This window comes from Triturus cristatus, chromosome 5_1 (genome assembly GCF_964204655.1).
Source record: "Triturus cristatus chromosome 5_1, aTriCri1.1, whole genome shotgun sequence".
Taxonomy (NCBI): domain Eukaryota; kingdom Metazoa; phylum Chordata; class Amphibia; order Caudata; family Salamandridae; genus Triturus; species Triturus cristatus.
This window is the reverse complement of record NC_140587.1, coordinates 361,549,477-361,837,834: the sequence shown is the minus strand read 5'-3', so window position 1 is coordinate 361,837,834 and position 288,358 is coordinate 361,549,477. Positions and strand designations below refer to the sequence as shown.

At 44.0% G+C, this 288,358-nt stretch overlaps 1 protein-coding gene across 1 annotated transcript; it reads right to left on the bottom strand.

Moving 5' to 3' along the window:
* Nucleotides 1-56,025: 56,025 nt before the first annotated feature.
* On the bottom strand, nucleotides 56,026-264,858 carry SYBU (syntabulin). The gene is made up of 7 exons (XM_085605080.1): nucleotides 264,724-264,858; nucleotides 263,779-263,986; nucleotides 167,347-167,544; nucleotides 111,863-111,986; nucleotides 95,674-95,880; nucleotides 73,305-73,454; nucleotides 56,026-57,960 (listed from the first exon to the last, which is right to left on the bottom strand). The coding sequence occupies exons 1-7, from the start codon at nucleotides 264,745-264,747 to the stop codon at nucleotides 56,820-56,822; spliced, it is 2,052 nt and encodes a 683-aa protein (XP_085461206.1). The 5' UTR covers nucleotides 264,748-264,858; the 3' UTR covers nucleotides 56,026-56,819.
* Between the last annotated feature and the right edge of the window lie 23,500 nt (nucleotides 264,859-288,358).

Genomic DNA, 288,358 nt, shown 5'->3' with positions numbered 1-288,358 from the left:
GCACTCTGCTTCGGGTCCCCAGGGGGGCAAACAATGATCTTCGGCAGCGAGATGCCAACAGAAACGCTGTAGGATGCTGCACTCCACTATGGCCGAGGCTCCATCCACTCGAGACACCATTTTAGTCACTCCAGTAACAGTGCCAGAATTTGAACACACTTCTAGCAAGCCATTAGGAAATATTGCTAAGATATTGGATTCATCTGTAACAGTGATGCCAAAGATTCTAAGTAAAAGTCAGCCATGCCTCATACTTCTTTTGATAGATATGTGTATACATATATTGCCATTGTAATCACAAATTGTATTTATGTATCACTAGCTACCCCTGACGGGGCATTAGAGCACTTTGCTGTGAATAACATGCTCCTCCAAAACCCAAGGTTAGAGATGAAGAGGTACTAGATTAGTAATGGGTACTTCCTTTTCCTTGTAGGATTAATTGTGTCAAGTTTGTTTGTGCTTATAATCCAGCACGGAGTCCGGAGGGAACTAAATGTCCAATCCAAATGAGGGTAAAGTACAGTGTTTATTCATTTAGAGAGTTTTCTCTGAAATTTAGACCAGACTTTTAGCAAATAGAACAAAAAGAATGGCTTTTTCTTATATGTTCAGGGGTGCTTCTCCCTCCCTTGAGGTCAGTTTGCGGGTGTGTTCTTGTCTTGCTTGTCTCCCTTTTAGCCTCTTCAAAATGATTGGAATGCCCCTCAAAATAAACCGTACATAGTCAGTATCTCTGGCTATGCTATACTTATAGCAGACTATAACTATACCATCACCACATCCGTGACGTTGTGCTCTGTTTTTGGTGCCTTGGCTGTTTCAGTGCATAGGTATAGGTGGTCTCCTTCCTTCCCACTTCCTCTGTAGTGACCAATAATGAAATATTGGCATTTGCCTTTGGCCACGGCCCTCCAGGGTCTTGGCGGTAGGTGTAACAGCACCCTCTCCCTCTCGGGGATGGCTGTACCTGTGCCCGGTGCCACTAGACCATCCTTCGTAAGGCTCCACTTCACCACCTCCTCAGTTCTCGTCCTCAGCTTAGGTTTCCACTGTCCGCTAGCATGAGCGCGGTGGTGGTTGCATATCGTGTCAGTAAGGATCAGTAAGAGTGAACAGGCTTTTCTACCTGTGTCACTAGAGTGAGGCTTACAGGCTCACTTATTTAAAGCTCCGCTGCTGTGTGTTTGACTTACCCTTGGCCTACATCAGAGTGATGTGCAATGCTGCTCAGTGTGTGTTATATATATGTGCTTGGGTGTAAGTGTGCCTGTGAAAGGTACAATACATGGAAAGTGTAGTGCTGTGGAGTGTGTGTATGTTATATGCATGTGCTGCGTGTATGTGTGCTTGTGAATGGTACAATACATGGATTATTCTGGGTTCAATTCTTGGAGACTCAGGGCTAACTTGAGGAGCATGAAGAGGCAGAGGAATCACCTCTCCCATGTACCCCCTAGACAGATTTGTGGATTACTACATTCCTGTGAGCTGGATGGGATGCACTGGAGGAAAGGAGATCTTGGCTAAAAAGAGTACTTCAGTGGATGCTCTTTGATTCACATAGAGGTCACTGGGAAGGGTCCTGAATACATCTCAGGAAGGAGATGGGGTGGATAAGAGAATCATAAAGACTAGGGCTACCTAATTGGTGTAACCTTTTTATACATATATCACTGTGCCTGACATTCAGGTGTGAACCTCTAGACAGACCATGGTCTGTGCTCTGATTTGGAGTCAGTTCTGCTGTGACAGACAGCTTTCTGAAGGAAGGAGTGGGGACTTCTAAAGGAATCAGACCTGCAACTCAGACCTAAATCATATTTGGTGTCTGAAATGGACTTTAAGAAGGAGAGTTCAAGGCACCCAAAATTGTTAACTGCAAAGCATCCTGTCAGGCTTTGCATGGAGGAGTAGCTCTGCAAAACTTATACCTAAGCTGTATGGTTTTAGGTTTAAACCTATAATAACTGTTAAAACCCTACCAAAAGGGAAATAGCCCTCACCAGTGTAAACATATAAATACTGAAAAAACACCTGCAGGACCACAAACTAAATGTCAAGGTACTTATAGAGCGCACTGTCACCAGACGGCCACCTTGCGGTGTTGCCTTTTGCGGTTTCCTGGCGCTGATACTCATACCGCTGTGGAACCCCTCCTGGCTTTCCCTGTGAAGTGTCCACTCCTGGGCACCCCCAGGGTGAAGCCAGGCATCCTTAGCGCTGTTGGGGCCGGTGTGGAGGCTAAGCAAGCTATTGCCCAGAGTTGCAGCATGGGGCCCATGATTAGAATAGGCACCGAGGCGAGAATAGACAGGTCCGAGGAAATTGAGCCCAAGCCCCGCCGAGGCGGGAATCGAACCCTGGTCCCTGGCCAGAACTCTGCTTCAGGGTCTGCCGCTCTAACCATTGAGCCACACTCCTCCATAAATACCATTCAAAGAAAGGAAAAGGAGAGTGAAAGAGTAATTTATTTTTCTTCCTGAATGGGCTAATATAATGTAACTTTGTTATACAAGCTAGTAGTAAGAAAGACTGGGCTAACATTATTCTGCTTGAGTTTTGTTGTTTAGGGATATCACTAAAATATTGTTTTTTTCTTCCTTTTGCTTTTTCAGTTTTTCGGTCTGGTCTAAAGATGCAGGGTTTAGAAGAATGTTCTGGGTCTTGTTTAATTGTTTTATAAACCTGTAGAGAATCAGGAAATATCAAAATCATATTTGATATTTTGGCTGCATTTGATTCTTTCACTGATACGTAAAATGACTGGTTTCATAAGAATCTTTCCCAATATGTGGCATCACATTTACCCACAAAGAATGGGTAAAAAACCTTGATGCATCTGCCCCCAATTTCTAGTGAGTCAGTATTGATAGTAAGTGAATTGCCAACACCTCCGGCTTTAAACATTCAATGCAAGGTATAGTGACAAGTATATGTGAAAAGAGTGCTATCACCAAGCATCTGGGATAGTGGGGAAAACATGACGCCAGACGTATGGAAAACATGGAACGCAGTGTCACTTGGAATGCTGCTGCAAAAAGGTTCTTTCCAAGTTCAACAAAGATTGGAGTGATGTTGTTTATATTTGCAGTGATTCAGCTATGTATATGAAAAGGTTGTGTGATGACCTGTCAAAACTCATACCTGAGCTGAAGTGCTTCCCTGTAAGAGATCCTTGTCACTTGCTAGATGGTATGCTGAAAGCATCTTTACAGTCTTTATAGTGAATGAAGAATGCTATTCATTTTCAGTCCATTCTGGTGCACTGTTTTGTTATGCGGCAGAACTAAAACGCAAATATTTTTCATTGTGTGCTTTCCGTAGCATCAAAGAAAGAGTCATCCCAAATGTGTCATCAGCTGGTGATTCTCAGTCCTAGAGGCTGTGATTGCTATATTATCCATGTGCCAACCGTTTACAGAATATTTGCTGAGTTGTGATGCCAAAGGTAAGAAATGTGAGGCTCCTTGGTTGCATACTGATAGTGATGTGAAAAAGTACACTCTACTGCATTCTTAGATCTTTACAGGAACACTTTACTGCTGTAGTGGAAATAATAAACAAGCATTTGCAATGCAATAGGTCTCGCATTTACGCGAGTTTGAGCTATTGACATTGCAAACAACAATGCCTTTTTTTACACATAAATAAAATTGTCATTTACAGTGCCAATAGCTTAAACTTGCATAAATGCGAGGCCTATTGCATTGCAAATGACCAATAATGAGGCAGATGCAGACTATGTATGTAATAGATTCTTTCACATCCCTTCATAATCTGCATGTGGTGCATTCAGAGGTTTTTAACCATTGTGGAATGAAATCCAATGTTGACGGGTAACGATAAACCATAAATATTTTTTTTTTGTTAATTTGGAATAGCATGTTGCAGGGTACGTTTTCTTTTAGGCTGGCTATAATTATATATCATAAGGCAGACATGAGAACTTTGCCTTGCCAAAGCGGTTTTGTCTTCAAGCGCTGATGACTTTTGAATGTTCTAATTCAAGGCATCTTTAAATTCTCTCAGACTGGCTGATGCGGGCCAGAGCTCTAGCATGGAAGGTATTAAATGATTCCTCCAAGTATCATCTGTAAGAAACATTCACATTGGAATGATTGATTTCTGACAAAAGCAGACCGTTGTGAGATTTCTTTTTTGTTATTTTATTTCAAAGTGCTTGTTCGAGGCGACTGAGTGCGGATTCTCCTGCGTGCTTTCCCCACCTTGGGTGGGGCAGGCTTAGTTCTATGGACCGGGGTTCAATTGTAGTGACTTTGCAGGGCAGGTGATGACAGAGAACAGAAGCACACGGGAAGAGACACACTGAAACTTCCAAAGCAGAGAAAAGCGGAGAGACAGAGACTGACAGGAGCAGATGGTAGATACAGCGGGGCTTAGGGTGATAGGAAAGAGTGACAGTGAATTCAACAGAGGCAAACAAACAGACAGAGGAGAAACACGAAGTCTGACAATTAACACGGTGACAGATACTGTTAATGTAGAGATAGAAAGACACAGAGACAGTAAATAAACCAGGAGGTAGAGAGAGAGAGAAAGTCAGGAATCGGTAGAAAATACCAGGGAATGCAGAACGTGAAAAACAAGAATAAATCACCCAGTTACCTATCCGTACGGCTGACTGGTGGAGTCTGTTGTTACGCTTCGATTTATGTCAAGCGGAGACTGGTGTTAAAAAGAGGGTGGCGCTGCCCCGTACCCTTGGTGCGTGCGTGCGCAGTCTGCTCATTTGAAAGCACTGCACTCGTGCTTGTGGCATGCCCCCTGCTCGCTCTCTCAAGGTGGATGCCGCCACAAGCACGAGTGTGTGCTTGAAAATGCCCAGAGCGACGGCTAAAGGTTCTCCTACGCAGCACATGCGCGCTGCGTAGGCAAGACCTAAAAACTAGAGTTTGAAAACACCCTTGTTTGCCAAGTGTTCAGCATAATTGGTGTATATGTGAAACATCACCTTGAGAGTAGGCTGGGCAACGCCTTTAGTGACTGGCACTGCAAAATGTTCCATGTTAGAGTGCTTGCCACTTGGTAAGTAAAGCAATGTTGAAGAGCAATTCAGGAACTTTTATTTTACAATGTATGAGAAATGGCTTGCAATGGCATTTGAAGTCAATAAAAGCTTACTGTGGTACTCTGTACAAGTTCTAGATTCCTTCCATAAAGGGGAATCGTCTCCGTATTTTCAAAAGTGCTGCTTCATTTCTGACTGCCTCAGTAACTCTGAGGAAATAAGCGCCCAGTTCAATGCAAATGTTGCAGAACCTTCCCAGAGAATCGCAATCTTCAAGTGCACCAGTATTGTCAGGGAAAGCTATGTCAGTGGCCAGAGTTAGCAAATTGTGTACTGGCTGTTTTGGTGTTGCTAGTCTCAAGTGCCAATGTTGAGAGGGCCATTTCACAGAAAAAGGTTTACATGGGAAGGAAAGAGTGAGCACACATGATCAAAGACTCACTAAAGAAGTATTGTATGGTGTATTACAAGAAGTTTGATTTGCAAAAATGTATTTTCACCTCATAGTCACTGTATGTACATGGTCTATATACCATGCACTATCAGTGCAGAAAGCAAGCAATAATAAAAGCAAATGTTCCATAAACACCGGAAAACCCCAGTTACTGTTGTATTTTATGGCGTGAAAATGTGTAACCACTGATAACCACTGTTGTTTTAAAGATATTGGAATAGCTTGTGTACAGAGCGAAGTCAGTGACCCCATATGGCACGTGGGACAGCCGTTAAGATTACTGCTGTACCGATCGGGCTGTAGCCCATGTGCAGAGTGAGGACGGTGACCCTGTATGCCCGGTGGGGCCACCGGAAAAGGCAAGGAGTGTGGTCTGATTGAGACCGTTGTCTAGATGAAGAGGCCGCTGTGGAAACCCATGTGGGCTCATGCCCTGACTGAGGACCAGCATCAGGACAATTGAATTCTTCCCCTCCTGCGTGGTGGATCCAAGGAACTTTACCAGCATTCAAGGAGCGTCGAGGACTTCTCAGTCCTCTGCATCCCCAGGACACGTGTGAGGAACTCGAGGACACCCGACTGCTTCTCATGCAGAGCTGTGCGTGAGGAACTCACCAGAGGCAGCTGCTGCAGCTTCATGGTCCGAGAAATGGGTGCACCCGAAGACTCCACTTGTGCAGGTCCAGCTTGTGTGGCTAAAATGGATTTATGGGCCAGGTGGCCCCAGGGGAACTTGCCCTCCATATACTGCCTGCAAAGGAGGCATAGAGAACAAAGACAAAATGGCCACTGTAATCCCACACTGGCTACACAAAGAGACATGGAGAACAAAGAACACTAGCAGCCTATGGAAAACACACACGATGGCTACACAAAATGTCCACCGCCTCATGGCTGGTTAAAAAAAAAGAGCCATGGAGAACAAAGGAGACAGCTGGCCTCTCTGGAGTACCGGCAACCCCCCTCCCCCCCCTCCGAAAAAACATATCTTGTAGCATTGCAGGGCAAGGATTGCACAGATAATATCAGCAACAGGCACATGCGGACAAAAAAAGAACATAACCTACTTTTTGCACTTAATCCACAGCCATACACACCTCCCTAAATAGCCTAAAAAGCATGTAGCACAGCAGCGTCGAGAATGTGAAACATGCATCAAAAATACATCCAAGGCCTAATGCAGGGCACACTAGGCCCTAAACACAAAAACAATATCACAGTAAAATGTAAACAAATCCGTATAAAATTCAAAACACCCACACAAGACAATTGAGAAAAAGTATATTTAACCCTAGGCCTCCCCCCATCAAAAAACTGCAAACACTTACACTTAAAAACATTAATCATACATGGAACCCCCTTCCCACTCCAGCCCAAGCCCCAGACCACAACCCTACAAAGATGCAAAAACAATTACTGGTGCATGCCCTTTGCCCAAACAACAAACGTTTTTCAAAGTGCTGCATTGAACTGATTTGATTTTTTCCCAATAACTTAAGATTCCAATTATTTGGTTGGAGTAGGAATTGCAGACAGAGAGTGGGTGATGCTTTCCCTCCAAAATGCAAATCAAAAGTGGCTATGGGTTGGACAAAGCAGAAAGAGGAGTCTTCAGGGCAGGCAGAGGGCGTTTCTACTGTATGTAGAGTGACATCCCACTCTCTTTACTACTTCCTTCCTGTTTAAAAAAATGCTTTTTGCATTGATAAAATGCCCAAACATTCGGGTAAAATATAATCCCTAAAATGCATTTTGAGTTGATTTTCCATCTGCTTTAGTAAAAAATCTACTAGAAAAATGCTGAATGACAACCGCCCAGTAGAAGACCTGCCGCTCGTATTTGGAATGATTGCTGAACGTTCTGATTGCATTCGCCAAAAAATGAATGTGATCTAGTGAATTTCTAAATAATGCAAACTAAAACCCTTTTAACAGAAAACTGTAAAAGTCTTTATTAAATAACATGTATATTTGAAGGCAATTTGTGGTTGGTAATCATACTTAGACAATATGAACATGTAAAAGAAATAATAATGTGCCGATTTAAGTTAGCTTAACTATCAATGCCATAATAACTGTGCTATAATACCATAGCAATGAATGGCCTGTTTTCCATATAGAGCTGTTTAGTCATTTGTTTTGTGTTAGACAAGTGATAGGGAGGAGAAGAGACAACAGGAAGGATGATTCATGGGAATGACTGACTGAACCGCAAAATGTGGATTAAGTATCTTTTCAAGGACTTGTGTCTGTGGCCCATTGTGAAGAAGTGAGAGTCTGGAAGTTTACCCATTCCCAAGGGTTTACTGAAATTCTATTGAATGTTGTGAATGAAGAGAGTGAAAAATGTTGCCATTTAAATTATTGCATGTTTATTTTAATCAATCAGTACAAATTTGAAAGCGCGGCTAATCACCCGATAGGGTATCCAGGCACGAGCAGGCCTCTAAGGCTTATTCAAACAAAGTTAATGCGTGTTCCCAGAGGAGGGCTTCTCTCACTTGTCTTCACTGAAGATCCATATCTGAGTTTCTTGGTATTATACCTCTCTTCATTGGAGATTGCTTAGCCTCTTCATGGTTTATTAGATGTCTGATAAATTATAGCCGAGAATACTTTCCAGCTTAATATTTTTCTTTATTGGATGCACAAAGGCTTTATGCATATACATTTATTTTCTCATCAGAACTCTTTATTGGGTTTCTGAATTGACACTCTAATTCTATTCCAACTTGGTTTAACTTACATTAGAGAAATTCCTTTGTGGAACATGCTTGTTATATTATTTCAATATTATCTGTTATACCTACAAACGTATTCTTTCTTATATTGAAATATCAATTATTGGATTTTATTCATTTCAAATGCTTGAAAATCTAATATTTATTGAATAAATAATGAAAAGTACGAAATTGAAAAATAAAACCCTTTAACTCACACAAATTCTCTTTATTGACCGTACTTACCGTCTTTAGTGATTTTATTGCCCGTTTGAGTTGAGTAAAAAAGGTCCATACACCAATGGCAAGAGTTTTTTAGTGGTTACACTCGAATATTAAGCTATAGAAAACTCCACTCCGTCAAATGCGAGCGTTCGTGGTCTCACGTTGCTTCAGTGCTTCTCGAGGTCCAATTTTTCCCGGACAGGAGTATCGGTTACATGATTTGGCATCATGGCATTAAAGTCTGTAATTCCACGTCACAATAGTGAATTACCTAATTACTCTGGCCTAATTAGAATTACGCACATGCCTTTGGCCAACTCCTGCAACACCTTCCCTTAGAAAAACAAATAAAGGCAGGGACTTAATAGGGACTTTAACATTATTTCTCATATAAAATAATGTTAGTTTTAATTAAAATAAATAAAATATTTAAAAATATAAGCTAATATTAAAGAAAATATATAAAAAAATACATATTTATTATTTGTCACATTTTAAGAACCTATTATGAATTAAAATAATTATGAAAGAATACATTTTATTAAAAAAATATTTACATTCATTTTAATTCATACTACCATATTAGTAACTTCCAAGAATGACTCCTCAGCTGGTATGTACTCTGGGCATCCCATTGTATATAGTATCTTTTCTTTCTATCACTTTTTCTTTTTCTCTGTATGTGGAATCCCTTTCCAAGAGAAAAATGCTCTTTTTATAAATATTTAAAAAATGCGCTCCACCCTGAACGTTGGCCTGCGCCAGGGTGTATTAGCGGCCCAATGATGAAGCATGCCACTATCTAGTGGGTGAGGGCAGTATTTACAACCTTTTATAACATAAGACCTGAATAGCACCTCTGAACGTCCAAATTGGAAAGCTCAGAATTTTAGTTCAATAGTCCTTCTCGTTTTGTGAGTTTTTGTGTGTAGCCTTGGAGAACAAGGGAAGGCTGAATCTCTAGTCCTTACTTTTGTGTGTAAATCTCAAGCAGGGCCGGACTGGCGGTAGCGAGCACCGGACATTTCCCCAGTGGGCCGTCAGGGTGGGGGCTGTCTTTGTTACAGGTCCGTTTTTGCAGCATAGCTGCAAAATCGGCCCCTGTAACAAAATCGTTCCAAAACCGGCCCTGGCAAACAGCTCGGCTGCTCCCAGGGGGGCCGGCCGATCTCTTTGCCAGGGACAGTTTTGGTTCCCAGTCCGGCCCTGATCTCAAGATAGTCATTCATTTGGAGCTGAGGCCTAGATCGAACTTCAAAGTTGCATATGCATGGTCTGAAATTCCTCTCTTTAACATTCCACATTTTTTAAGGATTGGAAAGACAGCATTCGTGACCAGCAAATAATCGATCCTTGAACAAAACCCTGAACCATGGGCACAAGACCCCTAAGTAAACTCATTAGTTCTATCGTTGGAAATGTGCCTCTGGTGTTGCAGGCCATAGTCGCGATAACATCTTCTCAGGGTGGCTTTGTCGTTACCGGTGGCTTTGTCATTACCGGTGGATTTGTCATATTAACCCATCCTGTCCAGTTCCAGGCCCAGAGCTATGCTCCAGATAACAAATCAGATGGAATCAAATTCTTTTAGCGGTCTTGAGATGCTTGAAAAAAAGGTGTCTTGGCCAAATTGGAGGCATACATCAAGTCTATAATTTTTTTTCTTTGTTTTGCATTTTTTTGTAGAGCAGCTCGCCCTGATGGTACTGTAATGAGTAGTATAAGCAGATACCATTCATCACCATGCATGTCCCTAAAAGTTACAGGTCCCCCTGCCCCTTCGGTGTGTCCTTAAAAGTGACAGGTCTGGCCGCAAAAGTGACATGTCTGTGTGTCCTTAAAAGTGCGCAGAAAATATGTGGACATGCTGTATGGGTGACAGGCCTACACGGAACTGGCCTGATGCAGGGGTGTGGCATAGGGTTTGTGTCAGAGGGTGAGCATGTGTTGAAGGTGGTGTTAGGTTTAATAGCAGCATATGGTTAGGGTAATGTAAATTTGGTGACATGACAGTGTACGCAAAACTGATTGTGTCTAAGAGGGGCATGCCAGGGTCTGTTCAAGCCATGACAAAAAAAAAAAACGAGCTGGGCCAGAAATGTCACTGCATGGGGATTTGTGAAAACGTGCAGGCAGACAGCCCCCAGCCCTTCGTTGACACAGCTCAGAGGGGAGGGATAAATGTTAAAAAGAAGAGTTTGTGAAAAGTAATTAAGCACAGATGGAACTGCAAAAGGCTCAAACAAGGAAGCATCTTAAAGTCCTGAAATGTAATTAAGCACAGATGCAGAGGCAAACCTTCCTCCCAAAAAGAGGTGAACGGAGGGATTAGTAGATGTCCCCGGGATAAGTTACACTGTAGCAGGAGGCGCCCTAGGGCCTGCGAACCGTACTTAAGCACAGAGGCAGCTGCAGCAAACTTCAACAAATGGGTTGTCAATCTTGCTTATCAGAAGACGGGGTAAAGTACAAGGTGATCACACAAGGAAGCATCTTAAAGTCCTGAAATGTAATTAGCCACAGATGCCGGGTCAAGGGTCAAGCGACCCTAAAAAGGTGACAGTCCTGATTAGCAGATGGTTCGGGATAAGATGAACGCAAAAGGATGACCCCTAGGACCAGCGAAACGACCTTAAGTGCAGATACTGCTACAGCCTAACCCCCAAAAAAAAAAAGAGATGTCGTGCATGACAGTAGAGGCCGGTGTACAAGATGGTCCCAAAGGTAAGCCCTCAGGGCAGGGGTTGGGAAATGAAACCGCAAATCAATGCTCTATCACCCATTAGGAGCCCACCTCCACAAAGGACGGCTTGTATAATTAGCATATCCTTCAAAGTATAAAACCCCCACAAGTACATGACTCAAGCACAAAGCACATACTGAGGCCACACTTCTGGAACGGTGTATTGGGGAATTGCAGTGGTACAGACCCAGCCCAGAACTTTAAAGGGAATAATGGATCAGGGCAACTTGTCACAGATTGACGCTGCATGCTACAAATTAATGGAGGTAAATAAACAAGGGGATTGTTCAATATTGCCATCTTGTGGATTATTTAATGTATGGGGAATGCATTTAAGTGAACAGAGTTGCATTTTAAAAGGGTTTTAGAGCTATATAGGGCGGTGCTCATAGTGTTTTAAATAATGTTTAAGGCGTTGTGATATGGTGTTTAATGTGAATAATGCTGGCAGTAAAAAGTGGTTGTAATTTTAAGTTTTTAAAAGGCGCAAAGCGCAATGGGGAATGCATTTAAGGTGAGCAATGGTGTATTTTTAAAGGCTGCTTAACACAGTGTATGATGTGTTCACGATGGTTTAATTAGTGCTTAATGAGGGTTGGTAGGATGCTTACGCTGAACAATGCTGCCGTTTTAAATACAGTGTGGAGCGTTTTAGGCGTGCATTTAAGAGCGAATGCCACCAATGGCTATGAGTATGCAAATTGATACAGCCTTAACACTTTAACAAGGTATAGAAACATTTTACATGCACCTCTATGGTTTTAATGGCATCCAAATATACTATACATTTTACAAATAAAATAAATAAATAATACAGCTTTGTACTCACCAACAGGGTTGAGGCTCTGCACAGGCGTGGGTCAAACGTGTGGTTTCCCATCTGAGACATGGTGAGACAGGGACACCTCAGAATGTGTTGGGGGCTCAGGGATGGCCCTGGGCCGTTGGGTGTATCCACTTGGCTCTAGGATGTGGCAGGATCATCAGCGTTGTCCAGGGTGTGGGGTGTTGCAGGCACCAAAATGAATTTAATGCAGTTTACTTAATGGCGGTCGGTCCCCCAGCATATTTTAAATAAAATCCCCCTTAGCCCGCTGAGGGGCTCCGGGGTTGTGGGCCGTGTGCTGCCAAGGGGTGGTTGTGTGGCATTGGTGGGGGCTCCTGAGGACTTTGGCCGGTGTGGGGGTTGAGGCCCCGTTTTTAGGTCTCGCGCCTAGCGGTGCACTGCACAGCAGTTCTCGTGCAGCGTGAGGCATTTTGTAGGTGAAAAACAAGGAATTTGAGCTGACCTAGGAATCGCACATGCTCGTGCGTGTTCGTTTCCTTTTGAGATCCCCCATTGGCCTTTGCTTGCATCTTATTGTAAAAGACTGCACGTAATTGGCCCGAGGCGAGCGCATTGCTCCTCCCACAGCCTATTGGTGTCTATTACGCACTTAGTGCGCGGAATAGACACCAATAGGCCATGGCTCGCGGGCTAGTTAACTGAAGGGAAGAGGGAAGCGGTGACTCGGGCAAAGCACACAGCAAACAAGTCAACAGCTGAGATGTGTGCGTGTTGCGTCTCAGGGTTAGTGTAACCTTAACTGATTACAGATGGTTTCCCTGCTGCAGCGTGCTAACGCGGCCTGGTCAACATCAGACAGACAGTTATTAGTACTTTGAGCCCAGAACTCCTGACTCCAGGGCAATAGCTTAACTACACGGCCATCTCTTTGCATCACAACACATTTATTGTCGCAGGTTCGATTGCATAAGTGAACCACGCACGTCACTTTAAGAGTGCCCGCCACTTCACTGCACTATGCAGCTAGGGGGGGGGGGGGGGGGGTGGACAAGGCACTCATCATGAGGTCTTGTTTAACAGTTGTTGTAACTGCAAGTCCATTCAAGTGACAGGGCACAAATCCCTGTCTCTTTAGCCAGGTTTCATCCTTTTCACAGACAATTGTTCTAAGGAAATCACTTTATCGCTCTGTACCTCAAATTGTAAATATTTGAAAACCAGCAGTGTGTAATGTGATGTAAGATGGATTTGTGGAGCGCTGCTCGTCACCCGTGAGGGTATCCAGGCGCCGAGTGCTGTTGAATAATTTAATTTATGTTCCCATGCAGAGGACAGAATAGTTCGACAAAAAGGGCATTTTACTTTGCTTGAAAAACGGTTACAGCTCCGTCACTCTCCCTGGGGGCACGCCGGCTTGGATGTCTCCAGTCAGGTTTATCCACTACTGAGCTCTGTATGAGCCCTTTGCTCATTTCGTGACTCTGCTCGTCAGACATTTTACTAGAGGCCTTTTGCTTTTTTCTGCCACGATTCTTGTTTAAGGAAACGCTCCGACTGCAAACTCTATCGCCATTCTTTTAAAGTCTCTACTTTTAAGGTGTTTTGTATGCTTTGAATGATTAATCAGGTGATGTGGTGTTATCAGACAAATTAGAATGTATTTATGAAAGCCAATAACCAGAATATATAAAACAGTCACAGCGTTTGATGCTTGACATTGAATGACCTTATGTAAAGTGTCACGGTGACCTTTCCCCAAAAAATTATTCTAAGTTCCATTTAGTGGTAAACTAGACAAATACTGCATGAAACTGTTGAGTTTGTTTAAGTACTGTTCTCGCAGAAACGAGACAATGGAACTGTTAAGATTTCCAAACATTTTTTAGTATCAGGAATGCCCATTAACATGAGTTGTTCTCGTTCCAGAGTGACAATGTAGTTCGTTATTCAAATTGCTGACCTGTAGTGGTTGCATATCCTTTCCTTTAAAGTAAATCAGTTAATATTTTGCACGGTAGTCACTCGTGTGTGCCTGGCAGACCAGAGTCAGTGCTAGAGGTGCTCTCCCCTTTGGTGTTGGTGAAGAAGACTCATGGTCCAAAGGTCTGTTGATCGGTGTTATACTCTGTGGGGCCGAGAAGATTCACTAAGCCCAAGAAGTAAAAGTCTGAAACGTACTCTCTCATTGTGATACCCACATTTAGAATCTATTGACTCTTATAGGATTCTGAACAGACAAATAGAATTTTGTATTAAAATATTTACTTTAGAAGACTATTTTTATCTCTTTCTTCACATGCTCACTGTTGTTTAGATGAACAATACAGAAATGCATGTGAATCTCTCCACCAAGAATGAGATCATCATTTTTCACAAGTAATCCGTGGGCCTCTTCTCTTTCTATTATCCTTAAACACGTACGCTATAAATCTGTGCTTAGCATAGTGTGCCGCCCGACTTGTATTTTGCGGTTATTGTCATTGCATCCAGATATATGATACAACAAGTAACATCATACCTACAACAAGTCAGGACTAGTGGCTTTGTCAATGGTTATAAGCTGCATAAGATAAATAAGCAGCAACTATGGCTTGTATATAATATTGAAAAAGCTTCCACTTAAAGCCCTGGTGACACCACCACAATGTTGCTGCTTAAAGCTATGTTGCACACCCTTAGGGGTCAGACGTGCAAAGCCCCCTAGGGCTCAAGAGGCTTCAACCCTCTGAGACAGCTTCCCTGCTGGCCCACAACTTAAAAGCCTACGACTCATTCTTTATTTTACAAAATATGATTCGTGAAAAGGTACAAGTAGAACTCATCACTCAGGGTTCCAAGCTGATGTTGTTAACAGCCGGCCAGTTAAGAGTTGAAAGCTTATTGTCAGGCTGATGTGATGATCCTGCGACAAGCGTGCAACCTCTTCAGAGATGTTGTGGTAGAGATGACTAAGAAAGTCCGGATCTTGAAACCCAAGAAGCCTCAAATGACAAAGAAAGTCAGGGTCTTGAAACCCAAGACGCCTCAAATGACAAAGACGGTCAAATACATAGACCCTTTTCAAAACATCACATTGGCCTCCATGTGTATGTCCATCTACAAGCACATGTTTTTAAGACCTAAAAGTATCGCTCTAGTGCCGCCAGACCTCTATAATGGCAAACAGAAACCTTATTCAACCCCCTCGATCCGGTGGCTCATGTACGTCTCTGAGAAGGAAGACATACATATTCAGCATGCCTTACAGGGTGACGAGTACCGCGTGGGTTCCTATTACCTGGATGGGTACGCTGTAATTAAGGGAGTGCCGACAGCCTTTGAATACAATGGCTGTTTTTACCACGGTTGCCCTCAGTGTTACAAGCCCCATGAGTTTAACAGACTGCTGGGTGCCAAATTGGAACACTTACACAGACGTACTCTGTTGAAGGCCCAGTATGTTGAAAAATGTGGCTTTGCTATGAGGGTTCTTTGGGAGCACAAGTGGTTAGAGATGCTGACAACCGACACCGAACTCTGCTCTTTCCTTCGGAGTCGTGATTTACCAGAACCCCTGGAACCTCGCGATGCCTTATTAGGAGGTCGTACAAATGCCATACAACTGTACAGGGTGAGGGTGAGAAAATAAACTACTATGATTTCACAAGTCTGTACCCATTTGTGAACAAAATGAAGGTATACCCCTTAGGGCCCCCCACCATTATATATAGAGATTTTAAGCCCATATCCGAATACTTTGGGCTAGTCAAATGTGAAATCTATCCTCCAAGGCAGCTTTTTCTTTCCTGTGTTTCTGTGTTTCGATGGTAAACTGATGTCCCTCTCTGTTGAACATGCGCTGTGTTTAAAGAGGTTGGCGGGTGTAGACACACCAAAGAACAAAGGATGCTCACAGGGACCTGGTGCAGCATCGAGGTAGAAGCTCCCTTAGAGAAAGGTTACAGGCTCGGGAGGATTCACGAGGTGTGGCATTTTAAAAGGACCACGACATGGCTCTTTGCCCCATACATTAATCTGTTTCTCCGAGACAAGCAGGAGGCCTCAGGGTATCCCGAATGGTGTACTAGTCAGGATGCAGAGCAGAAATACATTGATGACTACTACGCTCACGAGGGTATCCATTTACGTCCCCATTTGATAGAGGTCAACCCAGCCCGTCGACAGTTAGCCAAACTCTGCCTCAACTCCTTATGGGGAAAATTCGCACAGCGTACAAACCTGTCAAATACGACCTTAATAACAGATCCTGACGAGCTGTTTAAGTACCTATTTGCCCCTTGTTACGAGGTGTCCAGCTGCGAGTTTATCGATGACGAGACCGCGGCTGTGTGTTGGAAATACACAAAAGCATACCCCACAACGTGTAACAACATAAACATCTTTATAGCGTGCTTCACGACCGCCCACGCTCGTCTAGAGCTTTCTAGGGTTATGGATAAACTCCAGGACCGCTGCTTGTATCATGATACCGACTCTGTGATTTTTCTGAGTAAACCAGGGGATGAAGACCCTCCTCTTGGGGATTATCTGGGTAATTTGACCAGCGAACTCGATAAGGATGAGCATATAATCCGGACCTAAGACCTACTCCCACCGCACAAACAAGAACAAAGTGTGTATGAAGGTCAAAGGCATAACATTAAATGTCAGCAACACCATAAAAATTAATTTTGACAGTCTGAAGAGTCTGGTGCACGAATACGCTGCATCAGACGATTGTGAAAATGCTAAAACCATAGTTATGAACCAGCCATGCATAGTCAGATCCAAAAAGAAGTGGGAAATTACAACCCAGCCCTTACATAAAACATTACGCGTTGTTTTTGATAAAAGGGTTCTGACCGATGACTATAAAACACTGCCGTATGGTTATTAGCCACATTAGAGAGGCAGACCCCACACCATGGACACCAGATTACAGCATCCATTCTCCTGCATGTTAGCAGGGCCCTCAAACTGCGGTAAGAGCTACTTTATAAAAAAGCTCTCAGAAAATGATGCTGTTGTTTTATCCCAAACCTCTAATAACATTGTGTGGCTTTATTCATGCTGGCAGGCTCTTTATACTGACCTGTCCCGTAGTTTCCCCCATATCAGATTTATAGAAAGTATATCAGATAATCTCAACGATGATGAGTTACTGCCACCATCCCTTGTAAACATGATAATTGTCGATGACCTTATGCATGAAGGTGGGGATCATACGGAGTTAGAGAGAGCTTTTACTCAATATTCACATCACCGCAATCTAAGCATATGCTACATTGTGCAGAACTTGTTTTACAAGGGTAAGAACAGCAGGTCTATAGCTCTCAACGCTTCATACCTTGTTTTATTTAAAACCCCCCGTGACAAACAACAAATATCAGTCATAGCTAAACAGATGTACCCAGGAAACACACCCTTCTTCATGGAGGCCTTTAACAACGCTACAGCGAAACCCCACGGCTACCTGTTGGTCAACTTAAAAAATGAAACTCTAGAAGACTATAGACTGAGGGCTGGTATTTTTACTCCCGATCTACAAGTCGCTTACACCCCTAAGCCCATGGTCCGTGCCTATAAAAAGCAGCGCTGATGACTTTTAGAGACATTTACAGGCCTGTCCCCCTGTAATACAAGGTGTTTACCATGTCTGCCCGCCTACGCCGTAATTAGCTCTCCTGAAAATGCTTGTTACAGCCAGTCCCCAACACAGAAAGGCTATCCTGTGCACTGCATCTGACGACTTAGTGACTGCCATTTCAGAAATAGCCCTAAATACCCTAAAAGGCAGCGTCCCTATATCAAGGAGTCAGTTACAGGTTCTGAAGAAGAAGAGACATCCTATCAAGAAGCTCAGTAATAAAAAGGCCTCACTCATTACCAAGAAGAAACTGGTGAAACAATCTGGAGGTTTTATAGGCTCTTTGCTGGGCACAGCTATACCCATATTTACAAGCCTCCTCTCGGGACAGTGATGGAGCATGCCACAAAGATGTATTTGGTTCCTAGACAGCAAATGGACCAGCTGGGCTCTTCTGCGGACAACGCCTGGGATATACGCAGAAATGAGACTCTGCAACTGGATGCTGAAATTAAAGACATTTTGAACTGGACTTATCTAAACCCCTACGACAAGGCTAACCTTTACACCAACACCCTTAAAAACTTTTTAAGTTACTACACCCAGTGGAATACCGAGAAAAATAAGCTGACTCTATACGCCCCGGACTCTGAACAACCTGCCATTGATAGAATGCGAATGCCCCTCAACCCGTGCATCCACCGCAGGACCTCACATCACCCTCAGATGCCTTTGTTGACGACCTCTTAGCAAATATAAGTCAAAGACACCGGGAGGCCGCGCAAATGTTGATGAGTAAACTTGCAACTTCTTAAGACCTAACATCTTGGAATGAGCGAGGCAAATTTCTCTACAAGGGGCAGCTGATTGTTGGTTCACACATGTACGATCTAGTCAAAGGTCTCACTCACCCCAAGACCCTAACGCATCAAAATGCGCCTAGAGGTTGGGATCAGTTTCTACAAGCAGCCGCTGAACTCAACATCCCTTCCACACTCGTTGGTAATAACGATCACCTCTCTGACACCCCACAACTATCCCCCTCTTGGAGTACCCTACTTGTGCCATCTGTACCGAGAAAAAGGCCTCTGGCCAAAGCCCATACGTGGATTCATCCTTAATGTTTCTACCGACTTTTTGACTAACTGTGCCTATTACGTGTTAAATAGGGTCTGATTTTTCTTCTTATGTTTCTTGAGCATTGGTATTATAACTTTTCAACCCGTCTCACTCGTCTTTTAAAACTTTTTTATTTTTATTTTATTTTTTTATTATGTTGTATGTGTTAGCATAGAAATACAGAGTCTGACTGCATGTTTTAAAAAAAAAACAATGTCTTTATTTTAGACGTTCTTCATTAAACATGCACATGTTACACGGCCTTACAATTTTGACAAGCAACATATTCTATTTTCACAGGTCTGTCCGATGCCCTTGTGTTTTTTTTTTACATATTTCACAACTATAATGTTGTTGTTAACAAGGTCACTCGAATATAGATTTAAGACATTTCTAAACGATATACCCTCCGACATTTTACTGATAAAATAAATACAGTGTTCCCCACATGGTATGGCTATGGAATCCTGGACCCTCAGCTTGTTATACTCCACCCTCGCCGCTGCTTTTTTCACAAACTTGAATATAGGCTGCATATAGATACTGTGTTCGGGGAACTCAGCTGCACTGTCAAACACTATAACCTTGTCACTGTCTATAAACAGGGCCGCCCAGTGTCTTCCGCTCTTGTCATGCGGATCGGTGTTAAAGACTAGGGTGAGGGGTCTTTCTAGCCCTATTTCAGGTGGTAACCCTTCGCTAGGGAAAACGCCTAAAAAGTATTTCCTAGCGTATTTATGCCTGCTTAAGAACGCCCCGATCTGCACAGTGTCCATTTCACAAAATGTTTTAAAGATAGTCAAACAAAATCTGTTTTACGTGGTTGTTCTGAATGATGCTGTCAAATACCGAGAATACGACCATGTTCACATTCGCAAGTAGTGGATTACTGAAGCGTATTTCAGCTTTTAGATTTCCGTTTTTGACATGGTTGTAGTGATCGCCGTCTTCCATATCGGGTGTCAGGTCGAATGCGAACAGCGTGTATCCGGCCCCATAGCCATCTCTTGACACGGCTACACCACAGTCCCTTTGATGCTTCCCTGTTATCGAAACCAGCTCCTGATATTACCTGATGTAGTTGGAGGTTATAAAACTGGGGGTGTAGGGTTTTGCAGGAATCACATTGCCCTCGTGGTCCAGCACTGCGTAATTGATGTTGTAGTGTCTAAAATTGAAGGGGTTGAGGTATGGGTGCCGCTAAAAGCTGTATTGTCGACAAAACCGATGATGATGAGTTTGGGTAGCTGTCCCAGAAATAAATTCTGCGGCTGGGTTAATCGGGTAACTGCGGGAATGCTAAATACCTTCAGAGCTACTCTTCCCACTGCGTACTTGGCGTTTGATATTTGTAAAGCGTCGGCGTGCGCTAATCTGACGCTCGGGGACACTTTCACTCTCTTTACAAACAGGCTCGTGAACAGGATGTCCAGTTTGTACTGGTCCGCATCCCTGCTGATGAGACAGAATGAGTCCTTGTTGCGAGTGAGTTTGATCTTAAGAGCAGTTTATCTTGGAAGAAGAGGTCTGAATGTATGCGGCTCGAAAGGTCAAAGTTGCGAATGCCTGCTGCAAGCCGTGCTCTTTTTACATAACCATGATTGGGACCGTCCAATGCTGTGACTTCAAAGTTGCTGTATGTATCCTTGTAGAAGAGCCCCGTTGAAAGCTGCATGTCAAGGGCGTCGCTGCTGTAGTTTAGAATGCTCTCGAGGTAAGCGATCGTCACCAATCTAGCGGCTGCTGCTATGTCGGACCCATCCGCTTTTACGATTTTACACATAAGATAAAGCAGCGTGTTGTTGAGATCCAAATATATATCCGTGGACCCTGACACACAAAACTCTATAGCGGCCAGCGGTGTCAATGCGGCTAAAGGCGATACCTCCATGAAGAAGCTGTTTTCGATGCTCGTTTGCGTGGGTTTTAGAGTAAACAGGTCTAACTCTGATTTGGCGCATTCGCCAGATGCGCAATGTATGAAGGCCATGGTTCAGTTTACGATGCTTTAAAAAATATTTACTTTAGAGCCGTTTCTCTTCTTCTTCGCAGCTCTCTTCCGTCTTGGAGCTCTTCTTTTCTTAGGGTGTTTTGAAGAACTCCTCCTTTTTTTATAGGGGGCCGGTGGTCCCCTGCGTCTCAAAGCACGGCGCTTCCTTTTAACACTTGTGCGCGGCTTGTACACCAACCACGATCCTTCTTGCGATTGTTTGTTCATGCACTCTGCAAACGCCGAAGTAACAGACCCCACCACGTCTTGGGCAATATTCGTAGCAGCCGCCTTAACATGCGGTTTTGCAATTTCATAGCCTCTTCTCAAGAACGTCATAGCTCTTCTAAACAGACTACGGAAGAAACCCCCTAAACCAGCCCCGTACATAACAGGCGACCCTTGAAAGTACGGAGGACCTCCATATCCGGCTTGGTTTCTGTAATAGTCCCTGTACATAGAATGCTCCCTGTATGTTTTCACGACCACCATGTTGCCTGCTTAATAACCACTGTCGCGTCTCTGCCTTAAAGGAAGCTTAACAATAACTTTCCCGTATTTAAAGGACACAGGCTCCGACTGATCATCGTAGATCATAATTGAAATAGTGTCAAAATGTTTTTTAGAAACTGCGACGTGGTCAGGTTTGTTGAATTGAATATTGACCATCGTATTATTTTCGCCCAGTACATGGACCCATCTTAACAGGGGCGCGTAACTTTCGCCGATCCTCTGGGCCTCTACAATATCGCTATACACATAGAGCGTATAGAACCCACCGTTAATATCCGGGCACGTGTGATCCTGCTCAGCCGTACTTCTCGCATGCTGCACTGTGCCTAAAACCCTTCTTAATTTACCAGAGCAGTTAAACATGGTATTGCGGCTCGGTGCTTTAAGAAACACCTTCCTTCCGATGGTGTCTAGCGACAGGTGAATATTCGTATATGTTTCGTTGTTGGCTATGGATTTGTTGATGGCGTCGACAACACTTGAAACGTTTGGGTAGTAGCTGTATGGGAAGCCAGCGTGTATGCTCAGGGGGTCCTGCTCCCGCTTTATGTTAAACCGGGCTTCATTCTGTGTAAATGTATTCCATGTTCTCGGGTATTGGATTTCTGTTAGGGCTACCTCCCAATCCCCTTTCAGGTCCACCGGCTTAGCCAGTTTCACAGTATAATTAGAAATCTGGTTGTCGGGGAACATGCCCTTAGAAGCGTTGGATGGTAAGGTAATATAAAAGGGAGTTGTCTCCATCTTATCAGCGGCTTCTAGACGGTCCTTAGCTCACACACCCTTCAGGGAGCTGGCCAACACCCAACTGTTAAATTTCTCCGGCCAACCCCTCCATTTGACATATGCCTGGCTGTTAGCCCCTCTACCTTTCCTTTTCAGAACCTTTTCAAACCTATACACACGGTTCGGATCATCAGGTACCATTTGTAACTCTTCCTTGTAAAAGATCCCAGACACCGCTTTCCCATCGTAGTCCTTTAACCTGTAAATATACAGCCCTTCTTTAAGCTCCACTATAAATATTTCATAACTAAAAGTCTGTTGGTAGCCCTTTGTAAAGTCCCCTTTCAATTTTAAAATCCTCACATGATCACCTTTTTTAAAAATAGGTTTCTTCACCTTTGTAGCGAAATTACGCCCGTACACAGTTCTCCAAACAGATAAAGAATTACTAGGAGTCACCTCTACGGGTGATGTTTTAATGGTCCGGTGATAACTGGCATTATATACATCTAAAAAAGCCTGTAGAACATCCACGTATCTGTAGGTGTTGTTGGCCGTAAAATACCGCCACATCTTAGACTTTAAAGTTCTGTTAAACCGTTCTATTACCGCTGCTTCTACCTACGTGTTGAACACCGTGGTGGTTTAATAATTTCTGAAATGCCTTGTTTAAGAATTCTTTACCAGCGTCTGTTTGTAGTTTTTGAGGAATTCGGCCCTTCTCGAAGATGGCTTCAAAAGCGGCCGTGACGCTAGCCCCACTTTTATCGTGTAGGCGTACTTGGACAACACGTCTATGACGGTTAATATATAACAAGCGCCGTTGTTATGTTTTGCTATATCTTGAAGGCTGATTGATTATGTCTGCCTGCCACTGATAATCTATTTGCGCATTAACGATTGTAGGCCGTCTCTTAAAACGTCTTCTGGCTGGTTTGTGGAGTGAATACGCCTCCTCTCCTGATAGCCATGTCTTGACCAGATCTCTGCTTACCGCCTCATTTTCATCTGCAGCCCTTCTATATAGAGCTTCAACGCTTCCAAAGCTGCTTGTATCATAATAAAGTTTTCCTAGCCTGGCCCCCGACATGATGTCATCCGTTACAGCAAATGAAATGAAAGACGCTTTTTTGGTGTAAGGTCATTTTATTAAAAAATAAACAATACTAGATAGACCTACGCAAAAATGCTATACATTTTCACAGTAAGTGTTATAAGTACGGATTAACACATAGCCACCTTGCGGTGTAACATTCCACTAGTTTGTTCTAAATACACGCTATCCTGTAACGTTACATAAGACCTTAGTCAAATAGTCTTTGGGGGGCCAAAGCCCCTATTTTTCTATTTTTTTTTATACAGATTACACATACGTCTTCCTACGAGTCTTTCTATCAGCTTTCTATCAAAAGCCGTGCACATTTCCTGCATACCAGGTAGTTTTAAGCTCGGGTCATAGGCATATCGGATATCATTGAGTGCCGCCGTCAAGATCCTCAACATGTCTGGGTGGACATATTTCTTTTCAGTGCGCAGCCCGTACACAACCCTTAGCAGTTTATACACCTTGTACGGGTTTAACAAACCACAAATATAGCGTATTGTTCTTGTTCTGTATGATTCGCACAAACATCCGTGAGCCGCCTACTGTTGCTCGTTCATTTTGTGTCCGTGACAAAGGCTATAATAGTCACGTTTGACACAGTTTAGTACCACCGCCGCGACGAAACCCTTAATTTCGTGCCTCTCATAGTAGGCCAATCCTGTATCTTGTTCTTTTTCACACGCGCCGCTCTTAGAGCCACATACACACTTGTCGCAACCCGCACGGTTTTGGCATGTGGAGCTTTTAGCCTGTTTTGAACACCACACACAATTGAAGATCACATTGCTCGCTTTTGCAGGCCGCCTCTCTGCCGCAAGAAAGATTGACATGCTATTAGTTGAAGAAATAAAATACATAATTATGTAGCTGACTGCTCATAACATTTTCCTACTAACCTCCGCATTTTCACCACCCTCTGAGGCGTCTCTGAAATCTTGAGAGTCGCTAATGTCCAGCGATGCCCCATCATCTTCTACGTTTGTACCCGGCTGTTGCAGAACGACTTCCTCAGCAGCCGTATCCTCCTGAAGGGCCATGTCTTCATAGATGGGTGTGTTAGGAGGTGCTACAGCCTCTTTACCATAGCGCATTATGAGGGAGGTGCATCCAGATGGTGTTGCTCTCTTGGGGTCAAAAAGAAGAAAGATTGACATGCCATTATTTGAAGAAATAAAATACATCGGGGCAGATCTGTATTGGAGATGCGCCACTTTTACGCCGCCGTTGCGTCACTTTTGTGACGCAGCGGCGGTGTAAACCCTGCGCCACGTTGCACCATATTTACATCGTGACGCATCTATGGAGATGCGTCACGATGTAAAGCCCTGCGCCACGTAAAACCTGCGTCAGGTTTCACGTGGGCGTGTCGACAGAGGGGGGGGGCGTTCCGTCGCAGGAACGCCCCTGAAAAGTGACTCAGTCAAATCTATAAGATTTGACTGAGTCACTTTCCCAACGCTGATGCGCCAAAACCCTGCGCCTGCTTGAAGCAGGCGTAAGGCTTGACGCACCATGTTAGGGATAGGGTAGGTTGGAACAGTGCTGGAGTTGCGTCGCGCTTGCGACGTAACTGAAGCACTGCGCCAACCTTACGCCATCGGATGCGTCACGCATCTGTTTATTCATGCGCCATGATGCGCCGCATTGTAAATGCGGCGCATCATGTGTGGCGCAAGGGTAAACTTGCGTGACGCATCATTCCTGGTGCATCCTTGCTGATTTGCAAGGATGCGCCAGGAAACATAAATCTGCCCCATCATGTTTGTAACTGCCGGCGTATAACATTTTTACTAACCTCTGCATTTTCACCGCCCTCTGAGGCGGCTGGGTCTGAAATCTTGAGAGTTGCTAATGTTCTGCGATGCCCCATCATCTTCGACGCTTGTACCCGTCTTTTGTTCAACTACCTTCTCAGGCTCCGTATCCTCCTGAAGATCCATGTCTTCATAGACGGGTGTGTTAGGAGGTGCTACAGCTTCTTCATCTTCCTCCATGTCCACGAAACTGAGGCCAGCAAACACGCTGCCACTACACAAGCCCTCACTCTCGCTGCTGGCGTCCTCAATCGGAGAGAGCCTGCGTACACACTCCTTGAGACTGAGTTTTTGCACCCCCGACAAATGCCAGTACCAAAACCAGTAACGTCGCAGCACATATCCTTATCTGTTTCTTGTTGAGCATTCTCGTCCATTACCAGGGGTGTTAAGCTGCGGTAATATCTATTGATTGTGGGCTGGGAGCCACCCAACAAGGGGTTTTTCACAAGCGGGCTGTATCTCTTCATTTTGCTATGGGAACCTATTCGTATTCAGGCGTCTGTTTGCTGTACAAGGCTCTTAAGGAGGCTTTATATGTATCCTAACCAGATCCTAAAAGGGGGGCGTACCCCTCAACAAGGACATAAAGGCGTCATAGGGCTCTGGTTCGCTGAGGTCTCCATAAGAAGCCCCGCCCTATGCCCGCCCCTTGGGCCAGATGGTCACCTACATCCATCCTGGGGGTTTAGGACCTGCCACTTTTAAGGACACACAGACATGTCACTTTTGCGGCCACACCTGTCACTTTTAAGGACACACCGAAGGGGCGGGGGGACCTGTCACTTTTAAGGACATGATGGTGATGAATGGTATCTGCTTATGCTACTGTAATGCTTCACATAAGCACCTGTTACGTTACACAAGGAGGCATTGCGTGACTTTGTAAAGAAATGTAAGGCAACACAGTGAATTCCACTGTACTGCATTTCATTGAGGTGGGCGTTAGGGCCTTCACCGCAGGTAGGAGGCAAGCAGGACTGGGGCAAGCTATACTTTTCCTGCCCCCTGACAGCCACAAGCTTTGGTGGTTGAATGATCGTTTCTTTTATTCTGTCTTCCAGCCACGTGTAGCTCTTTCATTGGGTCAGAACGTGGAAGGGTCCAGGTCGACCTCTCCGACTCATTCCTCAAGAATCCTAACAAGACAATCACTAAACTTAGGGAGAAACATTAGGAGCTCCTCGGGTGAGACGTCTGGACAGGGCAGATGCTGTATGGTCGTCATTGGCAAGGGACAGAGCTGCACCTGGGCCCAGCTTGGCTTTGCAGGACCCCTCTCGCTATTGTAGATATGCACTCACACTTCGGATGCAGTGCCCATGAGGAATAGGAGCTGTCCAGTGTGAACAGCCGCAGGAAAAGGACTGCAACGACGTCTTCCTCATGTCCAGCTAACCACCGAGTCATCCACTATCAGAACTGGCGCGCACAGCAGAGCGACCTCTCCACCCGCAAGAGTGGCTAAGCAGCTGCTACACCATCCTGTACCGCTTTCACCTTGGCGACCTCCCATCCAATCGATGCCGTTCTGGCTCCACCAATCCATTGAGGGACTGAATGGATAAACCCTCATGACAGTACTCAGATTAGCGAGTGCCTGTGGACAGGCCTTTAACTGGTTCGCCTCCATCTGTACATTTAATTTCAAGATGTCTCAAGTTTCCAAGGCACGTTTTTTTTTTTGCGTCCTGTTGCTCCCATTAAGAAAATCAGAACTACAAGTCCCAGATGTAAAAAAAAAAGAAAACCTGGACTGGAGGAGCTACTCGCGCATGGCGCCCGGAAACTTGAGAGCACTGCATACTTCTTTCTTCTTCTTTCCTTCTATTTTTCCCATGGTCTCTTTCTTCATTCTGCTGTTTCTCAAGCTGCCTTTTCTCCCCTTCTTCCTGTAGCTTTTCTATCTTACTTTCTTTCGCTCCTGCCTCTGCTCAGGTGTATGAACCAGTTCCTGCTCTTTCCCATCTATCTTGTGCATGATATCTCGCAGTCTCTCCCGTACAGTTACACATGCTCCTCTGTGCTGACTCGGAGTTTGGTGTCACCCTCTTTCTAGTCTGATACTTGGGGCCTTTATTGTTTTTAGTAAACTAGAGGGCTTAATTGCAAGCCCCTGGCGCCGCCGGTATGCCACCTTTTCCCATATTAAAAGTGTTTCTGTTTAGTAGACAATGGTTCAGATGATGATGTCAGTGTTCAGGTGGTGCTGGTCATGCGTCCCATGTAGTGGCACCTTCACATGAGAACGGCTGTAGAAACAGTCCAGGAAAAAGGCTCTCAGATCTACTGACTGATCAGAATAACACCGATTTTAAAGTGCTTCATGAACACTTCTGGTATTTCTAGGCGTTATGAATCACAATTATCCAACCTAAAAGCTTTCAGTGCAAACAGTTGAAGAGTACAGCCTGAATTGGCTTTGCTGGCGTTCAAAACTGAGAACGGAAGTTCACAACAGGTGTGAGCTGTGGCCAGTTACCTCACAGGGCCTTCTTGATGACTCAGTTAAGCGAGAGCTGTGATAACTGCTGCGAATTTGGCACAAGTGTGAATCCCGCCAATGCCAACTCGGTCTTAGTTCGAAATTCTCTACGTTGGGCACCTTCAGACTGGCTGGTAGAAGTAACTAATAACACCTGTTTTTAATAGGGATTAGAAATAACACAGGTGTGTTGTGGAGCGCTATATAAAAGCAATGTATTACTATTCTTACTCCTAGAGTTACATATGTGATTGACCTGGTTCTAATAGACAAATATGGCGCGCTGCATGTGCACATGAGGTGCGGTGCACTTTGTGATTGGCCCTTCACGAAAATAGTGTCTCTCCAGACTGGACTGAAATGCTTTGTGTGGCGGAAAGGGGCAGGAGTTCATCTTCATTTGATCAGAAATATCTGTAAATGTGTATGAAGCGTCAGAAACGAATGGGGCAGCAACGTGATAGAGACCCTGTTCTGGAGCACAGGGCAGGAGAGCGCCCCCTTACAACATGAAGGGAAGTGCACTGCTGTGGCACACAAAGAAAAGAAAGCAAGTGTGATTCTGCCCAGGGAGATGCATGTGCACAGAGATGGAAACGTGCATGGAAGGAACAAGGGAGTTTGTGGGAACAGGGAGTACGTGGCACAGACCAGCATAGTCGCATACATAGACGATACCCTCCTTCTCTCCAAGTCGCCGATGGGAATTCAGCGTGTGTTAGATGGCTTTGAGGACTTCTGTAGAGAGCACGGTTTGGAGATTAACACTCTAAAGACCAAATTTATGGCCTTCAATCCGCCACCTAGGTTTCACCGTATCCCACGCATAGGGAATAACATGCTAGAACGAGTCAACACCTTTGAATATCTTGGTGTAACCCTTAATGAGAAAATGGGGTGGGGTTCACACCAGGAGAAAGCAAGGCTGAAACTAGCGCAACACGTGGGTGGGATACTAAGGTTGGCGGGGAAGAATAGGTCGACCCTCAAACCCATAGGCCCTCCGCTCCACATTTACAGGGTCCAAGCCAGAGGAGCCGTTATTTATGGCAGCGAACTATGGGGTCATAAAGTCTTGCCAAGTCTGACAAAAGAGGAGAATAGGTTTCTTAGGTGCCTAGTAGCCTTCCCACCCAGCACACCCCTAGTGCCATTAAGACTCGACCTAGGCATTAGACCCCTGGAAGAAGAATTGGCGCTCCGACCTCTGATCTACTGGCATAGATTGTGGGCGGTGCCCGAATTGATTCACTATAGACAGGGCTTGCAGGAAGTCCTTAGTCTTCCAAATTCGGGGAACATTGCCTGGTTCAAATTTGTAAGGAACAGTCTGGTGGGCTTAGGCCTTGATGCTCTCTGGAACGACCCCCTGGATGCTTGCCCCAGGCTCTCAAAAAAGGTCCTAACTAAATTGCACTACAACTCCAAGGCTCCCATATCCCGACCTTCCACAACCCTAGGGACCCTAACGGATCAATTTCTCTGTATTAAAAATGTCCACAGCTTGGAACTAACCCTAGACAATATTTACCCTGTATTAATTAGGAAGCTCTATCTACAATGGAGGCACGGGTCCCTGCCAATACGTGCACTTACTAGTCATTGGTCTGCGTCTACACCCAGCACTTGCCCGGCATGCAGAGTAAGCGACGAAACCGAGCTGCACATTATATTTTTTTGTCCGGGCTATAGTGAGGCGCGCAGAAAATGGATTATTCCCATTTGTAGGAATTTGGGTTTTACTGGGTGTCACGAAGCCTTCAGAATCTTTAAGAGTGAAATGGTGGCTCACATTGTGTTTGCTGTGGTCAAATTTCTGGGGGCTTTCTGGCATACGAGAAAACAGTACCTGAAAATGCTTACCTGATTAAACTTGCGCTGGGCTAAATTGCACATGATTTTTTGGATTTAGCGGACATATAGCAATCCTGGTGTTTTTAATGTTGTAACCATTTTTTAACTATCCAATGTATGTTTTTTATGTACCATTTTTTAACTATCCAATGTATGTTTTTAACGTTTTTATATTCCTATCTTATGTACCTTTTATGGAGACTTTCTCCGAAATAAAGTTCTTTTGACTTGACTTGGCATACATAGACACGACATTGAACAATGTGTTAGCAAAATGAACGCTCGACTGCATTTTTCAGGGATAGTCAATGTTGTAACCAGAATTCTGTTCTCAGTAATTCTATGTGTGTCAAGTTCTGTGAAGTGAATTCTTGTTCCCAGTTTAGGTATTCTTCCCTCTGCCAGCGAGCGCATGGTGCAGTTTTTGCAAGAGGTGGCATAGAAGGTTTGTCGAGGCTGATCTTCGCATTCAAGTCAAAGTGCCACAGGACAGAAGAGCACCTCTCGCGAGTGGCATCACACTGCGTTGTGCCGAGCCAGCTCTTTAGGGTGAATATGTCATATTAAGAGCACCTCCGTCGTGAAATGAATCCGGCATGTCCAGCGCATGTGTGGCCCCACACTGCTCAACTACTCAAAAGCAACAAGCGACTCCATTTTGATCGCACAGGCACTCAGGTTAGTTTGCCTATTGTGGCACACAGGCGAATCCCGTCCTGTGGTCACACATAGGACTGGTCTTCCTGACACACTGAGTACTTTGTTTCCTAATAATATCGGTTTAAAAAATAGTTGTTTTCTTTTCACACCATTCCCTTTCCAGTCATTGTCTGCCCCCTGTGATTTTCAGGCAGTAACTCTGTATGTAAGCTAGAGCGAAGTAACATACGCATTCATGATACAAGAGTGATGTGCTGAAATAAATCAGCTAGATTTGACAAGCTAGACTCTATGGGAAAGGAATGCATGAATCTGTTTGTGTAGTGTTCCTGAGGTGTTGTTCCAGCACCTCTACGTCTGAAAGTAGGTGATCTTCCACGGTGCTATAGAAGTATCTTCATATGGTGCACGCCGTGTTGTGGATTCTCTGAGAATCCTATGAAGTCATTGGTAGGAAATGTATTGTTGGAGATCCAGTAGGACTAATTGAGCCTTTTACCTTTTTGATAGATGATTTTTAGATCCTCCAGTTTGAGGCTTGTGTTTTCATGTTTTATCATTAGATGTCTTCCATTTACATTGTAATGCAGTTTTTTTTGTATTTAACTGTTTAATCTCTTTGTTGAGTCATGGGATCCTAGGTCAATGGTTTTGGTGTATGAATGTCTTGAATGGAACGATTTAGTCAATTTCTTGGCAAAGCCAAGAGCTTTACTCCTCTATTATTTAGTAGGGAGATGAGAAGGCCCAGAGATGTGCATAGATTGCCAAACTTTTGAGGGGTATATTCACAAGAACGTGTGCTAAACATCACCAAAGAATGTTAACGCAACTTTACACATCGCAGCCTATCAAGGGGAAATAACCCTGTGTCAACGTGGAATTCACAACAAGGCCGTACCATGCGATAGTCTGCCGGAACCGCGGACAATGTCCGCGATACAATCACCACAATGGAGATAAAAACACAAACCACAACACAAAAAAACCTGCAATGGGCCAAAGCGCGAAAAGAAAACAGTGACAACCAGCGCAAGGGCAGCAATACGCACGCGTAATGCGGGAAAAAGCACAAGAACGGCATACGGAAAATGCCACTGAAAAAACCCATCAACAGCGGAGTACCACGGATGCACCCTGACCGACTACAGAGGACAACATGTACACCACAACATCCAAGCACCGTGGAAGAACAGAACCGAAAGGCACACCGCATGAAAGAGACCTGTGGCAGACAAATGAGAGCCGCAGGAGAGACTCGCCCACCGTGCAGCATATGCGCAGAAGTGCACCTCAACATTGACAACATCCCGATAAAAACAGAAACCCCTCCACAACAGAACACAGGACACTACAGATTCCGCAAATGTGCACACCATGGCAAATCACATTGAAACCGCAGGAATATGTAACATGACAATGTACAAGTACAACCTGTAACCTGCAAATATGTTTTAATCACACATGCAGCGGCTATTGGACATCCTCAGTTGTCCCATGATTGCCATGGACGGCCACAATGTGACGTGCTCATGAGAAGTAAGTGTCAATGATAGAGTTCCTATGGGCCATTCATGCCGCAGCTGAAGTGGGATGTGGGCCACCTGCCCCATCGTTACCATCATCGTCCAGTACCTCTGGAACTGGGATCCATGGGGCATTGGTGCGAACACAGACGTTGTGCAACACACAACATGCGACGATTATCTTGCACACGATGTCCGGGCTGTACAGGAGCTTTCCACCAGTGCCGTCCAAACACCTGAAATGTGACTTCAACATGCCAAATGTGCGTTCAACGGTGCCCCTGGTGCGTATGTGGGCCCTATTGTACTGCCTCTGAGCGGGTATGTCTGAGTCTCGGAGGGGTGGCATCATCCAAGGGCACAGTGCATATCCTTGAACACCTGTGACAGTGCAGGGAGAAAAGAGTAAATACTTGGTTCGGCAGGATGTGATGGCAGGCCCACCAATACAGTGACGCCTGTGCTGGCTGTGTGTGGGGTGAGTGTAAGCCAGCCCTCAGGGAGTAGCTGGTGCTGGGAACAACTCCAACAGTCATCAGGCACTCAGAAATGCAATGTCAGTACAACAAGGGGGAATGACTCGAGTCGCACAGGGCTAGTGGCCCCAGTCGCACAGCGGCCGACAAAGGCCCACCACCACGGGACGCTGATCTGCAGGAGACTGGGGTAGGGTCATGAGGGCATAGCAGGGTCTCCTATGTGTCATATGTGCCTTCCGTGGAGTGTAACCGGGGAGAATGGGGGGCCTACCCCCAGGGCATGATGCAGAGGGCACATGCCAGCTGTGTCCGGCAACATGGCACATATGAATGCCACTGACCCTGGTTCCGACACCAAGTCCGTACCTGCCCGTTGCTGATGAAAACCCCCATGCCACAGGCTCAGACACCAACGATGTTCTGCCGGCAGATGACGGACACTCATGGTGCACAGGGTTAGTGGCATCATGTGTCGCGGGCCTGCTTAATGGAATTATGCCACACTGATCGAAGTGAGTCTGATGCTGTGGCCGCTGCCACGGACTTGGGGTCACTGCCATTCAGGACTCAGGACACTGTTCCACATGAGGGACCTACTGGTCCGAAGAGGACGCCGGTGAAGCATGTCAATAAGTAAGGAGTGATGTGGGCCAGCGTCGGGGGGGCCCAGCGATGGACTGCGGAGGCTGCTGAGCTCGTGTGACTGGGGCCTGGAGCTTGCACTGGCACGTGTTGGGCCCTCTTCGACACACGACGGTGTTGGCAGCTGAGCAGTGCGCCCGTGGTGCGCTGGGGCGGGCAGGCCTGGTCTGTGCATCAGCGTCCTGGGGTGCAGCAGGTGCACAGGGTCGCAGGCCCTGCTGCTCACAGCGTTGGCCTCGTTGCAGGCCGCGTGGCACCGCACGGTCAGTGACATTGGCCTTCCTGGGAGTGGACCACGCCCTGCATAACGGGGTTTGTCACCACACCCCTGCGCAGCCCTGGCGTACTCAGGGCCAATATACTACGCTCCCGCACACTGGGGGCAATGCAGCGTGCAACACTTACGCTATCTGTTCCATGGCCTGGGGTGACATTGTTGCTTCCACTGCTCACTACTCTCCAGTCACCAGCAGTTGTGATCTGCATGGACATGTCTGTGGTTTGCATAGCCATGTCTGTCCTGCACATCTACGCCTCACCTCTCGTTGTGTACATTCCCATTCACGGGTCACTTGCATCCTCGCATATGGCTGCATTCCGCATATCCACACGTTCAGCTGTTGTGTGGCTGTGGTGCCATGTAATGTCTGTATTGGGTGCAGGGGTAGCCCAGGATGACCATGGAGTGGTGTTGTCGTGTCTGGTAGGTGGTTGTGTAGTTTGACTTGTATGTGGTTTGGTCACGTGTGCATTCCCACAGTTGTGCGTTGTGTGTTGGTGGCTTTGGGGGGTGTGATGTGTTGATTTGGCACTTACCAACGAGCAGTCCCGTTTCATATGTGCCATCCTGGAAGCGCTGGTTGATGATGAACTGTCGGAAGATGAAGGATGCATGCACACTGCCTGGGTAGTTGGCGACGACATTGGTGAAGAGTCCCCGGTGGTCCACTATTGCCTGCACAGTGATGGAATACTGATGCTTTCTGTTGCGGTAGTGGTGTGCAGTATCCGCAGGGGGCACAAGTGGGACATGTGTGCAGTCGATTGCCCCCAACACTGCCAGGAATCCGGCTATGGCATAGAAGCCTTGCTTTGTCTCCAGCTGTTCCTGCGCAGTGTTGGGGAAGTGAAACTGGGGTATGAAGCTGAGGATGGCATCCAGGACAGGTGTGATGAACTTTGATAGGGCTGGCTGTGAGACCCCTCCGACAGTTGTTGGTTGGAAGGTACCAGAGGCCAACAGGTGCAGCACAGCCAGCAGCTTTGTCTGCGGAGGGATGTTGGTTCTCTGCTGTGTTGGGACCGTCAGCTCTGGGCGATGTGGGTCAGGATGCGGAGGATGGTTGCCCTTTTAAGCCTGTAGTGGGCAATGACTTCTGCGGGCGTTAGGTCTGTGAGAGTGGTGTGTTTTCGGTAGGTCCGCTGTCTTACTCTGCACTGCCTCTGTGGTGGGGGGGGGCGTGTCCGGGTCCAGGGGGTGGTGGAGGTCCTGGGGGTGGTGGCGGTGGGTGTTGTGGCCCTGTTGGGGCTCCGAGCTGCATGATGAGTAGCTCCATGGCATCGTTTGTTCTTCGGGTGTGGCTGTGTGCGGGGCTCCGTTACCTACTGCAGGGAGTCGTCCGTCTTTACACCTGCTTGAGGGAGGTGTTAAATAATTTGCGGCTAACGCGACTTATCGCGTAGTTTTGACTCCCATCGCGGATCTGGCAGTTCGTTGTGAAAGTGGTGTTGTGGTTTTTTTGTGTGTTTTTGTACGGGAACGCCTACTCGGCATCTCATTAGTGTTAGTTGGTGGTGTCCACCATGGTGTTAAATTTTGGGGCAGTTATCGCATGAATACTGGCGATGTCTGCAGTTTGCACCGGATTGTGAATGGGGTGTTAATTCTATCTCTACTTTTGGTGCGTTAATGTGGGAATAAATCGAAGATGGTTCCTTGTGAATATGGCCCTGAGTTGTTTCCAGTGTCTGTGGGTAGTTTTTCTCTTTGCATAGTTGACCAGAAGAGATGTGCTGAGGGTCAGTGGTGATGACAGGAGGTTTCCTGCTACTGTAATTGGACCAGGTGGAAACAAAATTGCATCCACGTTGTGGCCCGCTATATGTATAGATCCAGGGACAACTTATGAGAAGTGGAGAAAAGCCTCTAGATTTATCTTGAGGAATCTTACTTGGAGATGGTTCAGGCAATTAAAGGACCTACTAAGGTCACACAGGATGCAGTGGTTGTCATTGATTAAGTAAATCTCTGATATTGCATCTGGGAAGGCTTCTGCAAAGGTTCTATTTTATTGTGGGGGGTCTGTATGCCAGTAGGTATGAGCAAAAGCAGGTCATTGAGCGCAACCTGTGGAGTATGAGAACAAATGCTACAACTGACTCAAATGTGCGGTAAACACCCCTTACTATGCATCCGTCATTGACTAGTCTCCTGAGAAAAACAATATTTTCGCTACATCTCGAGGGAATTTAGAAATCAGTAGAAGTTCACTAATATGTCATGAAATGACACCTTAAAGAATTCTTCCCTAAATCAAAGTGATACCTTGACTCCCTTTCACATGCCCTAGAAGGCGGAAAAGAGAGAGTAAGTGGAAGGCAAGAAGGAGGCAACAGAAATATGTTTGCCTAGAGTAAAGCTAGAATGTGAGAAACAGATATAGAAACTGGAGAGATAGAGAATGATACGCTGAGACATGGATTTGTTCTGGATTTGATAACTTTTGATTTATTATTTTCTGATATGGCTTCAAAATTATTTCTGATCAATACATGTAGTTGAAACTTGCCCCTTTCTGACCAAATTTTTCCCTCTTCTCAATTTTTTTAAAGAGGGGGACCTGTAAGAGCGGGTAAACGAGAGCGGAGGTGGTAGAGAAGAAGATGGTAAATCAACAAATTGCTATTTGATCATTCAGATTAACAACTTAATGAACAAGCTAGTCACAACATCCTCATGTCACCATGTGTTTTTGGAGTAGGAGGAAAGGGCACTTTTATGAAAGTCATACATACCATTAGTATTTTAATTTGTCAAAATGATTGCATACCTACATTTCAGCATGTAATGCACAGTAGTGTTACAGAAGAATCAATCAGTTGTTCTGGTGTCTGGCGTGTGAGTGACTGCCTGATGTTTAATGTCTTTTCAGAAGCAAGAGAGATGCACATGTGACTGACACTTTTCCATTGTGATATTGCGCATCAGGCTTTGTTATTCTTCCAGAGTCAAAGGTCTGATTCTGTTAATTGACTGATGCTGAGCCAACCCTATCAACGTTTGTAAACGCAATTATGTCACGGGAAGCACCCACATCAACACTTATGGAACGCCCCTTTCACGCAGAGTTATGTCTGAAAGGGAAACATATTTACAAGGCCATGTAAAATCATGCGTGTGACTTTACATGGTCTTTTCAATATGGGGAAGCCCATTGTGCTGCCAGTGCATGCATGGGCAGCGCAATGGGTTTGTAATTCAGCCCCTGACTGTTGTTGTATAGGTGCCTCAAGTTTTGAGCCAGTAAGTGATGTTGTATAGGTTCCTCAAGTTTTGAGCCAGTAACTGATGTTGTTCAGTCACCGTATCAGAAGATCATAAACTTTCACTGAAAGTATTAGGTGTGTTCCAAAGGTTTTACACATCTAATCAGTGGGGGTACTAGTTCCTATGCGGAGATCTCTGAAAAAGAGCCCTCTCACGGGGCCCATGGGGCATTGCAGAGCCGGGCCCATGAGGAGCCAAACACCTGATGATGAAGCATGACACCCACATGGGGGTGTGAGGAAGATCCCCTGGAACCATATATTCAAACCACACCTTTTCTTTAATGTTTTCTATACTCTCTCCACATAGGAACAAGTACCCACACTGATTATACGTGTCAATTATAGGGAGGAGCATGGGTACTGGACCTTAATCTGGCTCCTAGTCCCCCTCTTTATGATTCATGTTCCAAACGTTTTATTCATGCAGGTGCCAAAGCTAGATGCTTACTCAGGTGCTATAGTGGTGGAGGGTTGCATCACATTTGCAACACGCAACTTACTACATGCTTGACGCAAATCTCTAAGTCAGATTTTTTAAGCCATGCAAAGCCACTGAGTGGCTTAACAAATAGGCAGTAACGTAGCACAAATCGCTGCATTGCGTTACTCTGCTCCGCAAAGGCATGCCATAGGTGTTGCATGGGTGTTCCTATGCAACTCCCATGAATTGTTACGCATCCTTAGATTTACAAGTACTTGTAAACCTGGGGATGCGCCCAAATCTCACATCTTTCCAGGGTAGGCGCAATGAGGAGAAATACCTCTAGGTCTCACCCTCTTTGTGTGTGTGCTGCAGAATGCAGCACACACACAAAGAGGAATATGCCTCCCAGGATTGTTTTTGTGCAGAAAGGGCCACCTACCCACACAAAAAAACCTGCCTGTAAAGCAGGCACCCTTGCACCATGGTCCATGGGTGGCTCCACTGGCACTAGGAAGCGAAATTGGTGCCAGTGCAGGGGAAATGGTGCATTCCTGCCATTTCCCTGCCAAGCAGTGTAGCGCAGCAAGGTGGCTTGCTACATTGCACTGCATTTTGAGCCCATAGAAACTCCTTATTATGCTGTTGATGCAGTCTTTCTTGACTTGATCCACATAGGGCCATACCATCTCTTGGAAAAGTTTAGATTATATTGCAAAATTAACTTCCTAAAGAATAATAGCGGAAAAACCAAAGTAATGATTGTTAGAGAGAATAAAGTAAAAACGGTTAGTGACACTTGGAAGGAGAGCCACATCAGATAGTCCCAAGCTACTGCTATCTACGGGGGTGTTTATAACATGTCATATATAGAGCAAATTGAGTAGGTTGTAAACTGAGCTAGAATGAGATCGCCCAGAGCCAGGAGCCCTGGTCCTCTGCACTTCCACAGGTACTTTGCCCCAGAACTCCGTGCCCTGGACCCCACACACAACAACTGCTGCCTCTCATCACAGCGTTCCACAGCGAGACCTTTCACTTGCATCCACTGCCGATTCACCTCCACCCCAACACCGACTAACACCACATCAAAAGCACCACGCCAGCCCCAGATCAACTCAACTGCCCTTTGAGCAACGCCCAATTGCTCTGCAAACATGTCACCAAAATCTGGGACACCATCTCCACTGATGTGACCTTCATCACAGAGACCTGGTTCACCCCCACATCAACCTCAGACATCACCACAACAATGCCCGGCAGCTACAAGATAAAACACTTTGACCACACCAGCAGACATGGAGGTGGCATCGCCATCGTACACAAGGAATCAATCACCTGCACCATCACCAATGATGATACCAGGCCGATCATGGAACACATGAACTTCCAGCTTCGGGCTGATGCCAAAACCACCTTCAAAGGCACCCTCACATACAGACTGCCAGACCCACGAATCAGCCTCAGCGACTCCATCACTGAATTCATCACCCCGCTCGCCATCAAATCCGAACACTACTTCTTCCTGAGAGACCTCAACTTCCACCTGGACGACTCCACTGACACCAACTCCACTGACCTCCTGGAACGACTGGACAACATCGACCTCAAGCAGATGGTAACTGACACCACACACAAAGCAGGACACATGCTAAATCCCATTTTCATGTCCAGCAACAGAATCAGATATAGCCTCACCTCAGGACTCACCTGGAAGGTCCACTCTATCGTACACATCATCCTCACTGGTCTTTCCCGCACTGCCCCCAACTGACACAGCAACCCCTACCGCAGCCAGACCAAAGTCACTCAGCATTAATGGACTAATGCCCTCATCACCGTGCAGCCCAACATCACCACCAACCTGGACCAGACAGTAGAGAATTCAACGCCTGACTCACCAACACTGCCAATCAAGTTGCCCCCACCAAACCACACAAAATGCACAGAACCACCATATGAGCTAGCTGGTACACACCAGAACTCCGCGCATTAAAATGCAGGTGTAAACAACTTATAAGTAGATGGCACTCCAGCAGGAACCACACCAACCGAGCCACCTACATATCTGCCCTCAACAACTATCACTGCCAGTTCAAAGTTGCAAAAACAGGAGGCACTGACACACTAGCTCGAGACGAGCTCCAAACAAAGCAAGGAACTTTTCACCATCGTCAGCATCTTCACCTGCCTGTCAGCCATAGAAAACTAAATGCCATCCTCACAAAAACTTGATTACGCCTTCGCGTTATTATATGTTCTATAACGAGAACTACCAATTCTGCAACCTCCTGCCCTTCCCACATACATGTTATACATATATTTATTTTTGGATAACAGGGTGTACTGGTGATAGGGACACCCTTCTAAGCTGTAAGAGAAAAAAATCAGCACTATTAATATCAATGTAATTTGATCTTGCAGCCTTGAAAAAGTCCAGGAGGATGAAACAGGTATCGGCTGCTGTATATGTTGGACAACAGTGTGTGAAAACTTGTCTCTGAAGTAATAATAAAAAAAAACGATGTGGAAGAATTTGACTAGTGTGGACTGGATTTGATCACTACAACAGAACCTTACAAAGACATGATCTACCATTGCGACTTGGATTGTATGTGCTTGAGTGCATTTCTGTTTTGGACATTAGGTCTGCACAGCTTTCTAAAGTGCAGCCAATTTGCACCAATGGTGGCCTGGAGCCTAGCACGATAGCACCATCAAGTGTTTAAACATCATTCATTGTATTTTCATTACAGCTAAACGACTATATATATATATATAGAGGTGTAGACATTGGGCTTAGTCACCAGATGTTGTCTTTGATCACTGAGACTTAGCAGCGTGAATGCACTGTCTGCAAGACCCGCTGCAATCTATTGAACAACTTTTTACACTGCCGTTTCTAACCATAGGATGACTCCAGTGTCTATTTTCTTTGCCTCCTCCTGACAGGTTCCTGCAGCTGATGCGTCACTTCCGTTGAAGGCGCACTGTTGGTATGTGTTGGTCTTTCTACATTTCCGTGCCACATCCAAATGGTACTTTTTACTGATTTTGACTGTTTAATTTTAATTTATGATATTCTGGGCACATTTACTAATCGCATATAGCAGTAGCTGGGGCGCTATAGAGGCTCTATATTTTTGTGGATTGAACTTGGTAATGACTTTTATTGTTTACTCTATAATATTTCTTGGGCATTCACTAAGCGCATGTAGCTGTAGCTGCGGCGCTGCAGCGGCCCTGTATGCCTAGGGTACCGCTCTTTAAACAGCCGCGCCTGCCGTATATGATGTTTAAGCAAGGCTTCCTGGCTCTGTATGTGAATTGGCTTGAAACTGTCAGAGCTGAGGGAAGCAAATATTGTCATCCGGACTCTTCCTGAGAGAAGCAAGTCAAGGCTTAGTTGTCTCACACTGCACTTCTCTCTTTCATCTTCAACTTGAAAGGAAAGCATGATTTGGAAAAAATCAGCTGGTTGTGATCTTACATTTCTCTGCAGGAAAGTTCACTGCTGCAGTCATTTCCTCGAAGTTTATCTTTAAACAATAGAACACAACTCTAAACTACTTCTGCCTACAGCACCATTTTACTATCACTTCCTCTCGAACAGTTGCTGCTAGAGCATTAATTCATATTGCCTGTTCTAAAGTAGTTTGTATTTAGTCTTACATTACGATAAAACCAAAGCAAAAAACTCTCAGATGTTAGACATGCTTTTTTGGCTGAATTATGTACTTTTTCAAAAAGGAATTAGCCACTGAATAAGAGACAATTAGCAGAGGCAACACTTTTCTTGGTGCAGAGGACTACTTCCCAGCTTCTTGTGTAGAAAAAATAAAACTTTATATGAAACAATTGTTCTTAGGCCTATTTCAACCCTGTTATGCCCCTAATTGCTGGCATTATTACTGTATTACGCACTATATTAAAACAAGCATCTGCAACGCAATGGGTCTCGCAATTGCGAGAGTTTGAGCTTTTGGCAAAAAAAGTAAGGCTGGTATTAAAAGAAGTGCAGTTATTGCCAGCAAGGAGTAGAAGTATAAAATGCATGTTTATGCACCGCTTGCAGGTTTTCAAAACACATAAAAAACATTATTTACAATGCCAATAGTTCAAACTCTCTCAATACGATACCTATTGCATTGCAAAGGATTGTTATAAATTGGTATCATCCTTTTGTGTTGGCTTCTTTAATGTGTCAAGTTGTTGTGGTATTAGTAAATGCTGTATACGTGTTTCTTTAAGTAAGCCGGGCTCAGTCAGTGCCACAGCTACCCAGATCTCAGTGAGGTTACGGAGACAAACTTTACTGGACTTGTCACGGGTGGAGTGACGTTATTATAATGTATACATCACCATATAACAACTCAGTTTGCTACGGGTGCTCTGCATAAAGTAGATGCTTTGGGTCCACTCAGGTTGATGCATTTAAGTCAGCTATCTATTAGGGAGACTGGAAAGGTCTAGTGGGTACAGGCGTGTGGGTTCATTTGTTGCACTTTTGCAAAATACAGCCCATTTTAAGAAACTCCAGTCCTTCTGCCAAAGTGCAGGCTGAGCCAAATTACCTACCTGAAATCCAGATGATTACCCAGGAACAACCAAGATAATCATTCCTGTGAGGCTGAAGGGTTATTTTGTGTTATTACTGTGTTCTGAATCTCCTTTCACCATGGATGGACATACATACTAGAATCCACTCTATACATTTTAAATACTTTATCAAAATGTATGTCCTAACCTAGTGCAGATGTGTATAGATTAAACTATAAAGATAAACACAATAGTGACAATGTAAGCAAAATATAAAAATAAATATCAACATTGTGATGGAATTTCAATATTTTATCTAACCCTTAGATAAGCTTTCTTAGCAGGACAAGTGCCCTTCTGAGTTTCTTTAGACTGCCTCTAACCTTACTACCATAGCTATACTGTTTTTAGGTCTCGCCTAGCTATCGCGTAAGCGATCGCTATGCTAGACTATAGTAAGGGGCTCCCAAAAGTGCTCCCAAAAGCAGATTGCATGGCAAGCACACGCACAATCACGTGCATCGTGCCGCCATGCAATCAGTTTGGCATCCTACTTCAAAGAGTGCGCTCCCCCGCCAAGCGCGCGTGCCACGCTCCGCCGGGCTTGTCTTGTTATTTTTAGGCATTGGGAGATTAAGGGATTCGCCCAGAATCACAGGCTTTTGAGCTGACGCCGAGATTCGTCCCTGGTTCCCCAGTACCAAAGTCAGCAGCTCTGATATAACCCCACATCGATCCTCTCCCTTACCTTTTCCTCATCTATAAAGGGGTTTGCGACAACTAAATTTTTTTTAATATTTACCAAACCCATTTTATATTTATCCCCCTACTCGCTTCTTCTCGCCATCTGCTTTTTCTTTCTCTCTCTCTCATCCCTTTGCTTCTCCCTACCTCCCTCCATCACACTTCCCGGTTTCCTTTTTCATATCCCTTTATGCTAAATTCCATCTATAACCAAACTTCTAAACACCTCTAGCAAAACACTTCTCGTGCTACTAGTACTGCTTTGTGTTCTCTCACGAAGCACTATTGTCGAGGGCAGTAGTGATGCCAGCTCCTTCCTCCTCCCAACACGTATGCCTGTGGGTTCGTTTTACCGTATATTAGTTTTTGTTCTGCTATGGAAGCTGCCATCACACACTGTGCTGCTTGATGAGTAGAATTAAAGTCGAAAGAAAAGTTTTCGTCGGTCGATTTCAATAGTGGGATTATTTTTATTCTTACAGTCATGTCAGTCAAAGAAATGCATTTTCTCTCTTTATTCTGCAGACGTTTGGAGGTCCTGCTCTTTACTATCTGCGTAGTTTAAATTGATTTTGACAAATAAACCTCTCTCTAAAATACATCATTCCTTCACGTATTTTTGTCATCATGTGGTCCATTAGTTCATTTCTTTTTTCATCTTGAAGCAATTAGATCTCTTTATAGTTTTCTTTTCAAAAACGATACCAGACACAAATCCGGATTTCTCTTTTGGAAACCTCCCAAACTTTGTAGGATCGTTTTCACTTATTTCTAAAGCCCGACCAAGCTTTGTCAATTTATGCGTCCTATTCCCGTTTCTACTGTGTACTGTTTGTGAGAGCCACACCTCACCACACCAGAGGCACAATACAATGGCTTCTATTTGGGATTTCCACTCTATTTTGTGCTCGTGAAAAAAAAACCTGCAGCAACAGAGTCTGGTAGTAAGTCTCCATGTTGTCATTTTTGTTTGTTTGGGTATGTTACACTGTCAGTATTTCTGTAGTGCATTATACTATGGTTGCATTTCAGAGCTTTCTTGATCTGTGTGCCTTTTCGCCTGGTTCTGTTTTTTCCATTATTCCACTGTGAATTGCCTTTTGGTTTTGTATGGGGAGCAGAGAAATGTGTAGTTTAGTCATGTTTTGTTTTTTGGTTAATGAGAAAGTAAAATATCTTTTCCCCTGCTTAAGATTTTGTAATGTGTTACGTGTATGGATGGATGTGCCTAATGGCTTTGCCATTTGTAGGTCTTGTTACAGAAGGACACCAACTTCGCCAAGCCTCTGATGACCGTACATTTTAGGCTCTTTTTTGGCAGGCCGTATAATTTGCTATGCACTTTGAATATCGCCCACGTTTATTATATTTTACATCTGCCTGCTGTTCTGTGCCGATAAAACTAACTTAAAGCGGACTCGAACACACCCATCCCCCATTCCCTCCCAGGGCCTTTATGCACTGGGTGAATTGAGGTGAGCAGGTGGTACAGCACAGAAAGTGGTTTCACATCTGATGTCCTGACTCACACCACAGGCTCATTGCACGTGCGCACTGATCTCTTGCATTTGAAAACACATTGTTTTTCCTTTAATAATGTATTTCACAATGCACACGACAAAAGACAGACAAAGTTATGGTGGCCATTCAAGTGCTTAAACAAGAAAGTGTGATGCCGAGACTTACAGATACTGGCTGCCAACGGGTCCGCGTCTCTAGGTGATGCGAGGGTGTCCTTTCCACTGGCCATTTCCGAGGAGAAGGCACCAAAACACGTGCTTGCATACAGGCCTACTTGTGATAAATGTAACAAGCATTTGCAATGCAACAGGGCTCGCATTTGCAAGAGTATAAATTATTGGCATTGTAAATGAAAATGCCTTTTATTTATGTTTTGGAAACCAACACGTAAATAAAAGGCATTGCCATTTACAATGCCAATAGCTCAGACTCTCACAACTGCGAGACCTATTGCATTGCAAATGCTTGTTTGTTTAGCCAGCTTCTCTCCTCGAAGAAACTCGTTCTGTCTTAGTTATGGTGGTGCTGAGCTGATAAGGACCTCCTGCTGTGAGGATCCACTGGCCTTCACCAGGGATGTGTGCAGCTCAGCTCTCAAGAAACCAATCTCCCAGAAAGTTGACATTTCCTCTCTACCTACAATATGTCTAGACCAGGCTTAAATCCACTTTTCTGTTTATTTTGAAAAAGAAGACTTTGCAAACAATGATGTAAAATTCAAGATATAGCATATTAGTTCTGTTGCATTTTCAATAACGTCTATCACATTAATACATATAAATGGATAATTGTGCTAACTAGAATAATACAAATGTTAAATGTTGTACATGTGCAATCAATACTAAATGCAGCATGCATTTGTAAATGAAAAAAGTTGCACTCAGATGCATGAATATACAAATATATAGAATGCAATGGGGAGTAATTAAACAGAAAATGCAAAGATCACATCAACCTAATATGCCCTCTGTGGCATGGGTTTGTACTACACTTGATGCATATTTTATTATTTTGTAAAGCCTTGAGCTACCCAAGAAAAACGTTTTAGAAAAATTCAAATAAAAAACGTTCGGCAGATGTTAACATATGTGATGGCTTATGAGGATTTTCAATTGCATTTTAAAATAGGAAAGATTTTTGATGAATAGATCAAAAGGCGAGTTGTGTCAGGAGTGAGTGGAGCGGTTTAGAATAGTTTTAAGATATTTTTAAGAATGTTTATACTAATATGGCATAAATCAAGCCAAAATAAAACGAAAGCTCCTGCTGCTATGTGTGTAGTCTCATGCATTTCAAAACCATATTTCAGAGAGTTTAGATTTCTAAGAAACTATACTGTTCACTACACTACGACAAAAGTAGAAACATGGCACTCCAAAGGCCCACGTACACTACAAACATGTGTAGGTCAGTGGCTTGGGCCACTAAGCATTCGCTTTGTAAACTTTACTCTCTGGAGAAATCTTCTACTAGAAATCTAACTTTTAACTTGATTAGTGGATGCCTGGTTGGACATTTCCTGCCTTTCAGAAATAGGTAAATGTGATAAATTGGGGCGTTATGTTAACTTCTAGAGCGCACAAATACCCATAGGTGTCTCGGCGCTATGGACTGTAAGGATTAGCAGAGAGCTGTCTGCTTATTGCTTAAAGAGCCACGTTTTTACTTGTTTCCTGAATGATAGCAAGGTGTGACTGGCCTTAATCTGCAGGGGGAGCAAATGCCACAGTTTAGATGTGGCCACTATGAATCTTCTATCACACCCGTTGGCTTTCTTGGTTCTGGGGACGATCAGAAGATTGGCGTCTGCAGAGCGCAGGGATCTGCTGGGCGAATATGCCAGAAAAGCTTTCATCAGGTATTCAGGTCCTATGTTGTGAGTTGCCTTATAGGCAATACATAGTGCCTTAAATTTTGTTCTACTTTTTATGGGCAGCCAATGGAGTTTTCGCACCAAATTGGAAATGGACTTAAACTTCGGGGTACCCGACAATATCCTGGCGGCTGCTTTCTATATCAGCTGCAGCCTACCCAGAACCCTTTCTTGGGCATTGATTAAAAGGCCATTGCAGTAGTCGACCTACTGGGTGAGTAAGGTAAAACCCTACTAAGGCACCAGCCACCATCCTCATCAGCCACAAAGAGTTCTAAAATGTTCCTGTCAGAATGTTTTGAGCATACACTTCTTGATTAGCTTGTGTTTTGGTAGCCAAAAAATCCCATTTCCTTTTTGTGAAAAGCAATGTATTTATTCTTTTTATGTTCTTTTCTTGATCAAACATAGGTTACATCCTTTCCAGAATATTATTTGGGTTACATTGTTGATACTGCAACAGCCGACACGTGTTTCGCCCTAAGTGGTCAATAGGCTTTCTTAAGGCTGTAAGAGATGTAATTTGGCAATATGAGTCAATGTAATTTGAGGAGCCAGATTTAGCACACCAATGAGTGCACAGTGTAAGACGTTCAGGAGTGAGGACAATAAGGATATTTTAAAAGTGCAAACAGTTCTAAAAAGATCCGGGAGCAAGTGACCAGGATGAATGTGAGAGAGGACCGTGCAAAGAGAATGTGAGACAAATAGTCTTACTAGAGAGAAGATAAAAATACAAATAAGGCATTAAAGAGATTAAGGAAGCGTTTTACAATGCTAGCAGGAGATTCTAACGTTTCGCAAGTTTGACCCTTAGCAGTTTCCGCTGGCAGGCATGCCAGTATTAAGTGCATATGTTAGTACTGTTCTGGTAATCATGCAGAATTGTTTATGAAATATATTGTTAATCAACGTTAGATATATGAGGTATATGAAAGAACAGTAGCATAATTGGGGTTGTGCTGTATCATTAGTATGTGCAGTCAAGCTTTATTGGTGAATTGAAGGTTCATTATTACACTTTTTAGTTATACCTTCTTAGTATATCGGTAAATCTGGGTTATTTCCTTTAAACATATTAAGTAATGTGTCAGTCTTCAAGCAAACATGTAGATGTCTGAGAAGGGCAGAAGCAAGGAAAAGGGGGTAAGGAACAGAGACAAAGGAGAACAACCATTCAGTTTGTGTATATTGAGCTGAGGAGAGCAAATTGTAGGTAAGTAATGAACAACCAATCAATTTAAGTTTTGTTTATCATGCACATAAGGGCCGATAAGCGTATGAATTCTTGCATTTGTATGCAGCTATCACCCATGACCAGGCGGGAAGAATACAGTAATCCTTAATGAATATGCACTTACTGAGAGTAAAGCCTATCAAAGGTTATTCTTGGTGGCTGTCAAAATATTCAGCCAGTATTAGAGAACACGGAATGCTTAGAGTATCCTTCAAAGGGTCGTTTGTTCAGGCTCAAAGTTACGAGCCCAGAACGGAGTATAGACTCCGGGTTGAAACAAAACAAAAATTATTGTGCTGAATGTGATGGCAAAGGCGTGGGCATCGACTTACTTCCATTTTATTTAGCAGTGGCAGTCCTGGGTCATACCTGTATTCCAAACGTGATGACGGTATAACAGAGTTGCGCTTGGGGGCCATCTTTCAAGTGAGTTTTACCTAGGAAGTCTATCGCCATCTTGGAATATGTGTTAATTCGTTGAGTTTTATGCCGCCCCAATAGAAGCATTTCATTTACATGTCCTAGGTACATTTAGTACCACTTTACTAGGGACATAGAAGTAAATTAAATTTGGCAATTAGATGCAAGCCAATCCTACCATGTTTAAAGAAAAGAGCACAAGCACTTTAGCACTGGTTAGCAGTGGTAAAGTGTGCAGAGTCCTAAACACCAACAAGGGTTTAGAAAACAGTAGGCTGAAGGGAAAATATTTGGGGATGACCCTGCAGAAAGGGCCAAGTTCAACAGGTTCAAAATAGAACACCACTTTAAAATTCCTTTTCTGCACGTAGAAATGCACGCATGTGTGTTTCGATGTGTGTAAATGCCAAGGTGTGTGATAATTCGTGGGAATCTGTGACAGTCATGGATTCCATGTGATACGTCTGGAGTGTTTCGCTTTTGCTATGAGTTATGGAAAGTGCAGAGTCCTAAACGCCAACAAAAACGGGTTCAGAAAACAGAAGGGGTGAAGGCAAAAATAACACCTCACAGCCTTTCCTTTCTAACGCACCATACACCAGCAAGATTCTCCCATAATTGACTTAACATTTCTTTCTCTGATCCCAAAGCGAGAGGAGTTTGTAAACAACAAACCCATGTTAAAAAACAAGCAATTTGTGAAAAAGCATAGCCTGACATTTGACCCTGGTGTTTGAAGCACAGCAAATGTGACAAGATAAATACCAAATGTAAAGGCATCTATATTTACTTCTTGGACTTGCACGGGCCATAAACATTTAAAAAAAAAAAATATATATATTTTTTTTTTTTTAAAAATCGGCTCGCAACCAAGGGTTTAGGAAACACTGCCCTGGAGGGATGCTAGGATCACAGACATGTCCAATGCGCCGGATGTTCCTGTAGATCGATGTGTGGAACCTTCTCGATATAGAGATGGAGTTTGAGGTTTATCTGGTTTATGATGGGTTCTAGATGAATAGGCCTTTTAATAATACCAGGTATTTACCCTTGGGCTGGAGCCCTTTGAGGTCGATTTGTTGAAAACTAAAACAGCGATATGATTAAGCATTCACTAAAGACATTAATTATCCTTCCTTAGAACATGTTTCTTGTCTTATGTTGACTAATGTCTGGACTCCATCTTGTAATGTCATGTCTCCACGTGTTTTGCACGAGAAGAGTCCTTCCTTTTTGTTAGTTGCTCTTGTAATCTGCCTAGTAACAGTCTATAAATAGCTCCTTTGTCCGTCTGGCGCATGCCCAGACTTGACCACATATGTTATCAGTTAGTCCTTGTTTGACCATGTTTTCGCGGGCTCAGGAAATTGTTAACTCCGCCCACATATTGATTCTGTATCGAAAATGTCCATAAAAGGTAATGAATTTTGCCTCATGTTGTATCCACCCACTTATGAGCCCCTTTGTTGTGTATAAAAGGGGACCGTGTACGCAAGTTCTTTGTGCTACTCTATGCAATACTGAAGAGTGTTGTATAGGTTGTAGGACCACCCTTAAGGGTTAATAAACTCTGTCTTTGTATTTGCAGTTTCCGTGCCAACTTCCTTCTAGTTTTCGTTACAGGAGAGCGAACCCTTGTATTCTGCGGGCCTAGCTGGGGCCTGTACTCATCAGATTTTGAAAGCCAGGGCTGTTTCTGCTACCTCTGCCACTTTTCCCAGCTGCCAGAGGTTTATTGCAACTGGCCCAGGGAGACCTCAATAGAGAGGAGGATGGTGGTGAGAAGGTGAGAGAGATAGAATGGATGGATGGATAGAAAGAGGAAGCAAAGGGACTAGGGCAGGTTTGAGCATTTTTTACCAGAGCTATTTTTGGTTCCCCAAGACATCTTGAAAGGGGCAAGGTTCTACGCGACAAGTTGAGAATGGATTTTTTTTAATTTAGATTTGATGTAATCGCTCCTATCTCTTCCCCTGCCTCGATTGTACAATAAAGAATGCACTGTTCATTTTTTGTAGAGTTTCTTTGTGAATGTCACTTGTCACGGTTACAGTATCCACCTGCCAACTATGTTTTATAAAATTCAATAAGAATAAGCGATTTTGGAATACAAGGCATTGCGAACAGAAGAACCAGAGAGGAATGGAGTGTTGAATGCAATTCTAGATTTACATCAGATTTTATTTTTCGTTTTCGCTGGTAGAAAGAAACCTCATTTTTCTAAAGAAAGCCTTGAAGTCTGCAAGACAATACTGGTTTGTGGGTTTCAGTCTGGGTGTAAGGACGGAACTAACTATGTACTCTTGGAAGTTTAGCAGCTGGTAAAGGCCAGGAGGGCAGATTTAATTGAGGGGGCTGATCAAATCTTTTCTACATCATCAACAAAGCTGGAAGTTAACAAAAATGTTATAAGCAGCAAACATATAAGCCAAGGGCCAACACTTTTTCTTATTAAAACAAAATTAATTTAAATTGTATATGTAAAATATCTGTTTACTGTACAAAACAAATCCGATACTGCTACATGCAGACAATGTGCAATTAGGACAGACTAAGCTCTAGGTTTCCAGTCCAGGGTTTTCCTTTAGCCAATCAATGCATTCTGGGAGTTCCAGTAAGTCGTTCAAAGCACACAAAAGAAAAGGACTATATTCTGGTCAGGTATATCCCAAAGAGGGTATTTATTTTCCAACTTTTAATAAAGCTTCTAGACGAAGCGCGTTGCGTCAGGCTTCGTTGCCTAGACTTCCTCAGGGCTTGGATTTAAGGAAGGCGATAGCTGTCAAATTGTAAACTTTCTTCAATTGCATGCAAGTTGAAGGAAATTCCTGTGCGGTATATTAACTTTAAGCTACTGTATATCATGATATAGTTCATTTAAACTTCTCAGCTCACGAATGACCGTTTCAGAATCAATGATTATTCTTCTCTAACACGGTCAGATTCCCATGTAAGAGACATCTATTGTAGAGAAGTGGGCGATTGGCTATGGAGTGAGCCATAATTCGTGAGGCTTATCAAATAAGGAAGCTGTCATTTCCCATATCTCGAAACGAAGAGTGTTAACTCGGATTCTGAAATGTTCTAAAACATTATATAGTGATTAGCAAAACGTAAGCCTGGGAAAGTATAAATGTTGTGCACTGTACATGGAAAGACCACGCAAGCTGAAATGCTGCATTGATGCTATTCACAGAGAGGAGGAAGTGCTGAATTGCACCGTTGAGAGAGTAGGACTAGACCAGAGAGCTCAAGGATGGAAAGGACAGTGTGCGTGTCACATTGCTTCTTACAGGTGTTCACTGCATAAAATCAGTGGTCGAAGTGGGAAAAAAATAAGTAGGGGAACTGTGGGTGGAACACCAGGAGGCTGGAATAACCAGAGGATTGGGTCAGTGGACGGAGTCAGAGGAGTGGCTAAAAAGAGCAAAACATACCAATTTTTTTGTATGTTTGGCATTTTACTGACCAGTTACAGCTTATAACGTTATTTAATACAACCAATGGATACACGTTTGAGGTTTAATATAAGAGTTAATTACATCAAAATATTTACAATGTGGGATACGTTTTCAATCACAGAATGTCCCAAATAAGCTTATAAGTGGAACCAGATACCATTTGTTTCCGAGCCATGCAGTTGCTTTCATCAGCACTTCTCCTGCCTTTTTCTAACCATTTCTGAACATAAAATTTGGGTTTAAATTCTATGACAGGAGGCACCACATGTTGGGAAACACTGTTGATTACATCATTCTGTGCCCCTCGGGCAATGCAAAATGGTAGTCCTACTTTTTTTATGTGCTTCACGCAAAATGTCATGAAGCCAGCATTAGATGCCTCCTGGTTTCCTGTTATTGTATCTAGAAATAACACTCAAAAATGAATATATATACACACCTAAAACAACCCAGACCTGTTGGTTTTGCAGATGCTTTAAGCAATATCAGATGAATGTGATACAATTATTATATTAGTAGTTTGTGTAATTACTACTCAAGGTAGTTAGCAATGAGAATTGATAATGTATCAATTCTGAAATTATGAGACTCAAACAGTGGTAGAGTCAGAAATAGGTAGTGGTCCTCAGATTATCTAAATCAGTTATGTTCTCCCCTTCAGACTACTATCCTCTGCAGTCACTATTAGACAACTTCGTCCTTTGTCTCTCCACAAGCACTGTAGGTGTCTAGAAATACCACCCAACAGAGACTGCATGAGGAAGTTCAAACATGAATGGCAAAATATCCTAGTTTGCAAATGTTTTCCACATAATTATAGCTCTGCCATATTTGCCACATATTACACCATCAGCTGCATAATCTGATGGTTTGAACAAAAAAATTGTTTGTAGCTCACACCGTTCAAAACACGTGACTTGTGTTGCTGTGAAGTAGAATGCCCTTTCCAAAGGTTGACTTGTCTCCGTTCTCACTTCTGCACTTGTATGTTTAACTGGTATTAATGAGGCAAATGCTTTGCAGAGACTGTTGGTATGTGTAAAAAAGTCAAAATAATACAGTATCAGAAAATGTCCCACACATTACTCTGCGGCCTTTCTTTGCTGCATAATGTAGTCAACACTGCAACATAATTTTGTACTCCATTGCTACATAATTGCAGTGGCCCCAAAGCAGGCTGCACATGTTATAAGGACTTGTGCATGAAGCAGAGAGATCGTGAAGTTTGTGAACTTAGAGGTATATATACGGTAATGGTGGCGTAGGGCAGCACAGCAAGTTATTTTGCTATGCTGCCCTGCATCACAGGGAAAGGGCAGGAATGCACCGTATTTATACAATATGGTCCATTTCTGTCTTTTCCCCAGTGCTGGTGCCGTTTTGTCAGCCTAGCGCCAATGCAGGCACCCTATTGCATGCAGGATTGTTTTTGTTCAGGAAGGGGCACCTTCCTGCACAAAAACAATCCGGAGAGGCTTTTTCCATTATGTGTGCTGCACATATAGAAAGAGAAAACTACTGGGAGAAATAAAGATATTTCTCCTTGTTGTGCCTCCCTTGGGGAGTCGTACGATTTTGATACATTCCCAGGTTTACAAGTCCTTGTAAATCTAGAAATGCATCAAAAACCATGGGAGTTGCATGAGAACACCACCGCAACACGTCCCTTGTGCAGAGGAAGGCAAAGCGGCGATTTCTGCTGTGTCGCATGACTCCATATTTATGAAACCATTCAAAGCCATGCAAAGTGGCTACGAGTGGCTTCATAAATATGACTTAGAGATTTGCATCATGCATTTACCACGTTCCGTGGTGCAAACAGGATGCAAGGTCCTTGTAAATATGCCCCTTAGTTTGGTGTGCTTGAAAATTCTGCGTTGCCGATCCCTGGTGAGTTTCACTACTACTGCTGTTACAAGGCCAATGGAGGCACCAATGGGGGAGGGGGACTGGCCTAAAGGGTCCTGTGACCTCAGTGACAAAGTCTGTTTATCTAGGGTGTGCTTCTTCGTAGGCCTGCCAGCAAGACTGGAGGTGAACTTCAGTATGGATTGTGGTGGACAGTCCTTCAAGTTTAACCCACAATGGCCTCCAGTAGGGTCCACCTGCTGGTGCTAAGAGACTAGGGCTTCTATGGTCTATGGAGGCCTTCTAAGGTCTAGTAGGGAAATATGCTCCCACAGAGTTGTAAAAGCGCTATATAAATGCTACAATGTTACGCAATACTCTATCTGCGCGTTTTGCAAATTGCACTACTAGCAAGATTTCTTAGCTTCGATGTATTCCTGTTTCTCAGCTGGGCAAGATAACATTGATTTGACCAATAAAATTTTATGATGATAAACGATAGGGAATTCCAGGTAAAACGGCACCGGAAATTCCACGGACCATATTTAAGCTTAGACACAGTGCGCCACGGACTTGCAAGCAGACCCAATTTGCAGTGCTAATGTTAGCACTACAGATCCCAGAATGCATTTATTACTTTCACGAATGCAGCTGGACTAGTTACTATTATTCCCCGGCGGGCCCACTTTTAAATATATTTGATTACCAGCTATTGCTGGTCTCCCTAAGCAGGTGAGGGTGACAGTGTCGCAAACCGCGACCAAGATGCATTAGGAAAGCAGTGCGTGTCCAAGAAGGACAGCAGAAGATGTCACTCATTTGACTTATGGTGATACAGCAGCGTAGAATGGTGAAGGAATTCCTGGTTATAAAGAATACTTGTCTAAATTAAAATTAGAAATTATGTGGTATAACACAGGGCATCCTGTGACATTATTAGTTTCCCATGCGGTTATTTTACCACTAATGAATACTGCCAGGGTGTAAATATCACCTCGTTTGTACCAGTATAATATAATCCGAATGCTGCAATCAGTAACTAAAGTGGATTGGTTAAGCTTTCCAATATGTCTAACAATTTGCGACACCACATTGGGCGCTTTCTCTTACAAATCTCACATCGGCTCGAGCTAGAAACAAAATTGTTTTGTTTCACAGCTGTATATTATGCCGGAGATGGTCAATTATTGTGCAAGTGCAGCATATTCATAACTATGAGGGAAATCCCCACACCAGCACAATCACATACTTCCAGTAGCCAGCAAAAATGAACTGGATTGAGTAGTAATGTAGTTGACCTCGACCCAACATAATCCATAACTTGCAGATTTTATCAAACAAACTTCAACAAGCATTTGCAATGCTATAAGTCTTGCATTCCAAGATTTTGAGCTACTGGCATTGTAAATGACAATGCCTTTTATTTATGTTTAACCCTTTCGCTGCGGCGGGAATTCCGCCGCAGCGCTGGGGGGGGGGGGGGTTTGGGGGCAGCGCGGTGGCGTGGTGCTCATGACGGAACCACTCCGTCATGAGCCGCGGTTGAGTTGTGCTCATGACGGAGTGGTTCCGTCATGACTCCGCCCACTGCGCTAATCGCCCGCACAGGCGGGGAATTAGCGCCGCGTGAGCGGCGCGGCCGCCAACGGCCGCAGCATGACGGAACCACTCAGTCATGAGCACACGGCGACCGTGGCTCATGCCGGAGTGGTTCCGTCATGAGTGGGGAAGGGGGTTAAAGAAATCCTGCAATAATAAAAGGTATTGTCATTTACAATACCAATAGGTCAAAGTTTGGAAAATGCAAAACCTATTGCATTGTAAATGCTGTTTTTTTAAACGCCACGGCTTGGGCATAGACTCCCAGGAATTCTACACTGGAGTGCTCTTCCTTTCATTGTGGCGTCGTCAGTCTGTGTGTGTGAGCCCGAAAATAAAGGGCAAATGAGGTCAAGGGTGGTGCCTAAAATGCATCCTGATGTGACCATTGTATTGGTCACAGTAGGGGCAGGCAGGGGGCATGCTCGTTAAATTAGGTGTAAATCACAGTCTAGCAGGCAGCAGGGCCACCAAAGGTTGCAGTTTTCGCGTACTGGTTAATTACTGCTACAGTGTTGCTTTGCAGGCCCCTGCCCCCCCCCCCCCACCCTCCGATACAGAGAAGAGGGAGGAGGTTGTGGCAACTGCAGACGCCTTCCTTAATGGGCAAAACACAGGGCTGGACGATCGCGCAATATTTTTTAATTCGGACCATTCCTGCCGTCCTGGGACGCATTTTTAAAATACAGAAGTAGGGGAACGGACTGTGTTAAATTTAAAAAGTAGGGGCACGCTGTGCCCCTCCGATCCCACCCACTTCTACCACTGCATAAAACGAAGGCGGGATTGGCGTGGGAAGCTTGTTGCTACCAAGAATTAATCGAAATCGCCTTACCAGGCATAAACCGAGAATCAAAATGGGAATTGACAATTCACTACCTTCACCACCTCACATATCATGTGGAATACACTAAATAGGGTGGGCGGAAAACCTACCACATTTTGGTGTTCCTGGTTGACCATGGAACCTAAAACTCCCCAGCACTCATTGAGCATTCATTCCTGGTCTATCTCCATCCATCTGACCAGTCTTTGATCGCCTGCATGTTTGCTGGCTAGCTCTGCTCTGTTGGACTGTAGCTGTACTAGTGTTTTTTTCTGAGCCTCTACATATTGTCCTTTGTGCTTTGATACTTGTATATCAGTCAGTCTGTTCCGACTATGCGCACGAGCCATATGCAAGAGATGTGTAAGTGTGTACACCTGGCTATCGATAGGTGTGCAGCTCTTCATATGCACATGTAGGTGTGATCTATGGTCATAAATGTGTCCACAACGATGCACCATACATAAAACATGGATTTTGGCAGTGCTCGACTTTCATATAATAAATGCAGTTAATTGTTTTAGTCAATTAAAGAGTAGGTCACCCACCAATAATTGAAATTGACAGATATATGGTCCTCCGTTCACAATTTAGCTCTTTGTGTTTGCTTCAATTGTGTGCATCTTTAGGTCTCTAAAAGAAGATTGGAGTTTAAAATGTACGTGCCAGGACTGGTTACTGGAAATAAAAAGACTCCGCTTCGGAGGGTAACCATTTTATTTGTAAGAACATTCTTGTAATAGAACTTTTAAGAGTGTTCGAATAAGGAGAATAATGTAATAAACTGGGATAATATTAAAAGGAAGAATCCGTCACCACTACATGACCCTCTACAGTAATCCATCCACACCAATTCATTCAATCCAATAACCCAAACCCTTGCACGCACACCCAAATCCCTCTAGCCACCTTCATTTATTCAACCTCCAAATCATGTAGCCACACAAGAGCTTATCCATCCCACACACAGGCATTCAACCCATCCTCCATCAGCAAACCACTAGGCATGCCAGTATTCACATCATTAACCCTGCCAGTCATATGGGCATCTACGCCCATTCACCCACAGCATGGAAGTAAGTTTTCTGCAAAATATGTAGACAACTGATCTTTCATGTGCCAACATGCTGGCTCGACTGTGTGGCTAAGTACATATGTAGTGACGCTTCTGAGGAGTAAAGTGGTTTGTGTGCACTTGTATGCATGATCTTTGTAGGTGTCTTTTTGAGAAGTGCCGTTGTACATTAACTATATGAATGCCAAACCTATTGCTTTGTTCAGTGCATGTTTATACTCTAGATCAAGATTATCTCATTACTGAAAAGTGACCGAGGTTCCCCAAGAACGGTCACAAACGTTGTAATACAATATGGGCATTAACAATTAATTATGACGCCCGATTTTCAAAATCCTAACTAAAGAAATCCATATGGGTATATTCAAGACTGCAAATGATGTGGCAGAGTACCACAGCGACAAACATCAGGTATTGTTGAAGATACAAACCCACCCAAGTTACAAACTATAGGAAATTAAACAGACTGAGATTTTTATTTTCATTTAGTAAAGCTTTATAAGTCATTTAGGATAAATTCAAAAGCCATGACAAATCAGGATGTCAACATGCTTAAACAAAATGTATACACTTCAATAAAATAATTTAATGAATGGAAAATAATAATTTAAATCACTTTTACAAATGTACTGTGACACTGAAGGAATGTACACCCATTGTTCATCACTGACCCCTCTCTCGTCCAATAAATTACTATCCAGCAACAAAAAACATTGAATTCTTAAAACGACATCACTTTATGCACAACAGTAGCTAAGTACACATTATTTAAAATATTCCAGAATCAAACTTAATCAAAAATATTACACAGACACACAACGCTCCCTAAACTACAATAACGCAGCGTTGGTTACATTGCCATGGCTTGCCAAGGGAAAGTGAAATTGCACATTGAAACACACAAGAAGCAAAGCATTTGCACATTAGGCGTGCTGTACATACGGTTAACCGCTTCAGGAACATTTGAACATTGCAAATAGTCTAGGTGTGCTCAACAGATATTCCAATATGCACACTCAGACTACCATGCATTTATACATATTTTATATTGGGTGCATTTGGTTTATGCAAGTTCATATTATTTCTTAGTAATATCTGATTATGGTTCTAGAGTGCAGAGTGCTGGTCAACAAAACATCCTGTAGTGCAAATAAATTATTTTGGTGCAAAGAATACAAAATGAACTTGATTGTTTACAATAGCGCTAAGTGCTCTTTAGTCTCCATCATAAAAGGAACATTTGGAAAAAAGTATGGTGTGTGCCCACTAAGGGAGATTTGGGGTTCTAATCCCAAGATTAAATGGTGTGCGCCGAAGGGAGTGCAAACCCACCAGACAGCAGCCACGGAGCAAAGTGCCCATATTATAGAGGGGATCACTTGCTCCCCTCTGTGTACTGCAAGCCCACATTACTGTAGGTATGATGGGTACAGCTAAGGCCAACACATCCACCCAAAAACTATCGCTCCAATATTTTTTCATTACACTCCCTGTGGGGGAACTCCACTCGTTCTCAGTTTCACCTTCTGGGGTGACTTCAAAGTCCAGTTCCTTCATAGCACGGTTGCCATTATCTACTGAACTCATCTTATTAGAAGGGGACTCGATGGGGGACAAAAGAATAGCAGAGTTTGGATCATTTGGAGTTAAATCTAGCATCAATTCGGGTGCGGATTCAGTGACGCATTCAACTTGAAAGCCACCGGCCACCCACAGACCAGATGAAGCACTAATAGGGTTGTTGTAATGAGATTTGAAGATTTTGAGAACAAGCTTTTCCACATCGAGGCTATATGGTACCACATCCGTTTGGATGGCTTGTTCCATCAATATGGGGTTTTCTGCCACCACACATGACATTTGGTCATTGGAAATCTTCACAAGAGGCCTACGTGCTGCTCTGGCATGCACAGCACTGGAATCGAGGACAGTGTACTTCTCGTGCTCACTTGATGATGCAACCAAAACATCATCAAGTAAATCAGTTTTGTTGGCCATATCATCATTGAGCAGAAGCCCGCTGTCCGCCATTTCCTCTACTGCTTGGTCTTCTTCATCAGCCATTTTCCCATACATTGTGCTTTCGGTTATTGCCTTGCCCGGTGAGTCACATAAATACTCAAGACCTTGCTCCTCCTCCACAGACCCGTTCTGGGCCAACTCCATGTTGTGCAACAAAGACTCCAGCTTCTTGTTCTGAATGTTGATGTCTATGAAGTACTTTTGAATGCCTTTATCTTTCTCTTCCAAGCTGTTTTTCATCGTTTCGATAAACTGCTTTAGCTGTTTGATCTCTTTCCTCGCTTCCTTTAGAGCAAGCTGTGCTTCCACTCTGTGGCATTCTTCCTCAATCCAGTCTTCTCTCATACGAGCCAATTGGGATTTCAGGTCTTCTATTTCAGTCTCCCTGTGGTGAGAACAGACACTGTAAATGCATGGTTTAGTCAACGATCTTTATTCAGACACTGATCTGGTTCTATGGAATACAAGGTAGTTCCTAAATTAAGTTTCAGTAACAATAATATACATTAGCCATAAGTTTTGAAGAAAAATAGCAACATTTGAATGAAAGACAAATAGCCTCTTTTGAAAGTGACTGTTTACAAACGAGTAAGTGTCCCATTAGATCTATGAACTTAAAAAAAACAAAAAAACAAACAAACAAAATTCTATATGGTGCTGTTAATTTGTTTGATTTTAATGAATAAGAGCACTTAAAGATACCAAAGCCATAACTTTCCATTTTATCAACTATTGCAAATGTTAACAGTGTTCGAGTTACTTTGCTGTGGTTCAAAGTCTTAGAAGATGAGAAATTATATTTTTGGCAGTCAGTGCAGTTTTGATTGCCATATGTGTTGTCGAAAGAAAGTTTCACATTGTTGAACCACTATTTTGTAATGCTATGGTACCATCCTGTTACAGTATTTTAAGTTTTAAAACGGGTTACCACCTCTAGTGCAAAGAAAGGAGTAGGAAGTATTCTATAAAAGACCCATTTATCTGTATGATGAAGTAAGTTTTCAAGTAAGCAGTGCAGTCACCAAGTTTGCAAAGTGTTTGAAAAAAATTCTTCATGATATTTTAAGAGTGATCTCAGTAACCTACTTTATATCACTGGATAACAAAAGGCCACAGTGAATGACCACTAAATCATTGTTGCATTTTGCTTATATTCACACATTTGTATCGCACCGTAGTTGATGAATACACATTAGACAATGTTACATGAGAAGACAAATGCTCTGTTCCTAAAAACTGGATGATCTCCTAGGAGGAGCACAATGCCTGTAATCCCACCATCAGGTAACTGGGCCTCTGAGAAGTAAAAAGCAGGTTTTGACTAGGAGTTCTTGGCTTACAGCTGGTAGCTGTGGCTTTAAGAAACACGCTTTCTATAACCAACTCACCCATGTTCCATGTATGGACACCCTCCTAGCATCACCTACTGTAGCTTCCAGAATGATCATGATTTAATCCAGCTGAGCCAAAGAGTTCTCGAACAATCTAAAAACATTCCACACGACGCCATTGGAGACGAAGAAAGGGCTTGATCAATTGGACCCAACAAACTAGCGCCTAATTGCAAACAGACGCTCGCTGAAAAGGAAGCATTCATCCCAATTTCCATGAATAAAACTAACATTTTACTGAAAGACAGCTGGGTTTCAATTCCAAAAGCAGCAACAAATTCATGCCAATGGCAATCTGGGATGACCTCAAGAACAACGTCGATGAACCGCATGGTAGCCATCCTACTTCAGCGCCATCATCTTTCAACACTGTTTGCAATCAACTACTGCTCATGGGGTTTAAATAAGATTCCAAGGCATCGATCTTGGTTGGAACAAGGTCGACCGAGCAGAAAAACAAACAATTTCTGCACACTACAATTCACCAAACGGGTAGCTGTTTAACAAATCTCAATCGCCTTGCTTGCTCTTCAAAAAAGAAAAAAAAAATGATAACGTGGACATGAGCTCACTCACAGAGCTCATCAACTCAAGAGTACATGCCACAACTGCAACGATGAAACACATCATCAGACAGCTGGAAAAATAATTCAACCTGGGCATGCCAGGACTAAACCAATCTCTAACCCACAATTAATGTGGTCGGGGGAAAAAGTTATTCTAATTGCAAAAGGTCACTCTCCTACAGGAATAAAATCGGATTTTGAACGGAAAGCTTCACCCACATTTTTGATGCACTATGGTAATGTATTACCACCACAGTGGTCTCGACCTCAGAGAGAAGGAGATCAGAATAAATTACACTGAATATATAAGGTCCAGAAGAATAAGCTTTAAAACTACTTCTGTGTATAGCCTTTACTTCGAGGGTACACTGGGGAGGGTTAAAAACTCACTAGGATGTGTGTTACAAGATTGTGTCTTAGTCATCCTTTTCTAAAACAGGAGATACCAACATGTTTTGGCCATTCTCCTAGCCGAGAATATGTATCAGGCCTTAGCCAGGGTAATACAGGATAGTCCAAAGTAGGCGCTCAGTCTTTATACATGCAGGAAGACAATAATAAGTTTTACCTTTGGGAAAAGTTTGTAAAAATACTCCTGTGGATATAAAAGCAAAATCACGTAATGTATGGTATGCTCATCATATAACCCGGATAGACAGACTGTCCATTTTTCTTTCTTTTTTATAAGTGTTTTCAATGTATTATTCTGTAGACAGTGAAAATATTATGTTGCACACATGAATGCACACAGCACCTGCGGAAAAAGTTAACATACTTCAGTGGTGTACTCACTAACCATACTTTTTAGGGGTTACAGACGCACTTGTCTCAGAGGGATGGCCTCTTCTGTAGTTACATAGGATACCTTTGCCTTACATCTCCTATAACAGTCACAGATAAAAGGTACGGTACATGGCTTCTACCATCTGTCACTAAACTGTCTGTCCAAGTAATTGTTTACATTGCCCTATATTCTACACAGCGCTTTTGTAGAAACCTTTACCTATAACATTGCATCAGATGTACCCACTCCACTTATTTGAAATTATGATAGAGACAAAGTGCACTTTATGCTGGTGCACAAAGTACTTTACAATTATCAGGCTGCTGAACTGCCTGAATACCATTGGTGACAGTATGTAGAACACGCACACCAGCCTCCACCCTTAGAGTTCTTATGATTCTCTACTCTTGTTTATGTATTTTAGAAATATATTCATACACACGTGTGTGGGGGAGCACTTCCGGTAGAAAGTGGAAATCTCTACCTCTGTGGCATTGTGGCATGTAGGACTGAACAAATTCCTATGGGCTATGAACACTTGGATACTACACAACCAACTGAAGCTCAACTCCTCAAAAACAGATTTTCACTTCTGCAGCATGGCAAAAAATAAGACCTTGACTACAGTCAGCCTTAAATAAACTGGACAGCCCCTAACCACCTCTACCAAAGTAAAGAACCTAGGTGTGATAAAGGACTCTAACCTCACACTTCACCTACAGGTTAACCAAGTGACTTAAAGTGATCATGAGAATCCTACACAGGACATACCCCCATGCCCGAGCTACCTCAACAGCCGAGTCAACTTCCACGCTCCCAAACGCCACCTCCGATCAGCCAACCACGCCCTCGCCGCCGTCCCCCGCATCCGAAGAGCGACTACAGGAGGAAGGTCCTTCTCCTACCTGGCCGCCAAGACCTGGAACTCCCTCCCTACCGACCTGCGCCTGACCCAAGACCACCTCTCCTTCAGGAAGAAGCTGAAGACCTGGCTGTTCGAGCAGTAGCGGCACCCCCCCTCCCCAGCGCCTTGAGACCCTACGGGTATGTAGCGCGCTTTACAAGTGTCACTGATTGATTGATTGATTTTGGAGTCTACAACAGGGACCTTGCCTCAAGAACTATAATCTTCCCAAGACTCTACGATGCCAGTGGCCTTTAAATATGGCTCAAAAGCCACATACTACAAAAAGTACATTAGATCTAGTAAGCTGTAGCGAGACCAGTGCTAAACCGGAGTAGTCACCCCCTTTCTTTCAGAGATTGCATTATTGCCCCCTCCCCTTTTATAAAAAACGATAGGGTGTAACATCATTCTTTTAATAGGCATGCATACTTTTGAACACCCACCCAAAGAAAATAGGGATAGTCCGTGTTGGACTTGCCACCACGGAAAACAGTTTATATCGCGGTGTTTACACCGCAATATCTTTACAACGTGGGTATTACAACGCAAGTCATTACAATGACTTGCGCTGGATGGCGCTCTAACTTAAGGAATAGTATGATTTACCATTCCAGCACCTTCCCTACTGTACGTATACTGGAGTTAGAATAGTAAATCCTACTATTCCTAAATCCAGCGCAAGTCGTCGTAACGACTTGCGTTGTAAAGGCATCACGGTGTAAACGCCGCGATGTAACGTCATATATTCTGCCACCACATCAAGGGCTCCATACCCCCCTGTAGTTAGTCTGCAGCCAAGACAGGGGAAGCAGGCTGCCTCGGGATCTCAAAGCAAAACCTCTAGAAGCTTCATTCACATAAAAAGTCTAACTGCGCATAAATATTGGACCTCAGATACCAACTCTTCAGTACACTCCTGGACCTGTGGATACTCTGCCAGGAGGGACTGCTGAAAGGACTGCCACTCTGATGGACTGCTGCTCTGAAGGATTGCTGCCCTTCTGGACTAGACCTGCATCTGTTGAACCCAGGACCCCAGAGTGACTCTAAGTCAGCTGGTCTCCTGACTTTAGCCTCAGGGACAGAAGGCTCCAACAACTCGACCCCAGCACCTGGAATCTGCCATCTGTGAGTCTATCCTGCCCAAGTGGTGTCACACCAGTCCTGGAAACTTGGACATGGGCTTAAGGTGCTCTGCAAGCCTCTGTGGACCCAGCGGAACGGACGCACCTCCTTTGTTGCGTAGTGCATATTGAGCAGAACTGACGCATCTCCACTGTTGCATGGATCGACCCGGTCTTAAAGACACACATCACTCTTTTTGCCAGCAAATGCCTTTCAGCAATCCATCCTTGGCGCAGGCTCTCGCATCCCTCATCAATGGACTCTGCATCACTGCTTCTCAGAAACAACGCATTGCCCCAACTGCCAGACTTGGCATCTCAAGCCCTCATCTATGGGATCCTAAATGATGGCACAGGTCCTCGCATTGCATCCTCGTTCTACCCATTCGTTTTTCATTTTGGTCTTGTTTAATTAAAAGTCCCCATGTTTTCTAATTTGGTGTGGAATTGTTTTTGTGTGGTCTTTTTCCACTTTATTACTGTTCGAAGTGTTGCACAAATACTTTACATATTGCCTCCAGGTTAAGCCCGACTGCTCTGTGCCAATCTACCAGAGGGTTGAGCACAGGTTCATTTAGGGTTGGCTTGTTCCTCACCCAGACAATGATTGTCGTTGCTGCTTGACCAGAGCTCACACCCCAGTCAACCCACAACCCAATTTCTTACAGTCAGCATCTAGAATTTAGAAAGGAAATTTAAACCTAGCTGTTTCTTGCAACAATAGCAACTAGGTGAACTAAAAAAGGACTACTGGTCTGTATCTGCAAGCTGAAATCTTATCTCTGACACTATTCTGCTACTGCTAGTTTTCTCATGCAATGCTGCACAGCGACCTGCCACTACAACAAGACTGGTGCACACAAATCGTCCCATGTGACAGAGACATTCCTCCATAGACAACACTGCAACTAACTCGCGTGCAAACCATATGAATAAATAGAATCTCACTGCCTTTCAGCTGAAATCCGATCCAACTAATGATACAGGTAAGGGATGTATGGGCCCCATCAGAGTCCAAGCTCTTAACTTCCCAAGTTGATGAACAGGCCTAGTGTGTCAGCCTCCTATGTCCTTGCATTATCAAATCCTCAAACCACTACAATCTTATCATGTGGGCCCAACAAGAATCCTGCAGCTGGAACATCTAAAATATTATAACAATTACCTGTACTACACAAGGGGGGGGGGGGGTCGATCTGTGCCTTAGTTGCCACTCTGGTGGTCCCATGGACCTTCGTCCAGGTCTCTTTTCATTAAGGCACCTTCATAGAAGTAAACTAACTCCTCATAAATTCTCCAAGTTAGGAAAGATTAGCACAGAGTCAGAATTTACATCTTTAAGGTGGAGGGTGTTTTCCCATAGTATGAATTGAACACTCAGTTCCTCCAACTAAGATCTGCTCATATTTTAGTTATATGAGAGGAAAACGAAAAACATGCAATTTTTGGATGTGGTCTACTTAAAAGTGGTTTAACAGGAGGTGAAGAAGTGGCAACTTCTAAGTGAAAAAGTGTCCCCCGATAAACTAGGCTCCATGCAGGCAACTTCAATTTGCCTCTCCTGGATCTCCAATAAAGCTTGCTCAGTAAACCTTCTGGATTAACTTACAAAGCTGGATAAGAGGATCTTCCTCGTCTGCAGTCGCACTGAAGCACTCAATACCCCATTTAGTTTTGTTGCAAAAAATACATTTGATAATTTCCTTGTAGGTAACAACTGCTCAAAGGGCTCCTGCAGACTTGACCTTTTTTATTGTGTTATTTTATTTTATGTTTTAGTGGTTTGTTAAATCTTTTTTCACTTTGTCTTGTCCTCCACCCCCACGTCTTTTGCTAAATGCTTCTTTTTCCCCCATGATGGCTGCACCTGGTGGAGCGCTCATTTGACTTTCCAGACCTCTGCATGCACTCTATGATGCAGTGCATCCATAGCGCCGCTCATGCAAACCCAAGGTCCCATGACACTGCCCAGTTATCGTTGATCAGAAGTCAATCTTGGAACTTGATACTGTCCTGCAATTCACCATCGTGCTAGATAAGTTGCGCTGGATACTAAAATTGGCTGGTTTGCTGCTTTATGTACTGCTGCAAGTGTCACATGAAGGACGTATATGTACACCCCATCAATCAAGTAACACCAACCCCTATGAAAAATGATTGTTCCATCCGTATGCATGCAATGGAACTTGATAAATTAATCTGTGAAAAACTAAATACAGTATACTAATAACTATTGAAATCTAGCTAAAAACTTTTCCCACCCCTGCAATTATAGAAGCCATCCCAAGTAAGCTTATCCGGCTACCGGACGGTTACCTGTCGGCGGAGTGTTGGCCGGTTCTTTCCTGTTGAGCGATTCCATCGGAGCCACTGTTCAGAAGGAAGACGCTGGAATATCTGTATCGCGCACACGTTTTCCTCTGCATATAAAAGCTTGTGCATCCTTCCCGCCTCACTATTCGAGCTGCAGCCCTGGATACATGGGACATGTAGCTTCCATCGCTCCTTGAACAGGAACCTTTTTCCCCCATGGACTCTGTACAAGTTGCTCTACCGCCGTGTTGTCTTGAGCGAATCTAGGCTGGTCCCGGGGTCTGACTTTTCTTCATTGTTTCCCCCCTTGAGCTACCGCCCTCCTGTACGCTCTATTTTTGAAGTTCAGGCACGTCCCATGGCCATTGTTCTCTTGATATTTATGCCCTGAGGAAGGTGAGACCCAGATCAGGGTCGAACACCGAAATGCACGTCGGCCATGAAAGATATCTGTGGACCCCTACTGTCCATTATCTTCCCTTAAACCCTCCCGAGATTTACTTTTGAAAACGTTGATTTTTTAAAGCATATGTATCATCCGACTATACATTGTGGATATTCCATCTAGTATTTGCCATATTTAATGTTTGTTGTCCTTGACATAAAATGTTCGTTTGCTTTTCTATGGCCAAATATTGAGGTTATTCTCGTGTATAGGGATAAGTGGTCTACTTGTTCGTCATTTGTCAACTATGCATTGTCGGATCCCTGAACTTCAGGACGTATGAGTATGTGTGGGTATGAATCTGGAAGCTTGAATGATTGATGCATGTGGTGTGGGATGTGCTCTGTTTTTATTATGTCTTTATTTAATAATTAAATCTTTATGTGAATGAAATGAATAAAAAATAATTTTGATATGCTTTGCTATTTCTATGTTGGTGTGTTCTGGTCAGTAGGCCAGAATGTCAGATGACTGTACAATTGTGACGTATTGCACATTATTATCTAATGCAGGTAGAGAATGTGCTTTTTGAGCAGTTTATGGAGTTTTTTTTCACCCCGACAGATTGCAAATTCAGGTAGTGATGAGGCTAAATATTAGCATAGGTTACTATTGGCCAGAGTTCAATTTTCGTCCACATCTATTGCGACTATTCTATCAATATGTTTTTTTCAGATTTAGGCTCTTCTCTCTCCCTTTTTTTGAGCATTTTATTTATTACTGGAGGGCGATATCTTTTTTTGAATGTATAGGTCTTTGGTCAACAATGCACACAATATGATTTTTTAATTACATTCACTTGAGCTTCAAGAAGATCTGTCGGGGTCACTTATTTGACTGGCCACATGCAGTACCTGTGTTCTATGGTGTGCTTGCCACGTGTGTAGTCTATTTATGCATTTACTTTTCATTGTTCCAACATCCTGTTAACATCAATAAAGTTTTTTTCCAAGAAATACTGAACAATGGACTCCGCCCATTTGACGATCCATCATATACCACCCGAGCCATTAGCTGCGATTTATTTTGCAGCTTGGATTTCCACCAATTAAATGTAAAAGCAAAAGGCCATTAGATACTGCATCTCCATTGTTTAAGTTCCCTTCCTCTGAAAGTTAAAGCTGCTGAAAGATTGTAGCATGAACATTGTGTCTTTCATTTTGTGAACCATTTACAGTATTTTAAAAAACCTTAAAGACATGATAAACGAAAATATCCGATTTTGCTACAAGCATTAATGTGACTACTGAAAATAAATCTTTGCAATATGTCAGGAGCTTTCATCTCGTTAACCGCTTGTCGAAAGCTAAACTCAAAAATGTAAAACAGTATGAGTCAACAAGACCTAGGATTTAATTATTGTCTCAAATGTTTGCTTGCTTACTTTGGACCAGCTCACTAATCACTTCTACTTCCTTTTTATCTGGCTTATCCTGAAGGCCCCCAGTCCTGCTAGGTTTTTGGAAACAAGTGCCTTCATGGATAGCTTTCAGACCGTCCTATAAACCAACACTCTTCTCTTGGTTTGGCAATAGCCCGTAAGCGGTTAAACAAAGTTCTCTTATCTAATGAAATATCCATAGTTTAGAGGAATGTTGTGGGTTTCAGACCCAGTCGCAACATAACACCCATTATCGGATGCCTCAGAGGACAAGGGGATGGTGGTGGTGTGATCGCACTGGTTATTTTAGATCTGTCTGCAACATTAGTCACTCTCCAGCAGGTCATGGTGCTTAAACAACTCCTAAGTTGTTATCTTGTCCAAACTTTATCACGTCCACCTGTCCTCAGAATGTTCACTGCTATCCAACGTTAATTTGAGTTTCACATTTTATCTGATCAATGCATTGGTACTTTTACATCTATTTAGGACAATACCCAGGCCCTCATTCAGCTTGATGGACCCAGGGTAAAACGTTGTCCCGTTTGAAGCACGCTTGTTGGCCGTCTATAATTGACTGAGCACCAACTGCCATAAGGTTATTAAAGACCAGGATGGATATCTGGAGGAAGCAGGATAAGAGCATTTGGTCATCTTGACTGGGCCTTTGTTTTCAGACATCATCAAAAATTAAGAACCTGGGAAGACCATATCCCATGTCTTGAGTGACTACATGACACAACTGGGAGGGGGCGACCACCACTAGAGCAACAAAATGGGAGGTACTGGAAGAGGTGGTACAGGGTGCGTGCATGGGACTCACATGCGGGGTTCGCAGACAGCTACAACAAAATCTCAGGGCAGAGGAGTCGGAATTAGTCTAAGCACAGGTGGCAGACCAGTCCGACCTGAACGCCACAGCTCGGGAGTGGGACGTATGAGCACGCATAAGCAATATATGGGACAGACTAGATGAGTACATACTTCGTCCGTATCGTCAGCACTTGCATAGAGAGGGGGACAGGTCTGGATGGCTTCTGGCTTGGATTCTCCAGAGAGCAGGCCCCGACCACTGCTTTGTGTACATGGACAGATGAGACCGTGCACACTAGGGCCTCAATCCTGAAGGTGTTTCAACGACACCTACAGACAGTATATATAGCAGATCCGGCAGTTCAGGAGCATAGATACAAACCATACTTGCCGGCATTGACCTGGACGCGTCTCCCCACACTGGCAACTAGTGAGCTTGATGCACAGCTCTGCCTGGAAGAAATATAGGGAGCAATACTGATACTCCCGGGGGCCACAGCCCTGAAGGAGACGGTTTCCCATGCTGAGTTTTAATCTAGCGTACTCTGCCACTGTGACACAGGAACTACTGCAGGTTTATAGGGAGGCCTTTGACCAAGGAATCTTACCCCCCAAACATGAGACAGGGAGAGATCTGTATGATATTGAAACCGGGAGCAAACAGATTGGATCCCGCTTCTTATCGCCAACTCACTATGATAAATACAGATGCCAAAATACTATGTGAACTGCTGGCAACCCACTTGGCCCCGCATATTCCTCACCTTATACACGAAGACCAGTGTGGCTTCATACCTGGCCACCACACTGGCATGAACCTGCTGTGATTAACAGGAGGTGAAACACCGCGAGGAGGATCTCGTGCCAGGGTCAATAGACCTGGAAAAGGCCTTTGACACAGTTGACTGGAGAGATCTGCTGAAGTCCTTAAGATGGTAGGATTTGGGCCCCAGTTCAAAGTACTCTATACAGAACCATGCGCACGAGTGGGACAGGCCTGCTCGGAGGAGTAGGTACTGCAGCGGGGCACACGTCAGGGATGCCCACTTTCGCCCCTACTCTTTGCCCTGGCCATTGAAATCCTGGAGTCACAGATGAGAGCGGAGATGGGCCAGTGAGGTATTCTGGAAAGGGACACAACGGATGTATGACGATTCAACGCAAACAAACAACGCACACCACTACATCGCATTCATTACATCGCACACACCGTTACATAGCATGCATTCACCACGCAAACCACAACATCGCACAATGCCTTCACACGCATGCAAAAGACATTTACAACGCACACCAAGACCGCGCATTCCAGCACTCCGCCCGACACTCACGGCAAAACAGTACCGTACACTAACATAAACCCTAAGCCCTAACCCTAAAGCCTAAAACACGTACATACACGCCCCCTAACCCTAAGCCCTAACCCAAAAGCCTAAAACACTAGCCTATACGCCCCCTAACCCTAAGCTCTAACCCTAAAGCCTAAAACACTAGCATACACGCCTCCTAACCCTAAGCCCTAACCCTAAAGCCTAAAACACTCCCATATACAACAATTAACCCTAAGCCCTAAAACCTAAACCCCCCCCCCCCTCCACTGCACTACCCATAAACTACCCTAAACCCTAAAACAGCGTCGACCTTACCTGGTTCCAACGTTGTCTCCCCTGCCGCCCGTGTACCCGTGCCTGCGTTCTAACAGCGCCCGCGATGCAATGGCACCCGCGATGGAACGTCGTAAACGCACGCGGCGTAACGTCGCGTGCGTTGTGATGGCATGCGATGTAAGCGCATGCGATGCGACGCATGCGTTGCGATGGGTGTTCCCCGACACAACCCATGTAATCTCCCTATACGCGTATGCCACTCTTTTATAAAGCTTCTACCCGCTTGGCGCAGCCTAGGGTCCTGCAACATCTTGAGGCATTCGGTGAGGGGGGACTAGAGGCTCCACAATTGGACTTGTATTATTTTGCAGCGCAGCTACAGCATGCGTTCTGTTGGTTAGAGGACAGACAACTGGGAAAAACCACTCCTTGCCGGATGAATACATCCGGATAGGCTCCTGATCGCATTGATGCAGGACAGAGGGGTCTCTGATGATCTGCCCTATGTAGTACGCCACACCGCGAATGTATGGCTCCCTATATGGATAATTGCCCCTGTAAGGGAAATTTGCCTACACATGTCCTTTCAGGTGTGGAAGAAGGGACAATGCAATATCTTGACAGACCTCTACCCAAACAAAACGTTCATCTGATACGAACAGGCCTGCAACTACTTTACAATGGGACAGTATTTACACTACAATGTGCTGATGGAAATCGCCAAGATAACCTGGCTCACATATCCAAGCATAATGCAACCGACCCACACATTGGACATACTACTCACATGTGGTTCTGGTCGCAGGTTGATTTATCTCCTGTATAAAGCACCCCTCCCCTTACCCCCCCAGGCAGGAGCAACCTGGGATGATGACCTAGGTGGGCAAATAGATGACAAGATATGGAGAACCATAGGTCCGCTTACACACAGTATCCTGCAACGTTCGATTCAAACTGATTAATTACAACTTTTTGCACCATACTTAACTTACACCACTGAGGCTGTGGCGCATTTCTCTGACCTGAGCCGACATATGCCCTGGATGCAACACAGAGCAGGCAGATTTTTTACATTTAACATGGAGGTGTCCTGGGGTGTAGCAGTAATGTGGCAAGGGTGCGCGAGAGTACAGGTCTTCATAGAGCGGAGGAGCTATTACAATGCCTGCTGGGCCACATTAAAAAACAGAGGAAGAGAAAAATGGCATACAAGTTGCTACAACTGAGGTAACGTGTTAGCCAAGCGTATAATCACCATCGCCTGGATGGGGGAAGAGAGGCCCAGACATAGCAGCATGGCTTAGAGATTTGCGAGAGTGGACTCTAGCAGAAGAAGTCCATATGAAACTAAATAGTAGGGATGCTAAGTTGCAGGCGAATTTGACTGAATGCCGGGAACTATGCAACTCTGCCCTGAACTCCAAAAACATCCGTAGCCAATCAGTATGAGTCATAGGCCAATGGGAATACATCTGGCGGGGATAAGAAAGCGACCAGAGAGTAGTATGTGTATGACAGTTGTAAGACATTCCCCGATTCCATTTTACAAATGCAATGCTATACATTACCTCATTGTCATGTGTATTATCTATGTCAAACAGATTCCCGTGGTGTTCCCGATACTGTGCATAAGACACTTGTAAAATTAGGAAGCTAATCTTTGTTGGATAATCAGCGTTCTCTAAAAATAAATCTTAGTTTTATCTCCCTTAAACTTTTCTTTTACCTCTAGGTGCCTCTGTCAAGACTAGACCGTACTACAGGTACAGAAATCTTTGCATAGACGGCCTCAACTATCTCTGCTAAGAATGGAATCTATCAAACATTTAACAGCTCAGCTACTTCATAGCGCTTTTAACTGATTCGGGCACTCTGCTCCTGATATTACTCCACTGTTTTCCAGTTCATGTTCACATTACATTTAAGACCAGTTTCTTTTTAATCCACATCTCTGAATTGCAAGGATTGATCTGTCAGAGCACAAACCCACACAAATCCTTGCTCCCTGGGTGCACTCCTCTACCGGGCAGGCAGCGGTGTAGTCCCTATACAGACTTTGGTGCTCTCTGATGGACCAGTCTCTCTAGTCAGGGAAAGCTTTGGTAGTGCCTTGTCTCTATTATACAGTTCAGGACTTCAAACAAAACAGAAAAGGGTCTTAAGTTTGAAGATTTATTTCGAAAATATTCAAAAGGCAAAATTGCATTGAATCAATTAATAATTCAGTCAATGTGCTAAGCCCGAAAAGAGAAATTGATGAACTCGGGAGAGTTCAAATATAAAACAGACAGATTCACCTTCTATTTTTTCCCCCATCATAATTCCACACACTTTTATGGGGTTTTAGATAAAAGGTTCATATATTCACTGCTTTAGTACATGGCTCCCTGGCTCCTAACCAGTGGGAATCGAGCAAAGAGAAACATTTGAGAAAGAATAGATGATATTCTCACTATTCTACTGCATTTGTTGCTATGCCCACATCTGGCAAATGGGGCACAAATGTTTCATTGTATGTTATTCCGTTTGGGACAGCTAAACTCGGTCTTGAGAGAAATACGTTTCCCTTGCAACATTCACTAAAGTCCTGGTCTCGCTCCATGGAGCTTAGAGGTTCTTTATTAAAGCGAGGAATGAAACCTCAAAGTTACTCATGTGATGTAGCACGTTGTCATGTCAAAGATGGACGAGAGAGACCAAGTTAGCCCGATTTTCTTATTCCATAGTTTCCAAGTTTATCAGCTTTGAAATCTTTACAACTGGCGTCGATGGTTCGTTTTTTGGGAGAAAAAAAAAAGGGCTACCCTGCAAGTGGTTGCCTCTCTGGAGAAGAGCATCTCGGCAAGGCCCTTCTCTTGTAGCCTGAGGCAGGGGGCGAGAGGGTTTCCAAATCTGGTTCCCAACATGAGACAATCGTCTTCATTTCTTCCGGTCCTTGGTATTCCCAGTCTCCTTTCAGTTCAGAAAGCACTGAAAACATTCCTCTTCTGGAGATCTTCTGTGCAATGTGGAACATGCCAGCCTCTTTACTCTCTTGGTTTAAGCACTGAGAGACACACTGCAGTGGTCGAGCCCTCTCTAAAGTCGGATTACATCGACCACAATGCTCTGCATGTCAGAGCAACTTGTATCATCTGCACTCGCCAGAATAAAAACTGGTTTTTATATTTGGACACGCAAACTCAAGAAACAAACACTTCCCCAATCCTTCTCTAGTTGCACCCCTAGAATATGAAACTCCCTCCAGTATGCCTTGCCCCAGACCTCCAAAGTACAGGAAGGAATCAAAACATCCTTGTTGATGTAGTACCTTACTCAAGAGAACTACGCGATCCTAATATTCTATTATTTAAAAGACTTTTTTTATTTTCCTAAAAACAAGGGGTGCCCACGTAAAAAGGCAGGAGGTTTACTGCATCTACTCACCTGTGCATATCAATCACTTCAGCTTGTAAGGCCTACATCACACAGACATCAGTGACTTGGAATGTAATATAGCAGTAGCGGCTGCTACTGGGCAATAGGGGAGGGTTTAAAAAATATATATATATTAAAAGAAAAATTCACTTACCTTCTGGCTTTGTCAATGCAGGATACAGGAAGCGCGCAGGCTCCCAGACTCCCCTAGCCAATCGAAACACTGCTGTCACCAGCATCACAGCAGCATCGTGATTGTGCTCAGGAAGGGAGTGGAAGCCTGTGCATGTTCTCCACCCGGGCTGTGCAATACAGCCCCGTGGAGAAATGCCAAGTGCGCATGACTGTTTGGCTGGCCAGGCCAGACCATCACTCCGCCCCCTGCTCTGAAGGCAGCCCAGCCCGCCCCCTCAGAGCCAGTAGTGGAAAGTAAAGTGATAATAAAATGGTGTTATTATAATTTTATTTTTCCTGTGGGACCACCCTCCTCTGCCTTAGCAGAGCAGCCGCTGCTGTAATATAGGCACTTTCACCTGAACCCTAACACTTTCGTATGGTCACCTCAATATGCATGATGCCAGATGTCATTTTAAAGGCCTGTATTATGCCAAACTAAGTGCTTTGACTCAGTTCTCAATAGAATGACTGCACAGGCAGACTTGATGACCAGTGACAAGCGTAGCATTTAATTTCTGGACATATTCCAAATTTTACCACGGCCCTTCTCAAGGTACTCATTTAAGAAACAAAAACACGCAAGGATGAAAAACTGAACAAGCGCTTAAACACAGTGATACCAACTAATGACGCCGTCCACTGACTAGCCTGTCAACTCCATTTTAGAAATCGGATTTGACGGGCTAGTCGCGAACACCATGTTGGTATACCAATTAAAACAACGGGACATACATTTGACATGGAAACATTTGCTAGAACACCAATAGTGGTCATCTGTCTGTAGGATGGATGGTAAAAGCCTACCTCTCGTGAAGCCTGCTCTCAGACTCCTTCAGTTTGGTCTTCAGATGCCGTATCGCCACCTCCTTCTGCTGCAGTGGTGTCAAATACTGCTCGGGGTTGGGTGGTTTAATGCCGTGGTTGTCGCCACAGGAGTTGTACCTGGCGGTGCGTCTGTAATGAGAAAAGAGACTGCTAGCCTTCCTGTAAAGATGCATTCATTTACTGTTGACGCGCGACATGTCAAGATCAGACGAATCTAACAAATGACTTTCTTACTTGGTGCTGGAGAGAGACCAAATTCCACACTCCACTGTGTATTAAAAGCATGTTGGCACGTGCAACAAGGCCAGAGTTATGCCTCTGCCTTCACACTGCAGCCAGCAACAATTTGCACATGGTCAGTGACTGGCTACCGCCCTCCCCCTATGACCACACCACCCCCGGACACAGCACCCAGACGTGGTATCTTTGGAAGGCGGGGGGTCGCGAAACCCCCCGGCCGTATTTATTAAGTACAAAAACAATAAATTTCCAACTTGCATGATAAACGGTTATACAAAATTCAGCAGGACATTAGATACATAATTGTCAACAGGTGTGAGTGTCTATCCTTAACAAAGACTCTAATACAAATTGTTTCCTAACCGAATCTAACATCCTCCTCTGCAATTTTGTATACTAACATTTCTGGGCCATATGGCAAGGTCGCTAACCGGTGTCAGGTCCTACTAGCTGCGCCTCCCCTACAGGTGTGCGCATGCGCAGCCGGGCCCGGTAATTACCCGGTCCACGCCGTGAACTTCATTTACCCACTAAAGGAGGGCCCTTACTCTGCGCCATCCGGTGACGTCATGAGTATGCGCGCGCGGGGTGGCTACCAGCCTAAGGAAAGCGTGACTCCCCAACCCGCGCCCCTTTGAAGCACCAGTTACCTTGCCCCTGAAGTTCTAGGAGGGGCCAATGGCCCCTCCCCCTGGGCGGGCACCTCCGTAGGATGATGCCCGCCCCCTCAGACCTTCAAATAGTTGCTCACCGGTCATGACCTTACCGCATGCCCCTCATACCTAATAAATACGACGACCTAAGGAAGAAAATTCTAAAGGACAACTACACTGACTAAAAACACAGGTCATGTACAACATCATAAAGCTACTAGGGAAGAAAAGGCCTAAACACGACTGCAACAGTTTGCACATAATCCAAAATCAATCGCTACCTAGGGAGAAAAAGGGCTACAAAAAGCATAGTCAAAACATAACTGCACAATACCATATTGATCACTACAATGGGAGAAAAAGTCCTAACAGAACAACCTCATCAGAAACCAACATTTCATGATTACCCGCGCCCAAATGCCCGCTAGTTGGGCAAACAACACATCAACTACGTACTCCAGGGATGGTGGGTGGGGAAAAGTTATCAGCCCCGAGCGCCGGGGCACGTCCTATGTGGGGGAGCGTCCAGGGAACAAGGGGGTCACCTGGGCGCTCCCCACCGCTTTATCCCCCCCCCAGTGGCCCGCCCCCCCCTCCCTTCCGACCCGGATGTCGATTAACGACATCCGGGTCATCCAGGCAGCCAATCGGCGGTAGGGCGCGCCCCCTAGTGACGCGCCCCACCACCGAGTAGGCCGGGGGGAGGTCGCCGCACAGCCATGCAGGCGGGGGGGCCAAAAGCCCCCCCCTTTCCATTCTGAAACATTTAACAAGTGCAAGCTCCCTGCATGCAAGGAATGATGTGCGATTAGCAGCCAGAGTTGCTGACTCTGAAACCCGAGACCGGATGAAACAAACGAGTGCTCCGTGCAAACGGCCATGAGCAGTGTGTGGTGGCATTTCACACATTTTTGTTTAACATAAGGTGGCGCTGGCACCGGAGGCCCATCCAGCAGTACACTGCTCACGCGCCAGTGTGCGCCACAGAAGGCGATGTGGTCATTCCCTCATTTCCATGGGTTGTTGCCCAAGCCAGTGCGATAAGATCTTTGCATGTGGTCTTTCTTTTTTTGCAGATTTATATAGCGCGAACTCGACCCGAAGGTATTGGAGCGCTTTACATGAGCACCGGTTACGTTACACATTCAGGCAAGGGGAGATTAAGTGATTTGCCCAGAATTACAGGATGTGGACGCGACCCCGAGGCTCGAACGCTGGTTTCCAGAACCAAAGTCGGCAGTCTAGCCTGACGGACCACATCCTCTCACCAATTATTGTTCAAGTGTAATTTACATGAGTTGTGTAATGAGGGGTCCACTGAGCACCAGATACACTTCACCAATGCTGCAGTCATGGACTAGAAATACGAGGGGTTGGGTGGGGGGGGGGTCTCTCTCTTTTGAAGTTCACCTATGATTGCAGCAACATGCGTATTTATAGCATGCGACTTCAAACAACATTTGAAGGTCTTCAGCTTCCCTCAGGTGGCCTTCTGCAGACAAACATAAATCCAGGATAACTTAGTAAGTTTGCTGGAGAGGGCATATGAGCCTAGCCGGCTGTAGGTGCATCAGGTCAATCCAGGGCCATAAATCAAATTTGCCAAACCAGGTCCTGGATTTTGGTGCCAGCTTTGACACTTGGCCTAAAATTGTGTCTATCAGAGTGAACTGCTTTATTAGACTGTATCAGACTATTAGAAAGTCAGCCTTTTGCCCCATTTTTTGCTGAATGATACTGGTGGTAACTGACCAACTGTACCCTGGGGTCTGCTAAGCAGGCCCAGTCCAATGTTTAAAAAGGTACATGCAATAGGGTACACTTACAATTGTCAATGACAGACCTCATAAGTACCTAGTAGATAATAGGGCCAGGGGTTGCAATCTACCTATAAGTCCCTAGTGTATAATAGAGCATGGAGGTTTAGAGGCTCAGCAGATTTCCTGCACTTGCATCTGTGAGCTGCTGTGAACCGGCTGTCATTTTACAGGCAGCCTGGAGTTGCAGTCGGTCTTTAAAAGTAAATTGTATGAAAACTCTACTGTGGTATGAGCACATTAAAAGTGATAATTTACCTTCTTTTTACATATTAGGTACGCCCTAGGTCTCCCCTAGTTGTCCCAGGGGTGGAGGGTCATGTAACTATAAGCCGGGACCTAATACGAGAAGTTTTATATGCCCTGATGAGGCAGAAACTGCCTATTTATTTCCCCCCCATTATGGATACTTGCCCACAGCGTGGAGCTCCATAGGCTAACATTGCAATATTTTATTTAGGTATAACTATTGCTAAGTAAGGAGTTAAATATTCAAGGACTCAAAGGATTGGTACTCATAAATGTAACAACTTGCAACTGTTGAATTTATCCCAATTAGTTCAAAAGAGAAGTTAAAGAACTTTCTCTTCTGTGAGCCGAAATCCAGCCTTCTAGTGGTCTCTGCCGATTGGTCAGCCTTAACAGGCATAGCCACGCTGCTTTGATAAGGTGATCAGTGGTCTGGCAGGAGCAGAAGTTATCTGATGGAGAGCCGTGCAGCTGTGGAGGTTAGGTCCTAGAGAGGGGGCTGAGTAAATCAAACCAAGCTCAAAGAGAGCAGATTATTAAGGAATGCCAGGCGTGCCCACCTCCACATCCTGAGTCCCAGCCAGATGGCAGACTTTGCAGAGGTCAGGGGGAGAAGAGCTAATAATGAGCCACACTGTGGGTTGGTCTAGCCAGCTCCTAGTCCTCTGAATGGAAATCATTCATGTTGGATTTGGGAAGTGCAGTGCTTTGTGGGACACGAAGATGCCACACTTTACAGGAAGGTGTCATGCTTTGGGTGGCACCCAGCATCTCATTGGACAGAGGTGACCATCTGCTTGTCACCCCAGAACACTGAATAAGTATGTGAGAGCTACAAAGTTTCTCAGATCTTCTGCCTGAAACTACAAGAAAAAGAGGCACTGACCTGCTGGAATCTGGATTTGCATCCAAAGGCATGCACTCTGAAGGACAATCTCGTACTACAGCTCTGGGGACTGTGCCTTTCTTTAAGAAGGATTAAGGAGAAGACTCTCTGCAAGCTACAATCGAGCAACTAATGGAAATAATTTCTAGCAATGTCGACTTAGCTGTGTCCTAAATCTTCCTCAGTGATTTCAATCTTCACTAGTCTAACCCCAACAATCACGCTATATCTTGCCTTAAAGCATTATTAAATGATCAAGAACTGATTCAGCACTGTGACCAACCAACTCATAACAAGGGAGAAACTCTAGACCTCATTATCTCGAAAGGGCAGACCATCACTTTGGATTCCATTACCCCTTGCGATTGGTCCGACCACCACTGCATACTCTTATATTAATAGGGAGGTGTTGATGAGGAAGGTTCAACCAACTAAATCAAAGATCTGGAAAAGGGACCTCAGATCAATAAACTCAGATGAACTAGCTGCCCACTGTAAATCTGCCCTCTCCTCCCAAGCTGACTTGGTTGAGGTAGTCACTCATCGACTCCTACAACTCGACCATCTCTAACATCATGGATGACATTGCACCACTCCAACAAAAAAATGCCTCAACAAAAATATCCAAACCATGGTATATCGACAATTTAAACATGGAACGCAGCAACCTGAGGGCAGCTAAACGTTCCTGGAGATCCAAACCCTCCACGGACCAACTAAAACTCCTCAGAGATGTTAGGAGCCTCTACAACAAACAAATCAAGAGCACAAAGGCAGACTCCTTCAGACACCAACTGTATCAAGCTGCTAACCGCCCCAAGAAACTTTTCGAATTGGTCAAACAGCAATCAGTTGTAGGTCCAAACCACCCAGACTCTGGAGGCAGCCCACCCTCATGTGACGAACTGGCTGCTTTCCTCACTGAGAAATCAAGACTTATCATTGACCTCGTCTCGAAGAAGGCTTTACTGCCAGTCTCTAGTTCCGCACCACCCATAGACCTCTTAGAAAAGTGCAATCCTATCACCCTGAACACCAAGAACAATGAGTCATGGGGTTCCTTTACCCCGCTCAGTGAAAAATACATCAACAAGATTCTTCAGAATATCAACCCATCTAACCACTTCAGTGACTCGTTGCCCCGGCCATCTTCAAAGAAATCAAGAATGTACTCATCCCCACCAGGACAAGGATTGTTAACGCTTCTCTATCACAAAGCACAATCCCTGACTGCCTAAAAGCAGCTCAGGTATCACCTATACTAAAAAAAACACTAACACCGACAAAACTGACCTCAATTACTTCTGCCCTATCTTCAACATCCCCACCCTAGCCAAACTCCTAGAATAATGCATACAATCCCAACATTGTGCTCACATAGAGAATTTGCAACTCTTAGACCAGCATCAATCCACCTTTTGGAAGGGGCACAGCACTGAATCGGCTCTCACTCACGTTATTGATGACATTTTAAAAATGCTTGACCAATACGATTCCTGTCTCCTGATCCTCCTTGACCTTTCCTCTGCATTCAACACGGTTAACTGAGTAAAGGCAAAGCCCCAGCCCTCTCCAGTACTCATGGGTGTCCCCCAAGGGTCCACCCTATCTCCTATCCTCTTCAACCTTTTCTTGGAACCATTAGCTAATTCATTAAACTCCACGAACATTCCCTTCCATATGTATGCGGACGATACGCAACTCTATTTGAAAATCTCATCCCCGGATAACATAATTTCACTCAACACTACCCTAAATTCATCTCAAAATTGGTTAACTGAAAACCATCTCATGCTCAACCCCTCCAAAACTGAATTCCTGCTCATCTCTCCTCCGAACCACATCCCCAAGCCAGACCTTTGGATGAATCACCTCACTGCTTTCAACTGCACCCCTTTCATCATAGACACAGCCAAATCTCTCGGACTCACGCTGGACAAGCACCTGAATATGAAAAATCATATCAGCAATGTGTGTAAGGGAGCTAACCACCTGATGAGGAAACTCAGACATCAAACCATTCCTTCCACAAACTGATTTCAAGCAGGTGGTCCAAGCGCTTGTCTTGCCGAGGCTAGACTACGGCAGCGATGTGCTCTGTGGCCTTCCCAAATACACCCTGGCTCCCCTAAGGGCATCACTGAACGCGGTGGCTAGATTGGTTACATGCACCAAAAGAAATGAGCACATATCACTAGTCCTAAAATCTCTTAAATGGTTGCCCTACGAAGCTCTAATTCAGTTAAAGACTGCTGTTCTGGTGCAAAAAGCCCTTCACTTCAAAACTCCCAGGTACCGAGCACACAAGCTTGAATTATCCTGTGGTGGTAGAGCCTCAAGAAGCGCTAACACTTTCCTATTGAAACCACTCATCCTTAACAAAAAGAACTTGTCACCGAGCCTTCTCCGGCACTGCCCAGAAGATATGGAACTCTCTTCCACCGGAAGTAAGCTGAATCTCCTCAACGACTGCTTTCAAACTGGAAGCCAAAAGATTCCTAATGAATAAATTCTTACCTTGATTGGGATAGGCTCATCTGCCACGTGCATTTTGGGAATTGCAGCCCAGACATCTCAGAGACCCTCTAGGAGATTCCAGACTTTTGGATTGGGGATTTGGACACTTTGAAAATATAAGGAGACCTTCAGGAAACACCTCTGGAATTTTGGAGAATTTATGTGAAAAAGATCCATGAGGTGATCGACCAAGCGGACTACTTTCAAATGTGATTCGGCCAGGATTTCAGGTTCACCCCGCTCAAAGCTCCGGATCTCCAGACTACCATGATTTGACCTGCGAATAGCAGAAAGTCATGCCGGCGAACTCTTTGAATTTAGCTTGCTGGAGAGTTGAGCAACGTCCGAAGCAAAGGCTCCAGAAAAGTCAGATGCAAAGGCTCCAGAAAAGTTACTAAGTGTGAAGGTACAAATCCCAATTAGTGTATCCAACCAGGGCTCCATCGCGGTCGGCCTCAAACTTTGACCCAGTCAAGCGAGACCAGTTGCCCCAGAGTGACTATGTAGGTTTTTAAGCAATATAAAGTGGTTAATCTTTCAAAATTAATATCTTCGGTTTCCTACATTATTTCCTTTTTGTGTTGATTTGTGTATAAAAATATTTTATTTTTAGGTCAACCTAAAAAGCGCATGCACTTTCTGAAAGCCATGCTATATTCAGTCTATGGGCTTTAAACATGCCAAGAATTTTTGGTTGGTTATGTGGCCTGCCTTTTGAAGTTCATTTGCTCTGGTGAGTAGTGTACATCTGTCCTGCCCTTGGGTCCCAGAGGACTTCACTGATTGTTCCTCTTTGTCTGCCATTCGTTGCCTCCTCGCTAGCACCCCATCCCTCCAGTCATTGCAATGCACCGTGGAAATTGCTTTTTTTTTAGGAAACGGCAGCCACAGTAAAAATTAAACTCTGCTTCCTTTCCTTAAAAAAAAAAAAACACAAAAAAACCCAACAAAAAAAAACAAGGACAGCAAGGAATTTACATGTAGGACTGCACACTTCTGTTATAATTGGGTTTTCGCGCACGGATTGCCTTCTGATTTCTTCGTGGGTAGTCTCATTCTAAGTCCTCTAAGCAGTTCTGCTAGCTGGTTCTGTGGTCTCAGTGGTAATACCTCATTCTAAGTCCTTTAGACAGTGCTCCCAATTGCTACTCTGGTCCCATCTGCAATGCCTCATTCTTAGTCTTTCAGACAGTGATGCCAGCTGGTACTTTGGTTCCCCTCAGTAATTCCTCCTCCTAAGTCTTCCAGACAGTGCTGCTAGCTGCTACTTTGGTGACACTATTAATTCCTTATTCTAAGTCCTCTAGACAGGGCTGCTAGCTGCTTCTCTGGTCCCGTCGGTAATTCCCACATTTTAAGTCCTCTAGGCAGTGCTGCAACTGTGTCCCTGTTCCCAGTGGTAATTTCCCGTTATTAGTTCTCCATACAGTGTTGCTAGCTGCTTCTCTGGTCCCGTCAGTAACTCCCCCATTCTAAATTCTCTAGGCAGGGCACCAACTGTGTCTCTGGTCATACTGGAAATTCCTCATTCCAAGTCCTGTAGACAGTGCTGCTAGCTGCTACTCTGGTCCTGTTGGGAGTTCCTCATTCTAAGTCCTCTACGCAGCACTGAAGCAGTCTCTGGTCATACTGGTAATTTCTCATTCTTAGTCCTAAAGACAGTGCTGCAGCTGCTTCTTGGTTTATACATCCACCACACTCCAAACCAAAACACACAGATAAAAGACATTGTCATTTACAACGCCAATAGGTCGAACTCTAAAAAAGGAGAGACCTATTGCATTGCAAATGCTTGTTCTAAAATGGTGTGGGATTTGTGATTTATATTGTGTGTTTCTTACTCATGTGATGTATTGCTGTTTTAAATGCTTTACACTCCCAAGTTAGGCCTGACTGTTTATGGTCAGCTACCAAGGGTTGTTCAAGGGGCTAATGTACTGAGACCTTTACAGGACCCTATACAAGGTTAGTGGCCTTATTACTAGGGGTAGCTGCATACTCACCCATACCAGTAGTCCACTTTCCAACACAGACTTTCCAGCCCTAAAAATAATTTTCCTATGTAGGGGGTGGGGTGGAGGGGAGCCTTAAAAGGGGAGGTGTCTGGAGTGGGGCTCAGGCTTTGAGCCCACTACCACCTGGTCATTTACCGAAGGGGCAGATTTATAGCTTGCAATTGCTAGAGCCCACCCTCCTACAAAAACAAATAAAGGCTTCTTCAACTGTCGCAAACAACCTGGGGAGGTTGCAAAATCCCCGATGTATGGTGGCTGCCCAAAACCTCCAAACACTAGCTGGAAACCGGCTTTCTGCAGTGGATTCCAGTGCAATTTGATTTCTCCTCTTCACCAGGAGACTAAGTGAAGAGAGCAGAGAAAACTCATGATGGCACTGGGTCAGTTGGTAGTTTACTCCATTTCAAAATGTAAATGTCAGCAACATAAATATGCTAACACAAACTGGACAATGTTCAGTTTAGTTGTACCTCAAATATATGCTTCCACTACCATCACCCTCTTTAGCCCATTTTTAGGTCGAGCATCCGAAACCTTTTGTATATACTTTAGTATATACTTATATTATATACTTATATGTGTATGTACTACGTGGGCTCTGGAGATCAGCCCTAGACTGGTCTGCTTCCATTTAGGGACGTTTTCTTCTGTTCAACTGCCCCTATTTACTGTCTTGATAGAAAAGGACCAGCAGAGGTCAGTAAAATACTAGAATCACTTTAGCATTCTCTAGATTCCAGTCCATAGAAATGGTCTTCCAAGAGCACCCGTGGACAATATTTTTTTTCAAATCTTGTATTTTCAATGAAATGACCACCAAAAGCCCTGATTTTATATTAAAAAGAGAGCTTTGGACCATACCATTTCCCGCAGAAAGGCAAGATTTCTCTTCATGTGTTCCCATACCTGGCATGTCATGCAGTTTGGTGCTTACTTTCCCTTCATGTTAATGAACAGTAGATGTTTCAGCGCCCAGGCTAATGTGCTGCATAGCTAAATACATACAAGGTGCCAAAGGTGAGACAGATTGCATTGCAAATGCTTGTTCTAATTGGGCTAATCTTAAACTCATGTTGTACACACGCATGTTGGGACAGAAAAGTCCCCTGCATTGTAATGGACGTGCTCCCCTGCTGAGTGCCTGAGATGCATGAATATCTGGATCCTTTTTACTGATTTTTGTTCATGGGCAAACACTGATCGTGTGTGTGTGCCATGAACTAGTCCGGTCTCACAGTAATGCAGTTTTGGGTGCACCAAGTGCTACTTCCATAGGGGCAGAAGGCAATAGCCCTGGCCAGACATTACATGACACGAGCATGGTGATGTCAGCATACTAGTTTGGTGTTTAGTATTAATCAGTAGTGTGAACAGGCCATTTTAGCCTTTGCCAGTCATGTCAAGTTCTGTTGCGAATTCAACTCACCCTTGACCAACATGGTGATAGCATGTAGCGCTGGGCAGCGTGTGATAGTTGTGTGTGGTGCTATACGTGTGTGCCCGTGCATGGTACATGATATGGAGGCCAGTGGGTTGCATTGTGGAAGCCATGAGCCTAAAAAGGCTTGTTGGAGGAGAGCACTGTGCCCCTCCCTCCAGGCAGAAATGTTAGCATTCTACATCTCCTAAGTGCGGAGTTGGAAACATGCAGTGGAGGAAGGGGAGCAGAACATACTCTGCGTACATCAAAGGCCTCTGATTTCAGGAAGGGTCAATGGTCATTTAGGCCTAGGCTCATTGTAAAGAGGGATAGTGGGTCTGATTAGTTTGGCAATGTAAAACCAGTGAATCATGATAGAGGGGAAGGTTTAGACCTCTGAACCTTTGTGAGGCATATTTCAGTGAAGTTCAGTCAGTTCACTGGGGGGGAGGGGGGTCACGGTTTGCATTTGGTGGCTTGTACCTTTATTTACCTTACACTATCTCCCTGCAATGCCCTTGACTCGACCTGCGCTACCAGTGAGTCCATTTGCTGAAGAGATAGTACTTAACCAAGTTGGTCAGGACCCATAGTAGGTTGGGCCTCTGAATAGAAGCAGTAAAAGGACACAACCTCCATGGTTGGGCTGAGTAATCCCCGCTTACCCTTGGCCCTTAGAAATGGGACGGGACTCCGCACAATTTAAAGCATACCCAACAGGAGAACTTGATGAATGTAATGTCTGCAGAAAACAACCTGGTTAATCTTTTGAGGTGGGAAAGTTTGTGTGAAGGTAGGGCTGCTCTAACCTTTAAAGGAACTGGAGATGGCTCCTATATTGATTATATGTATTGTCTGTGGGTCTATATTTTGACTCCAATTCTACCTTTTCTATGGACTGGAACACGTTTAGTGATCATAACCCTTTGATTGTCAGTTTTCGATTGATCACTGAGAAAGTTGCATCTTATCACCACTTGAGGAATAAAGTAAAGACCTCTGACCCGGGACAAAGACTGATGGCGGAAAATTATCCCAGAGTTGTTTTTAAAGAATCTGGCGATTTCCAGTTCTTCTGAAACCTTGGCTTGCCTGGATGCAGAGGCTTCTGCCGTTAGCATTCTACCTGGATATTAGAAGATGAGCATTTTTATTAATTCTGCCCTCTCAATAAAAAGCAAGCCAGGCTCCCAATTGCCCCATCATTACTTTGATAAGACCTGTACTAGGGCGTGCAGAGTACTCTTAGCACAATTAAAATCATTGCCTAGGGAAACTAGCAAAATTAAATACTGTAGGGCCGTATATAATACAGCAATCATTCATAGGAAGAAGAATTACAGGCAGAGATGTGGGAGAATCTACTCTCAGCAAGTACCAGGAAGGACAGTACACTCTTATGGAAAGTGGTTAACATTCCTTCTTTAAAGAGGAGAGTGCAACAGACCTAGCGAGCCTCGTACCATCTCAGAAATAGGAAGATCACATTTCAGTACTCTATCAGGGAGTGTGTCTGGTTGAGAGCCCTTCCCCAAGGGACCAGGCAGCTAAACTATTGTTGCACTGGGGAGAGGTTAGAGACGCTATAGAATCCCTAACAAGGGGCAAGGCTCCTGGGGCAAATGGAATCCCGGGTGATTTGTTTAAAGCCCATGTGGATCTATGGGCTCCTCTTCTTACACTGTATTTTAATGCAGCTATCGGTCAAACACTCCCAGAGTCCTGGCAAAACTCAGTTATTGTTCCACTTTTCAAGAAGGGAAACAGGAATAACCCTTACTGTTAGACCAATTAATTTAACCATCCCCAGTAAGAAAAACGGCCCACTGGTCCAAAACTAGCCCCCACCCTTCCAACCCACGGGGGAAATTCCAGGTGCCCGCTATGGCCAGTCTGGCCCTGAATTTAATAAATACTGAAGTTAAAATCATAGGCAGGGCCATCTTGAATAGACTGACTCAGTGGACTGAAGAACAGAATATATCTGGTCTGATACTCAGTAAGGGTTTAGCGGAGGAAGGGTACTGTCAAACAGAATCTTAACCTCCACCTTATAATTAATAAATATGTTCAGGCAAAGAAAGGCTCTCTCCTTCTTGCCTTCATGGATCTCAGCTCTGCATTCGATTTGGTCAAATGGGAAAAACGTATGTCCCGAGCTGGGGTCCATGTGGATGGATGTGTGTTTGGTCAGTTTACTTAGGGATCTTCACCGCGGATTAACGGCATCAATACATTTTGGTAATAATGGTGAATGTACAAATAATTTTGCACTTATTAAGGGGGTTAGGCAGGGTTCCATACTAGCCCCCTTTCTTTTTATTATAGATGTGAATCGGCTTGGGAAGGCCCTCACGGTTAAGGGTGTAGATGTCCCAAGAGCCGGTGACAGATTGGTCCCCGGTCTTTTATATGCAGACGATGCGGTTTTAATTGCACGTACAGCCAGATCTTTACAGCAGCTTTTAACCCTTTTTGTTGATTTTATGAACTGCTTGGATCTGAGCACCAATTTTAGCAAATCACGTTATGATCCTAGGACCAAAGAACATAGAAAGTGCCACTCTTTTGGCCCAGTGCCATATTTTAAGTAAGGTGGATAACTTTACATACTTGGGCATCATATTAGACTGTGAACTTAGCTGGCAACCATTAATTAAGAAGAACACAGGTTCCTTTCTGAGATCTTGTGCAGGCGTGAAGGAATTATTTTCCCGTTTGGGCCAGAAGCCTCTGAAAATTATGCTGGATATATACTAAGGCAAATGCATACCAATTGCAACCTTTGGCAGTGAAATATCGGGTTATGCGAATATAGACCAACTGATGATAGAGAATAAATATCAGAGGACTTTTGGGATTGGGACAATATATCTCCACTGAAATTATACATGAGGAATTAGGTATATATTATGTTATGTTACGGCCCCTCTGGTCTCGTGTATTGTTTGATTAAAAGGTTCTAAGCCTGAACAGATTAATCATACTTGAATGCATTAAATTAGACAATATATGGAATAAACCATGGCTGGTTTACATCAGAGATAATTTTATAAACTTATGAAGACCAGAGTTATTTTCTAATCCATCTAATATTACCAAACAAGATATGGCCTGGTTTAAGGAAGCATTTAATGTAAGAATGGCTGCTGAGAGAGAAGCTTTTTATTGGCCAAATCATACTTTAAAAATGTATCATGGTTAAGATGATTCCAGGCATAGAGCCATACTTACTCTACGAGATGCCTGTTCACTAGCGTCGTTTTAACTTTTATTTTAGGCTGGGTCTATTTCATCAGTTGTTGTATCCGGAGGGAAGATGGTGCAAGTGTAGCGATCCTCCATATTGTTCCTGTAAATTGTCTTTTAAGTGCGATACTTTGAACATCGTGATATGTAGTATGTTTGCACATCTTCGTCAAAAAATTGGAAACTTTTTTTTAAATGGGTTACTTTGATCAGGTCAGGCCAGCTTTTTTGTTTCTACAATTTTTAAATTCACAGTTAATGTGTGATAAACTATCAATGTTTCTTATGGGGGTTCATAAAGCAGTAAGATAGGGGATACCACTAGTGATATCGTATGCCATATAAATCTATTCATGTAATTTTTTTTTTATCTTTGATTCTTTTATGTACTTGAATGATTTTGTTGCAACATCGAATATAAGTCTTATGTGATTATATTAGAATAAGAACAGCTGGGAGAAATGTATCAGTATAGTGACATCCATTTGTGTTTTTTTATTGCTTGAAAATTATATTCGTTCAATCATTGAAGTGTATATTTTTACCCGACATATTTCAGAGAGTACTCTTGAGGTGCCCATACTAGAAAATAATATAGATAACACGGGTGACATAGCGGACCCTTAATGAGCCCACTTCCAAGGACTTTTTTTCTGAGGTTTTTGCCCCTACAGTTTCATCTTAGTATTGTGGTAGCATTTTGACAGTTGATGTATTATGACTGTAATTGATTTATATACGTACACTGCTATGACAGATGATTCAGATCGATCATGTTTTTATGTATTTATAATGTTTCTGTGCTGTGCACTTTTATGGTTCATTGAACCGAAATAAAGTTGGTTGACTGACATTTGGTGTAGGAGTGCTCAGTTCTATTCGGTTGTAAAATGTGGTATTTTGTTAATATAAATCAATCACTGTGTGATGCACTGGGTGCTTGAGCGCAGTGTGTCAACTATAAATATGAAAATGCTCTGAAGATTGTTATGCTTTGGTATTCCTCATGAGGAATGACATATTAGGGACATCAAGGTGGTGTTCGGATTACTCACCAGCAATCTTCATTGCTCATAATTCTACTCATGCTTCTCCCAGTCACCACAAGCCGGTGCACCCTGCCCCGAGTAGGTCGGCCTTCAGTATATACTTGGTGTCAAGAAAACACTGGGAACGTTGGCCTATTTAAAGGGGTGGGCGGAGCTCTATTCTCCGTTTCCTGAAACTTTTTCTGCGTGAAACACCCTCAGGAGTAATGACTGGGACAAAGATGAGTAGTCCTAGGAAAAATTTTAATTTTTAAATTAACGGCGAGTAATCAGATCATCATGTCAATACACCATTTTTCTGCATTTCGTACTGCACTGTATATATCCTGTTCACATTCAGCACTTGTTTTGCACCTTCTCTCACCACATCACTTGCGCTGTTGGAACAAATTGTTTGTTCATGAACTTTGATAGCGTGTTCGACATCATAGCATGTAAAGAACCTATAGATTTATCCTTTAATGTAGATCTTGATTGATTTAATTTTGTTGTTTTTGCTTTTGTGGTTCATACTGTTTGACTTTACTTCTCTTCGCTTTTCATCGATTATTACTGAAAGGTTGGAGTATTGCTATTCAGTAAACCTAGAATCAATTCTGTACCCGACAGAACCAACATTTTCCATATTCTTTTTTTTCCACCATATTAATACAGTCATCATTTTGTTGGCAACAAGTTGAGAATTTTACAGCCGGACTCGGGTCTATACACTAAAGCACCATGGTACAAGACGTTAGAACACTACAGCACACTAACAATTCTGATAGCATGTTATATTATAGCATGGAACCTTCACTGCACGCAGAGTGTTCCTACATGAAGCACAACAATTTCCCGTTAGGACAACAACTGATTTTGTCCCGTTGAGAAATTAGGTTTCATGGCACTACAACAAGTTCCTCTTCCAAACGGCCTGTAAAACTCATTGTTTTTCATTCAAGATATTTAGCAAGTTGGTGCAATAAAATGGGCCTTTGTTCTCGGTTTTTAAGTGGATTCCTTAGTGGAAAACATCACAAAACCAAATTTGAGAGGGTCAGCTTTGCTCATTAAACATCCACTTAATTTATTTATTAATGCATTTCTATATAGTATGTGCATTGTCCAAAGAGGACTTTAAATTGAAATCTAATGTTACCTGGGGGATATTAGCACAAAAAGCGATGTAGTTAAAATAGTCATTCATAGCTCAAAGGCCTTGGAGCCATATACTTAAAAAAATATTATATTACATGAGAAACAAGCATTGGTATAGCCAATAGGTCTCGCTTTTGGGATCTTATAAGTATTTAGTTATGCAGCACAATATCCTTGGTGCAACAACATCAACTGTTGCGTGGCTAAACACTTATAAGGTCCCTAAGGCGAAACCTATTGGCTATGCCAATGCTTGTCTTTAGTTTTCTACGACTTCTATAAGAGCAGGCATTGACCTGACTTGCTGAGAACTGAATGCAGCATTTCCCTGGGCCTGTGACTACTTTGGCTGGGGTTGTGGGGGCGGTGTCTCAACAACATCAGCCAAATGGTGCTCGCCCCCCCAATCACAAATGAGGCCCAGACTCTTGTTGTCTCTTCCGGCTAGTGATAGTGGAAAAGTATGTTACAAAGTGACACCCACAGTACGTAACAGAAGGTCTCCAGCATATATCACAGAACACACGTAGCTATATGTTCACCTAGTCAGAAAGTCTTCCATAACTATATCGCCGCATCCACTGGCAGACTCTTCTTTGACACGTGCCCCCTCACATGTTCTAACTCCTAACTGCTTTTTGTCGCTTTCTGACGTTTAGTTTGTGACTGTCACCCTGACCCTACAAAAGGAAAATTCGAAATTTCTGTGTAAGCATACAAAAGATGAAATAATAAAAACTTAGCTCCGAGGGGCGGGTCAAGGGGGGGGGGGGGGGGGGGAAGAAACTAAATGAATAGCAAGACTTGTGGTTGAAAACAACAACAAGGTAGATAAAAATTAAAAGCAGAAATAAGTAGACTTTAAACAGAAACCGTTAGCCTGTTTACCCGAGTGATTTGCTGGAGCAGGTATTCTGGGAATGCTAATCACTAAGGGTGGGCGTAGTTCGCGAAGTAGCACTTCGCGAAGCTACGCAAAGTGAAGTTCGCACTACGCGAGCTACGCGTAGCACTTCGCGAACTGCGAAGTAACATGTTCGCACTGTGCAAGATGTTGTTTTCAATGATTGCACAGTGCGGACAAGCAACCGGCACTGTGCAATCATTGAAAATGGCATCTTGCACAGTGCGAGCTGTAGTTTTCTGCTGCTCGAGTAGATTTTTACTCGAGCTGCAGCTTTCTCAACGCGAACTGGTAGTTTCTCATCGCGAGCGGTCGCGAGCATACGCGACCCCTCGCAATGAGAAACCTGACCTTCTCGCGTTGGGAATCTCGCCGGGAGGTTTATTTTCCATGCTCGCGATCAAGGAAAAAGTCTCGCCAGGATGTCATTTTGCTTGCTCGCGGTCGCCAACTTGACGTTGAGGACCGCGAGCAAGCAAAAAATGACCGCAACACTACGCTACGCGTGTTCGCACTGTGCTACGTGCAGTTTGCGTAGCGCGAACTTCGCAAACTACGCGAGCGTAGCGTAGTGCTTCGCCCAGGCCTACTAATCACAATACTGCATCACCCAATCAAAGTAAATGACGACTGTACTGATGCTGAGCGGCCTCTTGTTCCGTTTCTAATTATTATTCTCACCCTCCTCGCACAAACAATGTTGCCATGGTTAGCGCATAGTTCAGTGTTCCGCATTTGCAAGGCATTACCACAGCAACTAATGCTCTCTCCATTCAATTAGGCCCTCTCCAGCCCCTCTCAAGAGAAACGCTTGCACTCCGCCCAGGCGCCACATCGGAGAAAATCAAAGCGAAGGAAAACTTTCAAAACACAGCACTGGAGATAGAGGTGGAGGTAGAAAAATCACACCGAACATCCGACCTCCACTGTCCGAAGCTGCTTAGTCGCGTTTTGGGCACTTGTGGGAAGGTGGGTGGCAACCACTGGGCCTGTTCAATGGCCTCCGTGAGAATGGCTGCCCTGCAAGCTAGGGCCTGAGCTAGGGAGTGGGAATGGCCTGGGGTGGTGATGCATGCCGCTGCGGGACTCGTTTGCAGGTTTTGAGCTGACAAATGCATAGGTGTGCGATCACTTTTAATTTGGTGTGTACTAAATTAAATTTTTCTGTGTATTCCGTTGAGAGCCGTTATATGTCATGTCACTGTGTTATTGTACCTGGTGCCTGTATGCGGTTCCTCGCAGGTTCTTAGTGTTGCATGTGAATGTAGCTGTGTGTGTTTCTACATGAACTGAGTAAGAAGTGTTTTTCATGTGAGTGTTTTACATGTGATGGAGGATAAAGATGTGCATGTGTTTTATACATATAAGAAAATGAGGCTAAGGTATGTGTCTGAGGGTTTATACTTTGTAGGGTTGTTTGATTGTACCGAGTGTGCAAATGTCTATGTCTGTGGAGGCAGGCTGTGTATGATGCGTGCTGGGCACAGCTGACAAGTTAGGGATGCGGATTGAAGTATGGTAAAGGGTACATCTCCAGGGGTGCCCCAAAAGTTGCCCTAACTCCACTCACGCCACCCCCAAATCCCACTACACTGAGAACAGATATCACCTGTACCTGCGAAAAAGAGCGGTGCTAGGCTTTACAGAAGAACCACAGGTTACATATTGTTTGTATGCCCGGGGAGGTTAAGTGTTGTGCCCAGAATCACAGGGTGTTGACCCGATGCCGGGACTGGAGCCTGATTCCCCAGTTCCTAAGACAGCAGCTCTCACCCTAGTGCATGTACATGTCTCAAAAGTACTGGCACTCACGCTCCCAGAATGCACGCCTGCGACTGCTACACGCGCCTATTAAAGATATTGCACCTTGCTTAGAAATGCTGGTACTCTGTGCCCGACAATAGCAGTCCACTGTTCCGGGGAGGCTCTAGGCGCTGCTGTTGGTGCACCTTTAAGGTACCGGAGCAGCGAGAAGCTGTCTATACAGTGCCCTGAGGGGGAGGGGCGGCGGGGGGAGGGCAGGCAGCGGAAAAGCATACGGGTATAGCTTCTGATTCGCCAGTGCCCCATCCCCGGCAGGCAAAAAACGTAGGAAATGTCTGTATTCCCTTGTGTTTTAAAGGTGAGTAATGCAAGTATGTACAAAAAAAGTGCCTGCGCGTTCTGGTGAGCCCGTCCAAGGCACTCCTTGGTATCTGCAACCTGGTCTCAACAGGACAGCACACAACGTTCCACATACACCACTTGTGTTGGGGATGTCTCGGCTAGGATAACAAGCCGAACATATGTCGTGCCAAGTGAGTCTCAATTATTCAGGTCAATAGGTCGATGCGCGTTAAGCTTCCGACAACGAGAGTAAAGAGTCTCAATTGTTCATGTCAGTATATCAATGCGCGTTAAGCTGACAATTACAGAGAGAAATGAGCGCAAGTGAAATGCTCGACCGTAGAGAAAACCTTTAACTGAACAGTTGAAGAAAATATTCGAGGAAAATATTCTTACCGAAACTTGGCAGCGAGAATTGTTTTAGCATCTTAGTTTGTTGAAGAAAAGTGCACAATTGTATTGTGCTGTAGGAATCTTAAATGTTCTTGCCGGTATATACATTCGCATCAAGCTGCCAATGGTGAAAAAAAACAAGAAAAACAAGACAAGCCCGGCGGAGCGTGGCGTGCGCGCTTGGCGGGGGCGGGGAAGCGCATTCCAGGCGGGGGAGCGGACCCTTTGAACTGCGATGCCAAACGGATTGCATGGCGGCACGATGCGCGTGATTGTGCGCGTGCTCGCCATGCAATCCGCTTTTCGGAGCACTTTTGGGAGCCCCTTACAATAGTCTCGCTTTGCGATCGCTTACGCGATAGCAAGGCGAGACCTAAAAAAGGAGCAGACCTCTGCAAAAATAGTGAATAAAAAAGGAAAAGGAAAGTTGGCCGATAGCTGGGCAAAAATTCTGTGCAGTACATTCATCACGACCACCCAGACAATATTTACATGCAAAGGATATTAATACAGGATCAGTGATTAGAGTAGTGACAGTTGTGTGACGCTGAAAATAGAGCAGTGGAGGAAAGCAAAAACAGAGTATGGATGTAGAGCGCAGAAGGTAAAAGAAGGAGCCAAGAGAGGAGAACTGAAATGGAAGAGCAATCATGGGAGAGTTCTAAAGAGGAGTAAAAAGTACATCAGGGAAGAAATCCACAACGGATACAAGCTACAAGCAATCGGGTAGATTCAAGCACGTTTAACATTATTTTTGGAACAGAAGAATTTTCATATGTCTTGAATGTATACAGCAGGACAGTGGCAAGTAAACCCAGGGGTAACGTTGTCAATTCTAGTAACACTGCCTGAAAATGATGCCATTGTGGGTTCCCTTTAAAATGCCAAGGGTTCTCATGGATACTTCTACTTGCACATGTTGTATAATCCTAGGTGTTGGACTGGATTCAGAGAATTCTTCCAGCAATGCTCTGTGCACCGGTAGGTGGTGTTGTAGGCTCTGTGGTGACACTGTTCTACCCCAAAAGTGAGAGAACTGAGCAGGGCCGGACTGGCCGTAGCGGGCACCGGGCAATCCCCCGGTGCGCCGCACAGGTGGGGGCCAGTTTTGGCCCCCCCGGGGCCGTTTTTGTTACAGGCAGTTTTTGCAGCATAGCGGCAAAATCGGCCCTGTAACAAAATCGGCCGAAAACCGGCCCTCGCAAAGAGCTCGGCGGCACCCCCAAGCCCCCGGGGGCCGGCCGAGCACTTTGCCAGGGCCGGTTTTGGTTCCCAGTCCGGCCCTGGAACTGAGTCATATACAAGATCCACCCCTGCACATTGATGTCAGATCATTTTATTCTTTGTCCTTTGACGTGGTCCGAAGCTCTGCTCCAAATTTGGTTGGCCTTGTGTCAAACACTAGCGTAACAAACCTTGAGGGGTCCTCCCTGCAAGGCACCTGGGGGGGGGCCTCTGGGCTCAATCAGGAGCCCTGCAGCCAGGGTGCTGTGCTGAGGGGGCAACCTGGAGCTTGCCCCCCCCCCCCGCACCGTGGGGGCTGTGGGGGCCTGTGTTACGCCCCTGGACTCAAACTTTTGACAGTGTCTTATGCAACCATGTTCCCACTGAAAACAAGGAGATAGAAGTCAGGAAGCAGACGTCAGTCACTGGCGATGATGCATTTTTTGAGAAATTTGACACCAAAACCATGGTTATGCCTCGGTGAAACCTGAAACTGGTATTGGCACTTTTAATGCATTGGCCAATACCACACATGCACAGCTGTTCATGCCTCGTGATCATTAAAGCAGTCTTCCTCATTGTGACTAAGCCAGCGCTTCGCTTTAGTGAACTATGGGCGCTCTCTGTACAATGCCGGACATCTCCTTTTACTGCACTAGGGCAGTCTTCCTACTGAAGGTCGTGACTCCCTTCCACTCTGGCCAATCGATTACACCCTGGAGTGGATGATCAGCGCTTTGTGGATTTCTTAGGGGCAAAGAAAGTGAAGGGTTTCAAAAGAGGCCACTGTAAAGCTGGATGGTCCCCAGTACACCTCCAGAAGAAATGTAATGCACCAAAAAGCCGAAGGATTGCTCAAAGTAAATGGAAAGTCCTTAAAATATTGCACTTTCCCCTTTTGAAAAATAAACTGATCTCTACTAATACTAGTAAAGAAAAAAAACAAAAGAAAACCAGCTATCTAGGCTATTCCTGTTTGTAGAGCAAACAAAGTCAGAAGAGCAGTGTTAACAAATGCAAAAGTCTGAAGATTTTACACAAATGTATTCCAGTGCTAGCTGTTGGAACTGGAATTGCAAAACGCACGCAGATGTCTGGTTGATCTCCAAAAGAGGAGGCAGTCCCATGAAGAGGAGCAGGCCTCAGAAAAGTAGGACTTTCACTCTTGTGCATACATACATCAGCCTAGTAGGGCAGTAGCAATCCGACACTTCCTTCGTCAGAGCTTTGAAGGTGGCCCTTTCTCAATGACCATTAGCTCGGACTTCAGCATAGCGGTAGAGTTAGTGCTGTGTGCCACTTGTCTCAAAGGCCACTAGCAACCACTGGTATGAACAGGAAACCAATCCTACTCCCCAGAAAGTCAAATCATTAACTGCTGCCGCTGCACACTTGAGGAAGAGTGAACTTTAAGACAAACTCACCCAGGGATTTGAGTGGGCCGGGTCTCCCCGGTGTAGAGCACCGGCATTTTTCAAAACTGGTCTCTATCGGGCTCTGTTTGGTGCCCTGACACAGGCGGTCCGTTTTCTCCAGGCTGCAGTGACACCATGCCAGGTGAGTTGTAGGGGAAGGGAAATCCTTTAACTAGTCATTTTTTCTCTGGATTTCCCTGCTCTTTTTGAAATTCAAGAGCAGTAACATCTCGTGGCATCACCAGGGCTTTAAGTGGAAGCTTTTTCAATATTATATTCAAGCTATAGTTGCTTATTTATCTTATGCAACTAACAACCATTGACAAAGCCAATAGGGCTCGAGTCGGGGTACCACGCGGGTAGACGGCGTCCCTCCACTTATTTTACCGGGTTTTAGCGGGTGGACGCCGTCCACCCTGCCCAAAAGATGGAGCCGGTACCCGAGCCTGCGCGCGCGCTCAGCACTCACCAAACCTAACCTTCTATTGTCGAGAGAGGGCGAACAGAGCTCTTTAAGTTGTTTCACGTTGATGGAGCCGTTCAGTATGACAGACGGGCGCTCGTGGCCGTATATTAGAAAAGGTCAGTATGTGTTTATGCATTTCAGACGGAGACCGGCAAATTTACTGTGGGCAATAAATACGCACCGAACAAGCGCATCTTTAATTTCCCCGCTCCTTTGAGTGTCAATACGGTGACTAATTCCAACGTAAACATTCTCCTTTTCCCTTTGAACCTGCCCCCATGCCTTCTAACCTTTGTTAATTAGTGGGGACTCCATCTCGTGACGTCACTTCCGGCTGGGAGGTCACTTCCGGTGACACCACCTAACTTGGAGCGTCCCCCCACTTCTTTTTTTAGGACTTGTGCCCTGCCAATAGTAGGTATGATGTTACTTGTTACATCATATCTGGATGCAATGAAAGAAACAGCAAAATACAAGTCGGGCGGCACATTATGCTAAACCCCGATTTCTAGCTTATGTATTTTTAAGGCACGCCCTTAATTTAATTGGCCACGCCCCATCGAAAGCCCCCCCCAGTTTTTTCATCCCACTTAAAGCCCTGACCTCACCTTAAAGTTGGACTGGTTTCACTTCCTTTGTAGGAGCCGGAATTGCTGCTGCTCGCCGATGACGCTCCGTAGCCGTCATGATTGTTCACAGGGCTGACTGGATTCCTTCCCAGCATGGACATAAGGTCCTTGTCACGTGACACAGGTGGGCTAGTTCCTGCCTTGTGAGCTGAACAACTCGCTGTGCCTCTTCCGTGACAGCTGCGGCTAAGAAAGACAAACGTAAACAAGTCATATTAACATATCAGCTACTCAATGAATACTAATGCGGGTGCATTCGTATGTAAAAATGGGTGCATGACAAAGCACTGGAGACAACACGTTCTAAAGCATCAAATAATAAATGCATTTAAAATAATGTCACTGCTGTAGATAGTGGCTGCAATGTTCAGAAATACAGTATTTCAAAAATGTACTATGGTCGATGGGAAAGGGTCTGAAATACTGTACATTTTATGCTGCTGAATTAAAACGCAAATCCACTGAATTCCTAGAGGGTAAATGCAATATTTGTTTTAGTTAAGTCCTGGTGCAGCTTGTAACTATGTCAAAGTTTAATTAATGCAATGTTCACATAATGACTTATCGTTTGCAGAGTGAAACAGCTAGCTTTGCTATTGGCTGGGAAGCAGAGTCATGCTTCAGAAAGGATGTGTGTGTTTTTTTCTCTATTTTAATGACATTTGCTAGTTTTCTTATTTGAAGCTTGTAAACATGTATCGAATATTCGCAGAAATCTTTCTAGTCGTGCCTGGCATCAAGTTTATTCAGCGATCTTTCACATCTGTCTAGAGTGCAAACGTTTCAGAGGAGCTCTGTAAAAGTAAACATTTACAAAAAGTTGCTTGGGAGACATTTTCTTGAATGAAGGCCATATAAAGAGAACACCGGAAGAGCAAAAGAGACCAATCAAATGGTCATAAAAACGAAACGCTTGCTTTTATCCCCACCCATCCCGGATTCCGATTCGCTGCTACTTTCCCCCCTTTGATGTGCCGCTCTTGCTGGGATTTTTTTTTTTTTAATAACAAATATAGACCTACAAATATCACCACAATGCTGCAGACGAACCACCACCACCTGGGACTGATCAAAGAGTGATATACGGCACGTGGCACATTAACATGTCATGTCAGCAAAACGATGCCGACAGCAAGAACGAGGGCAATCCGCGCACGGATTGTTGTAAGCAACTGCTGATGGCATGCATTTTGTTTCTCCCGATGGATTCAGGTTCTTGAATGAGGATGATTTGTTGTGTCAACCGCGCTCTGCGATGGATTGGTGAACCTGGTGATCTAAACAACTTCTCAAAGGACACAAAGCGGACACTTTCATCTAATCATGGTCCTGAGGATGGTCTCATTTATTACACAGGAGACCGAAACAGACGTGTTTTCAATTTCACTACATGCAACCTATGAAGTTTAAATGCACTGGGCCTCAAATCAAGAACTGTGACTTAAGAACTTTGGGGGTATGTTGGGGGGCTAGGGGGGTAGGGGTCATTTGAGTGTTGTATGCTAGACAATGTCCCTTTTAGCCATCCATGTTTTAACAATGCTTTGTAATCGATGTTATTTGTTGTTTTCTTGTCATAATAAAAAAAACTTATTCACATGTTCGCCTCAGGAAATATTTTCTCTCAAGCAATTGAATGATTATATGACAATAGCAATTAAATGAATATTTTCTTCATGTTTAAATTTATTATAACAATTATATGCTCTTCTGAACGAATCCTTTGTTGGAAATGGCCCTTTTTGCAGGGTTATCCCCAAACCTTTTGCTTCTTCCTCCTATTTTTATCTGACCTGTGTTTGTTGGCTATAGGACTCTGGGCACTTTACCACTGCTAATCAGTGCTAAAGTGCATATGCTCTCTGTGTGAATTGGTATTCCGATTGGTTATCCATGATCGGCATATTTGAATTACCAGTAGGTCTCTATTAAAGTGCACTGAGTGTGCCAGGGCTGCTAAATCAAATGCGACTAGTGGGCCTGCAGCACTGGTTGTGCCACCCACATGAGTAGACCTGAAAAGAGGTCTTGGGCCTGCCACTGCAGTGCCTGCGCGCAGTTTGTTAACTGCCATGTCGACTTGGCAAGTGCACCCACTTGCCAGGCCCCAACCTTCCCTTTTCATACACATAGGAAACCCCTATAGTACGTCCCAGGTACCACCCTGTGCAGGGTGCAGTGTATGTGAAAGGTAGGACATGTTGGTGTGTGTAATGTCCGGATAGTGAAATACTGCCAATTTCGTTTTTCACTAGTGAAAGGCTATCTTACCCCATAGGACTGAATGGGGAATACTTTGTAACATTTTACAAGCATATCTTCCCATAACGATAAGATAAAAATGGAGTTTAGTACCCCTGAACTCAGAATTTAATAACATCTTTTAGTAAAGATGTTTTCTAAATTATGGGTTTGAAAATAGCACTTTTAGAAAGTGGCTCTTTTCTTGTTCAACCCTCCTGTGTGCCTCTGCCGGATTGTGAATTGACTGCCTGGCTTTCGAGTGACAGGGACCTGGGAGGTGCAGTGGCTCCAAGAGTCTGTATGAGTCAGTACTAGGCTGAATAGGTCTGATATGCATTTGGAGTGGCGGGAGGAGTAGTACACGTACCTGAATAGGGCTGTGCCTGCCTTCCACAATGCTGTCTCCTACCCCCTGTGGTGTGTCTGGGACCAAGGCCCACACTGACAAAGGATGATGTTGTGCACTGGAAGAGTGCTCCCAGAAGAGGTTTGAACTGGGCTCAGAGCCCCTTGCACAAAGAGAACAAAGACATTTTGGGGTACAAGTATTAGACCTAAAACCCCTGAACTTTAGATCATTCCTGGAACTCAAGAGGAACCTTTGCCAAGGAGAAGAGCTGGAGAGACTGAGGAGAATTACTGCCCTTGCTGTTTGTCTGGAGTTGGTCTGCAGTTGCTGTTTCTGCCAAGGAAAGGATAAGGACTTTGCTGTGGGCTGTGTCCCCTGCGTGAAGGAGATCTCCAAGGGCCTGAAGAGTGCTGGGCTCCTGTTCTGAAGTCTCAGGGACACAAAAGACTTCCTGCAAAACTGCTGGTGATGCTGGACTCTGCCATCTGCGAGTCCTCCCCTTGCCTGAGGTGCCTACTTCCAGTTACAGGACCTCAGAGGTGGGTTTTGAAGCTAATCTCTGCAAGAGCCGGCGCAAAGCCATGCAAAGTCTCTCGGAACCAGCACCGGACGACACGAAGCCTCGCCGAGTCTCGCCAGGCGACGCAAAGTCTTGCCGCGCAGCCCCCAGCACCGACGCTGGACGGCGCGATGCCTCACAAAGCGACGCATCACTTCCGATGTGTCATGCATCGTACCTGTGCACCAAGTTTTCCACGCATCACCCGCAGAGCAGAACAGTCTTGGATTTCGACGCCTCACTTCCCCCTACAGTTCAGATTCGACGCATCACTACTTCTGTGTGCAGCAGAACTGTCGCCTCGCCTCCCAAGGACTGAGGAACGGACGCATCGCTGTGGTTTCCAACGGTTCCTTTCTGTGCGGCTGTTTGGTCTTGTGAATTTTGGCACATCTTCAGGTACTTTGTGTAAAAGTCACATATCCATAGTTTAATGGTACAGGTACTTGAAACCTTTTGAAAGTCATTTTTAACTGGGTATCTTGGATTTTAGTCGTTTTGGTCTTGCTTAGTTTAGATAAAGATATTTTATTTTTCTAAACTGGTGTGGTGTCCTTTTATGGTGTTTTCACTATGTTACTGTGAGCGTTGGTACAAACACTTCACACATTGCCTTTGGGATAAGCCTGTCTGCTCATGCCAAGCTACCAAAAGGGTGAGAAGGGGTTATCTAAAAAGTGTGCATCCCCTAGACTAGAAGGAAGGGTCCCTATTCGGACAAAGCTACCTACCTCTCCCAACTAGAGACCCCCATTTCTAACACCTTTTGTGTGCCTAGGTTAAGAATGGGGTTCCTGGTTGGCAGAGGTTTGCACCCTGTCCAAGCAGAAGCACAATTCTAGTCAGGGTAAGTGAAGGACACACTAAAAGTTTACCTGTGCTCACACTCTGGTAGCTTGGCACATACCAGTCAGTCTAAACTAAAGAGGCAATGTGTAATGTAGTTATGCACACATTCAGTAACGCATTGAAAATACCACAAAAAGTACTCTACACCAGCTTAGGCAATATTTATCTGAGCAAAACAAGACCAAAACGACAAAAATCCAATATTCACAATTCAAGATCTGAATTTCACAAGATTAAATCATAACAGTACTTAGAAGTCAATAGCTCCAACTGGGGAGATCTGGTTGCGCTTCACCGGGACAAATCCAAAAGTTCAATCCAACCGAGATGGCGTACGGGGCAGATACAGGAATCATGAAGACCTGTTGACAGTACTTTGGATGCGTAGATGCTCGGGGACGTTGTGCTGAAATCCGAAGGGGATGTATTGCTATTGTAGACGATGAATCGGTTCCAAAGTCAGGCAAAGCCAGTGATGTGTCGAGGTCAAGAGTGCAGTGTTTCAGTTCCACGGCGTTGATGTTGAACTGTTGGGCTGAAGGAGCTGCATCGGTTGGAACCAACAAAGGTCCGGGAATGCATTAGAGTCTGTTGCAGGGATTCTGCTTATACACAGAACTATGCGTAGAACCCCAGGACCTCAGTGAGTTGTGGTGTACCAGAAACTCACCTCAGAACCCAGAACCCAGTATCCGGCTAGCATAAGTGTCCCATTCGTTATCCGAGATTTAGCTCGGCGGTCCCAATGAAAAGACAACCCAGAACAAGCGACTCAGTACATACTCAGGAATGGTGGGAATCGGAAATACCTGTTCGTATATTATTCTCTCATCAGTCCACAACAAGAATCAACAGAGACACAGTGAAAATAAAAAGAGTTTATTTTTATAGACCACGTGTCCTAATATGCAGTACTTTGGCTAATACAAGCAGACAAATGATTAAAATCAAAACCATCAGCATAGTTACAATTCCATAGAATATAAAAGGGGTGATCATGTTATAATGACAGTGGATACTACCACCTTCCCTTTACTAAGAAGCTAATATTATTATTAGACTAACAGAAGGTCTCTTAGGCTTGAATAGGGGACCCCATACCTCAAAGATCAGCTTAGTGAAATCACATCACAGGAGCATCAGGAGTCTTCTCGCAGGAAGGCTCGTCTTCGGTCTGAATAATAAACATGATGTCTGTGATATTAAAAGCACCAACTTTCAGGTATGTGCAGCTGCTCGTGTGTTATGACTAAATAGTGGGTCGATCAACCTAGAGTGGAAAACATGCATTGTCTAACAACTCAGACTGTTTGTCACATCGTGTGCAGACCAAGGTCGCTTCGCAGAGCTCGGGATGGTAACAGATTGCTCTCGTGTGAGGCAAAACTCGAGTCAGCAGTTTGTTTAAGCAATAACATGTGAACGCAGTGTCGTGTGCAAAAGCAGCAAGATGGCTTTCTAACTTCTAACGTGGTTATGCTAACTTAACAATGTATGTACGTATTAAGGGAGTCCTTACTACAAGTCGGGATTGTCAACACACACATCAGTGATGCAGGGTCCAAGACTCAAACAGCAGCGGTTCCCTGGAGGTGTTGCATCGGCAAAGTCACGGCTGCAAAGCTTCGATAGCTCCTGACCACACCTTCAGCTATTCACTGGTGAATTCATTATTCACGTCCGCGTTTTTAGGAAGATAATTGATTCGTTGATGATTGCCAATAGCTCCAGGCCACACCAATTACTACAATTGGAGTGGCCAGGAGCGATCGGCAATCACAAAAGAATCAATTATATTCCTAAATACAGTGACATGAATAAGGACTTCACCAGGGAATAGCTATAGATCTCCGACCACCAAAGGAAAGGGTCAACCAGTACCATCTGGACTGTACAACAGAGGGTTAGAAAAGGTACCCCTCATTTACTAACAGCACAGGACACCATCCTTAATCTTTTCATGTACTTTTGACACACAAGGTCATTAATGTCTGTTATTTGAAGTGATACATAACAATGTGTGTACATGTCTATTTGATTGATGACGTCATGTGTATACAATTGTCTCAATTATATGGAACTGTTTCTTAGATTACGTTATTTGTCTATATTTGTCTCATTAACTATATGAAACTGATCTTTTGTACACTAAGAAAAACAATATTCGACTACACACATGATACCTTGTTCTCTTATTCTGGGGATTACAGTGTCATAAGAGTTTTTGATACATGGCAAAATCAGTGCTCAGCTTCTAAGATTCACAAAATCCACCATTAGTCATAGATTGATGTTCAAAGAAACAATGAAACATTTTTTGTTGATGAAAAAATCCCTTTGGATCAATGGTATAGGGGTTACAATGAGACACAGAGCAGGCCCACAAGTAGCATTTAAGCTACAGGCCCTGGGCAAGTGTAGTGCACTGTGCTAGGACTTTAGTAAAACAAGTATGCGAATCAGGGAGAAACCATATACCATTACATTTTAGACAGAGCACGTGCACTTTGGGCATTTTTTCACTGCTGTCCAGTGCTAGAGTCCTAAAACCAACAAATAGATCAAAAAAATAGACTGAGGAAGGCAAAAAGTTAGGGGACAACCCGGCAAACAAGACCAGGTCCAGTATTACTTTACTGTTGCAGTATCAACAAGGAAGTAAGCATTTACCAGCATGCAAATGATACTACGGTACCGGAGAGGTCTTGATGGCCATGATATACCCCACTGTGCTCAGATTTTTTCAAAAGAAAGTTTATTTTGGAGAATAAGGAACTCCTTTGTTGCTCTCCGTTCCGGAAGGAGGTAGTCCAGCAAGGAGCTCACCTCCTAGTTATAATATTTCAAAATATTAAATTTAATAATTTTAGCTCCCACGCGGCTGTTGACATTCACCAAGCATGTTATCCCTCTTCACCAAAGAGCATTACATTTCCTCAGCCATATCTAGTGCACTACCAGTCGTCACAGCCACATCATTCTAAAACATTGCAAGTGACTTTATACCCAGTGTCACTACAGTGGAAAATATTTATGACTGACATGCACTGTGAGGAAAATGTGCCCTTTCTCCAGAGTCAAACCAATTTTTTTCTGAACCCTGTTTTTGCTGGCTATAGACCTCTGTGTACTTTACCCCTTCTAAATCAATGGAAACATGCCTGTGCTCCTCCTTTCAACATGATATAATGGTTCCCTGTTCCCTGTTCTGCCTTCACTCACCTGGCAAGCCGGAATCTGGCCCTGAAGTTCAATCGCGGTTCCCGCTGTCCGCCACTGCTGTCCTGCTGCCTGTTGCCGCTCCGGTCTCCCGCCGCCGCACTTCCATCTTGCGCGGCCGCAGTGGGGAGACCGGACATCAAGCCTACAAGACCCAGGTGCCCTAGCGGTCGGTCACGAACCACGTGACCGTCCGTTGCGCGCCAGGAGGCGCTTATAATCACGGTGCTGCTCCCGCGTCGCGGGACCGCGCGCGGGTAGCGCCGGGAGAAGCCCGGGACAAGGGCGGGACCGTCTGTGGCCGTCCGGGGCCGACGGAGGCCGGGCTGGGCTACCCCCTTTGGTCTTCCTATTACATGGACTTGCTGTGTAGGTAAGATTGGGTGGAAAACATCTACTCGCGTTTGCGCCTGAGAGTTCTGGTTTACTTATGAGGATGGGGAAAACGGTGCCCACTAGTGGACCCATCCGGCCTAATACCAGACAGAATACATCTATTAATACCCCTCTCCCAAGTCTAACAGCCATAGACCGCATGTTACAGAAAACCATCGGGGTTGGTGTATCAGAAATAGAGACCACTGAAGACGCCTCTCACTCCCTATTGGATGCGCCCCTCCTGTATTGCCAGTTGATTCATCTACTATCGTGGCTAACTCCTGCGATTCTATGTTGTTGACCTCCTATATTGGATTACCAGGCCCTCGTAAAAGTACTGAATCTTCTACAGTGACTCATATTGTACAACCTGATTTGTCACCCAGGGTAAGCAGACTTTCGACTACCCCGGATCTTCAGGGACAGGACTTAAGTACAGATTTTCAACCACCTAATGACATTATTGATCTAGATGGTAGTACTACCCATTTGTCACCTAATGTTTCAGACTCAGCAACAACTAATGTTGCTACTTCACCGATTAGAACTAGAGGGCAAAAGGCCAAAAGCAAGTTAAAGTACATAGAGAAAATTCAGCCCGCATATAAACAAAGGGGTAAAACCTGCAGGAATTATTCTAAAAAGGCAGGTAACCTATTTGGCCGTAAGGGGGCATTACCAGTAACTCAGCCAAATGCTCCTGCTATTCAGTGTGATGATATTGTACATATGGTTGGCAAGGAGGGTTTTTGGGAGAAGATGGAATCTTTATTGTCGACACGCATAGGGCCCATTTTAGACAAAATATGTGATTTAGAAGTACGGATGGACTCCATCGAACAACATTTAACACAAATCCCCCATTTATTTAAATCTACACAATCGTTACTGGTTACCCCGCAAATGGAACCTACTATAAATAAACCTGCATCTGAAGCTGTTCCACGTATGACTGTGGGTGTTAAGGACAAACCAAGAGGCCCAGTTATCCATCATTCAGCCCCTAGTACTGTACCCCATAGCACCAACAACAACAGTTGTAATTTGACTGCTCAGGGGAATCATGAAGAGAATGGAATAGCTCCGCAGGAAAAAGCTGTCACCTTTATGGAAGGCACCGAGAAACATGGAGGCTTAGCAACAGATCAGTTAAGGGGCACTCGTCAATTGGATGATTTTAAAAGTAATAACGTCCCTTCTGTTATGAACCTGCCACCCGAGTGCGGAGCATATGTCGCAGTTTTATGTAACATCCCCAGATTACGGAAAGGGCAATTGGAAACAAATGCTTCTCTTAAAAACAAAACCCTTTACTGGTTAAGCAAAAATTGTGGGTTTTCAATCCTAGATGCTGATCAGATCTTGCTTACTCAAAGAGTGGGTTGGATAGGCCCTACATCTAAAGGTTTTGAAGGGGACTGTGTTATTATTAATTTTGGATCACCTTTTTGGGTCCATAAAGTTTTATCTAGAGCCCCTCCGCCTTCTAGTTGGGAATATAATACTACCCTCTTGCCACTTGCCTATTTTTATAAACCCCCTGTTTTTAACAATTCAGTTTTTTGCCATAGGGCATCTCACGTTAGGAACAAGTGGCCGTCTAGGGGACCTGTGGGTAGTTCTGTGTTTTCCCCTTTACCACTCTATAACAGGTTTCAATGTCTGTCACATTTGGAGGATAACGATTGACACGGAACTTCACCAGATAATATAGTGGGAAATCCAGATAAGGGGATTATGGTGAACCCAAACATATTTATGAGGCAAAGTGAAGTCATTATCAATTGTCAGGAACCTATTATAATGAATGGGTCACTGGTTATAAATGACCCTAGCGTGCCTGATATTTCAACAGCTAGCATACTCAGTGAGCCCATCGTAAATTTAGAAGTATCAACAAACAGGTATAATGATAAGATCGCCAAGATCCCAGAAGGGTATTCATTATCAACCTGGAACATCGCAGGCCTTGGAAGCAAATTAGGTACTCCCTTTTGGCTGGATTTTATTAACCATGGAAGTGACATAATTTGTTTCCAAGAAACATGGTGTACAGATTGCGTCACTGTGGAAGGTTACACCTCATATTGTGTTGATGCGATACCTTCTCCAATGGGAAGAGCTAAGGGTGGACTATTGTTGCTTATCTCAACTAAACTGATTGGATGTAAAGTTATCTCTTACTCTATAGTTGACAGTTTTAGTCAAGTTTTGCGCCTAACATTCCCTGTTGGAAAGGATTTGGTTCTAATTAATTTTTATAATAACTTTCGCAGGGATAGGGGAGCTTGCTTAGTCTCACTAGAAAAAGAATTGGATAATGTATTAAATATCTCACCTAAGTTGACTGTTGTTGTGTGGGTGGGTGATTTTAATATCCAAGCTTGTCCCACCACATTTATTAACTCATGTGGTTATATGAACTCTTATTTAACCACTGTAGGGACTAAGGATGATATGATACATTTCCCTCATTGTGACTATGGCATGACCCTTAATGCTCTAATGGCCAAACTTGACCTTGAGCTACTGGATTGCACCGAGAGAAAGGGCCATATTAAATGTCCATCATTCACTGGCCGAGATGCAAACAGCAATATTGATCACATCTTATTAACCAGGAATAGTCCCTATGTGGACCTTTGGATAACTGAACAGGTGGTTAGTGACCACAATAGTATTTCCATAGTCCTGTTGGCATGGGGTAACAAACTGACTAATACTGATTCCACAATTACTGATATTCTACCCATCAGACCGAATGGAATGAGAATCAAATGGGATGGTGTGGACCCCCATAAGATCCAATCGGTTGTGGTAAATAGCTGTAGGGACAGCATTAATTACTGTCTAAGGGATGAGGTTACCTCTGGTAAACTTTGTATGGAATTCACTAATATTAATAAGGTGATAAGCGATATTTTAACCCGGAAATCCAAAGGCCCAAAACATGTTGGTAAGAAGTGGTTCAATTCTGAATGTACGGAGATATTAACTAACTTAAAGTTAGCCTTAAAGTCCAAACCCCGTGACAAAACTTTAGTCCGTAAATTACGATATGCTTATAAACAAGCTGTCCTTGCCCATAAAAAGGCGATGAGATCAGATGCCTGGGATAAGCTAGGCTTCGCAAGTGAAACCGGAAATATAAAATTATTCTGGGAAATTATAAATAGTCCCTTTTTAAAGGATGATCATATCCCTGAGCTGACGTCCCATGTTAATTGCACAGAATGGATAGAACATTTTTCTAATATTTTTAATCCAGATAAGGTTTTTTTAGATCAGTTTTTATTAAATAATTCTATTTGGCCATTTGTGCCACTGATGATCGGCGCCGATGAGGTGCGGGAAGGGATGGCAAATAGTAAAGGGGGCAAGGCACCAGGTCCGGATGGTGTCCCGATCGACTTATATAAAGCCGAAATGGATCTCTGGGCACCAATCCTGACAAGAATTTTTAATGCTGCATCTGAGGGGGATTTTCCAAAATCTTGGGCAGAATCATTGATTGTCCCTCTATACAAGAAGGGTTCTCGATCCGAAGCATGTAATTACCGCCCTATTTCATTGTTAGATTCCTCAATTAAAGTACTAAGTAGGGTACTATTAAAAAGATTGGAGGACTGGGCTGCAGATTCAGACATTCTAACCCCAGTACAATATGGGTTTAGGAAAGGCATTGGGACTATTGAGCAATGTCTTAATCTGGATTTGCTTATTAACAAATATACCACAGTGAAAGGAGGTAACTTGTTTTTGTGTTTCGCTGATTTGAGCAGTGCATTTGATTTGGTGGACCACTCGCTCCTTTGGCCAGTTTTGCTCGACCTTGGTGCACCGGAGGAGATAGTATTCTTTTTAGCAAGACTTTATGAAAAACTCTCTTGCAGTGTACGCTATGGGCCCACTGGCGAGCGAACTCCCTTCTTTACCGTGCGCAGAGGTATAAGGCAAGGATGTGTTATGGCACCTTTTTTATTCTCTCTCTTTATTAATCAAATTGCATCAACTTTAAACAATATCCCAGCTGATGCTCCTAAAATTGATAACATGGTCGTCTCAGTATTGTTATACGCGGACGACGCGGTCCTAATTTCCCGCACCCCTTTGGGCCTACAAAGTCTTATTGACGCTTTTACTCATTTTATAAATGGCAGGAAATTGTTGATTAATAAATCCAAGACTTTTACAATGACTTGTGGTAAAAAATCAAAGTCACCATGCTCCTTTTTCCTAGAAGGCTCAAAGATCCAAGCTGTTAAAACATTCTGTTATTTAGGTATTAATTTTGATGGCAACGGCAAATGGACTAATGAGCAAGTAAATATTGGACATAAAGTAAATAGGAATTCTAATGGTATTTTTCGTTTTGCAACGAAAATAGGGGACCATAGAATAAAGGACATGGTTACCATATATAATGCGAGATGCGTTTCTTCAGCTCTATATGGAGCTGGATTATGGGGTTACTCCTCCACTGCCCAACTCCAGATAAATGAAAACAGCTTCCTCAAACGCCTGTTATGTGTCCCGGCTGCAGCTTCCACAGATTTGATTCACCAGGAAACTGGCCTCAATTATATTTCTGACCTGGCTGCAGTACGCCCTCTACTATTATGGCGTGCAATATGGCACAAGAAGGAAACTGCATTCACACAGTCTGTAATTAAAGACTGCCTTAAGCTAGATTTATGTCACCGTATTCCGTGGCTAAATTACATTACTTCTTGGTTTAATACTCTGTTTGGAATTAACATTCGTTCAGAGTATACAATACCCCTTTCGAAGAAGGAAATTAAAGACCCGTTCATACTGTATAAGACGGAAGAAAGAAGTCAGCTATTTCGGTCTCAAAAAACCTCTGTCTTTTATAGGCAGCTTAGCCTTAAGAGTGGGCTACAGTCGTATTTGGTGGATGTGACTATTAAATCGCACCGTTTTGTTTTAGTACGTTTGAGACTAGGCATTGTACACCATCTTGTATCCTTCCCTGTTATAGGGGCAGGTTCTAATTCAAACTGCCCATGTGACAACATTTCTAAACAAAGTTGCTGCCATTTCCTGCTATTTTGTAAATTTTATGTCTTTTTAAGGAAGTTTTATTTGAAACCTATCTTTTTAAAATACAATATTCGTTCTACAGCTGACGCAATGAACTTGTTATGTTCCCTCCAAAGCCCTGACGTCTGCTTCTATGTTGCATCTTTTATTTTGAAGTGTAGAGCTGCCAGGAAATCCATAATTTTATGAATTGTGTAACGGGTTCTTCAATGGCTATCATGTATACGTGTAAAAGTTATTATTATGACTATTTTGTGATGCCATAGATAGATTCATGTTCACCCATGCTAATTTACATATATTTGTAATAAACTAGTGCAAGGTTATTCTGATACACTTGAACTTGTGCATTGGTTTTATTATTATGGCATAGGGGTGCCTTTAATTATGTCATGGATTTCACACCTAGGCACATGTCACTTTATTCTTGGTACCGAATTTTTCTTAGATTAGTGAATTTTTGTTTCATGAATAACAATTTGCTATACCTAAATTTTGTACTATGCACATATCACTTTATCTGTAAGTGGAGTTTATAATTTGTTCGATTCCTAGTCCACTGTGCAACATGTAACAATTTTTAAAATGACATTTGTCGGATTTTTTAATCGATGTGTATTTATGTATGGTTCTTTTTCAGTCCGTGCAAGATACTGGTCCCGGCTCAGTGATTTATCATTAGTTGTAATTAAGTCAAATATATGTCATAAATTTTTAACATGTATCATTATGTGTGTTCAGCTTATGTGGTTGTATTTATACTAACCGAATAAAAGCTTTTTGACTTGACTTGGATACACTCTAATTTGGCACATTTAATTTACTCATAAGTCCATAGTATATGGTAACGAGCACACCCAGGGCCTGTAAGTTCAATGTCACAAGTGGACTTTGGCACCCATTTTACCATCCAGTAAGGTGACAACGTAAACATGACTGCAGGTCTGCCACCACTAGCTTGGATGTGTAGGTTTTAATTCAAATGAAACCCATCAATATAACTGTCTTTTTGCAGACCTGAACCTTCCTTTAAGAATTTATAAAAGTCACCTCTAAGTATGAATTATTGCCCAAAAGACAAAAGCTATTTTCTCTGTAACCGGGTTAGCTGTTCCATAATAGGAAAGCGTTTCGAATCAATATTACATTTAATAAATGTTATCTCCATCTAGGAAACACCTACAATGTCATTTTTGAACTTTTTGAAATACTTATTACCACTGGTGAATGCGGATATACAATAAATATTTTGGGAAAAATTACTTTTAAAAAGTCTCGTTTGCCCCATTTGAAGTCCCTGGAGGTAAATCTGAATTTTGTTCTCCCATTTCAGCCAGCCAGTAATTTCCATTTCAATAGGAATGAATGAGGTGTGCACTTGCTCAGAAGAAAGGGAATAAAGACCTTGGGTGTGGGGATTGTGGTGGTGCCCCTGACAGGATGGTCTGTGGCCTGGGCCCAAGGACTTGATTAACTTTAAAGAGGCCTATCCTATCAAAAGCAGATGTAACTAACTTTTGGGCCTTGGCCCTTCTTTTTTCCCCTCCCTCTTACCCCCACTCCTGGCCACACTGACACCGATCACAGTGGGCCTCATGTTGATATATCAGTATCAAATCATGGAGTGTGAAGGCCTGCTTGGTACGTTCTTCATATGATATTTGGGACACACTTCAAATGATAGAAAAATAATTCCAAACAATTTATTTGTATCCACTGTCTAGTTGCTGAATGCTCAGCATTGTTCTAAGAGTCTTCTGTATCAGAGTTTGTTGGAAGTACAGAGTGCCTAAAACTGGCTTTTAGTGTATGGGAGAACACTAAGATTACCATACTAGTCTCACACCACACACACTCAGCCCTCAAAGCCTACATTCAGTGTGGCTGAACACTTCCAATCTTGAAAATGCCCAAAGTGGTTAGGATTAGCCTCCGGTTACTCCATTGGTTAGGGCATCTCCAGGGGTCATTACTACCCACTAGCTCATGCCAGTCATAATTGCGGTATCTCCAAGGATCCCCTTGAGAACAGATCTGTGCAAGATTAGAAGAAGAATAAACCTGCTGTATGAGAACTGAGAAGAGCCTAGAGATCGAAGTTGCGCTCATTCTTGTACCCAGGACAAAGAAGTGGACTCCAAGGGTCATACGTCAGACCTCCTGTTAAAGGGACCTCCTTTTAAAGCTTCAGGGACACAACAGGGTTGTAAGGGGCCAACTGCCCAGCTGGCCAGTGGCAACTCGATTTGGACTGGAACCTGCTGTTGGTCTCGGTCTGACACCCTGCAAGTCTCTAAGTAACTCCCCTAAGGTCCCTGGGACTTAGAAATGTAATCATGCGGTGGATTGGGACTTAAAGGACTATAGTCAGAAAATAAAATCTTTGACTAGGATGAACCTGGTTAGTGTACCTGACACGCGCTCCCTCACAGTCAGCATCACATTGTGCCTAGGTCCTGTTCTACAGTGACTATTGACTATCATTGGCACTTTGTGCTTCTTGGCACTATTTCAAGTTAAAATTCACACATCTGGTTCCCCTTATTGGATTTTCTAACATTTTGGTGTCAATTTGCTTATTCAATTCTACTATGTTTTTCTATCCCGTTTGTTATTTTATTGTGTAGCCTTTCTACTTTCTAACTGTTTTAGTACTGCATAAATAATTTACACATTGCCTCTAATTTAAGCCCGTCACCTCTGTGCCATAGCTACCAGGGGCTTGAGCGCAGGTTAATTTAGTGATTTTAGTCGGTCACCCAGACAAATATTGTGGTTTATACTTGAGGTGGATACTTACTCCCTTAATCAAAATTCCCAATTTCTTACACACAACATTGTTTTTATAAACGTAAAAAAAAAAACACCAAAAAAACAGAACATTTAAACAACCCAGAATACAACAGCAATCTAATATGGTCACCTTTTTAATCACAGTAACAAGTTAGTAATTCAATAATATAGTTTAGAATTAGTCTGAAATTAGGCACCATAATAGTGAGAAAGCTCTGTCATGGTCGATAGCATGCACATCCTTCTTGACCTTTAAAAAAGCATCTTTTATACATACACAACGTGAGCCATGATGTATGGATGCAGCCACCTATCAGCCACATACGTGAACCCGCAAGGATTTAAAAAAATATATTTTATTCACACACCAAAATAAAGTCGTGAAGCTGCACGTCGCGGTTAGCACTTTAGATATGCAAAGCTTACTAAAATTGTGTCAAACACCACTGCGAAATTACAAACTATATTAAAAAATACTTCGAAGTCTTTTGAGCCAGAGCAGAAGCAGGGTTATCATGCACGCATTACAAGGCATCAGTGGCTACAAATTGAAATATAACGTTTTTGCAAAATCTAATAGGATTTGAAGCTCAAACCAACTTTACTTAGAAGAAAACGCATGCTTTCCTGAAAGGATAACCTAAATCTCTTGTAAACCTACAGTGCACAAACCAGCAGTAAAGCATGATCATTCCGGAAAGTTCCATGCTTACATGCGAGAAAATGAGGACCTTTTGCTTCCAGTGGCAACCGCGGTGGCAGGAGTGGCAGACATATGAACTTCTGGGGCCGATATACTCCCGGTGCTGCTCGACGAGCTGAAATCGGCCTCACTCCCTGAGAAGAAAGAGGAAAATATACATTGCTCTTAGGTTTCTGAAAATTAGTACCTAATATGATAAAAACACGAGGACATTGATTGCACACACAAAAACAGGCATATAATGTTTATATTCGACAGGAGTCACTGTTTCACAGTAGGACTCCAAAGAGAACTCTACATATGTAGTTACCTTAAATGTTTTGTGAAATATATACAAAGAAGGAGAAACACTTGACTAAAAGGTTAGGTGCAATTTTGTTTTGTAGATGCAGGTGACGATTGTTCATATTAGAATAACAGTTGAAACAGAAAAGACGTGGGTCAAGGAATCTTAACTTATGAATTAAAAAATGGGAAGAGTACCTGTAAGACCAGGGTTGACCATCATAGGTTCAGTAAGAATAAATCATGTCAAATTCTTAGGGTTTACAAACAATGAATCTGAATTAAAAACAATTTCATAATCTGTGACTACATTTAAAATATGGCTATTATGGACCTGCTGCCCGAATCCCATTTAACATCTAAATGCAACTTTTTAGGTCAAGCCTAGACAGCGCTTGCGCAGTCTCTTCAAGACATGCTGTATGTAGTTTGTGCGCTTAGACTTTGCCCACTGCTTTTCATTGGATTGTTTCAGTGCCCTTTAAATATCCTTGCTTTCAAGTGGGTATTTGATCCCATTTCACCCTCCTTTTCATGGTTTGTTCCCACCCAGGACTTGTAGGCTTCCACTTGAGTGCATTTAGGCCGGTTCCTTTGCACGATTTTCTTCTTTTGTTTCTGCAGGGCGCATGGTAAGGCTATCCTTTCGCACAGCTGCTCCCCCTGCCTTTCAGTTGAGAGCTTGATAGCAGGCCTGTAAATCTGATCACGGCTCCCACTTTCATGTCTCACCATTGTGCGCCTTTTAGTTATCAGCAAGCACCCAACAGTTTATTTTATTTGATCCCCATGGTGTCCGCTGCATGGCCGTCACACTTCATGTTTTAGCATGGCAACCGCGCACCTAACTTTATTTTTATCTATACTGTGTACAGTTTCAGACCGTGTTGCTATAGGGTTAATTTAAACTTACGTTGGAGGCTGCAGTGTTTCACTCCATTGTTCTTTGCCCCTAAAAGCTAAGGCTCCATGAAACATTTGTGTAGGTTTCTTACTATATTGTCGCCTGCAAAGGCTGCTGAACCTTTTTCTTTAACAATTTTAACCCTGCCCTCCTCAGTAGAGTGGGAGAAGGTTTCATCCCTCACACTCAAAGCCAACTGTGTTTGTGTGCCCTGCGCTACCGCTTTTATGGTAAACTGTTACCGTAATTTCTCTGATAACGCATCCTTGCAGCTTTTCATATATTGTCTGCACGCGGTTATGAACTTGTACTACGGATATGTAAAAAACAAATATGAAATATTGGAGGGTGATTGGATATAAAACAGTGGGGCTCTGAACTTCACGCAGACATTCAGAGGCTTTAGTTTGTTTTTCATGCCAGGGGCGGATGGTCGCAACCTTCTTTTCGGCAGCATTATTTTATCAGAATCATTCAGCAGAAAGCAGTTGGTCATACTGGTCTAGATTCACCTTCTGCTCGTTTATGTTATTTTACTGCTAAAGTCATTTTCTCCTACAGTAGCATTTTTCGTGTATCTTATTGGCCCATGAAGTGCACTTTACAGAGAGTCCAGTGAGTGCCAGATTGGTATACAGAGGCAAAAGTAGATAGTACTAACACTATTGGTGGTAGTGTGGGTGAGCAGTTAGGCTTAGAGAGTAGTGCTAAGCAGTTGTTGTACTCACCGAGGCAAGAAATGATACACACAGGAATAAATGCGAGACCAATGTATATAAAGAACACAGATTTGTATATAATTTTTCAGACCTTGAACTTCATTGTAGAATAAGAACTCTGAGATATGAATTTTTCAAGTTTGCAAAATAAATCTCTTTTTCGCCCAATTACGCAACATTGAAATCAATGGGAGAAAATAGAAAAATGCATATGAACTCATATCATTGGATTTCGCGGTTCACCTTCAGAATTTAGGTAAGTAGTAAGGCCAGGTCCAATGTTTCACCAGCGGATGCTTGGAGCGTCCTGGAGTCAGCTGAGGTTGTTGGTAGCTGGTGTACTATAAAGAAGGGGGCCACCTGAAAACATACTGCACAAGAGGACCTAAAGTTAAATCCGAGAGGAGCCCACTCGTGGGAGCAGGATGCAAGGACCACAAGATCACAGCTGGTTCATCGGTATCCAGGCCGTTCACCTGAGTGCAGAGCAGATAGTTTAGCCAGGCATCGTGCGCAAAAGATGACCTTGTGGTAAGGAGTAGGCAACTTGGAGAGGCGATACTGGGAAAGCTGGGCCACTCACGAAGTGGGTCTCCAGGGTCTCGACATCTCTGGATAGGTGCTTGCTTCCTGCTCTGTTGGAGTCCGGATTGGACTCTTGGTCTCAGTAAATGCTGCAGAGGGTCCAGTACCCCGGGTATTGGTGTGGCACGGCTCAGGAAGATACTAGTGTCTCCACACTGTGGGGAGAGACTTAATCCTCCAGGCTGGTGTACCTCTCGGCTTGGGTATTGCAGAGTTGCAGGGGAGCAGCAAATCAGGAAACTGGATTCTGCGGGTTCTGCGCCTGCGGACTGCAGGGGAGTAGTACCTCTACACCAAGGAAATTCTTTTGTAATGGAGAAGGCTGGAGGGGCTCCAGGGTACTTGGAGGCCTCAGTTGCAGGGCGAGAAAGCACACCTCAATTGAGGAGTCCCTAAGGCAGCAGGCAGGGTTTGGCACACATTTTCTGCAGCAGGGCTTCAGTGCACGGGTCGGCAGCCTTTCTTTGTCCTTACTTTCTTTGTGTCCACCAAATCTAAAGTTCAGGGATCAAAGATACCACCTAAATGCTAAAATTATGGAGGCTTCAGGGGTGACATGTAGGAGCCGATGGGCTACCTACCTTTAGATATCTTCACACTCTAAGTGACTACTTCCTGAGGGGAAGGGGCACTACCGTGACCCTAACAGGCCAATTCCTTCTCAAACGAAGATGGAGGGAAATGAAGTGGGCTCCACATTACCTGCCCCACCGTAAGGGTTGTGCTGGCTGAATGGGGACCCACCTAATTAAACAAATGTTCCACCTGTCCCCCGTAAAATGTAGAACAGGACGGGGGGTTGGCATTCTCCACTATCTGGAGGTGCCTGGGAATGCCTTACTGATCTGGGGGAGGTGTGAAGCACCTCCACCCAGAGCAGACTTTGTTCCTGACCTCAGAGCACTGGCTCTCAACCCATGAAGTCAGGAACATGTCTGGTGGCGGCTGGCTGGCTAAAACTAGTTCGAGACCACACTGGTGCTCGAGACACAAAGGGTCTCTTGTGAGCATTTATTGATAAATCCAACACTGGCATCAGTGAGGATTTATTAAGACGAGATGTTTGGCACCAACCATCTTACTGAACAGGGAAGCCATCATGGAGCTATACAACTCATAATGGCAAGCATCCTGCCCATGTACTCTGTGGCTTTCCTGTGCAGTTACAATATCCAAGAATGGTTCAGATATTGAAGGGTCATATCTGCTCAGGCAGATATGTCCACACATGGGGTATAGTGCACCCTGCCTTAGGTTATAAGGCTTGCAGTAGGGGGTGACTTATCTATACCTCATACAGAGTATGGGGGCATGGCACACAGGGCTGTGTGCCATGACGACTGTTTTTTTTGCACCAAGACAAGCAGTCTGCAATTGCAGTTTGCATGGTCTTGGTGACAGTTTGTGCTTTATCCCTAGGGAACCCTCTTTAGTCCCAATGCCCTAGGTACCAGGAGTTCCCTTTACTAGGGACCTTTAGGGGTTTCTGAAGTTCTGGCAAAGTTTTAGGGAAAGATCTCGCACGGAGAACCTGGTTAGCAGGGACCCAGTGGACTCAATTCGAAATCACTCTGTACACCAGGCAAAAGGTGAGGGCTGACCATGTCAAAGAGGCACTTTCCTACATTCACCCTCCGTTGTAATGCTCCTATTAAGTGCATGAGGGACTAGTTTACAACTATCTGTCTCGTTATCTGCTATTCACCCATCTTATGGGTTTCACTCTTAATTTCTTCCACTTTGAGTCCCCCTCTCATTCCAAAATCCCTCCGCTTCTGTCCTTGGGTCAACCCCCGCACTACAATTCACCACCCAATCCCATTCTATCCTCCCTCTCTTCTTTTCCTGTGGGCTCCTCACCCCACTCCCTCTCATGGCTCCCACTTTCCCAAATGTGTGCTCCTTTTTCTCCTGCCCCTGCTGCCCTCTCCTTCCCTCAAACTGCTTCTTCTCAGAGGTACTAGGGTCTGTTTCCTAGTCAGGATAAGCTTCCCTGAATTCCTTAGCCTTCTTTTGTTTGGAAGGGCAGATGATAGGGAGCCTTCATTTAAATCCAGTCCTTATTTCTAAATCACAGACGCCTAAGGAATATAATGAATACTAAATTGTCATCGGACTTTATTGGGAATGGAAACAAAAACAGGACTGTGTTTAAAGTAAGCTAGTCTTCAATATAGAGAGCCTATTGTTTCATAAATTGTCTAGCTACAACGTTCGTATGCTACAAGAATTGACACATTAGACCGAGACCATTTGGCTTTGCCAACGCTTGTTGTTTGCCTTTAAGTCGTAATATTCATTGAGAGGGAAACTATTTTTTTGCACCCAACCTTTTTTTGCACAATACTGCAGATTTCCCCATCAGAAAAATATTTCCTTCATTAACCACACATTTTATTATTTTGAAAATATCTCTAAACATTAATACTGACCAAGCTCTATGCAACGTTTCAAATTAAAAAACATAATAAAATGTCAGAGGCATGCTAGAAGGTATACTAGCAAAGGAAACTTTTGCAAAAGTATTTACAAAGAGGTCACTTTTAAAAATGCGAGACTTCACTTCTATCCAAACGTCTAGTCCAATTCACAGCAAATTTAGGACCGCTTTAATGTCTAGTTCCATAATATTTTGTGGACTGGCCCATTACATTGTACTAGCCTTCCTCTTCCCATAACATATACTGAGATTTTGCCTTATGTCGCAGACAGATTTTGCGCATCCTAACCATAACAAAAAATGTTAATCTGGAAAATTGTCCCAATCCCCAATTTAGACTTTTCCTACTATGGTCGAGATATGCTGCATCTGAGATACTTTTGACAAAAGTCAGTATTTTCATTGCATACATGCAGTGCTTAATTTGAGCTGGTGGTTTCTGGTGCTCAGCACCGGCACTTGATTGTAAACACCAGCAACTATGTCAGCCTGCTACATAGTTGTGCTGTCTATCTAATTTAGAGAGGAGGACAACAACATTGTTTATTAATTCATTATACATTAATAATGACTAATACCTGCTGCTCAAGCTATTCGTAAAGCTTTGGGGTCTGGAGTAATCTGGATGGTCAGAGTTGTAGAAGGTAGGGTACTATTTATCTTGGTACTGTCATGCTGCAGTGCCTCCGGACGCAGGCCCTGGCAGGTATGTTTTTTACAAATTAAGCACTGCGTGTATGCCTATTTTGTGAATGTAGACAGCCGTAAACCCAAGAACATGTTATCAAGACAGCAAAGTAAAACAAATGAATACACAAAGGGAATTAGTGATTAACACAGTGTCCTAAATGGAAAGCTGAAGGGATCCAAACAGAATAAACTTCCTAACAAATAATAATGAATTAGAATATGTCAGGAAAGTAAATACTGCAAAGTATATACACGGCCCCTGAGTTACAAACTAGATGTGTTGCTGCATCTGCGTTTAATAAAAGGACTACTTGAAGATCTTCTTCAAAACCCAATTGGAACACACATGGGCATTGTAACGTACCTCGAAGTGCCATGGGCTCGCTTGACAGCTCATATAAGCAAAGACAAAGCATGAAAAAAAAAAGCACGTGAAAGCCAGTGGATGGGGTTAGTGCTCCAGAGCCCACTCTCGTTGCATTTGTCAAAGAACTGATGGAATGAGGCATTCCCAAGTGCTAGAGCCATTTGTACCCAAACATATAAAGTGTAATTGGTGGCTAAGGACTAATGAGGACTGAGCAGGTAATTTAAGCAAAATGTACAATCCAGCTCAGGCATGCTTTTATAAAGCGGGCAAACACCTGATGTTCGAGATCTCAGACAATCTCCAGGGTCGTCTAGAGGTCCAATTTACGACTTGAAAGGCACGTTTGCCATCACAGATACTTACAAAAACGGAAAGACCCAAGCATCAGGACCATTTTTACAACTGTTCAAGGTTTTTGTTGAAAAATGCATGTTTGAACCGTGTCGGAGACCATGGCTCCCCCCAGCACTGCCTCTCTGAAAGAGGAAAAGGCATTGCACATATTCGACAACCGGCTTAAGAGGATAAGGCATTACTTTCATTTAATCTGGCTCATGATCAGAAGGCAGCTCTAAACGGTTTAAACTTAGCTGCAATGAAGCCAGGATTTGTGCAGCTTCTGTTCGGTTGATAAAAAAATCCAATTATTGCTATTCAGGGCTTATTTTATCTGCACTGAAAACTGTAAGTGTCCTTTAGCGGATCAGCATTTAAAACTGGGCTCAAAGCAGAGGAGCGTAGGGGAGGTGGGGTGATCCCAGGAGCATGTTGTATCTCATGTAGCGAGGGGGTACACGAAGGCGGAGCCATAAGATGTTGATTAATAGATATCTTCTACATTCGAGTAGGTGTGCAGATATATTCTGGCACAGAGATGACTGGTGCTTTAGTTCCCCTCTGGGGTACTGCTTTAGTAAATGTGTTAACTGTTGCATCTTTTGCACTCTGTAATGTCATTTAGAGCAGTGATACTCCAGGTACGGCCCGGGGGCCGCTTGCGGCTCTCCTGGGATTTCCACGCAGCACCTCGGTGAACAGCAACACTGGTATTCTGTTTACCTTGAATCAGCGCTGACATTCGAACTGGCAGTCCTGCACCGCTTAACTTTAGAAACACCTTCATTTTCTGAAGACATTTCACAACAAACGTGTAAAAATATGATAAAAGTCTCTTAAAAATTCAAACCGTGTATTTCGTGCAACATGCAGAACCTTTTCACCTTATATATTCGATGGTATTACTGCATTAAGGGGTATTTTATTATTTAAATGATAGTTTTCAAACATGAATTTTCATGCTTCCAGCAACCCTGACAACAATGCCAATAGTGAACTAAGTCAAGTCGGTTGTCATGTGTGCCCTCTGGGTGATCTGGGTTGCTATTATAAATGGCCAACATCATAGTTGAATAAATCTACCACAAGAAAAGGAGGCAAAGTGGAAAAAAAACAATTGCCTAGGATCACACAGTTTGGTCAAGTGGGGAAGCAGGGAATTATCCCAGGTTTTCTGGTTTCACATTGTGCAATTCAGTCACTACATGTACATGCTTTGCTTCACCTACATCCAACTTAAAAACCCCATATCTCCTGACCACCACCCTGCTGGTATCAGTACGGCCCTCGGTCACACCCGCGACCGTACTTTTTGGCCCCGGGGAAAATGTTTGCGAGTACCCATGATTTAGAGGGACTGACTTTTACCTTCTCACTCTAGCTTACATAAGTTAGCATCATTTTATCATCATTTTTACATTTATGGTTAGCTCGGACTGTCTAAAGAGCATCTTACTGGTTTTTGCCTTCTTTACTGGCTTATTGTGGCCTGATGCACCCTCACTCATCCCAGGCGAGGCAGCCAGAGCCCCTCAAAACTTTATATGTATTAAATCATTCAGAATGACTCAAATCCACATGAATCCTCTAAAAGAGCACCGCGTCACAATGCAGTAACAGTACACTCCCAGAAAACCATCCCTCTCTCTCCAATCACTTCCATTTGGCTAGGTTCATAGAAGAAAGAATTATTTTCATTTGAAGTGCGGACCAGCAGTGGAAGTATGCACATGTATACGTGTGGTCTGTCTGCCTGTAGAAGTCTTCACAAACCTGGGACCCTTAACACATGTGTCTTGCCTGCTGAGGCCTAGCCCTGGGCATCCTGAATGACAGTCTCCTATCAATGTCAGCAGCGGTCCATACCTAGACACATCCATAACTCTTCTGGTCTACTTCCTGCAAGATTTCAATATAGCCAATACAAAAGCATTCCTGAAAAAACAAGGACTAGAGCCTTCACATATGATGAACCTAAAAAGTCCTTGATAAGACAATTTATAGAGCACCCTTCGAACAACTATAAACATTTTTAAAGGCAACAAAATCCCTTAGAATTCTCAAATAAGTACCCATTCCAGTTGCAGAACCAAATCATCTCCCATTACCGCTACACGCTACCACAAATCAGCAATTGACCAGAATGGCGATTCATAGCTTTTCCTACATGATCTCTCCACAGCATTTAACACAGTCAACCACCAAACTATAGGAACTTTGATTCCTAGGAACAACAGTGTAATGAGTACCTCTTTTCCTTGCACAGAAACTACATATATAATTAGCATCTCACTTTTACAGTCATCTCCGTACAAAATAGAAGCATGTGTACATCAAAGCTGAAATATTGCAATCACACTATTTTTAAGCTATAGGAGACCTCTACTGGGTATCCTCAAAAGTGCCACTTTCTCCTACCACTACTACACTGATGACAACCAGGTCCTACTGGTGATGGAAAAATCTGTAGACAGCTACCCTCTTTGTTCCTCCTAGCTAGCATCCTACAACTGAATGACTTACACCGCCCAAAATCTGGCCTCATCGCAAAACAAAATGGTAACCTGTTGAAAATGGTCTACCACCCAACATGTGCATGGTGGCCCAAGATAGTGGTGTGCCACCCTCAGTTCGAAAAAAGGAATACGAGGACTGCGTTATCACGACTGAGCCCTAGCTAACACTGCAGGTAGATGAAGTCATTAAACCCACTTTCAACAGTCCGGACATGGAAGTATTTTCCCTTTCCTGGGGTTCCTCCGCAAGTCCACATCACCATTGCTCTGATACTTTACTGGGTAATATACACTGATGGTGTTAATCTGGGGGTTCTCTCTTCTTTCTATGCATGTTACAGCAGATACAGAATACCACAGCCAGATTCCTACTGCTCAAATGAACATGAGACTACTCCATATCAGTCGTTCGGGCCCATTACTGGCTCCCAGTGGCCAGATGCATCTCATGCAATGCCATCTGCATCTGGGTATACAGGGTGCAGCTGCCGCCTACTAACACAAGGGTCAAAGCTATATTAAGAAGAACCTAGAGCTCAGATACAGCACCTCTAATTATCATTAAAGTTAGCAAAAGACTTGGATGGATCAGGAAGCCTTTTGGTACAAACCGCTACACTTAGGGGCACCCTACAGATCCAAATAAGAACCCTCAATTTTAATGAGCAATAAGGAAATGGCTATTTGCCCTCTTCTGTTGGTGAGCCACCAGACAAGCGGGTGCAAGCGATGGCGATAGGAAGAATCAGCCCCATGAAGCACCAAGAGGATAATTATTAAGGAAGTCTAGAAGAAAGTCCAAATTAATACCCAAGGACCAGTCCAATGGGAAGCATCGCTCCATAGCAAACACACAGGTCTCTATGACATAGGCACTTAGATGCACAGCACCACCTTTGCTGCAACAAAGCGGCAAATTCCCTGAGCTCCTCTGGTACAACACCCTCCCCATAGGTCACTCAGCAACCATACACCCTACCGCGCATGGATGCTAGCCCTGCAACGAATCACACATGGACTGCATAAAACTTCAGGGACAAAATGTAGGGCACACATACTGTTGCTATGGAATACTAGTTTCAGTTTCACGGTGGGGGGGTGGGGCTCATTTAGTAGCTGCGCCTCACACTGACCAGTCCTGGTCACGAAGCTCTTCCATGGACGTAGTAGCCGTCTCAACAAAGACACACACAATAGGCTGCAGGAGAGCCCAGTGTAACTTACCAGTGGGTGGAATTCATTCAAGGACTTTTAACGTCACGTTTGTTTTGTCCTTTAAAAGGAGCATTGAACAGAAAAGGATGCAGGATTATCCTGGACAAAAAGGAAATAGTTGAGAGTCAGGGCTTTAAGAGGGATAAAAAAAACGTAGTGGTGGTTGGGGGGGGGGGAGGGGGGGGCACAAAAAGGTGCGGTCTGTGTAATTGGGGGCGTCGCTTAAACACACATTTTTTTCCGATCCCCATAATGTACCACCCTACCGGTAATTTGGTGCAAGATTAAGTAAAACACGAAATATGATCAAGAATTAAAATCGCTACCTTCATGGTTTTTCGATTATTTGTTCATAAAATGATCAGAGTTATCTCCCAGTACAGTTAAGGGCATGAATATAGGGCCCGATAGGTACCCGCGTTAATCTGCGTTTTGATTTTTGTTACTATCGGGTCCGAGACCCGGCCCACTAAAAGCCCTGCTGGGAATAGAATTTCCATAGGTAACTCCTGCTTTATTGTACGTACATTCCTGACCCCATAACTCTCTATCCTTTCTACCCAATATGTGCTCCGCCGAAAGCCAGCAACCAAAACTGAGCTAGCATCTGTGCAAAATCACACCGCATGCTTTTTAAAAAGAAGGGAAACACAGACCTAGCTTGGGGGCGCGGGAGAATACAGAAGCCATCGTGTTCTGCTGATCATCGTTCAGCCCAACCCCCAATGCAGAGCCAGCGGAATACACGAAGGAAAGAAAGCACAGAGGAAAAAGGAGATGAAGCTACCTACATTCCAGTATATACGCCTGGCCCTGTCGTCTCGGGATTGACTGGAATTTACGTGAGCACCGAAAGGAAGTATTTAATAGTCCCCTGCAGCTCTGCATACACAATACGCAAGACTTAAACTAGGAGGGGCTAGGGGGCACGCTGAGCCAGGTTTGGCCCCCTCAGTATTTGTAGGCCGCCCACCCCAACCCCTGAATAGAATCATGCCGCGATTCTTTCGGCCGCGCTGTCGAGGGCATATTCTTTTCAAAAAGATAATACATTCTGAAAGCAATCAAAGTTGACGAATTTGTGTTTTTTTCAGTGGACAAAAGGCACCTCCGGGGGAATGCAGCGTGTGCGTGATCACATCTGTTTAAAAACAAAAATAGAAACGGTTTCTAAGAAAACAGAGCGCTTCTCTGGCAAACATTTCTAGCAATGCGCGGCGCTGTGGGAGTTTAATGACATTCGCTGCAAACAGCAGTGGGAAAGAAAAAGGCGCTGCGCCATAAGCGTGAATACTCACTAAACGGGTAACACTTAGGAGTGTTGTAGAGAAATATATGCACGTGTGGATTCCGAAGCCTGCAGCCGTAGAGCCCACCTTCACCAAGGAACTGGCCTCTCTAGAGGGGCCTCCATTTAAAGCCCTCGAGGGACGGGAACAGCACACGCGCTATTAATTAGAAGGCCCCGATGGCGACACGTACAGCTAGCAGATATTGCCTCCGCTAAGTGTCGATTTGTTTTAAGAACGTTTACACGTATCTATAAATATGTAAGATTCCACCGGGTACAGATAATAAACATTCATTGCAAAATATATCTACCAAGTTGAAACTAATTAAGTTTGCAGATAGAATAAATATTGCATGTAACAAAAAAAATGGGTAAATGCTCAGCTTGAAGGAACAGCGGTGTTGGCTGTGATCTGGCAGTCAGGGAAAATGCAATACGACCAGAAACGACCTCTCGATTCACCTGGTTCCAACAGCGTGAAGGTGAACTACTTCCGGTGCTAAAGAACACACGCGACCGGTGCATTCTGGTATGGTAAGTCTGGCAACTGTTAGCCAGGTTTGTTAAACCACATAATGCAAGAAAGGCAAACTGAAGACCAGGTCTGAACCACTAAACCAGGGCCCGGGCAGCGTGGTGCAGGCGGTCCCTTTTGATTTCTTCGACCCATAAACAGACAGGGTACCTTGATCTCCACTGTTTTACTTGCAGAAACGAGAGGCAGCAGCCTACGGCATTTGTCGTGTCTAAGATTCAATTTGGAAACAACAGAAAGTACGAAGGATGAAAAGGACAGGCCAGCAGGTACACTAGGGGTGGAGCAGTGCTCCATTTTTTACGAGGAATATGTTCACTTTTTAGCATGGCTACAGGGGGCTTATAATTTTGTCCTGTACAGAACATCTTCTGCCAGTTCTGTCTCTTTAGCTAATATCGATTTGCATTCTTGGGCAATTGGTGCGGAATCAAAACCGAGGGTTGTGCCAAAGTAACCAGTGGTCAGGGCACAAGTCCTAAAAAAGAAGTGGGGGGACGCTCGAGTTAGGTTGTGTCAACGGAAGTGACGTCACAACAGGAATTGTCACGAAATTTGCTGGTCTCCGTCTGAAATGCGTGAATACATACAAGATACAAGTAGAAGTATAATACTTCAATAAGTGGCAGTCACTCAAAACACAAGAACACACTATACACAGGACCCATTCCTCGGATTACACGGTTATTACAGACTCGGGCCGTAGGCAGTACGGGCATCTGTCGGGGTCCCTAGAAGTGACATGCTCGGCGTGTTGATAGCGCAGCTCCTTGAAGCCTTGGCGCCTCGGCTTGGCTCTGAGAAAGGCTGGCAAGGGGAGGGCGCGAGGTGGAAGGGGAGATTATTCTGAGCCTCGGGTGCATTTGAAAGGCATTCATTCGCACGTAGGTGCAGACTCGGATACTGGCTACATCTTTTGGGCAGGGGGGACGGCGTCCACCCGGTAACAACCCAGTAAAATAAGTGAGGGGACGCCGTCCACCCGCGTGGTACCCCGACTCGAGCCCTGCCAGTGGTATAGGATCACCTGGCAGCTATGTGTAGGGATGCTTGGGTTTTTTAAAGCACTGATGCCAGGGAGATATCGGAGATCTGATGCGCCCTACTCAGAATCCTCATGGGTCCTCTGGAGAGGGTGCTTTCAGTGGATGTACATTAGGACAGATGACCGTGTTTGAGTAGGTGTCTTGTGGGTGAGACCGCAGGATCAAGCAAGTGTGTTGGCAACTTGGTGATAACTACACTGAGGATGCAAATCATCCCTTATATGGGGATGCGCCCACTATTCCACAGCACAATCCTGGGGCAGGTAGGTCTTGATGATCGGACTATGCTGCGTGGCATTGGTTGTAACTTGTGTGTTGTAGTAAAAGCTTTCAGATGAACAATGCAGAGACCTGTGAAATCCTATGGTAAATTCGGGAAATCCATGTGTAATGCACCAAAATAATCGTTTTACAGATATAGTGTTGCATGGGGAATCAAGACTAATTAATTGTTATGAAGCAGTGACATGGCAAGCCGACTTCTTAAGCAGATGCACTACTTGCTCCTACAGCCAGGGGCACTGCAGGACTGTGCACAGCCCCAGCCATGTCTGTAGCAATCGTGAGCCGCTGTTGAAATGGACAAGTTAGTGTTAGACTTGGCATCTTTTGGCGTGTTTCTCCTGAGTTTTTGCTTTCTGACCTCCCGGTTTCAACTCTGTTTTTGCTGATGTACTGATTCTGCAGACTTTTCTCACTGCTGATCAGTGGTAAAGTGCAAGTGCACCTGTAGTAAAATGTGTTATGGATTGGTGTTTCCATGATTGGCCTATTTGATTTATGTGTCATGTCCTGGTGTGTGCGGCATGTCCTGATTATTGCAAGGCTACCTGTCCCCATAGCAGTTTGATTATAACATCTTATAATCCTAACTGACCCAGGGAACATGGTAGAAATTCGAGTTTAGTATGCCTGAACTCAGAATGATAAAATACATCTTTTAGTGAAGTTGGTTTTAACATTCTGTGTTTGAAAATACCACTTTTAGAAAGTAGGTATTTTCTTTCCTAATCATCCAGCCTGCCTCTGCTAGCTTGTGTATTGTCTGTCTGGTTTGCGAGTGACAGGGGCTGGAGAGACTCCAGGAGACAGAGTGAGTCAGCACAGGGCTGAATACACCTATCTACATGTAGAGTGTGGGAGGAGTAGCATCTGGGCCTGAATAGGGCTGTGCCTGCCTTCCACAATGCTGGCTCCACCTCCTGTGGTGCGTCTGATGACCCTGGCCCACTCTGACAAAGGAAGATGGTGCACACTGGCAGAATGCACCTAGAACTGGTTTGAGCTAGGTACAGGACCCTCTACCTTCAGAGGACAAAGGATTTGCTAGTATGAATATTGGGGCCGCCTTGCTTCACGACGACGCCTTGGTATCCCCGACGATGCCGTTCCACGTCAGAATCAATGCCGCTGGTTGCACCGTGGTTCGAGGGCACCGCTCGTAAAGTTACACGACGCACCACCCTCATCCCGCATCGCAGCCTTGGCCTACCGACACCGATGCCATTGACTCCAGTTCGTCAGCCAACGACAGCGCTTCAGCAACGACGACGCCACTGCTTGCACCGTGACCTGCCAGCACCGTGCCGAGCACTGACTTCATCTCACACTGCGACCCTGGTCTCACCGACGATGCCATCTGATGCCGCCACCAGCTGTTGCTCGCACCGTGACCTGAGGGCACCGCACCACTGCACTTCGCACCACAGCACCCAACGCCTGCCGATGCCAGCGCGCCTGAGTTCAACAAGGAGGAGTTCGATCTACAACGCGTGTGACTTCGAGGGCCCCGAAGACTCCTGCACCGACCTCCGGAACCGACGCTTGCGGACGCCGTGTTTTTGGAAGCTCAACGAGAAGTCATCGCCTTGCATTTCTGAAAGGTACTGTTTGCGGGTCTTCCTGACACCGTAGCTGGCCCGCGATGCCGCGGTCAGCCAGAACTGTTTGGATTTGTTTGCTCACGACGCCGTGATAGCCCCGGACGGAGCTATCAACATCAAGGAACTGTTTTTCAAGGTTATTTTGATAACTGAAGATTTTTAAGTACTGTATTGTGGATTTATATCATTTTGGTCTTGTTTTAAGAATATAAAAATATTGGATATTTTTCTAAACTGGTGTGGTGTCCTTTTGTAGTGCTTACACTGTATTACTGTTGGTTATGTGCAAATGCTTTACACACTGCCTCTAAGATAAGCCTGACTGCTCGTGCCAAGCTACCAAGGGAGTGAGCAGGGGTTATTTTAGGAGTGTAACTCCCTTTTCCTGACTAGGAAGAAGGGTCCCTATTTGGACAAAGGTGCAAGCACTTGCCAACTAGATACCCCCATTTCTAACAGTATCTATATTCTGCTTCAAACAGAGTTGTGATGCTTCAGTAGAAGTGAGTGATGCCAGTCGGAGCACATGCATAAGAATCAGGTAGTGGGATGTGCCCCCTTGGGGATGGACTTTCGCACATACCTTCTCAAATGTGGAGTGGGATTTGCTATTGATTAGAGTGAGCCATAGGCAGAAGAGAGTTTATTTTCACGTGTCAGAGTACCATTTGGTGATAGTAGAGAAAATGGCTCTTGTGGAAACTATTGGTACACATATGCATCTAGCTCCTTATATGATCCAAGGCTCCCCTCAAGAAGAGAAGAATGTCAACAACTTTAGGATTGAATCATGCGGCAACCTCCCTATATCATGCCTATGTTGTTCTTGATATTTGTAAGGACCCTGTCCATGACAGAAGAGTCATGATCATTTTTGAAGCCAGGGGTGACATAGGTCAAGAGAATTTGTGTGTGACTGTTTTAGGGGAAAGGTAGGGCTGTTCTTATTTCTCGTAATGCACCCCCATTTGATGCCCATCCTCAAGATTCTCCCCAGACCCACTTCTTGACAGGCTTTATTACATATGTCTCTTATACATTCATGAAAACTGCATATTAATAGTTAATATTTTCTTCATCACATGAAATGTCTAAATGTTTTGTCAGTACCCCAGGAGTTTATGTTTATACAAGCAGGGAACAGTCTGAGGTCCTGTATGGAAGCACGAATGGCATAGACCCCATGCCAGAGGATATAGCACACAGCCATAAAGGGTTACAAGATAGACTTTACTTTCAGTATTAAAAGATAACCATACTTAGTCTAAGGACAAAGGTTAGCAAACCACATGGTCCAAGTGGACTCGTTTGAAGCTATAAGCCAATGGTGGCTCTGCGTGACATGATTTTATCTCTTGACCTCCAGCAGTCAAACCCATCTGAAGTCCATTCAATTGGTAATTAGTTACAGCACTTTAGAGTGAGCTGTCTGCTTCTGATTTTTCCATATCTGTGCTCAAAGACTTGCCTCCTTTGGGAGTACTTCCTCAATTCAGAGTCTATTCCATGCCCCTCAGCTCGCCAGCTCACTTTGATTTGCATCACAGAATCTAATAGAACTCTGTGCTATCAATGACATGGGTGCAGGGCCTGCCATGCCATCGGAACCAAAACTGGAGCATGACCAAGGAGAAGTAAGGTAGGCTGGCTGGAAATCATGCAGGCTCCCATCACACAGTAAGTTTTAGAAAAAATAAGTCCACCATGCCGGAAATAGATATGTTTGTGTATGGGTTGGCATGTTTGTATGTGCTCATATTTGTATGCAATAGTGTATGCTTGCACATGTTTATGTGTAAGTTTATGCTTGTGTTCTGCCCACATTTGATATTATGCTGGCCCTGGATTAATACTGTTAGTTCTTAGCATATTGGAGGCATTCTTCGTATGATGGTGGCCACCCTGGTAAATGGTAGCCCTTAATAATAATGGTTATTTTTGGCATATTGTGGATATTTATTAAATTATAGTTTCCAGCCTTGAAAACATGCTAGTCCTGATTAAATCATGATAATTATGTGTATATTGTGGGCATTTGTGGTATGATGGTGGCAACCCATTGTAAAATGGTGGTCCTTGCATGATGAAGGGTATTATGGTATATCGACGCCTGAGCCTGTAAAAATTCTCGACTTGCCAAAATGGTTGACATTTTTGCATAATGCAGGCATCCGTGACTTTTGGTGCCCCACTTAGTATTCTTGGCCACTGCTTATTAGTGCTGGTAATTCTTAGCATATTGTGGGTACACATTGCATGACAGTGCCCACTGATATAATGCTGTCCCTAGCATAATGGTAGTAGTTCTTGGCATGTGGAGGGATCTATGTCATGATGGCGCTCACTGTCTACCCCCAATATAATTCATACCTTGACATTGTGAAAGTAATTCTTGGCCTATTGTAGAAATCCATGATCTCATGAGGTCCACCATTAACATAATAATGTTGGTGATTTTTGCCATATTGTGGGCATCCATGGCATAAAAAAGTAACGTGTGGGCATGTAGTGCATATTCCATCTGTGTATGGCAGTATTGTATGTGAATATATAATGAAAATGACACCTTAAGATTCATATATATATATATATGGTGGCGTCATAGAGCGCTGCCTGTCACCCACAATGGTATCCAGGCACTGAGTAGGAGAAAGAAGGCGTGTGAAGAGGCTGGGCCTGAGTACAGGCAGAACAGGCAGGCTGGATGGTCCCGTAAGAAAATGAATTGAAAAGCCAGGTCTTCAGCTTCTTGTGGAATTCAAGAAGTGAGGAGGAGGAGGCCCTAATGTGTTGGGGGTGGGATTTGGTGACTTGGCAGGGGAATGATCGACATCCTGTTCTGCTTCTGTGGATGAGGAGGGTGTGTGAGTGATGCTGAGCGAAATTGTCTGGTGGGTTGGTGGAAGTGAAGCCAGTGATTGAGGTATGCAGGCCCGTGTTGTGTATTGACTTAAAAGCGTGTGTGTGAATTTTAACTGGCAGTGAAGCTCTCTGAGGAGTGGTCTGGTGTGGAATCAGCATGGAAGGTCAAGCACAAGTCTGGCGGCGGCGTTTTTGATAGTTTGAAGTCTATGAAGAGGATTGGATAGGATGCTGGCGTAGACTGTGTTGCCGTAGTCTAATCTGTTTGTGATTAGGGCCTGCATGATGGTACATCTGGTGTTCAGTGGGAGCCACTTGGAGAATTTACATAACGTACTGAGGATTAGGAAGCATGTGGCGGTGTTGACCTGAGACTTTATGGTGATGCTGGTGTCCAGGATGAGGCCTAGATTTTTGGTGTGATTGGTTGGGGTGGGTGTGGATCAGAGTTCCGCGGACCACCAGCTGGTGTCATAAGGTGAGCTCTTATTCTCTAAGATCAGCACTTCAGTTTTGTTCGTGCTGAGCTTGAGGCAGTTCTCTTTCATCCAATTGGCCACGCTGGTCATGCATTGTTTGAAGTTTGTCTTGGTGGTGACGGTGTCATCTAAGAATAAAAAAAGTAGCCGGGTGTCGTCAGTTTAGGCGATGATGTTTATTCTGTGGGATCTGATGATGTTAGCCAGAGGGGTCATGTACATGTTGAAAAGTCTGGAGTTGATTGAGAATCACTGTGGGTCTCCTCAAATGAGGTACTTGGGTTCTGATGTGAACGGCGTGAGCTTAACTCGTTGTGTTCTTCCTGAGAGGAAGTAAGCTATCCATTTGAGTGTTGGTCCTTGTATTTGCATTGTGTGTAATCTGACGATGAGTGTCTGGTGGGAGGCAGTGTCAAAAGCGGGGAAGAGGCAGAGAACGATGAGGGCAGTGGTCTGCCCACAGTCGAGGATGGTGCGTATGTCATCTGTGGCTGTGATAAGAGCTGTTTCGGTGCTGTGGTTGTGTTGAAATCCTGATTGCGAGTCATCCAGGAGTTTGTGGCATTCTAGGTGGCCAGAGAATTGTCTGCTGATGGTTTTCCTAATGGCTTTGGCAGGGAAGGGGAGCAGCGAGATGGGTCAGTAGTTGCTGAGTACTTCAGGATCAGCTGAGGGTTTTTGGAGGAGGGCGATGACTTCAGCATGTTTCCAGCTATCTAAGAAGGTGGCTTACTTGACGTTGGTGTTGATGATGGAAATGATGCAGCACTTATTGTGGCTCTTCCCAGATTGTAAATATTGTGGAGACATGGATCTGTGGTTACCCCTGAGTGGACTGTCTTCATTAATGCTGCAGTGTCCTCAATGGGTTAGGGGGTTCCATGCTGTCAAGTGGTAGTATTTATTTGATGAGGTTAGCACACTGGGATGGTCGATGGGGTGTGGCTAGGGTTCAAAGTTAATGTAGATCTTGGTGATTTGTTTCGTGGAAGAAGTCGGAAAGGTTGTTGGAAAGTTCTTGTATAGGGGAGATGGTGTTGGTTGCGGCTGTTGGGTTGGTACATTCCTTGACAATGGTGAAAAATACATCGTAGTTTTTAGAGCTAGATTTGATTCTCAGGGTCAGGGCCTTTTTTTTGGTCTCTTTCACTTGATGGTGCGGCCCTGTAGGTGTTTTTTGCAGTGGTTCCTCTGGTGGTTCTCCATTTCCTTTCAGATTGTTTGCAAACTCTCTTGGGCTCTCTGAGTCAGCGGTGTACCAGCTGGCTTGTTAGTTGGATCTTTTTTGTAGGGTTCTTTTCAAGGGCACGAGCATATTGGTGCATGTGGTGATACTGTTGTTGAAATTGTTTGTGTCATTGATAAGGTTTATTGGTGGGCACTGGGCAGTGTAGTTAGGGAACTTTGAGCCATTCTGTTTCTTTCTTCCAGCAGAGGCTTAGGGTGTTTCTAGACTCTGTAGAGGTGGTTGATGGCTCTGTTATGTGGAAGTGGAGGATGAACTGGTCTGTCCATGTGAGTAGAATGATGTGGCTGACTTTAATCTTGACGCTGGAGGAGAAGATGGGGTCCGGGGTGTGTCCAGTGATGTGGGTAGGACATTGTATTTGCTTGGTGATGCCGATGTTCTGTGGACTTTCAAGGAAGTCCTGGAGTTAGAGTTCCTGGGGTCGTTGAGATGAAAGTTGAGATCTCATAGGAGTATGACGTTTTTGGTGCCCATGGTGAGGAATGCAGTGAGGTTGGTGAGGAGGTTGCTAAAGTGGGTGTAAGGTCTTGGGGGCCAGTAGGTGAGGGTGCCTCTGATAGTGGTTTTACTGTCTGGCTGAAGCTTGAAGTGCATATGTTCCATATAATGGATTCTGGGTCAGTGCAAGAGGTACACATGAGTGTGTCTCTGTGGATGACGGCTCGTCCTCTTCCTGGTATAAGGGTCAGTCCTGGTGCAGGATTTTGTATCCAGTAGAGATAGCTGTGGCAATGTCTGGTGCTGATGTGGTGTTAAGTCAGGTTTCGGTGAGGAAGAGGAGGTCCTGTGCATTGGAGTCAATGAGCAGTAACAAGAGCAAAAGATGCAAAAAGGGGAAGTTGAGCAGAAGAAAGGATGCAAAAATGAGCAGTTAAACAGAGACAGGGGCAGGTAGAACAGACAATACAAAGAAAGAAAGTAGTTATCAAGTCAGGGGCAGAACAAGCAGCTAACAGGAAAAATGTCAGGAAACAGACACCAACACGAGTCAGAAGGGCAAGGCGAGGCCATGGTCACACGTAAGCAGAAGAGAGATGTCTGTATTTACCGAAAACTTTACTGGAGGACAAAAGTGTTTTTTTCTCTTGAAAATGATAAGCTTATGTTTATGGGAACTGACCTTATGTTATACTTTTTATTTCCCCAAACACATATAAAGCTAATATTTGAGTGCTAATAATCACTGCTGTTTGACACATTGTCAAATATGTGTAACCTATCTGAAATTGTTTGGTCTGAGTAATAAGATTGATGCCACTACTGTATGAGCATACAGATTGTGTTTGGCTCTACTTTGTACTTCCTGATATGATTAGATTTTGTAATATTTCTTTTTTCACCCTGTCCTTTCCAATGAGTTTGTCAGTCTTATTGTCTACTTGAAGTGGGCAGGATGGGAAAATGATCAGATCTGAAATGCAGAAGTGTCAGTAGATGCAAGGAAAAATGAGAACCCATGTGAAATTGCCTTTTTGACCCCTATTTAACCTAAAGATTAGAGTCATTGAGCTAATATTAGGCTGGAAAATACACAATATTGCCACTTCTTTATACAAAATAATTTAGGGTGGGTAGACCTTCATCACTCCTAGGGAGGCTTGCCCAGCATTCCATGAAGTATTGGAATATTTTACCTTTCGTTGCCTGTGTTATTTGAGACATTCTTGGAGAAGTTTCTGCTGTAATTACGTTATCTGGTCCAATTTTTGTTAATTTTCTCAGGGGGATAAACCTCTCCCACACGCTCCCTAGAGAAAGTTGTGTTTTCTCATCTCTCCCTGCAATTTGGGCCAGGTATTTATGCCCTACCCATTTTAAGATCAATGACTGTCCCAAACTGCTCGAACTTGGGGCCTGACATACTACATTTCCATTTGCAAAAAGTGGTCACAAATTACGCGCCAATATTTGTGAATGGGATGAATTTTTTTCATACTGACTCGTATTAATATGTTGCTTCATAAAATTCTGAGTCGTAGTGGGTCGCAATCTGACCTACTTCATCAATATTCATGAGGTAGGTTGCAAATTGCGACTCACCACAATTGGGTGCCATCATATGGATGGTGGTCTGCGGGTGCTGTGATCGTTTTTTAAATGAAGCCACTTTTTTTCATGTACTTTTGCTTAAAGGGAACAGAACTGCATTTAAAAAGAGCAGAATACTTCTGCTTGTTTGAGAGTTGGCAGTGGTCCTATGGACCACTGCCTACTCCCCAACAAGCTTCTTTTTTTAACATTCACAAAGGGAAATGGTCCCAGAGGTAACCCTGTCCATTTTTGGATGGGTTACCATCTATTTTGAGGGGTCATTCAACTGAATTTTGGTCATAAAACAATGATCCACACCTTAACAAATCAATATTTTGAAGAGACACCCTAAACACACTCTTTCCGAATAGTGATTTTTTTAATGGGTTTCTAGACCCATTTTGCATTTCAGTAACCTGTAACCAAATCTCAAAATGGGTTTACTGCATAAGAAAGAGCCATTTTGCGGTTTCAAACCCTGTGATTTTGCATAGCACAGGCTTTGCGGCTGCAAAATGGCTTGTTACATCATGTCCCAGGTTTGTTTTGGAATGAAAGATGTTGTCCTTGGCAAAAATTTTGGTTTTTCTTCACCTTTAACAAAAGTTTAGCTCCATCAGTAAAGAAGCACAACTGTCTGGCCCATAGGCCCAGGGCATTCAGTAAACATAATTTCACAGAAATAGTACTTGGCCGCTGCTCAAGGATTCCCGTGGCAGTCAAGTGATGTGGACTTAGCAGCTCAGACCCATGTCATGCATGACGCCCTTTGTGTATGGGCCTTGCAGCCCCAGTGACAACGTGCAAAGCATTTTGGGCACTACAGTTCCACCGTGGTTCCTTTAGTTAACACTATTAGACTTTGCACTGTGAAGATTCTGGAGCTGTTAGTTATCAATAAATATATTAACAATCAAGTGAATGTTGTGCTTGGACATTTGAGAAGCTAATTATTTAAAGACAATTAATTGAAGTATTCCTCCCTCGGCAGAGCTTTTGCCAGCAACACTCTACAGATTAGTAAGAAGTATCTAACCTTTCAACAGTCTATTCTTGACCCGTCTGACAATCATGGAGGTGGTAGAAGATGTCGATGACCTCTTTTGTTCGTGGGTTCTTCTTAGTGATGGCCCATGTCTGGGTTTTGATGTGGCTGTGGTTTAAAAGTATCTGCAGCAGAGGTGGAGGCAACTAATTTGGACTGACTATTACTTGAGTGGAAAAAATTGTCACCAGTGCTGGAAAAAATGTTATATCATTTGTAGTATCAAGAAGAGGCAAAGAAGAACACGTGTGTCAAGTAAACATTTTATGTGATTATACCTTGGCAACACCTACAAATACGTCGGACTGGGACAGAAAATAGTCCCGGGCACTTAAACAGAAGTGGCCGGACTTGCAGTAGCAGGCACCAGGCATTCCCCCGGTGGGCTGCCAGGGTGGGGGCCGGTTTTGGGCCCCTGGGGGGGCCATTTTTTGTTACCTTGGGCCTGCAATATCAGCCCCCGGTAACAAAATCGGCCGAAACCCGCCATTGAAAACAGCTCGTCCGCACCTCCTCAGCCCCCCAGGGGGGCCGTCCGAGCAGTTTTCCAGGGCCGGTTTCGGTTACCAGTCCAGCCCTGGAAGTGGCCCCTAAAGTTAATTAGATAGCTAAAAAAAAGTGGCCCATTTTTACAAATAGGGACAGTTTTGAATTTGTATAGAAAAGAAGTATAAGTGTTTTGCAAAGTATGGAAGACTGCATGTATATGAACTTTCTGCAGGCAATATTTGTTGAATAATCAGGGAAATCAACAGTAAAAACCGGCCCACCAGACCATACAACAGGCCCCCAAACAGCCAAAAAACTGGCTCACACACTGACTGCCCTGTCAGACCAGCTCATCGGTTCACTGCCTGAAACTGCTTGGAGACAACCTACTGTATCCACATGCAATGAGCAGCAGGTAGAACTCCATAGACAGGTTAATCCTGAGTACTTTATATACAAATTGAACGATAAACTGGATGCATTTTACGCAATGTGTGGACCCTCTTATCAATGGATGAACTTGTACCGCGCTGTGGCTGTGCCTGTCCCACTTCCCCACCCCGTGACTTCAGCAGGTTCTCTCATCTCACTGCTCTCATTCGTTTTGGTGTTTTCACCCAATTACTGGGAAGTGGCTCCGCTCTATCCCTAGCTGTGTCTGCATACATGGACCCCACCAGGTCTAGACTGCCTTACCCCTTCCATTCCCACTCCACCTCTCTCCATGCGGTACCCCACTGTCTTCTTTACTCCTGGTTGCCGAATGTGATCTGCAGTACCATCTTGAGTCTCAACCCCTCATGTTTACTACAGTGTTGCTTATATTCTACATAAGCTCTGGTGTCAGCGGCCCATGTTTGTATCCTTATTGTTTGCACTAGGCTTATCAACTTTACTGTAACCTGTAAGCCCATATATGGATGTTTTGCAATGTCCTGAAAATCAATAAATAAATGTTGCAAAATGTTTTTTAACAATGAGATTAGCAATAGAGAGAAACTGATGTTATGCATGACCTGGTATCCTGGCAGGAACTAGCAAATCCAGGTTGGGACTGGGGAAGAGTTACCATGGACGTCAATCCACCAAAATACCAGGAGTAGCAGAATAGTCATCACAAACTTTGACCTGAATGGCACTACAGGAAGTATTGTCATATGACCTTAGAATGCAAATCTTCTCAGGAAATTATGCAACATAACTTTAACCCTGATGACATCAAAATAATGGACAAGGCTGAATTTCAATAATAACGGCATAATAAATACAAAACAGTACATATACATTTGAGATACCACCTATTTTTTTATAGAGTGTCGACAAGATATGCCAGGGGAACATTACTAATTTCTCTTTAAATAACATTAAACATTATGGGCCCAATTTCGATGTTGGTTTGTAAGCCTCTGACCGCTTGTCGGAGGCCTACCGACCGACATGGTAGGTTTATATTCCGGCGTCGCAGTGTAAATCGGCCGGTCAATCCAACGAGGTTCCAACGGGCTCAAGGAGCCAGTCGGAGACCGCTCACAATCCCTCCAGGACAGCATATCCTCTGTCGGGATTATGATGTTGGTTTCCAACAGCCTTTCCATGTCGGCCTTTCCGTAATGCGACTTTGGGGGCCTCTAACAGGGCCCCTATCCCTCCGCAGCCTACGGTTGTGGCCCTAGGGGGCACATATGGTGCACCCCTGAAAATTCATGCTCTGTGTGGCAGGCACCGTGAAGTGCCTGCCACAAGGTGCAAGGATTGTCACAAGCGGGCGGTTTCTGCCACACAAGCTCCTCTAGAGAAATGGGAGTTTGCGACCGCATCATGTGCAGTCACATCGTAATGAGGTGTGCGGAACCACCGATCTATGGTCGGCCGGTTCTCAGACAGAAACAGTGTCGATCAGAGGCAACTCTGACTGACATCCTAATGAGACCCTATGTGTTTATTTGAAGAGGAGAATACAATACCAAAATATAGAACAGCATTGGGAACCTAAATTATTTGTGTCATAAACTATCATTCTTTAATGGTTCCTAACTATAGAATCAACAATAAATGTATTGATAGATGATGGGGAGAGGCAAACAAAGAATTAAAAAAGAAATAAGGCAAAAATAAAGAGATTTAATAAATAATAGTAGTGTCCCCCTGTATTAATTCTAGTGGACCATACATTGAATATTAAAGATGCTATTTTCTTAAATTATTCCTTATTGTTAGCACATTTTGGCCCTGATTATAACACCTGTTTGCACAGTGGTCAGAATTTTGAATTATGCAATTACTGCTCCTGGTAATTACCAGGATTAATAAGGTCTGCATCCTCTGTTACATTTTGGCAGGTTCAACAGCTGGAGATTTGCATTGGGAAAGAGTATAGTTTCTCCCAATACATTTATTTTGGTGCATTAATCTCATGTTATTACCCAAAAACGTGGATTAGGTGTAAATAACTGCACCCAGAAAAGACCAAATTCCAGTGAGTCAGATTCTATTGGGTGCTATATATCACACCTTTCTTCTGGATAATGTGCAATTAAGCCTTATATTTCTATTAATTTATAAGGCATTATAAGTCTTGTGAAGCACAGAGATGAAGGTTTTATTCAAAGCAGCCGTGGCCTGGGCACGTGGGGCCGGGTTGGGGGGGGGATTCGACAGACGACCACGAGGGAAAATAAAATAAATAATTAATTTTCCCTCGTCGTCATCTGTCGAAATCCCCACCCGCTCGGCTCACCACCCCACAGCTCTTACCTGCATGGGCCGCGGCTGATTCAAAGGCATAATCTTTCATGTATTCACATTCAGGAACACTGGCAACAGCTGATTTAAAAAGTATTTCATAAACAAAAAAAACAATTTCAGAACAGTGTGCTTTGTTGAATTAGGGTTATGTACCAGTCTTGGGGGAAGCTGAAACAAGCAGTGGCATTGCCAATAGGTCTGGATTTAAAGAAGTGTTGTACAGTTATGTGGAGCATTATAAGTAAATCACATGGGAATAGAAAAGAATTTGTGTGACAGCAAAGAATTGTATAATAACATTGGTATAGGTTAAAAGGTCAGGTGACTGTTGCAAGGTTATGCCAAACTTAAAACTCCATGGAGGTTAATGACTGCCCTCATCCCATCTGTGCTGCTGTCAGTGAAAAACAACATAAATTATCTTGGGCCACATGTATGACAGGTTTTAGCAGTCGCAAACGGAGAATTGGGCTGATTGTGACCGCTAAAGAGCCTTTTGGCATGTACTAACCCTATTTTGAGAGTCAGTAACCTATTACCTGCTCTCAAACTAGGGTTTGGAAGTCAATAATAGGAAGAGACATGTCAAGGGCGTCCCTTCCTAATAGTGAGTGACAGTTGGATGTATGAATGTTTTGCAACCGGAATACAGCCGCAAGACATTCACCATTTACCGCCTACTTCAAGTAGGTGGTAAGTCAGCCGCAAACGGAAAGAGGTCATTAAGGGACCCCATCCCCTTTATGAATGGGAGCAAAAAGGTTTTCTAAGAGCTAGCAGTTGTCCCACAGACCACTGCCTAATCATTTAAGATTAAACAGAAACGTTTCAGTTTTCTTTTTGAAATGCATCTCGATTTCCTTTAAGGAAGACAGACTGCATTAAAAAAAAAAAGAAAGTTGCTTTATCTAAAATTAAACTCGGACATGGTGGTCTGCTGTCCCCAGTAAGACACCATACCTGTGTTTTTAGCGATTGCCAATGGGTGGCAAATTGCGACCTACGTCATGAATATTGATGAGGTAAGTCAATTGCAACCCCATTGGGAATCGCTAAATGTGTTTGAGACACTCTTGTACATCGCCTTCCTAATGGCGGGTGTCAAAAAGTCGCAATTAGCAACTTACAAAATGTTTCCATAAAAAATGTGGCCCCTGGTTATCTAAGCCACTTTAATAATATTACAATGTCATGTGTGTGCCCCTGAAAGTTCAAGCTCAGTCAGCTGGATAAATAAACAAAATGATCCTAGCTGCATGGAGGGCAAGCACATTATTTGTGGAACCACACATCTTTTTCCCAATCAAACATGTACTCCTGTCTCCCAACATGTGGTTGGAGCAAAGCCCCTCTCTAGTGATGCTCACATAATTGTTTGGCGAAAGCTCCGCTGTCAAGCTAGACCATAAAAAACGTAAAGAGTGTGTATCACAACACTGTTTACTTTCTACTCTTGCCACTGGTTTGGCCACCTCCGATGCCAGGGGTTGAAAAGGCAATGCTGGATGTTGCAGAGGAGGCAGGGTTCGCAGCTGTGAGCCCTGGCGACCCCTAAAGGACGTCCATGAGAGTTACCAAGGTACTAAAAGTGAGAGTCTTAGGTTCTCCCTAGAGATCGATTTTTTTTCTGGGGGAATCCAATTCCAGGTTTTATTCTCGCGAGAATTCCCTGTTTACCCTAGATTTCTAAACAGCCAGGGCCGGACTGGGAACCAAAACCGGCCCTGGCAAAGTGCTCGGCAGGCCCCCCTGGGGCTTGGGGGTGCCGCAGAGCTCTTTGCCAGGGTCGGTTTTCGGACGATTTTGTTACAGGGCCGATATTGCAGCTATGCTGCAAAAACGGCCCTGTAACAAAAACGGCCCTCAAGGGCCCAAAACCGGCCTCCACCCGTGCGGTGCACTGGGGGATTGCCCGGTGCCTGCTACGGCCAGTCCGGCCCTGTAAACAGCTGAAATCTCAAGGTGACAAAAAACCACATCTGAAGTGTTCAAGGCAAGTCACATAATTCTGCAGCCGCCTCGGAACGAGGGTGGATTACAAAAAAAAATGATAATTAAAAAAAGTAACTTACCTTTTCCGTGCTGCCACACGTCTCTCCTCCGTCCCCTTCTTCCCGATCTACCGGAAGAACCCAGGCTTCCGGGCTCAACTAGCCAATCCAGCGTTGCGATTGGTCTGAGCGTCCTGTTTGGACACTCAGGCTGTGCCTGGGAGGCTGGGCATGTTCTCCACGGGGCTGCTCAACACAGCCCAATGGAGAACATGCCAAGTGCGCGTGACGGTTTGGCCGTCCCTAAAGGGCTGGCCAAACTGTCATGTGCACTTAGAGCAGGGGTCTTCAAACTGTGGGGCGCGACCCCCAGGGGGGCCGTGGAGTGATGCAAAGGGGGTCGCGCCTTCCCAGTCAGCCCGGGCTGCTGCAGTGAAACTTGAGCTGCTGGGGGCTAAGCTGGGCAGTGTCTGGATTCCTATCTCCGGCACCCCCGTGTTTTTTCACAGGTCTTTAAAGACCATTTAACATGCCTTTGTAAACTGCTTACAGAGGCTTAGGTTTTTTTGCTGGTTCCAGTACCCCCTGGGTCCCCACTGTGCCTATTCCTTACATTTGGATTTTACATTCACTGCCGTAGTGTGAGAATGCATTTCATGGAAAGGAATACAAAGTTGGCTTCCTGGGGGCGCCGTGAGTGAAAGTTTATTGTGCTTTTGAAGCACCTGCTGCAGCCTTTCTTTCCCCGGCAATTACCAGGCCTCACATAAATGTCAAGATAACTTGTGTGATTAATTATCTTCCTGGAGAGAGATCAGAATGTTGTATAGTTGAGGTTTTGACTTAGGTGAAGTTAGTGCAGAGGGTTAATATGCCTGCTGCAAAGAACGTGTACCAAGTAGATTACAGAGTGCGTATGATGTGAAGAGATCAGCAGGTTACTGCTTTCAAAAGAGACATCCTTTTGATACTTGCAATTTATAACTTAAAGTCCTAATATAGGATAGTGAGCTATTGACTTTCATCCCAGAACTGCATACACACTGCAAAGTATACATTATTAGACCATTGATTAATGTTGCAAAAAGGGTTAATTTGGCTAGAAATCAATTCTTATTATTAAAGGAAACTCCCAACTATGCTGTTTCTTTTTCGACTCTGAGTTTGTGCTTCTCCACACCAAGCACTCTTGAACTATACTGCCTACCAGTATGGATGACATGTGACTCCTATACTTTTAGTCCTTTGGCTTATGTAACATTTCCTATACACTGATTTACACACTTATGATTGATTGTCTCTGTGTAATGTGTGTGTGATGCAAAGTGCTCGGACACCCTACACTGGTATGAGTTGCGCTATATAACTAATTCAATGCATCTGAGAGTGTGGGGTTATGGAGACTTGGTCACTGCTAATGGGTGCTAGTGAGAGAATCCATGGTGGGGGTGGTCATTGTGGGGGCGCCAACAAACATTGTCGCACAGGGCGCCACCAGCACTAAAGCCGGCCCTGGGAAGTATGCACAGATAAGCGCTGAAAATACCGCTTTAGGTGACTGCTTTTTTTTGTACCGACTGGGCCACCAAAATAATCTGCTGGCAACCCTAACCATAGGACTGGAAGTTTGTTGCAGGATCAGCACATTATTTATTTCCTTCACCCTCGATCCCCGATTAATGCCGCTATAGTTTAACTTAGATATTAAAGTCTACGCCCCCGTCAATAACATGCTGAGTTACTTCATGGGTCTGGGAATGCACCCTGCATTCAGACAACTCATTCCTCATTCTCGCCCTTCATTGTCACGCTCACCCTGCACTCACAGTGATCACAATGCACTCACACTGATCACCATGCACTTGCACCATTCACCCGCTCACCTTGCACTCACAGTGATCACTCTGCACTCACAATGCACTTGTCCTGCTCACACTATACCTCAACCTGCAGTCACACGAGTACACTACTCATCCTGCACTCATGTGACACTTCACTCACCTGTCCCCCTCACTACTCAATATGCAACTCACTCCAACAAGCCCATCAGTAATCATACATTCATTCATCCCATTCTGAACTTGCATCCGCACCCAAAATGAGAGAGGACAGCAAGGGAGTGAGAGAATTTGATTGAAGAGGTCAGGGATGAGGAGAAATGTGAATTGCCGAAGAGAAGTGTGGACACGCAAGAAGTGAGTGTGATCCAAAGGTGAGGGCTTCTGTTAGAACAAAGGGGAGTTGTGAAAGAGGAATGGGGGGACTGGAGAGGTGTAAGATACAAATAGACAAAAATTTGAATGAAGAGACGAGGTGAATGAGAAGTGCTGAGGGGCACGGGAGGTGACAGGGCCAGAGAGGCCATGAGATAAATGTGAGAGACTGTTAGAGATGAGGGCAGTGAAAGGACAGAATGGCAAGAGGTGATTAAAGGTCAGGCGCGCAACACCCATTGGGCTCACCGGGCTTCAGCCCCCCCGTCGTATGTGACAGCCCGGCTGAGACAGCCTCGCGGGCTGGCGTCCGTCTAATTGCAGCAGCACCAGAGTACTTTACGGGTCTTTAAAAGACCATTTACTCGTTAATAAGGCTTTTGTTGTGTTTTCACCCCTTCTTACAGCCATTCTGCCTATGGCTGGAAGACTTAGCCCCCCCGAAATCTTTTTCAGCCCCCCCCGAAATTTGGCTCTAGTTGCCTGCCTGTTAAAGGTGAAGTGAGAGGTTGAATGGGGAGAGTTCAGAAGTTGTAAAAAGGGGTGAAAGAAAATGACCTGCAAAGTGAGAGAGGGATCCGGGGTTAGGAGAGGAGAGAGGGATGGAAGGGAGGGGGTGAGAGGAAAGCTGCATGGGTAAAAGGCTTAACTCTACACAAAACCGCCAGGGTTTTAAGGGACCCCTGCTTCTTCCGGTCAGGGCCAGGTGAGCTTCTAATGTGGCAGCACGTATTGCTGCAGAGTGGAAGGCCCTTCACAAAGGTTGACTTGAAATCTTTCTGATGATAATTGCTGTATTTTGGTTATAAATGGGTACTGATTGGGTGAAATCTTTCCTCAGCGTTACTGTGTGTAACAAATATCAAAATAATGAAGCAATGCTATCCCAAAATACGCGGCATCACATAACCTTATTTACATTTTCATCCCACGCAATTTAGTCAACAGGTTTAGACATTTTTGTCAAGAGGGGGTCCTTACGCCTCAAAATGTTGACAGGGGGGTCTCGGCATCCAAAAGTTTGAAGACCTCTGACTTAGAGGATTGCAAACCACTCCTTACTCTGTTTGGCGTCACAGAGCCTAGCGGGCCCCCACCTGGCTCCGAGCTCTGCAAAGAAAAATAAAATGATAATAACGTTATGTTATTAACATTTTCTTTTTCTTTGTGCACTGCTGAATTAGCAGTGGGGCGACGCTCCTCCGCCTTAGCGGAGGAGCCGCCACTGGGTACAGTACCTGCCATTAGCGCCTCACTGAAAGGAATTTTGTACTCGGGCTGTATGGGACAGCACATGAAACTAGACTCGCTGTACGATGCAAGGAGAATGGGAAATATAGGACCATGTTGTTGCTTATCATATACTGATTTCATTTAATCAAATGCCCGTTTTGTGTCTGACATTGATTATGGGATGTAACTCGATGAGCAAGCAACAGACCCGAAAACAAACCACCTACGCACGTCTGTCAGACAGAAACTGCGACCATAACTGTTTGCTTTCAAAAGCTCGACTCACAAAAGGTGGAACAAACTCGTTATGTCCCAGAGCTCCATCCTACATAGACGGCATCGGAAATGCAGGCTGCCCTTAGAGTGCCGTTTCATACTGCAGTATCCATGGAGACTGCTTTAAGAACTTCTCGTATTCACAGGTCAAGTAGGCACATTAGCAGGCACCATGGCAACAGATGCACAAGCCAGAAGGAGCCTATCAGGAGCCTGCGCCGCGGCTGCTCCCCGGGGCCTACAGTCTGTTCTCGAAAAACACCGATTGGCTTCACGAATAGGGCTAGGCATCACTCTCGTGGACATCTGAGAACATTAGAACAAGCATTGAAAAGTACAGCGTGTGCGGGATGCATTTCTTGTTTCCAGTCCCCAGACGCCCTTCAGTGGTTCGCCTTTCTTCCTCTGTCTTTTGCAGCCCCATGTACACTGGTTGTGTCAAATGCAAGGATGGCCCAATGAGACATGGAGTTGATCATTCACACACGACACGTGTCAAAGTGAAAGGACAATGTGACTGAGGCCCCTTGATTTATTAAGTATGGAAAGTAATACGTTTGAATTTTCTGAACGTTCGACAAATCACTCACAATAATGAGCTAATGAATAACAACGTTTCACATGCTCATTATAATGATGCCATCAGCTTTGTTGGACGCCCCTAAATCTTCCATGTGCACCCTAATCTCCTTACCCCCACTGGGATATGAGGCGTATATTCCTACTTCAACCATTATGGCCTTCTGTTTAAAAGGCTGAACATTTGCAGACAAACATCACATTAGTAACAAAGCGAGGACAAAACACGTCAGATCTATGGGGGAATACCTGATGACTTGTTAATAAAATGACATTCATTTATGTAACTGGTGCATGTCACCGGTCTACGTGGTGCTTGATTTGTAATAGAATAAGTGTTGGGGCTCAAAGGTTTGCTTAGAATCTTGTGGCCAGCGCTACCGAAGGCCGGGGTGCTGAAGGCCAATCTTGTCTAGCCTAGACTCTCCTTCATGCTCATTTCATCAGCACCAGAGACTCCTTATCAGAGCTTCTGGTGGTTTTCCAATCCCTGACCTTAACTTTCTGAGCTGAGTTATGAGTCAAGCTGTTCAAACCGTGGGAGTTCCCACGTTTTACATATTTGGGGGTCATTCCACTTGACTGACTTGACCATATTGACTCCCAGAAGATAGTAAGCATCAAGGACATGTGTTTAGCACAAGAACTGCGCTCTGGTCGGCTGAAGAGCTGCAGAGTAACTTTCACCGCTGATCAGGAATCATTTTGCATCAATGTTATTGGTGAATCTAAAATCACCTTCACTGTGAGAAGCAGGAGGTATGGAATACGGACCAGTGATGTTTCGCTGAACTACAGTATGCTGAGTTTGAGCGGACTGTCTTCATTTTAGCAGTAGGACATGTGTCTTGAATAAATTTGAACATGTGCCTCAGTCAAGCCAGGGTAGAGTGGTGGAGTGCCAGAGCTATGGCTACATCCAAATATATAGTTTCTTTTCCATGTTCACAAACCTACAACCGGTGGTAATAGTTATCCAATAGGGACACCCTCTAGTACAGCATGGTACTTTCAGCGTCCCTGCATTACAACACCTTCCACTGCCCAGTATCTAGGGAGGACTTTTGAATTAGAGGTTTTTTACTGTGTTCAGAGGCATGACTTGAGGTTGTTTGCTGCAAATAGACCATTTTCAAGTGCACCTCTGCAGGAATTGTTTGACAAGAGCAGAACCTGATAGGCATTTGTCTAATTAGGATAACACATGCGCCTCTTGTTCATGAGGATGGACTGATATTGCAAATATATAGTTGGGGATCAAATGTAGTGCTGAATTCAGGTGTGGGTGGAGTATTTACTACATCAAACCAACAGCAAAAACTGGAGAATGTGCAGGTGTCCTGCCATGACCAGGATATGGTTGTAGGAGTCATTCAGCTCCACTGCAAACCACAAATCTCCATTGTATACGCAGACTAGAATCTGGGCCAGGTTAGCCATCTGAGTGTTCAAAAGCATTAAATCTATTTTTTCTACTGGGTACGTGAATGCAAACTATTTCCTTTCCATGGTGGAGTGGAGTGCCAAAGTAAAGAACATAAAATGTCATGTCTAACAAGTTTAGTCTGACGGTGTACAGTAACCTAAATTACAAATTGTTATGAGGCAAATCTGGAATCCATCCATTGACTTATCAGGTGACATGAAGATGGCTGCCTCTGAATAGACGGATTGACATACATTGGAGTATTCGAGGGGATATAGTGATTCTGCATAACCAGACTTCACAAATGTTATCATTTGGAATATGGTACTCCAGCTGGTCTCGAGTTCTGCTTCACCATTGAACAGTCAAGTGACACATCAAGAAATTCAAAGTCTTCTTTGATTTCTGGTTGGAAATCAATGAGGGTTACTACTGATGTACCAAGATATTTAATGCGATTAAGGAATTCACGGCTTGGTTGCAGGTCACATACAGCCCCTGCAGCCTGTGTTACCCAAGTTAGCTTGTTAAGGCATTTTCATTTGGTAGACTATGTCTGCGAATATCATACACTGTGTGAGGTTCTCATCTGGCAATGAGGCGACCCACTGCCTAGAAAGCAAGACTGATGGTCCTGTCCTAAAGGCTATGGAGCTGTTGGTTATAAATGTGTGCAATGAATGTTGTTAACAACATAATCAGACATTGTGCGTAAGCACTGAGGATTTACGCAACATGTTCAAGGCCCACAATCCTCACACAGTGTTGGATAAAACATTGTGCTCAATGATAAATAATTCATAGACTCTGTCTATTTAGTAGGAACGTTTTCTGGTATCATGTAAGTATAAAATAAGGCTTCTTCAACGAGTAGCTCGAGTTGCCGTCTACCTGTGACTCGCTATCCTGTGCGCAGCCCAGCTTACTGAATTAAAAGATTTTGGTTGGTTGAATTAATATACATGCACCAAAACTGAAAGTATGTATTTGAGATGAAAATGTGTATATTTTCAGAACTGATAAGCTGACGTTTGGAGGAAAATGTCTGATTGGCCAAAGTATAATTACAACTGACAATTGAGTGATAAGTCATGTGCCATTGGGGAGACCTATCACTAACTTTAGTACCTTAGTGCCAGGGGTATTGGAGCTATGGCTGTTATGTATTACCCATGTAGAGGAATTCCAAACTGAAACGCCTTTTTTACATAACTTCTTGCAACCCTGCCTGTAACACTGAGGTGATCACGGCTACTAATCTTGCATAGGGTGACCACTACGGTAATATTATCTGTTGTTATTATTACAACACTAATTATGGTAGCTCTGGATGGTTTCCTTTGAACATAAGTAACTCTTATTACAAAAAAGGTTGAAGACCCCTCGTATAAATAGAGCATACTGAAGTAGCACTTCAAATAACAGAATAGGAATATTGCCAGTAATGAAGATACATGAATTGCCTTAATGACAAGCCTGTGCTTTAGTTTACAATTGTATTAGTCAAAGCACATTATTTTACTTCTTTGTGTTGTCAGTGATGAGCCTCGCGTCTACTATTGGACCTTTTAAATGTCACAGACTGGAGACACCATTGCCTCATTTGTCTTAGTTCAACTGTGTAACATCAGGACGTCAGATGCACCAGAATGGGTGGATTCTGGTATTATGAGTTTGGATGGATTGATGACAGAGGCCTGTATGCTGGGATCATCACTCATGTTCTTTCAGAAGAAAGAGTTCAAAGCCCTTGAGCTTAGGGAATATTTAAGAGTCAGATCCTGAAAATGTTACTGCTTCATTCTATGATCCAAACCCGTAGACAGAGACTTAGGAATGACCAGATCAGATAGGAGTATGTGCTCTTTTGCCTTTGCGTGGGGTGTAGACCTGGCTTTCTCTGTTTGCTGTTGAGGGTTAAACCTATATGAATTGATTGTGTTAGTGGTTCCTGCGCGAAAATCTTCATAACATGTCACTTCTTGAGAGACATGAGCATCTTTGTGAAATCAATTTGGACCACTTTAAGAATTTCCAATGGTGTGATTCTCCATTGCTAATACTTTTCTCCTCCTGTTGAAAACAAGATTGGGTAGAGAACAAGGGGTAGTCACCGCAGGGTCACACGTTACTGACTTTCGGGGAAGAAACACAAGGCCTCATCTCTTATAGAATATTTTAAAGCCAGGGAAATGTATGGTTCCAGATTATTGTCAGAATAGCACCCGACGTAAATATTGTGTCCTAAATATTGTTTATAAAAATATTGCTCCTTTGACATTATTAATTGAAAATCTACACCCAAATGGGATGATATTTTCGTAAAAACTATTAAGGATGCGCGTTTTACGCCACACAGTATTTCTAATGATATACTGACCAACAACCCCAGTAATATAGTTATCACCCCTTGGCAGAGAGTCTGACATCTCATCGAATCTCTAATGGCATGTGCAGGATTGGGGGAGAGGGGGAATAGAACTTCTTGGCATGATTGGAATTTGTGAACTCTAATCCTTGAGGTCCTCGATCTGCAAGTTGCGGTCTCAGAAAATGAAGTTTGTGTGCAATGACCAGTACTGTGAGCAGACCAAATGTAGGTCACATCTGGCCACATCATCATCTGGCTGAAGAATCAGATCTCCACAATCAAAGGATGGATGTCCAAGCTGTACCTCAATTAAACCAAGTAAGACAGCATTTGTTATCATTGCAACCTTCAGCAAGCAACATCCGGTCCTGAAAGCGCTCAATCAGCTGAACCTGGATGACTTCAGACCAAGACCGATCAGCCATACCAAGTGCCTAGGCTCCAGGACGCCTATGATTTTATTTAAAAATCCCCAAAAGTCAACATTACTTCTGTGTCGCCTTCAGCATATTCAGGGAGGAAAGGACACTGTTGGAGACCCAGCACATTTACCACTCAGCAGGTAGGATATAGGACCCTCTTGGTGCCTCAACAAGTCTTTGCAGTAATTTATGGAAAGTAGTGCCCTCTTAGGTCTGCTTGTAGAAGGCTGACTTGTGTAGATACCAGTTCAGCTTTGGATGTTTAAAAAGAGGCACCCAGCCTCCAAGTGCTTAATGTGGCCCAAGGGGAGCCATCTGCAAGGCCTCGACCATATTCCACTGTGTCCACCCCATCACCCTGGGGAGCTGGGTGATTGGGTGGACCTGCGGCAGAGCATCGGTTTGGTGGTGAACCTGAAGTAGATTGCATTTTGATGGTAAACTAGAAGAAACATCGAATCAACATACTCCCAGTAGCTGGTACAATAGTTGAAGTGCCTGTCCAACTTGGAAGCGCATCAGCTTACACCCAGACTACTTCCATGTGACAACCGCACATGCTTATGATAATTAAGATGAGACCCATTAATTTGAACATAATCGAAGGCTTTGAAAACCAACCATATGGATTCTGTGGGTGATAAATCAGAGTGTGGGCAGTTGGGGAAGGGGGGGGAGGAGGGGAGAAGCATTTTTTCCATTTTAGCACAATTATTTCTATCTTCTCAGACTCCGGTCTATCCTTTTTGTGTTGGAACTTCCTTCCATAAGCGAGTTCCAAATAGAGTTGGAGGCACTGAATGTTTCGAAAGGAAAGGTAAGTGTGTGCCTAACTTGTTCCAGCAGTAATCAGTCTCCTTGAGGTATTTAATTGCTATATAATTCAGCTGCTACTTGTCTGAGTCGGATTGGATAGTTATCTGAAGTTTGATTTATCTTCCAGAATGCCTTGCGGTTAATCTAAACACCCAAAATGTGTTACACCATACCCAAAGAGGAAGGAGGTAATAGCCGTATACTCAAAATTACCCCAAAAGCCTGCAACTTTGCATAAGTGAGTAGAATGTGATGAGTCTCGAAATTAATGTGCTGAACTGTCTCCTGCAAAGGGAGGCCGTGTGGACAGTTCAATGCGAACCCAGCAATGACCTCGGGGTCTTTTCCTTTGGTCAAATCACTTAAATACTTTATAGGGGAAACCTTTTAAAATCAAGAACAATTAAATATTAAACATAGCTCCATCTGATATTGATGCCAGTGTTAAGAACTTCACCATTTTGACACCAGATTCTATATTCATCCAGTCTTTTTTAGGTCAAAACTGGGCAGCGCATGCTCTGCTCTGTTGGAGTATGGAATTAAACCCTCGCCCACTCTCCGTCGATATTTGTCATTGGCTTGTGTCATTGCCCTTCATAAATGCTGGCTTTTAATAGGCATGTGAGTCCCTCCTTGGTACTGCCTTGTCTTCATTTGTAACCTACCATTAGGACTCACTCTTTTACTTTGGTTGTTACGTGGTACATTTTTTTTAGTCTGTAAGCACTATTTTCTTTAATGAGTTTCTCCTACTGCAGGGACGACATGCTTTCCAGCACCGTCACCTAGATATTACTGCAACAAATACATTTGTAATATTCTCCTTAGTGCGCCAAGACACCTATAACAAGTATACCACTGTATCAATCCATTAATTGCTTTCCAGCAACATTCAGCGCGCCATGGGTCCTTTAACTTTCCGAGAAGCACGGGACAACTGGGGCCGCTTCTTTGAATAGGTCTTGCATTTACAAGAGTTTGAGCTATTGGCATTGTAAATGACATAGCCTTTTATTTATGTGTTAATTAGAAAAACAGATAAATAATAGGCATTGTCATTTACAATGCCAGTAGCTTAAACTCTCGCAAATGCGAGAAATATTGCATTGCAAATGCTTGTTTTGATACACAGGCTGACTCCCTGGACTCTGACTTTCATTTTAGTCTTGGCTGATGACCTCCTCACTTTGCAGTTCTCTGCCAGTTGAGATGACTTTGGACAATTTTAAAACACATTTCAATCAGACAGCAACAAATTGGACAGCCACTAATGATGATTTAAACCCTTCTCCATGTAGGTGGTTTTACAGAACAGATAACCTCATTTCGATATTGAATTTGGAAATGTTGGCAGCCTCCTCCTAATTTATGTTGAGGTTTCTGTTACTAATGAAGAAATCTTTACATTGAAAATTTGAGGGGAACAAATTGAACAATGATGGATTCAAAATGATGCAATCAGCCCACGTTGAAACAATATAATTAGAGAGAAAGCAGATACATCTTTACATGCTTTCTTTAGTAGGTACAACTGAAATAAATCAAGACTGTAGTCCACATGAGAAGGTAGGACATCTAAACCTCGGGACAATTTGTCCTTGTCAGTTTATGTCTCAAGAAAACCCATGCTGGTTAGAAACTGGAGGATTTGTACCTTTTTAGAAAAGTCATATTCCACTAGGAAGAATATTTTATAAGCTAGCTGATAGAATAAATAAACTGCATAAAGCAAATAGGGACATATCAACACAAGTATAGCCTGAAGGCCAAGGCCCTTAGATTTGAGCACAAATAAAAATGTCCTCACAAAGGTATCTTGGGGAACTAAGCCCAGTGACTCAAGATCTGTTAAGCAGCCAAGTTTGGGCAACCCCCAGAACATCTTAGCTCCATGGTCAATGCATCCTACCTCTAAGCTCTCAGCTAAAATAAAAAGAAATAGTGCCTCAAGTCCAACACAATCAGTCTAACAAGACCTCCCACTAATGGATCGATTTGAAGAGCTGGAGGGTAAATAATCATAATAATAATACTGTTTCCTACACTTCAACCTTACGGAAATACTCTCGAAGAAATCTGTGGGTTTATGTTGATACAGGAAGGATTGGTAAAAGAAACAAAAACATGAAACCATTAAATTGTACTCTGATAATACAGGTTCTGTATAATTGCCCCTCGTTTAAAGCATTCTCTTCAAATGATCAAAAACAGGTTGGGATTGCAAACGTTGAATCAGGGAGAGAAGTCACAAATAACTTGCTTTTCTCACAACGTGCTACGGAAGCCCTTTATATGACACAGGATGAGATCCTGGTTCAAGGTATCAAATTGAATTTGTACCTTCAACTCCTATATTCACTACATTTTTGTAATATCATGCAGGATTCATAATACATCAAGTCCATATTCCGTCACTTAATGCAAAGGTAACACATCATGCCTTGCAAAAGGTTTTTCATATAAACATGGGTACCTTGAAGATAACAATCACCAATAGCTGTGAAAAGGTGGCTGAAAGCCAATACTTTAGATGAGAACAGTTTCACGAGTTTGAGATCATATAGTGAATCAGATGGTCCATGTAATATTCAAAATAAAGTAACCAGGATTTAAGATCTTCTCACAACCTTTCATTGCTATGCCGGAACATACACAGTTTTCGAAAATTGATAAACCAAGATTCTTTATTATGATCCACTCCAACTATGCTATAATGTGTTTCCAGGCAACCTGTTTTTTGGAAGAAACCCCTTTAATAGATGGTTTCTTGCAAGTGCATAAATATGCTTCTAAGTTCAGGTCTAACTTCACGGTGGCTTCTAACTCTAGTCCCCAATACTGTGGCCTCAAATTTATTGTTGTTAAATACTAACTGTAATTGGATCTTGCTAACACTTGTTAATTTATATAAAAAATATTCCAACATTGATTTCGTAGTTTTGATAAATGTATATATAAAAATACATCCAATTCAAAATTGTACAAAGTGGAACTCTTCATCTGATATTTGTCCAGGATTTTTTACAATTTATCCATCTAGCATATTTGTAATGACTGGAGACTTTGATGGAGCAGGTAAGACAAAATGTTGTATACCTCCTCTAAATTGCATGAAATTAATTATGTAATCATTCTAAAATTAATTTACATAACATGTTTGAAGTGGAAGTGGTACTAATCAATATTTGCACCTTGATAAACATAAATACACGTGGGACTAAAATTGCTAATTGCATGGCAAAGTTAAATAATTAACAATGGTACGCAAACTAACCTTAGATTGTGTTAAAATAGTGAAATTGCATGGTTTGTATTGCTTTGTGATTGTATTGTGGCTTAAAGTTAGCGTATGGTAAGTATTATCGCTTTAAATGTTGCTGGAGCTAGGAAAATACTAATATGTAGTAGGATTAGTGTGGGTTTAAACATTAGAACCTTCATTTCTATATTTTGATTGCTAGTATGTCTATTTTCGCTTAGTTAACATTCAGGCCTACTAGGCCGCAGTACTCAAGATGGCGTTCTCTGAAGCAGATGCCACCAAGTGCGCACGATGATTTCTGCGCATGCCCAGATAGCTCTGGAGATCACAAGGTGGAATGAACTCCTGACATCGTGTTCCTTGCCAAGGTCAATGTTTTGGGGACTTGACCGCAAGCCAGAAGATGAGCGTATGGGAACCAAGGAAGTGACAAAGAATGAAACCCTTTTGCCTAATGAAAAGATACATTTGCCGGTCCCCGCATGGGAATCAGAAGACACTATGCAAAACCAGTTTGCACTGGGAAGAGTGCAATGAACTATTGATAACACCGAACTGTCCAATCAGAACATTTGGTCTGCCCCCAAAGTTGCCATATTTTGTATGAAGTAAGGCACAAAAAGGGTATAAGAACCCCTCATCTGTCATTACGTGTGTGGTATTGAGGGTTGGTTCAGGAGGAGTTCGAGAGTTGCAGTTGGAGTTGCGGTCGTGATAGTCTTTGGGTTATTTCTTAAAGGGAGTTCTTGTTGGGTGGTTGTTCCTTTTAAATTTCTGACTTTCTAAATTTCATTAAATTCTGTGCGGCCAGTTTGGGCGTGGAGTTAATCTATGCTGTGGATTGATATATGGACTTTGCAGAATTGTTGCATTGTACCCTGTATTTTACCTGACGGTTTGATCCCTTGGTGTGGGTCAGACAGCCTGTCTAGGGGAGTTTTACCTGAAAATGCGGATAACTCCCTGTTCGATCTGAAGCTATCATCGCCTGTTCATTGGTAAATGATTTGCTGCATTTTTCCTAAATTTATATTTAAATGAAATTTCTAAATGCTTGATACTCATTAATAAATCTGAATTTCTAATTATGAACTGTAGTGAATAAATGCACGTTTAAAGGGAATGATTAACAATTTAGATAAACAACGTTGAAATAACAAGAAATGAGTTATTGTGGTTCTTTAACCCCTTCGGTGCTCATGACGGAACGGTTCCGTCATGAGCCACGGTTGAGCTGTGCTCATGACGGAACCGTTCCGTCATGACCACGCCCGCGCAAGATTCCGTCAGCACAGCGGCGGAATCTGCGCAGCATGGAAGGGGTTAAATTAATCACTGAAAAGATTAAATGATTTCTAGACTTTAATTGTGTGTTAGCTGGTTCTAATTCACCATCAACCAGTCCAACTAGTTGGTCCATTGACCAAACAGTGGAGTGCCTTGATGATAAAGTCAGAATTCTGAAAAGTGTATATAGAATGTAAATATAAAATAGTAAAGAAAAATTATCTTGATAGATAATAAGGTACCCACATGTCCAGCAGCCCCTTCTCCTGTGTACAGATTCGAGTGAGTTTTGTGTGGATATGACGTGTGTTGCTGTTATGGGCCCCACCAATGAATGTATAAATGAACCTTTGTGAATAAGAATCTGTGACATAGGGAGAATATGTACATTTTGTCCCTTGCGCTGGATCATCTTCAATCTTCGTTGAAACCCATGGAAGACTGATTCTTATTACAGACACTGATTATCTGCCTATAACATCAAGACTGCAGTTTTTTTTCAGATTGTACAGCCTCACCTCGAGATCACTATACTTTACAAATCTATATTCAGGGGTATGGTATGTGTAAATGGCTGTTTTCCCTTTGATTCTCCAGTTCAACAAACTTTCATCAATGGTAATCAATGCTGCCCAATAGATTATGTGTTTTTGTATGCTTATTTTTTCAACTTAATAGTGGATTTCAAAGTCTTGCAAATGGAGGTTAGTGATCACCATTAGTTACATCTAACTGTACAGCTTTTGGCACCATATGTACGAGAAAATGTATTTTTGATACAGGTTGATTTCCCCTCCCCACAAAATAATGATCGTATCAATAGTAAACACCTGTTAGTTCTGTAAACATTTTCAACAGAGAGAATAAAATATGTAATTAAACAGGTGGTGGAATGTCTTTATGTAAAACTGAAAACCACTTTCCACCAGGATTTTTTTTAACTTCCAACCAATGTAAGTAAAAGAGATGGCTTGATGGAGACTCTAGGTGCTTTAAAGCCGAAACAGGAAACTAAGAAGAATAACTGAGAGCTCAAGCAGGGAAGAGGTTTTAATCTTATTTAAATCCCTGAAGTCCGAATATAAAGAGCTAATCACAAAGAAAAAAGAGGCTTCACAATAACAACTGTTGGGATAGTATGACTAGTGAGATTTCGTCTAGAGACTCCAGAAAATATTCTCAATTAGTGCAGCAAGGCAAGGGCACAAAACCTTACAGAGCCCTATATATGATTGCTGAGGAGGTTTGGGTAAGTTATCAAGGGGATCTATATTCAAATTGTTACTTAAAAGCAGCTCAAAAATGTGTTACTGATGACGGGGAGATTGTATCTGTATTTTTAGTCACAACCATAAAAAATGAAGGGCGCCACCCCTCCTAGGGGGCGTGGCGCCATTAGTGGCAACAAAGGGACGACAGTGTAGAGATCCCTTCTGGGTCACGTAACCCGGAAGGGGATACCAATTTGGAAACCGGAAGTGCGTAGGGAGGAAGGAAGGCAGGCTGACTCCGGAAGCAATTTACCTCTGGCGCGAGGCTTGAAAAACCAGCGAGCCAGTAGACGCCCCCTCTTTGTCCACTCGCCTGCTGGGGTCAGAGGTCGCATTGGAAGTTCCTGCTGGGATCGCGAGCGGCATCTCGGACGTCGAAGAGTCCAAGCGACTTTAAGTGCAGGCGAGCGGGCCTCACAGTGTGCTTGTCGAAGCGGATGTTTATATAATTTAGTCCGGGGGGGCTCCGCGTGTGAGTGCGGGTAATTTAGTGCGATTGGGGACTTACTTTTCCATTTTGAGGTGTAATCATTAGACTGTGACTGGCCATATGCGGGCGGTTGGTGTTTGGGGGTGTGTCCAGGGACAAGGATTGGTAGGTTGGTGTAGCCACATGGGCTTGTATGGAGACTTGACAACAGGTCATTGGATCTCGGTCCTCTGACATGGAGAGGCAGGGTTGCCTTATGTGCACCTGCAGCAGGCCCTTCAAGCACCTCTAGTATGTATTTTATGCATTAAGAATAGGAGGGAAATGTGTGGAAGAGTTTCATTATGTAAGGGCTTAGTGAGGTCAGCAGAGTGTAGGTGCCCTGGGCAGTCTTTGAGGCATTTGAGGGCTGGAAATGTGTCTGTGCCAAGGAAGGGATTTGGGAAGCGTGTTTGGAGAATTTGTGTGCTATGGATCACGTAAATGCTGGCTGCGGAGACAAATGATATGTTCTTAGTTTGGATGAGATGCAATTAAAGCACTGTGTAATTAGGGCGCGATGCTGCAGTGGTCGTGTGCCTCCTTGAATTTCTGCTCTTTACTCTGTAAACTTGGCAGCTTCAGATCTTTAAGTGTGCACTCTATTCTCCACTCATAGCAGATGCTTCTGGTTTCTGAAAGGAAAGAGAGCAGGAGGGTTTCATACTCAGCAGTCGCTAGGAACCTAGAAATGGCTGCCAGCAGGTCGTATTTCGGAGGAATGCCTCAGATTGGGACCTTTCTAGCAGCATGCAGGTTCACCCTGGACATGGCAAACTGCTGGTATGTCTTTGAGGCGGCATCAGTGACGCACAGCCCTGGCCCTTTCTAAATCTCTCCAACTGATCCTGACGAAGGCGCTTTTTATCCTCTCAAATGCGTCAGCCTTGATCGTTACACGAGAGGCGGTGAACCTTGCCGAATCTAGGACATACGGGCGATAACAGAGCTTCAGACAATGCATGGATATTTATATGAATACATGTTGGATCTAATGGACACCATCTATAATAGACCATCTGCAATTAGACATTTTTGGAGACCGGCACTTATTTTTGCTGATCAGTTTTTACCGGGTAATTATATTGAATTTATTCGCTAAAGCAGAGTTTTGCCTATTAAAAAATACTGTACTATAATATGTCAAACATGAAGTGCTCGTAAACACAACTTCCAGATCATTTTTTAATGTTGTGAGATATATTTCTCCCTTTGCTTTGAGTTGATTCATGTAGATAATTTTTAGACTAGAGAGATGAATGGGAGTAGACCCAGTTTCTTTTTGTGTAAATATTCTGTTTCTTTATAAATATTCCATAAACAAAGTAGTGATTTATAGCAAGGCGGTCCTGTTTGGAATCACTCCCTCCTGTTTTGTATGCTTTGTGGAAGACTATCCCATGGGTGGTGTGATTTCTTTTGTTTCACGTGGATCTTCCTAACAGGAGTCTTCACATGGTGAGCATCTTTGACATGGCACGGGCCTCTGGGCACTCTTTCCTTATGTCTATTTTGGGCAATGATTTCTGGTGAAACATTGCGGTGCGTGCGGCTTTGCCCACTGGAAGGATGGCGTTGAATCTGAGTTATGTCCGCAACTGCTTCTGCCTGGAGGGCAAGGACTCGCAACCTGCGGGTTGTGGTTCCGATGCCTCCTGTAGAGCATGTTGCACAGATACGCAAGTTCCATGTAGACATGGCAGAACCAAGAGCTATGTGATCTTCGTTCACGAACATTACACCAGGGATGGCAGATGGAATTTCCAGCAATCACTGTCTGTGCAAAAGTAGGACATTAGATGGTTCCACTTTATTCTTAAAGTTGAAACCGGAACATCAGCTATAAAGTGAGAAACGACATGATTTTGTTTCCAATTCAGCATTCCTTCTTACTCTGAGTTTCTAATTTAAAACAGGAGCACAAAGGAGAAGACATTTTTGCTGAAGCAAAAGATTCTGCCCTGCTGGAAGTGTAAGGCCCATAGATTTATTTTCCTTGTACCACGAAGAAGAGAATGTCGGCGGCAGAATGGAATTGAAGGTGGATCCTCGTGTAGATCCATTATTCTGGGTAACTTGTTAATGAGTCGATACTGCACACAATATTTTATTTGTGTTATTTGTCAGTTGTGCTTCAGTTTATCCCTTGAGTGTCTGCTGATGGGAGCTTGTTGTGGTGGGACACCTGAGACACCCAGCGCCCCACAGATGCACTACGTCACGCTGCAGTGTAGGGGTTTTATTTGCTCTCCCACACCATGCACCAGTGTCGTTCCTGGACTCCTGGTGGTCCTGGCGTTCATCTGGACAAGAGAGGTGAGTCTTCTATTTGAAGCCCAGGATTTAGAGCCCCGTCTTTATGTCTGAGTCCTTTATTGATTAAAATGGGGAAACGGAAGCACCCTGAATCCAACACCATGTCGTCCTACTCTAGTAGACTCTTTGTTCAAATGAGCGAGTAAAGGTGTGACCACAGTACCTGTCGCTGCATTTGGAAGGCAGGGATCGGCCTCATTCATTTTGCTGATATCAGTGGTTCATTCGCTGTGTGCCACGCCCGCAGTGCTGATCTTTTCTAGTGGACAAGAATCTTGGTTGCAATGGCTGTCGGGCGGGTGGCATTGTAACGACAGACCAGCGTACCTCTGAGGAGTGGAGGGCGCTGATTGAAAGAGGGAAGATGGGTGGCTGCAAGTACAACTTGAAGCACACCCGTCTCTGTTTGTGCGCTGACTGCTCCCAAACCCACTCACATGAGCATGCTACATCACAAGAGTAACGCACACGGATGGTGGATTACCCAGAAATCACAGTGCTTTTTGCGGATGGTGGTGACAGATGATGGGACCGATTAGACTTTGGCAGGTCAAAAGGTAGAGATGGAGCTGAATGTGCATTTATAACACAATTTTCGAAGCTGTGTTGTTCTTTGGGCCATGGGATTCTTTGGAGTTTTCTAGCATGAGTTCTGAGCATAGGATATTCAGTTTGTGAGGGTCACTGCATACCAGGCCGTGTCTGCGGAGTGAAGGGGGAATCATATATGTTGGGGTGACTAGTTTAATAGCTGTGTGGTGGTTGTTGATTTTCACTTATCAGGTTATGAAGGGTGAGACGAAATATGGTGAGTGGAAATGGCAATGATGCTGCTGATTTGACTTTAGCATTTTGAGTTATGACTGGTCGACTTGGACTCAAAGACATATGTGATTTAATTAAGAAAAGTTGATCGAAAATGTTAAACTCTGACCAGGTTCATGAATTGCAGTTCCCACAGTGCCAGGGACACCCTTCCCTCTTATTATAAGTAGGACAATGGAAGAGCCCATGTGACGATCTCCCCTTTCAGTGAGCAGGGTTCTGTGCAGCATCATCTGCGATTGTGTCTGAACAGCAGACACAGAGGCATTATGCTGGCACTGCAGATGTTTGAACTGCATTGATAGCAAGTGAATAAAGGGAGCCGGGATGCTGAATACATGACTCATGTACGGCCACCAGCGAAACAAGCACGCAGAACGGGTTAGATCAAACATTCGGAACATTCTGTAGATCTACGTCATGTGATGGCTTTTGGGGATTCAAATACATTACCTTCACTAATCATTGCATCTTCTAATTTATGAGTTTAGGCAAAGCCGGTTCAATCGAAATCATTTGGTAGCACTGCCTGACCGGGCAGTGTCAGCTACCATAGCGCCTGAGCTTTGACTGTATTTCAACCGAAAGGTGTTACAATACCCCTCCGTTGACCTCAGGCTTACCAATTGTACTAGTAGAGTATGAGTGGAAACACATCGTATCAGGTACCATTGTGGAAGCCTTCTGAAGGAAAAGGACGCATCTAAAATAATGCTAGCAGCTGTCTGACCAATTGGGAAGAAGTTCATTAACCCAGGTTAGAGCAGGAGGAGAAGGTGAAGGCTCCAGGCTGGCATTAGGCCTTCCAGGAGGCGATACAGGGTCAGGGATCTAAATGGATTTGCCAGGCCGCCATACGGGCACCAGAGCTAGCCTCTGTTACTAAAAGTAGACACCATGCTTCTCATGCCGATTGGAGACACTGGACTTCCATTCCTGGTCGCATACAACCGATGATCACTTTTGTCTGCAGACAGCAGGTTTCCGTTGCTAGTCCTAGATATCATGATTCTGTTTATTTGCAGAACATCAGCTTCATCCATGGCTGCTGACTCCCACTCCGGGCATTTGATCTACATAAAACTTGACTACCAGTTCTATCAACATAACGCATGTCCACAATTTCTATCTAACTGAAATGCTATTAAAGTAGATTTTCATCTCACTGGATTACCTGTCCCTCACATGACTTTCTCTCACAGAAGAGATCTTGTATGTTGATTTTATTTGGTCAACAGTACTTGAACCTGTGGTACATCAATGAAAAATACATCGATAACTTGCAAGGCTGGCAGAGCTGTAGCATGCGTCAGGACAAACGACATTCTTTGAGCAAACTTCTGCATCGCTAACAATCACCAACAATAGACATTCAAGAATGCTGCTTTGTTTGATGATGTCAGCTTGGGTTTTGGGATCTATTGTGACATCATTCAGTAGACAACCCCTTTAATACTATTCTTGGTGATGGGAACAGAACCACTTCCAAAATACCATTAGGTTCTTCTACTCTTCCCTGCAATGTCATTCTGAGACAAGAGCAGGTAATTGGAGCGCTGAGGGAGTTAAATCTGATTGGGTGCGGTGGATGGTGTGATTGCTGCACATGCCCCATTGTTGTGGCAGAAGTAGAATTTTGTGCACAATGGAGAAGGCAATTTGCATACAGAAAAACCCTCTCACTTTGTTCAAGTGGGATATCAATCAGTGTGGATGTGGATCCACCATAAGAAATAATACCACGAGCTTTTTAAGGTAAACCACACTTTTAATAATTTAAACTTTGGTTCACACCCTGGGTAGCTATGGTACAGAACAGAAAGGCTTAACATAGGAAAACATGTAAAGTATTTAGCAGTATTAAAACAGTTCAAAAGTCAAAACATAGCTGTGAGAAAGTGCCTCTTTTTGCATGATAAAACCCCACTTTTTGCCTGGTTTTGATGTGGTTTCAATTGTATGGCACAGGTCCCTGCCAACCAGGTCCCCTGTGCCAGGTCTTCTTCCACAAAATATGTCCACAGTTGGTACTTCTGCCCCCTGTAAGTCCCTAGTTAATGGTACCCTGGGTACCTGGGGCCTAGGAGCTGACGAGGGTTCCTTGGGACCCCCCTCTCTGGGACTATGCCACTGCCCTTGCAGCTTGCATGCTCCTGGGAGGGAGAGTCGACATGGCCATGCCAGCCAGCACTGCCTGGAGGTTTAGGAAAGTCACCCCTCTAGCTTGCCTTACAGCCCTAAGGCAGTGTGCACTATACCACAGGTGAGGAAATATCTGCATGAGCAGATATGCCCCTACAATATTAGGGTCCATTGCTTAATATTGTAAGTGCCGGTGAAGCCATAGAGAGTACATGGGCTGGAAACTCGACAACTCGAGCTCCATAGTACCATGATGGCTTCACTGAACACAGGAGCGTTTGGTACCAAACTGTTCCTCTCAATGATGCCAGTGTGTGATTGTTTGTACCGTGATCTCAGAGGGCCCCTCAGTGGTGCCGACTGAAAACCTACCAACCCTGGCATGGTCTCTGACTGGCTACAGGCAGCCAGCCACCCCCAGACATGTTTCAGGACCCCTGGGTAGAGAGCCTCTGCTCTCTGGGACCAGAAACAAGGCACATCCTGTGCTGGTTCTCTCTCCTTTAAACATTGTCAAAATGCCTTGCATCCAATTGGCACATTTAATGCACTTGTAAAGTAAAGTGGTGCTACATGTACCAGGGCCTGTAAATTAAATGCTACTGTTGGGCCTGCAGCACTTATTGTGCCCCCAACATTTTTTTTTAAAGCTTTATTTATAATTTTCACATATATATATAATGGTAAAATAAGTCCACATGTTTCAAGGTAGTTTATATAACATCTTCTGTCCTGTATTGATAGCAAGTACGCAAAAGTTTTTCTATTACACAGTTATTATACACAGAGTAATAGGAACTCTAATATTCATCCCGTGGTGTTCCTGCATGGGCAGTATGCTCTGTCTGTGGGCTCACTGAAGTTTGTGCCAGTGAATATGAACTGAAGGGTTGCCATATGTCAAGTGGTCTGGACACTGGAGGTTGCAATTGAGCATGAAGATCACTATTAGTGTTGCAGTATGACATGCTGAAATCCAGCCTTTTTACGTCTGTGGATGTTTACTCCCCTAGTGTAATGCTACCTCACGCTTCGTCAGCAATAACGCTAACACGCTGAAGTGACGGGAGGATTTAGGAATGTCTTGTACGCATCTTAGTAATGCCTGTAGGGGTGAAGGAGACCTGCTCATGTCTGTCATGCGAGGTAGTTCATTAAACACCCCTGTCCAAAATTGGGCCACCTTGTTGCATGTCCATGTCATGTTTGCAAAATCTGCCATTAGAGTGTTACATCTGGGGCAAGTTTGCAGGCGTGTAGAATCCATTCGGTGCACCCTAGCAGGAGTAATGTAAGTTCAACGTAAAAACTTGTAATGAAATATTTTGTGTTTGTGATTAAAGGAGACTTTGCATGTTTACTCGCAACAGACGTGCCACTGATTGTCTGTGAGTGGTTGTCCCAGGTCCTGCTCCCATACTAACCAATTGTGCCACCAACTTAAGTAGCCTTTTAAACATGTCTAAGGTCTGCCATTGCAGCCTGTGTGTGCAGTTTTTAATATGTATATGTCACTCTTAGACGACGACTCTTAGAGTAGGGCCTAAGCATCCAGAGAGTAGGGTGCCGTGTATTTAAAAAGTTGGATATGTACTTTTAAGTTTTACATGTCCTGGTAGTGAAAACTCTTAAATTAATTTTCAGTACAGCAAGGCCTACCTCTCCCATAGGATAACATTGGGTTGCCTTACTGCATTTATTAAGTGATAACATCCAATTGGGGGCAGGTAGGAATATCAAATTTGGTGTCTAGAAAACTGTGATTTAAACACTCTTGAATGGTAAAGTTCGATTTCAAGTCAGAGTTCTGAAAATACCACTTTTAGAAAGTTACCATTTTCTTGTCCAAACCTTTTGGTACCTGCAGTCTGTATACTGGGTCACTTGACTAGGTGTATCTTGCATTTGGTCTTTGTGTATTTCTCCCAGACAGTGTGGCAAAAGGGGAATAGATATTGGCAGGATGGGCCATCTCTGACTTGATAGGGTTGAAGAGTTGTCACCTACCACACATACACATTACAAAGCCTCTGCCTCAGCACACTCATAAAGGGTTTCACACCAATCCTTTGTGACCCCAGACAAGCCTAGACCAGGGCAGGGAGGCAGGAAATTCCAAAGACCTCTCGGTGGAAACCTCCAGAACCTTTTCCTACTTCAAAGCTGACACCAAATATAAATATTTGTCCATTAGGCCCAACTCTTCAGTACACTGGTGTACCGGTGGAAGACTCAGAAGGACTGAGTTACATCTCTGCTGCCAGACAGACTTCTACTCAGCTCCCCTGCTACTTTACTGGTGTGCTGTCTGCTGTCTACTTGTTGAGAATGAGACTGGACCTTCATCGTTCATTTCAAGCTGAAGTTACTCCAAAGGTCAGATCACTGACCTCCTGTTCTGAGCTACAAGGGACATAACAAGCTCCAGAGGCCTCCCTGCATTTGCCGAGCAGACCTGTTTCCTGTACCCGCTACTGGACCTGCTGTTGGAGTGAGTTCCTAATCCCCAAGTGGTGCCCCTAGGTCCTGGATGCTTGGTGTGGCATTGGTTGAACCTGGCCTGTCCATGCCATGATCTTGCTGCCCGCCATTAAGAAGCTGATGTGTACCTGACTCTTTGTGACACATCGTCTACCAGTGACGCCTGGCAACTCAAGATCTGAACTTCATGCTACAGCTTCAACAGCCCATGGTGACTGCCTCGACTGATCTTCCTGCTGCAGCTATATCCGTCTACGATGTCCAGCCTTCTATTCGTGTACAGCAACGACCATCTGCGATGCTCTCACTGCTCCTCACGAACACTACGGTGCGCACGGAACTCTTTGTGCTGAACTTTCGAAGGTAACTCTTTCAGAGGGACTAACCTGGTTCCTGTATCCAGCCCACGCTCCCTCGTGGTCTGTATGAACTTGTGACTTACACCCGGTCCCGACTGACCAGATAACTGTAAGTGGCGCTTTGTACTTTTAGGTGATATACTTACCTTAAATCTTTAAAATTGCAAATCTCCAGTTCTACTGGTAGGATTCTTGATGTTTTGGTCTCAAATAATGTATTACTTTTTTTCTATTTGCCTATATTGGTGTGCACCTTTTCTTGTATTGTATTTTCACTGTTTTACTGTTTGAAGTGCTGCTTAAAAACTTTACACGTTGCCTTAAGTTAAGCATGACGACTGCTTTTGTTCCAAGCTACCAGAGGGATAGGCACAGGTTGATTTGCGGTTTGCTTGTTTTTCATCCTGACAACAATTGTGGTTATGCTTGAGCAGGGTTTCATCCACTTCAACCATAGCCCAGTTCCTATAATATCATAACCTCAACAACAGTGCTGTGAGCATTGTCCTGTTTCTGGTCCTTCCACGTTCTTGGAACCACACACTGGAACTCTCTTACGGATTATCAGAACCAATCAATCCAAAACTAAAGGAGTTGGAAACAAAACAAACTAAAAATCTGCCTCTTGAAACTTAAAGAATTATCTAATAGCGCAAATAAGTCAATTTGTTTTTACCAACCTTCAACTAGGAGCTGCTTGCTACACTGTCTTATTGTAGGTGATTTGTGTTGTACGGTATTGAGTTCTTTAATTGCTGTCTCTGTCCCCGCTCTTCATACAACAGCTTGCTAACACATACCATTTAGTACCACATTGATCTAATGTCCTATGTACTAAAACAAAAGCGCATCCTACTGTACAATATTTCTATCTAAATGGTATTTGCTTCTACTAAAACGTAAGTCCATTCTATGCAGGATCCTTGGAGAGTAGTAAAGGATGCTACTTTGATAATGCGGTCTACTGAAATCTATCTTGGTTCAAAAGGATCCCGGTCTCTGTCCATGGTATTATTATTTCTGTTATTTCTCTTTGTAATGGAGTTAGTTTAGCCATGGATGTGCTTGGTGGTTGCTTTTAGTTTTCTGCTTCTTCTATGAGCTAATAGTGTATATTACTTCTTACACCAAAGCTGCCATTACTTCTATGCTTTTACGTTCCGCACCCACTAGGGATATCACTTCTCAGTGTCAGAGAGTGCACGAGGATGAGGAGGCGTCAGTGGGAAGTGGAATAATAATAAAAAAGCCGGTGAATAATAAAGAGTATACCTTTAGGTGATGAGAAAGAAGAAATGATGGAAACGAACATACACAACGGATGAGCCCAATTGAAAACCTGCACAGAGTTAATGTGTAAGTAGACGTAAAGAATGTACACAAAACAGTAACTTCGCAGTTAAAGGTGTGTTACTGCCTTGCCATTAATAACCACTTTACAAGACTTTTGAATGTGCTATGCACTTAACTTGGCTATTAAACTTTTGGGAAGGATTTTTTCACGTGGAAAGAAATGAAAAGGGGTGCTGGTTTGCGATTCCTTTCAAGTCGGTTACGCTCATTTATTTCCTCTCCGGTGTAATGCCAGGCACACCCATAATGGGGCCTTGCTCACTGTCAAACATGTTGAGAAACAAAAAAAAAACATTAAAAAAGAATGCGCGCTAGTTTTTTTCTGCTGAGGGCAATAGCATTAAATAGGTACAATTTCCTGCTTACAGGACCATTTTGCATTGATTTGATGCCCACTATTCCTCTTCCTGATTATGAAACCGGTGCTCTGAGCGTTAAATCCCCCATATCCTGGCCAGACAAGCCATCTATTCCACCGGCCATTTCCCCGATGGACCCTTAGAGGCCGGTTTTGACAGCCAGGACCCCTCTTGATGTCACTTTCCCCAGTTCCACGGGATTAATGTGTTTCTAGAGAGATGTGATTCTAGAGAGAGGGAGGGAGGGGAGGTGAGAGAAAGCATCAGCGATGGAGAGGAGTGAAGAAGAGGGAGAGAGACAGAAGAGTGATATATATAAAGATAAGGATACCGCACCGAGAGGAAGCAGCCTGCTGGTTTGAGCAGCTTTCCAGGGCTGCTCTTTGCAGACTGCACTTGCGGCTCAGGGAGACTCAGCCGGGCTTGGTGAACTATCAAATGATTCCGAGAAGAAATGTCAGCAGGCCGCAGGCAGCACGAGGGATGCAGACGGATCCGCCCAGGGCGGGTATTCTGTGGTTTTCTGTTCTGGGCAGCACTCATTGGCCTGCTGTTCTGGCCTTTTACCACGACGTATTGCTGAGAAAAATAAAACATTCATGATTCATTCTGTCAAAGTTATCATTTGAAAACCTATTTTTCAGTAATTTGTGGCTCTTATTGAACTGGAGTTTTTGACATCATTTTCCTTGGGGGTGGCAGTAAGGGGGTTGTGGGGAATCGTCACTGCTGTCAGAAAATGTTCACTCTGAACCGAGAATAGTTTCTAAAATTCGATATTATTGAAAGCAACACGAATCTCTGCCTGACCCGCACCATTCCGCGGAACTGCGCGGTGTTTCCGCGGACAGGAACGGAGCCTCGTGTTCCGTGGGCCCTCAGGCACTCCACATGTTGCTGATGGGTACACACCGCGCTGCCACGGCATCGCCCACTCAAAAGCACCGTGGTACGAACCGGGTGCATAAAAAGTCCGTGATTGTGTGATCTACAAGCTGACATGATGCCATGTAGGGATATCCGAAGAAATCAGAAGATATGTTGATACGCTGCTGATTTGCGTATTTTACGGTAAGGAGAAATCGCCCTCAGCACCAATTGCTTCAGCTCTTTTCCCGTATTTTGTCCCGTAATTTTATAAGCACTGACACATCACCTTGGTCAATTGAGAGCACCATACTTAGCAAATCACATGCATCACGGTCCTAATTAAGGGGCTCATAATGATGGCGGGCGGACATCAGTCCGCCCCACCATCATAACGGGGATGGGACCGACGTGCGGCGGTCCCACCGGCCCAAATAGGATGCGCCAGCCATACTGGCAGGCGCATCCTGCCCTTTTACCATTGCAGATGGTGCTGCTGGCTGCAGCCCGGTCCGCAATGGTAAAAGGGCATCCACAACATTTCCCTGCACCATGTGGCAGGCACCACGCAGTGCCTGCAAACTGGTGCAGAGAACTGTAGGGGGGTACCATGGGTACCTCCCAAGTGCATCCCCCTACACCGCCAGGGGCTGTCAACGGGGCCCCAATACCAATCCCCGCCAGACTTTCCATGGCAGCATCGCCGCCATGGAAAGGCCTTGAAAACACCCACATCATCATATGGCTGGCGGTGCTTGCTAGGCACTGCCACCATATTACTGGCCCAGCTCCGCCCAGCCGGCAATCGTAACGATTGCCGACTGGCGGAAAAGCAGCGTATGGACTTTGCGTACGCCGCGATACCCACCGCCTTCTTAATATGGCAGGGGGTATTTCTCGTTACAATGGAGTAACAGGATCGTTACGCCATCGTAATGAGCCCCTAAGAGTGGCCCGTAATAATCCCCTTTTATTCCCTTCTCTGGAATTACCATTACTGGGTCCCAGTAATCGTGGAATGGAGAGAATAATGGCGATGACAAGAATTTTTGGAGAAAATTGCGCGCGAATAAAATTTACTATGTTGATTCTTCCTTGCCTTTTCCCAGTATTTCACCCTGAAACTTCGTCTCCGTGCAGCAGATGAAATTTCCGGGTCAAACCGATGGAGCTGCAGTATTCCCACGTAAGTTATAATTCTGATGGGTCTAGTAACTCAGGTTAGCAGCTCCATTGACATTATGGGCCACTCGCAATGAAGCCTATTGATGTGGAAGTCCATTTGGATGTAAGGAATGGCCTAGGTGTAGCTAACACTGACCACTCTTCCAGCATGAGTTTCTCTAGTTGAAGACTACATGGAAAAGTTCATGTTTCAGGACTGGCTAAAACCAAGCTGTGAACCAACATTACGGGCATGCTGTCCAGATGAGTAAATATTCCGGGTTACGTGGGTACCTGGCTTCGCAAGGCATGTCTTCTGTTCTTTCTTGTGCCGACCAGACTGCGCACTTCCATCGGCAGAGCTTGCAGGGCTCAGCTTTCTCCTGGCATATTCTTCCTCGCTGACGGTGTGAAAACCGATGGGACTGTTACCGGCTTCAGAAGGAGTCTTGACTGGGGACACAGACTGGCTGCTGGGACATCCTGTGTCATCTGAAATAACAAAAAGCAGACTTGCTTGAAATGATCATCATTCATTTGAGAGGGGAAACGGTACATTCTTGCAACAATAATAAATCACAGTCCTTTGCATAAAAAACAATAATATCAGAGCTAGATAAGTGGTTCACCACTTCAGTATGCAGATACACTTAATTAGCACATATGGACTGTCAATATTAATCAACAGTGCTGAAAGAAAAAACACTCTTGAAAAAGGCACAGATGAACACCAAATAATTATGGTGGATACAGGATTCCGAGTAGAACGAAATCCCAAAGTGAGGTTGCATCATAGTTAAAAAAGCAGAATGCAATATGGTTATTCCAGTGATTAGGAAACAGAAGTGAAAAAGGAGCAGCTTTGTAACACAGCAATTTGGTAAACAAGCCCACAAGGGGATGTGGGGAGAGTAAGACAGCAGACTTCCTGGAAAGTAAGACTCAATTTTTCATGGAGAGCTCCGGAATTTGAAAAAATCAGTTTGTTTTTAGAACCTAGAAGATAGTATAGTGGCCTTAAACTGAATATCCTGTTCCCTGGTTATAAATGATTTCTCCTTCATTAGTCAGAAAAGCCATAATCCAGGTCTTACAACCCACAGTAAATGGTCAGCTTCTGAGTCCTGAAGAAAAAAATGACCTTTAATTTCCTGCAAAAGTGTATGTGCAAAATTTCACATATTAAAAGGAACTTTATGGTTGTCTAGGGTACTATGCAGCTATTTATTTTAGGGCCAAAGTAATTGATCTTCCTATAAATCTGGAGTCTAATGGCAGTCTAGCTGGGTCAGATCAAACTAGATTTTCAGAATAACCACGTGAAATGCATTTACATAAAGGAATCGAAATGTACCTCATTTATATAGTCGGTGGCCATCTTGAATCCTTAAACTGGGTCTGACCATCTTGGACCTGCATAGTACCTCTCTGATTCAAAGTAATTGGAGCTTTCCAATATGATGGATTCGGTAACCTCAAGGAAAAGTGTAGTATTTTTTTCTGTACGACTCTAGGTTAGTAGACTCCATATTTAATTTGACCAGATTTCTCTATAGCCGCTCTGGCATTCTTGGCCGCTGGAATGGTATGATAAGCTGAGGGCTTGAAGATTAAACATTCTAACTTAAAGTTGGACATTGAGCACACTGATTGAAATTAATGTATATTGAAATGTATCATTAGTTACACAATCACGGCCCTCTGACTTTAAAGGTACCAGGCACATTCGAACTCAGTTACAGCATCAAGCATGCAAAGGGAGATCAAACTGAGACTGTGTTAGGTGATCTACAATCCCTTACACACATCTCATTCATTGGCCAGATGTGCAAACAGTATTGATTTCCACTTGCTACAAGATCGTGTGGTATGTAGAAGTTTATCCACTCTCATAAGCTTCATGGCAACAAAACATGGACAGTGTGAGAATCTGTTATCACTACTCAAGACAGTGATTCCCTTTGCAGTGCCACCACTTGTCGAAGCACTTTATCTATATCCGTAACCTGGTCCTAAAGATGACCTGAACTAAACACACGTCGAAAAGCCGTCAACCACCCAGCGCAATTGTTGGCGCACCCTCTATGGTTCAGCTAATTATCGAAACTCTTTGAAATGAATTTGAACCATTAGAGATGGCTAAATAATCCTTGTATGTTTCCTTTTCTAATTCTTTTGCGCTGTTTTTTCACTGTCCCACTAGTCACCTGCGCCGCTCACCTTGTTTTCTTCATGAGCACCAATATGCACAAGTTTTTACAGGTTACATGTACATCTATTGTAATATAGTGCCTCCATTGATTTTGTTTATTCTGTTTCCAAATATAAACCGCTCTGTGCATTTGTTGCAATAACCATTAATACCTCCCTGTCTCTTCCTTCCTGCAAATATTGTGCATGTTTTTCAAATTGTCTTTTGTCATTACCCGTTGAGACGTTGTTATATTATATAGGTATACTAACTACCGAGGTCTCAACTGGGTCTACGGGTATCCTCCTGTTGTTTGTTTACACCACTTCATCCACAACATGAGACCCAACCACAAGAAAAAAACAGAATGATCTGGAAACCTTGCATTGCGTGTTAGCTTGTGAAGTGCACTTTCTACCGTTCGTAGATTTTCTCTTGAAATTTTTTCTCTTTATTAACGGCTCCAGTTTAGCTTATTTGAAGCCATGGAAGCCTGGTCAGGCACACATCAGCTTCTCACCACTGGACTTCTTTTGTTCCGTAGTCCAGACTAAAAACTCATTTACAGGAGTGTGGTAAGGGTATTTCTGTCCCAAAACACTGGGTGTGCTAGCCATCTTGTTCTTTGTACTGCTATCCAATTTAGAGGGTGGTGGGGAGCAATGTTCATGTTTATACAGTTAGCTCTGCCATCAGAAAACCCATTTGGCGGCCATGATCCGGACCAACAGCCCACACAATTTAGATCGGCAAGTAGGCACTCTTTCTCTTGGGGTTGCCATGTAATCCCACAAATAAACATTATTAAGCGTTCACATATGGTTGGGAAAACCTATGAAGTTACCACCCCATGAGTTATGTGCATCCTGGCCATGGTTAGGCCATGACCGGCTTTTTCCGTCTATTGCAGTGAACAGAAGACTGTGCGGAGACTCAGTGAGCCCGGGAGACAGCCAGGATTCTAGAAAATATGCACCAGCCGAAAAGAAAGTGACCCCGATTAGTGAACTTGGAAGAATACAGGACTGAGACAACTGTTTCTATTTACCAACTCTGGGACTCTTCGGGCTCAGACCAACAGTAAAAAGTGGAAAGCTGTGATGTCCTACTTGCAAAAATAACAAGCATTTACAATGCAATGGTCTCGGCATTGTTAAAGTTAGAGCTATTGGCATTGCTCATGACATTATTTTTGTTTATGTTCTTGTTTTTAAAACATTTAAAGAAACAGCATTGTTATTTACAATGTCAATAGCTTAATCACTCTCAAATGCGAGACCTATTGCATTTGCACCCACACACAGAGCCACACACACAAATAGAGCCACCCACACCCACACACACAGAGCCACCCACAGAGAGCCACTCACATAGAGCAACCCACACACAAATAGAGCCACCCACAGAGCCACCTACACACACACACAGAGTTATTAAAAGGTGTTTATGATGGTGTGACAATCGTCTGCTCTAAATACACAAACACAACCGGTATAGCCATTCGCCGCAAAGCACGGATACACATTAGGGTTTTTATTATCTTTAATAAAGCTTTATTTTCTTACAGCCTCACAAGCACGCACAAGAAACGCACTCAAACTTCAACAAACACACATTTCTGCATATGAGTGCACCTTCGTTGGCATAAGGAACCGCGGTCAACGCTTAAACACATTTCTATATCCAAAATAATCCTAACACAATAGTTAACACAACCACAATGCATGCGTGCATTCCGCAGCACACATAACGGCATAACACTGACACCACACACACACACCGGTAAACGTGAACCGGTGGTTGCAGGTGGCACTCACCGGCACTCATTTTTTATTTTTTGTTCAGCTTTTTACTCTTGTGTAGTGCATGCTTTGAAACAAGTCGCCTCCAGGTGTTTATAACAGCAACAATTAAGAGATCCAGAGTTGAGGCTGAAAGCAAAGAGAGTTTCTCGCAGTGGCTGTCAGTGGGCCAAAAAGGTGATCTGTGGCCACGGGGAAATTTCACTCTACGCTGACGTGCAGCAGGGGAGGGCTAAATACGACAGGCTTACTACACCTACAAAGTCTGAATGCCATGCGTGGCAGGAGCACGTCGAAGTGGGTATCTGTAGGCACAAAATGACACTGTTGAAAGGAACATTATGAGTAAACAAGGCTTGGGGAGTAAGTGTCGTATTTTTCATTGTCGGCAAGTTCCATACATGTTTATTTCAGTGTAGCCCTAACAAATACACAATCTTACACATATACACACACAGGCGTTGAAAAGACACATTTATTCACGCGATGCCTTAAAAACACACTTGTATATAAAGACTAGTGCAGACACAAACAAAAATGCATTTTGGCTGTGCAAACGCAGGCACGCATATAGGTAACTACACACATATAGAAAATAAACACACACATCCTTTCAAACACACTAATCTGCATTGATGATTGCGGCGCACATAGAAATAAACACAACGCATTCACTCAGGCAAACACACACAAATGAATAGGCACACACACCACAGACATGCACACCCGCGTGGGAATAGGCACATACAACACACACACAAATAGGCACAGACGCATATACACACATCCTTACGAACACACTAATATGCATAGATGAGTGCCCACACAAACACAATGCCCACACTCTGGAAACTCATACGAATGAAGAGGCACACACAAACACGCACCCGCGAGTGAATAGGCACACACACGCACACAGACATGAATAGGCATGAACACATACACACACATCCGTACAAACACACTAATCTGTATAGATGAGTGCCCACACAGACACAATGCAAACACACACGAAGACAAATGAGAGTATTACATATTACAAGGAACAGCTCTATGGTACAACAATGTTGGATGGAGGATTCAAAAAAGCTTAAAGGTTAAAACTGTGCATAGCACAGATATTCTGCACACACACAAGCCCACGTAAAGTGACCCTCGACAGCACGCAAAATTCACTCAAAAGTAGGGAAGAGCAGTTCTCTCCCATCCATTGAGCAAGAGGGGCCAGGAGCTCTATGGGGCAGTACGGGGGGGCGTGACAGGGAAGATGTGCAACGCACGGGATATGTGCAGCCGCGAGAGCCCTTAGATGGTGCCGCTCAACAGGGGAAGATGCGGAAGCTGCTACTGCACCCCTCCTCCAGAGAAGGGGGGGTTGGGGGGACATGACATTACAGGAGGACGAAAATAAGGTATTAGCAGAAGTCCGCCCCCACCCCACATACAAAACAGCTGTCTTAAGTCCGCACCGCGCACACCAAAAGGTAGTTCTCTGTTATCCCCCCCGAACTGGGCGACTGATCCCCTCCCACTTCACACACACCCCTCGCACCCGCCCTCAGGGGCAGGAAGGAATTACCTCACCCACATGACCGACTACACGCACAGAATTAGGCACAGCCGAAAGAGTGGGGGTTGAATAAAAGAACCCCGGTCTCTGCACAAACTATACAGGGGGGGGGAGCGCCCTTATTCTAAACTGTATTGTGCGCCAAAGATTGGCACCCCCACAGGAAAAAAAGGCAGATTAACGCTTCTTTTCTGGGTGTTTTTCGAGGGGCGGGGTGCCTGCGAGACACGTTCTTGCTACTTTCAAAACGCCATCCGTGCCATAAAGTGCTGGGATGCCCGTGTGCTCTGCTGGGAGGCACTTTTGGTTTGTGTTGAGAGAGGAGGTACGAAAAAGGAGAGGGGGCAGAGAAACAAGCAGGAGTGTGTGAGACAGTGAGACGGCGCGAGACACAGGCATGTGGTGACTGTGTAAGAGAGGGCGAGGGAGGGAAGAGGGTGAAGGAGAGACAGAAAGAGAGGGCGGTTGGAAGATCTAGGGATGAGGAGGATGCAGAGGGGAAGGCAGCGAGAGGTAACGGTGAGGTGGGCAGAGATATTTACAAACAGAGAAGCAGAGGAAATAGAGATAGACAGGAGACAGATCGTGAGAAAGAAAAATAGGGGTGGGAGGGCTACGTCAGAAGCATTACAAAAACGAGCATTGAGTGCAGCGCGCAGCTGCAGCCATGTGGAGCTCTGTTTTTTTTTCAAACTATTTTGGACGCCCTCACGCTCCGCAGCTCACCTTCCATTCACTCGTCACATAGTCGATGTTCCATGTTCCTTCGATCGTGGCTAATCTCTGAAGTTTGGACGGGATGATTTGACGTCACCAGACGTTCGCCTGTAGCGCAACGCCCTACGCTCACTCATCACAGTGTTTTTGAAGAAACGTGAGCTGATTCTTTAAAAAACAAGGCAGAGCAAAAGGCACACCACTGCCTTTCTCCGAGGTCAAGAAGAAATGCCTCGGAGAAAGGCAGCGTCCTTTTCGGATTCGGGGGCGTGTTTTGCTGTTGTCTCCTTCCTGAGACTTCTCGCAAAAAACACGCCCCCCGATCTGAAAAGGACGGGGCCTAATAGGAATGACTGACCTCTTCTCCAATGGCTGGCCAGCATTCAAGAGGCCAGCCAATGGAGAACAGGGGAGAAGAGGGGCGGGTTCAAGCCCCTCTTCTCCAAGTCATTAAATCTCGGAGCGAGACTGCGCAAGCGCAGCCTTCGCAGCCGAGACCTAAAAACTGCCCCGATGAATACCTTCATCTAAATTTAATCCTGGTCCCATGTTGTAGGTTGAAACGTGCAAAAACAACAATTGATGGACAGAATGCAGAACAATGTCATACATTCACCCCAGTACAGAGATCTGGGCCTAAATCCATCGTTTTTTTGCTCACCATGCCATTCCAGTTTGAACCCAGCCATATGCAAATCAGTCTTGACCCTGTGCCTCATGGGAACAGTCCAGACCGAACTGCCAAGCCAGGTCCTCCCTGGACTGGAAACAAGCATCCTAGGACCGGTTTCTGGCATTTCAGCCGTCTTCAGCCAGGCTTGCTTGATTTCCAGTGGCATGGAGAGCAAGGGACCCACGTCTGGGCATACCCTTTCCACTCGGGGTGACAAATGCAAAAACAACAATTGATGGACAGAATGCAGAACAATGTCATACATTCACCCCAGTACAGAGATCTGGGCCTAAATCCATCGTTTTTTTGCTCACCATGCCATTCCAGTTTGAACCCAGCCATATGCAAATCAGTCTTGACCCTGTGCCTCATGGGAACAGTCCAGACCGAACTGCCAAGCCAGGTCCTCCCTGGACTGGAAACAAGCATCCTAGGACCGGTTTCTGGCATTTCAGCCGTCTTCAGCCAGGCTTGCTTGATTTCCAGTGGCACGGAGAGCAAGGGACCCACGTCTGGGCATACCCTTTCCACTCGGGGTGACAAATGCAAAAACAACAATTGATGGACAGAATGCAGAACAATGTCATACATTCACCCCAGTACAGAGATCTGGGCCTAAATCCATCGTTTTTTTGCTCACCATGCCATTCCAGTTTGAACCCAGCCATATGCAAATCAGTCTTGACCCTGTGCCTCATGGGAACAGTCCAGACCGAACTGCCAAGCCAGGTCCTCCCTGGACTGGAAACAAGCATCCTAGGACCGGTTTCTGGCATTTCAGCCGTCTTCAGCCAGGCTTGCTTGATTTCCAGTGGCATGGAGAGCAAGGGACCCACGTCTGGGCATACCCTTTCCACTCGGGGTGACAAATGCAAAAACAACAATTGATGGACAGAATGCAGAACAATGTCATACATTCACCCCAGTACAGAGATCTGGGCCTAAATCCATCGTTTTTTTGCTCACCATGCCATTCCAGTTTGAACCCAGCCATATGCAAATCAGTCTTGACCCTGTGCCTCATGGGAACAGTCCAGACCGAACTGCCAAGCCAGGTCCTCCCTGGACTGGAAACAAGCATCCTAGGACCGGTTTCTGGCATTTCAGCCGTCTTCAGCCAGGCTTGCTTGATTTCCAGTGGCATGGAGAGCAAGGGACCCACGTCTGGGCATACCCTTTCCACTCGGGGTGACAAATGCAAAAACAACAATTGATGGACAGAATGTAGGTTGAAACGTGTCGGCTATTGTGCTTCGGAGGCCAAGAGCACCCATACACTCGAATGATTGCACAGAACAGTGCAAAGTCTGGACTTGAGTAAACAAGCTTAGATCTTGAGGCTTGACTAGAACTCTGACTCCTCTAGGACCTGGAAGGTCTCTTGAAATTGAGGACCAACTCAGATTAGGTCCCTTTTGATGCATTAGTATCTTGTAGGACAAAGATTCTCTGTTCTTTATATGTTTTATGTCACTTATTGTACTTTGTCAATTGTGTATGTTGTGGAATGTCACATTTAATAGCTTGATTTATGCTATGCACTAAGTTTTTCGTAACAAGAAGATTTGTTATGTCTGTATTCTGTAAAAAATGTTTTATGTGTCTACAATTTTTTGTGGAAATGTCAATAAGGTGTATTTTGAAAACACTGATAAGGAGAAAAGCTGATGAATAGAAAAAATAGAAATACAAAAAAAGAAATATAAGCCCGGAGTTAATAAATATGACTTCAGAAGTCATGAAAAAAAGTGATGGTTGATTTATGGTGGGAGAGGTATTTTTCGTTTGACAGGGAAGCCTGGTCAGGCACACATCAGCTTCTCACCACTGGACTTCTTTTCTTTCGTAGTGCGGACTAACAGCCTCATTTACAGTTGCCGATATTGGCACTATGCAAGGCTGCCCGGGGGGGTTGCGCAGCAACCCCCCTAAAAGGACGGCCGCCTTAGTGCCGCATGAAGGCATTGTGGGCAGCCGGTCTAGTTCCTGGCTTGGGCCAGGGAAGACGTCCGGCAAGGGATCTTCCGGCGGAAGGAAGAGGGGGCAGGGGTATATAGGCTGTCCCCGCCCCCTCCTCGCCCTCTTGTCCCTCTCGTCTCGCCTTGCCCGCCCCTCCGCTTACCCAGCAGACGGAGGTACAAACGAGGGGGGGTTACGCTTCTAACATGTTACTTTATGTTGCAGGAGGAGTTACAGGGCGATCCAGAGTCTGCAGATACCAAGGGGTACTTGATGCAGCAGCACAGCGTGGTGCTAAGCCAGGATACCCAGGGATGTCTAGAGTTGTCCCCTGGAAGAACTACGGCGCCCCGTTAGTCCTACGGGCGGTCGTGGGTCTGAGCAACCGGGGGCTGCCATAATACGCTCCGCCCACCTCTTACGGGGGGGACGTGAGTAAACAAGTGGACTGGTGGTCCACTGATGGGAGGGGCTGGCCCCTCCCAAGGTTTGGTATGCACCAATTGGCGACTGCCACTGTGTGATTCAGGCGTATCAGACGGGCAGGCGGCATAGGAGTTTGCCTGCCCTGGGATCGGATCGCCCGTAAGATAACCCACCATGTTTGCATAATTGGTTATGCTTATAAACCTGCAGCAATATTTCTCCACCTACATATGTGTCGTGTGGTTTATTTATGTACCTATGTGTGTTGTGACAACAGTTGCCGATATTGGCACTATGTTTATACAGTCAGCTCTGCCATCAGAAAACCCATTTGGCGGCCATGATCCGGACCAACTGCCCACACAATTTAGATCGGCAAGTAGGCACTCTTTCTCTCGGGGCTGCCACTTAATCCCACAAATAAACATTATTAAGCGTTCACATATGGTTGGGAAAACCTATTAAGTTACCACCTCATGAGTTATGTGCATCCTGTGAATGGGCCCTTACTGTGTGTTTCTATATATAGTACTCATATACTTCACAACAGTTCCTCCATGCCCTCATGGCATGGCATACCGGCTTCCAAATGTCTTTTTTCCCAAAGTGATTCCCACAATTCCGTTTTCGGAGACCAGTGACCACCATGAACTGTAAATGAGGCCCCAAGTCTCTAGGACTTCAACTGCCCTAAAGCACGCACTTTATTTGACCACAGTCACTCGCTGGTCAAGCTCACCTAAGCTCTCTTTATGAAAGTGTCACAAAGGAAATTTGCCACTTTTCTAAGATTTTAAGTGTTTCCACAATCCAGCACTGACATTCACAAAAATACATGGACTGTTTTGGTGAGTTAATGTACCTTATTTTCATACCCCCCTTGTAATTTCCATTTGAGTATTTTTGTGATCTTCTGACAAACCTAGTTGTTAGAAGTGCTGTAGCCCAGCCTCAGGGGCTTCCCAAATCCCCTCCAGTCGTCGGAGGGTGTAGATCAGTAATCAAGGCCAGGCTCACTAAAGGTGGTGCAGGAGTGAGCCAGAGTGCTGCAGAACGCACTTAAGATAGTTGCAAAAAATATGTGGCTGTCCAGAGGGGGGGTTATTTTTACAGAAGATACTATTTCAAAACATAAATATATGCCCAGTAAAAACGAAAATCTATTAGTAACGAATACACAAATCACAACATCCCATGAAAATGGTAAGGCAAGGACAATGCAGAGATTAAACCCTGGTCACTGAATATAAACACTGCGGTTCACGATGAGGAGAGGATGATGAGCAACAAAACGACCCTGAAAATGGCAAACACAAAACAACACAGTGCAAAAGAGATACTGCTATGAACGGTGATACTTTAATATAGTGTGCTACTGTGTCGCCTGGACAAACCTTGACAAACACATCAAGGTTATCCGGGCTCAACACCACACACTCCCGCATTGCTATGAGCAGAATAATATGTATTTTCCCGGTGGTGCCACACACGTGTCCTGTAATCTCATTATGTCTGTGTCGAGTGCTCGGATCATTCATTTTGGTCAGTCAGGGAATCCCTCTGCTTTACTTTCAGTATAACATTTCACAAAGTTCACGTGAGATCAAACTGACCTTCCTCCGTTAGGATACTGTGATGTAAATAAACGTCTGGGCACCCCAGGAAACAATTAATTCAATCCGCAACTGAGCTGTAACACGGTTACTATTTAGAAATGTATTTTCTGTTTCCTGACAGAAATGAAATGCCACACTTAACATTCAGTGTATTTGTTCATGTCCAAAGTGTCCTTGAAAAAGGGGCTCTGTATATTTTATAAGGCTGCGCGCGCTGGGGGTCGTATAACAATAATTTTACGCACATTGAAATGTAATTGACGGATTATCATGGATGGAAGATTGAAAAACGGAGCTAATATATAACCTTCTGGCAGAGGTGAAGACGGACCACCAGTTGTAGACTTTCTCAAGATCGAACTGTTCTGACCCTCAGTCGGAGGGTCATGAGCACAGAGGAAAACAATTCTCTTGGTGGTTAATTTTTTTTTTTTAAAGGAGGCAGCAAATGGATAGCAACTTTTCTGTTGATAGGCACATGAACTAAACCAGGAGATCTGACACGGAGACCCGCCACTGGCAACCAGGGGTCAGGCGGAAGTGATGGGAGAAATAATCAGAATGTTTGTACTTAAGCATTTGGGATGCTACAAGTTGCATCAGATACAGTTTATAGATCACTCCCTTTGATATGTTAGTAAAACAGCTCCAAAGAGGGCCAGAAGGCAACATTCATATTGTCAAAGAAGGAAAAAAGGGAGAAGTGTGAGCAACTAAGAACTCCTCATGGGGACCAGGACTCACTCCATTAGGGAATCTGGACTCACTCCATAAGGGGATGCCCTAGGGGGGCTGCTTTAATGCCATGTACAACTAAGATGATGAGGATACATGTTTTGCAAAGTGCACCAGTCAGCATCCTATTTCCTTCAGTGTGATGTGTGTACCAGTCACTGATGGACATGATGAGCAGTTTGGTGAATCACATTTCCCTCTTCTAAAACAACATAATTGTTTGCTGGTTCCTGTTGATGTAGGGCACGTGGTATAGTTCAGGAGGTACTCCTTAAGCCTTGGCTGAAAATGGGTGCTCTACTGAGCAAAAGGGGTCCAGTCCCTTGGTTCGATGATGCCAAAGTCCTATTCAATCAATCAGGGATTTATAAAGCGCTCTACCCACCCGTGAGGGTCTCAAGGCGCTGGGGGGGGGGGGGGAGGGAGGGGAGGGGAGGGGAGTGTGCAGTTCCGGATCATTCAAAGAGCCAGGTCTTAAGTTCCTTTCTGAAAGTTTGGAGGGTAGGGGAGCATCGGATGTTCACCGGGAGCTCGTTCCAGGTCTTGGCCGCGATGTAGGAGAAGGCTCTCCCGCCTGCTCTGTTTCTGAGGATGCGGGGGACCTCTGCCCAGGCGAGGCCGGCAGAGCAGAGGTTCCTATTGGGTACGTGGAAGGAAACTCTCTCATTGAGGTATTTGGGTCCAATGTTGTTGAGGGATTTGTAGGCGTGGGTGAGGAGTTTGAAAGTGACTATTGCGGTCCTTCTAGAGGTCAAAAGGCTGTCTTAACAGGAATATTAGTATGGTAACCAGAACACTTAATATTACTTTTGTATCTCACAGAGGAGTCCATACTGGTTAGTATTGTCTGTCACATTGATTTTCTTTAGCACTTTTGAGCTGATAAGGTTGGGTGGTCAGGATATAGGTTTAATGTGGGAGAATTGTCCTGAATGTTATCAAATCTATCAAGCCCCTTCTATGACATTCTTTGACCACTCTTATTCTGCAGACTTTCTAGATTTTGTGTTTTTGGATTGTGGAAGGCATCTGTATTTAACAGTGCTGTGTCCTCTAAAAGTCAATGGCATTGAGAGTAAAATATTGCTGGTCCCTAGCCTTCAGCATAGAAATTGAACACTGTTAAATAAACAATCTATAACAAAGCCCCTCTAGTCTCTCACTTGCTTATATTCTATGTGTAAGAAATTGGGATATTAGTGGAGAGGGGTGGAAATGCCACTCAAATTATAAACATATTTCTTGTCACTACAAAAGTCAATAAATAAAACTGTGCTTAGCCCTCAGGTGGTGTGGCAAAAAACACGCTCAGGCTTATTTTAGAGCCACTGTGTAAAGTATTTCTACAGCACTCAAACAGTAATGAAGTGGAAACACAACACAAGAAAAGCCCCATACCAACTTAGACAATGGCATCAAATTTAATAAATGTAACCTGAAATCCACAGGGGACCCACCTGATCCTACACTACAAGACATCCTGGCAGCCATAACAACCGTGCGCATGTCTCTAGAAACCAGGATTGATACGGTTGCTTCCGAGGTCTCCCTGATCAGGGCTGACATGTAGAATATGAGTGATCGCCTCAAGGAGGTGGAATCCACAGCCAAGGACTTGACAACCGACACCGCTCTCCTCAAACATCAAGTTGCAGACCTTCAAGTCCGCCAGGGTATGCTCGAACGTCAACTTGATGAATACGAAGGTAGGATGCAACGCAATAATATCCGCATACTAGGGGTGCCAGAATGAGCGGAGGGGCAGGCGGTGGACCTATTCGTGGAGGACCTGGTACTACAACATCTTCAACCTAGGGGACTGTCCAAATATTTCTCTATCGAACGCGCACACAGGGTACCGGGCGGAAGACATAAACCGGCGCACCGCCTAAGCCCTTCCTGGCAAAAGTGTTCAACTTCCGCGATAGAGACATAATACTCCACACGGCGAGAGGGGCCTGCAGATCACCAATGAGAATAGCAAAGTCCCCTTTTTCCCAGGTTTTACGTTGAGAGTGCAAAAGCAGCGTCGTAGCTTCTTAGATGTAAACCTTGCCCTACGAGATCAAGAAATTAATTATGCCATGTTGTTCACAGCAAAATTGTGTGTTGAGTCTGAAGGGAACGCATGGTTTTTCAATAGCCCTCAAGACGCTTGGGATTGGCCCGACGGTTGGCGCACTGTTGGCAAACAAAACCACAAGGAACACCGTAGTATTGGAGGCAGAGATAGGGCGGCCCACCAACCAGACTCTCCCTCAGCTGGCGATGCGACAGCCAAGGGTCCACCGGAACAGAAACAAGCAGACTAACAAAGTGTGATGGCGGTCTACGTGTACAGAGGCCTAATTTCTACGGCCCAAGCCAACGCATGTCCTTTGCACGTCAAATTGCTTTGCAACAGAGCTCTGAATGTGCTTGGCGCTGGTGCTGTCAGCTTTTCAAACTACACTGCAAGCCCATGTGGGTATCGTTCCTTTTTTCTTGTTACTTATAACATGTTGATATCTTAGTTGGACACACGAAAGAACATCAGACAAGGGAATCATAGTAGTATAAATATATGCCTCAGGGAGTGGGGTTGGTTCACGTTCCCTAACATTTTGAGGGTGGGCGATAGGCACTCTGCAAGTTTGGGGTGGTGGGAGGTTCGGTGCCTGTCATGCAGGAAGGCATGGAGGGGGGAGGGAGGGGGATATTTTGGGGCTGGAGGGATTGTCTATTTAGTTCTTGTTGTTGTTTAGTTGTGCTAACAGTGGGAAAGAGGACATCACTGGTGGAAACACACGAGGGGTGGGCGGAATCATATTGTCAACAATTGGAATCTACACTTGTGCTCTGGGTACGAAGCAGCCCCCACCACCTAAATACGCCATGTCCGACCATAATGTGAAGAGGACACTTTGAATTCTCACATGGAACGTCAACAGGCTAGGGGACAAGCTAAAGAGAGGGGTGGTGCTCCAGTATCTTAAGAGGAAAGCTCCCGATATTGTTCTATTACAGGAGACACACTTGATTGGGAACACATGTAAGGCACTCAACCGTTGGGGCTATAAACTAGTGGTGCATGCAGGCTTTACATCCGGTTCAAGGGGAACCAGCATTCTTATTAGCAAACAATGCCCGTACATACTCACAAACACATGGGTCGATGACCTGGGTCGATTTGCGGCAATTGCTGGGATGTGGGAGGGAAAGCTCCTTAATACACTTATATATTTCAGGTCTATATTCCTGAAAAAACCTACACTTTCTGACCCCGGTAAATTCCTGCTTAACCACCCAGTCGGCATCCTGGTGCCGACTGGGAGGTTACCAGGTGATTTGAATCCAAACCATCCAAGAGGACGCAGCATTGCTGTCACTAGACGCCAAAATGGGTTTCAACACTATTGAATGGCCCGACCTATTTGCTCCCCTCGAACGTACGGGTTTTGGCCCAAATGTTATAAAATGGGTTGGGTTAATGTTTACGGCACCGGCAGCCCAGGTCGTAGTCAACCAACATACTTCCCGACCATTCCGTCTAGAGAGGGGGACTAGACAGGGTTGCCCCTGTCACCTCTCATATTTGCCCTGATATTAGAACCTTTAGTGACATGGAACAGGGGTGACCCCATGATCAGGGGGTTGAAATGGACAGATCAGCACGAGGAAAGAATTTCCCTCTATGCTGACGACGTTCTTTTATATGTTGCGGCCCCATCAGCCTCAATCCATAGGATCCTACACATCTTCGCAATTTTTAGTGCCCACTCGGGGTATACTTTTAACTGGATGAAATCAGTGCTCTACATGCTTCATGGTCCACTGCCGCGGATGCCCAGGGACACTACCATCACAGTCGCCAATGAGGTATTTTGTTACCTTGGGATATATGTAACCCCACATCAGACTCGATTTTATGACACCAACCGTAAAGGCCCGTTGACCAGGCTCCATATCGACATGCTCCACTGGCGGTCGCTGCCCCTTACTCTTTTGGGCAGAGCAGCGCTGTTTAAGATGCTGCCTCGATTTTTATATGTGTTACACAATAACCCCTACAGAGTCCCAGACGCCTATTTTGTTAGTATAGAGAGCGAGGTCAGAGCTCTCCTATGGAACGGGAAATGCGGCACACAAATTGACCAGAGGATGGTAAAACGGGGGAATCGCGTTACCCAACCTCAAACAATATTACTGGGCCTCCCAACATGCAGTGATGAACCAATGGGTCTTTGCCTCACAGTCCAAGCCAGCATACCGCACAGACAAATGGTTAATGACTTCGGGGGGATACCAAAGGGCACTATATTCCAATCCCAAGCGCCAATGTCTCACTGGCCCTACAGCCCAAACAGTTGCACTCTGGCACCGCGTGACAAAAACACTGGGGTGGCACAAAAAAATAAAACTGACTACTCCCTTGTGGGAGTCCGAGCAACTTGGCATGTTGAGCAGGTGCCCGGGCTTCGACAAGTGGGACTTAATTGGTTTCTCGACAGTTGGTGACCTATGGAAGCGCAATGAGATTGTTCCGTTTGAAGACTGACAGGCGGAGTACCAACTGGCGGGGTCAGAGACGTTCCGTTATCTCCAAATTCGCCATGTAATAACTACTGTTGTTGCGAGCGGTGCGGCTTTACCAGAGGCCTCGCCACTGGAAGACCGACTTTTAGCTGACCCTATGCCCCGCAAAGCTATATCACTTACGTGTCGTACATTAATCAACAATAGACCGGACCCATTAGTCCGTCTCCAGCAACTGTGGGAAACAGATCTCGGGTATCTAGAGGACGATGACTGGCAGGCAGCCCTCTCCTCCCCCAAAGAAGTTGCTATCCCACTGAGACTACGATTAGTTCAGCTTAAGATTTTACACAGAATTTACCTAGCTGCACATACACTGGTAAAAATGGGGTGCAGGTCAGATTCGGGGGGCCTTTGAAAGTGCGCAGCGTAGGGTAACGTTTTTACATGCTCTGGGACTGCCCAAGTATCCAGCCATATTGGGAGAGAATCACCTCCACACTTACGAGGTTATGCAGGAAAAATGTCACTCATTCCTAGTGGTTTTGTTTATTAAATGTATGGGAGGCCAAAGACTTGACCCAAACTGAGCGCTCATGGGTATCACTACGGTTCATCCTTGCTAAAAGGAATATTGCTCAGATATGGGGGAACCGGGATTTGCCCACACATCAAAGATGGACTGGTGACATGGATAACGTGATGATTGCAGAGAAAGATGTATTCAAACATAGGGGCTGCCCCAAGAAATGTGATCACAAGTGGGCTAAATGGAATGTAGAACGTGGTGAATAGTGTGTATCTCCATCAGAGGAACTGCATAGAACAGATGTGGACATTGATCTTACTCCAATTTAGGATTGCACAGAGGCTATGTTTAAATTGTATAAACTGGTTATTCGTCCCTCCACCACTGTGTTTCATTACGATGTGGCCTCAGGGCCGTTCAATGTACTGGCACAACTGTTTATTGAAAAGAGTATTACAAAAAATATATTAATAAATGAAATGACACCAAAGTGACAAAAATCTAGTCAGTAAAACCGAGGATATACGTTTTTGAAGCTTCAGGTGAAAATAGCACCAAATCACAAAGTGCTACCCATGGTTATCCGGTCGTGCTGGACCGGAGAAAGTCACACGCTGAGACCAGCTGCGATGATGCATAGGTCGGAAACATGGACTGGGCTAGTCCAGCTGATGAGTTACTTTCTCGAGTCTGATGTGACAGGTGATGTCCACGTTGGTGGGAGTAGCGAGGAGGAGGCTGTTGGAACAAAAAGCAGGCCACAGACGGTCTTTGCTTTAGCACAAAGGTCTGCTAGTTGCTGGAGCTTTCCTTTGGCAATTATCATGGGCTGCCACTGGTGTGACGTGTAGGTCTCTCGAGTTGCCAGCCGCTGTCGGTGCGAAGAGCAGGTCCCGCTGGAGCTTTACACTGGTGATCATTTTAGGCGGTCAGTTTTCTGTATGAAGAGGTCATTTAGTGGTTGGGAAGAGTTCAATGCTTGTGTATCTACTTTTTCTTTAAGAGGAGTCCAAACTGATGCCAGCCAAGGGTCCAGCACCCGGGCACACCTCTTGGGAATCAGGACTCACTCCATTAAGGGCTGGCAGCAGCGCTCAGGCAGGTCCAGACCGTTCTTGTTGGTGCTGGTCAGCTAGACAGTTACAGGGAGGCCCTGGAAGCTTTTTGTGTTTCTGTAGCTCACACAGGAAGTCAGCCAACTAACCCTCGGCATAACTCTCGGTGGCCTTGGTTCAAGACAAGCAGGCCCAATCTTCTTTTTTCAGTCAGCAGGACAGTCCCTCTTCCTTAGTCAGCAGGCGATTCTTTCTTCTGAATCTGCCACAGATCCAGGAGTGTTCTGATGAGATGTTCTGAATAAGCCATATTTACAACTGGTTCCAACCTTTGTGTAAGGAAAATCCCTGGCCTACACCAAAAACTAGTTCTGCACAGTTCTTCCCCTTCCCCTGTGTTTGGCTCCAAACTGCTAGGGTAAAGACAGTCCAGGTGTCATATTTTTTTGGGGTGTGCTTCATACAGGACCCTTTGAAATGTAATCACAGCAGGGCACAACTCCTTTCCAGCCATCCTCTCATGAAGTCCCTCTCCCCTCACACCTTTGACTCATGTGTTCCTATGTCTGTTAGCCACAGGAGTCATTTGACCATGGTCACAAGCAGAAAGGTACATCTGGATTAGCTAGAAAAATGAAACTTTTCTAAAAGTGTACAAAAAGTGATGGATAGAATGCCACCTCAGTTTGGAACCAGTCCTATGCAAATCGGTATTCACCCTGCTTCAATGGGAACAGTCCAGCCTGAACTGCCAGGCCAGGTCCTCCCTGAAATGGAACAGAAAACGTAGGACTGGTTTTACTCTGATTAGGCTCATCAGTCAGGTATAGCTTGATTCCAGTGACAGTGTGCATGGAGCCACGTCTGGGCATTCAAGTCCCCTTAGAGTGACACACTGAAGCATGCAAAAAGTGTTGGAATGCTTGAATTAATTTCAGCGGGGGTCATGACTGGGCCACATCCCACTCCTTCATTATTTTGCACACCATGCCACCTCAGTTTGGACCCATTCATATGCAAATCAATCATGACCTTGCTTCAATGGGAATAGTGCAGCCCAATCTGTCAGCTACGTCTCTGGCTATTGAGTCCTAACCGGGGTGAAACAGGTCCTGGGTTGCTTGTGTTCCTGTTCTGGGAGGACCTGGACTTGTAGTTAGGGCTGGACTGTTCCCTAAATGGAATCCATGTCATGAGCATTCACACCTTATAAGATATTTGCTCTAGTAAGGGGCATGGTGTATATTTCAAAATTGCATCACACAGTGTTGAAAGTGAACGTGATAAGCGCGAGGCAGCATTTCAGTATTTGTCTGACACATGGTTTACATTTATTTATGCGGGGCAGTTATGTGAGTTTTTTCAGTTGTTTTACTTTTCTTACTGTGCTTGGAGAACTCTCACCTTAAACCTTACAAGATATTTTCTCCAGTAATGAGCATATGATTTACTCCTGGATGAGATTCATAGATCTGCTACAGTAGGCAAATCTTCTGGAAGTTCCGTAATGAGTTTCACATACAAATGTCAGGATGAGGCTCACAGACCTACACATGCAGGTTCTGTACGTTATGACGTTGACTCCTCTCCAGCACTGACATCACTTCAAGGCCTTTAGGAATGATCATATGTTGAGGTCTTCAACTCCCCCACCACCACCTCCTCTGAGATCACTGCCTGGCCCTTGGGACTTGATCACATGATGACAGATTTCGAATTCCCCCCTAGCAAAGGGATGCTTTAAGGCCCTTAGGAATCAGTCTCATGATCAAGGCCCTCAGTCCTCTAGCAACTAATAATGACCTGAAAGAAACAAGAACTTTACATAGATATCCACGCTTATGTCGGGGCTAATTTGGAAGAGGCCTAGCCCATCTTAACCATAGCCCAGGGATAATCCCTGCTGGGTATGACGCACTCTTTTGAATGTACGGACATATTCGCTTTATGGTATAATCCACTTTCACAGAGCAGGGATAGTCACTCTTTTGTCTTTCAACTGTACAATCAAGGTATCAGCCATATGAGTGGGACATTCTCAACAAATTCATTATGATTAACCTTTCAATACCAATCAAACACATAACGAGGAGCCCTGCCCCTCCGCCTCTGGTGATCCAGGAAGTGCCCCGCGCCAGGTATATTGTTTTCCGTTTCTTTCTGGCTTATGGTTTTTCAAAACCTGCATCAGCTGTAGGTTGCCTGGACCCAAAATGGCGGCGCCTCACTTATACGGGGATTACAACTATGCTCTCGACGAGTGGAGTGAATAGAATGTAAGGAAGAATTAAAATTTGACCCGCTTATGTAAATAAAATCTAAACAGTGTTCTGAGGTGGCACATCTGTACTCTTTGGACTGAAAGGATTATTCTCGGCAATTGCACTTCTTTCAAAATGGCTGGAGATGGGGGTTACTCTAAAAGATAAACACCACCCACCTCTCTCCACAACATGGACAAAGACATAGGACTAACAGGCACAGCATCTCCCACATAGAAACAGACAAAGGACTATCCCCAAATAGGCTTGAGGCACGGAAAGAGTGATATGACCAACAAGATCTGTTTCACCACATCTACAGCCATCTGGTAACGTCTAATATTCTAGGCATTCTCTCCTGATCATACTCACTCTTCACTTTCCTAGTCGTCCTAACCCATTAATCCAGCGATGCATACGTCCTATAAATAATAGCAACTGCCATTATTTAATACAACGGATCCCAGGCCATCACTGAGGAAGTTGCATAGGAAGATGTCGCTTCTTATACATATTAGCAGCTGCTATGATTTGATTTGATAGGCCAATACGTGTAAGTTACATAGAGATAGAAGCCTCTAGTTCAGCCTCTCTATACCACCTCTCCCACTACTGAACCCTCCTACCCCTTCCTACTAAGCCCCCTATCTCACCAGCCCCACACTATGGAGCCCATAGGCCTGCACACCTACTCAATCAAATACCCCCATGGCCTCTCAAAAAAGGCGGCCAAAGACTTTAAACATAGGCAGTTAAAATCTCACCCCGAAACACCAATTGCTGACACCTACTTCTCTAATAACACAGGACGCACAACTAACGACATCATTTTCTACATCAAAAGAAGAGCACACTGGCGGAAAGCCTTTCTCGCACTATTCGCGACTGCATCCACTAAAAAAACTGCACACGGTCTTACATTACACATCACTCCCTCCCCGTTCTTCATAGCGAATGCCACTATCACCATCTATCATAATGGTATCGTCCTCATGCAGGCCTCAGACCATAATCTTCACATTCTGGATAACATCTTCCCGATCATCAAAGCAAAGGTTGCAAGCCCCTATCCCACCTCACCAGCAAACCATTCACCCAGCAATTGGACTGACCCCCTATCTGATTCCGCACCTGGACTTCCCCTAGCGTTATCCCATAACAATAATACTCCCATCCCTGTCGTAGCCGACACCCCATTAAGCAACCTATACCTACATAATTCATATTCTGCCCCCAGCACCACCATAATTTCTCCTATACCCACCTCGCCTTACACTGACACTATCTCGCCCCCAGCCTTCACACATGCCCCGTCGCCCTCCACTGACACCCCCCATATCCTCAACTACACCTTCTCCCATCCTACTTATAGTACTCCCCTCTCCACTTCCATCACCATACCCAATAACCTCACTGCTGACCTGGCCCTCATCGCTCCTCACAAACCTACTCCTGATCAGCATGCAGTCCCATCTTCCCCTTCTCCCAGCACCACGAAGCTCACGGTCCCACTGCCTTCTGCTCACATCAACACCACCTCCCATCCCCTCTGTTCCCCCCCCCCCCCACCCAATGTCGGCCACTCAGATATACTGCCTTACATTGAACCAGTTCCGACTAAAGTACGCATCAATACCCAGACACATCCCCTCTCAACCATGACAACCCCTACATCAGACCACAGACTGGATAGGATACTTATATCCCTACATCAAATCAAAGAGGACATCCAAACCCTTCACGACCTGATTCTGCAACGACACAAGCCACAAACTAAATACACTCATCAGCCATGTACTAGCCTCCTGCTTCAGGCGCCCCCCAGATGGAAAACAGTACCCTACCCCAATGTCCCATCACGTCCTAACAGGAAAACATCCCCCGTATCAGCGAAAGATCTTACCTCCCTACTTCGCTCCTACGTACCCTCACCCCCTCCCTTGGAACCTATGCAGACAGACAACCTGCACAAATTGTCCTTTATCCAACCCATCCAACCCAATGCCTCTAGAGTCTCGAGACGACATACTCCTAGAGGTATTGTTGAAAACAACCTCAAGAGGGTACCCATCCTCCACAACCACAACACCACTCCCTCTATGACCCAGCTCAAATGTATCCTACTAAACTGTAGATCTGCATCACGTCATGCCACGGATTTAGCTGACCTCATATTAACTACTGAACCCGATCTCATAATTTTGACTGCAACCTCTCTAAACAATTCCTCCATGCCCCTTTTAGACATACTAGTTCCCCCTAACTATTACATCACTAGACTTGACAGACTAGATAGGCCAGGGGGTGGCATCGCCTGCATCCATAGGAACTACCTCTCGGTGAACCGCATCAACTCACCGATGCTTTCCTCCTGTGAGTGCCTTTGCCTAGACATCACGAGCTATAACAAGCCTCTATGCTCTCTACATTCTTTTTACCACCCTCCTGGAAACAATCCCATCTTCATCGAACATGTAATGGATATCATAGCTGCAAATGTCGGACAACAAAATACGCAAATCTTCCCGGGGGACATCAACCTCCACTGGAATGATCCTGACGACCCAGAGGTCAATAGCCTCAAAGCTTTTCTGTCCGACCTTAATTTGGCCCAAATCTGTGATTGCCCCACCCACGAAAAGGGTTCCATCCTCGACCTAGTAATTGCCAAAACAGACTCTACCCAGTTGGAATCGATCCTCCCTTGCGACTGGTCTGACCATCACATAATTACTTTCCACATCAAGAAGGAAGTCAAGCCACTCTCTATCCAACCGACGAGAACGAAAATCTGAAAGAGGAACCTAGAAAACATTACCCCTGCCTCTCTCACAACCGCTAAGCACACCCTCACAACCCCACTGGATGGTCTAAAAGATGTACATGTTCTAACCAACCACTACTTTCACTCTATGAACCAGGTACTAGACAACTTAGCCCCACTACAACTGAAAAGAGTCACCGCAAAAGGATCAAACCCCTGGTATGATGGTAGGCTAAATGAAGACAGAAGATCTCTAAGAACAGTTGAAAGACAATGGAGAGCTGCTCCATCTGCTGCCCACCTCGAATTGCTAAGAAGTAAGAGAAATTCCTATTATAGAAAGATTAGACGATCGAAAGCTGACTTCATTCGTCAACAATTAGACCAAGCCAAGAATCGTCCCAAAAGACTATTCGAAATAATCAAAGCTCAATCCAAGGGTGTCTCCCACTCTCCCCAAGCTGATTCCGAAACACTTCCCAACTGCGAGGATCTTGCATCCTTTTTCACAACTAAGACTGAAAACTTAAAGACAGTCCTACTTAACGATCTATTATCACATACTGGCCCACAAAGGAGTGGCGCACCGACCACACCTAGTATCTCGATAATCTGCTCTAGAAAGCTCGAACTCAAGAACAATGCCTCCTGGACCGGCTTCAGCTTTTACAATGAAGAAACTATTTTAAAAATGATCACAGCTCTGAATCCTTCCAATCACTTCACAGACCCTCTCCCAGTAACCCATTTAAAAACCTTCACTCCACTGCTATTGCCCCTATGGACCAGGATTATAAACACTTCTCTCTCACAGGGAATCATCCCAGACATCCTGAAAGTTGGTCAGATATCCCCCATCCTAAAAAAACCATTGGATCAAAACAAGGGATGCCTGCTAATCCTGCTTGATTTATCCTCAGCCTTCGACACAGTCAAACATGACAATCTTCTAGACCTCCTGAAACACAGGATGGGACTATCTGGTACTGTGTTAAACTGGTTCACGTCCTTCCTCCAAAACAGATCACAAAGATTCAAGATTAACCAATCGTTATCCAACCCTTCCCCGGTCACTCTGGGAGTACCCCAGGGTTCCTCCCTCTCCCCGACACTCTTCAACATGTTTATGGAACCTCTCACTGAGCTTCCTAATTCATCAAATATCCAATATCACATGTATGCCGACGACACACAACTTTACATTAAGGTCCACTCACTTGAAGACATCAAGTCCCTTAATACAACACTCCATAAAACACAGATCTGGCTGGCAGAAAATCATCTAAAACTAAACACCCTAAAAACGGAATTTGTCCTAATCGCCCCTCCCAACCAAACAACCACCATCCGTGAATGGATGAAGCACATTACAGCACTCGATGGTCAACCTATCATCATTGATTCAGCTAAATCACTGGGAATAACCTTGGACAATAAGTTAAATATGCAGAAGCACATCAGCGCTGCAACCAAAGGAGCTAATTTCCAGATTAGCACCTTGAGAAAACTGAAACCCTTCATACCGGCCAGTGACTTTAAACAGGCAGTTCAATCTCTAGTAATTTCCAAAGTGGATTATGGAAGTATTGCTTTTTGCGACCTACCCAGATCAACGACCGCTCCTTTAAGAGCCTCAATCAATACAGCCGCTAGACTCATCACAGGCTCCAAAAGAAACAGCCACATCTCCCCTGACCTTCGTGCCCTCAACTGGCTTCCTTTTGAGGCCAGAATTCATTTGAAAATCGCCTGTATGACACATAAGGCCTTACATCACAAAACACCGAGATACCTAGCGGAGGAATTGGTACTATCGGGTGGTAACAGATCCACTAGGAGCTCCAACAATCTTCTACTTAAACCACAACGGTTCTCCAAGAAGAAAACATACTACCGCTCCTTCTCAGGAATGGCTCCCAGGATTTGGAATGCCTTGCCCCAAGAAACGAGACTTAATCCATCCGCAGCTTTTTTTAAAAAAGAAGTGAAATCTATTCTTCTGGCCAAATTCACTTGACTCATTGATATTCCCCTGTAAATACGTGCTATTCGAGTATGTTCACCTTCGCTGTATTCACCTATTTCACGATACTTATACGTTTTTTATGTTGATATTTCTGTACTGTAAAGCGCTCTGATACCTGCAAGGGTCTTGTTCGCGCTATATAAATCTGTTAAAAAAAATAAAAATAAATAACTCTAACTTTAATCACCTGCAGGTCTTTACTAGCTATATATTCTGACCATTTCTTGACAGCTACAGTTGAGAACCTTTATGAACAGTCCATCCTGGTCCACCTCTATCACTCTGCCCCCTTTCAGTGCCTCAGCTCAGTGCCCGAACCACTCCCCCCAAATATCCATAAGATATCAGAGAGCGAGCATCTGGCTTATTAATTTGGCCCCAGAATATAAATCAATGATAAACATAATAATGAGGCTGCTGAGGTAGTCCAAGTTCCAAGTGCACTTCTAATCATAAACTGTGTTTTGATCTTTCATACCTTCTATCATCTCACCACTATGGGTAGGTTCCCAAGATAAGATAAGAGCACACATCTTTTCACAATACAAAAATGCTTTCTTCATAGACTCAGCACAAAGACAAAACATTGCCATCCACACATCCTACATGTTAACCATATGGGCATGAGCTTTAGTGCCCACATGAGGGTAGTTAGTGCTACATAAATGCTGCAGTACAACACAATACACATTACACCTTCAGTTGCAAAGTTTTGCAACCAAATAAGTTGTCCATCTTGCCTTTAAGTCCATCTTTAGCTACCCCCCATGGGCCCCATTACAATGGTTGTGGATCTACCACACCACCAGTCCCTAACAAAGAAGTATGAATACACCAGGAATACTGGGTCAGTTGTCCTTGAGAAATAGAAATATCATGAAGGTATATGTGTTTCTTTACCAATCCCTGTGTGTAACCCCTCATTTGGGGACCATTTTTCTCCAAGATATTGCCTCTATTTTGAGTGCGGGAAATTTCTGGGTAGTATAAAAACATGCGTGCCTGGGATATTGCTTCACCAAAGGGGATAATGGACGGAGTGCTTGAGCAAATCAAACACTCACCCCCAGTCAACTGATCTGGGTTTCATCCATCATCATTCTTTATCTCACTCCACCACCCCAGTTCAGACATGGCCATATGCAAATCAGTCTGACCCTGTGCCTCATGGGAACAGTCCAGCCCGAACTGCCAAGTTCCCATGAGGCACAGGGTCAAGACTGATTTGCAAATGGCTGGGTTCAAACTGGAATGGCATGGTGAGCAAAAAAACGATGGATTTAAGCCCAGATCTCTGTACTGGGGTGAATGTATGACATTGTTCTGCATTCTGTCCATCAATTGTTTTTTTGCCACCACGAGTGGGACGGGTATGCACAGACGTGGGTCCCGTGCTCTTCTTGCCACTGGAATCCAGCTATTCTGGCTGAAGAGGGGTGAAACCCCAAAACCGGTCCTAGGATGCTTGTTTCCAGTCCAGGGATGACCTGGCTTGGCAGTTCGGGCTGGGCTGTTCCCATGAGGCACAGGGTCAAGACTGATTTGCATATGGCTGGGTTCAAACTGGAATGGCATGGTGAGCAAAAAAACTATGGATTTAGGCCCAGATCTCTGTACTGGGGTGAATGCATGACATTGTTCTGCATTCTGTCCATCAACTGTTTTTTTGCATTTGTCACCCGGAGTGGGACGGGTATGCCCAGACGTCGGTCCCGTGCTCTCTATGCCACTGGAATCAAGGTATCCAAGCTGAAGAGGGTTGAAACCCCGAAACCGGTCCTAGGATGCTTGTTTCCAGTCCAGGAAGGACCTGGCTTGGCAGTTCGGGCTGGGCTGTTCCCATGAGACACAGGGTCAAGACTGATTTGCATATGGCTTTGTTCAACCTGGAATGGCATGGTGAGCAAAAAAACGATGGATTTAGGCCCAGATCCCTGTACTGGGGTGAATGTATGAAATTTTTCTGCATTCTGTCCATCAACTGTTTTTTTGCATTTGTCACCCCGAGTGGGACGGGTATGCCCAGACGTGGGTCCCGTGGTCTCCATGGCACTGGAATCAAGCTATCCTGGCTGAAGAGGGGTGAAACCTCAAAACCGGTCCTAGGATGCTTGTTTCCAGGCCAGGGAGGACCTGGCTTGGCAGTTCGGGCTGGACTGTTCCCATGAGGCACAGGGTCAAGACTGATTTGCATATGGCTGGGTTCAAACTGTAATGGCATGGTGAGCAAAAAAACGATGGATTTAGGCGCAGATCTCTGTACTGGGGTGAATGTATGACATTATTCTGCATTCTGTCCATCAACTGTTTTTTTGCATTTGTCACCCCGAGTGGGACGGGTATGCCCAGACGTGGGTCCCGGGCTCTCCATGCCACTGGAATCAAGCTATCCTGGCTGAAGAGGGGTGAAACCCCGAAACCGGTCCTAGGATGCTTGTTTCCTGTCCAGGGAGGACCTGGCTTGGCAGTTCGTGCTGGACTGTTCCCATGAGGCACAGGGTTAAGACTGATTTGCATATGGCTGGTTTCAAATTGGAATGGAATGGTGAGCAAAAAAACGATGGATTTAGGCCCAGATCTCTGTACTGGGGTGAATGTATGACATTGTTGTGCATTCTGTCCATCAACTGGTTTTTTGGTCTCGCCTGACCCAGCGCATGCGCTGGACTGGCGAGTCTTTTTGTGAGGGCTCAAAAAAATGCTACCATGGCCAGCCTAGAGCTACAGTGCATGTGCGCGGGCGCGCGCTTAGGAGCAGAGACTGGCAAACCTCGTCATGCTCATTAAGCACCCGCGATCACTTTCACTTTCGCCCGCGACCACTTTCGCGTGCCCCTTTGATGTTCTCGTTCAGAGAACATCAAACATCAAAGAACATGTTGTGTTAATGCCGAACTCTTAAGATGCTGGGCTGTGTGTATCCATTATCAGCACTCAGTCTTCGCTAAGTGATCTTGTTTGTTTTGTTGTTGTGTTAATGGTTTGTTGCGCCCCTTTGACTTACAGCGTGCTTTCTCTTTCCACAAACTCGATGTTTGTGTTCCTTTATTTTTAGATGCTTTTAGTATACCTGTCACACACACAACCACACACACAACCACACACACAACAACAACCACACGCACAGTCACACACACAACCACACAACCACAACCACACACACACAACCACACACACAACCACACACACACACAACCACACACATACACACAAACACACACACACGCACAACCACACCCACATACACACACACACACAACCACACCCACAACCACACAACCACACAACCACACACACAACCACACCCACACACCCATACACAACCACACACAAGCACACACAACCACACAACCACACCCACAACCACAGCCACAACCACACACACACACACACACAACCACAACCATACACACAAACACACACAACCACACACATACACAACCACACACACACAACCAGACCCACACCCACAACCACACATACACAACCACAACCACACACACACACAACCACAACCCCACACACACACAACCACACACACACAACCACACACACACAACCACACACACAACCACAACCACACACACAACCACACACACACACAACCACACATACAACCACACACACACAACCACACCCACAACCACACACACACAAATACAACCACAATCACACACACACAACCTCACAAACACAACCACAACCATACACACACAACCACAACCACACATACAACCACACACACAACCACAACCACACACACCACACGCACAACCACACACACACACAACCACACACACACAACCACACACACAACCACACACACACACACCCACACACACACACAACCACACACACAACCACACACACCACCACACAACCACACACACAACCACACACACAACCACACATACAACCACACACACAACCACACACACTCAACCACACACACACAACCACACACACAACCACAACCACACACAACCACAACCACACACACACCACAAACACAACCACACACACACACACAACCACACACACACACATACAACCACACACACAACCACACACACACAACCACACACACACACACAGCCACACACACAACCACACACACAACCACACACACACAACCACACACACACAACCACACACACACACACATCCACACACACAACCACCCACACACAACCACACACACACAACCACATACACACACAACCACACACACACAACCACACACACAACCACACCAAGCATTGGCATAGCCAATAGGTCTCGCCTTTGGGACCTTATAAGTGTTTAGCCACGCAACAGTTGATGTGGTTGCACCAAGGATATTGTGCTGCATAACAAAATACTTAGAAGGTCCCAAAATTGAGACCTATTGGCTATGCCAATGCTTGTTTGCATTTGTCACCCTGAGTGGGACGGGTATGCCCAGACGTGGGTCCCGTGCTCTCCATGCCACTGGAATAATGCTATCCTGGCTGAAGAGGGGTGAAACCCCGAAACCGGTCCTAGGATGCTTGTTTCCAGTCCAGGGAGGACCTTGCTTAGCAGTTCGGGCTGGACTGTTCCCATGAGGCACAGGGTCAAGACTGATTTGCATATGGCTTTGTTCAAACTGGAATGGCATGGTGAGCAGAAAAACGTGGATTTAGGCCCAGATCTCTGTACTGGAGTGAATGTATGACATTGTTCTGCATTCTGTCCATCAACTGTTTTTTTTTGCATTTGTCACCCCGAGTGGGATATTGCTTCGACACCTGTAATTTTGTACGCAGGCAGTAATGGGAGTTAGCAGCTCCATCTGAAATTATGGCTCGCTTGAAATGAAGGCTTTAGAGGTGCCTCAAATGTTCTGTAGTAAATTGAGGTTTTAGATGCCCCCTGGTAGCTACGGCACCGAGCAGACAGGCTTAACTGAGATGCAATGAGTAGAGTATGATGCAGTACTAAAACAGTAATAAAATCAAAATGCAAAACAATAAAAATCCCAAAAGGAATTAGAAAACATGAAGTTAACTTTCAGAAACGAAACAACACCAAAATTATAAAAATCCAATATGGGGAGCATGAGATATAATTTTTTTTAAGAATTAAGTAAAAATAGTGCCAAGAAAGACAAAATGCCAATATGAGTCAATGGTCGCAGTAAAACAAACTCTAGCTGCAATTTGATGCTGACCATGATAGAGTTTGGTTTGGATACACCAGTTAGGTTCCTGGGAAAAAATATTTACCTTCTTACTTAATCCTTTAAGTCACAATCCACAATACATTTCAAAAGCAACCTAGGACCTCAGTGGACGCAGTGGCGTAGCTGTGGGGGCAGACCGCCCCAGGTGGCACGAGTTTTGGAGGCGGCAGCCTGCCCCCCTTGCCCTGCTCTTAACTGCGGCCGTTGTGGCGCAAGAATCAGCAGCATCCCCCTAATCCCCCCCGCTCTTACCCTTGGCTTAATGAATCGCCAGCACCTTCCCCCTCCCCCGACCCCCACCCTTAGATCATGCCGCTGCGGGCGGCAAACGCTGGGGCCACAACGGGCTGACTAGGGTCTAGCTACACCACTGAGTGGACAAGCTTAGAGACTCACTGTGATTTAGGCAGAAGACAACAGCATGGTCCAGCACAGGTATAGTTGCCACTTGTCTGGGCAGTTGCATGAATGGCCTATTGCAGCTTGTTAGCTTGGTTAATTTCTATAGCTGGAACAGGAGATCAGCCTTATGGCCCTTAGAGTCCCTTAATTTGTCCTTAGTACAAGAGAAAGAGCAGTCCCAGTCCTTTATGACTCTTGTCAGATCACAGACAGGAGGTTCACTTCTCTTTTGATCTTCTACAGGTTCATTAAAGTTCGAAGTGGATGCCTGGAGATGCCAGATGTATGCCTGGCAAGAGCTAATGGGTGGGAAAGACCCCTGGGTATACCATAAACAATGAGGCAAAGGGTTATGCGGCTAACCCTACACACTTTGGGCATTTTAAAGAGATATAATGTCTTCAAACACATTAAACTTGGACTCTGAGGACTGGGGGTGTTCTTGGGTAGTGTTCTGTGGTAATCCTAGTTTCGCCCACTAAAATCCAGTTTGAAACAGGTCATGTACCACAACAAACTCAGAGACAGGGATGTGGTAGAAGAAAAAAATGCAAGCTGTACAGCAGTGCAAGAATTGTTTTGGCACCCTGTCCTCATCCTTTGAAGTGTGCCCCAAGTGTTATATGTAAACCCCTCCAGCAGACCTTTCAAGCAGGTTTTTACACTCCACCGCGATTTGCCACTGTAATGTCAAAACAAGGCTCACTGTGATTGCAGCCTGCCTGGCTGCGGGGGACAAAGAAAGGATGCAGGCCTGACTGCTAGTTGCATCTACTTATGAAAGGGTAGACATCTTTGAAGTTAATCAAGTTCCTGGGCCCAGCCCATAGGCCATCCTGTCAAGGGCACAATGCCTCCCCACACCCAAAACCTTTGTCTCAACTCTTGGAACAAGTGCATACCTCACCAAGGGGGCTATTCAAATGCTAATTTCTGGCTGGCAGAAGTAGGAGAGCAAAATGCAGACGTACCTCTAGGAAATTCAGGCAATAAAAAGATAATATTCTAAAAGTTACTTTTCCTTAATATTTAGTCAAAACCAGACTTCACCATTGAATTAGATGTTTATTAAGTATTAAAAATAGTTGTTTAAATATTTTTGCTAGCTAATACCATTCCTGATATACAGTATTAGTATTTAATATTGCATCCCAGTGTTTTCCTATGGAACAGCCAGCCTTGCTACATTGAAAATAGCTTTTGGGGCCTTTTCACAGCTAAAACGTGTAACATTCAATTTTTATTTGTCCTACTTTAAAATATCATTCACCTTGATATATGGGCAATAAGGCCTATTTAGGGGTGACTTATGAATATTTAAAAGGAAGGTTTGGATCCTGCGCATAATTTACTAGCACAGGTGTACTTTTCACAATATAATAGTAATTTATAGGTAAGTTAAATATGCCAATTAGTAGTATCCCAATTGTACCATGTTGAAAGGATGAGCACACACACTTTATCGCTGGTTAGCTGGGATACAATTTACAGAGTTCTACAGCCAGCAAAAATATGGGGTCCAGCAACAGGTGAAAAATCCTGGGTGACTACACAGAAAGGGTGAATTTCCTACACACCCTATCACTCTCCCACAGGGCACTCCTAAAATGCAGCCATTATAAATAGTTGTCTTGAAAATCTGCAAGATCTTGACTCCAGACCAGCGCTTCAAGACTACTTGTGCTAAATGAAGTCACTTATACAGCTATGAAAATTTCCAAAATACATAAAGTACAACAGAAAGTGCTACACCCCTAAACCCTACATCAACTAATCCAAGTAAAAGGGCTCTAAATCCTCGAACACCTTGCATAAATGTTACGCTTTTTAATGGTGCAGTCCAGTTAAGAGCATTCCGTTGGCAAGGCGACTCCTTTTTCTGCATTAAGAGATTTTCAAAGATTAAAAAATCCAAATATCCTTGCTGCGTGGAAATGGTCCCACGTTTATATTAAATTGTGGCTTTTCAGGCATCTTTTCATGCCCTAGCCTTCTCTCTGGCATAGTATGTGTCTCACATTGTGAATAGGAACGTCCCTCGGCTTCTTCTGCATTCACAAGCAACGCTGGCTGCTGCAGCATTCCCATGGATGACGTCTGCAGGGTTCTCAATGTGTATTTATAGTAAGACGCCATGTTATTTCACGGGCCCTCCCTTCTCGAGGAAGGCATTTGGTAAATACTACATTGGTACGTGTATCCATGGTTTGCAGTTCACGTAGCAGAATCTAAGTTCTATTTAAATATGGATCTTGTGCTTGCTGAGGCTTTTCTACTTCAGGGAGGGGGCCTGGAAAGGACCAGCTCCTGTGCAGCTTCCTCGGAAAAAGGCAGCTTGTACACAGCCAGGGGACACAGAGGACTGTACCATATATTGACTTAAGTGGGGGAGGGTAATGGCATTTGGAACCCTCTTTCCACTCGCAACTATGAATTAATCACCATGACTTAATATAACTTCCCCTCCAGGCCCGGCGAGGCTGCAGTCAAAGCTTCTTTAGTAAACAAGCTTACCGAGACGTACTGCGAAGCATCGGCTCAAACACATGGCCTGATCCGTTTTAACAGCTACTGTGCGCGTGGATTATCATTACACCGATGGCGTCCCGCCAGCAGCGCTCTCCCTGGGAGGACCAAGCCCGAGAACACAGAACCGCTGTGCCTTGTGTTCACGGCCTGCCTTATGAACAGTTAAGAACATTTGGTTATGTGAAATCTGAGTTTTCATTCTGCTTATTAATTTTGTTTGAGGCATTGTAGCATCCTCTATCAGCAATCATCATAAAATTCTGCTACTGCAGAAAATGTTGAAATGGAGGTCTGGGACTGTCCCCAGTGCCACGTCATTAATAATGATATCAGCTTCAGCCTGAGGGGACACAGCTGAGAGAACTTCAGGGAAGGCTAACACGGAGAGACATGTTGGTACGAGCACAGAAACGGGCATGATCTGTGCTCTGATGTCACCGACTTCTACAGCTCATCTCTAACTGAGTTTGTCTCTAAAGCACTGCTGTACAATAACCTCTGTGCATTTTTTTTACATGCTGTTCTCTGGTGTATACTACTGTGAGAAGTTGGCCTGGTATATGCTGTCCACTAGTTATAGTGTGCACCCTGCACCAGTCCAAACAACCCCTTATTGATGATAGGTTAAAGACAACCTTTATTGAAAGCTATCCTAGTGGTAGCTATGGAGAGCAGCCTTCAAGCTAAGTCTTGAAGGAATGTAAAGTAGCTTGTTTTACCAGTCTATAATCTCCTGAATGACCAAATGAAAGGACAACCACACCAGGTATATATATAAAATATATGTATTTATTACTAAACACCCCCCCCTAGTCTCTTTATGAGGCTAGAAGCAAAAGCACATAAGTTACACTTCAAATATTACATTAAAATAGCACAAATACACGTCAGGCCCCAGGGGCGAGCCAAACCATATACTAAAATAGTGGTATAAGAACCACGACTTAACTAGACACAAGGCCTAGAGCCTGTAGAATCGCTGGGACCACAAGGAACCACCCAAGGTAGTGACACAGGGGACCCACGAGGGCCGTGTGCAGTGTGAGAACACAGCCGCGAGCTCCAGTTAGCTTCTATGGGGAAAGTCGCTGTTAGATTCTTAAAGATTAGGGACACTTAGAAATGGACTAGGACCAAACCCTCTTGGACTTAGGCAGTTCTAGGGTCAACACCCACGGGAGCACCAGAGTACTCGAGTTACCTCACCCAGGGAAGGGGGGTGCATAGGTATCAAATGGTGTCGGGTTGCGTCGTCGTTTTCAATGGAAGCTGGCGAAGAAGGGCTGCTGCCGGGAAGATGCGAAGTGTCCGAAGAGATCCAAGCCTAGATCGAAGATGTGAAGAACCTGAAAGCAGAGGGAACAGAGTCTGGGTCACTTGCCAGTGACCAGGGGCACGATAGACGAATGCCCACCGATGTCGGGTGCTTCAGGTGAAGAAGGTGAAGCTTGACTCTTCAGCCACGAGAACCAGGAGGTGTCGAGGATGACAGGAGCTGGATTCGAGCTGTCCCACGAAGGATGTCGAGTGCTGCGGCATCAGTGCCCGGATTGGACCCAACAAGCCTTGGCAACAGCAACCCATGCAGAAAGGAGAAAGATGCTTCAGTGCAGACCAGCAAGGTCTTGGGGACTCACCACGCGGTGGGGAGTCAGGGCACATCTGGAGCAACCAGGGAAGCCCAAGGAAAATCTGAGTTACCTAGACAGGGACCCACCAGTCGGCTGACCAGGGATCGTGAAGGGACCTCAAGAGGAATCACAAAATGGTGGCCCATGGGTAGCTCGGGGTGACTAGGCCGACAATCTTCGGTGGATTCTCTTCTCGGGGTGTGGGCTACTTGTAACTCAATGCAGAGGCTCAAGAGTCGTCGAGAAGCTGATGCACTTGCAAATGTGTATGGTGTCCAGGGGTTCCGGTTCCATGTCACTCACGAGGGCTGCGGGTCTCAGCTTTGCTGGGGACTCGGGTCGGCCTCTGAGAAGTCTAGAAGTCCACCTCTGGTGTTGCAAAGTCTTCGGCGTCCGGCGGGAGTGTCGGAGATGCAGACCGGACAGATGCATCTTTGGTGCCTGCCAAGCAGGGGAGTCACTCTTTGACCCCCAAGGGAGATTTCTTCAGTCCTCTAGTTTTGAGTAGAGTGTCAAAGTTCCAGGATTCAGTTGCAGAGTTTCGTCCAGGGATATCTAAAGTTCTGTTGCCAGGGGTTCCTTACTTATACCTAAGAAAGGGGTTGGACTAACTCAGGGGAGGGTTTGGAAAGAGGGGTGGCTACACCCATTTCCTTTGTCCAGTTTTGCGCCAGAGCAGGACTGGTAGCCCCTGCAACCGGTTTGAACTGGACTATGCCCAGGGACACCAAATGTGCCCCCAGTGCAGACTTCAAAGCACTCTTGGAGTGCTCCCACCCAGCCCCAATACACTAAAGCCTGTCTGGGAGGTGGCTACATCTCCCTGTGACAGGAAACCTATTGTCCAGGCCTCCCCTGCCAGAGTTTCGGTCAGCAGCAGGAGGCCAGACTCGTGTCTGTGGCTGCAGCATCCATTTTGTGATGCCGGGGCTCTGTTAAACTGGTACTGGGTATACCGGTGCTGTCATGTCTCTCCCTCTAGAAGGGTGGGATCATTCTCCCACACCAGTTACTTGTGTGGGGGGTATGATTCCAAGGTGTTTGACACCAAACACAACATGTTTCTGTGCAGCCAGTCCAAAGTTAGCATTTACCGTTTATTTATAATGCACTTAAGAGTATATGGTCAGACTGCACTACTGACAACCCCGGAGGATAGATTCCGAAGGCTGCAGATGGGCTAAGTTCATGCCTGGGCACCCTCTCACATATAACCAAGAACCCTGCCTTCAGGATTGATAAGGCCTGCCATAGGGGTGACTGATAGGTTTCTATGTGCAGTGATAGGTGAGATATGGTGAACCTTTATCTCTGTAAGGGGTGCATGCACCACCTTACCCAGGCTGCAGTAGCAGACCTGTGGTGTCATTTTGGAGGGCTTCCCAGGGGTGGCATAATATATGCTTCAGCCCCTGGTAGGCCTCTGGGGTACCTATGCCCTGGGTACATAGTATACTATATACTAGGGACTTATAAGGGCACCTCTGAATCCAATATGTGGTGTACCTAAGGTTCATGGAATCAATTTTTAGAGAGGAAGCAGCTAGGCTGGGGTCCCAGCCAGACTAAGGTCGAAAAACAGTGAAACATCAGCAAAAAGTGGGGGTAACCAAAAGAGACAGATCCTACTCTCCTACAAATACGCAATGCATCAGTGCGTCCAGTAAAGCGGATATGGTCCATCTCAAAATACATATAAGAAAATGTATTCAAAGCGGCTGAACCTGGTCCATAATAACATAAGCACTTTATCTATTTACAGAGTTCTCATGCAAGGGTTGCAAGCAAGAAAAGAAATTGTCTTCCTTGCGCCATCCTACCGTTTAACCAAATACCAGAAGTAGACCTGCTCCACAACTCGCTTTCCGAAGGGTTCCATCGAAACATTCCCTTCAATATGTCCTCATGCATGAGCCATTCACCTAAGGCCCCATGAATCAGCAAAGAGATTCAGTAGATGAAAACCAGTATGACTGCGCTTGAAAGCCAACGGAAGAAATCTAAACAACCAGCATAGAAAAAGACCATCTGATGACAGAAATGGGTATATTCATCCTCCGTCAAGAAGGTAAAACCACTGCACTACTTCCAAATGATCTGTAATGCTCAATGTTCTACTAAAAACGTCATAGACTTTGTAGAGAGTTCTTCAAACCAATGTGCATCATCACAAATACAGCACTCAAGCTTTCTCCAACACCATCACAGACTCCCTTATTTCAAAAGCAAAGACCCTGGCAAAACATCTCAGATGCAAGATCAGACCAAAAAGAATACAACTACAGGCACCAGCGCACACAGGACTGTGGCTTCCTTCAGCCTTCGCTCAAGCAAATGGCCCAGCAGGCTCACGGTCAGGCCACTGTCTCATTCAAACACAGTTTTTGCATTCACATTAAATAAATTCATAACATAGGAGACTTTGATATTATATTCTTATTTCATGTCTTATCAAAATATACTTCTATGTTAAAACATTTTTTATCTTCTTTGTGTGCGGACTCTATGACCATGATATTTATGCCTACAGTGTATAAAATGTATTTACAGATGCTTCATAGATTACAATAGTCCACTTGGTGTCGATTTTCTGGCAGTCTCAGTTGCTGTTCTAGGGTATTTGTTTTGTCAGACCGTGAGTTTCTTTGCCTCTTTTAATAATGCTAGGTATGGGAACGCCAAGAGGGGAGACTGCTCAGGAGGGTTTCCATCTTCTCTTGGCTTTTGGGGTGGATTCAGTCTCACCTTTTGTTCTCTTCCTTCTTATATCAGTCAGAGGTAATTTCATTAAGGCACACAAAAGATGTCACATATTTATAAAGAAGTAGGGTGTCCTCTTTGTGAATACGATGTTGCTTCATCTTGCAAAACCATGAAGGCCATCTCCAAGTGTGTTGGGGATCAGCATTCATTAACATCCTGCCAGACATACAACCCTGCAGTAAAATAGAGGACGTCCAAAACCCATTCGACTCCCTGGAGAGTTCTGCCTTCTATATGGCCAAGATACAGCTTACCCTTGCTTGGAATGTCTGTCCTATCACATATCCCCGTAGACGTCAATAGCCTCCATTTAGTCTTGAAGTGTGACCTGTCTGGAAACTGGGCGACACCCTGCTCAAGAAGGTTGCGCTCTCTCTCTTGGAAAATATATGTATTTGACCAATTGGTTCTGCTTCCTCCGCCTAATGAGGAAGATATGTTCTGATCTGAAACAGCGAGGTGAAGGATTTTTGAAGGTGGCACAACTTGTGATTGTAACTGGTGTCCTTCTCACCTGTGCACTCTGAGCTGGAGGAGAACTGCCACCCCAGTTTAGTTCCTAGTAGTTGTCTGAACTACAGAAGATGGTCTGCTGCCCAGGTGGGAGTGACGTTTAACCCTGCCCCTAATAGTAGAGCCCTCCCCCAGTTATTGTTGAAAATCAGTGGGTCATTTGAATGCCCATCGGTGCACTGGCGCCCCTGCCACCATATACTTTCTGAAAGTGACAAGCCATGCCTGAGAAACAAGCTCCTAACTTGATATACTCCCAGGGGACCTACTTTGAGTGAGAAGTCAACACCTAACACCAGCAGCCCTCATGTTGGAACTCTGACTGTAAGACCAGTTGGAGTAGGTTGTCTGGTGGCCCCATTAAATGGACAATGGAACTTTGAGTTTGGGGACAGTTTCTTTTGGCACACAAACTCATAATTTCAGTAAGTTGAGACTCCCAGTTCATTTATGGGTGTCGAATTTTTTAAAAATATTTCTGGTGGTTTTTAGTTGCTGGACTTATGGCTATTGAGCTGCACTTTAACCTAGGGCCACTGACAAACTAGAAAAATGTATTATAGCACACTTGAGAAACATATAAAATTGTGCGTGGCACATAGATTCGTTAAGAAATGAAGCTTATAGTAAGGAGCTTAGATGGAAGGTTACCCTTGACTTGGAATCCTCATCTCCTAGTGCAACATTGCCCCTAGATTCCAATGTTCTCTTTAGTATCGTGCACTATCATGGAAGAGCCACTGCCATTTTGCGTCATCATATCTCGGCAACAGACGGACCTTCTGTTCTGTATTTTGCATTTTTTTAAATATATTTCCTTTTGTATCACACAGTTTCTGTGTTTATAACCTTTTGCCTCTTGCTAAAGAAAGCTTCGGCTGTGAGACCTCACTACTCTTTGTAAGTCAGGTGCGCAAAGGGAGTAACTTGGTTGTACTACTGGAGCGCAATACAACTAAAGTCTTCGGACACCAGCAATAAACAGCATCGACTCCAAGTATAGTACCCAGTGACCAGAGACTGGCCCAGAATCAAAGACAAGGCCTCTCGTGGTCTTACATAGGAATGGCACCTTGTTGTAACAAGACATTGGTGATGAGAGCCAGGAGGGGATCTATAATGTCTTCAACAAGAAGTCTAAAGATGTGTTGAAGACAGAGATATTGTGACAGTAGACAGGGTGTCAAGAAGTTCCACAGGAGTCATCGACTCAAAATCAATTCAGATGCATCTAGAGTGAAATATCTGAGGGGGAGGGGGGTACGTTTTCATTATTTCTTAAATACTCTAGTTTAGTAGCAATGCAGTGCTCTAATAGCTAAAAACAAGTTACAGCATTGAACAGCAGTTGTTGCTGTAGCAGATTAAATTAACAAAAATACTGGCAGCTATAATTGTAATTTACCAAATAATGTTCCCGGAGGTTTTATTTTCTTGTTCCATTTTCTGCTTATGTTCACGTCTTATGGGGCAGAGTATCTGACATAAAATGTGGACAGATTCCCTGTTATGGGGTGACAGTATCAGAAATAACAAAAGTCACTGTTATTCATGGGCACTAAAGAGTCCACTAAAATAATTGTGTTCTGACTTTTACGAATGTTCTAAAAGAAACATAATAAGTCAGATCAAAGAATAATAAAATAGGTGTTACCTACTGAAAGGAGTGTGCACTTTTTTTGTTATTAAATATCAGATTGCCGCAGTGATACAAAAAGACTGTTAAATACATCTGTTAAATACATGTAAAAAATCCATAGATGGGTATGAGTTTGATATACCAATCTGCACTATGGCTGCTCAGGAAAGGTGAGTTCGAAGGACGAATGCAATTTCTTTTCTCCCAGTTATTCACTAGTTCACCCTTACCTGCAATCATTGTTTGTGCCATGTATTCATTCTTTCTGCTCTCATATTAGGTGGTGTAAGTGTAGCCTTACTGGCCCTCACGGGGTCATTGTCATGCCATGGTAGATTACTTCCAGGTTGGGACGCCTCGTTAGATGCCAGGAGGCCGCAGAGCTGTCAGCAGATTGTGTATCCGGTCACCATGGAGACAGATGTGACCGGGCTAACGTTTTCCACGGGCCTGACATCTGAGCTGCGTGGCGGCCACCCAGGGAGAATGACGACGGGTGGAAAGATGGAATGTCCCCGCGCCAAGGCATGGAGCAATGTGGCCTTCCTTCCTCGTGACAGGGGCACGGAACGATGCGTAAACGACCAAAGCCAGGTGCAGTTTGCAACATCTGCTGTAGAGATGTGCAGGTTAGAAAAGGGAACGCTCTGCTGCCGAAACTCAGACAGGAAGGAACGAGTAGAAGACGCAGAAGGCCGAATCTTGGCAGGTTGGGTCATGCATGCCAGCAAAATATAGCTGGCAAGCAGCGGTTCCGACTGTTAACGTCACCACAGTGCTTGTGCTTGAGCTAAGCAATAATTTGAACACCTAGGAGCTTATTTATAAGCCCCTTGAGCCGCCCGTGCGTCACTTTTAATAGAGGAAAAAGTGACGTAGCGGCGGCTCAAGGGGCTTGTAAATAAGTCCCCTAGTCATTTTTGTCAGCATCACCACTGAGTTGCCATCATAGATGTGAAAATATTTGTTATTGAGAATACATCACATAAGCCTTTTTCATACGGAAGTGTTTCGTGCACAAATTAATGGCGCGTTTACACAGCAGCTAACATTCATGCATTCCTAGCTACGCTTGTTATTCCCTATGAACATGAATCTAAAACATTGACCAATTGCTGCACGAGTTTTTCTTACGGTTTCCTGTTTTCGAGTCTAATGTGACCGGATACTGATAGTCCATTTTGTTTTTCACATATAGCAACTTTTGTTTAGGATATATGGAAGGGCATCTTCCTATCTTGGAAGTGGGCATCCTTCACATAAAGTCCCTCCCACAGCACCGAATACAGGTGTCCTATCAGAATATTGTCTGCCACAAATATCATGTCCTAATTTTCCTATACAAAAATATCATTGCATTGTAGTACAGAAAATCTCCACCCATGGGGATGACATTTTTGTAAACGATATTTAGAAAGTGATATTAATGCCAAGTGTATTTACTATTCTACCTCCACGCATCCCTTGATACTAGGGTCGGTTTATAAATCGGATCAAAACAAATCTACCTGCGCTTTTAGTCTTTTTATACACTTGCATGAAAGTACCTAGACAACTATAGGACTGGCCCTCCTATCCCACTGGTCTTCACAGAGCAGTGTTTGTCTGGTTTTGTCAGGGTTGACCAACAACATGAGGAGTGATCCAGTTGGAGAGGAGACACACAATCACACACACACACACACACTCCCTCCCCTCACTCTGGGGCATATTATCAAGCCAGGCGATACAATTATCGCCGCTTTAGTGGCAGAAAACTGCCGCTAAATCGGCGATAATGGGCTTGATAATATGCTCTATGGAATTCCAATTGAAGCTCAGGTTAGATGTCCTTCACATCGCCGTTTTAGTCGCAGTTTTCTGCCGCTAAAGCGGCAATAATTTTATCGCCTGGCTTGTTAATATGCCCCTCTATTCCCTGACATACTGGGACGTCAGAAATCACAAGCATGCACTGACTTTATTTTTAGTAATTTTACTCCTACAGTGCATGGTCCTGGGGGAAGCCTTCCCACCAGAATAGATTTACTACACTTTCCAGATCAGCAGCAGTATGCGCAGTAACATTCATAGGTGTTCCTAAGCACTCAAGTGCATATAATGCACGCATGCAGATTTTGCGTGTGCTGGAATCACCTGCTTGCAAATGAATATGGACAAGCCTGACTGCATGTGCTTTATGAAAGAGTTATCCTTTCTTTACTCCATGTGTTTCACCCGCTACAGTGGGTTTGACCTGAAATGTTTAATGGCACAAGACTGATGCTGTGAGTTAACACCCTCTTGTTAATAGCGCGAAAACATTATCTCTGCTTTTTTGGCTTTTAAAGCCAAAAAAGCAGAGCTAAGGCCCTTGATAAAATGCCCCGTAGTTGACCTGAAATTGGTGGTCTGGCATGACTTCGAATTTGAAATCAGCATAGTTCAATTAGGTGACGCTGTGGTTTTGTCATTGGCATCATTACTTACTTTAAAGACACGCAGACTGCTGCCGAGCTGGCTGCCCGATCACGAGCACAGGCATAAAAAAAAAAATACTACGTCAGTTGGGGCAACTGTCCCACGCCATGTGCCCTCATACCTCGACACCTTTGTAACTGGGCTGGGGTGGCCGAGTACTATGACGATTAGTTGACTGTGTGTCTTTTATTAAACATGTGTTAACATGCGTTAGCATGTTGGCACCATTTTACCCGACGCCTCCCTTTGTATCTCTAATGAGATGCAAAATGGGCGTCACTGGGCAGAACAACCTTGTAAATATCGCTGATGTGCACATCGCAATATTTACAAGGAGGCCTAGGCATTTTTGAAGATGTTAGTTTTTGGCGAAAACCGCGTTTTTCGCCAAAAACTAACGTCTGCAAAAATGCTGACTTACCTATACTTTATATTGGAGGTAAATTATGCTGATACGACCACAGGGTCGTATAAGCAAGGTTATCGCGGTTTTCCATGGAACATCGCTGGTTTTCCAGCGATGTTCCATGGAAAACAACGCTATCGCAGGAATAATTATCGCCATTGCGCTATGCGTTGTTAATACAGCGCTAGCATGGCGATAATTATCTGCGATAGCCGGAGATGACAATTCTCACGCACAGAACGGCCAGCGATAATTATCGCTGGCCGTTGATAATATGCCCCTACGTGCGCTCACATGAAGAGCTCAAACCGCCCTTTGGTCTCACTGTGCCTCATCGAATAAAATTCACTGAATTTGATTATCTACATGTTTACTATGGAACAGTATTAATCTTCGTAGGTCAGCCATTGCTTGTGTTAGTTCTTTACAGCACCTCGAAATATTCTCTAGGGACATGGCTCTACTTAGAGCATTGTCACCATGGTGAGAATTGGTTACTATTACTGAAGCCTATTTACCTTTGTGATAATTTCTGTTTTGATAGTGTGGGAGCTCAGTTCAAGCTCGCACCAAGACTGGAGCCTCTCCTCCGCAGCCCTGTCACTTAATTGCTGACAACAAGTATCAGGCTAAATAGCCGATAAAACTTTGACTAATTAACTTGCAGTGAGAAGGGAGCTTGCATGCAGGAATGGAATTGAATGCACTGAATGTTAATAATCAAGAAAGTTAAAGTAGGGCAACACCTAACTCCAATTAATTTAATCTACCACATAGAAACTGCAAAAGTGTGGCATGATTTCTTTAACAGTGGAAGACTAATCCCAGTAACGAAAAATAACCAAAAATCGACTAATCCGGGGATCAGGAGCAGCGTGCTGCCCGGCAGAAAGCACTACAACACCTCATATGGGCTATTAAGCGCTATCTAAATACACTTACAATACAAATACAATATATAACACACTAATAGTAATATCCTAACACTCAGCGGTTGGGCAGTCGATTGTAGTTCATAAATGCTACATAATAATTCCTTTTTACTGAATGAAACTCTTACATTCATATGAGACAAAACTGCAAAGCGGCACATTTATCACCCAGTTCTGCACCAGTCCACTGCAAAAAATCAGCCATGACCTACTGAACAGGCATGGAATAACTGAATAGATCTGCCAAATGCGGCTGGCCATCCAGGGATTTTAATGTAGTCTACCACTGCGGGTCTCAACTAGCTATATTATGTGATTGCTCCTTTACAATACACAATGGCAATCGGATATAGTATGATAAGTCCATCCCAGCAGATCTTTCCACCATTTCTCCTTTTAACCTCTTGAGTGCCCATGACGAGATGGTCTCGTCATGGGCCGCGGTTGCGCTGTGCCCATGACGAGACTATCTCGTCATGAACCCCGCCCGCTAATGAAAGGGCCGGCACAGGGTGGGGAAAGGGCGGGGCACTCAAGGGGTTAACCTATGCCTGCTGAGGACCATTCACATGAAACCAAATACCTCAGAACGGAGGACCAAGTGCAGTAACCAGTTAAGTGAACTATGAACATAATAAATACCATGAAGGTGCCGGCAGATCTGCTCAAAGCTGCCCGTTTACTGAAAACTATAAGCTGCACGCCTATCCCACACACTTCTTCATCAATCACACTGCTGAGTGTTGTGTCCCATAACACGATAACCTCACCTTGGTGATCCTTACGTACAGCAAGGAAACACTTCCCACACAGGATCAAAACAAAGACAACACCCTTACAACCACACACCCTACCTACATGGCGTAGCCATGAACCCATGTTGGGAAGCACTTCAGTGCCCCACATAGGGGGAACTAAGCGCTATATAAATATTACATAGCAATACATACAATACAAGTGAATGGCATCCAGGATCATTAACAGCTCAATTCATCCTGTAGTCTCATATTTTTATATGCCTGGTTAAGTTTAGGTGTTATTAATGTTATCTGTTTTGCTTAACTTGGAACTTTTAAAGACTGTGGGCCTCATTTACATTAGAATGGCAAAGCGGGGTGTCACAAGCAATTTCGTAGCACCTCGCCATTCTAAAAGTGCCGGTATGTGCCATATTTACAAGAATATGGTGCATTCCTGTACTGACCCCAACGCCAACTCTAAAAAAGCAGCCTAGTGCAAACGCAGGCACCCTTGTGCCATGGTGCAAGGGTGTCTGCGTTGTGGGGATGATTGATGTTGTGCAGGAAGGGACACCTTTCTGAACAAAATCAATCATGGAGCCAATTTCCTCCTTTTATGCGTGCAGCAGAATGCAGCACACATAGAAAGAGGAAAAAACGAAAAGAAATAAGGATATTTCTCCTCGTGGTACCACCCTAACGCCACCCCTGGGGTGATGTTAGAATTTGACACATTTCAAGGTTTACGATTCCTTGTAGAGCTGGGAATGCTTCAGATTCCATGGGTGTTGTGTGGGAACACACACAGCAACACCCATGGATAGCACATTTCACGCAGTATTTGGAGTGAAAGGGGCACATATTTCCAAGGTCATGAAAAGCCACAAGAAGTGACTTTACGTGGCTTGGTAAATATTTTGTGGCACTTTACGCCACCGGAGCATCAAAAAAGTGATGCTCCAGCGGCACAACAGTGCCGCTAGGTTCTCATAATTGAGGCTCTATGTGAGCACTGCAAGGATTCAGTCCTCGAATATTCAGGTCTGTTTAACATGCACGCACAGCCATCTGAGCTTTCTTAACTCAATCATGGAAATGTTGCATATGATTGAGAATAATACAAAAGAATGATGTACATGGCGGTATCTTCACAGTAGTTTAGATTGGAGAATTTCACGTTTGAGTCTAACCAATTATCACTTTCTTTGGCAAGAACTCTTAACATTCAAGTAGAGTTTACAAGTACTGAGACTCTGTGGGAAAGTGGATTATTGGTAGGGGCAAATGTAGGTCTGGCACTGGCAACAAGGCCACTAGCACAGTATAGAGTTCAGAATACGTCTTAGAAAAGTATTCCCATGCTCAACCCTTGGAAACATGGCTGCGAGCAGGCAGGCTTAACTTCAAAGACAGGTATGTAAAGCATTTAGAAACACCAATTCAGTTAGTAACGAAAACACAACACAAAATAAAAAACCAACACTAATTTATATAAATAGTACATATTTTTATCTTTTAAATGACACGTAGGGAACCAGAGATATGAATTTTGAAAGATTAGTCACTTTCTAGTGCATAGAAACCTACAGTGCCCCTTTTGGTCATTTCTTTGCCTCTGACGGGGACACATTCATCTTTAGCAATTGTTCTGGAGGATCTCTCACCAGTCTTGTGCAACCCCCTCCAGCAGGTTGGGTCCTGTTAGAACTCCTTCCTGAAGTTCTTCTTGCGGGTCCCAAAGTATCCAACACACAATCCAAGGTTCTGGAATCTCCAACAGGGTCCTTGAAAGTATGAGACTTCAATTCCCACAATCCACTTGGGCAGCACCCTTACAAATCCACTGGTAGTGCTCCAGGCTGGGGATTCTTTGTGGTGATGCTCCAGGTGAGCTCTGTTAAACGGTAGCTTTTAGGGAGTCCACTCTTGAGTCCTTTTGAAGCAGGTTTGATCCACAGGGCTGTAGTTTCAAATGGTGCAAAAAGGTGCAATCTTCAGAATGCAGGCCTTAGGAAATGCACATTAAACCTCCAGCATGGCCCGTCTTGTTTTCTTAAGTTTCAAGCAGCAGATCTGAGAGGCACCGCCCTCTCAGATACCTATTCAGTGTTCTCTGGGGTCAAGCAGGAGGGCACTCCTGTCCAATGAGCTGCAGGGTTCCACCCAAAGGTCTGACCTCTTCCTGCAGAGTGTGGCAAAATGCTAGCCCAGAAACCACTATTCTTCCAAAATTCAATATGTTAGAATTTTCAGCACGGAGAGAGGAGCTGGCTAAACACACCCCTAGGATGGCTAATCTCCATAGTCTCTCACCCTTGCATCTGCTAATTCCTTCCTTAATACTAGCATCTGGCTGAGGGTGAACACGGTAAGGTTGTAACTGACACTGGGGTCCTCCCCTTTTCTTGAAGTTCATGGTTTATGACTCCTCCCCCTGCGTTGGAATTCCTATGCCCAGCAAACTCTCCTCCCCGAGAGGCTTCCTAAACCCAGGAGTCATTTATCACCTCTTCAAAGCAGCCAGTCTCACCCACTTATCTCTGACCAATCAGGGCAGAGTAGTACAGGGTTGAATTTTGGCTAATTGACAAAAAGAATCTTATAACTTCTTGTCTGTACATTTTACAATAAATTCAACAATACCATATTGTTGGATTTATCATTAACATTCTACTTTAATCCTAGTTGTATTGCTTTTCTTTTTCCAGTTATTAACTAATACTCTTTTCCAATGTTAACCTATGGCTTGGGATTTGCAATGGCAAAAGTGACTTGGGCTATTTTTCCAGCACCAGGGCTTATAAAAACATATTTTATAAGTACACTACATATATCTACCGGATCCCCGCCCCAGGAACACCTGGGGTTCTGAATATGTAAACATATTGCAGATCATCCCCCACAGTGCTCCTAACACCTAAGTCGATTTTGGGCAGCACTTTATCACAATGTGGGGAGTGAAGTGTGCAATTTCACTTTACCCAGGGCATATAAAACTCATTTCATAAGGGTCCACCTTATAGATACCTATCCCCCCACCCCTGGAACACCTAGTGGAGCCCAAACATTGTAGGTTGACCATTTTTAAGTGCCCCAAACACAAAGGTTGTGTTTGGGCACAATTTACTTTTTAAAAGCAGTCCTGTAGCACAGAGTCACTTTTAACCTAACCTCAGGCTTCAGCAGTGCACACATGCAAGTGCAGAAAGGTCTGCTGACCTCTAAACTGCCATGCCCTATTATATACTAGGAACTGATGGGTAGTTTCAATCCCACTGCCCTAATATGTACTAGGGCCCAATGGGGTAGGTCATGCCAATCACAGGGGTATTCCAACCCTTAGTGTACCCCAGTGTATGTAGGTGTTTTTAAGTGTTTTCAGAATAGCACTGGCCCTAGGCCTGGTTAGGCAGAGCCCAGGGTCAGTCAGAGTCAGTTACCACCAGTATCAGTCAGCAAAAAGTTGGGGGTGCCCAGGGCACAGGATGACTTTGCAATAGACTCACAGATGTAAAGCCTTTGTTGGAAGCTGCACCAGCAAAGGAGTGCTGCGCTTTACCATTTTTGCTGTTTACAGGCAATGTACATATGCCATTCCTGATGTGCTAAAAGTAGATGCAGTCATATGTCATGAGTTGATGTAAGTCTCATTTGAAACTTTCCCGCTGGAGGAACAATTTCAGCGTTGAGCTCTCTCTTAGAGAAGGCTATGTTCTATGAACTTCTCTTCTAGATTTCTTTAAGGTTTGGAGTGCTTCAGACTCACAAGAAAGAGTCTCTTCGTTGCAACCCAAAAAACAGTGCTGTTGTTTCCTGGACGTGCGGGCCTAAGAAATTGCAAAAATTGACTAAGTGTGGGCGAAGTTCGCAGAGTTCTGCTACATGGAACTCTGCAAAGTGCAAAAAAAAACTCTGCCGCGCTACGCGGAGCTCTGCAAGCAGCAGAGTGCATTTTATAAATGCTGTTTGCAGTGATTTTCAGTGTCAGGTGCTTGTCTGCACTGTGCAATCATCGCAAACGGCACCAGGCAAAGCGCAAGCGGGCACTGCTTCCTTTCTGCTGCTCAAGTTGATTTTTAATCGAGCAGTAGCTTTCTCAACGCGAATGGACAGTTTCTCAATGTGAGCGGTCGCGAGCATACGGGACCACTCACAATGAGAAACTTGACCGCCTGCATTGAGAAATCTCGCTGGGAGGTTGATTTTCCACGCTCGTGCTCGCCAACTTGATGTTGACGATCGCGAACGAGGAAAGATCTCGCCGGGAAGCGGATTTTCCTCGCTTGCTCTCGCCAACTTGATGTTGACTAACCCGAGCGAGGGTGAAAAACTCCACAAGCTCCATATAACGCAGGGTGCTGAACTCTCCGCAAACTCCACAAGTGGAGCAGAGTTCACCGCCCAGACTTAAAATTAACATATTTTGTGGCACAAAGCTGCTCTGGACCAAGGGCTTGCTGCCAAGATAACCCAGTCAGAGATACAAGGTAACATCAAGCCGATCCTCTGGAGGGTCAAGCCAAAGTTGCTCGTTCTATGTTGAATTAAAGTTTCAGCAACCCCAAAAGTACTATTATATAAAAAAAATAATTCAAAACTTTGATTTATTTAATTTAATAACGTATTAACAATTCTTTGGTAGTGTGTTATGTACTGGTATAGTGCTACCTTCAAACAAGATAAAATATGATCCAACTTCACCTACTTGGACTCCACTACACCAATGTGCCAATTGCTAATGTGTACCAATCCTGGTTTCTTCATAATAGTTATGCTTTTCATTTCAATTTTCAAACAACGTTCAATAAGATTTCTGTTAGGGGTGGTTGGAACTCGTGGAGTTTCATTTTGCTGAATTCCGAAGAGTTACAGAAAAACTCAGTGAGATTCTGAGGAATTCCACCACCAGGCAGAAAATATATATTGTGTGCTGCAATTTAGCACTGGTAGTGTGACCAGTGCTGAACATTAGTGCGAATGGCACTGTGTGTTGCACAAAAGCGTGCAGCCCTTTGAGTTAATTTTGCTGCTGCTCAAGTAGAAAATCTACTTGAGCTACAACAAATCTATTCAAATGGCAGCCCTCTGGCTGCGACCGCCCTCGTTAGAAAATCTCACTAGGGGATGCTAAATCTTGCTCATGCTCACCAGCTCACATATTTTGGAGCCTCGCAGGAGAAAATTCTGCCACGCAGTGATTGGCAGAATTTGCCAAGAACTCCGTGTTTAGGAGCAACGCGGAGTGGCCAAAATTCTAACGATTCCACAGGAGCAACAGAATATTTCTTCCACTCCTAATTTTTTTCAAATATTTTATTTTCTGTTATTAATCAGTCAAAAGCTTATTTTCGCATTTCATAAGTTGATATAACATATTACATTCATCAGTGTTGAATATTTGCTCAATGTATTTTCACCAATATGGTGCTTCATCAGAAGGTCAGTCCAAACTTGCCTGCAAACATAACACAACACATCAATGTAAGAAATTGGAGTATTAGTTGAGGGGGGTGAGAACTCACCTGGAATAATAATTGTAGTCCTTGTCAGGGTGAATCATCAAAGCCACTAAATAAACCTGTGCTTAACCCTCTGATAGCTTAATACAAAGCAGTCAGGGTTAACTAAGAGGATAACAATTGTAATACAGAGCACAGCATCAAGGTAGTTTCAAACTGACTCAGTTAAATTTAATTTCAATAAAACACCGAGGAAAACAGAATGGACCGAATATTGTGGTCCAAATGTGAATACAAAATTAAATAAGTTCTTAATATTGTTGATACGTAGTTGGAGAGTAGATGCAGATAGCCAAAACGTTTTTTGTTGTGTTGACGATTTTCTCAGGGCTCAAACTTTGACTGTTACATCTGTGATTGTTTAAATTTAAAGTCCCATTGGTGTACTGGGGAATTGAGACAGCATAAGCTTCAAAGTTATCCTGGGTGCAGCGGATAATATCCCAAATTCAGACGCCGTCTCTCCAGTGCGAGAGTGACACTTTTTACAAGCGTGGGACTGTGGTGCTCATTGTGATAGACGAGACTACCATGTTAGGATTTTATTTAAAAAGTACGACGTCCATAGTAGGTGCGAGGCAGCCTGTGTGAATGGTGCTCCCTGCGGAGAAGTCCTCAAATTGTCCGTTTTCGTGGATGAGCATATATAGTCCGGGCGAAAGTAGAGCAAAATTAAACTGAGAAAGAGGAGATTCTAAAACAATGCAAAGTCATGTAAAACAGGCGCCATCTTGGAAAATAAGTTCCCATCGATGGCAGATGAAAAGTATTAACACAGTACTCAAACAGTAATAAAGTGAAAACACAACACAAGATAAATCACAAACCAATTTAGAAAAATAAAATACATTTTAATAAATAAAATAACACCAAAACAACAAAAATCCAAAAAGTAGAACTAAAGATATTCTTTCTTTAAAGTTTGAATTAAAAATAGTGCTACTGCTGGAGCAGAGTTTTCTGTTGAAAATTTATTGAGTTTTAAGCTCCAGTTTCGTCTATATGTTATGGTTTAAAATGACTAATTTGTAACGACTAATTAATAGTTTGTTTTGTCCGGATTAACCAACATTACTAATGAGGGAAACTACACGTGGGATGCCTATATGTTGCTTAATAATAATGTGCGATTTTATTCACAAATGCTATTTGTTTTGTGTTTGTGTGTTTAAAATAACGTGTACTAATGCTTTGTAGCATTGCAGAAGGCTAGATAAGTACATACACATAAGGGTATTAGAGGGGTTTAACACTGTACAATCATTATGATGTGGTAACGTTGTTTTTGTCTCTTTTTAATAGATGGTCCGTTTTGGCCTAAATAAAGATGGCTGCCATTTACAGCCTGCGCTCGAGTGATCGAATTTTTGATGAGAGGCCTTGCTGGACATGGTCGAGAGTCACTTGACCACAGCCTTTGCCTGGTTAGAAAGTTTTCTGTGAGGACAGCAGCTCCGGGAACGAATCCAACTGTCCTTGGACAAGGATAAAGCCACAATGAACAATGACTAAACTGCGGTGGCTCTGCTAAGATATCAAGGAAGAGCATTTACGAAAGAAACATTTGCAAACTCGAGTTTCCTTCTTCCGTCTTTTTATTTTTGTGATTTTTCCTGAGCAGAGGTTTTCTAAATGTAACCAAGAGACTTCCTTTCCTGCTCGCTCTGCTCAGTGGCTCAACGGATATCTAACATTTGTTTGTAACTTTTATTTGCAACTTACACTATAAGTATGTTAGACTAGAGAGGGTCCACGTTCATTCGCTGGATCATTCTTTCATCGCGTTTGGACGTTTCCTATGCTGAGGACGGCGGCTCGAGAGACTTTACCGAGAGACCTGTCCTGACCTATTAGCTAGAATAGGTAACTATGAGAATAACGATTTTGCTAATGATTGACTTTTCATTTGAATTAATTTTGGATAAACAAGCAATTGTTTGAATTTCAGTGTTGGGTGTTTATTCTTTGTCATTCATTGAGTTTCAGATGTATTTCTTATGTTCAAAATCATGACTCAAGGCAATATCATTAAGGTCGCATTGACCTCATTGTAGATGCAGATTGGTTTAGGTTTTCTCTCCTATACTCAGTGTGGATAGAGTAATAGTGTGAATTTAGTGTGATGGGCCCTAGCGTATGATGTGTGATTGCGCGTGTGACTGTGGATTTACTCTGTCTGTGGAAGCAGGGAGAATTTATATGCGCCGATCTGCAGCAGTTTCCTGGTAGCAGTATGATGGTTTGATCATTGTCTTGATCTGATTAGATTGCTTGTACATAGGCTTTTTGATTTATTGATAATTGATTGATGATTGGTATATGTACTAATACTATATGTTGAGGTCGTCGTGTTGAGTTCTATGTAGTGTGTGCGGCTTCTGGAACTTGGGAGCTAGTGACGGTTCCGTAGTAGGGCAGAGGGAAGTAAGTGCTGCTCTCGGGAAAGACGGGATTGTTGGCCCTGTATGTATGCGGGGAAAAACGTGTGACAATTGAAGTTGCGCGTCACATTGTCTGGGTTCGGAATCAGTGACATCGTCGTGTGTTACTATTAGGGACATAATTTCGGTATAAAAGGAGTGTGTTTGGTAGCGAAGATTATCTGTGAAACTCTGGTCTTCAGTCCCAGGGATCCGTAAGGTTCGCCGTTAAAGCTTATCGCTGGAGTAGTAATAGGTATTCTCTGAGCTTGTCTGAAGGACTGGGCAGAGGTAAGCTGCTTGGTTAACGTGTGTTATAATTCTGTAGTGGGACAGATTGTTCGCTGTTCTCGGGAAAGGCAGGATTCTGTGTGCATGTGCTGGAGCAGAGTTTTCTGTTTGAAAATTCGCGGGTTTTTGAAGCTCTGGCATGTCTATTTGTCATATTAATTTTCTAATTACTAATAATTAATTATTTGTCTTGTGCGAGTGTGTTTATATTAATCAATCCGTTTGTCCTAATAAGAGAAAGTTACACGTGGGTGCGCATAAATGTGCTGTTTAACAATAACGTGCGTGTTTTCATGTTTAAACGTTGCTATGTGCTGTTTATTTTTTGAGCACAAAACGCTTTCCGAATTAATGCTTTCCTATGTTGCAAGTGCTAGATAGATGCATACACATAAGGGTATTAGTGGGGTTAACACTGTTTAATCACTATGCTGTGGTAACGTTGTTTTTGTTTCTTTTAATTAAGATGGTCTATTGTGGCCTATGGCGGCCTAGTTAAAGATGGCCGATTTTGTAAGCCTGGCCTCGATTTGAGAATAGAAAACTGTGATGGAAGAGAGCCCTGCTGAATATGGTCCTGAAGTCAGCTGACCACAGTCCTTGCTTGCCTTGTGACATTTTCCGTGAGGACATCAGCAGCCGGGGTAATCTTCGAGTGAAATGGAACGTCCTTGGCAGCCTTGGGAAAACAAAGGAGCCTTAGAGAAAGACTCTGAGCATTGGTCTCATTGCCGAGGAGAAGTAGAACTAACAAGATACATTTGCGATTCTTGGTTCCTGTTCCGTAGTCTTTATTTTGTGATTTTTCCTGAGCGGAGATTTTCGAATGTAGCAATGTTACATCCTTTCCTTCTCGCTCTGCTCAGCGGTCCAGCGGACATTACAACTTTTCTTTGTATCTTTCTTTTGTTCGATTCAGTATAAGAATTGTTAGCCTAGAGAGGGTCTTGCCACTTGCCATTTGCCTTTGCCGCGTACCGAATCTGCGTTGCTGAGGATTGATGCTGAAGGGACTTCGTCTTGAGAGACTTTACCGAGAGACTTGTCCTGACCCATTCTGACATTTAGCTAGAATAGGTAACTATGAGAAAAATGATTTATGCTGCTTGATTTTCTTTGACTAATTTTAGATAAAGCAATATAACTTGAACATGGTGTTGGATATTATTTCTTGTCAATTATTGTGTATTATATTTTGATTATTCGTATAGGTTGTATAGATTATGTTTATGGACAGTCACAATAACCAGGTCTTATCGACCTCGATATAGATGCAGGGTGTTTAGGAGTTTTCTTTCCACAGGTTTATTGCTGCTGGTAGAGTATTCGAGCGTATGTTAGTGAAATGGACCCTAGCGTATGATGAATGTATGTGCGTGTAACTGTGAGATTACTCTATCTGTGGTAGTGGGAATATTATACACACCCTGATCTCTATCAATTTCCTGGTAGCAGAGTAGGATGGTTATTGATGATTGTCTTGATCTGATAAGATTGCATGTACATTAGCTTATTGATTATTGATTATTGATTATTGATTGATGTTGGTATATGTACTAATACTATATGTTGAAGTTGTAATGTTGAGTTATATGTAGTGCTTCTGGAACTTGGGAGCTGGTAGCAGTTCCGTAGTAGGGCAGAGGGAAGTATATGCTGCTCTCGGGAAAGACGGAATTGTAAGGAATAACGTGTGACAATTGAAGTTGCGCGTCACATTGTCTGGGTTCGGAATCAGTGACATCGTCGTATGTTACTATTAGATATTTCTGGTATATGAGGAGTGTGTATGATAGTGAAGGTTATCTGTGAAACTCTGGTCTTAAGTCCCAGGGATCCGTAAGGATTACCGTTAAAGCTTATCGCGGGAGAAGTAATAGGTATTCTCTGAGCTTATTTGAGAAACTGAACAGAAGAAAGCTGTTTAGTTGATGTATGTAATAATTCTGTAGTGGAGCAGATTGTCTGTTCTCGGGAAGCAGGATTCTGTATGTATGAACTATATTTCCTTGTATGAATGTGCGTGAATGTTCATATATTTAATTGACTGTAAGACTCTTTGGACAAGTCCTAGAGGAAACAGTTAATGAATGTATGTTAGAAGGGCAGAGTAGGGGAAGTGCTACCGTGTCAACGAGAGGTTTCTTGTGAAATAGACTCTCTTTTACTATTCTGTGGTTAGCGAAGTAGACAATGGAGATGTTTTTATGTTGTAACTAATAGATTTTGTAGAAATTTTGACACGAAGTCTACTGAAAAGATTTTGTAAAGGAGGGGTAGACGAGTGACAGAAGACAGGAGACAAGCGACTGCAGCGACTGTTGACGTCAGAAAGACCGCGCTCTGATTGGATAGTAGATTAGAATAGTGCTCGCGCTAGGATTGGTGCGTTAGTGTGAGCCGCGCAAGGATTGGAAGAGCTATTTAGTGACGTAGGCGCTCCAGGATTGGTGCGTTAGTGTAAGTCGCGCTGCTATTGGTTGAAAATTCGTATTGTATATTTATAATACGGGAAGAGTAGAGAGTTGTTTGGTAAACGCTAAAATGTATTACCAAGAAGAGAAAAAGAAGAAAACATTTTTTGGTAAAATTAAGAAGTGGTTTAACAAGGATAAAGATGTTAAAACGAGAGAGGGTGAGTTGTTACCTCCACCGAAAACACCTGCATCCTTCATGGCTGCAAGACATGGGTTTCATACCTGTATATGGTTGGAGAATTGGGTTAGGTATACTAAAGAAGATGGTGTTCTAGCATTTCCAGAACATGGTTCATTTAATTTGGCCGTGTTGAGAAATTTACGGGAAAAGATGTTATGTCTAGACCCGAAACCGAGACCTACACAGTTCGAGGCTTTAGTGGAATGGGAAGAGGAAGTACATGAGCGAGAAAAACAGAGATCTGGAGGGTACTACAGATACATGTTTGGGAGGAGACATGATCGTGAGACTCATCATGATCGAATGAAAAGGTGGCGAGATGTTAGTATGTCAGAGGGATTATATCCGATGAGAACAGTTGAAGGAGGAGCAGAAAGGGTTCCTGAGTCAGAAATGAGAAAATATGGAGTTAACGAGTATGAGGATGAGGTCTTGAATGACATGATTTATAAGAGACCACCTCCATATAGACCAGAACCAGACAAAAGTACACCAGTTGTTTCTCCGATAAGAGATACAGTTTGTGTTAGTGAGACAGAAAATGAGACACCTGAGGTAAGAAGTGATCATTACCTTGATGAGAATGCCAGACAATTAGCCAGAACTACAACAGAGTTGACTGAGAAGATTAGGGAATTAACGAAGAATCTAGAAGCTGTTACAGTGCCTGTAACTATAGGTCCGGTTATGCCTGTGTTTGACAAACAGAGGACAGGTGAAAATGGACTGGTGATTCCATATGTTGGGAATAATTTGACAAATTCAGTTGGTCCTTCAGGAGATTCAGGCAAAAGAGCAGAAAGAAGTGACCTGAGACAATCAAGACATGACATAGGTAGTGAAATATTAGATGCTAGTGAAGCTAGTTGTTCAGGGATGCCAATTTTAGAACCGCAGAAGAGAGTGGTTCCAGTGAGAAAAACTGCTGAAATAACAGTTGAAGATTTGAATGATTGGATGAAAGTTCTACAGAAAAAGGATAAAGATTCACAAGTAATTGACGTGGCTAGGTTACGTGTAGAGCTAGAAGAGCTTGTTACAGGAACAGTTCCAACAGAAATTCTGAAGAGTCATCATGATGGTGAACTAATGTTCATGTGTAAAAACATTACATGGAGAGCAAGAAATACACATGACAGGCTAAGAGCAATAGCGAATGAGCAGGGAGTTGACATTGATAAAGTGAAAGCTTTACAAAAAACCTACAGGATGGATTTTACAGAGAAGGATATTGAGAATTTGAATGCTACTGGTAGAACAGGACAGATTAAGGAAATAGTAGCATTATTGCGAAGATGGGGGGATGTAGAAAAGTGGAAGGATAGGTGGTATAAGAAAAGAGACGAAGCTGAAGATAGAACAACTTATTCAGCATTTCCAGTGAGAGAAAAAGAGAAACCGGTGGATAATTATCCTATGAGAGAAATACCTGGAGGAGGATATGTACATGTTCCATGGACCAGACAGGATATTTTATCATTCACGAATGATTTCCCTCGATTGAGAGAAAAGCCCGTCGAGTGGTATAGGCAGGTAGATAGGTTTGTGAAATTGTCAAAAGTGCTGTGGGTTGACCTGAATAGTCTGTTTGATATAATTGTTCCAGCAGACTTGTGGACTGAGTGTAAAATAGTTGTGAGTTGGCCTACTGAGGAATATCCAAGAGACCCAAGAACAGGGGCACCAGATCCAGAGGTAATGAGAAAGTATGATCAGGTGATGGTATACCTGAAGAGTAAAGTTCCTGCAAAAGAGACAGACTGGGTAAAGATAGATCGAACACAACAGGAAGCGAAAGAATCAGTTCATGCTTTTTACGAGAGGCTGATACTAGCATTTAAACAATTCAGTGGAGATGAACACCTGGGTGACAAAGATTTGAGTCATTTTGTATACAGATTTGTATATGGCCTTAGACCTGAAATTGGTGAGAGAATTCGTGAACACACAGTGGATTGGCAGAGTAAGAAAGTAGATGAGATTCTGAGACATGCAAAATACTTCAGTGATGAAATTGAAGCAAAACAAAGAAAGCTGAAAGAGAAAGCAATGTGGGCACAAGTGAAAGTTGCGGAAAGACAGGAAGCACAGTTAGTGGAACAGGCGAATAATCCAGGAAATAATGCAGGGAATAGACCTAGATATGCAGGGAAAGGAAAAGGAAGTCTTGAGGAAGCGAAGAAAAAGTTTCCTTGTCACAACTCTGGCCAATTGGGGCATTGGAGATCGGAGTGTCCTAATCCACCATTAGTGAGTAATGAGAATAAATCCTTAAATCAACAGGTGCAGAATGAAGGAAATAATCAACAGCAGCAACAACAGAAAGTTGTGAGACAGCAGAGTCAAGAGCCAAAAACGCCCTTGCCGCAGAATAAAGGGTTACAAAAGTATAATCAGGATTCAGGATTCTACAATGATGAACAGGTAAACAAACCAAGACGTTCAAACAAGGTACAACAGTACTTGTTAAAGAGTGAAGGGAGTGAATCTGAGGGTGATTATTGACGGTGCCGAGGAGAGGAAGAAGAGTGCATACTTGGTGCAACTCTAGAAATAGACCAGGCAGGACCATTTGTGGATGGGAAAATAAATGAAGAGAGTGTTACTTTTTTGGTAGACACAGGTGCGACAAGATCAACTGTCAGGTCAACAGATGTTAGAAATCTTCCTCTCTCGGATGAAGCAATCCAAGTAGTTGGTGTAGCCAATACGCAAATCAGAACACGTCTTACTGAACCAGTAAGAGTACAGATAGGGAAATTTTCAGACATGCACAGATTCATTGTCTGTGACACGAGTCCAGTGAACCTGTTAGGTAGGGACTTGTTGTGCAAGATGAACTGCACAATTTTTTGTACACCGGATGGAATAGCCTTTGAGACACCAGATGAGGATGTTTTGTACCGAGTGACTCTAGAGAATAGAGAAAGTGAGTTAATTGGTGCATTTGCTGTGTTTAATCCGGAGGATTTGCCTCGAGAGCTGAGAGACACAGTGAAAAGGACAGTTTGGGATTTTACTGGAGAGGATGTGGGATTGATGAATAATGTAGATCCAGTGAAAATTGCAGTAAAAGAGGGGATTACATATCCTAACATTCCTCAATACAAAATGACACCAGAAATAATTGAAGGGATAACTCCTATAATTGAGAAAATGATTCAGCAGGGAGTCCTGAGAGAACTACTGAGTAGTCCGTGTAATTCACCGATAATGGGACTGAAAAAGCCTAATGGGAAATTTAGAATCGTACAGGATTTGAGAAAAGTTAATCAAATTGTGGTGGCATGTTGTCCTATCGTGCCAAATCCATCAGTGATCCTGTATCAAATTCCACATGATGCCGAGTGGTATACAGTAATTGATTTGTGTCATGCGTTCTTTTCAATTCCATTACATCATGATAGCCAGACGATTTTTGCATTTAGGTTTGGCCAGCGTATCTTAGCATGGTGTCGAATCCCACAGGGGTATACGGAGAGTCCTTCGATATTTAATCAGTTATTGAAGAAATCGTTGGAGAGTTTGATCATGCCTGAGAGCTCAGTACTAGTGCAATACATTGATGACCTACTTGTGGCATCAAAGACTCGTGAAGCTTGTGAAGTAGATACCATAGCTTTACTGAATCATCTGGCAGATGGAGGGTTAAAGGTATCTCCAGCCAAATTGCAATTTTGCAAGAAAGAGGTGCATTATCTTGGACACAATATTGAAAAGGGTCTGAGAAAAGTGACGAATGACAGAATCAGAATAATCAGAGAAATGAAAGCCCCAAAAACTCAGAGAGAAGTGAGAATGTTCCTGGGTATGGTGGGTTATTGTCGTCAGTGGATAATTAATTTTTCCTTGATAGCAAAGCCACTGATTAAACTGACAAAAAGTGAGATGACAGATCCATTGGATCTAGATGCAGAACAAATGGCAGCATTTGAAGAGCTCAAAAGTAAAATGTGTGAGGCTCCAGCTTTAGGCATGCCTGACTACGAAAAGGAGTTTGAGCTGTACTGCAGTGAGAGAAATGGATGTGCACTTTCAGTGTTAATTCAGAAACATGGATTACTGAGAAGGCCTATTGCGTACTTCTCATCGACACTTGACCCTGTAGCTGTGGGTTTACCAGGTTGTCTGAAATCTGTGGCTGCAACATGCAGGAGTCTAGAACAAAGTGAGGGAATCATAATGGGATATCCTGTAAGGGTATTCGTACCTCACAATGTGGCAATTCTTTTGACAAGAAGCAGAACTCAATACATGTCACATAGTCGGTTGACTAAATATGAAAAAGTGATTCTGGGAGCATCAAATGTGACTCTTGAGAGATGTGTGAATGTGAATCCAGCGACACTTTTGCCGGATATTGAAAACGTGGGTGTGAAAATGGAAGATGATCATGATTGTTTGGATGTGCTTGAGTACTGTACAAAACCGAGACCAGACATAAGGGATCTTCCCTTACATGAGAGTGATCATGTGTTGTTCGTGGATGGTTCATGCCTGAGAAATGATGATGGTGTGTTATGTGCAGCATATGCGGTATGTAAAGTTTCAGAGGTTATGGAAGCATCACCATTGAAAGGAGTGAAGTCTGCACAAGTTGCTGAATTGATAGCATTGACAAAAGCTTGTGAAATTGGGAAAGACTTGAGGACGACTGTGTTGACTGATAGTCAGTATGGATTTGGAGTTGTGCATGACTTTGGCCAGCTTTGGCTACAAAGAGGTTTCTTGACATCGAGTGGAACTCCAATAAAGAATGCTGAAATGATTGGTAAATTGCTTGAGGCGATACAGCTGCCTAAAGAGTTAGCAGTTGTAAAATGTGCTGCCCATGGACAGGGAGAAGATTTTATCACGGTTGGAAACCGTTACGCCAATGATGTTGCGCAATACTGTGCTAAGACAAATCAGTCCATTAATCGGGACCGAGAGGGGGAAATGTCTTTTCTCTCTGTGATGTTTACTAATGTCTTAGAAACCTGGGATGAAGTGAAACAGTTGCAAGATGAGGCAGGAGAGGAAGAGAAAAAAGATTGGATTAAGGCAGGATGTGCTCCAAGAGAAACAGACCATGTTTGGGTCTACAGAGATGGCAGACCAGTAATGCCTAACTCCATTTTGTCGTCAATGGCAAGAATGTATCATGGCCAGGGACTTTTGGGGAGGGATGCGATGGTAAGGTCATTTAAACAGACCTGGTACAATGCAAAGTTCAGGACAATTGCAGAAAGCATCTGTCAAAGGTGTTTGGTTTGTCAGCAATTTAACACTGGGAAAAAGACAGTGGTGAGTCTGGGAACAATAGGCAGAGAAGGAGGTCCTTTTACAAGAATGCAGATTGATTTCATTGAAATGCCCCAAGTAAACAGACTGAGGTATGTTCTAGTGGTAGTCTGTTTGTTTTCAAGGTGGGTGGAAGCTTACCCGACTAGAAGAAATGATGGAATAACAGTGGCAAAGTTACTGTTAAGGGAGTTGATTCCTAGGTACGGGTTTCCAGTAACAGTTGAGTCTGATATAGGTGGACACTTTCAAAATGAACTCATGGGTTTGATTTGTGAAGCATTGAAAATACAGCAGAAGCTACATTGTGCATACCGACCAGAGGCTTCTGGTGTGATGGAGCAGATTAATGGCACAATAAAAAACAGGATTGGAAAGATGTGCTTAGCCACTGGCATGAAATGGCCAGATGTTTTACCTCTAGTGCTGATGACTATTAGATCTACTCCAGATAGAACTACTGGTTTGAGTCCGCACGAGATAATAATGGGACGTGCAATGCGCCATGCATTCGTGCCTGTCAATAAGTTGGTGACAATAACTGATGACATGATTTTGGATTACTGTAAAGGCCTGGCTGACGCAGTTCATTCTGTGTTTCACCAGGTTGGAGAAGAAGCTACCACACTTGAGAAGAAGCAAGCCCATGATCTGAGTCCAGGAGACTGGGTGAGGATTAAAGTTCACAGAAGAAGAAATTGCTTGGTTCCAAGGTGGGGAAGGCCAAGACAAGTTATTCTGACTACGACGACTGCAGTAAAGTGTGCTGGAGTGAGACACTGGGTACATGCAAGTCATACTCTGAGAGTTCCAAACCCAAAAGAAGGGACTGGTAAAGAGTATTTTGAAGAGTCAGATTCCAGTGATGATGAAGATACAGAATCAGTGGGGAACGAAGTAGGAAAAGCTTCAAATGAACCACTGCGAGTATCAGAGAAGAGATCAGATTCTGTAAGAGAGCCTGAAGTTTCAAAAAGCAGTGAAGGAAAAAGAAAAGAAAAGAGAAATTTCACAGAGACTACTCCTGAATCAGAAGAAGAGGAGATTGAAGAACCACTTGAGATTATACTTGAAGAAGTAGGGTCAGAAGAAAATAGAGAGGGACAGATTGCGGAAGACCCCCGAGGAGGTGTAGGGAACATTCTTGATGAGCTAGGTGAAGGGACAAGTACCAGCAAGAAGATTGCGTGTCGGAGACTCGAGGAGGGACAAAAGTAGGGAAATCTCAAACAGTGGTGAAAGAATCTGTGGAAAAGAAGAAAGCTGCTAGAAAACGGAAACAAGAGGCACTTGAAACAGAATTGGATGATGAGAATGAACAAACAGAGGGTCGAGTTCTGAGAAAGAGAACTTGGATTGGAGAAAGAAGTAATAAAGAAATAAAGCCGAAAAAGGTGATAAAAGGAGATCGTTGGCCTAACAACAGAGTTAAGAGGCTGAGATACAAAATAATAAGAGCAAGTACATCAAAAGCTGAACAAGTGAATGAAGTTTCGAGTCAAAGTTCAAAAGCTGAAGGAGAAGAATCAAAGGAGTCAAAAGAACCAGTAGAAATAAAAAGAGTAAGAAGACCCAACCAAAAGTACAGATCACCGGAATGGTTTTATGTGGCACTGTCTGAAGGAGGAAAAGAAGAAACAGTGACTCGAGATAATCCGGAAGAGATCTTGAGAGAAGTGGTTGAGGAAGATACTGGTGAAATTCTGAAAGTACTCTTGACTGACATTGGAGGAGAGTCGAGTACTGAGGATTTTGATGTTGGAGATCTAATACAATTTGATGTTGAAGAAATTGAAGTAAAGAATGACAAGTATCCAAACTGAATAAAGGAAGGATTCACTTGGATTAAGTGAACGAAAGGATCATTTGAAGAACTGAAACCTGAAGAATTGCTGAAGAATTTAAGAGTTCTAATTTCAGTAGTGGAGTAGTAGAGGCTAAACTAAAGTAGTAAAATGGCTAACATAGAGGATAATCGAAATAGATGTGCTTTCTTTAAAAGGTGGTGTAGAATGTGCTGCTGCTGTACTGGATTATTAATGCTTCTATGGGGTGTTTTAGTTTTATTAGTTACTTTTAAAGTAGAGTTTGAAATGAATACAGAGAATGTGCCAAATGTAGAGAAAAATTCGCAAAAAGTAGTTCAGATTAGAATTAGTAATACTTACATACACAAAGATAGGTCAATTAATAACTTTTCTAGTAATGTTTTTTCAAAATTGTTATATGAATATGTGAAAACAATGGAAGTAAGGGATTGCTACGTCTGTATGCAATTACCTGCATCCGTTTCAGAGGGTGTTACTTATCATCATTTACCAGCTACATATGGTATTTCTTGTAGTATTTTAAGTAGTGTTTTTTATTTGTTAGGGAAAGTAGATTATAAGATGTCTAACAGAGATAGTATTTTTGGGCACTTGCCAATGAACAAAGAGCTGAATCCAGCTAAAGAAGCTAACACTTTTGGTGAAATTTTTATTGAAGAAAAAGGATTAACATTAGATTACATTTTTAAGAATAATTTAACTTGCAGTCTGAAAGGAGAGGAGAAAGCTTTCCTGGATATGGTAGAGGAAAGGAGATTGAACATGCAGGAGAAAGCAGGAAAATATAAAGTGAGTGAGACAATCTGGGACATTGAGATGGGAAAAGAGTTGAAGAATGGGGCTAGTCCAACTTTAGCTTTAGATGCACCACAGAAGGGTAAACTTTGTATTACAAGAAGGAAATCCCAATATGATACATATTTTGTTGGGACTAGTGAGTGCCATGATACATACTTCATTGCAACAGGTTGGGGTTTCAGAGGTGGAGAAGATACAATTTTTCCAGGAATATATTATGTTTGTGGGAACAAGGCTTATTACAAGTTGCCTGACCATTGGTATGGCACGTGTTATGTGGGCCTGGTTTTTCCAAAGATTTTTCATATAGATAAAATAACAGATGTAGAACATATTAATTTACTAATGCGTTTTAGGAGAGAAACTTGGTCTGAAATAGTGGGTGACATTTTTGGGGTTTTGATTCCAGCAGTGGGAATTTCTTTGAATGCTTATGGAATTCGGAAACTGTCCACAGTGGTTGATCGCTTATCGACAAATACCGCTGGAGGGTTTCTTTTGGTGAATACGGAATTAAGTGCCGTACATGCCATGTCTATGCAAAATCGACTTGCCCTTGATATTCTATTGGCCAAGGAGGGTGGAGTCTGTGGAATGCTGAAAGTTCAACATTGTTGCACTTACATTCCAGACGAAAGCAGAGACCTGAAGGTCTATATCAAAAATATTACTGATTTGCATGAAGAATTAGTACCACTTGAAGCTGAGAATTTATGGACTAAAATAGCTAATAAAATGATAGCTGTTAAGGATTTTATTGCAAAGATAGGTAGTACTATTATAGGTAGAATATTGTTTCCTTTAACTTGTATAATTGTTGCTTTATTGATAATAAGATTAGTGTGTGTGTGTTGTAAAAACAGGGGAGGGAGGAAGAAATTGAATAAAGAGAAGAAAAACAAGAGGTTGAAAAGAGAACCTCAAGAAATTGAAGTAGAAGAATTGAGGGAGAGTGTTTACTTAGAGACAAAAAGGGATGATGAAAGAGTGACTGGCGTGTAATGTTGTGTAAGGGGAAAAAGACATTTCCGATTTCTCCTAAAAGGGGACTAAATTTTTACTATTTTTTTTTGGGGGGTTTATTTGGTGATAAAATCACCAAAGGGGGGATTGCTGGAGCAGAGTTTTCTGTTTGAAAATTCGCGGGTTTTTGAAGCTCTGGCATGTCTATTTGTCATATTAATTTTCTAATTACTAATAATTAATTATTTGTCTTGTGCGAGTGTGTTTATATTAATCAATCCGTTTGTCCTAATAAGAGAAAGTTACACGTGGGTGCGCATAAATGTGCTGTTTAACAATAACGTGCGTGTTTTCATGTTTAAACGTTGCTATGTGCTGTTTATTTTTTGAGCACAAAACGCTTTCCGAATTAATGCTTTCCTATGTTGCAAGTGCTAGATAGATGCATACACATAAGGGTATTAGTGGGGTTAACACTGTTTAATCACTATGCTGTGGTAACGTTGTTTTTGTTTCTTTTAACCCCTTCCATGCGGGGCGGATTCCCCCGCGGTGCTGACTGCTGCTTGCGCGGGCGGGCTCATGACGGAACGGTTCCGTCATGAGCACAGCTCAACCGACGCTCATGACGGAACCGTTCCGTCATGAGCGTCGAAGGGGTTAATTAAGATGGTCTATTGTGGCCTATGGCGGCCTAGTTAAAGATGGCCGATTTTGTAAGCCTGGCCTCGATTTGAGAATAGAAAACTGTGATGGAAGAGAGCCCTGCTGAATATGGTCCTGAAGTCAGCTGACCACAGTCCTTGCTTGCCTTGTGAAATTTTCCGTGAGGACATCAGCAGCCGGGGTAATCTTCGAGTGAAATGGAACGTCCTTGGCAGCCTTGGGAAAACAAAGGAGCCTTAGAGAAAGACTCTGAGCATTGGTCTCATTGCCGAGGAGAAGTAGAACTAACAAGATACATTTGCGATTCTTGGTTCCTGTTCCGTAGTCTTTATTTTGTGATTTTTCCTGAGCGGAGATTTTCGAATGTAGCAATATTACATCCTTTCCTTCTCGCTCTGCTCAGCGGTCCAGCGGACATTACAACTTTTCTTTGTATCTTTCTTTTGTTCGATTCAGTATAAGAATCGTTAGCCTAGAGAGGGTCTTGCCACTTGCCATTTGCCTTTGCCGCGTACCGAATCTGCGTTGCTGAGGATTGATGCTGAAGGGACTTCGTCTTGAGAGACTTTACCGAGAGACTTGTCCTGACCCGTTCTGACATTTAGCTAGAATAGGTAACTATGAGAAAAATGATTTATGCTGCTTGATTTTCTTTGACTAATTTTAGATAAAGCAATATAACTTGAACCCTGATCTCTATCACATGTGCTATATTTTCTGGTGTGAAAGAGCGTGAATGTATGAGCATTTAATTGATTGTAAGACTCTTTGGAGCAGTCCTAGAGGAAACAGTTAATGGATGCATGTTAGAAGGGCAGAGTAGAGGGATGTGCTACTGTGTCAACGAAAGTAATTATTCCGTGGTAGAGCAGAGGCAAGCGCTGTTCTAGAGAGAAGCGGGATTCTTGTGAAAAAGACTTTCCTTTACTATTCTGTGGTTAGCGAAGCAGACAATGGAGATGTTTGTATGTTGTAACTAATAGATTTTGTAGAATATGAAACGAAGTCTACTGAGAAGGCTTTGTAAAGGAGGGGTAGACGAGTGACAGGAGACAGGAGCAGAAGCGACTGCAGCGACTGCTGACGTCATTCAGACCGCGCTGTGATTGGGTAGTGGCTCAGAACAGTGCTCGCGCTAGGATTGGTGCGTTGGTGTGCGTCGCGCAGGGATTGGAAGGAGTATAGAGTGACGTAGACGCTCCAGGATTGGTGCGTTGGTGTGAGTCGCGCTGTTATTGGACAAAAGATCGTACAGCTGCGGAAGGGACTAGAGAATATTGGTAAACGTTAAAATGTATTACCGACCGGAGGAAAAGAAGAAAAAATCTTTGTTCGGTAAAATAAAAAGGTGGTTCGACAAAGATAAAAATGTAATAACTAGAGAGGGTGAATTGCTACCTCCGACGAGAACTCCTGCATCCTTCATGGTTGCGAAATATGGGTATCATACCTGTATATGGTTGGATAACTGGGCTAAGTATACTAAGGATGATGGTGTTTTAGCATTCCCGGGACATGGTTCATTTAATCTGGCCGTGTTGAGAAATTTACGGGAAAAGATGATGTGTCTAGAGCCTAGACCAAGGCCGACACAGTTTGAGGCGTTGGTGGAATGGGAAGATGAGGTGCATGAGCGAGAAAAGCAGAGGAGTGGAGGCAATTATAGGTCCTTTTTTGGGAGGAAATATGATCGTGAGACTCATCATGATCGAATGAGGAGATGGCGAGATGCTAGTATGTCAGAGGGATTATATCCTATGAGGACTGTTGAAGAAGCGGAAGGGAGGAAAGGTGCCTGATACAGAAGTGAGAAGGTATGGGGCTAATGATTATGAGGATGAGGTCTTGGATGACATGATTTACAAGAGACCACCTCCGTATAGACCAGAACCGGAGGAGAGTACGCCAGTTTCTACTCCTGTAAGAGATACTTTGCGAATTATTAAAACTGAGGTTGTGACACCTGATCTGAAAAGTGGTAGCTCTTTCATGGAAAGGGAGAGAGAGAGAGAGCGAGAGAGAGAGAGAATCGAGTCAGTGAAGAGAAAACAAGAGAATTATCCAGAACAACGTCTGAACTGACTGAGAAAATCTGCGAGTTGACGAAAAATCTTGAAGCGGTTACAGTGCCTGTAACTATTGGTCCGGTTGTGCCTATTTTTGATAAACAAAGAATGGGTGAAAATAATTTGACAGTTCCTTATGTTGGGAATGGTTTGGTTGGTACTTGTACTTTGGAAGAATCAAGAGTGAGAACAGGAGGAAATGATTCAAGGCAGTCAAGACATGACACATGTAGTGGAGGATCAGATGTGCAGCCTAATTCAGGATTGAATACTGGTTGTTTGGGAGGAACAATTTTGGAACCACAGAGGATGACAGAACAAGTGGGTGCAGTGAAAAAGTCTACTGAAATAACAGCTGAAGATCTGAATGATTGGTTGAAAGTTCTTCAAAAGAGGGATAAAGATTCACAGGCAATTGATGTAGCCAGGTTGCGCATAGAATTGGAGGAGCTTATTGCAGGGACAATTCCTACAGATATACTCAAAACCCATCATGATGGAGAGTTGTTATTTATGTGTAAGAGCATCACCTGGAGGGCTAAGAGTGCCCATGACAGGTTAAAAGTGATAGCGAATGAACAGGGAGTTGACATGGATAAGGTGAAAGCTTTGCAGAAGCCTTACAGGGTGGATTTTACAGACAAAGATATTGAAAATCTAAATGGTGCTGGCAGAACAGGACAGATTAAGGAAATGATTGCCTTATTGCGAAAATGGGGTGATGTAGAAAAGTGGAAGGATAGGTGGTACAAGAAAAGGGAAGATTCAGTGGACAGGTCTTACTCAGCTTTTCCTGTAAGAGAAAAGGAGAAAACAGTGGATGCTTATCCTATGAGAGAGATTCCTGGAGGAGGATATGTACATGTCCCATGGACTAGACAGGATATTTTATCATTTACAAATGATTTTCCTCGACTGAGAGAAAAGCCCGTCGAGTGGTATAGGCAGGTAGACAGGTTTGTGAAGTTGTCAAAAGTGCTGTGGATTGACCTGAATAGTCTGTTTGATATAATTGTTCCAGCAGACTTGTGGGCTGAGTGTAAAATAGTTGTAGATTAGCCTGCTAAGGAGTATCCAAGAGATCTGAAAACAGGAGCACCAGATCCAGAGGTTATGAAGAAGTATGAGCAAGTAATTGTGTTCCTGAAAAATAAAGTACCCCCGAAAGAGACAGACTGGGTTAAGATAGATCGAACACATCAGGAAGCAAAGGAATCAGTTCATGCTTTTTACGAAAGGCTGATACTGGCTTTTAAACAGTTCAGTGGAGATGAACACCTGGGTGACAAGGATTTGAGTCATTTTGTTTACAGATTTGTATATGGCCTGAGACCTGAAATCAGTGAAAGAATACGTGAGCATACAGTTGATTGGCAGAGTAAAAAGATTGATGAAATCTTGAGACATGCAAAGTACTTCAGTGATGAGATTGAGGCAAAACAGAGAAAGCTGAAAGAGAAAGCAATGTGGGCACAGGTGAAAGTTGCTGAGAGACAAGAAGCACAGTTGATGGAACAGGCAAATAATCCAGAAATTAGACCCAGATATGCGGAAAAAGGAAAGGGGAATTTAGAGGAGGCTAAGAAGAAATTCCCTTGTCACAACTGTGGACAATTGGGGCATTGGAGATCCGAGTGTACCAATCCACCATTAGTGAGTAATGAGAATAAAACCTTAAATCAACAGGTGCAGAACGAGGGGTGTAATCAACAGCAGCAACAACAGAAGGTTGTCAGACAGCAGAGTCAAGAGCCAAAACCGCCCTTGCCGCAGAATAGAGGGTCCCAAAAGTATAACCAGGACTCAGGATTCTACAATGATGAGCAGGTAAACAAACCGAGGCGTTCTAACCTGGTACAGCAGTACTGGTTAAAGAATGAGGGGAGTGAGTCTGAAGGAGACTATTGACGGTGCCAAAGAGAGGAGGAAGAGTGCATACTTGGTGCAACTCTAGAAATAGACCAGGCAGGACCATTTGTAGATGGGAAAATAAATGGGGAGAGTGTTACTTTTTTGGTAGACACAGGAGCGACGAGATCAACTGTCAGGTCAGCAGATATTAAAAATCTTCCTCTCTCGGACGAGGCAATCCAAGTAGTTGGTGTAGCCAATACACAGATTAAGACTCGTCTTACCGAACCAGTAAGGGTAAGAATAGGGAAATTTTCAGACATGCACAGATTCGTAGTCTGTGACACCAGTCCAGTGAACTTGTTAGGTAGGGACCTATTGTGCAAGATGAATTGTACAATTTTTTGTACTCCGGATGGAATAGCTTTTGAGACAGCAGATGAGGATGTTTTGTACCGGATGACTCTAGATAATAGAGAGAGTGAGATTGTTGGTACATATGCTGTGTTTAATCCAGATGATTTGCCTCAGGAGTTGAGACACACAGTGAAAACAGCGGTTTGGGATTTTACTGGAGAAGATGTGGGATTGATGAATAATGTAGATCCAGTGAAAATTTCAGTGAAAGAGGGAATCACTTACCCTAATATCCCACAGTACAGACTGACTCCAGGGATAATTGAGGGAATAACCCCTATAATTGACAAGATGATTCAACAGGGTGTTTTGAGAGAGTTACTGAGTAGCCCGTGTAATTCATCGATAATGGGGCTGAAGAAACCTAATGGAAAGTTCAGGATTGTGCAAGATTTGAGAAAAGTTAATAAAATTGTGGTGGCATGTTGTCCTATAGTGCCAAATCCTTCAGTGATTTTGTATCAGATTCCTCATGATGCTGAGTGGTACACAGTGATTGATTTGTGTCACGCTTTCTTTTCAATTCCAGCACTTTGAGAATGCCGGAAACGTGAGAACAGCCGAAGACGCGAAAGAAACGACGCATCCTCCAGCAAGACGATCAGATATTTAACAACAAAAAAGAGAGAATCCAGCCAGACTTGAAAAGACAAGTTACACCCCGCGAGCCGGCATTCTACATATAGAACGGCAAGACAAAGAAGAAAAGCCACCATTCACGTAAATGAGCGAATAGACGTCCGATTTCAACCACACATCAGCCCTGAAGACGACCTTATAAATATAACATAGGTCCCCAATGATAAAGGTCGAAACGCGTTGGCGAATAAGCAAAGATCGAGAATATTTTGGGAGAGATTAATCTAGACACCATAACTCCCACACGAGCATATACATAAAACTAACAAAATCTGTCTGCTCATTTAAATCCACTCAGCCATAATTTGACTCTGCCCAGGACCGCAACAATAGTTTGAACTATAGGAGCCAATCAGCTCAAGTTCACAAAGACAATTCATATCGGACAAACGATCAATGTCATACTAAAAATTGGATTTTTGCTTGTTTTCAAATTTATTGCAGTGTTATTTTGATATGTCATGAAGTCACTGTATAAATGTAAATACTTGTCACTGTTTTTTGTATATAATATGTGCATTGCAATATGAAGTAGTGTTCGTTCAGTCGAAAACTAAGAAGTAAGTGAAAAAATCGTTTTCAAATCGCAGTCATTAAATAGACTAGCTGATAAAACAAGTTGTGATCAATGGTGTCAGAGGTAAACCGCATGTTGTAAAAATTCTTTTCAATTCCATTGCATCATGACAGCCAGCCGATTTTTGCATTCCGGTTTGGCCAGCGTATTTTAGCATGGTGTCGTATCCCACAGGGGTATACAGAGAGTCCTTCGATATTCAATCAGTTGTTGAAAAAGTCATTGGAGAGTTTGATCATGCCTGAAAGCTCAGTACTAGTGCAGTATATCGATGACTTACTTGTGGCATCAAAGACACGTGAAGCTTGTGAAGTAGATACCATAGCTTTACTGAATCATCTGGCAGATGGAGGGTTAAAGGTATCTCCAGCCAAATTGCAATTTTGCAAGAAAGAGGTGCATTATCTTGGACACAATATTGAAAAGGGTCTGAGAAAGGTGACCGATGACAGAATCAAAATTATCAGAGGAATGAGAGCCCCGATGACCCAGAGAGAAGTGAGGATGTTTCTGGGGATGGTGGGTTATTGTCGTCAGTGGATAAGTAATTTCTCCCTGATAGCAAAGCCACTGATTAAGTTGACCAAAAGTGAGGTGAGAGACCCATTGGAACTGGATGGAGAACAAATGGCAGCATTTGAAGAGTTAGAAGAGCAGAATGTGTGAAGCCCCTGCTTTGGGAATGCCAGACTATGAGAAAGAGTTTGAGTTGTACTGCAGTGAGAGAAATGGATGTGCACTTTCAGTGTTAATTCAGAAGCACGGACAACTGAGAAGGCCGATTGCGTACTTCTCATCGACACTTGACCCCGTAGCTGTGGGTTTGCCAGGTTGCCTGAAAGGAGTAGCTGCTACATGCAGAAGCTTGGAACAGAGTGAGGGCATAATAATGGGATATCCTGTAAGAGTGTTCGTACCTCATGATGAGGCAATTCTTTTGACAAGAAGCAGGACTCAGTACATGTCACATAGTCGGCTGACTAAATATGAGAAAATCATTCTGGGAGCATCACATGTGACTCTTGAGAGATGTGTGAATGTGAATCCAGCAACGTTGTTACCAGATGCTGACAATGTGAATGTTGGAGATGATGTTGATCATGATTGTTTGGATGTGCTTGACTACTGCACGAAACCGAGACCAGACATAAGAGATTTGCCGTTGCCTGAGAGTGATCATGTGCTGTTTGTGGATGGATCATGTTTGAGAACTGATAATGGTGTGCTGAGTGCAGCATATGCAGTGTGCAAGGTTTCAGAAGTTATGGAAGCTTCGCCTTTGAAAGGAGTGAGATCTGCTCAAGTGGCTGAATTGGTGGCATTGACAAATGCTTGCAAGATCGGGAAGAATCTGAGAGTGACTGTGATGACTGATAGTCAGTACGGATTTGGAGTCGTTCATGACTTTGGCCAGCTTTGGCTACAGAGAGGTTTCTTGACGTCGAGTGGGACTCCAATAAAGAATGCTGAGGTGATTGGGAAATTGCTTGAGGCGATAAAGCTGCCTAAAGAGCTAGCAGTTGTGAAATGTGCTGCTCATGGACAAGGAGATGATTTTGTTACTCTTGGTAATAGATTTGCCAATGACATAGCACAATATTGTGCTAAAAACAATCATTCGATTAATAGGGCACGAAAGAGGGAAATGTCTTTTTGTTCTGTGATGTTTACTAATGTCCTGGAAACGTGGGATGAAGTGAAACAGTTGCAGGATGAGGCAGGAGATGAGGAAATGAGGGATTGGATCAAGGCAGGTTGTGCCCCAAGAGAAACAGATCATGTTTGGATCTACAGAGATGGTAGACCAGTCATGCCTAACTCAATGCTGTCGACAATGGCAAGAATGTATCATGGCCAAGGACATCTGGGGAGGGACGCAATGATTAGGTCTTTTAAGCAGACCTGGTACAATGCAAAGTTCAGGTTGATTGCGGAGAGCATCTGTCAGAGATGTTTAATTTGTCAGCAGTTCAATACTGGGAAAAAGACAGTGGTGAGCCTAGGAACAATAGGCAGAGAAGGAGGTCCTTTTACCAGAATGCAAATAGATTTCATTGAAATGCCCCAAGTGAACAAATTGAGGTATGTTCTAGTGGTAGTCTGTTTGTTCTCAAGATGGGTGGAGGCCTATCCGACTAGGAGAAATGATGGAATAACAGTTGCAAAGTTACTGTTAAGAGAGTTGATTCCTATGTACGGGTTCCCAGTGACCATTGAGTCTGATAGAGGTGGACACTTCTATAATGAGATCATGGGTTTGATTTGTGAAGCATTGAGCATACAGCAGAAGCTACATTGTGCATACAGACCAGAGGCTTCTGGAGTCGTGGAGCAGATGAATGGCACAATTAAAAAACGAATTGGTAAGATGTGTTTAGCCACTGGAATGAAATGGCCTGATGTCTTGCCTCTAGTGCTGATGACTATTAGGTCTACTCCAGATAGAACCACAGGTTTGAGTCCGCACGAAATCTTAATGGGACGTGCGATGAGACATGCATTTGTGCCTGTCAACAAGTTGATGACAATAACTGATTACATGATTTTGGATTACTGTAAAGGCCTGGCTGACACAGTTCATTCTGTGTTTCACCAGGTTGGAGAAGACGCTACTACACTTGAGAGGAAGCAAGCCCATGATCTGAGTCCAGGGGACTGGGTGAGGATTAAGGTGCACAGGAGAAGAAATTGCTTGGTTCCAAGGTGGGGAAGGCCAAGACAAGTCATTCTGACTACGACAACTGCAGTAAAGTGTGCCGGTGTGAAAAATTGGGTGCATGCGAGTCATACTCTGAGAGTTCCAAATCCAAAAGATGGGACTGGTAAGGAGTATTTTGAGGAATCAGATTCCAGTGATGATGCAGAAACTGAACCAGTGAGAATGGGGAAAAATCCTGAAAGGGGTGAAGGTGAAAGAGAGTTGAGTGATTCTTTTCTTTTTCCAAGAGAGGCTTCAAGAGAAACATTGAGAGTCTCAGAGGAGAGACCGGATTCTGTAAGAGTGCCTGAAGTTCCAACAAACAGTAGAAGAGAAAGGAGCAATTCCACAGAGACTACACCTGAATCAGATGAAGAGGTTGAAAATCCACTTGAGATTACACCTGAAGAAGTAGGGTCAGAAGAAGTTAGAGAGGGACAGATTGCGGAAGACCCCCGAGGAGGTGTAGGGAACATTCCTGATAAGCTAGGTGAAGGGACAAGTAGACAGCAAGAAGATTGCGTGTTGGAGACCCGAGGAGGGACAGAATTAGGGAAGTCTCAATCGGTGGTAGAAAAGACTGTGGAGCGAAAGAAAACTGTTGAAGAACAAGAGGCAAATGAGACAGAATCAGATGAGAGTGACAATGAAAAATCAGAGGGTCGAGTTCTGAGAAAGAGAACTTGGATAAGAGAAATAAATAACAAGGAGGTGAGACCAAAAAGGGTTGTAAGAGGAGATCTTTGGCCCAACAGAATAAAGAGATTACGATACAGACTGACACGAGCAAATTCATCGAAAGCTGAACAGGTGAACGAGGTGTCGAGTCAGAATCAAACAAGAGGTGAAAAACAAAAGGTCTCAAAAGAACCAGAAGAGATCAAGAGAATCAGAAAACCTAACCAGAAGTATAGGTCACCGGAATGGACGTATGTGGCACTGTCTGAAGGGGAAGAGGCAGAAAGTCAAGGAAATCCAGAGGGGACCGTACGAGAAGTGGTTGAGGAGAAAACTGTTGGAATCCTGAAAGTTATTCTGACTGACATTGGAGAAGAGTCGGATGCACAGGATGTTGTTGATGATTTGATACAATTTGATGTTGCTGAAGAAGAAGTGAAAAGTGATGAAAATCCAAATTGAGTGAACCAAAGGAGTCACTTGGAGAAAAGTGAAAAGAGAAAATCTGAAATTAGCTGTGTGAAATAATCTAGAGTTCTAAAACTCAGTAGTGGAGTAGAAGAGGCTAAGTCAAAAGACACCGCCAAAGTAGTAAAATGGCTAACACAGAGAATAATCAAAGTAGATGTGCCTTTTTGAAAAGATGGTGTAGAATGTGCTGCTGCTGTACTGGATTATTAATGCTATTATGGGGTGTTTTAGCTTTATTAGTTACTTTTAGAGTTACAATAGATACTTTTGGAATACATACTGAGAATGTGACCAATGTAGAGAAGAGTTCACAAAAAGTAGTTCCAACTAGAATTAGTAACACTTACGTACATAAAGATAGGTCAATTAATTATTTTTCTAGCAATGTTTTTTCAAAGTTGTTGTACGAATACGTAAAGACAATGGAAGTTAGGGATTGCTACGTCTGTATGCAATTACCTGCATCCGTTTCAGAGGGTGTTACTTATCACCATTTACCAGCTACGTATGGAATTTCATGTAGTGTGCTAAGTAGTGTTTTTTATTTGTTAGGGAAAATAGATTATGAGATGTCTAACAAAGATAACATTTTTGGGCAATTGCCTATGGATAAAAAGCTGAATCCGGCTAAAGAAGCTAACATTTTTGGTGAGATTTTTATTGAGAAAGAAGAATTAACCTTAGATTACATTTTTAGAAACAATTTAACTTGCAGTCTGAAAGAAGAGGAGAAGGCTTTCCTAAACATGGTAGAGGAAAGGAGAATGAACATGCATGAGAAGGCAGGGAAGTATAAAGTGAGTGAGACAATTTGGGACATTGAGATGGGAAAGGAGTTGAAGAATGGGGCCAGTCCGACTTTGGCTTTAGATGCACCACAGAAGGGTAAACTATGCATTACCAGGAAGAAATCCCAATATGATACATATTTTGTTGGGACTAGTGAGTGTCATGATACATACTTCATTGCAACAGGATGGGGTTTTAAAGGTGGTGAAGATCCAGTTTTCCCAGGAGTGTATTATGTTTGTGGGAACAAGGCTTATTACAAGTTGCCTGACCATTGGTATGGCACGTGTTATGTGGGCCTGGTCTTTCCAAAGATTTTTCATATAAATAGGATAGAAGATGTAGAACACATTAATTTACTAACACGTTTTAAGAGGGAAACTTGGTCAGAGATAGTGGGTGACATTTTTGGTGCTTTAATTCCAGCAGTGGGAATTTCTTTGAATGCGTATGGGATTCGGAAACTGTCAACAGTGGTGGATCGCCTATCGACAAGTACCGCTGGAGGGTTTCTTTTGGTAAATACGGAGATGATTGCCGAACGTGCCATGTCTATGCAAAATCGACTTGCCCTTGATATTTTATTGGCCAAAGAGGGTGGAGTTTGTGGAATGCTGAAAGTTCAACATTGTTGCACTTACATTCCTGACGAAAGCAAAGACCTAAAGGTCTATATCAAAAATATTACTGATTTACATGAAGAATTAGTACCACTTGAAACTGAAAGTGTCTGGACTAAAATAGCTAATAAGATAGTTGCTGTTAAGAGTTTTATTGCTAAGATAGGTAATACCATTATTGGTCAAATATTGTTTCCTTTGACATGCATAATTGTTGCTTTATTGATATTAAGATTGGGGTGTTTGTGTTGTAAAAACAGGGGAGGGAAAAAGAGAATAATTAGAAGCAATGCTGAAAAGAAACAAAAGAGGTCAAGGAGAGATCCACAAGAAATAGAATTAGAAGAATTGAGGGAGAGTGTGTACTTGGAGTCAAGGAGGGATGATGTGAGAGAATCTGGTGTTTAATGTTGTGTCATAAAGACATTTTCAATTTCTCCTAAAAATTGGGACTAAAATTTTCCTTTTTGGGTGGTTTTTGTGGTGATAAGATATCACCAAAGGGGGGATTGCTGGAGCAGAGTTTTCTGTTGAAAATTTATTGAGTTTTAAGCTCCAGTTTCGTCTATATGTTATGGTTTAAAATGACTAATTTGTAACGACTAATTAATAGTTTGTTTTGTCCGGATTAACCAACATTACTAATGAGGGAAACTACACGTGGGATGCCTATATGTTGCTTAATAATAATGTGCGATTTTAATCACAAATGCTATTTGTTTTGTGTTTGTGTGTTTAAAATAACGTGTACTAATGCTTTGTAGCATTGCAGAAGGCTAGATAAGTACATACACATAAGGGTATTAGAGGGGTTTAACACTGTACAATCATTATGATGTGGTAACGTTGTTTTTGTCTCTTTTTAATAGATGGTCCGTTTTGGCCTAAATAAAGATGGCTGCCATTTACAGCCTGCGCTCGAGTGATCGAATTTTTGATGAGAGGCCTTGCTGGACATGGTCGAGAGTCACTTGACCACAGCCTTTGCCTGGTTAGAAAGTTTTCTGTGAGGACAGCAGCTCCGGGAACGAATCCAACTGTCCTTGGACAAGGATAAAGCCACAATGAACAATGACTAAACTGCGGTGGCTCTGCTAAGATATCAAGGAAGAGCATTTACGAAAGAAACATTTGCAAACTCGAGTTTCCTTCTTCCGTCTTTTTATTTTTGTGATTTTTCCTGAGCAGAGGTTTTCTAAATGTAACCAAGAGACTTCCTTTCCTGCTCGCTCTGCTCAGTGGCTCAACGGATTTCTAACATTTGTTTGTAACTTTTATTTGCAACTTACACTATAAGTATGTTAGACTACAGAGGGTCCACGTTCGTTCGCTGGATCATTCTTTCATCGCGTTTGGACGTTTCCTATGCTGAGGACGGCGGCTCGAGAGACTTTACCGAGAGACCTGTCCAGACCTATTTAGCTAGAATAGGTAACTATGAGAATAACGATTTTGCTAATGATTGACTTTTCATTTGAATTAATTTTGGATAAACAAGCAATTGTTTGAATTTCAGTGTTGGGTGTTTATTCTTTGTCATTCATTGAGTTTCAGATGTATTTCTTATGTTCAAAATCATGACTCAAGGCAATATCATTAAGGTCGCATTGACCTCATTGTAGATGCAGATTGGTTTAGGTTTTCTCTCCTATACTCAGTGTGGATAGAGTAATAGTGTGAATTTAGTGTGATGGGCCCTAGCGTATGATGTGTGATTGCGCGTGTGACTGTGGATTTACTCTGTCCGTGGAAGCAGGGAGAATTTATATGCGCCGATCTGCAGCACTACAACTGTCGTTATCTGGTCGTGCTAGACCAGGGCAGAGTCAAAGGTCAGGGCTGACTGTGATGGATCAGCACAATAAGACAAGCACCAGGTTTGTCCCGGTGGAATGTTTAACTTAAGGCTTAAAAATGTTTATAGAGAAAAAGCGGTAATCGATGAGTCATTGGCGGGGCAAGCTGAATCCAAAGTGTGCCTTAACGACAGTAAGTGCGGGGTCCTCGTGCGGTCGTCTGCGAAAGCAGAAAAGCTCCGATCAGGCACAGTCCAAATTTTGTGTCCAGGAAGCCCTCAATGTTGACCGGTTGCTGCTTGGCATTGGTCTCCATGAAGCACTCTATGTCTGGACCTAAAACATTTCTGGAAGTCAGATCTTCTTCAGCGGGGCAAACCAGCAAGCTGAGGTTAACTGGTGATTTAATGTCGACGGGAGTGACTTTACCAGAAATCCCGATCTCAGTCAGTTCTCCAGGCAGAACATTTTCAAGTCCCAGATTTTTCAGTTTAGACAGGAGGAGTACACCACAACATTAGCCAAGGGCCCACAACCTGCCAGGCACCACTTGGGGGGGTTAAGACTCACTCCAACAAAGACCTGCAGCAGGGTCCAGGACAGGTCCAGTAGTAATTGGTCAGCTAGGCAGCTGCAGGCAGAGGGGCCTCTGGGAGCTTGTTGTGTCCCAGTAGTTCAAACAGGAGGCCAGCCAACTGACCCTTGGAGTCACTTCCGTGGTCATGGGCTCAAGGAAAGCAGCACCACTCTTCCTTGAGGTTCTTCAGACAGCATAGCAGTCCTTATTCTGGTTCTCCATAGGTCCAGGAGTGCTCTAAGGTGGGTACATGGTTTAGGAAAACAGTGGTCTTGGTGAGTCCTGAAGAGGTCCTCGGGTAGCAAAGGCTACTAATTACTAGACTAAGTATTACTCAAATGAAGTTAGTAAATACTGGATCCGGATTGGACTCAGTAAGCAATGTATGTGTGGACACAATGTTTCTTTGAATGACATCACATTTTATTAACATCATAAAAAGGAATATAATAAATTTTTTTAAATGTTCTTGTGCTCACACATAAATACGTGACAGTGCGTGAAGTGAGAGTGCTTAGTGACAATAAAACTTAACATCGCATTGAAAACAATATTCAATATATATATATATTCAATAGTCTAATAATTAGTAGCCTTTGCAACCCGAGGACCTCTTCAGGCCTCACCAAGACCACTGTCTTCCTAAACCATATTACTACCTCAGGTCACAGTATTTTGGGGTTCCATTGTTCTCAAAACATATCCTAAGTTGGGTACATGGCATGTCCCATTTATGCTAAGTGCCAGCCTGTGAGTGGGTAAAATCCAGTTGTCTGCCCACCAAAACAAGTTCTAGTTAATTACTTCCCTCCCACTGGGTTTTAGGCACCCTGTCTAGAGAGACAAAGGAGAGGTAGGCCTAGGTGTGAGCTTCATTTGCCAGAGACAGGATAGGCATCATCTAAAATTCAGGAAGGGGAAAGGCACAGCTGCAGGCAATCCAGTCAAGGGAGGGGTCCCCCTCCAAACTCCTTTGTCCACCATCTGGAAGCAATACACATCTCAGCACAAGGGAGCAATCAGGGAGTAGGTGGCAGCTGGACACTGGCAGAAAAGCCTATCTGGCTCAGGTAGGAGAATGACAACTTTTGACAAGTGTAATTTCCAAAACAGTAATACGAAATATCACCTGATCATTAAGTTGGGTTTTTAACTACTATTAAAATGAGTCCTTGAACCATTTTCTATCTACTTCCAAACCGGAGTTGGCACTTATTACATGTAATATTGTGAACACGTGTTAATCTATTGGAGAGACAGCCTTACCATAGTAAAAACTTTGGAGGTTTTCCAGTACCAGGGCATGTAAAACATTAAATATACCTGCCCTGCTAAATACAAAGCACCCTGCTGTATGAGCATTTAGGGTCTACCTTGTGGATGATTTATAAGTATTAAAGAGGAAGGTGTAGGCCTGGCAAAATGTTTGTTTTGGCCGGTCGCAATGGTGGTTTAGAGCTGCACACCCAGGCTGCACTGGAAGGCCTGGAGACATGCTTTCCAGTGCCATTTAGGGGCTGGCACAATGGCTGCTGCAGCCTATTAGTAGTGTTTAATTGACCGGCCCTGGATACATGTAGCACAATATACTGGGTACTTACAGGTAACTTAAATGTGACAGTGGGTAATTGCCAATTTTGCAATGTTTAAAGGTGAGAGCACAAGCCATTTACCACTGGTTAGCAAGAGTAAAGGTGCAGAGTTTTATGGCCATCAAAAACAGGTTTAACAACAAAAGGCAAAAATCTGGAGTCACCGTACAAGAAGGGCAAATTTGCAACAACCAAGAATCTCCTTCTAGAAAATCAGTATTACCCCAATTCATACATGTTTCCAAATATTAACCATGTATTAGTAAATCATTTTGTTTGTGGCGCAAGCATATGTATTTTAGAAAGATCAACTTTCAATTACAAAACCAATGATAATGAGTGGGACGACATTCCTTATATAGCTCCATCACTACATATGAAAACATGCTATCTTTTAATCATAGATTTCTGAGTTCTTCTGCTCTTCTTTTGAGTTCTTTTAAGAGATTATACTTTCCCTCATGTTAATATATGCAAATTCCACTATCTATATTCCCCGTCCCCGTTGACTGGAAACATGCCAAAGGCAACCCCCTCCTGGAAAAACCCGATGGACCTCAAAAACATCAGGCCCATCTCCCTGCTTCCATTCGCAGCCAAGGTCATCAAAAAGACCGTCAACACCCAGCTAACAAATTGCATCGAAGCCAACAATGTCCTGGACATCTCCCAATCTGGATTCTGCAGTAACCACAGCACCGAGACCGCCCTTCTCGCTGCCACAGACGACATCCGGTCCCGCCTCGACCAGGGCGGAATGGCAGCCCTTATCCTTCTGGACCTCTTGGCTGCTTTTGACACCATCTCCCACCACACCCTAGCCACCCGACTCCACGACGCTGGAATACGCGGCAAGGTCCTCAACTGGATATGCTCCTTCCTCGCCGCCAGAACTCAGCGGTTCAGACTCCCTCCCTACCTCTCGGAGCTGACAGAGACCAACTGTGAAGTGTCCCAGTGCTCCTCCCTCAGCCCCACCCTCTTCAACATCTACACGGCCCCCCTCACTACCATCATCAGTAACCACAGGCTCAAATTTGTCTCCTATGCCGACAACACCCAGTTAATCCTCTGCCTCACCAATGAACCCAACATCACCAAACACAATTTACAAGGCGGGATGAAGGCCATCACCACCTGGATGATTAACAGGTACCTGAAACTCAACTCTGAGAAAACAGAAGTTCTCATCCTTGGCTACTCCCACTCTGAATGGGACGACTCCTGGTTGTCCCCGCCCTTGGAAATGCCCCCACCCCGACAGACCACACACAAAACCTCAGCATCATATTAGACTCATCGCTCACAATGAACTGCCAGATCAACGCCGCATCCTCGACCTGCTTCAACACCCTCTGCATGCTTCGAAAGATGTTCAGATGGATCCCATGCAAATCCAGAAAAAACTGTCACTCACACTCTAATCAGAAGCAGACTGGACTACTGAAACACCCTCTACACTGCAATCAACAAGAAACTCCTTTGCAAACTCCAGACTATCCAGAACGCCACAGCCAGACTAATCCTTGATATCACCCAACACCTCTGCAATCTCCACTGGCTCCCAGTCGAAAGAAGAATAACCTTCAGACTCCTCACCCACGCATACAAGGCCCTCCACAACATCGGACCAATGTACCTGAACCACTGCCTCTCCTTCCACGCACCCAAAAGACACCTGTGATCAGCCCACCTCGCTCTGGCCACCGTCCCACGCATCCACAAGACCAGAACGAGTGGAAAGTCCTTCTATTACCTCGCAGCCAAGGCCTGGAACAACATCCCCCTCCACCTTCGGCAAGCTCCCAAACTGCCCCAGTTCAGGAAGGACCTCAAGACCTGGCTCTTCAGATGACCCCCATCACTCAACGGAGCCGTCCCCCTCACCCCAGCACCTTGAGACCCTCATGGGTGAGTAGTTGTGTTTTACCAACCCTGATTGATTGATATAGGCCTGTACACATAATGCAGTATATAAAGCTAATCAGTGCTTAATTGGAGCCACAGGTTGCAGATAAGGCCCACTGGCAGTCATGTTTTTGGGACCAGCAGTGGGTCATTGACCCAGAGTAAGAGAGAGAAAATATTAAAGTGGAAAGAAGGTGGAAACGCGAGACTGAAAGCACTTTGCAAAGGGTGAAAGCAGGGAAGAAAAATATCCTGTAGGAGTGAGGTAAAGTGGCAGGGACTATCTGCAGGTGGATGGAAGAGGCAAACATGGAATCAAGACAACACAGGTTTGGTATTCAGCGTCTCAACCTTCTGCAGCACCAGCTGCAGGTTTCTCAGTAAAATTTGAGTAGCAACTCTTATTATTTTACAAATTAAGCCCTGAACTATTTTTAAAACTATTAATGAATGAATTAGATGAGTTGTACAGCTCAAACAGCTGCCCTAACGGGCATCCTGGCACTAAGCCAACAGTGCAGGGTTCCATACTTCATTCTGTACCAAAACTATTGGAAAGAAAACAACAATTTTTCACACATTTTCCTGAATTGAGATTCATCATCCAACTCCCACAAGAATAAGGGAAGGTTGTTCCATAATTTGGCTGCCAAATGCAAAAAGTCTTTGCCTCCCATTCTCCTCAATCTGAAAGTGCGAAATAAAGCAGTCTTGCTGTATTGGATATGAAGTTTCTTACTGGATTATATGGAGTTTAAATCTATCTCTCAGGTATTTTGGGTCGATCTTATGTTATATGCAGTGTACCAGGGTCAAATATTTAAATGTATTAAGTTTTCACGCAGGCAGCAAATGTAGCTGTCTAAGATGAGTTAATATCATTGAATACCTTGTCAACTTGAAAATCACCCACGTAGCTGTGTTCTTCACTACCTGCAGCTTGGTGTTGAGAGTTTTATGAAGTCCGAGATGGAGGTTTGTGGATTAATCAATACGTGAAGTGATTAAGGCATGTATCATTGTTTTTAGTGCTTAAAGGTAAGCTAATTTTTTTCAAAGTCAATAATAAAGCAAACCATTTACCAGTAGTGGTGAGAATTTGCTGGCGGAAAGACAATTTACTGTCAAATTATACCCCCAAGTTTTTAATCACAGAGGTCAGGAGGAGGGGCTGGTAAACCAACCGCCCACCGTTCATCTGTGCTAAAACTATTCACAGTCCAGAGGACTAAAAATTGTCCTTTCTCTGTTACATTTCAAGTAGCTCTGTTCATCCATTTAATGACCGGACTTAAGCAGTTTTTAAAGTTGCTTCTGGCATGCCAGGTGAAACGCTATCCAAAGATAGGAGGAGCTGAGAATCATCTGCATAGGATACTGCTTTGAACCTAAGAGATTCATTCAGCAGAGCTAAAGGGTCCATATACACATTGAAAAGAATCGGACTCAAGGAAGAACCCTGTGGAACACTATACCGGAGCTCCTTGTTGTCTGTGGAGCACTGGCACATCACAACTGGTTGATATCTATCCCATAGAAAGAATTTCACCAGTTCCAAAACCAGGCCACAAACTCCCACCTCTTCCAACCTTTGAAGCAGAAGGGAGTAACAGATGGCGTCGAAAGCTGCTGATAAATCTAAATGCATGAGGGCAGTGTTCGCACCACTATCTTAAGAGACATTTAAGTACTCTGAAACTTCTAGCAGGGCAGTTTCTGTACTGAATTTCGGACGAAATCCTGACAGGCAAGGCTGTAAAAGTCCTGTGTTTTTCAAATATTCCGACAACTGAGTATGCACCAGTTTCAGCAAACATCTGGGAGCAAGCTGGTAGAAGGGAAATGAGACAGAAATTGGCTCGCGCCTCTGGATTGGCAGAGGGTGTTGTTGTAGTGGGTTCCTTTTAGCCTGTTTCCACAGTGATGGCTCTGTTGCTGTAGTTGGAGAATTATGAAACAGCACATTTATCACTGGACTAAGGATCTTTATGGCCTTAAAGAAGCACACCCTAGGAGGTCAGGGATCCGCGGAGGGTTCGGTTTTATGCGCTAATTACTTTTTCATATTGCGCTAAATGGACTTTTAAAACTAGACAAGGTAGTTTTGTTTTTGACACTTGAAGTGATGGAAGTTGCCACTCCTGGTGTTCTTTGTTATTTAAATTAAAACCAGATTGCAGTTTTCTAATTTTCTCCTCAAAAATATCTGAGAAATCATAGCAAAGATGGCAATTTAATTCCATTCAAAATCTTTTTAGCTATCGTAATTTTCTGAATAATACGCTCACCTATTTATGGGTGTTTGTTTACCAATGTCATTATTTCGGCTCTCCAGTTTTTAAAAACAGACTTCCAGTCGAGGAAAAGGTTAAGGTCTGTACAAAATATGTTTTTATAAGATTAATCTTACTTGACCCACTATCTATAGAAGTTTCTCTGTTTCCTCTAGCCGAAGTTACTTACAAGCAATAATCCCCTGGCGTCCATGTTTGTATTTCTTCCTCTCTGTCAGGAGCTTTTCCCTCGCAGTCAGGCATAGTGATACCAGCTCCATCTTTTCTCTGCGTGTATGACAATTTCAAGTTCAACTACGTAAGCAAATCAGCTGCTTGTGTCTTCTGTCGCTCCATTTCTCTTTTCTCTATCTTTATTATGTTCCTTTTATATTTCTATGTAATCACATCCCTGCATGCGATGTCAATCAGCTATCACTCACTAGCGTTTTTATCTCAATGCCAATCTGAGAAATACACATCTTGATTATTTTCCATACAAATATGATTCATAAATTCTTGATTTGTGGCAGGAAATTAATATCAGTTACTTAAGGTGGCCCTCCTGATATGCACTGTCCTAGTCATGATTCAGCAGCTCACTCTGCTTATATGGTACCGATTGTGTGTAGTGTGGAATAGAAAGTGGAATTATTGTGTGGAATTTAGTTCCACAGAATTACATATTGCCCAGTTTTCCCAGGTGCAAGACAACCAGAGCCTATTTTATAAGCATTGTAGCCCAGGATTACAGCCAGGGCATGTTTCCCAGCCTACACAACCCTTATCCATGTTGCTGGAGAAGGGGTCACGGTTGCAATGCAGACTTTTCCATATCCAATTTTAGGGGAGAGAATTTGGCCTAACGGCTAGGGCGGTCGACCTCGGAGCTAGGGAACCGGGTTTGAGTCTCGGCAGGGAAGCTTAACATCACTTAATCTCCCCGTGCCTACCAAAAAAAAAATTCAATGTGTCCATCTGTAACATGACTGGTGCTCATGTAAAGCGCTCTTATACCTTCGGGTCTAGTTCGCGCTATATTGAAAAAACTACACTGGCCAGATTGCACAGCCCATAAAATCGGGTTTAATGCTCCAGCACCCGGGAAGTCTGGGTGCACAAAGACTGGCCACTTAGAACTGAGCAGAGCAGATTCCACACAGACTGAAATTATGTAAAATTCAGGCTGTGAGAAAGTTGATTATTATTTAGAGAGGCTGAGTCCTCACCAAGTAATCACAATTCTATACCTTGTCTGATAAGTAAAAAAAGGTGGACTCTCGCCTTTTATTACCAAATATCCCCAGGTGGGCTGATTGAAATGATGAGGTATTCCTGGGTCATGACACAATGGGGGCTTTGTTGCGTGTGTCAAAATAAATGATCCTTTAAAATATATTCCCTAGAGTGCATCACGTTTTGCTTTGTTTGTGGATTGTTTGTTAGTCTGCTCACACAAACTGCAGCACCCGAGTCGAAGTATGGCGACATGCATATATATATTGCAGTAATTCCTTTCACTAGTTACTTTCCCATATCCCATGTATATATTACCTATTGGTCCCCAGTAGGTAGTTATAGTTAGGGCCTAGTTTCTATGAATGAAGCGTTTTTTTTTTCTAATAACATTGGTACCGTTTGATTAATCTTCATGAAATGTAAACAATCAGTTTGCCACTCACTTCAGCTGCTGTCTTGAAAAGTTTCGGGTTGATCTGTGAAGTAGGGGCCGATAACAAGGGGGGGTTCCAAAACATGTTTACCCTATGCAATTTCCAATAGGTATATTCCACACAACTAGAGTGCGAACCACTGGCCGGAATTTGGCAGAATGCTAGATCTTGGTCCAGAAAGATCTCTTTTTGTAATCTGGTGTAAATCCGTTTAGTAGTTTTAGAGCTATTACAGAAAGAAGATTTAGAGATATCTAGGGCCACAGAAGGTCAGCAGATCTGACAGATCTCAAAATGAGATCTGATTGGCTGCCACTACTTCAACCAGGAAATGGTGGCAGCCAAATAAACTTAAAAAAGGGTAGAAATTCCTTGACCCCCTGGGCCTGGTGGTGGTGTCCCATAGGAGCAGGATGGGCGGTGGATGTATTGGGGCTCCCTGTTCAGCCGCCAACAATGCTGAAGTGGGTGCCCTGGGTGGGCTCCAGGGCACCCACTCTTTTTTGGCCAGGCCCTGGGGGATAGGATCCCCAGAGCCACAATTGGCATGGGGAGAGGGGCCACGTGGCCCAACTCCCCTTGACTAATTAGCCTGGCCCCAGGAGATGGGGTCCCCTGGACCAAAATTGGTGCAGGGAGGGGAGCTGCATTCCCCCTTCCCCTTTACTATATGGTCAGGCCCCAGGAGATGGGGTCCCTGTTGCCAGTAATTGGTCAGAGGGGGGGGGCCCTTACCCATTATTAATTGCGCAGGCCCCGGAGATGGGGTCCCCGCGGCCAGAAATTGGCCCAGGGAAGGGGAGTGTGTGCCCTCCTCCCCCCATAAATTAAGAAGATAGCCTTGGGGAATGGGTCCTGGGGCTAAATATGGTCAGGGCGGGGGGCCATATACCCCATTCCCTAAATAAATGTGGCGGGGCACAGGAAGGTGTGCTGCATGCCCCCCTTCTGAGTTGGCTGCCTTTGGGGGTTTGATACAGGGCCTGGCCTGCGATTAAGCCCCCGTTCCACAAGATCAAATCCTGTCTGTGGCCTGTAGTTGGCTGCATATGGCGGGTTGACCACAGGGCCTGGAAGCACAGATCAAGCGCTGTGGCCACCCCCTGCCATGCATGGCTGAAGGCTGTGTGCAGCAGTGGTTTATTTAACATATGGTAATTACATTTTACTTTATGTTTAGAAAAAGTAGAAATGCACTGAAAAAAGCAATAGTTACAGAATTGTTATAGTTAGAAAATACCATTTAAAAACGGTAGAAATCCACTGAAAAAAAACAAACGTTACAAGGACATTATAGTTAGGAATTAGAATTTTAAAAAACGTAGACATTCACAAAAAAAACCTACGTTTACAGGGACCTTATAGTTATGTTCATATTTTACACACACACAAAACCCTAGAAATTCAGCAGTTCTAGTTAGTTATCCGAAGTAACTATAACTCGTGCCTTTAAGACAACTAGAACTCACACCCTCGCCATGCAGTGCTAATTACTTCACTTATTACATCACTCCTAACATCTTCTATGACATCGTTGATAATATCACTGCAAAGTTTGCTGTGAAATTATTGACAAGAAAACTGTGCATGGAGGGGGTGCGAGCTATAGTTACCTTTGGGCATGAGTTATTGTTACTTGAGACCACTCAAACTATGACTGCTGAATTTCTAGAGTTTTGTGTGGATAAAATCTGAACCTAATTATAATGTCCCTGTAACCTTTGTTTTTTTCAGTGAAAAATAAAATAAGAATAATTATATATATATATATATATATATATATTATCAAGCTTCCATCCGGCCCATACTAAACAGATCATCCCGTATGGTGAAATACAAAGAGCAAATAGATATTGTAGCACACCTAATGAATTAATCAAATGCCAGAATTAGATGAGCCAGAGATTTTGTGAAAGGGGCTATGGGGAAACAATGGTGGAGGAAGCAAGGTGTGTAGCAAATAGGAAAAAACGTGAGGTGATCTTATTTTTCAAAAAGGAATCTAGAAAGGAAAAGATAGAATCTCAAATGCGATTCCTCACTACATATAACACCCAAAACAAAGAATTCAGGGATCATGTCAATATAAATTGGCATATTCTTAAAACAGATCCAGTTATTGGGAAAATATTGCCCAGACATCCCCCCCCCTTACCTATCGTAGAGCTCCGTCCTTGAGAGATGCTATTGTTAAAACAAGCCCAGAAATGGAACATGACCCAGGATGGTTAAGGCCTGCACCTGGCTTCAAGAAGTGTAGCTGGTGCAGAGCTTGCATTATAAGTCAAAATACCACAGCTTATTCTACCCCCTTTGGTGGCAGGGAGGAGAAGATCAGGGGGGGCTATAATTGTAAGACAGAATTCACAATCTATGTGCTGACCTGCATTTGTGATCTGCAGTATGTGGGTAGCACCACATTGCAAGTTCACAAAAGAATCCTACAGCATATGAGGGCAATCACCAATGCTGATAGATCATACCCTGCAGCTCAACATTGCAAAACCATACATCAGAATGACCCCACACAAGTTAAATACTTGGTGATAGATGCAGTCCCATCAAACGAGGGGTGGTCATGGTGTAAGAGCATTATGTGAGATTGAAACCAGATACATCCTTAGTCTTGACAGTAGAACACCTAATGGGCTCAATTATGATGAAGAATTCCATTCATGTCTTTAACTTTAATTTAAATGGTGAGACAATAGTTGTAATTATGAGGTTCAAATTGACTCCTTGCAGACATGGACAACTTCCACAGGGTTAAGTACTACAAATGGCATCATAAGGCACTAGCCGAAACTTGAGTTGTTAGAGATGAAATATGAGTTGTTGATCAATTAGGCACTAGCCTGCAATTTAGGTTGTTATATGAGATTTCGGTAAATGAATTGTGCATCTCACTTTGATTTTGTGTGACACTTGTCTTGTCTAGCACAGACACTTGAAGTCTGATCCACTATGTGTAGTAAAACATTTTGAAATGTATGTTTATTTTGGCACATCATACCCCAAAATGATATAATCACATTCTGTATGCCTCAAAATTATTGTGATGCTGTGTACAGGTCTTAAATGTTGAGTGATTATAACTCGAGTTGGAAGTTATTACCAAGTAATTTTGTGTGAACTGGTAGTCCTTCTTTGTTGGCAGTTTGACCAGTGATTGGCAGATAAACTGTGTGTGACCAACCCGTGTTGGCTGAAAAGCGTTGTGGCTTACGTGAAATAAAGAAGACTTTTTGAAAGACTCACAATTGAAGTTGGCTCCGTTTGTTGTAGTAACAGTGTCAAACATTACGGTGGTATATTACCTACTGGCGGTCGCCAGTAGGTAGTTATAGTTAGGACCACGTTTCCATAGGAAATCCGCAACATTCTATTTTGAATAACTTTGGCGCCGGTCGACGAATCCTTGCGAATTTTTCAAAATAGGTGGGGCGCTACGCTCCGCTCCTACCCTGAAAGTCTCGGGGGGATTCGTCAAGCGGGGGCTGAGATAAAAGGGGGGTCCCAAAACGCATTTTTCCCATGCATTTTTCCATAGGACCTTTAGACAGGGCTACAGGCGAACGGCTGAACAGAATTACTAGAAATTTGGCAGAGAGGTAGTCCTCAGGTCAAGGAAGTGCCTTTTGTAGGTTTGGTGTAAATCTGTTCAGTAGATTCTGAGAAAATAGCCTTTAAATCAATATATATATCTGAGCCAGCTTACGGTGCGCTTACGGTACGCTTACCGTACGCGTACGGTGGCGTGCGCGAGCGCGATTCTGATTGGCTCTTAGATCTTAGTAAACATTCGAATCGGCCGAAACCAGGAAGCGGCGGACGCCATTTTCTCTCTCGCACTGAGAGTGATGTTTAAAATATAAAGCACAAAAACATGTAAAGGGGCTGTTTAGACAGCTCCCACACACATAGCAATGTTGAGGGAGTCCCCAAAGATCCCCCAAGGCCAAAAACGGAATTTTTATTTTTTCGCTAATTTCGCCGATTACGCTTACCGTACGCGTACGGTAAAAAATTATTAAAAAAAAAAAATTATCCACACTCTCCCCACCCTGTGTGCAATTGGTGCCCGAAGGGCACCAATTGTGCATGGCTTATTAAAGATGAGTTAAACTAAAATATTTTTAAAAAAAATAATAAAAAAAAAAATTATCCACACTCTCTCCACCCCGTGTGCAAATGGTGCCCGAAGGTCACCATTTGTGCATGGCTTATAACATATACGAAAAATTAAAATATTACCTTTCAAAACGAAGTGCATCATATGTCCTCCATGTGCGCACGGTGCGCGAAGCGCATCGTGCGTACATGGCCCATCTAGCGTAACGTGGGCACGCGGTGCGCGTAGCGCACCGCGTGCCCACCGTGCGTGCACGGCACTAACTGCGTAAAGTGGGCGCGCGGTGCACCGCGTGCTCACTGTGCGCGCACGGTGCGCGAAGCGCACCGTGCGCGCACGGAACGAACTGCGTTAAGTGGGCGCGCACGCCACGAATGGCGTAAAGTAACTTAGCATTTAAAAAAACGTACAAATTCACTGAAAAAACCATAGGTTTCACACACGTTATAGTTAGGAATTAGCATTTAAAAAACCTTGCAAATTCACTGAAAAAACCATAGGTTTCACACATGTTATAGTTAGCGGAAATTTTACTGATAAAAAACCAATGAAATTCCCCCGTTATAGTTAGTGCAGGCAACTATAACTCACGCGACCGCAATCTTCTGCTGATGACATATGTGTCTTTATGAAAAAAAAATATTTGTAATATATGTATAGCTAAAATTGTATGGAAGAAGACATGGGCAAATAAGTGTCTAAATACAGTATTAGCATCAGCAGAGGATTGCGGTCGCGTGAGTTATAGTTGCCTGCACTAACTATAACGGGGGAATTTCATTGGTTTTTTATCAGTAAAATTTCCGCTAACTATAACATGTGTGAAACCTATGGTTTTTTCAGTGAATATATATATATATATATATACATATATATTACCTACTGGTGGTTGCTAGTACTTGGTTCTAGTTAGAACCTGGTTTACATAGGAAAAGTGTTTTTGTCATTGCTTATAACTGTGGTGGCATTTGATGAATCTTCATGACATTTTCCCAGTAACCTCCTAATTATAGTTGTGCATGAAACGTTTTGGGGTGATCCATCAAGCAGGGGCTGAGAAAATGTGGTTTCAAAAAAACGTGTGATTCCCATGTTAATTCCCATAGAAATATTAGGCACAACTACAGCCCGAAGCGTTAAATGGAATTACACCAAATTTAGCAGAAAGCTAGATCTTGGTTCAGTGAGCATGGTTTTTGTGATTTGGTGTAAATCTGCTTAATAGTTTTAGAGATATTAAATTAAAAATAATTTTGTATATCTAGGGACAAGGATGCTTCGCAAATCCTACTGATCTCGTGCTGAGACTTATTTGGCTGTCAACACTTCACCCAGGAAGTGTTGGCATCCATTTTGGGACTTAGTCTCAGCTGAGTCCCAAACAAAAAGGTAAACAAAAGAAATGGGGGCAGGGTAAGGGTATGAATACCCTGACCCCAGGCCTGGTGCTGGTGCTGGGGTCCCTCACGGACCCCGCCAGTGCAAAAAAGCATTTTTTCTTAAATGTTTGCAGAAAAATCATGAAGATTCACAAATCTCAGTGATTTTGTTTTTTACAACACAAATGAGGTCTCCAGCACTTGTTTGTATTTCAGCCCCCGGATGGGCCAGGTCCCGTAGACATAGGCAGTTAAAATATGTAGGGCTCCTAAGTACCTTGGGGACCACCATCTTCCTGGAGCTTGATTTTTAAAATGGAGGGGGTCATGTGGACCCCCCTCCTTGGCCCTGTAGGCCTCCAGGGACCACAACTTCCCCTTGGCTAGAAATCCAAAATAAAGGTGGGGCTTCGCCTTCCAAATTGAAAGGAGCCTTTAAGGGTCCTAGGGACCGCCACCCAAGGTGCCCACCTTCGGGACATAGTAATTTGCTGTTGTTTAGGGGGAGCTATGACAGCAACCCCCAAGCAAGAGCAAACTATAAGTCCGCTCCCAAAAGGTGGGAGCAGGAAATCAGATGAAAGAATTGCTCCCACACACAGGGAGCGGCGTTTTTGGCTGCTTAGTGTGTGCAAGAGCAATGACGGCTGCCACTTGAGGTGGGGAGCCAGCAGGGACCACGAGGGCACTGAGGCTCCCCCGCTGTCCCCAACTCTGCACACTGGGTGCCCTGGGTGGGCTCCAGGGCACTCGCCATCAAGAGGCCGGGAACTAGGAGATGGTGTCGCTGGGGCCAAAATTGGCACAGGGAGGGTGGCTGAACAGCCCCCTCCCCTTGAAATCCTTAACAGAGGTGAATGCATCATTAATCTATTGGAGCTCAATCTGATCTGTAGTGACTGTGACCAGTTGTTTCTTTCTTTTCACCACCTGGTGAGAGCAGAGTCCATGGTTCTCTCTTTGAAGAGTATGCAAGTGCCAAAAGTCATCTGCAAGCACAGCCCATTTGACCAGGCCCTGGTTTCCTTAGTAGTATGCAAAGGTCTTCCTGCCTTTTCACACGTTGATGGACTGCTTACCAAAAGGCCCCCGAGGGCGTTTCCTACTAATTTTGGTGATGTATTCTTGATGCAAAGGAATACGACGACACCTCCATCAAACAAAGAAGCACTTACACCATAAAGTTAAGAGTAACCTTGTTTGGCGAAGATTCCCCTCTTTGTAGTCTCGTCATCCTTTCTAGCAAAGATTCATGCTATCACAGATTGTCGGATCAAGACCTCGAGGAACAATCTCAGTTCTGAAATTACATGCGCGCAAGTTCACTGGAAACATTTCCTCATGGCCCATTAGGCAGCTGTAGTGTAGATTATGCACTAGACATTTACCCAACGAGGTAGTACTTACTAATTAGCCAATGCCAAGTACTCCATTAGGGTAGACATTTTGTTTAAAACTGTGGACTCTTGTTGAATAAAGGGGCAGATGAGCTTCCATTCTGGTCCAGTCACTCACACAGCTACTGATACACCCACACTGACACTCAGACACCCACTCACACATCCATCACATCCATTCAGTCCACCACACATACACTCACAGACCCACACAACAAATCACACACCCACTCTCATAACCTCACTCACACACCCTGAAAACCATTCTCACACTCACTCATACACCTAGACAGACACTTACTCACCCATTCCTAGACCCATACTGCCACTCAGACACCCAGTCACTGACTCATACGGCCACTCACACACCGACAAAACCACTCACACACCCAGCAGCAGAACCATACAGTCATTCACACATTCACTCACACACCCATACATCCACTCACACATCTACTCACCAACCCATACAGCCACTCACACACCCACAAACCCACTCACACACCCACAAAACCACTCACACACCCACTCACCGACCTACACAGCCACTCATACACCCTCTCCCAAAGGTTGCAAGTTACAGTTAAGAAATAAAATTTACAAAACCTTTGAAACTCACTGAAAGAAACAAAGTTTACAGGGACATTATAGTTAGGAAATAACATTATAAAAAGTAGAAATTCATTGAAAAATACAAAGGTTACCTGGGTATTATAGTTAGGCTCGGATTTCGCTCATAGAAAACCAGTGAAATTCATCAGTTATTGTTACCTGAGATAACTATAACTTACACCCCCACAGTGCACCGCTTATGCCCTCACATATTGCATCACTCATGACATGGTCAGTGACATCACTGATGACATCTCAAAGGACATCACAGATGACATCATCCACAATACCACTCACACATCCACACAACCACTCATACATTCACTCACACAGCCATACAACCACTCACATACCCATTCACTCATCCATAGAGCCATTCACACACCCATATAGACGCTCACACAGCCACTCACTTACCCATACACCTACTCACACAGCCACTCAGTCACCCATATAGTCACTCACACAGCAACTCTCACCCACACAGCTACTCCCACGCCCACTTATTCAACTATACAGCCACTCACATCCCCACTCACTCACCCATATGGCCTCTCAACAGAGCCACTCACTCACCCATACAACCACTCACACACCCAGTCCCACACATAAAAACACTTACATACCCCATTCACACATCCATGTAAGCACTCACATTAATACTTACTCACCCATACAACCACTCACACAGATACTCGCTCTCTAATACAGCCACTCACACACCCACTCAGTTAATGAAGCTCCTCACTCAAACAGCCACTCACTCACCAATACAGCCACTTACACACCTAGTCATTCACCCATGCAGCCACTGACACAGCCATTCAGTCAACCATAAAACCACTGGTGCAGCCACTCAGTCCCCCATACAGCCACTCAGTCACACATACAGCCACTCACACACCCACTCACACACCCACTCACACAGCCACCCATACAGCCACTCACACAGCCACTCATCCACCCATACAGCGAATCACACACCCACTCATTCACCCATACAGCCACTCATTTACCCATACAGCCACTCACATACCCACTCATTCATACATATAGCTACTCACATACCTACTCACTCACAATACAGCCACTCACTCACTCATACAGCTACTCACTCATACAGCTACTCACACACCTACTTATTTACCCATACAGTCACTCACACACCCACTCACATACCCATACAGCCCCTCACACATGGATGCAGTCACACAACCACTCACATATGTTAGAAATATTCTCACTTAGCATTAGTACAGAAAGAGTAGTAATTTAATGTATTCAGTAGTTTAGTATGTATCATTAATTATCAGAAATGTTGATGAAATACATGCACTGGATGATGGCATCAGTGATGTCACTCACAATGTCATGAATTATGTCATGTGTGAGCTCATATGCAGTGCATTGCTGGGGCATAAGTTATAGTTAGCTCAGGCAACTATAGCTGCTGAATTTCACTGGTTTCGTACCAGTGAAATCTGAGCCTGACTATAACGTCCCTGTAACCTTTGTTTTTTGCAGTGAATTTCTAAGTTTAAAAAAATCTCTATTTACTAACTATAACGTCCCTGTAACCTTTGGTCTTTTGAGTGAGTTCTAAGGTTTTTTTTATAATTCTGTTTCCTATACACACACACACACACAGACACACATATACACACATAATATATCAGTTGTTATAATGCATGATACAATACAATGTTACAAAAATCTGTGGTATAAGCATGTGTTGGAAATGTCATGCATTGTTGTAACAACTGATATTCATACTCAGGATTCGTTTGTGATGGTGCGAATCTCAATGTGTAATAATGAATACTGAATAATGTGCTACATCTGATTATTGAGTGATGATAAAAATGCAGCCATCCAGGCAAGACTTCTAATTCTTCAAATTTCCGCCAATACTTATAATATTTGGTTGAAAATATAAATTTAAATTTAAGATTAACAAATGATGGTGGAAATCTCAACATTCACTAAGGATTACATAATAATCCAGCAAATCCAGACATACATTAAGATTAATCAAACAGGTATTTCCAGATAAATTGTTGGCATTGTAGTTCCCACTCAGTTAATGTGCGATCTGGAATAATGTTTGTAATTATTGACATAATGTAAATGTTGTTGACACAATGGTACCCATCCCTGGTACAATGTATGTGCTAGCTTAATCGGGCCATTATTTATGATTCATGGGCATTTTTGAATGATGGTGCATAGTGCACTGCCATATTGTTAACTCTTGGCATGGACACAGAATGATCACCACTGCAGTCTGATACCTCACCCTATAGGACTGATGTGCTGATGGAAAACGTTTTTTACAACACTGCTTTTACCACACAGGACCTTCACCATGCAGTCTTTTCCATACAGGTACGTTTTTTTAACCTTTTCTATGCACTACTTTACCACCTAGGTAAGTTAAAAAAAAAAATAACATTGTGTTTTGTTGTCTTTTAAAAAAGAGGTGAAGGTATTGAAATGGTAATTTGTGTGTTTAGTGGTGGGTAGCGGGTAAAGGAGGCAAAGGTAATTTTAGGGTTTTGGGTAGGTAGAGGTAAAGGGAGGTAAGGGTAAGGGTAATTTTAGGGTTATGAGTTTGGTAGAGATAAAGAACGGTAAAGGTAATTTTAGGGTTTAGGGGTGGTTTGATGTAAAGGTAGTTAAGGATGGTTTTAGGGTTCAGGGGTGGGTAGAGGTAAAAGAAGGTAAGGGTTATTTTAGGGAGATATCGATTAAAAAGTGTGTGGCAGAGGTCCACGGTGTAATTCCACACACTGTAAAGATATACATTCGGTATTGTTGTATGTCATCTGCATATATCTGTGTGCTCACTCACCCATTCATCCATTCATGCTTTCACTAATTAATGCAAACACATATGTATTGAATCATTCATCCATTACGTATCATTGTCGCAGATTTATTCGTCCATTTATGCACTCACTCATCCAACTAAACTGCCAGCTCGTTATTACATCCACTCCTCATCCATCCATCCATCCAGCCCAACGCATATAGTGACCAATCAATAAAGAAACACTTTTTATTTATACAATAGCCAAAATAGCAATACTTGTTATATTTGCGCACTGCACTAAGGGGGTCATGACATAATTCAATTTAAATCATGCAGGTTTAGTGGTACATGGGAGAGGGACTGAATGAGATATTTATCCCGACGCCCCGTTGCAAAATGTATCATTCGGAAGCCTGAGCTAAAATCCGGAGTCCATTCGTGACCCATTTGTGTGATCCCACTCAGATCACTGTGTCTTAATCTGATTGTCACATCTCAGCCCCCCTGGTATGGTTCAATGGCGATAATGCTGCCCCGTAGAACAACAACAATTGTGATGATTTATAAAGAGCACTTGACAAACTGACATCTCTTGGGTCACTCGTGGAAGTGTTGCCAAGACATTGGAGTGGGGGACGGTTCTGTGTACAAAGCATTGCGCTTAACGGATGTGAATGAAGTCTAAAGTGTTGAAGTGATATACAAGGTTTCAAGAAATAATCTATCTTTGATCTGGGCGAATCTTTATCATATGTTTACATGACGTTGCTGATTCATTTACTGTCGTAAACTAGCGACTCTGGTGATGGCTCTGTTAGAGCCAAGCCAGGTCCCTGGCTCGGCTCTCGCTCCGAATTTGCGGACTTGCCCACATCTGTGTGTAATACATTTGTTGTGGTATTAACTCAATGATGGTCTGACTCTGGCGAGACCATAAACTGTTTTAAAATATGATACTACACTGTGACGTGTTGTGTAAGAGAGGACTGTACGTCCTTGGGCGGCCGCCGGGTTCTCACGTGCCATTACATAGAGTGGTGGTGATGGTGCGAGGAGGGGCGGTGGGTGCAGGGGGAGGTAGTGCCCGTGGGGGGCGGGGGGAGGTACTACCCTTCGTATCTGTTTTCGGCTGCGATGTGGCACTGTGGGGGTTGTGTGACTTCATGTTGCTGACAACAAGCCGTTTTCTTGTATGGTGAAATGCAGTGTGCGGCTGGAGAGGGCAGTGCCTGTTTGTCGCGCGTTACAAAACAGCCCGCGGCGCTATAATTAAAGCTCTCCGTACCTGAGCAGAAGCTGTTGCTGTTGCTGCTGATGGTCCTGCCCGAGCTCCCATGGCCAGACTGGAAGTCCTTGCTCTCCTCCTCGGAGTAGGGGGACTCGGAGGAGGGGGAGGCCTTCTGCCGAGGCAGATAGGGGCGCAGCACCAGTCTCGGGATGCGGCTGCGGGCGGACGCCTCCTTGTCCGGAGCCCTTGGCTGCTCCACGGTGGCCTGCATGATAGAATGGGAAAAGTGTCAGCGCAGGCTGGGCCCCATCCCCGCAGCGCTCAGCTCAGCCGCCGCCCGGCCAAGCTGTGAACAGCACGGGAAGGGCTCCAGAGAGCAGTGCACAGGGCTCCTGACTAGCTGCCTGCGCCACCGCCTTGGCAACCTCCCCGGCCCGAAAGAGGGTGGCACAGGAGCTGAGGCCGCTGAAATCAACTCCCCACACTCCCGTCATCCCCGTGCCCATCCCGCTGGGATCATACAGGGAGTGCTCATCTTGCCCCTAGACCCTCCCCTCTGGCACCCGTGTCAGCTGGACACAGATGCCGAGTGTGGGGTTACGGTTCGCAGAGCACTGATACGTGTGCTCCTTGGCACATCGTTAATGCGCAGGTGGCGCACGAGCTACTCCACGCCCTGGAGGTACCCTACGTACGCCACAGCCTGGCACTGACTGTATCTGTCTATGTGGTAGCACGGGCATTTCTCCTCTCCCCCTTTCTCCCTCTCTCCCTCTCTCTGTCACGCACAATCCTCATCCAACATCACCCCAGCGCTGTACTGCTGATTTACTGCTGGCCAGGTGTAGTCATGCCATTCAGTGGAATGTTCCCCAGTAGGGGAAGCCAATGGACCGTGTCCTGCCACATCCGCTGAAGGAGCGCCTCCCGACGCCACTGCCCTTGCCTTACCCGCTCATGACAGGGATGCTGTGGCAGCGCTGATGTCTACCTGTGCCTTACCTTGCTCTCCTCAAAGCGCCCCATCGTCCCGGAGGCGACTCACTGCCTACTGGTGCGACCTGACATGGAGGAGAGAAGATGATGTGATGCACTATGGGCGGCAAAAGAGGCAGCTCGGCCAGTGACGAGCAAAACAGCACACGTCGAGGGGAGTAGAAGAGTCAGCCACTCACAGCAGCGCTGCTAGGGAGATGCGGGAGCGCGGCTATTAAAGAGGCAGCATCGCTGCATACGGATTGGAGCGCACTGACTAGACAGGCAGTCTCACGAGATCGAAGCGAGTACCAGATAATAGATAACCAGCACCACCAGATGTGAGTGGAGTGGCAGAGGCTGAAATGCAGCACCACCAAATGTGAGTGGAGTGGTAGAGACTGATATAAGTAGCACCAGTAAATGTGAGTGGAGTGACAGAGGCTGAAATGCAGCACCACCAAATGTAAGTGGTGTGGCAGAAGCTGAATGCAGCATCACCAAATGTGAGTGGAGTGGCAGAGGCTGGAATGCAGCACCACCAAATGTGAGTGGAGTGGTAGAGACTGATATATGTAGCATCAGTAAATGTGAGTGGAATGGCAGAAGCTGAGATGTGCAGCATCACCAGATGTGAGTGGAGTGACAGAGGCTGAAATGGCAGCACCACCAGATGTGAGTGGAGTGACAGAGGCTGAAATGCAGCACCACCAAATGTGAGTGGAGTGACAGAGGCTGAAATGCAGCACCACCAAATGTGAGTGGAGTGACAGAGGCTGAAATGCAGCACCACCAAATGTGAGTGGAGTGGTAGAGACTGATATATGTAGCACCAGTAAATGTGAGTGCAATGGCAGAAGCTGAGATGTGCAGCATCACCAAATGTGAGTGGTGTGGCAAAGGCTAAAAAATATAGTACCAACAAGTGTGATGTGAGTGGAATGGCAGAGGCTGACTTATGTAGCACCATCAAGTGTGAATGGCGTAGCAGAAGTTAGGGTATGCAGCACCACCTAGTGTGAGTACCACTCCGGCAGTGGCTGACACATGTACTATCAGGTGTGAGTGGAGTGTCTGAGTCTAACATATGTTACACCAACAACTGTGAGTGGAATGGCCGAGGTTGACATATGTAGTACCACCAAATGTGAGTGGTGTGGCAGAGGCTGAGATATGCAGCATCATCAAATGTGAGCGAGTAGCACAGTAGAGTAAAATGACCAAATATGACATAGTGCCACAACATCTAAGGTTTTGCATTCCAAAATGGCAGAGGAGTACCAGAAAATAACATATGCAATATCACCTAAGGTGAGTGACGTACCAGAGGCCGAGAGGTTTAGCATTTCCAAATGTGAGGGGAGCACTTTGAGTTGCACCCTCACCAAATACATGTAAGTGAAGTAGTAGAGACTAAGAGATGCATTAGCACGAATGTGAGTAGTGGTGACATGTGAAGCTGTGCAGAATCTTGGAACGCTAGTCGAGTTGCAAATGGAATTGCAGCAGGAAGCACAGCAAACGTACCAATACATGCCATGCAGGGCCACAGCCCAAGGACGTGCATTGTGTAGCATCTGCAAGGAGGACCATAGGCAAGCAAGGATCACAACTTGAACCAAAATAATATTTAAATGTACTTTTGTTTGCTGCTAGGGCTGGGTAGAAGTTCCACATAAACAGACAAAAGTATGACACTTCTGGGGAGCTTGAACATTCCAGAAAATAGTTCACAATGATCAGTCGCTTGGAGACACTTATGAAACTGTCTGGTTGGCTGACGGGATACCCCCGCCAGGCAGAACGCACCGCTCCAGTCAAGTGCATGCGATTACACACACTGTACAACCTGTGCTCACCCTTGGGTAGCTTGGCACTGAGCAGCCAGGCGTCCTTCGGAAGCAATGTGTAAAGCAAGAGCACAGCACGCAAACACAATAAATACTCTGCACAACACAAAAAGAGAGGCTTCACACTTGACGTTGAGAAATGCTGTTTATATTCAACACACACATTGAGCAATGCAACATGAATATCATGGAATTCCATGCATAACTCACACTTTGCAATATTACTAGCAGTAATAGCCCCAATTTGTGTTGCTCAGATCTCTATAAAATGCACACATGGGAAAAATCCTATTCGAATCATGACACAGCACCCTCATCCTGTAGTACAGGAACCACTTCTCTGTAAGTGGATGGGTTGGAGACACCGACCCTTGATGAAGTAAGTTGATGGGAGGATTGGGACACGATCGCATGGATTATATAGACCAGAGCTCTGAACTTTTAACAATAGAGAGGGGTTGGACAAGGCATTTCTGTCTGTCCGTCCGACCGAATAAGAATGGCACACTCCGTCTATAGACGTTTTGTCATATCCCCTGTAGGAATACTAATAGAGAAATAGGGTCCTATATGGCGTTCTTTAGCGTTATGTGACTATAGTACACAGGGTCGAACAGTCCCTTTGAACGCATAAGGAGCGTAACACTTTCTGGGTATTTCATATACTATAGAAGACCGTTCAAATTGATATATCCATTGAGTAGAGTACTTCATGAAAGGACTAGATGAATATAGCAGCCCACTTTGAAAAAAGCATCTTCACTTACAGTGTTTGACTACAGGGCGGTGTTCCCACTTTGGCCAAGAGTTGGGAGAAAATATAATGAGTTATAACAAAGTGGTGACAGTTTCTAAAGGAAAAGAGGATAAGTACTCTGCAACCGAACTATGGTTATGAGTAACTTGTGAGTGTCTCCAAAAGACGGTTGAGTGTGCTTGAAGTGGGGGTAGACCTCCTAATATCTTTTTGCCCTCACACACTCTTGCGAGTGTAAAGCATCATCATTGGGCGGTGTTCCTCGTGGGGATGGCGCTGCAGTCCCTCACTGGCCCTACAAGAGGGCTCTTTGTTGGAGATCTTTTAAGGAGGTGCAGTACTTGTGCATGTGGGTGTGTGGGCCAAGCGAGTGGGTGAAGGTGAAGTTAAAATTACCTCTCGTTTCCTAGATACGTTTAATAAAGGGTCCTTGAGGTAAATTAAAAAGGTGATATGGTTTGGAGGCTGTCCTTCAGACTAAATAAAGGGAGGGACTAGTGTGTTCCCACCTGCTCTCAAACAGTGAACAAAAGGTTGTGGTGTACTAAGAACCTATTGCACACAAAATGGGAAAAAGAAAGAGGAATCAAAAATAGCTGGATGTGAAGTTCAAATAGCTTAGTTAACATAATAGATGTGGCACGAGGGTTCCATAGACTGACCGGGTCCACTAACTACGTGGCCCTGTCATTCATAGCATAATGCGCGCAATTAGCGTGTCAGTAAAACTAATGTGATAGTCGGTGAGGTCCTATTGTAACCAACTACAGGAAGGAGGATTGGTTGGAACTTGGCCCATAAAGAGCGAATGCCCTGGTGGCATAGACACACAGTAATGGGCAGGTATACAGGCATGGTATGGATAATGGGTATCGGAACATAACCCAGTAATGTGTGGGGGGAGGAATAGCTTAATCAGTGAATGGTATAGGTCTAGTCACTTTAGGTGACGTGGTCAGGACACTAGATACTGCCGTATTAGCAGTGGTACATGACAGAATATAAATGAGGGGTGCCGCGGTGGTTGCTAGTGTGTGTCAACAGTGGTACTTGATGAAGTCTAATAAAGGGGCGTCGCGGTGGGTGCGTATTCCGTGCTAAAGGTGAATGCGTTACTTCTCTGACTACCAGTGTGGTGAGATTGTCCCGGTGCAAGTGCATACGGTGCCTGATTAGCATCGGGTGGATGGTGACATTGGACGTATAGCGGGAAGAAAGGATCGCGGGTTAAAAGCGCATCCACCGGGTAACACCTATTTTAAGGAGGGGGTTGCGGTTTTAGCTGCCACACCATAGTGATGTGGATGCAGATTAATCGTACAATTTTAAACATATCATGCGCCAGACAGCGTAGGTGATCATATCCTCCCTGAATAGTCGAAGGGCCACGTTGGCGTATCATCAGGCTGCCGAGGAAGGAAGCTGTGTGTGGGAGAAAGCAGGACATACATTTAACACCCACTATACAGTTTTTTGTAACACAGCACAGTTCAACTCACCAAGCTGCAGAGTTCTGGCAGTGGAAGGAACTCACCGTATCTTCTTCGTGGAGGCGCCCGTATACATGTCGCCAGATCAGGTTACGCCGGTAGCCGCAGCTCCATGAGTCGGTAGAATAAATGCAGTGACTTCCGTGTAAGCGGGCGTATAGTCACGTGGTGTCAGAGCATGTAGTAATGCGATGAAGTGCTATTCTGTCGGCCATATTGGGTGGTGTTGAATAACCATGTATGTTATTGCATCAGGCTAGGGAGATGACATGAAGTGGTTCATATCTTGTATGCGAAGAAGGTTGCCCAGCATGTGTATAAAGAGAGAGTATGTTCCAGCTGATTCTCATGAGTATGTTGGAGTACCCTCGTTATTATTCTGCAACAAACAGATACGTAGTAACAAGGCGTAATTGTAGAATGCAGTACTTTTCTGTCGGACTTATCAAAGGATGTTAGATACGCATGGCTGCATATGCCTATTGTCAAGGGAATGGACAGAAGTGGTTCAGTTGCTATATGTGAAGCAGAACACGTATGTATAGAGAGAGAATAAAGGAAGGATATATGTGCAGATTGTCAGGAATATATCGGAGATCCCTTTATAATATTCTCTAATTAGAATGCTATCTATCTAGACAGAAATCCTCTTGCTGGTCTGTACGGTAAAGTGCACAAAGTTGTGTGACTAGTAGGTTATATGAGCCCATGCCGTGCTAGTTTTGTGTGCCCATAAACCCACAAGTGCGGATATGTGTGCATTCAGATGGTGTTGGCAATAGGGTGACATATCATTATAGGTGCTTTTCTGATTGTTTCAAGCACTACTGCGTTGGCGGAATGGGGTGGAACCTCGGGTAAGAGTGACCATCAATGATCTCAATTTTTGTTTGAAAAGGAGGCTTGGGTTTTAATGTGAGAGTCCCACATTCCACATGGTGCGGGTGTGTTTGTTTTAAGGGTGAACTTTGGATTGCTGACAATTTTTACCTCTCGTTGGTTTGCATAAAAGTGGTAACACAAGATAACAGAACTTGTAAGGGAGGAATAACCTTTGCAAATGTCATGAAGAGGTATTTTACTATGTTATCTTGTCGTTTTATAGATATGAAAGGCGAGTGTGGTTACTTACAAGAATGAAGTAAGGCCTACCATTTCAATATTGGTTAAAGTGTAACTGGTAAGATTTTGAATAACCACGAGGGATCAGCACCCTGAGGAAGGCCAGTGACCCATATGGGCAGTTGAAATTGGCTGAAACATGTCGGTTGAAGCAGATGGGGTAATGGAGATGTAACACCTCTTAGACATCCAACATTTACTTTAATCCTGCCAAGTGGGACCATTATTGAATAAGTAAATAGGTACCCACTTAGACACTTTTATTTAAAGTTCTATCTGCATTAGGGATCCCTCATTTGGATAATTTTCCCCTTCTTTCTTCTCTTTTTAAAAAAAAATCCAGCGCTCCAACCTGTGTGTTGGTCTGCACCAGGGTGTTGGTAGCGGCCCTATGATGAAGCATGACAGTACATAGTGGGTGAGTGCAGTCTTAAGAAACCAACTTGGTTTACTCTTAAGTTTCTGGTATTCACAAGTACTCACTCCTTTGTGTTGCCTCCCTATGATGCACACCTAGTGTATGAATTCATTTGGATAGTATCCAGTCTTTAGCTGTCTTTCTTATACAGCTGTTCTCTTTCCTACTCTTTTTATGATGTTTACAGTCTGTGTTAGGAGAGCTAGAGATGGCTCACTCTCTTGTCTCCTATCTTGTGTGAATTGAGTCCTTCTTTTATACCCTGGTGCCTGGGTTCTGGAAGGTGGGAGAAGCTGCTAGACAGTGGCTTTGAAGTACATGGAATTCCCTGCCTCCTCTTCCCTGGCTCCAAGCTGGCTGAAGTGACAATGCAGTGTCATTAGGCCATTTATGCGGAGACATGACACAGCCTATTCAGGTGTAAGTGATGCTTGGCCCGGCTCCTCCCTCCCATCCCACCAGTAATAGCCCATCCAGTCACACCTAAGCTCCCATTGTGTGTGGCTGTCTAGGAGGAATACACAAAGCCCAACTGCCAACTACACCCAGTCATTTGACCAGAGATATGGCAAAAAAATGGCAACTTTCTAAAAGTGGCATTTTCAGAACTGCCATTTACATTCCGACTTTACCATAAGTTAGGGGCCCGATTTACAGAACTAACTTAAGACAAAATCCTAAACTTACTACCCTTTACTCATTTTGGTATTCACAGAAGGCACTTGCTTATTTTGGTATTCACAGAAGGCACTTACTCATCAATGAGTAAGTGCCTTCTGTGAATACCAAAATGAGTAAGTGCCTTCTGTGAATACCAAAGTGGTAGTAAGTTTAGGATTTTGTCCTAGTGCCATGCTTGCTTGGTTCTAGAAAATAAAATAACTAAAAGAATATTTTCATACAAAAACAATTGGCCTTAAGTTCAGTCTTTGAGTGTGTGAATTAATTTGCTGACTGAGTGTGTACAACAAATGCTTAACACTGTCCTCTGATACTGCCTTACTGCTCGACCACACTACCGCAAATAGAGAGTGAGGTGCTATCTAACTTTACCTCTGCCTATCTTTGGGGTTCCACTGGACTCTGTGCAAACTATACCTCACTTTGGTATAGTATACACAGAGCCAGCTCCCTACATCCCTCACAGCTAACTGTAAATGATGGCTGAGAGAATGGATTTAAATAAAAGTGACATTTTGTTTAATGAGGGCAGATATGTCTTTCTTCACCCGCAAGTTATAACCCGAGCCATCTTCCATAAAACCAACCAATGTGTTTCTTATATCAATAACACTCTCTAGGAAAGTGGTGAGAAGATTCTCTCTCCATTCTTCAGCACTTAAATTCTTTACTTCCTTTAAGTCCAAGAACCTCATTTTTGGCAGGCCCGCAGTATCCACCAAAAGTAAATCTATCATCTATGTTGTTGCTACTTCTAGAAAATGGCGAGCCTGTGGGAAAGCAATTGAAAACTCATGTTCTACGACTCTTCCAATTGTTATTTATGAATTCCTTGCATTTAATTTGCATGATGTTCACTTGTCCTAGGCCTATACCATGACATGCGTTCAGGTTGGCAATATGAGGAAATTTTGTAAATGGAATGTACAACTTTGACATGGTTATGGCAATATCAAACAATCTGGCAGCACGCTAGTATCATGGGCCCCTGCATCAGTAATGCTTTTGCTTTTAAAAGGTCTGAGAAAACAGCTAGCAATTGCCCTTTATCGGATACTGAGGGGTATATGTACAAGGAAGTGGCGGAGAGAGTCGTTAGCCTTCCTGGCTTAACCGCTCTTTCCGCCACTTCTGAAATGCAGGGCTGCACCATATTTACAACTATATGGTGCAGCCTTGCGTTTCCCCCTGTGATGGTGCTATACTTAGCAGTGTAGGGCCAACCCAGGAACCCTTGAACCATAGTGCAAGGGATTCTGCGTGCAGGGGAAGATTGTTTATGTGCAGGAAGGTGTCCCTTCCTGCACAAAAACAATCCTGAAATGCCATTTTGTCACTTTCATGTGTGCTGCTTAATGCAGCACACATAAAAGTCACAAAATTGCATTTTTAAAAGATTGTTTATGTACAGGAAGGGGGACCTTCCTGTACATAAACAATCCATGCCATTTTGCTTTTCCCAATTGTGCTGCACAAGGCAGCACACATGGAAAAAGCAGAAACGAGGAGAAATAATGCATTTTTCCTCATTTCGCCAAATTAAGACCAGGTTTTCTCTGGTCTTAATTTGGGCGCTTCCTCCTCTGTATGCCACCCTTGTACATAGGGGGCAGTGTCGAAAATAATGGGCGTTGTGGTGGAACGCCCACCGCAACACCCACTGCCCAACCCTTTCATGCTAACCATAGAGTGAAAGGGGCCTTATTTACAAGGCAGCGTTAAGCCGCGTTAAGTGGCTTAAGGCTGCCTTGTAAATAAGGCTAAGCCCCTATAGCACACCACAACGTCACTAAAAGTGACGTTGTGGTGGCGATAGAATCTTGTCCATATGCCCCTCAGTTTCTTGACCTGCTCACTGATAACGTAGTGACTCATACGCTACCGTCGAACCTTAACTCAATGGCCTTCTGGGCAAAACACATTTGGGGATACGATCTAGCAAGGAGACTGATTCCCCTCTCCTCGAAATGAGAGAACTGCTGTTGTTCATGGTGGACATGGGTTCAGTTACTCTGTTGCTGGTGCTGGACCTATCATCTATTTGCAGCACCATTGACCATGGGATTTTTCATAGATGGGAAAGCCAAAATGCCCCCCAGAGTTGAGAAATCGGGCCTCTGTCTGTAGCATCACAGATTCAAAATGATGGACAGACCCGACAAGGGAAACAATCCAGCTGATTTCAAGTTGAGGTTTTCCATGATGTCAGCAGACACAGCCCAGTCTACTGAATGGGGACATATCAGATACTCTGTCAAACAGACAGTCCATGTGCACTAAAAAGTGACATAGTTCAAACGTCACTGACACACCCTACTCTATGCGCAGTGACAACCATCATAGAATCACGGAAATGGAGAGCTAGACAAGCTCACAAGTTTTAGCTGCTAAATACGATGAAAGATTTAGAGGCCTTCAGACATGTCCACAGCTAACTGGCTTGTCATCTCAGTGGGTTACTGCTGAGAGGAACTTGCCAGATTATTGGTTGCAAACTGCATGATGAAGTGATAATAATAATAATAATACTGATATTTGTAGAGCGCGAACAGCTACCTCACGAGGAGGTGTCCCGGCGCTATAGACCGCTGGGGAACCCGTCCTGGCTATCCCTGTGAGATGGTCCCTTTCTGGGTATCTCCAAGGTGAAACCAGGCATCCCCAGCGTCTGTGGGGGGCCGTTGTAGAGATGAGGCAAGCTTAATGCCCAGAGTTGCCGAGTGTGTTCCTGGTTAGAGTAGGTACCGAAACGAGAATTATCGAATCCGTTTTGACGCTGGTCCACGACCCTGCCGCGTCGGGAATTGAACCCTGGTCCCTGGCCAATTCTCTGCTTACGGGTCTGCCGCCTCTAACCAGTGAGCCACACCTCTCTACACATGAAGAACACCAAGGTGTAGTGGCTCCAAAGAGACAATTAAGTCAGAAGGTGTGGTTCCCTTTCCTGGGAAAACCATTTAACAGAAAACCGAAAAACTGTCATGTTTTCTAGGACAGTCCTACTGAGCTTCTTTAAGTATTTCAACTTCTCTCACAGGTATAGACGAAGTGGCGGTTGATTTCTTTGGACCCATTCCCACCGGAAAACATCTGTTGGTAGGCATAAATGTACTTAGCATAGCATCCGAAATAACTATACCTGTCCTCAACAAGGTTTTCTCCACCTTTGGTAGAATAGCAGTTGTAAAATCAGACAATGGTCTACTTTTCTTTGTCAGGGATTTCAAAGATTTTGCTAGAACACTGAGTTTAAAACACTCATAAATCCCACCTTCGTGGCCTCAAGCCAATTGAATAGCTGAAAATGTAATGGCCAGCCTAAAAAAGTCACTTCAGGCTGCCTAAACCTCATTACTCCATCTCAGAAAGATTATGTCAGACTCTTCGTGACTAAAGGGGCTCTTCTCACAGCAAGACAGGCATATCGCCTGTTGAACGCATGTTTGGGATTAGGATCCACACAACCATTCCACATTTTGTGGGGAATTCCTGTCTTACAGTGTCTCAAAAGGTACGAGCTTGTAGTGCAGCTGCCAATGATAAGATGAAGATGTATGCAGTCAACGAAAAGCTCATGCTTCTCGACTATCAAAAGGCATCAATGTACTTATTAAGTCAAGAGGCCACCAAAAACATGACTTGAACTATAGCCCTCAGCCATATGTGAAAACTGATATGCAAGGATCTATGATTATGGCATAGTGAAACAGTCACAAGACACTCCCCTTACTTCAGAACACATTGTGGAGATCCTTAAAAATTATCATCGCTGAAAGATCTTCTCTGCTTCAACAACAGTGTTGGAGAGGAGGAGAGAGAAGAGGAAAACGATCAGTGGTTTCCTGAATATGCATTTATAGACTTTTTATAGCCAAGTGTTGAATTATTCCCCTTCTTTTTCTTTCATCCCCTCGTGTGCTGAATTCCCCTACACCATCCAAACCCCAACTCCCTCCATTCTTTCTCCCTCTGAATCCCTTGCTCAGCCTGTTGTTCCTTCTACTCGCCTGGCATGACTGCACCAAACCATGCAGGCTCCAGAACCACTCATTACCGTAATGGACTATTATGAACAGACGAAACTGTTAGAAATCGAGTGGCGTTGAGTGCAAATGTGATTTTAGACACTCACTGTTTTTGTGGATTGTTGGAACCTCCAGCTTAGGCCAACGAGTACATGATCGATGAAGTTGTTTATTAAAGATCACATGTGCCCTAGTCACATAAAGAAGAACCTGCTACATCTACGTACTGTCAAGTTCATCACTGAAGGTGAGCGAGCGTGGTCATAGGAGAGTCTGACAAGAAAAGGACCTAGTGCAAAAACCTCTCAAAATGCATTTTTGGAGCTCAATAGTTAAGTTGTTTCTTCAATGAAGTCAAACCTTTTGCTTTGCATATTTTATCTCTCTACGTTTCACACGCAATGATTCCTGCCATAAAGCAGCACAAGACACAGAGTAGGAAGGTTCAGGTATGCGAGAGAGGCAAAAAGGCAGTTCTGCTAAGAAAAAGCTTGTGAGGTATTTGCTGCCAGGGTGCTAGGAAAGAGGGGGAAGGGAGAGCCCCAAAGTATGACAACATTATGCTTGCCTCGTGTAATGGCACAAGACTGCAATGATCCCCCCCTCTTCTCCCGACATGCCACTCCAGACATGCAACTCCTCTCGGTTCATTCGTACAGACGCAAGGTTCGAAGTGGACAGATATTGGAAGGACAGTACAAATAGTGTTGCAAAGTCATCCTGTGCCATGGGCACCCCCACTTGTTACTGACTGGTACTGGTGGTAACTGACTCTGACTGTCCCGCGGCTCTGCCTAACCAGGCCCAGGGTCAGTGCAATGCTTAAAACTAACTTTGAATACTGTGAAAACACCTAAATACATCAGGGTACACTATGGATTAGTGTATGTCTAGGATTGGCATGACCTCCCCTATAAGGCCCTAGTACATATTAGGGCTGGGGTATTAAAATGACCTTTAAGCCCCTAGTATATCATAGGGCATGGCAGTTTAGAGGCCAGCAGCCCTTTCTGCACTTGCATATGTGCACTGCTGTGATTCTAAGGTCAGTTTAAAAGTAGGCATGGTTGCAGGACTGCTTTTAAAATGTAAACTCTGCCCAAGCTTTACTTTGGTGTTTGGGGTACTTACAACTGGGTAAACTACAACATTTCTGACCTATTAGGTACCCCCATGGTCTCCCCAGGTGTCACAAGGGTGTCACAAGGGTGTAGGGGGGGGGAGGCAGGTACTTATAAGGACGACCCTTATAAAAGAAGTTTGATATGCCCTGGGGATAGACAAATTTGCACATTTCACTTCCGTCATTGTAGTAAAGTGCTTCCAAAAATTGACTTTTGTGGTAGGAGCACTGTGGAATGAGGATCTACCATGTTTTTACATACTGAGCACCCCTAAAGCCTCCCCAAGTGTTCCAGGGGAGTAGGGTCCTGTAGATATCGGCAGGGCCTCTATAAAATATGTTTTATAAGTGACTGTGTTGAGAGAAATTCGACAGTTCAGTTTCCCCATTGTAGATCCCAAGCCACATAGGTTAACATGGCAATTAATTATTAATAAATAACTAACACTAGGGATTGCAAAAAAAAAATATAATTCAAGGACCTAGGAGAATGGTATTGATAAATTCAAGGACATGCTATTGTTGAATTTACCGAAAAATGTACAGACAAGAAGTTATAAGACTTTCTTGTCTGGAAGCCAAAACTCAGCCTTCAAGTGGTCTGCCCTGGTTGTTCAGAGTTAAGTTGATTAGCCAGGCTGCTTTGATGAAGTGATAGGTGGCACCTTGGGCAAGGAGCCATCTGGGAGAACAGGGTGGTTCTGCTGCACAGAAATGCCAGAGCACGGAGGCGGGGTTATACATTATGAGCTGCAAAGGAACAAGGGGGACAGGCAGAAGAATACAGGTCCATCTACACCCATCCCGTCTGAACCCAGTCAGATGGCAGGCTTAAGGAAGGAAGGTGCAGAGGCCAGAGGGAGGTAGACTATGGAGATGAGCCATCCTGGAGGTTGGCTTATCTAGCTCTTGCTATTCTGCGGAGACTTCAGCCCTATTGAATTATTGAGAAATGGTGCTTTCTGGGAGAAGATTATGCCACACTTTGAAGGAAGTGGTCATGCTCTTGGGCGTTGCCCTGCACCTCATTGGACAGGAATGCTTTCCTGCTTGACCCCAGAGACCACGTAATAAATATGTGAGAGGTGCAGAGCATCTCAGATCTGCTGCTTGAAACTAAGAGAAGAAGATGGCTTGCCAAGCTGGAAACTTGGTTTGCACCATCAGGCCCTGCCTTCTGACTGACTGCACCTGCTGCATTATCTGGGACTACAGCCCTTTGGATGTACCTTGCTTCAAGAGGAATAAAGAGTGGATTACCTGCAATCTACAGGTTAACAGAGCTCACCTGGACGATCACCACCAAAAATCCCCAACCTGGAGTGTGTCCAGTGGCGTTTTAAGGGTTTTGTCCAAGTGGATTGTGGGAACCGAATTCCCAAACTTTCAAGGACCATCTTGGAGCTTCCAGAGCCTTGGAGTAAGTTTTTGACATGTTTGGACCCTCAGAGGAACTTCAGGAAGTAGTTCCAGAAGTTTGTAGAAGTTTGGAGCAACTTTGTAAAAAAGCTCTATAAGAAGACCGACAAGACCTGGCCAGCCATGCCAGCGATCCTCAACCACAAGCCGACCTACCCTCCACGTTTTTTCCACTGAAAAGGTCTGGGGGACTAACTTCCAGAGTTTGACCGGGAGCTCATCCAAGGCCAAGCCGGTCAATTCTTAACGTCCCTGGCTTGGTGAAGAGCATCAAGGGACCTAGGGAGAAAAAGCTCCAGGAAAGTTTCTAAGTCCGAAGGTAAAAACTTTGACTGAGGCTGACCACGAGGGGGAGCCACACCGGGCTCCATCGCGGTCAGCCTGAAACTTTGATTTTGTCCAGGTCTTGCACGAACAGATGTTCCAATAGGTGCTATAGGTTTAATTGTGCTATATAATGCTACATTTTTAAAATCCATATCTCCTGTTCCCTACAATGGATTTCTTTTGTTCTGGTGTCATTTTAAAGATAAAAACATTTCCTAGTATTATAAATTAGTTTTGGATTTGTATTGTGTGTTTTGCCTTAATTAATGACTGAATTGGTGTTTTTGAATTCTTTAAATACCTGTCGCTGAAGTTAAGCCTGCCTGCTCGCAGCCAAGCTACCAAGGGTTGAGAAAGGGAATAATTTTCTGAGACCTATTCTGAGAACTAGACTGGGTTAGTGGCCTTATTGCCACTAGCAGACATATATTTGTCTCTACTAATAATCCACTTTCCAACAAACAGGAAAGGATATCCAATCAACACGCCAAACAAACAGCTCCTTCCGAGACCTACAGCTCCCCTAATGAAGCCAACAACAGCTCTTCACGGTTGAATCTCAGATAAGTGGCAGGAATTAAGGGTACAGCAGCTGTGGAGACGAACAGGAAGGACAGCGCCAGAGCAGGAGCTGCTTCTACCATCGAAGCCTGCGCACTGCCTCCTCGAGGGCTTTGGTAAAAGAGCGCTAGTATTCCTGAGTGGAGGGGGGGGGGGGCGGCAGTGTGCTATAGTGATATTACCATGTTCCTTGTCTCATATTTACAGCTCAATGGTCCTAGCCGAAAGATGACTGCCATGTTTACTCCAGTCTCGACTGTTTGGTTGTCTGTGTTTATTAAATTAAATCGCATTTAAAACTGAACAAAACATCTTTGAATTCTTCTAGATAGAAAAATAACAAGAAATACAGAAGCAGCGTATCAAGGAGTCTTCATTGCGAACGAATAATATGATTGCAAAAAGGACAGGAAATTAAACCCAGTCCTTTTCAACAATTAATTCTACCATTTTTAAGTCCGCACGTCTTAAGAACTCTAGCCACATTAGTCTGAAAGTTTCAGAACCAAGGACAGGGCAGCAATGAAACTGAGTTATAGCTGAAAGATTAACAGCCTTTTAAGATAGGGTGTCAAGTTACATACCGCCATTCATGCTAGAAGACGGAAACAGCCAGAAGGGAAGTTTAACAACAAAGTCTCAATAAACATGTTCGAGTTATATATTTTAAAGTTAGCATCATCACCGGTGCCCCCTGCAGAGCAGGAAGCAGTCTAATAGGGCAAATGCTAGTGTTCCCTAAAGACTTAAGTCTGCTACCAAAAGCTAACTTTGCCAAGCCTGCTTGACTCCCTTCTACCAGTTATGCCTGGATGAGCCAACAAGGCATAGGCCCAGGCTCCGGAACAGGGCGAGCCTAGAGTACAGCACAGTCATCACAGTGGCAACAAAGGTGCTATTGCCAAGCAAGTGTTGCATTTACAGTTCAATAACAGCTCACAAATACATCAATATACTTACAGTATAAATTGTAAGCCACATCACAGAATACAAAACACCAAACATTGTACAGTGAAAGAATGGTACAAACAATAAAGCATTTAAACCAGGGCCCCTGGCTGTGCACACCAAATATTGATCCGGTTCTCTAGGTGATCACACATCTCAGCAAAACCATGCAACGAAAAGCACAGTAGCACAAAAAATCCAGCTCAAAGGGTTAAAAAAGGTTCACAAAGAAGAGGTGATCGTAATCAGTAACTGACCATGATGACTAGTCTTCAAAGCGGAGGTGCAGCAACACCGCCCCAAAAAAGGGACACTATGTTCAAAGTCAGTAAATCTTTCATTTGTAAGAATCTAATGTTTGCAGACACCAATGACACAACAAGAGCAGTGCTAGACAAGAAACTCGCAATCTTTGGCGTGCTCGGCAATCTATTTACATAAGAATGTCTGTTGGAAGATGTAGAATGAATGCTGCCCATGGAGGGCAACTCCCACTCCCACTTTCTCTTTCTCTGTGTCCTTGCTTCCAAGGCTGTATGGAGAGAAAACATGTGGAGTCCTGCAATAGCAGCCTCCTGGAAGGTGAACCTGGCCAGAGGTCCCTGCATTGCATTTTGGGGAGAGGCTGTTCTGAGGATGTTCTAAGGATGGCTGCTCAAGAAGTCCATTAAAACGAAGTGGTGACACAGCCTGGCAAGCCCACTCCCTCACTACTGCTACTTTATATTTATCTTCCTCCTTTGTCACTTCCTTTATAAAAATGTACTTTGCGCTGCCTGAAAAAATTACTTAAAACCAGTTCTACAGAACAAAGGGCAGTCTTGACAGAGTAAGACTGGTACCTCACCACCACGCCTTCGGAACGTTCCTGGACCTGGGAAGACTAAACCTGAAAAATATAGTCCTGCTTTAAGATAGAAAAGTCTAGCTGTTACCCAGTACCAGGAGCTGATCTGCCAGGGTCAGATGGCTGACTTTATGTTTACCTGTTCCAGGGACACAAAAAGAAGGAAAATTGTTGACTCCATGAGGGCCCAGATGACCACGGAAGACCGCACCATGCAGGAGCCCAGATTGGAGAAAGGGCTGGCTTCTAGAAGCTTGACCCAAGGCAATAGGAGCTGCAAGAGCAACCAGAAATACATTTCCCAGCATTTGGAGAAATGTGGTACTTGGTCGTTTTTTTCACCTTTGGAGAACCAGGACAAGATGCTGAGGAATGTCACACACACCAAAAGCAGGCAAGAAAACTAGGATTGTGCTGCTCAGAGATTTTTGTTGCACTGAAAACTGGTTTATCAGGTCCCCATGCACAAATATCTGTCTTAAGGAGATCTGCCTGCCTACAGCATTGAGTCTTGCCCAGATTAATGATTTTGAGAATTGAAAAGTAATTGAATCCAAATTGAAATCCTTGGACTAGGGATAAATGGCAATACCATCGCAGCAACAAAAAAAATTACCTCAGTGACTATGACATGTAGCTTTGTCTTGCTTGAAGCACATCTGCTGAGCTCAACATGGACTTTGTGATTGTGAACTTGCCAGCTTAAGCTTTAACCTTGCTCTACTGCAGGGCTTTGACTTCCATAAGAAAGCCTAAGTCAGGAGACTAAAGGTTTGAACAGAATGACCTACCTTGTATAGCTGACCTTTTCAGTCAGTCTGAAATCTTGCCTAGGTTGTTTTACTTGGCAGTCTCTGCAGGGCCATCCCCAAACTTTTTCACTTCACCATCCTGTTTTGTGAACCCATTATTGTTGACTCTTAGGACTCAACACACTTTAGCACTGCTAACCAGTGCTAAAGTACTTCTGCATTCTCATTTAAACATGGTGAAATTAGTTTATACCCAAGGGGCACATTCCTTTTACTCGCAAGTCTGTTGCAAAGTGGTACTACTTGGGCCCAGGACCTGTACCTTAAATGCTTCTAGTGGGGCTGCAGCACGTAGTGTGCCATCCACTTAAGCAGCCCTTTAAACATGTCCCAGACCTGCCATTGCACCAAAGTGTGCAGTTTTAAAATGCCATTTGGACCTGGCAAATTAAACCTTTTGCCAGGCATGAATCTTCCTTTTTAATACATATAAATCTACCCTAAGATTTTCCCTAATTAGCCCATAGGGACCAGTCCAGTGTATTTAAAAGGTTCGACAAGTACATTTAAATGTTACAAGTCCTGGTAGTGAAAAACTCCTAAGCTCCTTTTTCACTGTTGCAAGGCCTGCCTTTCCCATAGAATAACATTGGGTTAACTTATTACTCTCATTAAGTAATAACTTTCAATTGGGAGTAGGTACAAATATCAAGTTTGGTGTCAAAAGAATTGTAATTTAAAATCCTCTTTAATGGTAAAGTAAGCTTTTAAATTAAAAATGTGAAAATGTCACTTTTAGAAAATATATACCAAGGTGTTGGCTCTTCTTCAAAGATAGACAACATGCAAATCAATAAACAACAATGTTCCTTGTCTGAAACAATTTCACAAACACAAAATATTATTATTACATGATCAAGAAATTTAATAAACACAACCACATTCTCTTTCCATGGTGTATCTTCAACATTTTTCTGTACACATTTTGCTCTTGATGTGATTACACCAGTGAAAATGGTAAGAATTTCGCCTAGAACAGCCCCTGTGCTATGGTACACTGCGGCTTTAAAAAAGGAGAAGACCAGCATTAGATCTTTAGAAAGAAGATGGAGAAAATCTAAAGCAGTAGCCGATAGAGACAGTTATCGTGAAGCCCATAGAACCTATCTAAATAACTGTAATAAGGCTAGGAGAGCTCACCTAGGTACCCGGATTATGGAGGCTAAGGACTCCTCACAGGAACTTTTCAGCATTCTGAGGGAATTCACCTGCCCGCGGACAAACGATTCGCTCCCGCCAGCTACGCAGGAGTTTTGTAATGCGTTAGCGGCCCACTTTACCGATAAAATTGATACAATATATCGTACTTTTGAGGGAAACAATAACTTAAATGATAGTCAGGCCTTCAGACCAGCTTTTTGTGCATCTAGCCTAGATGACTTTCCTATCATCACAGTTGCTCAGGTGGGGGCTCTGTTGGCCAAAACCAAGTCAGGATCATTCCTGGACCCTTTGCCACCTAGGGTCATGAAGGAATTGTCTCCTTTTCTTGCAGAATCTTTGGCAGTCATCTGTAATATGTCGTTAGCGACAGCTACCTTCCCGAGTAAATGGAAGGTATCTCGCGTTAAGCCGCTGCTCAAAAAGGTATCAGCCGACCCTACAGAGGTTCAAAATTATAGACCTATTTCTCTTCTTCCATGTTGGTCTAAAATTATGGAATCGGTTATTAATTGTCATCTTTCTAACTATTTAGAAGTAAATAAGCTATTAGATTCTACTCAGTCAGGGTTTCGCACATCACATAGTATGGAGGCTGCTCTGCTCGAAGTCACGGACTCTATCAGGCTGCTGCTCGATGGGGATTCTCCGGTCATGCTGGTGTTGCTGGATTTGTCGGCGGCTTTCGACACCATCTCCCACAGTATACTGTTAAGCAGATTGTGGGAGGTGGGTGTCGGTGGCTTAGCCTTTAAGTGGCTTCAGAGCTACTTGTCTGACAGATCCCAATCTGTCCAATTGGGGTCTTGTGTGTCATCTTCAGTACTGGTGGACAAGGGGGTGGCACAGGGCTTTATTTTGAGCCCCACATTATTCAATCTATATGTGGCCCCTCTAGCTTCAATCATCAGGAATTGTGGCTTTGAGGCCATTTCATATGGCGATGACACGCAGCTGATCATAAACATCGGAAATGACCCCGCCGGAACGAAAGTTACGTTTGCCACCTGTATGATGAACATCGCTGACTGGATGAGGAGTCATTTTTTGCAACTAAATTCCTCTAAGACCGAGATTCTCCTGTTCGGCAAAGCTGCGGATCTACGGACTCCAGACTGGTGGCCACCAGAACTGGGTGCAGCCCCCATCCCTAGAAATTGGGCGAAGAATTTAGGGATCAGTTTACATAACCAGCTCTCAATGGAGACTCAAGTGAAACCACTGGCTTCCTCGTGTTTTGGGACCATGCGGATGTTGAGGAAGATCTTCCCATGGATCCCGCTGAGTGCTAGAAAGACCCTCATTCAGGCACTGGTAATGAGTCGCCTGGATTATGGCAACTCCTTACTGGTTGGAATCAGGGAGGATCTTCTCTCCAAATTGCAGGTAGTGCAAACCACCGCCACTCGCCTTGCTCTTGATAAGCCTGCACGAACTCCCTCTCTGCCGCTTCAACGCCAACTACATTGGCTGCCAGTAAGGAAAGGGGCCACGTTTAAAATGCTGTGTCTGGTTTTCAGGTCCCTGCATGGACTGGGGCCGGTTTATCTTATGGATAAACTTAAATGGTATTAGCCCACAAGGCAGCTTAGATCCAGTAATCTTAAAATACTGTGTGATCATAAAATTAGGAAGGTAAAGATGGGGGGTCGTTCCTTTTCTTACCTGGCCCCCAAGTTGTGGAACAGACTTCCTGAATCAATCCGTCAATGTTCGAACCTGGCTCTATTTAAAAAAAATGCTCAAAACATGGCTTTTCTAAGACTCTCATTCTTTTGACCGCTGATCTCTTTCTCCAGCGCCGAGAGATCCCCTTGGGGATGATTCGTGCGTGATATAAGTGACCAAAATAAATAAATAAATATCAATTCATATACATTGGAAAACATAACCACAAGACTATGTCAGATATACGTAAAGAACCCACATCTTATCACAATATTGTGTCAAAAAGTCTAAATAACACATTTTCAAAAGCAAACAATTTGTGACAAATATAAACAGTATGAGTTCACAAATTTCAGAATATTAGGAGTGTCATATATCTCAATTGTCCATACTCCTAAAATGAAGCATCAACAGGGGCTGTAACAACTTGTTAATTAAACCAAAATAAGGCACCTATTTTTAGGTCGAGACTAGAGTCAGAGCGCATGTGCTGCTCTGCGAGGCATGGTGTATCTAGTTTATTGGCATTGATCCAGCCTCTCACTTCCCATTGGTTCCTTTGTGTGTTTGTTTCAAATCCCTAGCTTTCTGTGGCTAACTTTCACACTTGCCCCTCCTTTCAGAGGGTGGTTCCTGTCCCTGGCTACTGGCCCCCTTATATGTGTAATTGCTCCTGTGTGGACTTTGCTTCGTTTTTGCACGTCTTTTTCTGTTTGCTAATTGGGGAGGCTCTCCTCCAGCAGAGCAAACGATCCGCTCCTGCTTTATCTACACCACCACCCTTTCATCTCCCTTCTTCCCCCACCAGTCCATGCCCACCCTTGGGGGGAGAAAGTGGACGGTAGGTGGTCCAGCCTCTTGAACTACTTACTTTATTTTGTGCATTGGGGAGTCACAAGCGTGCTGGGAAAGGGAGCGGCAGGCAGCCGAGCCCAAAGCGGGGGCAGCGCCCCAGAGCATGAGAGCTCAGCCATGAGGCGCTCAACGCCGGCTGCATGCCAGGCAAGGGGGCACAGTGCAAAGCTCCCATTCCACAGCCTCTTAAGGCATTACACAGACAGTAAAGCAAATAGGTTTGCCTTATAAAGTTTTACTTTTAAAGTAGGGTCTTCCTCATATTGTCCATTATATCAAATCAGCCCACGTACTCTCCCCTTTGCTTCAGCTACATTCCGGGTATAACTTTTTAATTATTCATCAGGAGCGTGTATCCGTGATCCGTAACCTGGACCTATCTACCTTTCATAAGACAGGAGCCCATCGCAGCCTTTTCAGTGTACAGTGAGAGTGCATACATTAATAGTAATGTGTGTGTGCGTATAAGTTTGTCTGACTTTTATTTTGAACGATCGCTGGGTTGTGTTTCTCCTTCAATGCTGTAGCTGAATGCGGAAATTAAATTGTCACTACCACTGCGGCATTAGACACCACCAGATCACTAGCTTGAGTAGCCCTCATTGCCAGCTCTTAAGTAGCAAGAACTTCAATGTTTGACTCGAAGCCTCCCCCCTCGCTGTGCCCCGCACATTTAATCAGCACTCTTTTATAACTTGGAGCTGATTTATAGCCATGACAGATGGGTTTAATGCCCGGAGCCAACCCACAGTAAAATGTTGCAAATAGCATTTCTGTAATTAATAAAAATATAGACATATGAACTTTACATACGTTCAGGTGAATTGCACTATTATGGCTAAAGTAATCATGCCTAGGTGTTTTAAGTTAAAGGGACACGAAATAAAAAACTTACAAACGAACATCCTGTGTAAAGTTTTCTGTTCCGGGTAGACCATGTTGCTTCTTTTTGGCAAGCCTACAAAAACATTTGTTTTTCCACACAAAGATTTTAACTTGCCCAGGAGCCAGCAACGATGAGTATCTTTCTTTTCCATTCTCAAAGAGAGCATGAACTATCTTACTCTGGGGGTTGCCTCAGCTGGTTGGAGGTAAAGCAGAACCATTTGATTGAGGCGTAATTTGGAGAGGCCAGGTGGAGGGGCAGAGGGGAGCTCGACCTGCTGTACCACCTCTTTGCACCCACTACCCCCATGCCAGTGCACCCCCACATTGCTGTAGCCTTGAAGGATCGGCTCTCAGGCTTAAAAGAGGGATTTACCAAACAATAACAAGTGGAACCACAACCTTATAACGACGGTGGACACAGCAGGGTTGCAGTTACAAGCAACCGCAATGACATGGAGTCACTAAAGTGATATACACCACATTTTTAAAACTGTGAGGCGTGGTAATCATTTCAGGATTACCAAGCAATACACCTGCATTGTTCATTAAGATATTTATTTAGCTACAGGATAACAAATCTCCAAAGGAAAAGTGACCCCAGTATAAGTCAGTAAAAGAAGAAAATGGTACATTAATCATGACATAAACCAAGACTAACTAAACAAGCATTTGCAATGCAATAGGTCTCGCATTTACATAAGTTTTAGCTATTGGCATTGTAAATGAAAATGATTTTTTTTAATGTTTTTTTTTTTTTTAAATGTAAATAAAAGGCATTATCATTTACAATGCCAATAGCTTAAACTCGCGTAAATGCGAGAGCTATTGCATTGCAAATGCTTGTTTCCTAATGCATTCATATTTCGGATGCTTTTGTCTGTGCTTGCTCCCCAGTACAAGAACAATCTTTGGCAAACCCAATAGCACTTCATTTCGATTAGCTTCCCCAATGCTTGTTTTCTACAAATCTGTTTAGCTTATGATTTAGTGCTCTGAGGTAGCATAACACTGATACAAGGCGTCCCAAACAAACTTAAAAACATATAAATAATTAACATTTACCAAGGTGCCCTGCTCATTTTGTCATCATCAGCCACTTTAGAGTTTTACCCAACGCTTTCCATATTAGAATTTATTTAAACCATACTTGCAATGCAAAAAGCGGAACTGCAAGTCCTGGAATGCAACACGGCCAGGAGAGGCACAAGAGGGCACACGACAACATGGAACCGCTGTGTAGCTACAACTATTTATTTGAGCACGCACGTTTGAGAGGATTTTTGTCTTCATTTAGGGAGGTTGCTGAATGTTTTAAAACATTTGTTTGCTCAAATGTTACTCGAAATGTATGCAACTTCTCGATTCACAGAATAATTAAGTAAGGCGATAAAAGATGCCCACAAACAGAAGGTTTAGCCATTCCTGGCAAAAAGGAAATGTGCAGGAATTTAAGAGAACATTAATTCAAGAGAGTAAAACAATGTTGTTTACATGTTGGCTCAGATCAGAACTCATCACAGCCTCCTGGGTTATTCTACGCATCTGTGCGAGGCTGGAGGGTGAGACATGAGAGAGACAGAGAGGAGGAGAGCCGAGGCGGTGTGAACGGGAGAATAAGAATTAAAGTTAAAGTTAATGGGGAGTTTTATGCGGCAAAGAGAAATAGGAAGAGATGATGACTGCCAGAAAGAAGACTCAAGGGGAGAAACATGAGATGACAGAAGTGGGGGAGCACGATAAAATGTACAACTATATTTGTGAACATCTACAACCTAAAAACTTTGAACGGTGCTTTAGGCAGCACTCTTGCGGGTCACCGATAAATCAGAAGCCAGATGCTGCCCTTGCACTGGCCTGTACGTACAGATTCCGATGCAAAATTACGGCGCCATGTCGGTGCATTTAATAATTAAAATAATTCGTGAATCGGTAACATGGATAGTAAAAGGCGCACCTACGATCAGCGTGCGTTTAGATGTGCTCCGATGCAAACCTGGGCAGCGAGCTTTTATTTTTTTTATTTTGAACCGGCCTCCGCCTTGTGGAGCAGCTCTGTTTCTCAACTGATCACAAATGTCTGTGCGGTAATGATTTCCATTACCGTGGGCAGCTGGAGCCTCCATCCTCTCATCTGCCGCGAGAGCCTCCCTGGTATGCGTCTCAAAAACTCCTACATTACTAAACTGCTCTTTCTAACAACTTTACTCGGGAGCAGCAACAGGTATTGTGGTTCTGGGGCCATCGAAAACAAAATACAAGTTCACGGTGGCACCGGGAGCATTCTAAATAACGTTTTCAGTGGACCTTCTGTCAGTGGGTTTGAATCAGTGCCAGCTCAGAGGGCACGCAACTTAGGCAAGTTTTTCATTGGTACTATATGTAGTAATGCAGCAACCTGCTGGAAGTGCATACCCTATCTGCAACATTTAACGAGCAGTTACCGACCCAGGAACAAGCACGTGAGTTGTGCGCGCACGCAAGCCACAGGGAGACATGTGGTTTCACTTATCGTGCCCGTGTCTGGGCATGATAATTGAAACCACATGGCGGCGGTGCGGGTAACCGGCACCAATAGGCCATGGGCGGAGCAATGCGCCCGCCTTTGGCCAATTGCGTGCTGTCTTTGTTAAAAAGACGCACGCAAAGGCCAATAGCGTGGGCCAAAAGGATAAGCACACGCTTGTGCGTGTGTGATTCCTAGGTCAGTTTT

Coding starts and splice junctions, on each gene's coding strand:
- SYBU (XM_085605080.1), bottom strand. CDS start 264,747: ATGGGGCGCTTTGAGGAGAGCAAG. Junction 263,987..264,723: donor GGCGCTTTGAGGAGAGCAAG/GTAAGGCACAGG, acceptor TCTATCATGCAG/GCCACCGTGGAGCAGCCAAG. Junction 167,545..263,778: donor CAGCAACAGCTTCTGCTCAG/GTACGGAGAGCT, acceptor TTGTTATTTCAG/ATGACACAGGATGTCCCAGC.